Genomic DNA, 288358 nt, shown 5'->3' with positions numbered 1-288358 from the left:
TATTTTTGAGGACAAGATAATAAAAGCAAATAAAAACAGGATAGTTCCATTTTCCCCCACAATTGCAACCCGTACTCTGAAGCTATATTTCATCTAAGCTGATGTCATGTTCAAACAATGGGCAAAAATTTTCAGTGTCAGAAAGTGAAACTGCAATTTTTAGACATTAGATTAAAAAACTGATACTGTAGAAAAAAACTGATACTGTAGCTGATAAATCTATGATTAATTTTTTTGCTTGCTGTAAAAAAAATCTCTGCTTTAATCTGGTGATTCTAATTTTTAGAAACTGCTTTATTGTGCTTAAGTCATGTTGCTTGTGGAGACTAGGAGAAAAATCACATATTAATATTAATTGGTCTTTACAATTGTCATGTTTCGGATCTCTGAAAGTTTAATCCTCACTTTAAAAAACCTACTCTACCCCAAAATTCTCATCCTTGAGGCCAAAAAACAGAAATAATACAAGAACTCATAGAGCATGATATGAACATTAGCATATTTAAAATGTAAAAACTTTATCAGATGACCATAGCAGAAGCCATCAAAAGCAGAGCAGAACAAGCTGTGTGTAGTAGTAATTGAACAAACACTGGAAGCAGTTGTGACTTGTAGAAAATCCATAACAGCTGCTTTAGAACAGGTGAATCATACTGCTAGTCCAGATCCCATTGCTACTCTATCCCCATCCTGTGATTTTGCAGTATTTAAAACAACAAATTCTCAGCAGCCCCTTCAGAAGCTGCTGGACCTTCACCAGGAAACACAGGAATGTTGATGGTGCTTCCCAAAGAAAGAATTCCAGCACAAGAGTCTCAGACTCCTCTTGTCGCTCAAAAATGCTGCTGGCATCCCAAAAAGCAGCTTCTTGCACAAACAAGGAAAAGACAGACATGAAGTAGGATAGTGGCATATGAGGAGGAAGGAATGCTTTTTTGGCTTTCCATGTTTAATAGCAAGTTAATTGCATAAATCTGTTACACAATGCATCAATGAATAGTAGAATATTACATTATGGGAAAAAATTTAAGTTAAGGATATTTTCCTTAAGAATATGGCCACAATATCATATTCCAAAAGGTATTCATGTAGTCTGTAGGGTGAAAGCTCATAAAGTGGGAGGAATGTGTTTTGCTACTCTAGTAATGAGCTAAAAATGTCTCATGGGTACTTGAACAGACTCATGCAACTTTTGGTGAAATCAAGAGCAGAAAGGAAACAGAGATCACCCAACCACTCCTGGAAACTTCCTCATTTTCTTGATTTTTTGTCTTTTTTTCTTTTTTAATTTGAGTGAAATTTGTGTCTTTAGGAGAGGCCGTGGAAAGAATATGAAAGCATCAAAGTGTCCTGGTGATTCACACTAATCAGGACTCTGTTTGTGGCCACCTCAGAGATCACCCAACCACTCCTGGAAACTTCCTCATTTTCTTGATTTTTTGTCTTTTTTTCTTTTTTAATTTGAGTGAAATTTGTGTCTTTAGGAGAGGCCGTGGAAAGAATATGAAAGCATCAAGTGTCCTGGTGATTCACACTAATCAGGGACTCTGTCTTGTGGCCACCTCAAAGATGAGGGCTTAGGGCATCAGCCTCATATGAGAGGTCATCACACACTCACATGATATCCCCAAAATCTTCTCTAAAGCTGAATGCTTCTCTTCCCACAATTCTGCCTTGTAAAAATTGAGGCTGAACTCAAGAGGATTTAGGATTTACCACCCATGATTCTTGGTATAAGTTTTCCTGAGGCATTCATGAATTCTGGAATCTCAAGCAATTGTAGCCTTCTAGCCAGGACTATAATTATCTGGGAGAAATACCAGAGGTGTTTTTCACTTCCTGCAGTTACCTTCCAAGCAAATGAGTGCTTCCACTAAAAGCTTGTGGTAACACAAGAGCCCTGCTCAGCCCCTCCATTGGGGGATTGAAACTTACACAGGGAAGAGGCAAAGGGCAAATCGTGTGTGCTGCTCCTGCCTCTGAGCAGGAATCCTGGGGGCACAGACTGAGCACAGCACCCCTGGCAGGGGAATGTGGTGGGTTCAGGAGTGGGGGAAGAAAATTGAGCTTCTCACAAAACTGTCTGTTCGTAGCAAAAGGAGAACAGGGAAGAGCAGGCGAGGAGGAAGATCAGAGACAGGGGACAGACCCAGTGTCTGGCACTCAGAGCATTACCCTTTACACAGAGGGGTGCTGCCAGGGAGCTCCTGCAGGGGGAGGCTGAAGGTGTGCACAGAGTGAGCGTGTGCACAGAGTGAAAGTGTGCACAGAGTGAAGTTTTGCACAAAGTGAAGGTGTGCACAGAGTGAAGGTGTGCACAGAGTGAGGGTGTGCACAGAGTGAAGTTTTGCACAGAGTGAGCGTGTGCACAGAGTGAAAGTGTGCACAGAGTGAAGTTTTGCACAAAAGTGAAGGTGTGCACAGAGTGAAGGTGTGCACAGAGTGAGGGTGTGCACAGAGTGAAGTTTTGCACAAAGTGAAGGTGTGCACAGAGTGAAGGTGTGCACAGAGTGAAGGTTTGCACAGAGTGAAAGTGTGCACAGAGTGAGGGTGTGCACAGAGTGAAGTTTTGCACAAAGTGAAGGTGTGCACAGAGTGAAGGTGTGCACTGAGTGAAGGTTTGCAGAGTGAAGGTTTGCACAGAGTGAGGGTGTGTACAGAGTGAAGGTTTGCACAGAGTGAAGGTGTGCACAGAGTGAAGGTTTGCACAGAGCAGGCTCTTAGCAAGCCAAGAATTGTGAATGCACTTTGTTTTATGTCAGCATGGAGGGAGGGCTGCAGCTGAGGTTGTGTTGCCATGGAAGCACAGAAAAAAACAGAGCAAAGCAGCTGTCCTGTGAGACTGGCTGTTGTTTATTTGAGGTGCTGGCCAGCAGACTCTGCTCTGTTGCACTCACACAGCAGTGCAGCTGCTAGCACTGCATTTCAGGAATACTCAGAACTCCATAAGGACCTCCTGGGTCCTTCTCAGTCCAGTTTACACTACTCATACGTGTGGGAGATATTATGGTTTTGGATCTTATTATTTAAGTAACATCTGGAAATTAATTTATTGACTTACTGTACCTATTTAAAGCAATTGTGGCAATTGAATGTACTTTGAGAACTCTTGAGAGTTCTCACTTCTGAAAAGCCATATACAAAGCTCCTCACTGGAAGAAAGTCACATTTTGGCAGAGTTATCAATTGGTTAGTGGCTTTGTTTCATCATAGAAAATGGGGCCAGAGACCTGAGATATAAAGGAAGAGTTTTAATAGCAAAGCAAAATGAAAGCTGGGAATTGCCTCAACCCACTGGGAACTGCAGTGTGAGGACTGCAATTTTTTTACAGTGCAATCAAACATAGCAAGTTCTATACTTCTATTCCTTACTATGTTTTCTTTAGTCATTGTATTTTCAGTTACTTCAAGGCCTATTAGTTTATTTTCCTTGCAGATTAATTTGTTTCAGCTCTATGTCTTGCTTAGTTAGACACAGGGTATTTTTAAACATCACTTTTGGGGATTCCTAATCTTTGCATTGCTGTGAATGAACCCATTTAAAGATGGACAAACAGACCCCTACCACTAGATGAATCCTCTAAACACATTTCCACTTGTGCTATTTCTTTCACTTCCATACATATCTATGGACCATTACTGCTCCTGACAAGGGAAATGCATCCACTACCACACCAAAAGGGTACTAAATGCATTTCTGTAGATTATTACTTTCTTTTCTTATATGAAAAAGGAAGTTACTGGAGTTACTGGTTATAGTGGAGTTAACTGTATGTTCCTTTATTCATCATTGTAATACGCACGATAAATAACTGCAGCTATCATGAGGTGTGTATCTGATTGACAAATAGCCATCTTTGAATGCAATAATGCACACATTTCCTAAATAAGGCAGAGGTAGAGATAAACATTTTACATTTGAGTACAGAGTGACCAGAATGAAGAGATTAAACAGCCCAGCTGCATTAACTTGCCTTTCATAGACCTTTTAAATCATTATACTTTTGTCAGTATCAATTTTCAGCAAATCACCATTTTATTTAAACTGAAAGGATCTGTACAAATAAAAGAAAGAAAAATTACTTTTCTGGAAGCTGAATTGTCATCCCTGCAGATGACAACAAGTGCTACACTCAGTAGCTTCTTCTCTTCTTCCTATTCTTTTTGATTCTTGCACAATTTTCCTCTTAAAATTGCCTCTGACATAAGCTTAACTCACGGTAATAGTTGTGGTTTATGCTTTGACAAGATGCAAGATTAAGATAAATAAGTTTTTAGATCTTGTTTTCTAATTTCCAGATTACTGGTCTTAAGATAAATTCTGAAGAAGTCTGTGAAGAGCAACAAAAAATTAAGAAAAAGGTAAACTAAACAAGCATTAGAATAAGAGTCTTCTTTCACATAGCACTAACACAAATGGATACAGCAGAAATTAAACTGACATAAGATAAGAGGCTTTTTTTCAGGACCCTAAGGGAGTCTAATCAATTTATTTCCAAAAGTGGGATAGAAGCATCACTGTCAGATATTTGGCTAGAAATCAAGATCTTCAAAAGACATTAATGGGCAAAAAGGTAACATCTGACAATACTGCAGACATATAAACTTTGGGCTCCTTAATTTAAGAATTCCTGAGGACATACTGAGAGTAGACAAATTATGGCCTGCAAAAAGGAATCTGAAGTAAGCCCCAAAGATTAATCATACCAGAAATAGATTATCAGCAATTTCCTTTCCATGTAGTAAGAGCTAGCAGCAGTCTGAAAAATGAGCAGTAAGGCTCAGAAAATACATTGCAGGATTTGCTCTGACCTGCTGGGGCTGCTGTAGGATCTAAGCCATCAGCATTGCGTGTAGGTACATGAAATCATTACTGGATAGAGGCACACAGACTCCTCATTTCCATTTATTACTTTTTCTGCCAAGGTCATGAAAAAGTACCTGATGAATGTGCAATATTCCAGATGATGCTACAACTGACAGAGCAGGCCACATGCAAGACTTCATTTATTATTGCTGACAGACTGATGCTCTTTTCTCAATTTGGGTTGGTACTAATTTTTATGCTATTCTATCTTTAATTAGCAGTGCTGCCAGTGCTGTCTCCTACAGCAGAAAATGGTCCATCATCTTCAGGAATTTACCATAGGTAAGTCAGAAAACTTAAAACCATGTTCTTTCTTTTTCCCACAAAAATATATCAGAAGGGGAGAAAGTTATTAACGGAACAATATGCAGTTCTCCTGAGACAAAGAGCTTTCTAAAAGAATGATATTTATAAATAAAATCTACTGTACTATGCTAAGTAGATCTGGTCAAGTACAGACCCTTTCCAAACATATATCTATATTCTCTAAGGAGAGTAGATTTGGGGGTAGAAATTCCAAACCCAAGCTATTTCAGAACTCTGATGGAGGTACTGTGGGTTTCAGCAATATCCTTTCTAAAAGGAGCATGGAACAAGGACCATGGAATATTTCAGGTTTCAACAGATATAACTCTATTTTAACATATATAATGTCTAAATAATCCTGTTGTTTCAACTATAGATAGCTCCGATTCCAGCTCTCTCTGTTAAAAATTTTTAGGGCAATCAAACACAGAGATTATATAAAAGATGATCCCTTGAGTCCTACAAAGTCAGCATGACTGCAAAGCAAAATTCAGAATGATAGTCAAGGAGAGAACATAATGCAAATGACAATTGTAAGTGTCAGAACATTTCAGTAGTTGTTATCTCTACATATTGGTATAATGATAGTAAAGAACGCCCTCAGATAAAATCACTGTGAATGTAGTTTCTGTTTCAGAAAAATGAGATAAAAAAATACAAATAAGTATCACTACTGTATTCTTTAAAGGATGAAGAAAAAGGGATAAATACCCAATGACTCTTACTTCATTTATTCCACAGCATTGCTTCTAGGCCAAGATGGTATGCAAGATAATTGCAAGGAAACTGGCTGACTACTCAGAAAAAATAAATCCTCTAACATCATCTGAGTGTTATGAATGTGTAATTCCTCTCAGTCTGATTCTTCAGCACACCTACAGCATTTTTGGCAGACTCTGGAACTACAGACCAGCTGAGGAAACAGCCTTGAGCAGTGTCAATTGTAACATTTTTTTAAATTGTGAAAAATTTTAAATATTATCCAAGTCTAGTACTGAGTGAAGCCATACAAATCCACTGCATGACTTCCCTTCTCTTTCTCACCCTGTACATGGGACACAGATTCCTAGTGACAAATCCAGAGTCACAGCACATCTTTCAGCAGAGTAAGAACCAAAGGGAACTTCTCCTCAACCTCCTTAAACAATGGTCAATTCTTTTTTAGCAAGGCAACAAAACTGCACTTTCAAAAGCACTTAGCCTTGAGCATCCCTGGACACCCTGCTCTGCACCTGGAGCTGGAAGGTGTTTGCTGTTCCAAAATGCATTCTTTCCAGGCTTTAAATTTCAAGATGATGTGAACAGTGATAAAAGATAAGAATGAATCTGTGAGTAACTGACAACTACTAACCTTGCACCTGCAAGACATACATGAACATACAAACATGAACACAGAATTGAAATATATGCTATATATTCCCTCATGTGAAATATTTCCCAGTCCATTCTCACCCCTCTCCAGGATCCAGACATGGTTAGGCAACAGAATCAAGGAAAGATGAGACATTCACAGATTGCTGTGGGAAAATTAACTTACATTACATTTTCCTAGCTAAACTATCAATGATCTTTCTAGTTACATGCACAATTCCTGGACCATTTTTATATTTAGCTTGTCTGCTTTATGGCAGGAATTCTTCTCTGGATTCCAGTGATAATGACATAGCATCTCATGGGGTTATTGGCATCCTTGCCTCTGAGCACAGCCCTGAATGAGCAGACTGCCAAGGTGTCTGACAAGAATAACTAAGCAGGAGATGGTTTGAGTGCCACAGATGTCACTGTTTGGAAGTTCCTAAATTTCCACTTCTGTGTCTCTCAGTTCCATGACCTGTGAGCTGCTTTCTGCAGTGCTGAAAGCCACAGAGGAGCAGTGTGGAGGTGGCTGGGAGAAGACATTCACATTCTTCATGTGTGCAGTTCTATACTCAGGGCATGCACAGCAAAGCTACAGTTTCATTATAAACTTGAATCAAAACCAACAAAATTTACAAAGGAGTCATTCCTCTGCCTTTAAGGATCCTTGTGTTAGGAACAATCCTTTAAAAAGTATAAAATTCATCTTTCCAGATCTGATGAGAGTCAGCTGGTCCAATAAACAAGAAACTCAAAGTATTCAGTTTTATGTGTTTACATAGTCCCCATCTTGATGGGCACAACCACAATAAGAACGATTCTAATAAAGTCTCCCTCAGCCCAGTTACTTCACAATGTCTGTTTCTTACAGTTACACAGTAAGGGGATACATGTTGTAAAGTGCAATTATCTCCAACAGTTTGTCAGGTGCCTACAGCTGTAAAAGAGAAAAGCTGTTTGGTCTTATCAGGTCATTTGAGTGACCTCTCTGAAATCAGACTGCTGCACTCAGACTGGAAACAAACACCAAAATGCATAATTCCTGATAATATCCATACACACACTAGCTCAGTAAGATAGTGGGAAAGGCAAATGGGAAATGAAAGGGTGAAAGTATTCAACATCAGTAGAGATGTGCAGATGTTTACATGTATTTCACACCAGTGAGGAAGCCTCAAAGCGAAGACTGATTTTCCAGACCACTAATTCTAAAATATTACTAGTTGTTTTATAAGCTGGACAAAAATATTTTATCAACATTTTGTTTGCTAAAAGTGCTAAGCTGGATCAAAGACACCTCTCAGAGATGGATATGGTTCACAAATGAAGCACATTCCCAAATTCAGTAAGGGAAACATATTCTCCATGCTGTACAGTCACTTTTTATGATTATAGCCAGATTATTTTTTCTACAATGCAGATCATAAAATTTTCTTTATTAAAAATACTCATCACTACTGACATCTTCTCAAAGCCTTTGATATGAACTAAATGTAATAAAATGTTCCTTTAGATGTAATTCTGCACACTAAGTAAAAGTTTGTCTTTTAAATGTTGTAGTTTGAACTATTTTCCTCTGGTAAATTCAGCTGACAATTTCCCACTGCCCAAGCTGTTTTCAGGCAAGAATAACTAGCCAAAAAAAAGTATTCAGTGTCAGGTACATAGAATATACATGTACAGATGTTGCTGCCATGCAGCTGTGTAAAAGTATTTTCAAATAATTTCAAAAATTTTTGTTTCTCAAGCTCAGGAAAACTCAAGTTTGTTGATTGTTTCAAGCACCGTTTCCTGACAGTACTCAGTTCAAATGTCCTTTCTTTTCTTTTTCTTGCTCCTAGATTAAATGCTTTTTGCACAGTCTTTTGGGCTTTTTGTGCTCCTTCTTTTACTTTTTTTTATTTTCCTGCTCCCCTTTCACAAGCTTTTACTTGCAAGTTAACCTGGACTCACTCATTGTCCATTAGTGTGTTATACACTCATGCCTGTGTCTGCTCTTGAGAATCATATTTTTTCAGATATTTTATAAATTTTCCTGCATTTACATTAAGTGATGGGATATGTTCACATCCAATCTTTAACAAAATATTACTGCTGAAATAATGAGCTGAATGCATACAATTGCAGGTCATCCTGAGGTTCTGGGTTCTTCTTGGTTCCTAAAAAGTCAATTTGTTCTTAAATTTCATGATACTTTGCCTGTCAAACAGCCAGCAGTAAAGAATAATTTGCTCTGTACAGACAGGAGGGCTTCTTATCTGGAACACACCTCACAAATATGCTCAGATATTATGTTGCATGATCATATATTCTTGCTCATAAAGTTACAGTGTCAAAGTACTTTTCAGCAGTATATAAATTACATGTGAAAGCTTTGGTAGAAATATTAACATTCCTGAGCTAATCAGTGGGAAGTGAGGAAGTGTTAAAACCAAGACTTGTTCTTGCAGCCAACAAAGAGCATTGCACTGACAGGACAATAATTTCTCGAGATATGTTACCACATAACACTGCAGTTCAAATAACTGGGTTTACACTTCCACAGCCCAGCTCCAGCAGTTCCCTCCGAGTTTTCCATCACCATCTCCTTTCACTGCAAAGGCTGCTCCACCTATTTTCTGGTTCCCCAATCAATGTTCAAGCAGATTTATCTCATGTATGTCACCCTATCCTAAGGGATCTCCTGTAGGTCCACAACAGTGTGAAAAAAAACCATGGCCTCCACAGCAGTTCATGTGTGTGACATGAAAACTAAATTAAATATCAGGTACATGAAAAATATATATTTTTTGCATATTTTACTATAATCAAATGAAAACACACTGACACTTTCCATATGACTGAAAATAGTCACACTAGTAAAGACATTTCTTTCAGTGAAATAAGAATATTCCACTTCTGACATGGTTACCAAGGACTATTTTGAGTATAGTCACCTAATTTGCCACTTGTTTTAAGATTGCATAAGTTAAAAGCTGTATTTTGAGCTACTGAAAATCCTAAATATCTCTATCACAAATTAGGTGAAAGTGTCTGGAAAACTGCTGTTCTTTGGGGAGACAGATGTTCTTCATACAAAATAAAGTAAAATAAAGTAAAATATTTAAAAAAATAAAGTAAAATACAAAAGTGTTGTATTTTACCAGTTAAGGTATATTCGGAAATATGTTAGAAGCCTGCTTTCTTCTGTGGATTTTGGACAGACATTGCACAAAGGGCTAGATGAGACTAGTTCATTTGATCTGGATTGTGATGATTCGATTCTACCAGAAAGTTAGAGGTTACTGTGTGTGTAAGGAGGTGCTTTGAACATTTTCTGTAGAGCAGTGAAGGAGAGTGGCAGCTGAGTTGTCTGCCCAAGCTGGGGTGTCTGAAAGCCTGTGCACAGGGAAGTCATCCTTCCTTCCTTCCTTCACTTTCCAGCAAGGACCTAGTCACCCTCAGAGAACCACATGTTCCAGCCTGGGACTGGTCAGATAGAGTCAGATAAGGTGAATCTCGTTTTTCCCAGCAATTGTGTGTTTCCATGTAACTTCATAACAACCAAACCACCACCCATCATGCAGAAGTAGGGGCTTATTTAACAGAACATGTGTGGGAGCTCAATAACTAATGCCAGATGATTATCTGAGTGATTATCTGATCATTTAGCTCTTACCTCAGTCAGCAACTTCCAAATACTTGGGAAATAAATCCTCAGGAGGCCCCTTTCAGAAGGCTCCTTCTTGCTGCAGTACAAGCAAATTCAAAGTTCTTCAGAGTGTACATCTCTACTTTCAGCTTTTATTGTACAATGGATTTATGCAGGGATTTCCTTCAGCTGTGCATTGCTGACTGTATAATATTCTCTTTAAGTATGTTGCTTAAGTGCTTGACTCTGCATAACTAATTTGCTTAATTTAACTTCAAAGCCAAAATGATGTGACTGAAAAGCTCAATATGTGTTTTTAATTTGCATTTCAACAGAAGAAAATGATTCCTATACTGCTCCAGGGTTTTACATAAGTGGAACTTTTCAACAACAGAATTTCAACAGGCTTTTATCACCAAAACCAAGGGTAGGACCTACATTGCCCATGGTGACTAACAAGCTTTAGCTCTCTTTCCTTGGCAGTAGATTTTTTATAATACCTCACAGGCTTATTACACTTACAATCAATTGCCTTTTCTCTTTACCCACAGTACTAAGATTCAAGACACCTTGAGTATTGCAGGATTGGAGATCAAGAAAGTGCTTCAGTGCTGCAAATAGTCACTTCTATTTATTGTCAAGAAAAGGCTTGATGAATTTAGAGCTATGATTGTATCAGACGGCACCCTGTATCAACCACCTTGACTATGATTCACTTACTCCAGCTTCTTTTCCAGCCACAGCTAAATGTAGTTTGTCCACAGAAATCTAGCAGAGTCAAACCCACAACCCAAAGCATGTGGAGCCATCACCAGATAGAACCAGGTACCAGGTAGCAACTTTCACTCACCTCTTTTCAGAAAAACTTCTACACATTAAAGAATGGTCTCCTCACAGAATGGCTATGGAATGTACAAGTTCTTGTGCAATGTTGTACAACCTGCCTACAAGTTCCTTCAATTAGGATAACTGTTGTGCATGATATAAAAAATGATTAAAAAATATCTAAACCCAATATTTTTAAGGTAGGAAGAATGGTCTGTTAACAGCCTTTTGGGTAGGCAAGTCCCTCTAACATTTCTGGGATACCAAAACAAGGCCTGGCAATACATATAAGACAAATATTCAGGAATATATTCAGGAACCTGCAAGAGCTAAAAGAAATAGAGTTTTATGTTTCAGAATAATACAGCAGAATCTAACCACTGTGGAGATGAAAAACAATAGAAACAGAAAAGACAAAGAAGTGTCTCAAGTCCCATTTTACGAAGTTAGAGAACAGATGACTGCACAGATGAGAAAAAGAGTGAGAGGCATTTTTTGGTTTGTTTTTTTCCAAGAAATGTAGTCTCACAATAGACACAGTATAGTTTATGTTTTTGTCTCAGGAGGTTGGCCATACAGCCAGCTCTGAAAAACCATGCAGTAAGGCCAAGTTTCTCCCTGAGATGAACATACTAAATTCCGATTGAGAAGACAAGCCATAATACATCCCAGAGTAGAATCTGATCCTTTTCCGTTCTCTGGTTTCCTGGTTGCTATTAATGGGTGGACTACAACCAGAACACCATTTACTACTTGTCAAAGTTCCCTACTTACATGCCAAACTTATGTGGAATTAATACATTTCAATGATAATACTTCATTTATCTTTAAAAGTTTGCTACAAATTAATTCCTAATTTGGTGAAACAAGTGCACAAAAGATACAAATACACAGGCATCCTTAACGAACATCATAACACAATATCTCAAGAAATGAGCATTGCACAAAATCTTTAATGTATTTGAACTGGTTTCCATTAATTTTTATATCCCCAGCTCAGTAATGCTATGAACACACTCCTTCCTGTTCTGGTGCTTGAGAGAGGGTAAATGCTGCCTTGAGACCTGTATTTTACTGCAGAGACACAGAAACAGAGACATTTGTGATATGAAACATGTGCTCAAGTGCTCAGAATTAGCATGGAACACAGTTATCCGTGGCTGAGGGGAGCAGTGTCCCCCTCTGCTGCAATCACAAAGCCCATTCAGAGCTGTGACTGTGACAGGCTGAGTGTGCCCCAACAGAACAGGGGGAAGCCAGGATTAACACAGCCATATATCCAGTTTTATGTATATCACTGCTCACAGTTTCACATCTGATGTAGCATCCTCCTCAGAAAGCCCAGTGTGTGCAAAGCAATTCTGTCTACAGCTAATGGGCTTGGGTCAGGTTCAGCCTGAATGTGTCACTGAGCTGGTAGCACGCAGGCACTGTGGGCAAACATCCACCATCCAGCCTGGCAGAGCATGGACGATGTGTCCTGGTTTCATTCATCACCTGCAGGACATTCCCCCTGTGCTCTGGACACACTGTCTCCATGTATCCTGAAGGAAAGGTAAGGTATGTGTTTGCTTTTATTCGGGAATAAGAAGACTGGCAGTGTTGTAGGCTTTAGAACAATCATACTCAAACACATCATTTTATTGGCACATGTTTAAAAGCAAAATACTCTACTCTGCTGTCATTGTTCAGAAAGGAAAATTAATCTAAAACTCTGTTACAATCTCAGTTTTTGACAATTTTGGCATGATTCACCATTTGCTAGCTATAGTATTTTCTTACTATAAAAATAATTTAGATGCTAAGAATTATAATCTAAAAAAGACAAGTTGATTTCAATTTTAAAAAAGCAGACATAACATTTTGATAGCACCATGAGAGGAATAAAATCGTGTAAATATCAGTGTGTACAGAATTTAGACACAATGGAACAGCATTTAAGCAACCATGCCATTATCTACTCTTAGACCAAAGTATGGACTTTTGTAACCACATAACATGGGTAATTTTCTCATGTAGTGTTTCTGCAACCACAGAAGAAACAAATCCTACAACCAGGTTCTAAGCACACAAAATTTCAAAGCTTCAGTCCAAGACCTTGAGAAAAATGGTGTACTTCCTTTTGCTAGACTAGATATGGGCCTGAACATCCCTTTGCTCTGAATTCAGACCAGTTTCAATGTCCATTTTCATAAGTTGCCTGGTCACAATTTCAAATTTTGATTTCTGTTTATAATATGATAGCATAGACTCAGTTCTGCTGTCAGAGGCAATTCCAATATGAATAAAAAGTTATTTTTAAGAACTGTCTACAAATCTGGATGCTAGCCTGTTGAGCTGCAAAATATTTTTCCACTCTTTTGCAGCCCTTCAGGTCTGTCAAGAAATAATCCACTCAAATATAGGCAATAAAGTAGGAGCACATTTACAAACACAGTTTCATAATGTGGAGCATATATTCAACATACGTAATCCAAATTTAGTAGAAAGATTTCCTCAATTCGACAATTGTAATGTTATTACTTTGATGTTATAAAAAGCCTCCAAGTTTTCAATGGCAACAGTTACTATACAAACTCATTTTTGCAAGGACTAGATTTGTAGTTGTAATAATCCTCTTGACAGATTAATGGTAATTTTCAAAGCTGAAGAAACAACACTCTTTATTCTTTTTACTCTTAATTTGAACAAAAGATTTTTAAAAGGAAAAAAAAGTATTTAGATTAGCATCTCTCAATTTCAAGGGTATTTTATTACAGCTGGCACCTTTAGGAAAACCCTAAATATGCATTTTTGAGAGTGATGTAGAAGAAATCATATAATAGTAATAATTTCCCCTTTATCAATAAAGGAAAAATGTTTTTCCACTTGTTCTCAGTCTCTGTTACATCTAAGCTACCCCCAAGTGCCTCTCCAAAATGAAATTAGTAACAAAGTTGTATCAATTTAAAGTCTGTAAACCCACAAAATTATATGCACATCTATCTTTTTGCTCACTAAGGGAGCCACGGGAAAAGAAACCCCAGATTAATAAATAAATACATTTAAAACTGTAGTCGTGGTTAATTAAGAATTTCTATTTTTCTATATCATGAGAATGTTTTGTCCAGTTTTGGTACTGTGGAAGCAAAGTGTAAAATTTCACAGTTTTCATGCTTCTGGCCGTCTTCTTTGCATCATTTACTAATGGAGCAGAGGGAGTCCCATTTCAAAACAAACAAAACAAAACTTTGCAAACAAAACTGTCCCTCTCAGACCTGGCTCTATGTATCAATACCTCACAGGAAAAAAGCATTCAAGATTCTTGTAAAACAACAACACAATAGAGCTGTTCTGAGATGAAAAATGAGCAGATGGAGATGGAAGTGCTCAGTCCAAAGCTGCAAACAGAAAAATGCTCATCAAATTACAGTCCAAAAGTTAGAAACCTCCTATAAGCCTGAAGGGGTTCTAGTCAGGATTTGGGGCATTCTTAATTCCTACAGTATGAATGTAAGAAGGTTGAAAAGAGAATATGACCTGCCTCCAGTGTTTACCTCATTTAGTGAACTAAAGCCCAATTCCAAAATCCTGCCAACTTTTGGATTTCTGTATCCTTTAAGAAGAGCATTTCACTGACAAAATTTGGACAAGAAAAATTTTTGCTAGGTTTGAACACCTTGGATTTCTTGTGGTCTAGAATAGACCATACCAAGGTGCTGTCTTTTGCTAAAGACAAGTGACAGGGCACCTCAAATGTGTTGTGTTTGTGTGCATTGAGGTATCTCTTTTCATCCATAGGTATATGTAAATATATGTAAAGGAGTAGCTGGAGGGCATGGAGGCTTCTCTTGGAACAGGTGACGGAACAGTAGGGAGATACCACACTGAAGCAAGCTGATTGTCTCCTGTGAAAAGGCAAGTGACCCTGGTGGCTGGTGAAAGCACAGCCTGTGCCACAACGCCCTGATCAACAAACCAGTGGCCAGCAAGGCAGGTAGGAGGTTGGACAGAGGTGTCTCAAGGAGTTGTGATGAGTAGTGCACAGTCCCACTGGCAGGCGGTAACCAGTGGCATCCCTCCCATCCATCCATCCATCCATCCATCCATCCATCCATCCATCCATCCATCCATCCATCCATCCATCCATCCATCCATCCGTCTATCTATCTATCTATCTATCTATCTATCTATCTATCTATCTATCTATCTATCTATCTGTCTCTAGAAACACACACCTTATATCCAAGGTCTGAGAAAGGATGGCATGAGAAGAGGTAGGTTTCTTCCATAATAAAATTTGGGGATTATTATTAGTACTAGTAATAAAAATTTTCTCTGAAGATATGCAAAAGTGATATTCAGTTGTTCCCTAGGTTCCCATTTTAATTTTTCCTTCTTTCTCTGAAACAAATCTACTGTAATTGAAAGGAATCATTTATGATTTACACATCTTATCAGCAGGGTGTTGTGGGAGAAGAGATTAGTGAGTTTTATTGCTGTGTTTCTTATGAAAGAATGAGACAAGAGAAATAATAACCCAGAGTTTTCTCAGCAATAGAGAAGGAGATAATCTTCAGGGTGACCTATCTGGGGATTCTGAAACATGTAGTAGAGGAGAGTGCCCTTCTGAGCTGTGGAGTGCCAGACATAATGCAATTTCTTTATTAAAGTTATTTACATGCATTGGGATTTATGCTAGTTTTATTTAAGGCATTTACTCCTCACTGTTCTATGTGCTGTGCCATCTTTTGAGGGAAATAAATTCAAAAATATAAACAAATGTTTTATTGTCCAGATGAGAATTTTTCCAAGTTACCAAAACTTATTTCCACTTCTTCTCAAGTCATTACTAACAAAGCCACTGTCCCAGCAGGAAAAGAATGCATGTTTTTCAGAATCATACCAAAAAAATCACCAAGTTAAGTTATGTTAAATCAGAGAAGGAAGAGAAAAAAACATTAAGACGTACAAAGCAAGGCAATTTCTTCATCTTTCAGCAAAGAATGTAATTTAACAGTGATGCAGAGAGACAGTTTGGTGTCATCATGACTGTAAATGTTGGGTTAAGTTGCCTACTGAAGGCAATGCATCACTTCTTATCTTTGATATGTCTGTGACCACAACCTGTAAGTCAATAACAAACAATTAGAAAGTAGTACAGACTACTACTTTCTACTACTAATTGTTACTACCAGAAACAATTAGAAGGTAGTACAGACTGTATCTGCTGGTTTGTGCTGCCATCCCAACCCTACGTATCCAAACACCATGATCAGGCAGTACCAGCCCAAGAAAGGAATCCAGCCTCTGCATAACCTGCGTATCATCATTCCCAGCTTGTGGATATGTTTGTCATCAATTACTTCATCTTGGCACTTTGGTGCTGCCACCTTTTCACACGTCACTTTCCAGACTAGCACGAGCAGCAAACTTGAGGAATGGTCATGGTGAGATTTCTGCTGCTGGCCTGTCTGAAAAAACTTCAGATGCTGTAATTGCTGCAGTAAATGCTAACTTCAGGGCGTCTTCATACCTCTAACAACTTGTTCCCATCTTGGTTGCCCACACCATGTTTAAACTCAGAACAGTTGATGACTGCTGGCAGTTGATGGCACACTCCCTAAATATCAAACTTCCAAACTGAGCATGTACTGGAGGTCATCAGTGATTTAATTTTGTGTTTTGTTGAACATGAGGCTTGTTAGAAGAGACAAGGAGAATTTCATATTCTCAGTCCCTGCAGAAATCCTTCTCAGCCAGAAGTAGAGGTCAATTTAATCCTCAAAGGGAAAACAACAAAAATAAAAATATGTGAGAAAAGACGAAAAATTATTTCTTCTGATGAGACACTTCAGTAAATTAGTTGTTCAAAAATTCCATCATAACATTCCTGTATGGACCTGAGTCATTAAATCCATGCTCAGCCACTTGGTTCCTGTCACAGACCAGGGCTTAAAGGCTGAAGTGTCTGAGGAATGACCCAACACACAGGAACTGACCTACTCACTTCTACATCAAGAGGTCCATTCTAGGCAAATAAAACACAGGGAGTTATGAAAGAGAAAAAAGAATGCATTGTGTGCATGACAAAAGAGCACAGTTTTTGCTGAGAGATGTCTGGGATTTCTCTACTTTGTATTTCCTGCCATTTTTCTTCACATGGGGCTGTTTTATCAATTAGCAGCACATGTGTGAAATAAAGGTTCAATTAAATGGAGACAACCAGCACAATTATGCTCATTAAAACACAGAAAGATACTGGCATTTATTCAGTATTATAATCAGCCTCCAGAAAGCAATGAACGCTCTGTGACAGAAAGCCATGCAATTGTTTCTAAAGAAGAGATTTTCTCCAGAGACCACTATTGTTCAAGGCAGGAGATGTAACTTTGCTCTCTTTAACAGATTGCTGTGGAGAGACAGGGCACTGCCCATTGGTTTCCAATTCCAAGAGATGCAAACAAAAGTTGCCTCTCTGTACATTATTAACTGCTCAGACTTAAACATAAACAGCATTAATTTCAAGAACAGGAAAGTACATATCCTACATAAAGGTCAATGAGAAAGACAGCACTCTTTAAACACTGAAACAAAATGTTTTTAAAACTCTAAAGCTCTTGTTTCTTCCTTTTTCTCAGCAAGATGCACTGGGAAGTCAGAATTTCTGGTTCACAACTCATCTTTTTACTTTTAATCCTCCTTATCACAGATACTGCAGCTTGCATAGCCCACAGTGTCTACACAGCTTACACTGTCACCAGGGCCCCACCAATGCACTGGATGCCTCCCATAGGCCAGACTCTCCTTTTTAACAAACTGCATATTATGTGACTTATATCTAAGCTTAATAAACCTGTATCTTTTACTGTGATGGTATTGGAAAGGGAGGACAGCTTTCTGACAGACTCAGAATCATAAAGAAGGATTCATTAGCTACAAGTGCAATTTCAAACCATGGCATACCAATTTCTGCTATTTCTAGTGAGAGGATACAATTTTTTTCATTGTGCTGATTGAAATTAATGATAAAGATATTCAAATCCAAATTATTGAGCAAGTTAGATGATTGATTCAACTTTCTAAAAGGAGCAGTTCACCTGTTTCATTTCAGATCAGAACACTTCTGTCAAGATTTGATTAATGGACAAAGAACTCCTACTTTTGGGAATTTTTCCCAGAAAATGGTGATTATTCAACTCAGGTAGTGGTTGAGGAGCACAAATGTTGGGAACCACAGTCATAAAGGACAGAATTACTTGGAAATGTATAAATATACTTCAGATTTGCCCTTCACATACTCACAGAACCATAGTGTGAAAGCAGAATTGATGCTGCAAGAAATACAGTGGAAGCCGAAGTCTAAATAAACTTTTCCAGTCCTCAGTTTCATCTTGAAAGCTTCTGGAATCCATGCACTGCTTTTGCAACAACTTCTCACCTTCTGCCTGCAGGAGGTGGCATTTAGAAAACACTTGTTACAATGCGACTGACCCCACACTACACAAGCCCACATGGATCTAAAATGTTTGTAGGCATCTGTTTGCTAAGGAATATCCCAGTGTCCAGTCTCTCATGGTGGTCATTTACACTGCACAAACACAACTACAGAGCAGTGACAAAGAGTCTGTAATTCCACCCAGCCCAAACTGGACTTTTGTTTAGCAAGGCAGGATTAGCCATCACTCATTCTTATAAAACATCTGAAGTTACTACACATGGTCAGAAAGATGATACACAAAACACATGGTGCCCAGTAAAAGCACCCCAAGACAATGCTTGAAACTGCTGGTGTGGGTCTGGTTTTGTTACCAGCACTGTGGAGCTCTGCAGATTACATCCTGCAGATGGTTTCTACACCTGGCATCCATTTAACCTGCACATACACTTATCCACCTCCACCTGTCTGCTTAGCCAAACCAGTAATGGGAGGGAAAAAAAAAAAAGGCAAGCAGCATATAAATCCATCTGCACTGAATACAGAAAGTTAATATTAAATGCTGTGCCATGGAGAAGTACTTTAGATTTCAAAATGGAAACGCTCCCATTCAGAGAAGCAGGAAATTCAGTCCACAGTTGAAAAAGGAAAACTGAACACTCTTACATTTTCAAGCACAGCAGATAACAGCAGGATACAACATTTCTAAACAAAACCAGCGGGTGTACAGCTGTCTACTCAATCCTACCATCAATCAGTGTTGTCTTGCACTGTTATCCTACAATATTATCTTTAAATCTATGTTATGGGGTCCTTGCTTCCTCAAACACAATGGCATCAAGTTCCCAGAGTTTATTGACAGGTGATATAAATGAAAATACATAGGAAACACATACTCAGTTGAAAAAATAAATTTCTTTTTCCAGAATAAGAATTCTGACATGGAGCAGCAATAAATATGTAAAAAGAGAAAAAAAAAAAATTATACTCCACCGATAATGATTTCATTATTTTTCTCTTCAAAGGAAAGATAATCCTCAAGCTGAACTTTAAAAGCTTTCTCAGTCTTGGCATTATGACACATAGCCTGGCAGTATTTGAATGGGACACAGACATGGCCTCTCCTTAATGAATTTTACACAACTATACATAGGGGAAGGTGTGTGATTTTGTTACATTCTACTTTCCTATAAGCTTTAGAGTTATGCATCTTCCAGAGTTGTGTTGTTTGCCAAATTATGTTCTTATAATGAACCACACACAACTCTTGTCTTTTCTTGGGGAATGCACCAGTTATTCCCACTGCCTAAGTCCTGCACAGCTGTTTTTTTCAGGGTTTTCCTAGAACTGTAACCAGGATGGAATGACTTGTAACCAAGGTTTTGAGGTTGCTAAGAATTACTTATGAATGGAAATGTGTGTGAGAAAAAGAGACAGCACTTAAAGAAAACAGCAGAACAAGGGTTAAAAAATCATGTAATGAAGAAGGCAGCTCCCAGTCAGTCCCAGAGAGGAATGTGTCACCCCAGACAACACACACTGTGATAAAAACTCAGCGGAAATTACTCATCAATGTAAGACATTTTGAGAACACAGGAAGGGATGGCAACAAGGCTGCAGAACATCATACACACCATTCTCTCCTCTTATCACAACAGGAGAATAAACGCTATTCCTAAATGGACATGAAATATTTCTTTAAAAAGTAATTCCTCACTGCCAGCCCTGGTGAAGGACCCCAGAGCTGTGACAAGGGCTCTGTAGTTTCTCTGGTCCTTTGCATCCCACACAGTGTCAGACCACTCAGGTACACTTGGTGCTTGTGGTAAGTGGAAGTAAGAATGAGTGTGAGTAAAATCAACTTACTCAGGGCTTTTGCAAGCAACTTTTACCTTTCCCTTCCTTTTAGATCTGATCTGTTTTGCTATATCACTTACTAACAAATTTAGCTGTATAACATACAAACACCATACAGCCACCTCCATAAGGGTGACCTCTCTTATGAGGTCTCAAAAGACTTTTAACCAGATAATAAAATCATCTAAAAATTAATATATATCAATATAACGTTATTAACTTACTTTCCCATTCAGGATTTTTTTCTTATAATACATATTTCACATTTCTTGGGCAACAGGTAAAAGCAGAGCTTTTCCATTCTCCTGAACTTAGCCCACAGGTAACTGCAGATGAAATGAACGGACACCAAGCAGGCTGAAACACTGATTGCTTTTGAGCTTACATTGTCTGTCTGGATGGGTTGAGAACCATACTGTGCATTCATGGGAACAAACTGTTTGTTAAGGGTGTCAACAAGGAGGTTCTGAAATATTTTATATGTTTTGAAACAACAGCTATTATTTTAAGAGCAGTCATTTTCCTGCAGTTACTGTGGTAAGCACACCATCCCTTGTGACTGAAGACTTAGGAGTGTAAGAATGGGATATTTCAGAGGTCAGGCTTCCAGGCAAGAAACTGAGCATCATGACAGAGCTGCCAAAAGCCTTCTGGAGAGTTTATGGTGAGAAAATAACAAAGCACTTAAAGAAAAAAACTGGGAGGTCTTCTTTCTCTGAATGTTGCCTTGCAAAAGTTAAACATGGAAACTTCCTAATGAGCACTGTTATTGTTTTCTGCTTGACACAGAGGATAACAGAAAGCAGAAGGAAAGGATAGGATAGGATAGGATAGGATAGGATAGGATAGGATAGGATAGGATAGGATAGGATAGGATAGGGAAAAGGGAAAAGGGAAAAGGGAAAAGGGAAAAGGGAAAAGGGAAAAGGAAAGTGAAAAGGAAAGGAAAGGAAAGGAAAAGGCAGTTGGACATAAACACTATGGCTTCAGAGTACTAATTTATTTACAATATGTACACAGCTGGGAAGGGGGAAGAAAAGCAGCCAAATTATTTTCCAGGAGGGACTTAAGGCATACACTTAACTTTACACTGCATATTAGCAGCAGATATATATGTTAAACAGATGTTTATTTTTTAAAATATCTGTAATAATACATCTCCAAATAGAAAATATATGGTCATGTGCAAAATTTAAAGGAGAGGAATACACGTTGAAGGAAAAGGTTCCAAGACAGAGTGGTCAAAACCAAAAAGACAGATGTCTAATCAGGAAGGCAAATCACTGAATCACAGAATGGTTTGGGTTGGAAAGGACCTTAAAGATCTTCTAGCTGAAACCCCTCTGCCCTAGGCAGGAACACTTCCCACTAGATCAGGTTGCTCAGAGCTCCATCCAACCTGGCCTTGAACAGTTCCAGGAATGGGGCATCCATAACCTCTTTGGGCAATCTTTTCCAGGGCCTCACCACCCTCACAGCAAAGAGCTTCCTCCTAACATCCAAGTTAAATCCCACCTCTCCTAGTTTTCAGTTCTTCCCTCTTGTCCTTTCACTATCTGTCCATGCAGAGCATCACTCTCCCTCTTTTTTTTAGGATCCCCCTTTGAGTACTGGAAAACCCCAATGAGGTTCATTGGGAGCCTCCCCTCAAACACAGAAATGAGATTTAAGTCCCACCTGGAAAAGAGATGGACATGGAACAGAAGTGCTGGTGGTGAAAGACACCTGCATCACCCAAGGAAAGTAACAGTGCTCAATCCAAAGGCCTGTAAAGATTTCTAGCTCTTGAAACAAAATAGCAGATCAGTGTCAAGAGGACAGTTCTGATTATGCAAAAAACACAGTTCAAAAATCTACCTGGATCTCAGACTGGGACCAAAACCAATGCTAACAGTTTTAAAGGCACCAACACAAAAAAAATGAAATGCGTGCACTTGTAAATATGAAACTGTATCCACTAAATATTTATGTGAACAGTCAATACTGAAAAAGAAACGAAGTTTTATAAAATATTGCATATTTTGTAATTTTTTCATTTGACTTAATTCTGCATTACTTCTATTTTTTGGTCAAAGCTTCTCTGGATTCTCTTAAGATTTGTATGAGGGCAAGAGTATTCATAAATTTTATGAGACAAAGAGGTAAAGGACACTGACCAAATGAATTCAGGGAAGTTGATGAAATTTAGACAGTTCTGCTGAAGAGTAAGAACATGTCTTCCAAAACTTTAATTTGGCATTTCAGTATCGTATTTGACTGAACTCCAGACTCCCAGATGATTCCTGTATGGCTGCTGGAATATAAAAGCCATATCTAGATTATTTTGGCCAACAAGAGAAGCAACCAAAGAACAAAATAATTTCTCATATGGCAAGAGGCACTGTTTTGTGACAAAATGTGAAAACAGACTAAAATGTTCATCTAGAGGATAACTAGATGTGAAAAATACTTTCTACACATGTATGAGTCAAGGTGGTTCTCTTAGGAGCAGAGATAGGAGGGGAGTATTTCAGAAAAATTATACAGTCACATTTTTAAGCACTGAAGATTAAGGCCTAGGGAAAAGAGCTTATGAAAAAATTCAAATAAAAATAAGTGCAGACAGATAAAAACCTTGAGTCCTTTTGGAAAGATTTTTCTTTAAAAAAACAGTATTTATTTGTTATAATACTGGTACTGTCCACAATGCAGACACAGGTGGTGTTTCTATATCCACCTCAGAATTACACTTTGGAAGCGACTGACTGTTCAACATGCTTAAGTTCATGGACCATGTGAAATGGACTTGTGGATTTTAGCTGAAACTTTAAGATGTCCTTCAAAAGCAGACCTGACACAACTGAACCAGTGATGAATATCCATGCCAGAGAACCAAATGACAGCAAAGAAAACCTTGAGCAGACATTTCCATGCATATATTCATCTATGATGCCATCAGATTTTTCATTAGTTCCATGTTGCCTTCCTTTCATTTAATGACTTTTGTCTTAGCTGCCAAAATAAACTTCATCAGCTTTTGCTGAGTTCTTCACATTCTCCTGAACCAGTCATCAAACAGGCACAAATATCCTTTGGCTCAGTTGCTTCTGCCAAATAAATTTATAATCTTGCTTGGAACTCCAGGCTGTGGAGTATAAAACCAACATGTGAAACCTCTTACTTATATGTTTAGAAAAGTGATCTCCAGGCCAATTGTATAATTTTTATAGGCTCTTGTTCATGCTGTGTTAGACCACCCACCATCTTGAGTGTGTGATTTTTAATTATTTAAACATAATACAATACAAAGCATTTCCTAAACAGTGAGCTTTTATGCTTGCAGTTACTTTTGAGCAGAAATAAGGATTCCCTCACAGAAACCAAAACTTGGTTAGATACCTACTGAGCCCTTGTTAGGGATATCTGGGACCCAGGCTGATCCTGTCAATGCATTCCTACTCTCTGCTACACAAAGGACAGCAAGCTTTGCCCCATGAACCACAGGGCTGGGTTTAACCATGGTAAAAATCTGAAAAATGTTATCAAATATCAAAGGAATGTAAACACACCACGTCTGAGAGTATTTTATAGTGTCAGCTAAAAAGTAGGTTGAGGTTACAACTAAATTTTCCTGGTAACAAAGGTTTGTTAATCCTGGTGCTCTGCCTTTAACAATCTAGTCTGCCACTTTTTCCTCACATGCATAATTTCAGTGAAGCAATATTACTAGGTCTCATAAATCTCTGAGTATTTGATAGTTTTCCTAAACCCTCAGATCGTAGTTAAATAATTTTAAGAATTTCAACTTTTTTAATTTTAAGAACATGACTTTTTTTCTCAAGATATCCTGAAGCAATACTCAGCAAACCAAAACAAAAAATAAGCTCAATTGATTTCATAATCATGATTCTATTCAGGAATTCCAATTCAGAAATCCCATTCATGACATCTTACTCTTTCAAAATAGTCTATTAAAGCTTATAAAATTATTCATGAGAAAAAAATGAATGGTTTGCTTTTATTTCTCTATTCCACTCCATGAAAAATCTATAAAATAACTTGATCTGAAACTACTTGGCAGTATAAATGGAACTTCACTAAAAAAGAAAAGGGATATAGTTATGATTGCTATTATAGCAATATTGCAGTCCTTAATGCTCTGAGTTATTTTTTATTCTATCTATGCTTAATATAAATGTTTTAGCTGAAGTATTTATATTTCAATTTCATCAGTCCTTTGTGATTCCTAAATAGAGATTGAGTAATTCATATTTACAGCATAAGAAGTGTTAGAGTCTTACACCAACACCTAATCCAAATATCAAGACACAGAGAGAACCTGAACTCATGGTAACAGAAGTGTAATCTGAGAATTCAGGACCAAATGTCTTTGTGATGTGACCACAAAGATCCTCCTATTGATTCCGTAAAGTCCCACCAAGTGTGTGTTCCCCACTAGGCTGAGGTTTCTGCTTTGTTCCTGAGCATGCGAGCTCAGGGGGAACAAACAAGGACAGAACCTGGGATCCAAGTAAAACAGAAATCTGCTGCCATTTTCCATACAGGAATCTCTAAAGGCAGCAGCAGCAAACTAGCAAAAGCTGAGAAGTAGCAACTATGGACCCATAACAAGTGCATGATAGGTCCAGATCCTACCTGGTTTAATCCCTACTTTTTTGATTCTTTTACCACCCACCAACTGTTACGTTTTGATAATTCAAATAAAATGACAAACCATCAAAGTTAAAGCTCCAAAATGCTGAATTACAGGACAGTCAATTAACATTTAACATTTATTAATATGACAAAATAAAGGTATGGATTACACAAACTTCACATTTTTTAGACATAGTGTAGCTGAACAAACTATAAAATCACTGTGGTTTTTTCTGTCAGGAAAAACCCCAAAAGCTACTAAGAGGCACCATGTTATTGGGCTACCACATGGAAAATATTTTATATAAAGAGGATCACCAGTGACTGAATTATTTTTGTTACAGGCTAATGTAGTCAAGCAATGAAAGATTTGTGTGTTACTATGTAGAGAAATTATATGAGGGGGGGAAAAAGTCTAAATCTTTTTGGCAGGAGACTTGAAAGTAAAGAAAATCACATCAAAAGCCAGGAAGCTACACCTATAAAATTCATCCCTGAAAACCACACAGTGGTCTCCTATTACATTCATTCATAAAGCTGGTGGAAATGGCAATCCCTGATGCACACGTGGATTGTATAGGTATCAATTAGGATAGGCCAGGTGGGGAAAAAGGGCCCATATAATATGGGGCATTATGTATTAGATACTTGGTGTTGGGTTCTTCACAGGGGACTTGCAGAAGTTTTCAGAGTTCAAGGCTTAATTTGAAAATGTAAGCCCTTCCTTTCCATGGGAAGGGTTGTCACAGATATCTTTTGTGAAAAATCCTTTCTTTAGGATTTTTCTCCCTTCTGAGAAGCTGCAGCCTCAGCAACAAATGTAAACAATGGTTATCTGCTGCTGTGGAATGCAACAGGTGGATCCATGATTGGTCTTGGGTGGATGTTTGGATTTGCTGACCACTCACAGCAGAGCTGCTCTTACTTTCTGCTGGGACACAGCTCCTTTGTTATTCATTCTTTTCTATTCTTAGCTTAGCTAGCTTCCGAGAACTTTTCCTTCTATTTCTTTTTAGTATAGTCATAATGTAATATATATCATAAAATAATAAATCAAGCCTTCTGAACATGAGGTCAACATTCTTGCCTCTCTCTTCATCCTGCAACCCTTGCGAGCCCTGTAACAAAGGGACACTCAAAGTGTGGAGAGAAGGGCAAATCCAGTTCTCTTCCATAGCCTCATAGACTTCTTCCATTCCATCTTCCATTCCACCCTTCCATCCCATTGAGTATTAGAGCTACAGCCTCAGAGGAAAAAATCATATTAAATCATGGTACAGCCAGAGTTGTGTCAGGGCCTGTCCTTCATGTACTTTCAGCAAGCTCTGGAGACGGAATCTCCTCCTCTGTATTGTGTCTCCAGGGCCCATGAGTCTATGGAGCTGTTCCACAGTAACTTTCAGAAACTACCAAGTGAGACAAGTAGGACAAACCTAAGCAGAGTATTCCAGGTATCCCCTGACAAGTGATAAATAGAGGGCCAATTACTTCTTCGTCTTTTCTTGCTGGTGATGCTCTTGTTGGTACAACCCAGCATGTCAGGCAAAGGAGGAAACGAAGGGGGATGAGCAGGACACTCCTCCACACAAATTCAGCTTTTATGTCCATTCACCCCAAATGCGAAATGGCATCTTCAGGGGGCAAAGCAGTTTTATCATGGGGCTCCCTTTGGTGCAGAGATGAAAAACTGGAGTACAAGACATAACTAAGACCCCGAAACTAGGGACAGCATTTCATGAAACAAGAACTGTTTTCAGTTTAGGAACAGGATTTATAATTGTCATCCCACTAATTTCTCATTTTACATTCTAGATATCAAGAAAATATATGAACAGCAGCCATGAGATGTGCTTTGGGATCAGGATTGTATGAAGTACAAAAAGGTTTTCCTAAAAGCTGAGGGACATTCCTGTAAGACATGTTATATATGACCCTAGAAGCCCCAGGGCCCTCTTATATCACCTTGGCATGAAAAGGCTCCTGTGAGAGCTCAGAGCAAGGTTGGGAGGATGGTCCAGAAACTGCCCATCAGCTTTCACGTGGGAGACAGCCATGACTACAGCCTCAATAAACATTTCCCTAATAAATCACAGGGAATGGGGGAGACCCAGGGCCAGTCCCATTCCAGCAGGCAATGCGAAGTACTACTTAGGGACCACCAGGGCAGACAGACCTATCCACAAGTCACTCTGAAAAAAAAATATATATATATATATTTTTTGGGGGGAAATAATTATAGCTCATAACAGACTACCTGCATCACAGTTCAGAAATTATTTGTTTTATGACCAGAAAATTTCATCTTGAACACCAATCAACATTTTAGTGGCAAGAAGATCAGACTCAACTGATACACTCATATCTATTTGTTGGAATAAATGTGCATAATAAAAATCATGAGTCTTTGAACTGAGTTTTATGCTTTCTACACGGTGCTGATTTAACTAAAATCAAAAGACTACTCCTCCCATACAGGAAGACAAATCTAATGAATGGAGCTGGGGAGTCTCAAGGTAGTGAGTGCTGCATTTCAAAAAGACAGCAGCACAGCTGCAAACCAACAATGGCTTTTGTGTCCAGGACAAAAAAAAGTCTTTACCATCCTGTGCAACACATAAACAGTATTGCACAAGTTTGTTTCTTTTAAATAAATTGAATTTTAATCAGATGTCATTTGAGTCCTTGGGCTAAATTTGCCACCTTTTGGTACTTCTGACTTCACACTGCTCCTCTCTACACGGTGACTTAAACGTACTTTGGAAGATCATTTGTACTTTCAGAAGTCTGAAGAAACCAGCAGTAGATGTCAGCAACTCGGGAGTTTTTTCTAGAGAAATTTTTTCTTAATATCCAAGTACTTAGCAGATTGAAAAGTTTGTTCAGGGACGGTCCTGCAGGGCAAAGCCTGGAAAGCTTTCGGTGCGAATGCATTTCCTGGGGATGGAAACCCATCTCAGCGCTGGCACGGCGGGTGCCTGCGGAGGCAGAGCCCGCGAGCACGCCGGCTGTGGGGCACTGGTAAATGGTGATTTACCGATGTACCGATTTACCAGCGGCCGGTTCTAGGCCGGGCCGGGTTCGTACCGGGCTCGTGACACGGCTTTCCCCGGGGCAGCATCACGGCGGCTCCGTGGGCGGCTGCGGGGCAGCATCACTGTAACTCCGGGGCAGCTTGCGCTGCTCGGGCCGGGACCCCCCGCCCCTCTCCGGGGTCTGCCCGCCCCGGCTGCAGGCGGGCCTGCCCCGCCCCGTCCTTTTATAAGCCCCCTGCCGCCGAAGCACGGCCCTAGGGCGGGCGAGTCAGCCAGCCAGCCAGCCAGCCAGCCAGCCCGCCCGCCCCAGGGTGCCGCGGTGCCGCCGTGCCCGGGGATGGTGGCGGCGCCCGGGAGCGCGCTGCTGGCCGCGCTGCTCGCCGTCGGGCTGGCCGCCGCGGGCAGGTGAGCGGGACGCGGGCGGGAGGGGCACGGCAGCTCCGCTCCCGGCGGGCCCGGGGCTGCTCTGCTGCTCCCGGCGGCCCCGCGTGTGTCGGGGGCTCCCTCCGGGCGCGGGGTGTGCGCGGGTCCGCCTGGGCGGCGGCCGGTCCGGGCCGTGGTGCTGAACGGCGCCCGCCCGGTCGGTGCGAGCCGCTCCCCCGAGGTGTCACAGCGGAGCTCTGGGAAAAGCGGCAGCTTAAGTTGCGGTCCCGATGGGGGAATAGCTGCAGCACCTGTGGGAAGGTGTGAGCACCCCCAGTTCTTGGTCTGCCAGCATAAATGGCCCTTCACCCGCAGCCTGTCATCACAGGTGTTGGGTTCTATGGAGGCAGAGGTTCTAATGAGATTTTGAGAGAGGATCAGTAAAACCACTTACTCCAGACCAAGCCATTCCAGTGTTCCCTCTGCCAATTCTCCAGAAACAGAAGTGCTGCAGCAAGGGAGCTCCTAAAGGGACAATTCCCAGCAACTGCATGTGAAGCCTTCAAGATGTTTTGTGGTTTATTTCTTTAATGTGAGATCTGTGAATGGAAACATTTGTCATCGAGACGTGGTAGTGTGCTGACCCAGCACATGCGAGGCTGTTGAGTGGTTAGCTCCTCGGGAACTGGAAGTTCATTAACTCCAGACCTGCTCTTACACTTTTATGTCTTAGAGAAAGGACGTTTGTTATTCTGTACCACCTCACTATGTACTACCATTGTCTAGGAAAAGAACTGACCTCCAGGAAGAAGGGATTCCTTCCAGTCAACAAAATGTGGTGGAGGGAGCCCATCCGGTCTATCATAGGGGTATTTTCGTGTGAAATGTTTCTTTTCTTCTTCCTTCTGTCATTAGTATTGTTGCTATTACTGTTCATTTTCTTATCTGGTTGCTATTTCCAGGAAATTGTTCTTACTTCAACCTGCAATCTTTGCCTATTTTGCCTCCAGTTCTCATGTCCATCCTGCTGCTAGGGGAAGGATGAGGGGAAATTTGGGGAGCAAGAGAGGGTGCCGTGTGGTTGTGGAGAGTGTTGGTGGGGGGACTGATTTGGGGAATACCATTCCTAAACCACAACAGCAATACAGGTTACAGCAGCAGTACAACCTAGTCCCGCTTAGTTTAAAATTGTGCTAATGTTGTCACACAGCAATCTTGTGACAGCCAATGCAGCCAGCTCTTTATTTCAGTCTCCTCAACTCAGGCAGTCCTCGGTTGTTGTGGTTTCTATTTATCCTCACTGCTCTTTGCTAAATGTCTCATAGCACTGTCAGCAATACCAAACCCACAAAATTCAATTACTTCTTTCCTCCCTGGGCACCTTGGACTGCTCAGTAGCCACTTGTTACCTTTAGCACCAGTGCTGCCTCTCAGAGTTCTTCAGACAGCACTCTTCCACTGCACTGTGATCTGACCTGCACAGTGTGCATTCTCTTGCCTTTCTTTTTTGGTCACATTTTTTGTCTGCAGATTCTTCAAGGCCAGGAATTTTTTGCATGCTGAGCAGACTGTGATAAGTCCAGCCATCTCACTCAGGTACTTTAGGTAGTTCCTCTGAAATGCTACAGGAATATCCAACAAGGAGGGATCAGAAGTGCCCTGTGCCTCCAGTCTACATTACTTTTTCTCCAATATCCAGGAAGGTTCAATTGCCATTCTCCCAGAAAGGGTCTGCCTACCTGAAAGAATCTCCTCTTTCTAATTTTTTTTTTAAATGCTGAACTCCTAATAGAAATAGCTAAGCTGATGGGTGTTGATTCTTCATGGGTGAGAGGGACTAACCTGCCAAAACTGGTTTTCCTCCCAGATTTTGGGATCTAGTTGATCTTTGCCTAAGGTAAGTTTTATTTTAATGCTTCTTGTGGAAATCACGAGTCTTTCCACCTTGTCCAGGGCAATATCTATAGAGTTCAGCTATGTTAATTTAATTTGTAGCTTTATGGAACATTTCCCAGCTTTAAGGAAAGTTTGTTCTGAAATCTTGAGAGATACTGTAAGCTTTACAATGACTTTTTTTAATATAAATTATTAAATATAACATTACTGAATCCATTTTTCCTGTGAAAATGAGCACATTTTGGAAAGGAATGAGATCCTTCTTCCTCCAGGCTTTAGGCATTTTAACTTTCCAGGGGAGTCATAGCACTATCTAGATGTATTCAGAGGGATTTTCTGAGATGCAGGCAGAATGTACATTCACTATCCAGGTGAATTCAAGGCCACTTTCTAGTCTGCAAGCAGAACATATGTTCTTTAACTTTATACTTGCAAGTGATGTAAGGCAGCAACATGTGGATAACAAAATGGAAAAAGGTTATTTTATTGTTTATAGGATGCAGAGGCAGGCTGCTGATTTGTCACACATAGAGGAGTTAGAGCTGTTCAACACACCTTTTCACCTGTCTGAAGATGTTCATGCACAAGAACATGTACTCCTGTAAACTGCATTGATGGCAAAGGTTGGGTGGCTTCAGAACAATTTATTCCAGCACTGAAGCTTTTTTACTTGTTGGGTGACACGAAGACCATTTCTTTGTATAGAGTATCTCAGATACATGAGCTTATGCATTTCCTCTGAATTCCCTTCTAGTTCCAATGGTTCAGCTACTTAAAAAAACTCTGGAGTAACACCTCGTGTCTTTGAAGTGTATGAGTGTATGCATATATTTGTTCTACTAGTTTGCCTCAGTGATGTTTGCAGGAACTGTTTCGATGTGAGTGCAGCCATTACAGATAAGCACAGGAGGATACTTGCAAAGTACTCCTGTAATATGAAAAATATTACCTTTTTTATGCCTCAGACTAAAACATGCAAAAGTTCTTGCCTGATGGCATTTTTCCACCATTTTTTCCCACTGTGAAATTTCTGTTGCAGTGTATTGTCCCCCCTCAGGACCCCAGACCACTTACTACAAAGCTCTCACCAAACAGGAATTTTCTGGGTCAGAACCAACACTTTGGACTCTCTGAAGAAAATGCATTTTAAATTATGACTTGGATAAAGCAATGGGGAGAGAGGATTTTGGATAAAGAGCAGAATTTCATAAAGGGGACAGGCTTAAGGCGGACAACTTACAGCAAGCAGAAGGAGAAAAGAACTAAAGCCACAGCACTCATAGAAGCACAGAGGAGGTCTAGAAGATTTACATATTTGTGAATTTCCATCAGATTTATAATTTTGGCAATTAATATGGCAGGCTTTCCAACTCTTGCAGCTGTTGATCTGCACAATGACTTTGAACCCCAGGGCTTATTGGCAGGTGAAATTAAAATTAATTTGTAGGTCAGGGAGTCTCATACAACCAGAGAACCTGGGACTGTCAGTACTTATGCAATCACTTTGCATGTATGCAGTGGCTATGAGCCTGTAAGCCACTAGCTTTTATGAGGCTGCCTGATGTTCTCAACATGCTTTTCTGTGGAATCAGTCTTTCATCATCTAAGGCAATATTGCTGTCAGTTATGGCATCATGTATTTGATCCAGTTATTCATGTGACACAAGCTGAGGCAGCCCTATTGACTTCACTGATATTAAGATGGCTCATTCTAGCAAGGAGCTGGCTGTATTTTTTGCCCTTCAGTGTTTCTCATTAGAAAGTGTTTACCTTGCACAGTTAATTTATTGCAGGTGAAACATTGCCATCATCACAGTTTCTCTGATCAAATGGAAGCTTGCATTCCTGTTAAGGAGCACTGCTGTAGGTTTGGGGAAATGAAAATGGCTGCAAGTGGATAAAGCAAAAGAGAATTGTACAAAGGGGTGTGCAGAGGAATGGACTAGAGCATTTTCCTGCTGGAATTAGTGTTTGTGCTTCCTCATACAGCTCGAGAGCTCATGGGCAGCTGAGGGCTGTGGGCCGGCCTGGGGTGTGTCGCTACGGCTCCAGGTGGGATTGCTGTCCTGGCTGGAGAAAGAACAACAAGGGCCACTGTGAAGGTAACATTACCTTTCTGCTTGTTTCCTCTCTGCTGCTGCTTACTTGGTACTAATAAGCAGGTTTTTTACATGTCTGCCAGAAGTTACAGAAGGAAAACTCCTGAGGGGTGAAATCTCCAAATCTGTGAGAGAGCAAATAAAACATGCTTGAGAGACCATCTCCTCAAAAAAAGCAGAGCTTTGAGTAAATAACACCAAACCATAACTTGTTCAAAAATTTAGATCCATAAGGCACCATCTGTTCTAACCTCCTGCACAGCCCTGGTTAGTAGCTGCACTGTTACAGCTGTTGAGTACGTGCCATAAATACAGTGTTTTCTAATGCTATATAAGGATCTCTAAAATTATTTCATATCAGTTGGTATCCTTTATCTTCAGATTACACAGCCTCTGAGAACCATTTTTCTAAAAATACTAAAAAACCCTCAATAATAAGTGCCCCTGACTTGAGCTTGGGTAGCCAGCCAGTGTTCTGATCTGTGGATCGTTTTCTTAATGAAGAGACAATGACCTTAGGACACTTTTAATTTGTGAAAGGTCTACATATCCCAAGGAGAGTGCAGTGTAGAATCTCTCTATCCAATTTTGCTTGGGCAAAACGCAACAAAATCATAAAATATATATGTTTTAGGTCTTCTCAGATGTTGTGCTTGTTGTCCCAAAGAGTTTGGCCTTTTATATCTAGTGAGTTTGTATAGAGGCTTAAGATTATTCATTGCTGAAAATCCATTTGCTAAAAGGGAAAGATGCTAAAATGTCTCTGTTCTGTATATATGATATGCCATTTTAACAAAAGAGAAAAGGATTATTGTAGTATTTCTTGCATTGCTTAATTGCACTTTAGTTTTGATGCAAATTAATACCTGGAGAGATAACTGGCAAATGTAACTTTTGATCAGCCAGTGAAGTAGGTTGTCTTGTTTTAAAGCAATAGGCTTTCATAAAATTTTAAGACTGTCCTTTGGCAAATCACTTTAAGCCATCCATAATGTAATTCTGCATTGTAAATCCGGATGTGCCAGTTTTCACTGCTTCAGTGCTAACACTGCAAGCTGGTCTTTTGCAGTCTGGCATCCCCTCAATTACAGAAGACAAAGGGGTCCCATTCCATCCCATGGGAGAACATCCCAAGCAGGGATGCTTTGGATCCCAGGGGAGCAAGCTGGCCTTGCTGTGTGTCACATTGCATTCAGGGCTGGAAGAAATGTAGAAAAATGCCTCAGTCTGCAGAGTCAGTACCTTCAGTACATCTGCACGTATCTGTTAATGGAGGGAAGATACTTGAATTCAGAAAAATGAATTTTAATATGAATTTTACTATATAGCAACTAAACTTTCCTATAGTTTGCAGATCAGTTTAACTACATAAGGAACTGAGATTCACACCCTGGTGCACACTCTTTCACTGTTTCCTCAGCGGCAGTCCTGTCATAAATGCATGTTTGGTTTGCTCTTCCTGAATAACCCCCATGCTGACAATTAAAGTGATTTCAGGAGCCTTAAGGCTTATAAAAGTCAGCATTTAATTTCTGATTGATGATCCAGATGACTTAGAGTTGCTCCTTAATGCATCCAGGTTAAATGTAGCCCTCTCAAATTATTGTAAACATGATGCCAATATACTCCCTGGGATGTGTGCTAAGGACAGTTGCCTGATGACAGATGTGCTCTGGATGTTCCCTATGGGACAGACACGTTCCTCAGCTGTAACTGAGGAGATCCAAGACTGTAAACTGCTGTAGGATTATGTGTCTCCTTTGGCTCTAGGAGAGTGCTGCTGCCTCTTTCCTGCTCCAGATGCCAAGCATAGCAATTCAAGCTGCTGGCCAGCTGCTTCTCACAGAGGCTTCCTAAAGAAAGGAAAAAGGCAGGAGTACAAAACTAAATGTGCCTTGTAACTATTGCAGAAAAAAAAAAAAAAAGAGGGAGAGACCTTTTGTCTTTACAAACCTGGAAAAAACCAAATTCTTGTAATTAATGTTAGTGCCACTATTCTGTGTTAGTGCCACCTTTTAGGCAACTAAGCAGGGCAAAAGTTCTCAGATAGAATATTTCTAACTTTTTATTTTTCTCTCTCTTTTCTCTGCCTGACTCCACCAGCTACCTGTGGACATGGTTGCAAGTATGGCGAGTGCGTGGGACCAAACAAATGCAAGTGTTTCCCTGGATTTACAGGGAAAACCTGTAATCAAGGTTTGTGCATGTGCTCCAGAAAGGAGAGACTGTTGGTTTTCTGTTTCCTTGTCTTGTGCTATGGTTTTTGTAATCGTCCAAAGCAGTAAACCAGGATGCTTTTTTGTTTATGTAGAAGAACTTAAGAATTTAAGGCTTTTGCATCTCCAGCATCCCAGACAAGCTCTAAGCCTCCTTCAGCAGACAAAAGTTTGGACCTATATTGTTTATCTCCTATGGGCTGATGACAAGGGCAAACTCATGTTTATAGTCAGAGGATTAAGGCATGGAGAGATTATCTAGGAAGGTATCAGAAGAGATGGAAGCCAATTCCAGAACCCGTGTTATTTTCTTTATTAGCAGCCCATGTTTCTTTGTAAATTAATCTTCTAGTCAGAAAGACTTGCATTGTTATATGGTAGATATTAATTTATCAATCTGCCTGGGCTGTTTGTATATGCTGATGGTATTTCTGAGAACCATCATTGGGAGTCCTTAAAATTGAGTTTTCAGAAACTTGAAATGCACCATTTTTCCCCCATAAGTTTGGAATTTGACATGGAAATATTTCAGTTAGCACATTGCTAAGAATTCAGCTTTTTTTTTTCCTGTTCCAAAATATGAGAGCCCTGTCTTGGATCATATGAAAGGAGCAGGTCACTGTGCATGGAGAGGCAAATGAGTGAACTGTAGGTGCTATGATGGAAGCATGACATAAAGACCACACAAATGACTAGGTCTGTCCTTGCTACCTTCCTGAGCTCCTGCAGGCTTTGCTTGAAAATATTCCATTGACATGCTAAACACACATTTTTTTATAGTTAAAACAGCCCATTTATTACACAGTATCTTTCAAACAACATGCCCTAAAGATATGCTATTAAGTATTTTGGAAAAATCCATCTTTTGTTGTTTCTCACAGGGAAAGAAGTTAACTCCTCAGCACCACTAGAGAGGAAAGGGAAACAGCAGCTGTGGTGATGTGTAACAGATATATAAGTACCACTTACAACTTCAGCCTCTAAACACAGAAGTTTAACCTCAAAAATTATTTGGCATCCTAAATGTTGCTGAAAGGCAACAGAGAAGCCCTCAGCCTTTAGGTGCTTTCTGTGCGGTAATTCCATGTGCATTTGACATGCTCTCCACAGGCAACTTGATCAGTTCTGTGCACTTCAGCAGGTTCTGAGGCTGAGGCTTGGAGGAAGCACTGCACAGAATCCCTGTTAGCTCCTGGGCTTTTCTACCTCCTGAAGCAGGAGCAGGATTTTTTCAGTGGAGTGGTGGCTGGCACAGGCCAGAAGTGTCCAAGAGCTGTTTGTTTCACCAGTATAGCTGTATAGGTGGTCATGTTCCATCAGCCAGGACTGCTAATACCCACTTCTAATTCACTGGCAGATGTAGCCTTGGTCTGTCCTTACAGCAGAATGTCCTGCTGAGCAAGCTCAACAAGAGCTAACTAAAATAACTGTTTTTACAGTCACGTAGACACTTACTTCCCATTCCTCCATAATGACATGGAAAAAGGAAAAAAAAATATAGTAGGTCTGCTTATTCAGAGATAAGGGTACTGTGTTAGTCTGCCACCAAGTCTGAGCTAATTAGCCTTATCTCCATAGGTTCTTTTTTAGAGCTGTGTATGCTCTCTGTGCATTGTGCGAGATAGGTACTGATAAGCACTTTTGAAAATGTATGGTCTAAGTGGAATAACTTTTGTTCCCTAGTGTGCTCTGCAGTTTCTTTGTAAAGAGAGTCTTAGTTATTTAGTGGAGTCACAGTAGCACAAAAATCCAGTATGATTTGCAAGCAGACAGGTTGTAATTTTTCAAACAGACCCTGTGGGAATAATAGAACGCAACCCTCTCTCTTCCCTGGACTGATCTGTAACAAGCACTTGTGCACCTCCACAAAGTTTATGCTTTGAATGGCCTGGAGGTTTTGTTCCTGTGGTCTGCAGGATGTGACACAAGAACAAATGCCTCTCCCATTGGAAGTGCAGTTCCTCAGTGCTTGCCTGGAGAGCTGCATCTTTACTGAAATTGTATTATTGGTCATATGTGCTAAACACATATTGAATGGGCTGCATATGCTGGTGCATTCTGTAAATGAGTTCCATCTATTTACTAATCACTAGAAGAGGTAGAGGTATCAGGTCATGGGAGTAAAAAACACAGATGTTGTCCCCTTGTCATAGGCACAATATCATTGTCAGCACTGCTCACCCTATACCACACAAATAAACGTTTCAGAATTCTCATTTTCTCTCTTGAAGGATAGATGTTGGGAATTTGAAATTGATTTAGTTTCTGAAAAACCTTTAAGTCCTGGAGTTTGAGAAGGATTTAGGATGTTTGATTCTCAGGATTTTGATATTTTTGAGACCCTTTTAAAGTCACATAATTATGATCATAAATTGTATTTCATTTCTGCTACTGATAGCCTTGGTGCCAGTGTGTAGCTCAGCAAAATTGAAGTAAAAATCTTTGTTTCACATTATCTCAAACTTTTTTGCTATTCTTAGTCTCATATTTTTGCTTTTCTAATTCAGAGGTCAACTGGAGGGCTAGAACCAGAAAAAATCCATTTAAAAACTCCCAAAAAAAAAGATTAGCTACAATTCTCTCCACCCCTCCACTTCTTCCTAACAAGGTGCCAAATGTGGCCAGAGTTTGAATTACATTTTCAAGTGTAGAGGTCTGTGTACATTGGTTTTACTAGCAGTCTTCCAGCCAGATGGTCTGCTCAACTCTCATCTTGCAAGGGGCTGGCTTATTTTCCATCCAGACAATTTCACTCTGGGGAACTCCACACATTAGGCAGTATTATCCATCTATATGCATGAATGTATAAAAGCCCAGCACTCACTCAGTTCCAATGACTCCTGCAGATGTGAATGAATGTGGGCTGAAGCCACGTCCCTGTGCGCACAGATGTATGAACACACACGGCAGCTACAAGTGCTATTGCCTCAACGGGTACATGCTGATGCCAGATGGCACATGTGCAAGTAAGTACCAGAGCTGATGGAACAGGCACACAAAAATCACCTAATCACATCTAATCCCAGCAGATTTTCTTCTTGGGATGAACTGATTTAGCTTATTCAGTATAGGGTCTTTGCCCCTGCTCCCTGGTACTGTCACAGCTGAAAGAGGTTTCCTATTTGGTAGCTCCTGGGTGAAATAAACTAGGTCGTACTTATAGTTTGGTCTTCAGAGGTGTTTTGGTCCTGATAGAAGTAAAAGTCTTCTTCATCTGAAGCAACAGTCTCTTGATCTGTTGCTTCAGATGAAGAACAGCTAGTACAATCTCAGTGTACAATCCTGCCAGTTCATCTGTTGAATAAGGATAACTGAATGGATTCAAGCAAAGCACCAATACAGATAATTTTTGACTGTGCTGAATTTCATGCGTTATTCTTTGCTTTACCTTTCTGTGCTCCACCACTGATTTATTTTATCTGTGTTAATATGCTTTTGACGGTTGGTGAAAACTGTTCTTGCAAACTTTTGCTGTATGATCTAAGGCTTATCTAAACTTATGAAAATAGGTATTTCTACCTATCTTTTTTGTCTTTAAGCCAGCATGAAATGGAAAGCATTCTGCCTTTTTTAGCCAACCTGATTTTTCGGACCTGGGGAAGCTTCTAGTTTATTGGTGACAGAGTTTTGTTTGTAGAAAATACCTCATGGACTCCTCAATTTTTTATATGTTAATTTATAAACAGCTTTCTTTATAATGAATGGATTTTTGTTGTTCTGATTAATTTCTGTGTTTATACATATCTAAATTAAAATTGTGTGATTCCTGCCTAGAATTTTGCTTTTTTTGTTATTTTACATACTGTTTTCAGGTTCTAGGACATGTGACATGGTGAATTGCCAATATGGATGTGAAGAAGTCAAAGGCCAGGTGCAGTGTCTCTGTCCATCAGGTGGCCTTCAGCTGGGACCAAATGGAAGGACATGCATTGGTATGGTTAGAGAGCTCACTCACCTTCTTTTCTGCAGGATCCCTGAAGCCATAAGATTCTGGGGAAAGGTTAGGAAGTAGTTAACCCTCCTCACTGGCTTAAATAATGCTTCTTGTTACTCTCAGTGTGATGTAAAATTTTAATATTTTTTAAAAAATATTTTTTTCTTGAACTATTGGCCATGTAATTCTTTGGATAACTCTCATCCCCAGTAAATAATTCAATGTTTTGACATGATTTAGAGTCATCAACAGATTTTGTTTCTCCCTATTGGTATGAGGCCATTAATTACTGTGCATTATCTGCAGGAAGCTGCCTTGCTGACATAACATATTATAGGATTTGGGCATTTTGTTTGAATGGGGCTTCTTTTATTGTGGTGACCCACAATACAAACTTCTCAATTTTTCTTCAGAATCCTCAACATTACCTGTGAGTTTCCTGTGATGAAGAAAGCATTGGTTATAATACTTGATACTGTGTTCTTCCATGAAGTTAGTTCACATTTTACTGCTTCACTCATAAGAACATGTGTGAAAGCCACCACCAAATATGAAATCATAAGATTTATTTATTAAGTTTATTTGTGACAGCCAAGAACAAACCATTCTCATGCAAATCCCAGTGAGTTTTTTCCTATTTTACCTTCCCATGGATCTGACCAGCATCCCTTCTCCTGCTGTAGACATTGATGAATGCTCCACAGGCAAGGCTGTCTGCTCGTACAACCGCAGATGTGTCAACACATTTGGGAGCTTCTACTGCAAGTGCCAGCAGGGATATGAGCTGAAATACACCGGTGGCCGCTACAGCTGTGCAGGTAGGAGCCAGCCCATGCTTGTTCCTTCTTCATTCTTCTCATTCCCACAGAGCACATCTTCCCTGTGGTTGCCTCCTGCACATTGTCCTGTCCTGGGGATGCTGCCTCAGAAATGGGTAGAAGATGTCACACTAAGAATATTCTTGATGGGACTTTGAATTTTTCTCTGTTTTTTTTTTTTTTCTGTAGCCTTATGAAAAACCAAATCACTGGCACTTGCAATTTAAATTGCCTCATTGTGCCAAGTCAAGGTGTGCAAGAGCTCGTTCTAAGTTGGCAACTGTTGACTAAAAAAATGCTACTTCTGTTAAAGGTTTTGTTAAAGAATCATTTTTTGTTGTCTTGGTTTCAAACTGTGATGAATAAGCAGACCTGCTATATTTTTTTTCCTTTTTTCATGTCATTATTGAGGAATGTGAAGTGCCTTCATGACTGTAAAAACAGTTATTTGGATGGTTTGAACAGAACTTGAGGAAAAAAAAGAATGAAAATAGTAGGTTTCAATTACTTTTCAGGTTTCTGTTGCATGAACAAGTTTCTCCCTAACAAAAATAAATACAGGCAAAAAGTTATCTTGACATTCTCAGCGTTAAAACAAATGTCAAAACATGCTTAACTCCTGTTTCAATCCATTGACTAAATGCTGGAAGAGCAGCAAAATATAAGTTACTGCAGCAGTTTCTGCAGGAGTATTGTTCAAGCTGCTGACTACCCAAGGGCCTGGAAGTGTTGGAACTAATACACATGCATCAAAAAGACAATTAATGGGATTTGTTTATGTTTAATTGATATTGGAAGTGAGGAGTGGGAGGAAGATCATAAGCAAGTTTGGAGACTTAGGCTTGTATTTCATGTCTGCAAACCCTGAGAGACTTCAAGTGGAAAAAATATTTTCTTTTCTCATACAATATGTGTGCACAGGAGAAAAATTGGAACAGTCTCAGAAGGGAGGATTTTATTTGCAAACTTAAATCTCACTTTCGGACACACCAGACTTTTGAGTCAGTCTTCTTGCTACTTGTTTGTTTGCTGACTTACATTATGAGAGGACCTGTCAGCTGCTAAAAATGATGCAATCTGGATTAAATGTGAGTGGTACAAACATTTGTGCACCAACATGACTCCCTCATGTGGGATAAATCAGAAATATCTTTGTAACAGAGCAAAATCAAATAATCTTTGTGCCTGTGCATTTTGCTGTGAGTTGAATGTAGTATTTTCTACTGAATTTTCCTTATTTTAACTTTTTTTCATGCAGCATCATATATATGCTGGAATGTGAGAGGTAGCTTAAAGATCCTGACATCTTGGCATGCTCAGGGTTACTTTCCATTGCATTCTTTCTACACTGAGTGAAAGAATGAGAACGTTTTGGTGAGCTCTCTTTTAATTGTTGTCACCCATTCTCTTGGTGCTTTGTGCATTTTGTTAATAGAAGAATGTGTGCAACCTGCAGTTTGAATCCTGTCTTCAGTCAGGAAATCACTGCATCCACCTTGTCTTTACTGGGATGAACATTTTCCATGGATGTCTAGGCCAGCATCTGTGTGTTTGGAGCTGACCCCAAGCTTTCTGTCCTAGTGTGGACCCAAGCTTTCTGTCCTAGTGTGGATCCTTCTGCCCCTGATGGTCTCTGCACTGGCTTGGTCTAACATCAGTGCTCGCAGAACCTGGATGAGATGCGTGGCACAAACAGGCTGTCAGGAGCCTTGGGCTTCAACACAGTTTTCACTGAGGCGTTTATATCTTCCCCCAGATGTAAATGAATGTGTGACAAATACACACAGGTGCAACCTCCATGCAGAGTGCCTCAACACCCAGGGCTCCTTCCAGTGCAAATGCAAGCAGGGCTACCAAGGAAGTGGATTTGACTGTGCTGGTGAGTACCACTGGATGGCAGCAATACTGCTGAGCTGTTTTTCTCCAATAATTGATCATTACAAGGCATGTTCTGAGAAAAGTCATGCTGAACAGTGCTGCAATACCAACAAAGCAAGACCTATCCTCAAAATAATATATTAACTGCATGACTCATAGCATAGTCAATACAAGTATCCCTTGTTCAAATTAATTTTGCCTGTAAGTCTTCAAGTCTCATCTCTAGCAATTGCAAGTAGAACAGAGAAATTAATTTGTCTTGAAGAAACAGAGAAAATAGTTTAAAAAAATATACAGTGATTTCTCAATGAATTCCCAAGGTTAGCTCCTTGGAGGGATACACACTCTCCCAGAAGGCTAACTTAACAAAAAATGAGAAAAGAGAGAAAAGCTATGACATCTCTGTTAAATTGTTTTCACTTTGTTTGTCTATTGAATATGGAAGACATCATATAAAGATGTCATTTCCCACTTTAACTGAATATGACCTTTCAAAAAGAAAGAAAGAAAGAAAGGCTGTCCTTGTCTTTATATTTAAAATGGACCTTTTAATTTATACCTTTATTAATCCTGGCAGATGTTTCTCCTGCAACATCATTAAAGATGTTTTCCTCAAGAGGACACTTGACCTCTGCTCAAACATTAAAAAAGTTTTTGTCTGTAGCAGATGAAGTCTACATAATATAGAGTAATGGTTGATCAGCTATGTCTTATGATTATACTTCATGGTCACAGATGTTCTCTGAGTCCCTCTCTTGTTCATGTTCCTACTCTCATTGTGGTAGCAATTGAAACTTACAATACACATTGATAAATTAATATTTTCACAGAATATTTTGAATTGCAAGGGACCCACGCGTCCAACTCCTGGCCCTGCACAGGAGAGCACCATTTTGTTAAGTTTCAACTTTCAGTATAGAAATGTTGACTTTTGACATGCAAAAATACACAAAAATCTGACTGATACTGAATGGTTTGATACGGACATAGGTTACCACAGCAGAGATGTTTAGAGCATTCTTCTACTCAAATTCAATTTATGAGCCAGGTTTCTTGCTAGACCACATGCCTTGTGATATGTCACTGCAGCTCACTGAAATGGGAGGATGCATTTGACTAGATACCAAAGCAGACTGACATGACACATCTTGGCATGGTTTTGTTAAAACAAAATGTACCACAGGTGAAATGTTAAACAAATACATGTCTGAGAAATATAACCTGTTGGTTTTGGTTGTTTTTTTTTGTTTTTCATTTATTTGCATTTTTTAAATGAGATGGTAAAAATTCCAGGGAAATGTTCTTTTTGACTTTATAAGTAGAATATATATTCTACATATAAAATACTTTATTGTCAAGCAAAAACAATTCAACAAGAATGATTGCTTAAATATAAATAGCAAAATTTTTTTCACTTATGAAGAGAGTTTTTTTGAGGTCTAGCCCTGTAAAATATCAGTTCTTAATTCTGATGATTCCTATCTTCTCGCAGGTGTTTTTCTCACATAGTTTGCCCTCTGCCTACTTCCTCCTGTCATATTTCCAATTATTGAAATCCATTTGTTGTTTAGCAGAGGAAGGATCCACGACTCATAAAGTGAATAGAACATACTAAATGGAAAAGAGATTTATTACAAGAGAGAATAGAAGAATAACATAGAGAGCAATCAGAGCCACAGGCAGGTCAAAAGTTGAAGGTCCAGCTAGAAAGTTGCAAACAACAATAGAGGAAGATTAAAATACAATCAGCTATAGGTGAACCCTGAAACGGAGAGATGCTAAATAGAGACTGGTTTCTCTGGTGGTAATTCTCTCACATATGTCTTCTCTTTAAGAGGGAAGTGGAGGAGATTCTTTTAGCCCTGAATGTTTCAATAGTTGACTTTTACTGCAATCCTCAAGAACATCTGACCAGTGTGACTCATGGGGGCAGGATGTGTCTTGCTAGTGGGGAAAATGTTTTTTTTAAAATAGTGATGCAAACAATTGGATGTACCAGCCAACAGTAAATACTGAGTGTTCTCCATGTCATGTGGCAATTGTGGAAAAGCTTTGCCTTTACTGCAGCCAAAAGAAAATTTGCTATGGGGTTTAATGGGATGAGGACACCATCTTGGGCGTTTAGGAGCTGAGGCTGTGGCTTCACACTTATTTTGGTGACAATGGCTACAGTTCCTGTGGCCCAGTTCCCAGCAGGGCTTGTGCTGCAGTTAAGCAAAAACCCCCTTAAATAAGCCTCCAGTACTCCACATAATTATTCCCACAGAGATGGAATCCTGTTTTCACAGGGAAGCATTAGTTCTTAATAGCAATTGTCTCTAGTATAAAAAAACCCAACCTGGCTACCATGGAAGCAGTATTTGCTTTTTTCAAAAAAATGAAAACTATATATTTAATATATAACTTAATTTTTGGATTATGAGAGGAGACCAATTAAGCACATTGCTTATAATGAAATTCCTGTGGCTACATCTCATGCTATCAAATAACTTTGTAAGTGATATAATATATAATTCACCTTTGCAAAGAAGGTGGTGGAAATTCTTTCATTCAGTTTGTGTGTCAATACAGTGACTTGGAGAAAGCTGCTGAAATGTCAGGCTGCAAACACTACTGCTGGTATGGATATGATGTGATTATTAAGGCACCCTTTTGCCATTTAACACTCCTGTGTCTATGAAATATTGGAGACCATTTCTGAACTGTCTGTAGCACATGTTTGAGAATCCATAGAGATGGATAGATTTGAACAGTCCCTAAAAGGGTCCTAGTCATTTCCATCTGGCCCCTATCTTGCTGCAATTTGTTGCTGTTCTCAGGTTCATGTGTTTCCTGATTTCCTATTGTGCGTTGAAAACCCACATTTCCCCTGCCACGTGCTTTTATGTGTATTCAGCATTTATTTAAGAATAGAGTCTCACAAGGTTCCATTAGCAATTAAGATTCCTGGGGGAAAAAAAAAACTATTTTTGATTAACTTTTTTTGGTCCTACAAAATAGCAGGAAAAAGGATTACTATCTTTAAGTCTGCAGTACCACTCTAATGAGCTCAACAATGACACTCCTGTTATTGCCCAGCTAGAGGCAGAGGTTACTTTTCTTCATTATGCTTTGCTGGGTATCTAAGTGTCAATAAAAATTCATGTTGGCTCTCTCTCTGCCTCTTGTATTACTCATTCAATTTTTGCTGATAGGGTAACCCTTAGACCCTATATATAATTTTGCTTTCTTTTTAACTTGCCAATCCTGAGAAAGGCTGGTTTGACATAATAAAGTTTCAAAGCTTCTATGATTGTCATTTTTCTGATTATATTCCTAAAATTTAATTCAATATGGAGTCAAATACTGCTGTCACTCTTCAGTGAGTAACACTTGGGCTTTTGTCACCACACATTTCCTACTAGATGCCTTGCTGGCTGGTGTAGTCATGTATTAAGCACAGTCCAGTGTAACAAACTTGCCCTGATTTCTCAAAGTATCCTTCCCTAAATAAGACAGTAAAAATTTTAGAAATTATATAGGGTAGCATAACATATTGGTAGATGATGTTCCATGGTGCTTAGAAGAAAATAATAGCCCATAATCTGTCTTTTAACTTATCTGTGAAAGCTTTCCAACTCTCTTAAGAGTATCTAAAAGAAGTTGATCACTTTTAGAATGATTTCTGAAAATATGTCACGCTCATCTAATCTTTACTCACATCTACAGACTCCACCTACACGTGGTAGATTGTTGTCTGTCTCCCTCAACACCTCTTCAACTCTTATACAGAGAAGCTATAAAGGGAGCTAAGAAAGGGTTTGTAAGCCAGTCTCCCAGGCTTGTCTCTCACCAGGCTTTTAAATGCTCTGTGAGGTGTTGGGGTGGAAGCAGTGGGGTGCCGGCTGGAGTGCAGAGCAAGCTGTCTCCCACTGCATGCCCTGGATAGTCAGGGCCAGCAGCAGCTGCAGTCACAGGGCTGTGGAAGGAAGACAGACCCTTGTCTGTCCCTCTCCTGTATCATCCCCTGAGTGCTTCCCTTTGCACAATGCAGCACAGTGTGTTGGCATATATTCTTTTTTTTTCAACACAACTTTCACAACTTGGTCCTACACCAATCCATTTCTGCAGGTTTATAGTTTTGTAAAATTTCTGTGAGTTTTTCTGATGACAGAAAAGTTTTAGCCCTCAACCACTGTTTGCCTTTGTTTTTTCTACTTCTTGCCTTAATTATCCCTAATTCAAAGAAAGAAAATACCTTTGAAAACTGAGATATTTTCATATTAGGGCAATAAACAGAAATTGCAGGCTTCCTGATCAAAGGTAGGTGAGAAAGAGCTGAACTGATGTGAAATGCTCAAAAATACAAAAAATACATTTCCTTGCACTTTTTCCAAAATTCTCCGCAGTCACATAGACAGATAAGTGCACAAAGGTTTGTGACCAACATCTCAGTATTTATCTACATATTTTGAGGCAAAGGGTCCTGAAAAATCACTGCCTCAGGTGTAGCACCCCAGAGCACCAGAGAAGATGAGCTGCTCATTCAGGCAAATCCACAGCCATGGATTCAAAGGAACAGACTGAGTTTAAGGTGGTGTGTTGATTGGTGTATCATTACATTGCATTGATCCTCCTGCAATTTATGGCTAGATATAAAAAGCCTCAAATCTACACCTCTGGCTACTCTAAAGATGAATGCAAGTTGTAAGGAGACTAGTGCTGTGTCCTAAAATAATGTTTAGTGTCTAGAGTCTCTGTCTCCACAAGCATGGAGATTTTCATAGTGCAGCAGCAAACTGGAATCTGCAGGCACAAGGGAATGTATACCTTTTCATCCCCCTATTTTTGTCATTCCTGTCAGTTGATTTTCCACTTTGTTAAATTTTGCACACACAAGGAGATTGGTTTTCTGACACTACAGAGGGTATTATGTTGAACTGTAAGAATTTTCCATTTCATGAGAAAACTTCAAAGCAGAAACTAAAAGCAGATGTTCAGGTTTGCTGAGCAGTCAGTCCTGTAGCCTTGAAAATCCCCATAGCCTTTCTGTTAAAAGTTTCTTGTTACTGACAGTCAAGCGGAAATTTGTTTGGAATTAAGCTTTCCTGTTAATTTTTATTGCTGAATTCTGAGTTTAGACCTAGGGATGGCATCATTGTCCAGAGGATACTTACTGGAGTATTAGTAAAGAGCTTATTTGCAAGCATTTGACAAGCAAGCCTGTAAGTTTTATCCAAAAGAAGGAAGAACAAATCCTCAAGTTTGACTTTGATTTTATTGGCATATGTTTACTTCAACAGCAATCTCAAAAACACCTAAATGCTACAGTGAGCACACCAAGAGTCTGATTCTTTCCTGACATACTAAATAGCTGCCCTTGCCTTAAATAAAATGTGACAAATTCACAGTGATAGGATTGTATTTTCCAGAAGTGAATATAAATTCAGGGAACCTTCCTCTTTTCCTACTAGACTGCAGTTCTATTTTATTTACTGGTGTTTTTCTTCTGCTGTGTCTCCATGAAAAGAGGCACAGAGAAAATAGTGTGCCTCTTTTCATGGAGGCAGACTACCCAAGATACCAAGTCCAGTCTATCTGTCTCAAAGTACTACTATAAAATTTTCATAAATATATAGTGAGGAGCAAAATAGGAATGTATTCTTGCCCTGATAATATAATCATTAGAGGGAAATAAAAATAGCTGTCTTCCACCATCATTTTTAATCCTAAAAGACTGTAGGCACTGCAGCATCAATACTGATTGAGAATCAAAGGTGGGAAGCACTATTCTGATCCACTGATGAAAATAGTTTCTCTTTATGAAAGAGCTTTTTTATAGCACACTGGAACTGCTCAGCTGTCATTGTTTTCTAGGTAGTTCACAAAAAAGACTCAAACTGTCAGTCATTTATGACATGGTTGTGTACAACATTTGATAGTAGTATCCAAAAGGATAATTCCAGAATAATTAAAATAACACCACTTTATCCAAAACTATAAGATAAAATATTTCACATCCTAAAGGAGTCATAAAATGGTAAATTCTCAGCAAATGCTACATTTATGTTCTAGTCCATCTTGGGATTGCAATGTGGTAAAAATTTGGTATTTTTGTATTCTCTGAACTTTGATGTTTACCCCTTACATTAAATAAGAGCTAAAAGAAATATGATGGAGGAGCTTGATGTATGTCTTCTCAAAATATCCTAATTTCAGTAGCTTTCAGTCTGCCATGGAAGGAAAATTAGACCAGAGAAGTTCACAAAAGACAGGCAAGAGAGATGCTCATTATTATTAGGCTGCAGTTGCTGTGGAGGGGATCCCATCTTCATGAACAATTTTAGTCCAAAAATTGAAGAAGGATTTTTGGGTTTTTTTGCCTGAGCTCCAGTGTAAAAGTAATTTAAGTAAGGGGCTCTATGGCCTGTGTTACTCCTTTGTTACACAGACCAAAGAGATCATTACTGAGGGTTGCTTTGGTCTTTTCACTGTAACTGACAGCTGTCAGTAGTGCAGAGCTGAACATGTGCATATGTTCAGTTCTGTGCAGAACTGAACTTACATCTCATAGTAGAGACCTGGACCTTGTAAAGGACACCACAGCCCCATTTAAAAACATTGTCATTGCTGGATGATTCCTTAGATGAATATTTTCTATTTTCTTCTTGGTTCTAGTTATCCCTGAAAAGTCAGTGAAGGAAATTGCAAGAAGCCCTGGAACAGCTAAGGACACAATTAAGAAACTTCTTGCACAAAAACACAGTGTGAAAAAGCATGAAACAATCGAGAATGCAATCCCAGAAGCAGCTGTGACCCCACCTTCTGAGACCCACTTGCAGTTGCTGGACTATGAAGGTGCTGTTGATCTTGGTGGGAGCTACAGTGAGGAAGAGAAAGAAATTGCAGCTGCTGCAGAAGAGGAGGCTGAAGAGTCAGATGAAGAGGAGAAGGAAGATTTTGAAAATCAAATTGATGAGCGAAGCCTTAGAGGGGATGTCTTTTGTAAGTTTGTTTTTTTAAATGTCTGGCTTCAATGTAAATATGTCTAAACACCAAAAAATCATCACAAAACATTGCAGACACTTTATCAGTATTTACTTGTAGAAAATGAATCATAGAGTCATAGGATGGTTAGGTTCTAGTTAATGCTTTTGAAAATATGTTTGAAGACTTTGAAAAACTCAGCAAGAATTGTACAGCATATTAGAATTAGATGATCTTTAAGGTCCCATCCAACCCAAGCAATTCTATTATTATAACTGGTTTTTAATACAATTGTCTCAGTCAAACATTCTTCAAGGTAGTGACAAAAACAATTACAATGAAGAATACACACTGTCAATATTTCATTCATTACATTTGCTCTTTCCAAAATATAGAAAAATAATAAATACTATCCCACAGCCATTAAAATTGTAATAATAAAAATGAGAAAATAAAATAAACATTCACTTTATTGATATTTAACCTGGAAGGAGAGATAAGTACATATTTTTTTAAAGGAAGGATAATTTGAAAGTCCTCACATCTGGCCTGGCCAGAATTTTCCGTTATAGATCTCAGAGACTAAAATGCTGAATTTGTTAGAGAGATTTTTATTTTGCTAGGGGATTCTGGCAGAAAGTTGGTGTGCTGCTTCATGCAGAGATAGCAGCATGCCCAAGATGTAGTTTCATTAAGTTTGTGAACTCTGTATCATCTGTGGCTTTCTTGTTTGACACCAACTGTGATTCAAGACTTAAAGCATTGTATTATTTCAGGATACATTGCTTAAGTGTGTTTTCCTTCCTTTTAAATTTCCATATGCTGTACTTCATCCTTGTTATCATAAAAATTCAGTCATGATTCAGGCACTTAATTGCTTTAACATTTGGCTTTAAAAACACTTTCAATTTTAATGATATTGAGTGATCCTTCAGAGAAGATCATTAGCTCAAATTTACAGCTCATAAATTTGTACATTTTTTCCTTTCTTTGCTGATGTCTATTCAGCAGATTCCTTCATGACAACATTAAATTCCTCCATATAATCCCCTCGAGTATTCACATAGCATCTGCCTTTTGTATTATTAATATTGGTATTGTTTGTCTTCCAGGAAGAGTAGTTAATTAGAAAAAATAGAAAAGTCTCTTTAAATTGATTTATTATTTTATCATAGTAGTTATACTACATGATAAATACATAGGGAGCCATATAAAAATATTGTGAAAAAAAAGGGAAATATATCAACATGGAAATTATTCAAATAGGCCCAACTACCAAAATAGTGGAATTTCGTGAGAATTAGTATTTACCAATTTTTTTTAAAAACCCACACAATAGTTAAAGACAGCAAAGTGAAGCCCACAACATGTGAGAAATGTCAAAATTAAGGTGATCAATGAAAACTTAGATTTTTTTTCTTATATTTTTGTATCTTATGATACAGTTTGAAATTACTTCAAATTACTATTTTCCATGGGATTCTTGCCTTGTCCAGGGTGAAGAAAGGACCTGTCCTCTTGTGAAAGGTGCAGTTTAATAAATAAGAGTATTTATTTATTGATAGACTAATTATTTATTGATGTGAATATTCATCATTAATTATTTATTCATTATTATCAAATAATTAATCATAAAAATGAGAGTAGACATAATATTGGAAAGCTCTTTATTACATGAGAAGTGCCCTTTCTGCATATGGGAGAAGACACAGAGAGCTGGGCCAAGTACTTGGTTATATAAGCAAGGATTGCAGAGATGATACACTCAAGCTCCACTGAAATAATTAAGCACAACCTTAATTCTGACAGTTTATAACATTTTATTGCTTTTTGGCTGTCATTGGTAATTCAGAATGATATTGCCAACTGCAACTAAATTCTATATTTTGTACTTCATCAGTGTATGAAATTCACATCATGTTTAGAGCGCCTGTAGTGTCATGTATCCAGCCACTTATTACACAGAGACACTTTCTTTGGTAGCATCAAGAATAATAAAGAGGGATTAGTATTTGGCAATACTAAAAATGGACTGTTTCCCTTATGGCTTCACAGATCTTGATGCTGAACAAGAGAATTCCCTCAGTTAATCATGATGTTTGCTCTCATTCTTTTCTGGTAATTACACCACTCTGTGAGCTATTAATGCTCAGACCACAGCTTAGTTCATAGCTATACATGTCAGATTTGCAGCAAATGTAATTCTTTCAGAGCAGAATGTGGTAGCAGAGAAATAGGATATTCTTGTGAGTCCAGCCTAGTGGTACACCATATATATATAGGAAGCTCATCTTAAATTTACTACATCTTTTATTCTGCTTGATTTTTTTTATAGTGCCCACTCTGTTTCTCTGGGTTTTGATGTTTTTAATGGGTTTGATGACATCAGTGGTTAAGAACAAGTGTCACCATGATATGAAGGGGTTTGTATGTAGAGATTACATATCAGCTGTTGCTGTGTATAAGTTGATGTGAGGGCATCTGCAGCACAGAAAGAAGGATGGACTCTGCTGTGCCTAGAGTGGGACATATGTGTGCTTTGTTGGTGAGATCTTGTTCTTAGGGACCATGAGAGGAGACCTGTCTTTCTACAAGATCACTTGATAGCAGAAGAGCTAGAAAGATTAATTATGACTCCTGCCTATTATTTATGAGGGAGTAAACTTTGGATCCTGGCTGTGCATGAGGATGATCTGATGAAAATACTGGCACTTTCCAAGCAGTAAGTTTTATTTGAAACCTTTCTGTAAGCTGAAGCTTGCAGTTTCTCATAATATGCAGCTGATATCTTTCAGCGAGTGCAAAGCCTGATTGTAATGCCTGACTGAAAGCAAAAATAGATTTGGAAACAAAACTGGACTCTTTTTCTATCCATAACAGTTCTTCGCTTCACAGCACATGGCTACACCTGCACGTATCTCTCTCAAGTGAATTCAAGTGTAATTCAATAACTTAACAAATAAATCATTCTGGCAGCTGTTGTCCTCTGTTAAATCACTCCACTCTTTCCAGAACTGATCATATTTTAATAGCTGTCTTCATTTTGGCAAAGGTTTTCACAGCTTGAGCCTCTTTCACCAAGTACAAGGCCAAGTTTATGGCTTGAGAGTAAACTTAACACCAATCTGGATGTCCCTACTCCTAAATGTGTATATGTAAACAAAAATTAATTTGGAGAAATATGTATATTAATCCTTGCCTAAGTATGAATATTATCCAGGTGATCTAAGCAATGGACTAGGTTAGGAGAAGCTGCAAGGACAACAAGAGATGACACGCTCCTGGCAATTCATCAGAAAGCTCATAAGATTGCATAAATCTTCTCCAATTCAGCACTTCTGGAAGTGCCTCTGGGCCTTTTGTTAGTGTGTGTTGTCACTGGTGTACACAGAGCAATTTTTGACAGTTTTGAAGAAGAAAAAAGATGAAGTGGATGGCATAGTCTTTATGGTGCTAGGAGGCTCTGGATTGCAGTCACTTCTGAGTATATTCTCAAAACTGAGTATGTGAGAGCATATTGGAGTATTTAAATGGAAAGCCCTATTGGAGTATTTAAATGGAAAGCTCAGTCAAACTCATGGGAAACAAACCTCCCCTCTGAACAAATGTGCATCCATGTGAAAATAATGACTTTTAAAATATTTGGCATATGCATGTATGATGCAATGCTAAGTAGGGAAAAGTAATTTTCATAGCTTTTCTTAGCACAGCTGCCCACGGGATGGGGCTGAAAAATGAACTTCAGTTGTTTCAGGCTTTCCCCTAATATATTCTGTAAGCAGTAATCCAAAGGCTTCTCCCTCACTCCTCTAAAATGGCACTTTTAAACTCCTCCTGTTTTCATAGGTGGTCATGAATATATCACAGGTACCACCTGCTTATGTGTTTGCAAATGATAGAATACCTGTGCAAGCAGATCCTTCCCTTATCTCATGTGTGATTAATTACTTACACAGGGTATGCATAAAGAAGTTGAGACTTATGATTGTTTTTCAGTGAGTACACTTATCTATTAATCACTTAAAGCAAACTTAATAATAGAATTTTAAAAGACTTATAGTAATCTAGAAATTACTTAGCATAAACAAGAATATGGAATCTTTTGTCTCACCAGACAGGAGAGGATTTCCCTTGGTCTCTAAGGCTGAGAAATAATGCCTCTTTCAGGCCAGTGTCTTAGAGAACCCCCCTAACATTCATTGGTGCTGCTTTACCAATTCTTCCATTCAGCACCAGCTATCACTGCCCTGACTGCAGATCTGTGGGCCTTTGATGCCCTAACTTTTACAAAGTCTCTGACATTATCCATTTTTTGAGGCTGCTGTTGGCAAACTGCTGCCAAGTCACTGTCACTGCTGTCTGGCAGAGTTCAGTTTCATTTGATCATTATAGCAAGAAAGCAGATCAGGCTTCTGAGGAAAGATCACCATTTTATGACCTAGTGAATTTGTAATTTAATGGAGCTGTAGCTCCAGTGCTTATGGGTTAGAAAGCTCAGTGCTGTGGAAAACAGCAATTTAAGCAATTTTTTTAAATTCAGAGTATCTAATTGCTGTTAGGAATATGGGTTTGGTGTTAGAGTGGAAAATACATATATTGACTTAAAGGAATAAAGTTCCATTTTCTGTTCCTGTGATGACTCAGTACTTGACAAGTTGTTTTCCCTAGCTCCCAAGGTAAAAGAAGCAGCTGCCTTTGGCCCTCACCTGGCACAGAGGAAAATTCCAGTGTCGAGACCAGAGGAAGAAGGTGGCTTACTTTTATCATACAGTATTTATTTTCCTGTGTATTCTATCTTTTTGTGACAACCTGTGTTAGCCAAGTCAGAACTGGTTTAAAAGCCTTTAACGTAAACCAAAGATTTTGTGAGCATGTTAGAGACAGTATCTGGCCAAACTATGCTACCAGTTCCAACGTGTCCTTTTCCAAGCATATTTTACTGTTTATAACCCATGCATAGAAAGTTTCCCCACATAAGAACTTGACTTGCAATTGAATTTCACTTGAATAATTTCACAGTCATGAAAAAATAAAGTAGCTTCTATTGTCTATAAAATGAAAACATGTTGCATAGCACACAATAATCTTAAACAAACAAAATAGACAGATGTGCTGGTTGACTTTTTTTACAATTTAGAAAGCAGTAGTCTCAGATACAATGGATTTAGACAACAAAGCTCTTTAAATGCCACGTACTGCATGTCTCTGTCTCATGATGAAATACATTAAAATAACAAGAAGAATACTTCTTTCTGAGGAAATTCAGAGGCTGATGCATTACTCTTAATCTGATCTGTCAGGCTTGCATTGCACAGTGTCCCTTTGTGTGTGTGATGCTTTTCATCTGCACAGTCATGAAGGCTGTGGTGTGCTCTGGCTGACGCCCTTTTCAGGGTGCTCTAAAGGTCAACTGATCTGGGCTATTCCCAGCTCCATGTAGTTGGATTATCAGGTGCTGATGTAAGGGATTCTTCTCATGGGAGGCCAGTTTCTCTCAAAGGATAGAACTGGAACTTGAGCTGATTGCAACTACAGTAGTGTAACAAATGGAGAATGGAGAGCTCTAAAGCTGGCAGACCTCAAACAATTCCTGATGCTCGAGTTCAACACTAACAGCTCCACCTATACTTGGGGATTTGCAGGCCATTGATAAACAGAAGTCACAGCATATAAACTCATGTGGGTAAAAAGACACTGAGGTAAAGAAATAATTACTACATAATATTTTGATTTTTTGCAGTTGGCATCTCGGTTAACACTATCTGAATTCAGATTATAATTTTAGAATGATCTGTACATTAATAACTGTATGAATAAAGAACACAGTCTTTTAACAGTACTTAGGATATGCTCCTAAATGCTCCTGTTATCTCAGCCAATTTTCTTTTCAGTTGACTGCAGCTTCAGTCGAGGAGTTTGTGACTGGAAACAAGATGCTGATGATGACTTTGACTGGAATCCTGCTGATCGAGATAGAGGTATTCAGATATCTGCCACCTAGATAGGCTTTGATTTGATGGACTACCCCCTCCAAAAAAAAAGGGGGAAGGGGAAACTGAATCCAGGATTTTTCTTTTCTATCAGTGGGTTATCTTTATAATAGAAGAAAAGAGGCAGAGGATGATAGGAGTGGATATTGTTTCTTTGAAATGTCCAATAGAAAATATTAATCAGCAATATATTTCAAGAAAAATAAATCAAAATGTAAGAAAAATTATTAGAACATAACTGTTCAGAATTGCAAACAACAAGGCAATGGAAACCTTATTAACTGCTTGTTGTGTCTCTCCAAGATTGGTAGGACATTTAATCACACATCTGTCATTTAGATGGATGTGGCAATGTAGTCACCCACGTGCCTTAAACATCACTGAGATAGCTGCTCAGACATCTCAAACTCTGCAAGACAAACTCAGAATAAGCCAAGGGCAAGGGGCCTATTGAAGAACAACGAATACATGAATAGGTACAAATGCTGAAACCTGAGAAAGAGCTCCCTGAGAGCAATGTGGGACTGCTGAGTGGGTGCACATGAAAAGGTGGGGCTGGACGAGTTTGTTTGAAAGCATCTCTCTTTCCCTGTGGCACAGAAATGTTGCAGAAGTTGCTGCAGTAGTGACCAGTGGATCCTACAGATCCTGAAGGCTGCTTACAATTACCACACACACATTCTCTTCCTCTTCTTTAAGAGCCTTTCCATGTTAGTCTTCACTAATCCTTCCTCTCCTGCTCCACATAATTCCCTAAATCCCTTCTCTGTGCTGTCACTTCCAGGAAAACCTTACCCTGGCCTTATCCTGTCTCCCTGAACTTACATATGCTGATTGTGACTTCATTTATGGCCCCAGATGTTTTATTCCTTTAAGACTTTTTGCGTTTCTGTCACTTCATTGGTCTTCCAGGACTTGGGAAATAAGCTGTCAGTTCCCTTGTGAATTTGTCATTAATGCAGAGGACAGTGGAGAGAATATTGAGCTAGCTCAAGTACTGAAAGAATGTGACCACAGAGGCACAGCAGCCTGTTTCAGACTTGCATTTGGAAAACAGATGGTTTTGCCTTCAAAAGATAGTGCAAGGAAGAATGACTGTAATTGCCAGTGAAATATGAACTCATCTCCTCTGTAAACTGATCTGACTTCCAACCCTACAAGTTTATTCCTCACTAAGTACACTTCCTGCTGCTTTTTTCCAATGTGATTTTAAATTATTCAAGTAAACTACTTTCAGCTTCCCCTTATTTTCTTAGCAAATGTATTCAAATTGCTAATAAATAACACAAGTGCATTAAATTTTTAAAAAATTATTTTCTTTTTACAAGGTGATGGCTACTACATGGCAGTTCCAGCCTTTGTGGGGCACAAGAATGATATGGGGCGTTTAAAACTTCTCCTCACTGACCTCAAACCAAAGAGCAGCTACTGCCTGATTTTCAGTTATCGGCTTGCTGGTGAGAAGGTGGGAAAGCTAAGAGTGTTCCTGGCAAACAAAAAAACTGCTCCTGTCTGGGAAGAGAACAAAGGAAAAGATGAAAAGTGGAGAACTGGAAAAATAGAGATATTTCAGGGGGCTGAAACAACCAACAGTGTAAGTATAACACGGTTTATTAGCCAATTACCATAACCAACATGCTGGTTTGATTTCCTAATTCTCAAGTGTTCCACTAAATGTTTTATAGGCATCAGCAACCAAAAGGCTTATCTGAAATGGGAAACAGGAGCCCATATTTTAGGGGGCATTAAAGTTATCACCTGATTGTAATTTCAGAACTGAATCATCCTAATTGGTTAGAATACTGATGCCAGTAATTCTGTCATTTTGTAAAAATACTGCATAGCATAATAAATTAAAAAAGTAATCAAAATCTGCCCTTAATATCTCACACAACAGAAGCCTACATATGTGCCTAGAAAAATGAAAATTTTTCATTTCATAGACGAGGTTGCTCTCAAACCACACTAAACCAGACCATTCTAGCAAAAGGAGACATCATGTATAATCAAAGGGGGCCCATCACCATGGGAGTAGGGAGTACCAACAGGGAACACTGTGCACTGATGTATGCCAGAAACTGCCTCTAACAGGACTTCAGCCAGTTCCTCCTCGAAATTCTGGGGCCTGTTTTCCATTTGTGTGATGGAACATTTTCAGTGCTGTGTAAAGGCTTCTACTGTATAATTGAATATAGTGAATGTAAAGGAAATGCAAGCCCTTTTCAAGGTCCTTTGCACAGCTGGAATGATGCAGAAAAGCCCTTAAATAAATGAGAATCAGAATATAAAATAAAAAACCCAGACATCCTATTCATAAGAACAACCCTCTTCTTTATATATAGTATACATACTATACTCAGTACATACAAGAGTGTGTAAATATATATAGAATATGCACACAAAACCTGAGGATCCAAATAGATCAAAAATGAGCAATTGTAATGTCTTGAATAAATGAAAAGCAAGAACATCACATGCTGTGATAAAACCGCATTATTATAAGAGGATTTCACTCAATTTGCATTTTTTTACAATAAAAGTAAATAATCTTATTAAAGTAACCCATCTGGTATTGTAAATCTGTGCAGAGGATTTTAATCTAGTTCAAATAATGCACAAAAGCTTTAAAAATGGCAAAGATTCAAGTAATTAAGTCCTGTGTTGTAATAAAATATTCTTTATTTATAGCATTGTAACTAATTAGGAGTTGCTAAATGGTTGAATAAACTACATTTTCACCCTTAATACATATCTTTTCTTATGACAGGTCACTTTTGAATCAGAACGTGGGAAGGGTAAAACTGGAGAAATTGGAGTGGACAATGTTATACTAATTTCTGGTCCATGCCCAGAAGATGCCTGATAATGGACATTGAAGTATACCAGATTTAATCCTATTTTTTACACTTTATGAGTAGTGTATTTTTTGTATTCTTTTTTTAATTATAAAAACAAAACCAAAACAAACCTATAAAATTGTGCCTTGAATCTAATGCAACAATGCCAACAGAAAAACTGATGTTCAAGATGCAGAATACACTTTTTTGTGAATTCTTTTAATTTTGATACATGCATTGAATGTAATACTACTGTATTTTATAATTCAAGGTCAGGGTTTCTGAAGTATTATTTGTTAAGCATTTTTACAATTCTACGTGTTTTTTTTTTCTTCAAAGTCTTCTTGAGGCTATTCATTACTCTTCTGTTTCATTTTATCTACTCCATAAGAACATAAAGCAGTTTTTAAGAGAATGTTACTATTTCTGTTGACATAATTAACTTCTTAGTGGGTATGCTGTTCTAAAAATCAGTATGCATCACCCTGTGTGCAGTAAGACAGTCACACACAGTGCCAAGGTGTTTGTTTATTTAAATACTTGTGCAAAGATGAGTGCTAGGTAAATCCACAAAGTCAGGACACCAAGCAGAAATGATGACCACTATTTATATATTGTTAATCTTGATATATTCCACTTATCTAGTATATATTCAGTGTTTAATACTCCACTGTTGCTGAGCTGGCTTCTTATCCTGGGCAGCCTGGTGGTTTTTACTACTGTGGTTACTATTATAAGTGTTTACTATTGTATTATTGCTGAGATGTGCTGAGCTGGCTTTGTTTTCTTCTTATCTTGGGTGTCCTGCAGTAGCACACCCTTCCTCCCAAATTCTGTTACCCCTCTGAGTCTGGACGAGTTTGTTTGAAAGGATCTCTCTTGCCCTGTGACACAGAAATGTTGCAGAAGTTGCTGCAGTAGTGACCAATGGGTCCTACAGATCCTGCAGGCTGCTTACACCAGTTCCCAGTGATCTTTGAGACAAGTCAAGCCTAAACTTTACTAAAGTAATTCTATTGACAAATAACTTATATTAGGCCTGAGGTAAATATTCAATCTATCAAACAACTAGGAAGAAAGTGAAGACCTTCTTTTCCTTTCTGATGGAGCTAAGAAAGATGTAAGCGGATTCATGTCTTTGAGGAATATTTTCATTACCAATAAAGTATGTAAAATACCTTGATTGTCATCAATGTCTTTGAGTCACACAAATCAGTGATAAGAAATGATCCCTTTATAGTTTTATAAGCATTTAATGTTCACCATTAGCAGATGATGTTACCAACTGGCATGGAAATACAAGAGCAAAAAGAATGACCCATTATTAATGTTTAAGGAGCTTCACATTATGTACTGAACAAAAGGCTCCTGCTGGACTGCAGGCCTACTTTACCCCATTAGAGGTGAGAAAGAATGATTTTCATTGTCCAGGAGACAGTATGACCTAGTGGCCACATACTAAGTCTCCTCTTACACAACTGAAAAAAATAATCTTTGTTGTGAGTTCCTTCATGACTCTTTAAACATCAACAAAAAGGGTGGGGATTATCCACCACCCCCAGGAGCAGGAAGGTGAGCAGAACTTTCTCCCACAGAGCAGGAGCTGCCACCCACTGCCATGCTTGTCCATGCTCACAAGTGCATGTCAATGTACACATACACATTTGAGGGACCAGAGTCCAGGTTACATCTACTCTGAAAGGAAGTCAAATGACAACACTGTGAAAGATAAGAATGTTATTTTTGTCTTGTGATCTCTGTGGAATCCAGTACCTAACGGTCTGGATTCTAAGAGAACAGAGAAGCCCATGGAAAAGCCCTGGTTCAGGCAATGTTCAGTTAAATACATGTGCATACATTTTCCTCTTATTTCTGTGTATCCCCTTCCAGGCCGGCTGCTCATTATTTATTATTAGTGACCCTATTATTTCAGTTTTTGTATGAAGAAGGGCACATCCAAAATGACTGAATAGAATTTTGTGCTCTAACACCGAAGAATTTTGAAGAATTCACCCTTTATGAACCTAAACTTTTTAACAAAAAAACACCAGTCGAAATACCTTGAATTACACACATGAAGCAAGAAATGCTTGAGAGATTTCTTGTTGAAATACAGTATTTTTGTGCTGTGCACACAGGTGAGGAAAGGGTAGGCAGAAGTGAAATATCTGGAAAGTTTACAATGGCTATGCAACCAGGAAATGCAGCTTTTTTGTGAGAACTGGTTTGTGTTACAAAACAGATGCTCTGGGAAATGTACACAGACTTCAGCTTTGACATGGGAATCTGTTTCCTGGTATCTTTGGAGTTGTTGAGGTAATTGCAGAAAAAGGACTTGGGTAAAGCAAACTCTCTATTTTAAGAGCAAAGACTCTGGTAGCTTCAAAATGAGGGCAAAGTTCCTTCAATATCAAATTGAATGCTGACTGTGATTATGTCAGAATGCCTGAATATCCTGGTCACACTGAGGCAAAAAAGTGAAACAAGTATTTTTCTGGATTCACTCCTTGTCTGACTGAAGTTGAACTATTCTTACTGAAGATCAAAAAAATGAAAGATCAGTTTTACTGTAGTAAAATCCTGTGTCTAGCTTCAAACAGCAATAACTCATGTAGCATCTGTAAATACTAAAAAGCCTAAGAATCATTACAGTCTTGAGTGCTGCAGTGTTTGAAGTGCAAACGATGCATATATGTGGAGCAAACTGATTCCACCTAAAAAAGTGCACCTGGGCATTTCTTGCATGGGCAGTTACTGGGCATAGAAAGATACTGCCTGTGGAAGGCATGATATCTAAAGGATATTCACTCAATACACAAACAACAGAGAGCAAACACAATGAATATGGAGCTAATATTTATTTGTTGTTGGTTGAATCATAGCCCACCATGAATTATCACTGGGACCTTTAATACTTTAGTGGCACAATTCCATCCAAAAGTCAAGTCAAGAAGATTTTGTATTTCACGGAATAAGAAAATTATTTGCACAGATCAGTACCAACTAACTGCAATAACTGCCATAAGGCTTTCTGTAGTAGATGCAGAAGTGGTTTCAAATTTGTTTGCAATGGATTATCATTCACAAGATAGCTTGCATCATAGCATAATTGCAGCATAATAAGATCTGAATAGAAAAACTTAAACCTTTTTTTGTTGTGGATAAATTCAAAGATAGCTTCTGCAGAAGCAAAAAAATAAATCCCTTCTATACAGATAGTCATATAAACCACATCAGTGCATCAGCAAATTAACTGGTATTGTTTGCAACATTCATCCTGAAGATGGAACTGCTAAGGGCAAACCCTACATATTTCTCCTTCAGATGAAAACAGTAAAAGGAGATATTATGCCTATAGTCATTAATGCCTCAAAATGTTCCTGACAGTTTTCCATTACTGTGAAATCCATTATCTGCTTGATTATTTTAGACAGCAAGGAAACTGCACTGGGAGAATTTGAGCAAGTTAAAGTTATGCTGTAATCAAATGGCTTGAACTTTGATATCATCATTTGTAACTCTCAAGTCTGATAACACACTTTGGAGACTACCCTGCCTGCAAGTTATTGAAAAAAAAAAGCTTCTAGCTAATTGCCCAAATCTATACTGCATCCTTCAAAAGCTACTCAGCAGATGTGATCATCTAATCTTGAATGTTGTAACAAAAGGTTTGAATCACTTTTTTTCAGCTGCCAAAAGAACTAACAGAGGCATTTTATTTTGACCATGGTGAATACATGGAAATGCTGAGGCATGTTCCCAAAAGATGGTTATCTTTTAACCTGCAGTTGAAAGGAACTTAAAACATTTTCCAGCTATTAGATGTTATTTTATATATTAAAAAATTATTCCAACATGCAATTTTTCAGGATCAAAAGGATCAAGATAATTAAGAGAGGTTTTCAATAAGTGCTGCTCATATTTTCTTCATAATTGGTATATTGTTAATGACAGATTCATACAACTGCATGTACTGGAGGTATTGTAACTCATGACAATATATTAATGAAAAGGTAAATAGCAATGAAGTGTGAGTAATTTACTTGGTCGTATGTTACATGAAAGCTCATTACAGTGAAAGATTTTTCATAGAAAAGAATTTCTAATTTGAATAGTTACTAACCTCTCAAATACCTGACTTTAAAGGTTCAACAAAATTAGACATACAGTCTCTTGGACCCTCCCCTGATCTCCAGGAAGGATATATTATACAACTGTTGAGAAAACTGATTATTAATTTTTTATTTGGAAAATATTAAGCTGGAGAATATTCAGCCTTCTGTGATCCAGTGATTTTTTTAATAGCCTGATACTCTGAAAACCTCTCAATTTCTCAATATTTCTGTATTGCCTCATACCAATTTCTATTTCAGATATACTCCTGAGCAGAAACTTCTCTTTCAACAGATTTGATAAATCATTTAAAAAGTGATCCTTTGAGGTCCTCAGATAAAAGCTAACTTCAATCACACATTTAGAGTGTTTGATTAATTCATCTAAAATGAAAGGGAAATATTTCAAAGTTAAACATTATGTAAAATAATACAATATATGATAAACAATTAGTGTATCTAATTCTGATAGAAATAAGGTCTGAGTTAAAGGAAACAGCATGTCTCTAGACATGCTTAAAACAGCATTTAATTCTTTTGTTTCATATGCTTCCCTTTACTTCCATGAAAAGATGGTGCATCTCCAACACCCAGGATGGTTTGCAGGAGCACTAAATAGCTCCTCAGGTGTGTTCTGACAGGGGCCAGGCTCCAGCTCTCCCTCATATGATTCCCATGAAGAGCTTGGGAGTCAAAATGCTCCAAGAATCACTTCCTGGAGTGCTTGCACTGCTGCCAGTTCACTGCAGAAGTGGCACTTTTTTTGTTGTGTAGAGGAGCTGACATGTTTATTTTTCTGCTGTTTGCTCTTTAGAAAGACAGTAGCAAAGTTAGCAGCTCATTCAGGCACTTGAAATCTTTGTCCAGAGCTGATCACCCTGCTCCATTGCTTTCTGCTGCTGTACAGTGCTTAACTTTGGTGCCCAAAATCTGCCTGCTGAATTGGACACCTCTGGGGAGCACTCAGTAAATCTGACTTAAGTGGATAAAGCAATCAGCCAGAGTCTGGCTTTGATTTCATGTTGATAGCAGTTTAATGTTAAATCCCTGGGGTTTGATTCACTGCAGGTTATTACAGTTATTGTAATCTCCATGCTTTGACTCACTGCAGTATTACATTTTCTTGCTATATTTGATATCTTAATTCATGGTATTTTTGTGTACTGCACAAGGATTTGTCTTCCCACTTGAAAAGTGACTCAATTTACAATTATACAATACCATAAAAAAACAGAAGTCACAAATAAGATAAAATGGTACAAAATAATGATAAAATCTATTAGAAACATACGCCATAAAGTAATCAGAAACAATATATTTCAAAATAACCCACAAAAAACTATCCTCCCTTCAAGCACTAATTTTATTCTAAACTAAATAATGTTAACAGCTGATTTTTAAAATGCTAGAACAGATACTGTACTCAAGAAAGCCACATGTTCACTTACAGTGAGTTAATCAGTAGCATCACCTTCCTGCTCAGGATGTAAATATATGGGAGTCCTAATTTTCTTTGTCTTGTTTGAAATTGCCAAGATTTTTGAATAGTCACCCTTTGTAGAGGCAAGGGGGCACTTGTAGACTGGCTCAAGTATGTGCACTATTGAAAATGCATGTGAAGGTGTGAATAGCAAGATAAAAATGTTTGCCTTTATGGTTCAAGAGAGTTAAATTGAAAGATGGCTGCAAAGAGTATTGTGATACTGAGTGACTATGCAAGCAAATGGGATATGAAAATTAACTGTGGGTCCCCACAAGTAATGGAATTAGAAAAAATAATCAATCTACTTTACATCAATATCGTCAGTGCCTCCAAATGAGCTAATACCTCTAAGGAAAATTATCTGAAAGTGACTGCATTTTCTTCTGGAAACTCACTTGCACTGAAAAAGATCCAATATATTTTTCTCATGTTTCCTGTACTGGCATTGTAGTCCACCAAGCTGTGCAGTGCTGGAACACTGGATCACTTTGTAGTTATCTTCTTGCTTACACAGAGAGAAGCTGCTTATCTCAATTTCCCTCAAATGAAGTATTCTTCAGTGCTTAACTAAGCAAGTTACTCAGATGGCTTCATAACACTCCACTGACTCTGGAAGAATTTCTTCATAATCCTCCTGGCAATTCAATTTCAGGTCTTCCAGGGGGTATGATACTCCCACCATGTACTGGAACTCCTGCTAGGAGGAAGAGCCAGGAAACACATGGGAAATATTTCTCATCAATGTAGCCAGTTAACTTTGTGTGCATCATCCTCATAATCCTAAATTCAGCACATTCCAGTGTTACAGAAAATGCACAGGAATCTCAAGCCATGGAAATAAACAGCATGAGGAGCATTACTGCTCAAACTCATCCACTGCTCAGTGCTGGAGCCTTTATCTCATCACACAGAAGCTGCATCAGTTCAACAGCAGCCTAAGGAAATCCAGGGCCTCATCCACCTCCCTCTCAGAACTGGGTCACAGCCTGAAAATGTGAAAGTCACTCTTGAAATAACAGCCACCCAAGAAGTCACTCTTTGTGTGAATCAACAAACTTAAAATGCTGTGACTGAAAGTGGTCTCATGAAATGAAATCTGAGTCCCAAAGTACGGCCCAGTTCTTGGATTTTCAGAGTCTATGAATACAACATTTATATAGGATTCCCTTCTGCATATCACTAAGGATAGAGAGAGATGACTGTTCAAAACACTTTGGTCCCTATTTAATTTAATTTCATGATAATGCTTTGCTCCATGGTTAATATTATGGTTTTTGGTTTTTTTTTTTTTCTTCACTTGCTAGTAGAGGCAGGGAAACTTTTCAAAAAAAGAATCGCATTTCTAAATTTTGGCTTTTTCTCTGGGAACTCTAAAATCAATACAAATTCAGACTTATTGACAGGATAACCTTTAAACAAAGAAACACTTAACTGCAGAAAGCTCTTCAAGAAGAATTACAGTGGTGGACCATGAAGTGGATGCCATAGGTCCTATTATGACATTAAGATAGAACACAATTTAAAAAATAAAAATATAAAAAAAAATTATTAATAAATAACATCCATGCATTTGGTTTTATCAGAGTTTTTTTTTCTTTAAAAGGAACAATTGTTTTAGAAAAAAATAAAACAAATTACAGAGGCTTATTTGAAGCATATACTATTCTCTACAGAAACCTTATGATGGACCAACATTTTTCCAAATAGTTTTCTGGATAGTCAATACTTTCCAGCTGGCAGAATATCTCCATCTGTTGAATAGAAGCCTATGTTTCTAGAAATGCAGATACTTATCACAGCAAATACTGAAGTTTCAAGGAAGTCATCACTGTTACAGTAGCACTGATATTATCCTGGAAAACCATACAAAGACATACACATATATCATTACACATGTATACATATATTTATACATTTACTGAATGTATAATTTTAATATTTGAGAAAGAATTATTGCATCGGTTCTATAAATGGGAAATTGGAACAATGATCTCTTATTCATTAGATCAAAGACAATTTAATGGAGATGCTCAAACAGTCCCTTGAGTGAGAAACCAGTCTCCAGGAGAGGCATCCCCAGTTTTGATCCCATCCCAAAGGAGAGCTAATCACAAGGAAAAAGCCATGGTTGTTTTGCCTTCCTGTCAAGGGAGCTCTGTGCCTCTGTAATAGGCAAGGCACTTTCAGCTGAGGACATAAGGAATCCAATATGTACTGTTCTCATAATCACACAGGTACAGAAAGATTAAACAAAACTGGCATTTAAAGCCTTGGAGCCCCAAACTGAAATGAAACTGCAAACTCCTGGATACTGCAATAAGAGCTGCTGCTGAATTGCTGACACATGTAGGCTGCAGAAATACTTCAAAATATGTAACACAGGCCACTGGATGACATGCCAGGTTTGAAGCTGGAAGGTTCTGATCCTGTTCCGCTAGTACGTTACTGTGCCATTTCTGGACACACGCTTCAAATTCTTGATCTCTTGTTTCATAAACTGTGGCATTCAGTTTACTCATTGTATCACATGTTCAATCCCTGATGAATTCATCAGTCTGGCACAAGCACACTGTGAGTGAAGAATTGAACAGCATTAGCAATCAGTGTATAATGCAACCACTGCAGCACTAGCAAGGAAAGGTCTGAGATCACTCAGTGATGAGCACTGATAAAGCAGTTCACTACAATAATTTAATAAATTGTTTATCTAGTTTTTTTACATCCTATACAACAATGCAAGAGCATTTCCTGTGTGGTTAGTAATGGTGATGTTCATTATGTCAAAATAAGGAAAAAGAGGTCTGCAGTACATTATATTCTTGCCAAAACATATTTAGTGCCTTCAAGTAGGTAAAATCAGATTACTGACAGCAGAGGGCAACACAGACCTCATTACTGAATAAAGCCACAAATATGTATCAAAAAATCATACCAGCATTTTACTGTATCAAAGTATACACCCTAGCATGATCTATAGATTTGCTGTAGAGCCAAAATTCTGGAAGTAGTAATCTCTTAAAAAATCATTTTGAACATCTATGTGAAATACATGAAAGAGGAAATACATGTAAAAGAGGAAAGCACTACAACAAAGGCAATAACAAATACCTTTACTTTGACTAAATTACATTTACTTTTAGGCATTTACTGCATAATCAGACATTTCCAGCAGACTTCATCATATCAAAAAGCTGTAACCTTGTAAAATTTTATATTTATTTTCTTTCTCTGTGTATATTAATAGCTCCATTTAGTATCCAAAAGATTAGTTGGTTATAACAAAAGTAACACGGTACTATATTGAAAATAGGAAGTTTTACAAGTTGTTGTTGTTGTTGCTGCTCTGTGTTAGCCTTAGGTCTGATACTCATTTACCTTGTGTCTTTCACTACCTCCAAGCCATTTTGCTTGGGAAGGACTATATCACGACTGAAGTTAAAGTTTAAAATCACTTACTTTTCATTCATCTTAGGGCTGAGAGGAGCATGGTGGGGCTCCCCCAGCCATGCAGACAGATACCAAAGGAAAACCATGCCCTGCACAGGGGCCACAGGGCAGTATCATGGTGTCCACGTCATGTGCCAGATCCATGCCCAACACAGCCGACAGCCTCCGTGGAAACTGTGCCCTCACACGGGAGGCTGCATGGGACAGCAAGTTATTTCCATGGCTGCTGCCTTCTCGGGAGATTTTTCATCCTGCGGCAGCCCCGGGGACAGCACAGGAGCCCTCAGGGAATTCACATCCCATAGCAGAATCACAGGAACATTTAGCTTGGAAAAGACCTCTGAGGTCAGCAAGTCCAACCCTTGACCCAGCACCACCACCCTGTCAGCCAGATCATGGTACTGAGTGCCACATCCAGACTTTCCTGAACACCTCCAGGGACGGTGACTGCCACCTGCTCGGGCAGTCCATTCCAACATCTAGTCACTCCTTCTGTGAAGAAATTCTTCCTAATGACCAACTAAACCTCTCCTGGCACTGCTTGAGGTGATATCCTCTCATCCTGTCACTAGTTGTGTGGGGGAAGTGGCGGACCCACAGCTGGCTACAATCTCCTGTCAGGTGGTTGCAGACAGTGATAAGGTCACCCCCAAACCTCCTTTTCTCTCGGCTCAACAACCCCCGCTCCCTCGGCCGCTTCCCATCGGACATGTGCTCCCAACCCTTCTCCAGACAGGCTCCGGTGTGACGGTGTTCACAGGGGTCTTAGGATGAGGGAAGAGACGAGGATCTGACTCCATGTTTCAGAAGGCTTGATTTATTATTTATGATATATATTATATTAAAACTATACTAAAAGAATAGAAGAAAGGATTTCATCAAAAGGCTAGCTAAGAATAGAAAAAGAAGGAATGAAAAACAAAGGCTTGCGTCTCGGACAGAGAGTCCGAGCCAGCTGACTGTGATTGGCCATTAATTAGAAACAACCAAATGAGACCAATCACAGATGCACCTGTTGCATTCCACAGCAGCAGATAACCATTGTTTAGATTTTGTTCCTGAGGCCTCTCAGCTTCTCAGGAGAAAAAATCCTAAGGAAAGGATTTTTCAGAAAAATATCATGGCTACACTCCAGCACCTCAGTGCCCTCTCTGGAGTGAGGCGCCCAGAAGTGGGCACGGTAGTCAAGGCGGCCTCGGCGGTGCCGAGTACAGGGGCAGAATCGCTTCCCTAGTCCTGCGGGCCGCACTGGTACAACGGGACGTGGTTTGTCTTTCCCGTCACAGCCCGCTCCCGCAGCGGCGCTGCCCAGCCCGGCGTCCGCCGGCGCCCCGGCAGCGGCGGGAGCAGCGCGCAGCCGCCCGCGCCCGGAGATGGCGGCGGAGCAGGAAGCGGGCGGGCGCCGCCATGTCGGGCCCCGCGGCGGAGGTGAGAGCGCCGGCCCGGCTGCCGGGGCACGGGCCCTGCGGGAGCAGCGCTGTGTGTTTCGCCGGGGGCAGCAGGAGGGCGGCTTCCCCGCCTCAATAGTGCCCGGGGAGCCGCCGTCCTTACCTTGGCGGTGAGGCCAGGGAAAAGTGGCAGGAGGCGCCAACGGCCCAGGTGCACCGCAGCCCGGGTTTGCCCTTCAGCGCGGTGCGAGCACCGGCTGGCGCTCGGGACCGAGGGGAACGGGAAACAGCGCCCTGAGAAGCGGGGGTTTGATAGGTAGGGCTGTGCTTTCTGTGTTCCTCCTGTCCCGGCTGTGCGGGGCAGCATTTCGCCGCTGTCAGAATTAAGCTAGACGGGTATGGGGGTGTGTGGCAGGAACGGGTGTGAGGAGCCAGGGTTGAGGTTTAGCTTGGACATCAGGAAGAATTTCTTTAGCAGGATGATCAGATGGAATGGACCGCCCAGGGAGGCGGTGGAGTTACCGGTCCTGGAGGTGTTTGAGGACGTGGCACTCGGTGTCGTGGTCTGGTTGACAGGTGATGTTCAGTCATAGGTTGGACTCGATGATCTCAGATCTTTTCCAACCTAATTAACGCTATGATTTTGTGACGTTTTAATGAAGAATTTGGAGAAAACCCCACAGAGTTAGTGTGCCCATGGCATTCTGGGTCACAGTTACAGCGTGTGCGGCCCACCCGTTTCCTGGGAAGCGAACACGGGCAGATGTGCAGGCTGATCTCCCCGGGTTTCCGGGCACATTTGCAGGCTGATCCCCCCAGGTTTCCGGGCACATTTGCGGGCTGATCTCCCCAGGTTTCCGGGCAGATGTGCAGGCTGATCTCCCCAGGTTTCCGGGCACATTTGCAGACTGATCTCCCCGGGTTTTGTGGGCTGCCGACCGAGATGGAGGTTCCAGTGGGGATTCTCAGCCGCTGGTGGCATGAGCCTGACCCCCAGCCTCGGCCAGACAAGCTGTCACTTGTGGCTGGCTTTAGCACCAAGAGAATGTGAGCTGATTCCAAATGCACACGGCTGGGCTGCTGCTCCCAGCTACTGTAACCTCCCTTCTGATTTATATCGAAAGTGGCTGTAATTCCGCTCACAGAAGAGGCTGACCTTGGGTTGGAAGCTGCAGGATGGGTACCTGTAATGGTGTTATTATGGGAATTCTTTATGTATTTTTTATATTGGTCTCCATGCAGCATTGATGTCTTGAAATAAGACGTATGCTGGCCTAAATATAGAAAGGAGTTAGAGTTCATGCTTTTAAATGTAGTATTATTTTAATAGTTAAATATATAAAAATCTATTTCATTTCAAGTGTATTTGACCCTTTGCTTGAACCAGTACATCATGGGTCTTTGATCAAGACTCTAAAGTATTATGAAATTATCTACTTTCACTTTTAAGTGTTCATATTTTAGCATAAGGAATGTCAGCAGACACTAATAATATTTTACAAATACCACTTGTTTAAATCATACACTTTATCCATTCAGGATGGATGTTCTTTTCAAGAGCATATGTACTCTCTTGCATACAAAGAATTTATTTTTAAAGGAAAAAAGTTGTATAATTTTTCAGTGGAAAACCTGTTAAACAACAAAAAAGTGATATTTAATCTAAGTATGGCCCCAGCAATGGAATGATAAATATAAATAGTGTAGAGCCAAGACTTAACTAAAAAAATTAATGTTAAAGCAATGAAAAGATGGTGTTCATCTGACAAATGATGAAAAGCTTGCAGAAGTTCATAAAGCATGTTTTTATTACTTACATGTTCATAAATTACTTATATGAATTTGTCAGCACAATTTTCCATAAAAAGACATTGCAAACTAAACATTTACCTTTGCTTGTAGTGTGCTAGAATTTAATTCCTTGCTAGCTGTATGTGATAAAGAATAATCTTTAAAGCTATTTTGTCAAGGAAATGTCTTCAAGAGAAAGCATTGCTTATTTCTCTCCAAAATTATTCATATTTGTATTCTGAAGTATTAAGTTAACAAATGTGCTTTGTTGACAAATAAGTCTGAAGTACGTTTATACTTACTTATTTAGGCTTCTGTTTTCAAGACAGTCTGTTTAGTTGGACTTCTGTGCCCCAGTGCAGAGCTCAGTGAAAGAAGGAAGTGTGATCCACCTCGGGAAAGCTTTGTTTAGATTGAGGTTGTCCAGGTTTCAAATAGGTACATCTGCAAAAGGATATAAACAACATTTATGGAGACTAAAAACTAGATGGAAGAAAGTTTGATGAGATCTCCCACTTAAAAGCCAATGTCATACCTGCAGCTCACAACATGTTCTTCTTTTCTGTAGGTTGAAAAAGTGATAATTCTCCTTGGGTAAATGAACAAAAAATTTAAGATGACATTACAAAATAGTGGAGGAAAGCTGTAAAGCCAAGAATGAACATGAAAGGTAACATCTTTATAGGGAAACAGGGAATTTTCAATTTTGTAGTTATAATAGAACATGTGAAAGTTTGAATTTTTTTTCAAGTACTGGCTGCTGGAGCCATGTTGTGCATAACACTGTAACCTTTCCTTTTTTAAAAAGGTGTAAACTCCTAATCATTTTCTCTGCAGTGGAAAGATGGGAAGACTAGAGGCTTACAGCTTCATAAGAAATGCTGAATGGTTCCCATTTTTTTTCCTTCTGAGAGCATCATTGTGTATAAGCCACTCTCAGTGTACTAGGAATTTCGAATTATGATATCCCAGTCTTAGGGAGACAATGTTGCAAATGCTTCTTGTGCACAGACGTTGAATAGAGGGAGCAGAGCAGCTGAGTGATACAATCCCAGTGGTGTTGGAAGAGCACCAAAACTTACAATGGACTGCAACTGTTACCTGTATAAGGCAATACAGTCAAAGTATGTTGAAGAAACTGGCTTCTACTTGGAGATATCATGGCCTTCCTGAAGTTTTTTGGCTAGTTTGCTGTTTGAAGTGATTGGAAATATGGATATGAACATTTGCATCCATCCAGGTGAACAGTTAGGAGTCTAAACTATATTGCATAAAAGTAGTTATTTAATAAATGATTACACAAATCAACTTAGATCATATTTTTATTGCCAGGTATGTTTCTTGAGTGAGGGAGAATGTTTATAGTAGCCTCTTGCTGTGGGAAAATAGTGAAACATTGTTCATGTTGTCTGTCTGATGTAACAACAGTTCTTTTTTGTTCTAAAATCTGTTACTGTTAAAGTAACAGGAATAGGAAATGTAGCAGTAATTTCGTAGCAGTAATTTCATAAAGTGCAAAGAACTCTTTCACACAATGAGGTTTTGGTTCAGTACTGAGGCAGGTGATGTTAAAGGATTGATATTAGCATTTTCTGCTTGGCTCAGCTTTAGTTTTGCTCTTCATGATAGAGATGTGTTGGGAAAATGCCGTATTTTCCAGAAGCGTGGATTTTTATGCAGATGATAAGCTGTACTCTTTAGCTTGCAGGAGACTCTGTTAATATATAATCACTAAAGTTACTGTATGGTTTATTGAAAACTGTGTGCAGCTGCAGAAAAGCCTAAATCTCATGATAAACCTTACTGTAGCAGCATTAAGGCACATCTGAGTCATCTGCTAAAGTTCCATTCAACACATTTCTTTTCCTATCTATTGTCACTTGAGGCCAAAATAGGAGTTCATGTTTAGAAAATGTGCCCTGTGTGTCAAAAACCTGACTTTTGACCTGCTTGAAGCCCCAGCTAGTACCTCATACTGACAAGTAGTGGAAAGTGGCTGAGAGAAAAGGGATTCCTCTGCCAGCTTTGACAAGGCTTTGTCATGAAAATTTGAAAAACCAGGGAGCTCTGTGGAATGTTTCTGTGACCTTGTGCCTAAACTAGGAAATGGATTTTAGACTAAAGTTAGTTAATATTGAAAAATAATCTGGTTGTACCTTAGAGAAACCCTGCAAGTGTTTCTTTATGTGAAATGGTACAAATTTTAAAGCAACTAGACACCCACTTTATTTATACATAATTGCCAATAAAACTGCTGATGACAAATCTCCCAGAACTATATATACATTTTATTATTGCCCCCTGAATCATAATGTGTTAGAATGTATTGTGAGTCTGAATATCTGTCCAGTTGTGGAAGAGGTTTGCTAATATCTCCACCTGACACTTGTAACCTGTAACTTGTTAAAAGCAAATTTTGTAATTTGTTTTTAACTCCATAAAATTTTATTAACAATGTCAACAATATCAATAAAAATAAAGATTTCATATCAGTGGAATAATGCATTGCTTGTAACATTTTCAGTGTTTCAAGTAGTTAGCTGCTTCATTCAGTAGAAAAATTCACATGGTTAGGAAGACAGGATATAGGAAAAGCTGAAATATATTCCAGAGTGAATCAGTTTAACTGTAAATGAAGTTATTAAAAGGAGCCCTTAGCAAGGTGATGTCTGCTGCGATGTGCATCCTCTCTAACATCAGCAGAGCATCTTAGAACTCAAAACAGCTGTAGCTGTTCAATTTGTAAAGTATTTTCTCATTTTATTTTTGCCATGGAACAAATCAGGGTTCAATTTATCTGGTGTAGCTGTGATATATTGAACCTTTTCATGAGCTCTGGCTTACATACTGGTCTCAAATGAAGCCAGTGGCTAAGCAGTCTGGTAAGGACAACAGCTTTCCCTATCTCATTAAATCCATGCATGTTTGATCTTACTAGAAAAAATGTGCTGACAGCTCTGCATTGGGATTGATCCCTGAGTCTTGAGAATTTCATTATGTGCTCTATTGATTGTTTAATTATTTTTTTAAAGAATATAAGAATTTAATTAAACATTGAGGGGTCTAGAAGAAGCAACTCCAAATAAGAATTAAAAATTGGCCTTGAAAAGGGGATACTCTGTGCATCTTCACATGAATGGGATACACTGTACCATCTCTCCTCTTCAAACTTGCTAATTTGGGAGGAAAGCTGTGGGAGAATGATTTCACTGGGAGAAACACAGAGTGGAGACAGTTTAGCTCCAGATTAGTTGAGTGCTGTAGTTCAAGCAGTCACTGATGTAAAAGGTGCAGAACAAAGCTACTTCTCCATATTAATACTGTGTACTCCAGTGCTTCTGGATCTGTGAGTGAGAGGTGACTCTTGGTCAGTGAGGTGTCAGTGGCCATGGACAGCTGGAAATTATACTGTTGTATTGCCTCAGTTCTCGTTGTATTCACTTAGCTTTATTCATGTGGCTGTTCTCTGAAGATGAACTTCTAGTTCTGAATGTTTTAGGTATGGGAGGCAGTCCTGTGGAGAAGCAGGAAGAGCTCTGTTTTTTGCTGAGATGAAATAAAAGCTCCAGTAAATGGTTTCTTGGTGACATTGTTGATATCTGCTTTCCCACTATAGATAGGATGGAGAAATGTTTTTGGGATTGGAGGCTGGCCGAGAGAATTCTCTGATTTCTGCTTGGGCTCTTGAATTTAAAATAACATTCAGTAATTTTCATTGTTTATCTGGGATTTAGGTTGCCCAAAGTAAGCTGGTGTTTCTAGGACTATGCTATGCACTATCTCTGCTGTAGCATTAACATTTTTAACACAATGTTTGCAGAACATTTATTCCCCTGTGTCATGGTTTAACCCCAAACCCCACAGCCCCAGCAGCAGGACTGGGGAGAGAATCAGAAGGATAAAAACCAAAAAACTCCTGGGTTGAGATAAACACAGTTTAATAGGAAAAGTAAAAGCTGCACACATAAGCAAAGCAAAACCAGGAATTCATTCACTGCTTCCCATGGGGGAGGCAGGTGTTCAGACATCTCCAGAAGAGCCTACCATGTGTCACAGAGACTTGCAAAGACAAACTCCATCACTCTGACTGTCCCCCCCCTTCCTTTTTCTTCCCTCCACTTTATATACTGAGCATGATGGCAGATGGTCTGGAATATCCTTTGGTCAGTTGGGGCCACCTGTCCCAGCTGTGTCTCTCCTCCCAGTCTCCCATGCACCCCCAACTTCCTTGCCTGCAAGGCAGTAGGAAAGGCAGAAAAGGCCTTGGCTCTGTGTAAGCCCTGCTCAGCAGTAATAAAAGCTTCTCCATATTTTCAGCCTGTGTTCATCACAAATCCAGAGTGCAGCTCCATGCGAGCCACTGTGAAGGAAATTAACTCTACCCCAAAGGACACCAGGGCACAATGTTAGGAGTACTTGTCTTCTGATTCTTATCTGGACTGTGGTCTGGATTTTTTTTCCAATTACACAGAATTTCTTGGAGAAAATCTCACCTGCAGTGGAGGTTGGGATGAGGGAGAAAAGGACAGGTGTTCACCCTTCAGAGACATTCATGCACACTTGCTTGGATGCATTCTGAGTTTGTCTTGGTTTTTCAGGGTTAAGACAAAATGGACAATGGATTTGTACAAGATAAGGTGTAAAGCAAAGGCAAAGCATTTATCCCAAATGCTTTTGGAGAGGGCAGTGTTTTTCCCAGGGACTGAGTTTACACTTAACAGCAAGTGTCTTGGCCTGGATTGTGTTTTTTGTTTGTTTGTTTGTTGGTTTTCTCTTACTTAGTCATTTTACTGTTTAAAAATGTTCTGATTCAACTTGGTATTATTACAGGATCACCATATGTTAAACCTGAGGTAGCCTGATGGGTTTGTTTTGTTTTGGGTTTGTTTTTTTGTTGTTGTTGTTTTTTTTTTTGAAGCAAACTGGCTTACAAGTTTTTTATTGATTGTCATCATTTATTCTTGTACACACAAGTGACTCATTATACCGTGCAGTCAGAGTGAGAGCTTGTAATGATTTGGCAAGAAAGTGCCTCATCAGCACAGCATTACAGAGTCTCATTGTAAATATGAGCCTTGTAACCTTCAGTGTAGCTTGGAATTCAAACTAATGTTCTCATGCATATTTGGAAAGTCATAGCAGTTAGGTGAAGTCCCTGGTGACTGGAAAAAGGGAAATGTCACTTCCATTTTTAAGAAGGAGAGAAAGAAAGATCCAGGGAACTACAGACTGTTGAGGCTCATCTCTGTGCCTAGAAAAGCCTTCTGGAAGATGTGCTAAGGCACATAAGAGACAGGAGGGCAATTCAAGGTAGCCAGCATGGCTTTACTAATGGTGAGTCATGCCTGAGTGAGCTGGTGGCATTCTATGATAGAGTGATAGCAAGGGTTGACAAGGGAAGACTGACTTCCCTTGTCATCTATCTAGACTTCTGTAAGGCCTTTGTTATAGTCCCTCATGACATCCCTGTCTCCAGATTGGAGAGACATGGGTTTTATGGATGGACTCATTCATATTCAGTGGATGTGGAGTTGCTGGATGGATGCAGCCAGGGAGTTGTGGTCAGTGGCTCTATGTCCAGGTAGAGGCTGGTGGTGAGTGAGTCCATGGGACTCTCATGGGACTGGCACCCTTTAATATTTTCATCAGTGACATGGGCAGTGGCATTGGTGCACCCTCAGCAAGTTTGCAGATGATACCACAGCAGCTCAGGATGCCATCCAGGGGAACCTGGACAAACTTGAGGAGTTGGGCCTGTGAGCACCTCCTGAGGTTCAACAAGGCCGAGGGTAGGGTGCTGCACCTGAGTCAGGGCAGTCCCAGACATGAGCACAGACTGGGAGAAGAAGTCACTGAGAGCAGCCCTGCAGAGAAGGGCTTGGGGCACCCTGGGCTGCATCCAAAGCAGCCCAGCCAGCAGGTCAAGGGAGGGGATTCTCCCCCTCTACTTAGCCCTCATGAGACCCCACCAGGAGTGCTGCATCCAGCTGTGGGGTCCAGCACCAGAAAAACATGGACTTGTTAGAGCAGGACCAAAGGAGGACCACAAAGATGCTCAGAGAGCTGAAGCACCTCTCCCATGAAGACAGGCTGAGAGAGCTGGACTTGGTCAGCCTGGACAAAAGGAGGCTTTGAGGAAGCTTTCCTGTGGCTTTCCAGTACCATAGGGTCTTTATAAAAAGGAGGGAGAGGGACTTTTTATATGGGTAGATAGTGCCAGGCCAAATGTGAATGGTTTTAGATTGACAGAGGGCAGATTTATATTAAATATTAGGAAGAAGTTCTTTATGCAGAGGGTGGTGAGGCACTAGAACAGGTTGCCCAGAGAAGATGTGGCTGCCACATCCTTGGGAGTATTCAGGGCCAGGTTAGATGGGTCTCTGAGCAACCAAGTCTAGTAAATGGCATCACTGCCCATTGCAGGGGGTTGGAACTAGGTGTTCTTTAAGGTCCCTTCCAGCCTTAACCATTCTGTGATTCTGTCACTGCTAAACTGAAATGCCCTGTGCAGTTGTGGGAGGGTTGAGGGTGTTTGTTTTCTACTGCACAAAATTGTGACACTATCATTTGTTCTTTCTTTTTCTTACAGCTCCACCTTAACAAAGATGCATGATTCATTTCATAACTTAGGAAAAAAACTAGTCTTTCTCAGATTTCTTGTCTCTTAGAATTAGGAACACTGCTGAACTGCAGAACAGTGCTGACTGAGTTCGATTCAGTTAATTTTATAAATATTTGCTCAGCAGCATTTGTCAAATTGCATTAAATCAGGTAGAAAAGCGGTCAAATTCCAAATTAAAAAAATCAAAGCACAGCATACAGACAGTAACTGGATAAGGGATATACTCTTTCCCTCCTGTCTGTATCCCAGCATCTATGGATTCTGCATGGTTTGTTTGCCAAAATTAGGCAAACATGTACCTTAAAAATGTGAAGTCTACTAAAGTTCATAGCGTAATCATTTTATCTCTTTTCTTCAGAGGCTGGAGTTTTTCATTCACATTTCACAAGATTCCATGGGTTTGCTATGCCACAGCTCCCTCAAGTGGTAGAATAATTTGCCATTTGGAATTGCAGCTTGATTTCTGTGATACATTTGCATTCTCTTTAAAAGGTTTTGAGACTTCTCCCAACTTACTGTTCTATCTGATTTATAACAAACATCAGAGTTCAAAGAACAGGAGTCTGAGCAGGGAAGGACTCAGGCTTGCTATACTTGGGTTCCCAGTGAGCTTTGGCTAGAAAATACACTGCAGTATTACCACGGCATCAGTAATTTCAAGTTTCTTCCTCTCGGTACTCTGGAAACAGGGAACTGTTCTTGCTTTATCTTGGCTCTCCTACATGACAAAGCTCTTCCTTCTGTTCACAGCCTCTGTGTTCCTGTAGCAGAACAGAGGAGTGGATGCACTGACATTCTTTTTAGTACGATGATGCCAAGGGCTCAGCTTAAGACTGTGAAAACGGCATCTTGTTTCTCTGAGTTTGAAACTTCTTGAGTAATAAATTGGTTTTTGAAATCGCCATTATTGAGGTTTTGCAGGACTTCAGAATGTAAGACAAGTGTTTAAATACAGCTTAAGGGAATGCTCAGAACATTTACTCTGGAGGATGGGTTGGTTCTGTTCCTATAGAAAAAAATGAAGTCTTATCCTCTCTGTTCTTCTCTTTTGTGGAGCTCTGAGGTCCTACCTAAAGGTTGAACTTGTTTTGGTCATGTAAAGACAAGTTAGCTGGTGGTGGTCATAGAAACAACAGTGTATAAATTACCCAGCTGTATCTCTTGTCCCTTCCCTACCCCTGTTCTCAGGAGTGTTCATCATGGAAACATTGATGCTGCAAGTAATCAGCTTGTGACTTCTTCCCATAGGAATGTGTGTAGCTAGCCTTGTCTCTGTCAGGCAGAGGAGTTTTTCTGGAGTAGAATCAGGATGGATGCAATTTCAGACAAAACAAGGATTTTGTGCATAAACTTAGAAGACTAACTGTGGAAAAGAACACAACACTTAGAACACACCATTCCTTTCTGCATTCTACATTTGATTCTCCTTTTCAGCAAGAAGATGAATACTGTTAGGAATATAAAATTATTTTTTGCATGTGAATTTTCAGTAACAATGCACTGAACATTTTTTAATCAAAGGGCTTAATGAAAAGGAATCAAAAGGAAATACTATTGAAACCATGAGATTCTGCATTCTGAAGAGCCCCTTTGATTTTCCTTTATGTGTGAGACTATGGGAGCATGCTTTAATAATGCTACAGCTGCAAGAAAATATAGAGGGACCTTTGAGAATTTTCAAAGTTTGTAGATGTCAGTGTTTTGAAACACTGCAGGTGTCATTGTTTTTGAGCTGCCCCATCTTGATAATCCACCTGTAATGTGATGCCAGAGCTAGCAAGGGGAAGGGCAGCAATGGGACCTCAGACTCTGACTTGCTTCTCTGATAGCTGTAAGGAGAAACTCCTGAAAGAGATGATCTCTTCTTGTATAGCAAGTGAACAGTTGAGGGACATGTAGGAACCAGAATGGTGTTTTTAAGAAAATGGTGGGAAACCCAGTGATATATACAAACAAAATAGTGTAAAATAGTAAAAAAATGAAAAGAACATCTTGTGTGAATATACAGAAGGTGAATTAATGTTGTAATTGTTGGAAAGGTGATGATCTTTTTGTTTGTTTCTAGGTTTAAAAATGCCTGATCTGAAAGATATTGTACACAGAGCCCATTGTATTGAAACACTGCTGTCTGAGAACAATTTGCAAGATATTGAGGACCATCTTAAAGAACTTGCAGATGTTGATATGACTGTAGAATATCTCCAGGGGACAGAAGTTACCAAGGCTGTATATAGAGTACTCAAGAGCTGCCCTTCAGGAGAGTTGAAAAAGAAAGCAAAGCAGTTATTGTCAAGGTGGAAAACACTTTACAAGAATAACTGTGCTCAGTCATTGCAAGTTAAAAAGTCCGTTTCTGTGGATGTGAAAGAAGAAATTGAGCATCTCAGTGTAGTTCCTAGAGAGCAGTTGCTGTCTGAAGGACCATGTCAGCAGGAGGCGTTAGATGGTACTAATTCCAACACTTTGGTCCCATCACAGACTGTTAAAAATGTGGTACATAGCAATGCAGAAGGCAGTATTAATCAGCATTCTTCTTCTGAGGAACAACACAGTGTTGATGAAGATTCTGAATCTGTTGTTAGCGAAGCCAGTCTGCAGCAGGATCTGATGAGAGCTCTGAGGTGTAAATGTGTGGATCTTCTTTACAAAGCTTTGATTGGTTCTGCCAAGGATGAAGAAGAAACTGTTAAATGGCTAGAGTTAGCTAAAGAAATTGAAAAACATATTTTTGCTCTTCATGCTAAAAATGATAAAAAGTATAAAAATTGCATCAGAAGTAAAATCTCTAACCTTAAGAACCCTAAAAGTTGCCACTTAAAGCATAACCTTTTTTCAGGAACTTTGAGCCCAAAGGCTTTTGCTGAGATGACAGTGATGGAAATGGCCAGTGATGAACTGAAGCAGCTCAGGGCTCTGTACACAAAATCGTCTGTTCAGGAACATCAGCTTCCACAGGTGATTAATGGCACACAGACAAACAAAATAAAGTGCAGGCGCTGTGAAAAATTTGATTGCACTGTCACTATGATTGCCAGGGGAACTCTCTTCCTTCCAGTTTGGGTGAGAAACACAAACCCAGATGAACAAATGTTGACGTACGTTATTTGTAATGGATGTGGAGAACAGTGGTACCACAGCAGATGGATTTGTTTGTAATGCTGTCCCTCTATAATAAAGGGCTTGGAAAGGTGTGTGACAACTTACCTCTGTTGAAACTCTGTAATTTTAAATTCTGTGCTGATGCTGTGTGGGTACTGCCACTAAAAACTGCAAAATCAGTTTTAAAAACCTGCTAATGTATTTTTAAAGCGGGCTTGAATGGATTTCACATATTTTTAAGTAATATAAATATGTAAAGAAATAAAGGGTAAAAGGAAAAAAATGGTTACACTGTATGTGAGTGGAATATTTGCTAGTAAATCCATTAAAGTTATTCCAAGTGCTGAGTTTTTCCTGAAGGGACAGGATATTTGGAAATTTTTTTTAACTTCAGGAGGAGTTCTTTCACGGAACATAAGTTTCCTTTACAGTCAATAATTTACTGTTTCTAAAGCTGCAGTTCACATACTTAGGTGCATTGCAGAATGATCAGCATGGATTCACTCCTTAATTAAATCACTTTTTGCAAGCAAGTGTTAGATTATTAAGTTGATCTGAGAGGTGATTTCTAACAGGGAAAAAAGAAACTGAAAGTAGAGCATTAAAGGGGGTAAAAAGCAGCTAGCAAATGAAAGCAAGAATGAGATTCTGCTTTAGTGTTTTTAGCTATTAGAAGGAAAACAGGACTTGTGACAGTCTATCAGTATGCAGGCTGGATTTACAATGTAAGATGGTGTGTCCTGCTACTGCAAAGAAATTAGTGCAGGATCAGACAATTATTTCAGAACATACTGAAATTTTACATCATTTAATGTAATATTTTGTAGATATATTATTGGATGTGTGTTTATTTAATGTATAAAATTAATAGGAGTGGATATCCTCTCTGGAACTGGGACATCTGTCCTGAACTGAAAAAATTAATGTTTCTATATAGCACCCATTACCCACAACCAATGAATAGAAGGAAATCCAATAGCAGAAGGTTTTATACATATTTTTGTTCCAGAGTCAACAGGATTCTCACTCATCGTTCACTAGAAGTATTTATTTAGAAAAAAAAATATCTCACTAAAGGAAGTGACCTGTATCTTTTACACAACAGGCATTTAGCACTTCAAGGTTAAAATGTATCAGCAGAGCAGAGAAACCTGCTGAGTATTTGCTGGAGGAATTGAGGGCAGTTCTGCCCCATCTGACTGTGACACAGCTGAGGCTGGCCAGCTCCTCTGGGCTGAGCTGCATGACCTCTCAGAGAAAGGAACTGGAGGCATGACATTAGAAAATAGATATTGGTGAACTAAATGCCAGCCAGGACTGAAAGACAGGCCTTTATCTGTATATGGGAAAATTTATGTGTAACCTGATGTTGCAAAGAGACACCTAAAGTATTTTACTGGAAAAAGAGATGAAAAATCTTTCTCTTCTGTGAAGAGAAAGCAGCATTACTTTCAGCAGCATTAGTTAGATGTTTAACATGTAAAAACATGCGGTTTTGGGGAATTGCACTGATGTAAAATGCACATTAAAGCTTTAGGCCAGACCCCAAGTGTTCAGCTGTGTAACCAGAGAGTTACTATGTGGCCTTCCTTCCCAGCCCTTACTTGTGTGCTGCAATTGATGCTGATGAGTAGTCCTGCTTTAGTGGCAGCACTTTTGTGTAAAGTATTATTGTTAGCTTTCAGTGAGACTACAGGAGAGCAAACACTCCTGTGTTAGTGGATCACAGCCAGCACAGGATTGTGTGCAGTCATTTTGAAGGTCATGGTCCTGTTGAGGAGAGCTTTATGCCAGCATTGTGCTGTGTCAGAACACCATGTAGCAAAAGACTTTATTTTAGCTCTGAACAACTTATAAATAATTTCTGCCTGCAGTTGGTTTTGAAGCCATTCCAGTAATGTACAGCTCATCCAAGTTTTATCTTGGCAAAGGGAAATATTACAAGGCGTGGGGAGTCTTTCTGACTGAATATATTTCAAGGGTAAAATTTGTATCTGTAACACTGACTACATTTGTGACATAATATGTAACATCATTTTCTTTTGAACTGCTCATCACTAAATGTGTAACTGTGCAGGCTTAAAATATTTGGCTGGCTAAGATTATATGCTATATTACATGCTTTGTCCCAAAATGTACTTAAAAAGCCAGCATGCAACTACCCTGTGTACAACAGCAGGAGGGTGTGGATCACTGGAGTACAGGAAGTGGAGTCCAGAAACAAAAGAAAAGCCTTGAAAAATGAGATGCTTTTATATTGTTGAAGTCATTTTTTATTCCGGGTGAGAAAAAGCTCTCTGGACTTTTTTCAGCAGAGACCATTAATTTGGGTGTGATGTTTAGCATGTCTGTGCTGCTACTCCTACAAGGAATATATGTCTGTAGAGGTGCTTCCAACAAACACAGGACAAATATATACTGAACAAGGCTAAAGTCTGTATTTGTCTCCAGGGGGTTTTCCAGAAAGGCTGTAAGTTCAGCTCCTTGAATCCTGTGATTTAACAGTGGCAGTAAAGTCTTAAACATAAATTACTCTCAAAGATCAAGCGGTCTGTAGCTGCAGAACTTGTGATACTTCTATATCTGAAGTGCTCTATTAATTGTAGTTAATGCCACTCCCTTAACACCAGTAACAAAACTCCTTCTGGTTCCTGGAGATCCCCTGCCAGATCCACTTCCATCTGTTCTGTTGAGTGCCTTTTCTATCTCTGTCGTATTCCTCTTACTGTTCACTTTTTAGGGAGGTACTCAGCTGCCGTTTGTTGTTTATAACTCTTTCTTCTTTTCAAAACCAAAAGGAATTTTTTGCTGTTTATTTTTCATTTAAAGTGTATTTCCTTCCAAATGCTGTGCTATCTACATTTGCTACTAAAGCAAAGAATTGCAGCTCTTTAAACAAAAAAAACAGCTCTTTTTTTGTGCCAAGCCTGATAACAGGCTGTGGTTAAGGAGCAAATATTACAGTCCTTCAGGGAATCTTCAGGGTGTAATGGTCCAATTCACTGACTGCCTGGAAGATAAGGAAAGAAACAAGAGCACTTTGATAATTTCTTGGATTGCTTGGGAGCTGGCTTGCTGCATTCTGGTATTAAGAGAGCCATAAATGACTTCATATCCCCTTATTTTGTACTGTTGTAATTCAGCCAAGAAGTGACAAAGTAATGTTTTACTGAGGCCATGTCATCATTTGCCAGGATGGAACATAGTCTCCTTGCCAGCTACAGATAGTAAAAAGTATTCTTCACAAGCTCTTATTATAAGAGAGCTTTGCTGATACAGAACTTCCTCCCACTCACAGAAAGTTGCCCTTTATTTGCCATTGGATATTTTTTGTGCTGCTCTCTCTGACATGGCATAACAACATGAATGCACCTCTGTGAACAAAATCCCTAAAGTGCAAAGTCAGCTTTCAGATGAAGGTGCATGTGAGGGAGCAGCAAGGCTGGGTTGCTGCACAGGGGGAGGCGAGCCAGGGGCGGATGGCGGGTGACAAGGTGTGCAGGGACAGTGGCTTCAGTTGTAAGGGTCACTGTCTGGCAAACAAGAGCAAGGCAGTTCTGGTGACAATGATCTGCCAAAACTCCAGTGGGAACTGGGCAAGTCTGGGGACATGCTGTCAGAATTTAAACAGGTGTGACTTTGGTGTACTTGTTTCAAACTGCATCCTAACTGGGCATGTTCTTCTGTCTGACCTCAGGACTGGCAGGTGAGCTTCATGTGACCAGCCCTATCAGGGGCATTATTTATTCTACAATTTATGTTGTTCTGTAGCAACTGTTGGGTTTGTTACATACATGGTATGCAACTGAGTGGACAGAAGGAAAAGGGCCTTCAGTTCCTGATCCTCAAGCACTCATGCATGTGTATTAACCATGAGAGTGACCCTACAATGCTCCATTGTGCCTATAAAATTATGAGCATAGTAGCCATGGTTACACCATGGTTCTTTTCTATTTTCTTATATGTTCCCATGTAAAGGAAATAAAAATACATCCTTTCTGAGAAGTTCAAGAATTTTGTTTCCAAATAGAACTTGAAAAAATGAGCTATCTGGACAAGCTGAAAGTGGATCCTCATGAGGGTCAGTGAGGCCAAGTACAAGATGCTGTACAGGGCTCAGGGCTACCCCTGATGTCCATACAGGCTGGGAGTTGAATGCATTGACAACAGCCCTGAGCAGAAGGACTTGGGAGTGCTGGTGGATCAGAGGCTGGACATGAGCTGGCAATGCGAACTTGCAGCCCAAAAAGAATCAAAAGCACCATGAACAGCAGGTTGAGGGAAGTGATTCTGCTTCTCTACTTTGTGTTCATGAGATTCCACCTGCAGTCCTGCATTCAGCTCTGGGGTCTCCAGCATGGGAAGGACATGGACCTGTTGGAGCAGGTCCAGAGGAGGCCGCAAAGATGATCAGAAGGCTGGAGCACCTCTTCTATGGGGAAAGGAGGAGACAGCTAGGGGGGTTCAGCCTGGAGAAGAGAAGACTGTGAAGACCTCATTGAAGCCTTCCAGGAAAGATGAGGACAGACTTTTTAGCAGGGCCTGTTCCAGTAGGATGAGAAAAGAGCATAGATCCAGACTGGACAGACAGACTATATTCAGGCTAGGAATTAATTTTTTTACAGCAAGGGTGATGAAATCTTGTAACAGGTTACCCAAACTGATGGTGGCAGGGCTTTGAGCAATCTGATCTAGCTGAAGATGTCCCTGCTCATTGCAGGGTGATTGGACTAGATGACATTTAAAGGTCACTTCCAAACCAAACTATCCTGCAATTCTAAATTTGTATGTATCCAAAGCGTTTAAAAACAAAATCCACTATTGTTTCAAAACAAAAACATGGTAGCTTCTCCCCAAACCATAAAAAAATAGAGTAATTATTTTCTCCATTTCTAAATGCAGCTTTTTCTTCTGTATAAATCATAAAATAATGATTTGTAACCGATCAGAGCTTATATACCTTAGAATTACCATAATTTAAAGTCCACTTTCCTACTCCTTTAGCACTTGCTTGTCTTTTACTCTAGAATTGGATGAAAGCAGATTGCAGGGAAAAAAGCACTTAAAATTTTTGAAGTCCAGCTTTGTTAGATAAAAGTGGGTCTGGTATCATAAGACTTGCCTCTAGCATGGCCTGCCTTTTAATAATCCTGTTCTGTCAGTAGGAGACATCTCCTTTTGATGTTCCTGAGATCTTGTTTTCCATTCCTTGGGCCATGTTGCTGTCTGATCCAAAACAAGACAACTCTAGAAGTGGCAATTCCAGTCTGGTTGCTTTTGCCTTATGATCAGAAGCATGTGATGACTGCTTGAGCAAATGGGTGCACTTATGCCTGTCATCACCTATTCCTCCTGATGGTGTGGGAACCTCTTTAATTTTTTTGATTTTTTTTCGTATTAATTATACTTTGCCCTCGTGAGGAGATTGAAAGAGCACAGAAAAGACTCTTATCACTGTCTCCTTTAGCTTTTCTCCCTCTCATCTTGTTTTGACAGTCAAGTTGCTGTTATTCTGAATTATTACAGGAAAAAAAGTGTCTGGCTACTTTTTTGAAATAGCGTGCTTTGTATTTTGATGAATTCCTTCATTGATACCTTAAATGTTTCTACTTGTAAAGTGCAGCTGCCTTACAACTGTGAGTTTGCACCTCTGGGGCCCTTAGTGTGGAGCACAGTGAGACTACTGCCTTTAATAAATAAATCTGACCGGAAAATGCTTCATAAAGGCATTTTCGGGCTCAATAGTGCAGGGCATTCTAGAGCAAGTAAAAGTTATCATTTCCAGGGGAACGCTCTCAGACGGCGCACGGTAGTGATCGATGGGAGATGGCTTCAATGAGCCTTTCCGGCCCTGGTTTGGCTGTGGGCACAGTCTTTCCCGCTGCCGGCTGTCCCGTTGTTCCCGCTGTTCCCGCTATCCCCATTCCCGCACCATCCCACAGCTCCGGCCGGAGCGACTCCCCCGGTCCCGTCGGGGCGGGGCCCTGCCCGGTGGGCGTGCCTGGTGGGCGGGCCCTGGCTCACGTGGTGTCGGTCCCGCCCCCGGCCTGTCCGCCATGTTCGTTCCTTCCGCAGCGCCCGGTGGCGGTGGCGCAGCCCGGGACCTGGACCGGTGGGAACAGCGGCGGCAATTCCCTTCCTGCGGGCAGGGATCGGCCTCCCCAGCGCGCCCGGGAACGGCGGCAGTTCCCTTCTCGCGGCCTGGAGCCGAGTCAGGTTGCGTTATTTTCCTTTCCCTTGTTGGCGCGTTCCCCGCCGCTGTCCGGGATCCCAGGCGCGCTCCCCGGTGTTCCCTGGCGGGAGCGGGAGGGCAGCCTCGGCCGGGCCCGCGGTGGGAGGGGGCCCCGGACGCTCCCCAGAGTCGGTGCGGGTGGCGGGGAATGTGGCGTGATCCGGCATCCCGTGACTCCGGGGCAGGCGGCGGCTCCTTTGGGAAGCGGCTCCAGCTGGCCTGTGGCCGGTCACCGACCCCGGAGCGCTTCCTCCCGTCTGAGAGACATCGCTGGTCTGTCAGGCTGAAACTCGGCTTCGTACCTGTGTGCTCAACACGGTTCGGACTGGGAACAGAAGAAGTATTGAAGCTCCTTTTATCTCCTTTTCCTCGCTGCTGTGGGCTTGGAGCGGGCAGCCCAGGGAGGTGATGGAGTCACCGTCCCTGGAGGTGTTTGAGGAAAGGCTGGACGTGGCACTCAGTCCGCGGGCTGCTCCGCAGGGAGTGTTCGGCCATAGGTTGGTCTCGGTGATCTCAGAGGTCTTTTCCAACCCAGTGGACTCTGTGTGGAGAGCGGCCGCCTGCCCAGCGCGCCCTTGGGTTTCACTTCTCCTTCTTTGAAGCAGTGGCGCGGCTCAGCCGGTCTGCAGGGCCACGGGATTCCCGGTGGCGGCAGGTGCCTCTGCGGGCTCAGGTGTGGGCAGGGGCGGCTGAGGGAGTTCCCGGTGGCGGCAGATGGCTCTGCGGGCTCAGGTGTGGGCAGGGGTGGCCGGGGCAATTCCCGGTGTGGGCAGGGGTGGCCGGGGCAGTTCCGGTGTGGGCAGGTGCCTCTGCAGGCTCAGGTGTGGGCAGGGATAGCTGAGGGAGTTGCCGGTGGCGGCAGGTGGCTCTGCGGGATCAGGTGTGGGCAGGGATAGGGATGGGCCAGGGCTGGGAATCGCCCACGTCTGCGTGGTTATTGGGCTGCTCTCGGTGTAAGTAAATCCGTGTTACAGGGAACTTGTTCAAAACAATTTAGTGGCTAATAGGATAGTGCAAGAGAAATAGTTTTAAAAAATTCCATTAGTGCCTTCATAGCAAGGTTACGTATAACTAGATTCATGGAGAGCGTTTAATTTTTATTAACTTGGGTGGGAAGTTAATAAAAGTTAAGTGGGAAGATAAGTAGGGAACGTCTTGGCTAAGTTTTGTTGAGGAATTGAAATGCTTGTCTGCAGATAGCCCTCATGCAGCCTCCTGTCCTACATGTTGTTTTCCTTCTTGTCCATAATAATTTACAGCTACACTAAATAAGCATGTGGGTTTTATTTGTCTTTACTTTCAACATGTTGTGCAACACTGAAGTTGTCAGTGCTAGCTTTTTTTAGAGCAAGGATGGCTACGTGTGACTGGGTTTTTTTCGGGGATTTTTTTTTGTTTGTTTATTCAAAGTGTTTTTCCATTACTTTTAATAGCTTTGAAGGTAACAAGCTGTAATGGCAGACTGGAGGGAGAGCACACATACCCAAAATAAATCCAAAACATTTTTTTCTTAGCACTTTTATTTTCAGAGAAACCTAATCAAAGGATGACACAGCTCTGTGTTTCATACCAGCATCAAATTTATAATGAACAGTTACTTTTCTCTGTCTCCATTCAGGTTGTACGGAGCTGTCTTTGCTGTCTTAATCTTAGTAAAGCCTTTTCCATAAAGTTAAAAAGAGACAGTGGGTATTAAACAAAAGCCAAAATAAAACAAACAAAAAAACCCCCCAACAAACCTAAACACCTGCTCTAGCAGTTCTTGTTTCCTTGTTTTACTTTTGAGTGTTCAAACACCATCAGTTTCCTTAAATTGAAAATATGTGTAAGAAAAGAATTACTGAGGGTCAAATAAGATATTTAGATTTCAAGCTTTGTTTTATTTTGTGTCAACTTGGCAATAAATTATGGGAAACAGATCTTCCAGCTCCTTAGGTTTGGAATTTTACATAGATGTTTCACAATGGATAAAAACTTCCCAGCAAAAGGCTTGTAAGAAGTCCTTAGCGTTTGTTGTTTATTTTCTTTTTTAATAGTGTTCGTTCTCCCCTGTGTTTTGTTTTTGTTTTCCTTCTGAGCAGACAAGTGTGTTGGCCTGGTACAGTGTAACCCACTTAATGCCTTAGGGATGGGCTTTTGTCACAAGAGTTACACTGGGAAGAATATGAATGTACAAGGTAGCCTTGAACCAACAGAGGCTGCTATTACTAAGATTCCCTGAAGGAAAAGGGAAACTAATGCAAGGGAGAAGGATGAGCACATTTGGGTAGAAATAATTGCTGGATAAGTTATTGAAAGAGTGGAAGCAGTAATAGAGAAGTAGGTTGCAAGGAGAATGTCAAATAGCTCAGGCATTGTTAGCAGTGTTGGACCAGGAGCAGCAGCACTGAAGGGTGTTTTGAAGTTGGCTGAAAGTGATAGAATATTTAAGATGGAACATATTTAACTGTGAACTGCTGAGAAATGTCAGCTCTGATTAAATTGGAATAAATAAGTTTGCTCGTTTTACTTGAATTTGGGGAATGAGGTTGGAGGTGAAGGTTAGGCTTATGCAAGATTAAACTGGGAGAGATTTTGCTAATTGACTTTGTGTCTAGCTAGAAGTTAGAATAAATGAAGAGATTCTGGCAGTAGGTGCTGAAATGATTTAATGATCCAAGGGTTATGTGAACTTCAGGATTCCTTCATTTGGCCACTGGGTCTTTCATAGTCCCGGGTCATGCCAGGCAACTGTTTGAACTAGAATCCTCAGCTTCAAAGGAGTCAAAAACCTTACAAAGAAACCCCCAAATAAAACTTTTTTTGTATCTAAATGAGTGGCAACAGCTGAATGACAGTTCATTTTGGGTTGGGTTCATATAAAAAAATTACAAGTAAGTTCTAGTGATTTTCTGGTGTTAGATCAAGGCTGCTTAGAACAAGAGGCAATTTCAGATAGTCTGTGTTTTCTTTTGGATAGATGTTTAATAATTTGCTGACAGGTTATCTTCATAGTGCAGTGGTGAAATCAGAGACACAGGAAGGAAGACTGGTGAGGAGATGAGGACTTTGGCAGGGCTGGCTCTGAGGCAGCTGACAAGTGCCTGTCAGCAAAGGGGAGTTCCTGATCCACAGCTCTTACGTCAGTGCCCTGTGGAGGGGAGGGTCAGGTTGGAGGCTGACTAATGGCTCTGCTTGTAGCGCATTCAAAAGTACAAAGCCTGTGGCCTCCTGGCTTCATATCTGGTTGTTTTCCTTTGAATTGAGAAAGTCGAAATTTCAAGGTCAAACATGTTTGTGGCCTCTTATGCACTAAAAAAGTATTCTTCTGCCACTTAATTGACCAGGGTATAAACCACTACCTCCCAAATCAAAGAACAAGGATTGACTAAGGGGAGAAAAGTGAGAAAACATGATTCTGTCCTTTCTTTTCAGATTTTTGGAAACTTGCAGATCTGCTATAGGCAACAAGTTTTACCACTGTAGTGATTGAGGGCTGAGAAATGTAAATCCTCCACAAACAGTAAGTGTTGAAAACTATGTAGTTTTGGATTCTGTCCTTTCTGCTGCTACTCTTGTAGTTCTTGGGACTTCTTTTCAGACCTTTCACAGAGAAGCAATTAATGTCGTTCTTTGATGGGCTGCTTTAACTAACAAACTATGTTTTCTATGCTAGCCTGGCAATTATTGTCAACTGCTTTGTTTCTGTGAAAAAACCCAACTACTAATGAGGGAGGGAGTTTACACTTCTATTGAAAGGCAAGTGTTTTTTCAGTCAAAATGCTTGCAGTGGTGTGCCTTTTTAAGCTTCTAATCTGATACCAGTGGCTAAACAAAATATGGTGGCTTAGTAAATAAAATTGTGAATAAGCTTCAAAACTGAAATGGATGTGTAAATTTGAGGATAGGAAGTTGTGAAACATGGTCAGTGTTATGCTCATAGAACTGCTAATTCTGCTTGTCCGTAACTTTAGTGTCTTTTTCTTAAGTCAAAGATGGCCCTTTTTGGCTGATGGCACATTAGGTTGGAAGTAAACATGATTACTTACATGATGGGAACAAACTTGAGTCTGTTTTACATTTAACAGCGTTAGTTAAAGGACAGTGTACCACACATCCTCAAGAAAACCTTTAGGTTTAGTCTTGGTTTTGTATAGTAGGTGATTCATCAAGTGACCACTGAATGACAGTGATAACTGAAACAAATTTTCTTGCCTATTTCCAAATTAGAAAGTAAATACAAGTGGAGAAGCAATTGTCTGGAAATTAGAAGTGTCCCTTACATCTGTTTCTTCAAAAATGCTGAGGCAGTTCAGTGGTGGTGTTACAATAGATCCAGGGTTTGGTGCCCTATTAAAAACAGGGAGTGGAGGTGAGATTTCAGTTGCTATGTGTGGGGTTTTTTTTTGATTTTTAATGGTGTGCTGCAGTGGCTGGTATCAGCATGGGAAAAATAAACTAAATAGGTCCAATTGCCTTGGTTTGCTTAATAGTTTACATGGGGTTTGCAGCTTGCTGACATTACAGAGGCAGTGCAGTTACTGTGTTGGCCAGCACTGCTTTTCCATAGAACTTGGGTTCAGCATTTGTCTTCAGCCCTCAGTACACTGGTGAGAGTGGGTCCTCCTTAATAAATCAAATTATTTTTATAGTAAAAAAGGACAAATGCTTAGACTTGGGTTCACATGTTGCTACTATTGTTTTCTAGACCAGGAATCTTGCTTTTCTGTGAGTGCTGCCTCAGTACCTGTAAGAGAGATATTTGTACTCAAAATAAAGACATATTATGCTGACATATGGAAGTAACACAATCTAGATGGATAGACTGGACAAGGCAGTGGTATTTCATTAACCTTTGCAGGACTGGATTTTGTAATACAAACTGATTTTTCTGAGATTGCTTAGCTGTTTGTCTTTTGTTGTGACACCAAATATTTGGACTGATAGTGGAAATATTTGACTTGCAATTCATTTTACTGTTTAAAAGGGACATCCTGAAAGGCAACAATTAATTTACTGTTTTGTGTTATGGTATATGATCATATCATAAATTACGTTTAGTAGAAAATGTTCCCTGCTTTAAACAGAAATATTGAAGTTAGTGATTTAAGCACTGTAATTCTTTTAAGTTAGGGGAAGCAATTCAGAAATGGTTATCAAAATGAACCAGAGTGAGGCTGCTTTTTATTTGCTCTGACTTTTTTTTGAATATTGAAATGACTGAAAAACATGAGGAAAATTATTCTTGTTACAGGGCCTTTGTCTACTAGGTTGAGATTACTTTTACATTAACTAATTGTGTAGCTCACTAAGAAATAACTATAGCAAACAGTTACATGTAATTCTGTACTGCCTTGTGATTCCTGATGCTGGATAAAACAATCAGATGCACATTAGGAATTAAGCTTTTGTTTTGTTTTCAGATGATGAATGATGATTTAAACTGAAAAATTGACATAGAAAATTTTCAGAAACATCATATTGTATGTTAACCACTCCTTCCAAAACCGCTGTCAAAATGCACATTATACAGATAAATTGTATAATAGGAGAAATAATATTAATTCTTATAGTGTTTTGAGTATTTTATCATTGCATTATTTGTTGGAGTGTTAAGGCTTCATAACTTTAGAAAAAACAATTTAAAAAATTGAGTTCTTTAAAAATCTTATTTAAAATGCGCAACTAGAAAATAAATGCAGCAGTTTACTGTTTTGAAAAACACAACTGATTCAGCAGATATTCTAAATCACATTATCAGTTGTGGCTGCAGATGAGTCCCTTATACAATAATAAAACTATAAATGTATCAAGTCTTGGCTGCTTTCAAACAAAAATACTTATTAATGCTTTCAAACATGCTTCTTTGGTGCTTCAGATACAGCTTGTCAGCATCTATTTAAATTATTCAATGTATGTTCCATTATTTTGGATTAAAAACTTTACAGAAACTTAATTCCAGCCTAGCATGGCAGCTGTGGAAACTGAATGTCCTGAAATGCAACATTGCTTACAACATCACTGAAGACTATTTCTGTAGCTTTTGTGTGAAAGGACCAGTTTGGTCCTCTTTTAATAGTTTGTGGTTAGTCTGTAATTGTCTGCCCAGTAAAACTACTGTTATGGTCATCAGTCTCTTAGACCTCACTGGAATGGCCCACATAACTGAAATTGTGCAAATTAACTTTGCAGGTTCTAGATGCACAAAGTAGTAGATACTGTTAACACCTTGCTTATGTGTATTTTGTTTAAAATGTGGCTTTGTGGACAATTTCATGGTAATAGCTGCCGTTGATAGAAATGCAGATGCTAAAGAACGAGTGCTTAGTACCAGTCAGAACTACCTAAGCCAGTTATTTGTGCACGTTGTGTCATCCGCCGAACTTCCGATTTCTGCAGGACTGGAAAAGTAAATTATAACTTGTTCCCTGCACTGGTAGGGAAGAACAGGAGAACATTCAGTACCCTCTGTGCCCATGAAAGCATTATTTATTATGAAGCAGCTCCTGTCTATTGATATAGAAACTGGAGACATAAATAAATACACTCGATTATTTTCAGAGTTAAGAGTTAAGCATCTCTTAACTGCAGCTCTTACACAAGTAGTCCAGTGACTCTAATGAGGCTTTTTGCATGCACTAAAATGTATATGTTCATAACCTGAGCCATAGCCATTATCCTGTAGCTCTCTGAAGGGTAAGTGAACTATCCTATTGTAGCTTCTAAGAAGCGTTATTATCATACAAACCTGTACAGAATTAAGATTTTATAAACGTTGTTAGTTATGCAGTATGAATGAATTAAATTACTTGCTCTGAAAAAAATTTTAATGGAAGCAGTCCATTCCTTGTATTTTGACTTTTTTTTGTATGTTGAGGCTTCAAACTACCCCTTTTGTCTTACTGTAGCTTGTATCTAGCAAGTAAATATTCAAAGATGGAAAGTCACTGATAAAAAAAATGCCTGAAATTTCTTGCTCCTACTGTAGGCCTTGATTGTAAGGCAGCACAGTCATATGACTCTCACACCAGCTTGTATCAGGTTCTAATTCTACAGCCACACTGTGGGTGATGTATATGCCAGTAATGCTAATTACAACTAGCAAGACCACATTCCTTCCTTCAAAGAAAGAGAGGGACTAGGCAACTTATGACCCATTTCCATTTTAAATAGATGCTATTTTCAGAGAAGTCTGGTAGGGCTGAAGCTCAGACTATCAGGTAGGTTTAGGAATGCAGTTCTCATACAGAAACTTCAGTTTGGGCTTGATAAAATGAAACTTTACCCCCAAGCAATTAAAACACCATTTTACAGTATTAGATGACACTACAGTTGTGAGGGCAAAGGTTGGGTACAAAGCACTAATAGGCAAACTACTTTAGTGCTAAAGGATTTTTTTTTAAATTTCTTTTTAAGTGTAACAGTTAAAAAGCTTTCTTTGTTGTCACTAATTTGCCATCCCCGTGCTGGCAGGCAGACTATTCACTGGCACTTCCAGAATTTTTGACAGTTTTACTATGGGAAGTTGACACCTCCTTACTGAACTGTCATTGTAGACTTGGGCTTGGTATGTGGCATTTTGAGTATCATTGAAGATTTTCTTTTGTGGAAGTTTTAATAGTATTCCATTAATCCATGCTGTTCTGCAAGGAGTAAACTATAAACTATTGTATGCTCATCTAAATAAAATGACAGCATTTGCATTAGTTCCATAGATAACGGTGTTCCTATGCTTTGGTTTAAAAAGTAACTTTGGTAATAAAATACAGCACTGAAGTGACTAGTTCAAGGCACATGCTCTATAAAATTCTCTCACTCTGCTTTTTTCCATGAACCTTTTCCAGTGAACATAAATTAATTATAGCACTTGTTGAATGTGATGTGATAGCCCTTCAGTACAAAGGGGGAGTGGTTTGAAGGATTTGGGGGTTTAAAATAGTTCTAAGTGACAGACCAGTAATTTATGCAGCATACTGCTTAGATGCAGACTGCAATCTGTGGAAGAGACACCTCTTTCATTTTATATTATTGAAGGGTACTCTTACTGGTGTGTAACTGCAGTTCACCTGTTTAGTAGAGTCCTGTTTTTGTTCATGAGACTTGATGTTGGTGGAATTTAAAACACATTCTAGATATTTATGTGTGCAAAATTTGGTGCTCACAACTATTTTCCTTTTTAATGATTTCCTTAATCTTTACAGGTCTAGGAAAACAGGAGGATCTTTTCCTGTAACACAATGGCAACAAAATCATCACTCCTTAAAGTAATACTGCTGGGAGATGGTGGAGTTGGGAAGAGTTCCCTCATGAACAGATACGTCACCAACAAGTTCGATGCGCAGCTGTTTCATACCATAGGTGTGGAATTCCTAAACAAAGAGTTGGAGGTGGATGGACACTTTGTTACCATGCAGATATGGGACACAGCAGGTCAGGAACGCTTCAGGAGCTTGCGGACTCCTTTCTATAGAGGTTCTGACTGTTGCCTGCTAACCTTCAGCGTGGATGACTCTCAAAGCTTCCAAAACTTAAGCAACTGGAAGAAAGAATTCATTTATTATGCAGATGTGAAGGAGCCTGAAAGTTTTCCATTTGTGATACTGGGTAACAAAGTTGATATCGATGAAAGGCAAGTATCTACAGAGGAAGCCCAAGACTGGTGCAGGAATAATGGCAACCATCCCTATTTTGAAACCAGTGCAAAAGATGCCACTAATGTTGCAGCAGCCTTTGAAGAAGCTGTTAGAAGGGTTCTAGCCTCTGAAGATAGATCAGATCACTTTATTCAAACAGATACGGTAAACCTTCATCGGAAACCGAAGCCCAGCTCATCTTGTTGTTGACTTAAATTTCTTTTTGCCAAATTACTGTTGACTAGCTTGCTCTGTAAAGGAATGGGGAAGGTGTAGTAGATAGAATAACAAATGGATTTCACTCTAATATTAAAATTGTAATATTTTGCTGCTTTCATGGGGGAGAAAAAGAAAAATCTCCATTCATGAGTGACCCGTTATTGAATTAGTGATGCTTTCTGTTTAGGAAGACATCAAGGAAAAAATAAGAATATAATTTGCCAACTTTATTCAAATGATAAATACTTTGAATATAATTAAAACTTGAAAGTTCTAGAAGCACTACTTTGGAGAAGCTGTTCTGGAATTCAGGCACAAAGATACTTTTATATGTGTATATTTTTATGAAATCGGCATTCCACTTTTGTTTCATTAGATGTCAGTTTCTTAACAATGCTAGATATTAAACTTCGGTCTCACTACATTCCTTTTGCTGTGAGTGGTACTTCATCTCTAATCTGGTTATTATAAGTTAATATAAATTACATCCAGGTCTTCTAATTGCCTAATGTTGCTGTAATTTGTGTAAGTTTGTAAGTAGGAATTAAATTTCCTACGTATTTAATGTCCATTTTCTCCCATATACTATTCTAATGCTGCACTAACTTTTCCAGTGGTTTAATGCAAAATACCGATCATTTTTTAAATTAATGTGTGTCCTTGCCTTAAGTCCATTCTGGCATGTTTCTGATCAATAAGGTGAAAAATCTGAGTAACTGAAATATAACTGTTTTTCAAAAAAAGAAATGCTTTATTCAGTCAGCTTTAATAGCACTTGAAAGGATCCACATTGTGACAGTTTTTTAGGAAAACTTGTGTACAGCCTTAGAAGTTCCAAACTTCTTGTTTGTTAACCTGAGCTATGAATGTGTTTACCTGTAATATCTGCACTGTGATATTAAGGAATGGCAATACGTAGAGAACTCAGGAAGCTCTTGACTTACAGTAGATTTGACAGCTTTCAGCCCTAATACAGGTATATAACTATAGGTAGTGTTTGAGCTGAATTTGATCATTATTAAAATTGCTATTTTAGGATATGGACTTGTACCTTTAAGAGATAATGTCTTTTATATTACTGAATTCATTTCATAATTATGAACCAGAGCAAATTCTGTATTTGTTGGACAGTTTTTTTGTTGTCAGGCAGACAAAACTAGAGGTGTTTTTGAGGCTTTCAGCTGCAGTTTAAGTGGTAGAATACTTGTATGAGAAATGGTTATTGGCTCTCAGAGAAACCACTGTCCTTGCAGTAGCAAAATTGCTAGTGCAGTAGCAATTGCTTCCATCTGTAATTGACTGCTAACAGGCACACATGTGCACATGGTCTGAGAGGAAGTCTGATGCTGCAGGACAGGCCATGTTATTGATTAAACAACTGCTTTCTGTACAGAAACTTTTTTGTTTCAATGGAAAAGCATTTCTTGAAGAGTACATTACCAGAAAGCACTTTATCTTAAAAGTATCTGCTCAATCTGTACCAGGTGTAATTATTTGGAAGTAAAGCTTGCAAAAACAAACCCTTGTTGCTCTTAGTACACTTTTCTGAATGTATTTATTCTTGCTTGACCTGTCCAGGACAACTTTAGTCTGCAGATCTGCTACTCCTGCTTAAAACCTGCATCTTTTTATCTTTTGTGCATTCCTAAGTCTGATTCTTCATTGCAGTCCTGCATCTACACCAACAGAACTGTGTTTTAAAGTTCAGTCCCTGAGCAGTTAAATATAGGTTGAACTGCCACTTATGTTTAATTTCTAGTCAATGAGTGAAAAGATCTGTGAAGAAAATCTTAGTTAAATCCCTCTTAATCTTAGGATGAGAGAGCAAAAAGCTTTAGAAATTAAGATTGCTTGTGTTAGGGGCTACGAAGATAGTGACATGAAATTGTTGTAAAAGCACTACCTTACAACTTAAAGCTTCCTTTAACATTCATTTTAGCAGAGATTAAGGTTGAAACAAAACAGGAGCTGAAGATACTGTGACTAGAGTACTATAGGTACCATTCAAGTAAGATTGCTAAAAGGGAAAAATCAAGAATGAGAACCACTGTCATCTTTCTTCTGTGCAGGCATCTGTGTTTCCCCATCTGTCCCCTTTCCATTTCACATCATGGTTACCAAGCCTACATCTCAGAAGTAGGTTTAATAAAGTTAAAACATAATCCCATAGAAGTGTATTACTCATGCCCTGGGAGCTGCTGTATCACAACTGCACACTCATCACAAAAGTGGCCAGTAAAGATAAACAGGCGTGGACATGCTTAGTAAATAAGACAGTACAGGAATTATGCCAGGAATTGGTCTCAGAGGGAAACTACTTAGTGTCTACAGAATCAAAAACCTTTTGACAAGCACATATAGGGTGACAGGTATAAAATCATAATGCTTAATAGTAAACATTAATTTCTGTACTTTGTAAAAGCTAGGTTTCATTCCATATGGATGTAAGGTAGGCATTTGTGGCTTATGTTTCAATTCACTGATTTGTTTCAAGAGCTAACACACCTCAAATATTACAGCGTCCTGTTAGCAGTATGTGGCACTCCTTAGATTGACAGAGCATACTGTGTAACATGTATGCAAAGTTCCAGTGTCCTTTAAAATGAGGAAGAAGAACTGTTGAGGGTTGGTGGGACTGCTGGAAGCTGTGCTTGTTAGAGAGCAGAATGGGAAGGGGCAGAAGCAGCCACCTGGGACAGCTGGCAGCTTGTGTCACAACAAACTGTATCAATGCTTACATAAGCTGCTTTAACAGCTGCTCCATACCTCATTTCTTCATTTAAGTCACCTGACAGGTTACCTAAACAGTAATAGAACCTTGTAGAAAGTGGAGTCTGAGTTGCATTTCCAGCCTGGATTTACTAAGATTGATTCATGTTAGCTTGTGCTAATGTTCTCATCTCCTTATGCTTGATTTTTGAATGACTTAGGGTAATTCTAATCCCTTTAACTCATAAACTTTTTATTGCCTTTATTGCATAATGCAGATTATCTCTGTTTTCTTGTACTGCAACAGACTTTATTTTGAATTCTTACTCTTAAGCCCCTGAGAGGGGGTAGGAACATAATCCTTGCAAAAGAGGTGTCTTTTCACTGAGAAACTGTTCACTGAAGCATGCTGGAACTGCAGCCTTCAGGCCTAGAACAGATTTGTGACTTTAGCTGACAACAAGATAATTTTCACCCATCACTTCAGCTAGTGGTCTTTCAGCTGACTGAGAAGAGTCACAAACTAAAACATAAACAAGTGTTTGTCCATGTACAGAGAACTTGGAGCTACCTGACCAAGACCTTCAGGCTTCTGTCACAAGACAATGCCCCTGAACCACAAACTCTAGGACAAAGGTGATGAGTTAGGACATAATTCTTCCATTCCTGTGGCCAGTAACAGACTGTTTTCATAAAGCCTCAGTGGACCTGAGTCTGCATTTCCCATCTAGAATTCCTATATTCACAGGAAAGAGGGAAAGATGTAGAGGAGGTATAAGAACAGGCACCATTTGGCTAACTGCCTTCAGAAATCAGGCAAGAAAGAAAATGCTTTCATTTTTCTTAATGTCCTACTGCAGCAACAAATGCAATTATAAAAATGTAGCTTCTAAAAGTGGTAGAAACGGTTGGCACTAATCCTTCATATTTGCCAAGCCTTTTCTTCCTGCTAAGTATATGATTATTTAACTAAAGTACTTCCTCAGTGAATCTTAACTGTTAGTATTTTTCTAGATATCATGCTACAGGGGAGGAGGCAGAAAATAACTGCAGCTCAGTGGCTCCTTATCACATGATCAAGAATGCTTTACCTCAAGTGTGTTTGTCATTTCCATGCATACAGAAAAAAAATGATTTATGTAAAATTATGTGCCATTATCAAAGTGCTGCACAATGCAGTTTATATGCAAAAACATTGCAAAGACAAGTATTCCCATCTTCACTGGCCACCCCACCACGTACTGTTACTGTGGTTATCTAGTTTTCTTCTAAATCACTTCAAGTATACTCAACAGGCATCCATTCTACAACATTTGATGTTTTATTTAAGGTAAATATGTTCTTTTTTCTCATTGAACATTTTACAGTGACAACTTAGCAGTAAGTGCAGAAGTGATGACTGACTATACACTTATAGCACATACAGATGTGGTCCCCTTAATTATACAGACTATGCAAAATACTTCTTAGAATAGCAGGCCACTTCCTTTGGAAATTACTTTTCAGACATTTTTGATAAAAAAAAGTACAAGATCACTTATACAGATTTGCTGCAAAAAGAAACAGAATACTTAAGATTGTAAACCCAAGCAAAGTATTAGGTACAAAAATGCCAAATGCTCTATTTAAAAATTACTGGTTTGGAATGATGTTAAGTTTTGCAAATTGGTTCCTAAAATATTTTACAATGGAACAGGAGCTAGACAGGCCAAATAATGCCTTTCTGAAACCTCAACAAATATAGTTTCATGGTGCAAAGATCCTCCTCTAAATTTATTTACAAAAAGAAAGTTTCAGCAGTTGAAGAAATAATGGGAAAAAAACAGTGGGTTTAAACATTTTATTTGGGTTTTTTCCATGTGTGAATTAGAATTAATGTCATGGCAGATCTGGCTCTTCTGGTCTATTTCATTCATTGATGCATGAATGCAGCTAAATGTGTATTGCACTAAATACATGGAAAATTTGAAATGAGACTTTTAAACTGTAGGAGTTTTCCTTAAAATTTCTTGATGTACTGGAGACAGCTTTTTTGATTTTCTATTTTTTATTGAGTACTTTATATACATACAATTACACACCAATAAATAGAGGTTTGATTTACTACCAGAGTGTAATCTTAGTCTGGTTAGTCTGCAGAGTGAGCTCTCTACTGAAAGAATACAACTAGGAAAGTTTATTATAAAATTAAGTACTTAGACCAAACAGTCAAGAGTTCCCTTTTGCTCATATTAAACCAGGTGACTGGTGACATCTTTTGCATTTAGGTCTGATTTCCTCCCACCCTGAGTCAGAGGCTTACACTTTGCATATGCATTAACACATAATGTCTCAGTTTCTTCTTTTGTACCTCTGCAGCCTCTGACAGTTTAAAACTTTATTTTTATATCACATAAAAGGAAACTTCTTGAGATACACCTTTTTTTAACCAGAGAAGCTTGGCTGTTCTTATCTAGATCAGCAAAAGAAAAATCTGCTTCAGCATCCAATTAGTCAGTCTTCAGAAGATGAGTATAAAACATGCAGGGGACTAACCAGACGAAGTACAGTTCAAACAATCAGGGAAGTAGGGAAAAAGCACTCACTCAGGAGATTGATTTATTTATTCAGCTTAAAAGGTGTTTCTTCCCAAGGAACTGGACTTTCCTTTCAAAGGCAGTGGATCGAATAGGAGTATTGAGTTCATAAAATGGATTCATTGCAAACTGGGGAAAAAAAGAAAAACCCATCAGTAAGCACAATGCCCAGCCCTGAAAAATGTCACTTCAGGTGACATCTACCACTAGCTTTCAGCCTACTTAGTGTCACTAACAGCACAGACCTCCTAAACAGTCCTTGCTTTCCAGGCCCTCGCATTCTCCCCATACATGTGTAGAGCTATCCCATAGCACCAGCCCCTCAGAACAAACCCATCACACTGGTGGAAATCAGGATCCTTTGAGTGCCGGTGGGAGGCTGAGATGGTGATGCTTCCCATGACTGTTTGCCATGACCCTGTTCAGTGGAAGTACCACCAGGATTTGGGAGCAAGGGCTATGTGTTCTGAGAGCAAAGCTACCGGGCTCTGTAGAAGAGTGCTTTCATTATCATCATTAGTGATACCACACTACCACAAAATGCATCACAAGAAGCTGCCCCACAAGTTCTCTGTTGCCCAGGCCAGGCTGGATGGGGCTTTGACGAATCTGGTCTAGTGGAAGGTGTCCCTGCCCACAGCAAGGAAGTTGCAGATGGTTTTTAAGGTCCCTTTCTACTCAAACCACTCTAATCTATTTCACAGAAAAAAAAAAAATCATTGAACTAAAGTGAAGAAGTCTGAAAGAGCCCCCAGCAGAAAACATGCTAATACAGCTGTGCCTAAGCACAAACAGCAGAACATGTTTAAAAGTAGTGCAGCAAGACCATAAAAAATTATTTCTTACCTTTATATACAACTCATACACATCAGTAAAGAAGTTCTTGATTCCATCTTCTTGCCTTACATCGTGAAGCATTATAAATCTCATATGTACAGTAATTAAGGAGAATAAAACTTTTACAAAGATAAGAGACATTATCCTGAGATAAGCATTTACACCTAATTCAACATATACCTCAAATGTTTAGCTGTATATGAAATAGCAGTGACTCATAGGAGGAAGCATCTAAAAAAGTAATTGAAGCAATGAAATTTGGAAAGCATTACCTTTATATTTTAACATCTCCCTCTTTGAAAATAATCACCTCTCTATCCAAGGTTTCTTTGTTATTCAATTTCAATGTAATTCTGAACGTGGAGTATGGATCTGAGGTGCACCTCCCTGCACTTCAGCCATGCACCCCTAAAGTTAAAATGTCATTCAATGTTACTTGCTCGGTGAAACAAATGTTTCTCAGCCAACAGTTGCAGGACTACCTGTACACAGTATCAGGGCTCAGCACTGCATTTCCACCCCTGGAGTGACTGACACCAGGCATGTTCACTGCCACCTCTCCTCTCCAGCATGGTCAAAGGGGTGGGAACAGAGATCATACATACAAGCTTGCTCAGAGCCTCTCATACCTCTTTACTCCATGTACCACATTTCATTATGCTATTTTGGCTCCTACAAAGGTAAAAACCCACTTTTCCAACTGTTCCCAGCTGCTATGCCTCCCAGTATAGTTCTTCCTGAAGCTGATGACTCTAGCAATAATGGCGAATAGCCAGAGAAATCTGTTCCAAACTCACTTTATCCAACTTATCTCTTTCTGGGGAAAGGGTTTTCTTACATAAAGAAAAGGAAAGAGAATAGGGAAGGATATGTCCAGCTGTGACAAAAGCAGAAACGAACCATTCATTAAACTTGTCCACAGTCTTCAAGTACATGTTGTTAGAAAGCCACATGTTCTCATCTACGAGGTCGAGAGCAGCATGGGCAATGAACTGGTTGAGGTGGCGATGATCATCCTGGTGCATTTCCAGAACACAGCAGAGCAGGAATTCAGTGAAAGGAATGAAATACAAACAATCATTTGCTCCAGTTGCTACAGATCCAATGTTCAAGTTACAGAATGTTACATTTACCCTGCTTTTCTGTCACATGCACCACCTGTAATTAAATGAAACTAGCATATGTTTTCATGATATTTGGTTTGAAGGGAGAAAAAAGGTGACAATAAAAAGATATCACAAAACCAGTCCTGAGAGCAACAAAATCAGTAAAGCCTGTATTATGTCTCAGGAACAAACTCAAGCATGAATTCTTTTATTTACTGATGGGCAAACTCCCACTGCTAACTTATTCCACAATATAGGCCCTCATATGTATTTTTCTCTTCTTTCCAGACATCTGTTTTTGTGATATTTATATGGCATACATAAAATGTAGCATTTTCTGGACTGTAACATTTCAGTCAAATTTGGCAGAAATTGACCCATAGGTTACAATGTGCAAGAGCTGGGGGACAGATGCAGAAAGCATAAATACAGAGGGCAGGTATGCTGATAAAATAATCTAAAGATTCTGTTTTTCTCATTTGTTTACCTAAACCCAGGATTGTTTTATTGGTTTTGGGGTCTTCTTTTTTCTGCAACTAGTATTAAATATGTGCCTGCAGATGTAAACTGCATCCCTTCCTATAATAAACATGAGATCACAGTGTTTGGCCTGTGTACTTTATAGGCAATCTAGAACACCAGAGGACATCTGCCAAGAAGAGATACAGGACAAAACCACACTGGAAGCTTTTATCAGACTGGAAGAATAAGCAGTTTTGTACTATTTCTCAAAGTAACAGGATGATGTTAATTCCACTCTCACCTCTCAGGTTTTCCCTGCAATCAGCTTTTACACATCCGCACACAAAGTCTAGTCTGAGTAGCCTTATTTATGATCTTTTATGGGACATTGATTCAAAATACAGATGATGCCACACAATCAGTGACATCATATACTTCCATTTTTGGATACACTCTCAGATACACACACTTTTATTCTGAAATCTATTTTTTCTTTGATGTAATGCCACTTACAGATAGATTTGTTCTTTTCCCACTGGAAACAATACTTATTGAGTAGTATTGTATTTATCACATTTTCAAAGTCTTTATTTATCAATATAAGTTTTTAGCTTTCCTTAATTGAAAGCAAATATGACCAATGAAGACAATTAAAAAATTAGGTATTTTATAGCATAAAGAATAAAGGACTGGCTAGAGCTTTCAAATTTTTCTTACTTTACTTTATTACTGTATATAAATGTCTTAAAAGTAAGTGGCATTAAACAATGAACAGCTATTACAAAACCTCTGCACACTAAGAGAAATCACGAAAGCAAAACTAAGATATATATATATATTCTATACCATACAGCAGGGAATATATAAGAAAACCGTGTTTTCTGAAGAACTAGTATAATCTGGCAAAGATTTTTTAAGAGACTTGAGAACTTGAGTTCTACTCCCTATGACAAAATTTCTGTTTAATATAAACACCAGAAAACAGTAGATACTTCTTTTAACAACAATGCCGGTCATGCTTCTAATACATTGTAAAATTATAAATGAATCACAGGAGTGTCATAGGGGGAAAAAACACACCTTTGACTCTACTTTTCCAGGAGGCAGAAATTCCATTTCAAATATGGGATTATCATGGTGACCAACTATCACGAAGTAGAAACTTCCAGACATTCTTCAAAACAATGCTCCCTACAAAAAAAGACAAAAATGCTGATGGGTCTATATACAAACTCTTAATCTATGTAGAAGAGCTCCTAAAAATCAGCCAATGTGCTCCCATCCATATTTACCAGAGGCTAAAGAGAGATAAACATTTAGGTATGCACATCAAGAGGATGGAGCCGAGCTCTTCTTGGCGCAGCCACCCACCAGGATGAGAAACAACAGGCAGAAAGTGATGCGCGGGAAGTCCCACCTGGACACGAGGAACAATTTATTGCTGTGCATGTGAGTGAGCACTGGAACAGCCTGTCCAGGAAGCCTGGAGTTATTCCAGAACCGTCTGGACACAATTCCGTGTCCTGTGCTCCAGGCCGGCCCTGTTTGAGCAGGCTGCGCCAGATGCCCGTGCTCCCTCCCAAGCTGACAGATTCTGGGGGAGCCGGAGAATATCCTTGGGAAGGGGACCTGGAAGTGAACCCAGCTACCTAAACTGACTCCTGCCCTGTTCACCGATGATTTACCCCCGGGAGCCCCCGGTCACAGCGATCCCAGGCCACAGCACCCGGCTCCAAGGAGCTTCCTCGCCTGTTTCTCCCTGAGCCCTGTTCACAGGCAGCAGAAGGGGAAGGGCGGCAGGCGGGGGGCGCCTCCTCCCCGGGACAATCCCACGGCTCCATCCCCGGGCCCTCCAGAGGGGCCCGGAAAGGCCGACCCGTCCCGCCGCCCCCCGGGGGGAAGGCCCGGACTCCGCGGGGCTGCCGTCCCCAGGGGAGCAGCGGCACAGAGGGAGAGGGAGAAGGGCCCCGGCCCGCAGGGTCCCGCCCGGGCCCGCCGCCTACCCTGCGCCGCGCCCCGTCCGCCCGCCCGCGGCCCCGGAAGCGCCGCGCTGCGCCCGCCCCATCCGGCGCCACCGTGACGCCTCAGCGGCCGCCGCACCGTGCCCGTAGCCCCGAGCGGCCCTGCCCTGCCCGTCACCGCTGCCAGGCCCCGGCGCCCTCCCGTGGGTAGCGGGCGGCTGCCCGGGAATGCCCGAGCGGGCCGAGGGGAGGCGGCGAGAGCGCTCGGCGTCTCGCTAGCTGTGGGTCTCGCTGCGAGTCAGTAATGCCCCTTTTTGTTTCGGTGTTGTAGGGCACGATGGCATCGGTTGAAAGGGAAACACTGTCCCAAGAGGAACTCCGGAAAAGGCTGTATCAGACTTTTAAGAGCCGAGGCGTGCTGGACACACTTAAGGTGTGCTTTGTTTTCAGCAGGTGCTGCCTGTGGTTCTCTGTGCTGCTTTAACACAGAGTGCCCTGAAAGCTGTGCCGAGTACAAGCGTCTCGCTCTCTCCACCAAGTATTGTTTTGCCACAACTTAATTATTGTTTGGGGAGGTGTGGGGTGTGTTGTGTTTGGGGGTTTTCCCCCCATTTGCGAGATACTCCCTAAACAGAATGGCCTTTCATTATGCCTTGGCCTCGGAGTGTTTTTCCGAGGAAGGTTAAAAGCCTGCTTTAGGTCTTTGAAAGTACCCATACTTGAAAAAAGAAGTCAGGCTCGGGAGAGAACAATAAATTAGAATATAAAATAGGAAAGGATCTCTCAGGTTACAGGGTGTGTTTATTGCCTGTGATAATTAAGCATGTTATATGAATACTACAGGATGTGTTTATTACCTATGATAATTAAAGATGTTATATGAATAATACTTCTAAAATACAACATTCCTGTTTTAAATGTATTTGAGCTGTTTTATCCCTGTCTGCTCATTCAGGAGAATGTGTAGGAAAAAAATTCAAGATCAATATTTCAAAAATATTAAGCTTGCAATGCTCAAACCATTTCTCATTTGACTTAACTAGTATTCTATCAGATTACTTCATGTTTAAGTTCAATTTTTTGCTTTAACTTGTCTAGAAGGCTATTTTTCCCTTCCTTTTCTGTATTATGGATAAGGATTTAGCCCTGTGCTTTCCATCTTCATTTTGCCACAAGATGTAGGATCGCTGCTCCTGGTTGTTTTTGAGACAACATTCTGTCTGTTAAAGTTGATTGAGACTGAAAAAGTTCAGAAATTAATAAGGAAAAGAGTTTTTTTAGTTGATTTTGAAAGTTGGATTCAGGGATCCTTTCCAACTCAGAATATTCTGTAATTCTGTAATTTTGTTGTCAGCCTAATTTCTCTTGAAAACCATGCTAAAATATCAGGCTGGTCTGATGATCTGGCTTTGTTAAGTTTTGGTAATTATTTTGTCTCATTTTTGGTAACACACTGCCTCTTTATTCAGTTGTGTCACTGTTGCATACCTACTTTTGAAAGTTTAAAACACTGTTGGTGCCATGATTTTTTCTTATAAACAATTTGTATAAACATTTTGAATAACTGTATAATGAAAATAATTCTTTCTTCCTTTCATGGAAGGGAGATCTGATTTTAGGTTACTTTTTCCCCTCTATTGTAACTTACAGAATACAAATAAATAATTTTAAAATGCCATTTAGTGATTATTAGTGCCTGTAGGTCTCTTTGGTTAGTACTCTTTTGCTTCCCTACAAAATAATTGATATTAAAGACATTAAATTTTTTTGTTTATTTTGCCATCTACTTTTGTGATGGCATGAGCAGCTTCTTGGAATGAGACTCAAAAGAGAACCAGTGAGGGTTCCAAGAACACCTGAGATGGAGGCCACATCAGGAAGGCTTTATTTAGCCAAAGGGAAAGAAAACAGGAAAGCAGAGATCTGAAAATGATGGTACAAGAGTGGTGTTTATGTGAGCTCTTGACTGGGAACTTCTTTTTAGTCCTATGTTTGGTTCATTTTGAGGGAAAGTCAGAGTTCATTTTATCCATCATTAGAGGGTTTTGAAGAAGAGCAGGGTGTTCATAGTGGACTTCCAGATTTTCCCAAAATTAGTCTGCCCTCTTCTGTTTGTAGGTTGTATAAATAAAATGAGGCTCCCTGTGGATTTTGAAAAATTAAAACTCTCATTGAATCACATGTAAACTGATAATACAATGGTTTTTTTCTGTATTAGACACACCTCCGAAACCAGCTAATCCATGAACTAATGCACCCAATTCTCAGTGGAGAGCTTCAGCCACAGCTGGTTCCAAGTGAAGACAGTTCACTTTTGATCACTGCTTCCAACAGTTTGGTGGCAGATCATCTAGAGAGATGTGGATATGAGTATTCACTTTCTGTTTTCTTTCCAGAAAGTGGATTAGAGAAGAGCAAGGTAAGTTCAATGTTTTGCCTTTTCCATGATATCTAGGAGCTTTGTTCTCTGGAGGTTGTCATATTCTAACAATTGAAAAGATCATTTTTTGTGATAGGAAATAAAAATATTTTTAAAACTTCTGATCATCTCCACAAAACATTCTGTCATTCAGAGTCATTTTCATGAATACTTAAAACTGGCAGTAAGCTAGTGGTGCTGTTCTGGCAGAGCACTGGGGAACTGAACCTGATAAAAATGTGTTTGGCCATTCAATTCCCTGAAAATGTGGTTCCTGGTCATTTCAAGCTGTTCTAACTACAAAGTGTGGCTGAAAAGGGCAGTCCTTGCCTTCCCTTTGCTTCTCTGTAAGTGCGTGATAGGGTGAAGTCATTTCTAACTGAAAATTAGTTTTTTGACCTGGTGAGTAGTTAATTATCGTTTGGGTTAGTGAGCTCATCTGATTTGGATGGTAAATCAAGAAAACAGACAAGGAAAGTAGCAAGCATGTGTTAACAGTGGGGAGAGAGCAAAACTCTCTTTTCACAGCTTCAGCTGATCATGAAGCTACATGCTGGCTGCTGTATGTCTGAAGTAGTGAAGGTAAGTAAATGTAGAATAGCAGGCCTCTGAAAATGATTTTACAGGAAGTAAATAGGTCTTTCACAAATGGAAAACATTTACAACTATGAAATAGTGCCATTTGCTTACTTGAAATTATTTTAAATTTGTTAACCTTTTCCAACTGATGTTTATTTTCCCCAAAGCTGTGGACTGTGCAAGATCTTCTTCAATTAATGAGGATCAATCCAGAATCCAGTCTTTACAAATCACTGGTAAAGTTATTTTGATTTTGAAAATAAGCTTAAATTACAGTGGTGATGAAAATGGACTGGCTAAAACTTATTTTCTTTTTTACAGACCTCAGGAACTCGGAAGGAAAATAAAGGTACAAAATATTTGCATGCAGTACAGAGAGAGATAATTGTGTTAGCTTCATTTTTATTAAGATGTAAGCAATAAAAAAGCAGATTTCTTAAATGTGTGTTGGTTTGGAGTAGTTTGGATTTAGTTGGATTTTGAAACTTGCAGTACACCAAGATGATTAATATTATATTTCAGGATTATCCAACTCGTATTTGTGGATTTACTGTGACATTTACTTACAAAATAAATGACTTGTACATTAGAAATAGGAGAAAAATCTGTAATCAGGTATTATATATAAAGCTCTTTGGAGGCTTTTCATACTAACTTTGGAAAACTCAGGTTTTGGGTTGTCTTTATAACACAGTATTAGACTGCAGAATATACTTCAAAAACTAGTTACAGATTTAATTGATTTTCCATTGCATTATATAAGAACTAATTCTTATATGGCGTAACAAAACCTAGCTGTGCTGTATAACCTAAAGGAGCTTGATCTTGAAAACCCCCTGTTGCCTAAAGGCCTCATAATTAAGTCCTAATAATCTTCACTCTCAGCTGACCTGGGAATCAAGAGACATGGATGGGAGGAAAAGTTGCAAAAGGACAGCTTTTGCTGACTGAGATGGGCTGGATTATGTTTATAATAAAACCATAATTGTTCACTAGTATTGATTTTTACTGAAATAGTTGTTCTTTCTGTAAATCAAATAGGCTTTCTTGTACATTGAAAACTGCTTTGTTAATTACAAATCTGATTTACTAATTACTAATCTATTGGATCTTGCTAGGTTTCCTTATGCAGATTTTAATTGGACTTACTGAACATCATCTAAACAGGGAAATTCACAGCACAGAAACTCAGACCACCTCAGTGCCTCCTTACAGAGAGTCTCTTGGTAAGTGCAAACAAGTGTCCCCAGATGTTTTCATACTGGTATATGATATGTCTTTATATATATTGCATGAATGGTATTACTTTGTTATTTACTCGAATGCAACCTAAAGTTGCAATGAGTAAAGGTCATGTCTGTTACTAGAACATGGGATTTCTAAAATTTCTTAAAATAAGGCAAAGTCAGAATAGGATTTTTTTAAAAATCACTCTTGTGTTTCCTTAGGCATTTAGCTAAGACCTATGACAAATGGACTGTAAATGTTATGTGTTGGAATATGTTCTGGAGAACAGAATTGTAAATGTGTGCCCTCTTTCTGTGAGCAAGTTAGACATAGATTGGGAGTTCTTGAATGTATAATATGCATGCTGTTATTAATATATTAATACAAAAAAGCTAAAGGTTGCACAATGAATATATAATACAAAAAACTACAAGTTGCATACAAAAGGAAATTCTTGTCCACCCATGGTAAAGAAGATGAATGACTATGTAATACCACAAATAGTGCCTGAACAGCCTATATAAGTAAAGCAGATAAATGGCATTTCTGTGCTGCCTCTGCTTTTGTGCAGAGTGTTTCTAGGATAGTGCTGCTTGAATGAGCTGAGGAATGTCCTGCAGCCTTGGTAAGGTAACTGCAGCCAATGTTTTTAAATGATGATGGGTGTGTTGCTTTTTTATAGCTGAGAAGCTTCAGCTGATTGATGAACAGTTTGCAGACTCCTATCCTCAGCATCAGAAATATGAATCTTTAGAAGTAAAACTTAATGAATATAGAAAAGAAATAGAGAAGCAGCTTCAAGAAGAAATGCATCAAAAGGTATAACTCTGGTTTATGAATTTGAGGGAGACATTTGTTAATTTTTACTTTACACATTGCAAACTTTTCATACTTAAGGCAAATTGAAAAAATCTAATACAACAAGCACAGAAGGCTAAATTAATACAATATCTGTTGTTAATTTGATGATATAACATGTATATTTTTCATCCCTCTTTTTTGTTAAATGTGCACAGAATGTTAAGCTTTGTATTCTGATGTTAATTTGTAATGTAACATTTACTTACTCTGGTTTTCTTAATTTGGTAAATTTTATCTGCTATTGATTATTTAGTTTTATGGAGAAATGTTTATACCACAATTTTCATTTTCCTTCTCAGTTAATATTTTGATGATTGAGTTTCTGTATGGTGCATAGCAACTGAGAGTTGTGAATTGCTGTTGTGTAGCTTGACAGATAATTAATTTTTAATACTGATGAGAATTTGCATTCTATTTCAAAACATTGCACAGAAACACTAAAGCTGTGACAGTATTATGAATAATTTCTAACTTATTTTCTTCCTATAACTGAAGACAGCTCTTTTAGGGAATTTTCCGTCATTTTGGAAATAAGATTAAAATTTTGTCACATAATCCTTTGATAATCCTTGTCTGAAAAATGGAGCAGAGAGAATATACTGCATTTATTTAAATACATTTATTTAAATAATCTTTTTCCATTTCCATAAATTTCGGTCAAGATCATCTGTTTATTTAGGTAGAAAAAAAGTAAATCAACTGTATTTCATTTCAATATATTTTTCATTAATTTCTGTCACAATCAGTCATTCACTGGGATGTGAAGATGATAATCTGATAATAAGAATTCTTCACACGGTTTTAGAGGCACTCAATGTAGTCGTCATTTATTTAGCCAGACAAGTAGAAAGATGGAGAGTTAAACCTCTATTTACCATCGTTCTTCATTTAGCCTTTATTCCCCAACTGGCTCTGTCTTTTTTAGTATGTAAAACATGTTAATTGGTGTGTTAAGTTTGTATCAGTTTAAGCAAACCAGTTGTAGCAAAGGAGATGGGAATCTCTTCTATATTCAATTAACTTTACATTAATTCATTGGCAACATGATGTGAATTACTGTAGGACATTTCTAATCAAATTTCTGTATATACAAGTGATGCTATATTGTCTCACTATTTCTTTAATTTTTCACAAAATTTATGCCCACAGACCTGAGTTGCTTGATCAGACATTTGTACTGTGCCTTTTCCACTCTTTAATCCTTTCTCACAATTTTTCTGTCATTCTCTTTTGATTTTTTTGCTCAGTTTTTCCTCACATTTTTTGACTTGTATGCTTGCTTTTGATTTTTTTTTTCCAAATTTTTATTGTAATTCTTTATAATCCCATTTGCTGTCATATATATTGTCCTTCACACACTGTATGGAGTCATGTTCCCAATGATTTTTCTATGAAGTTGCAAGATTTGTACTCTCCTGTTTGTGGGTGTTTACTTTTTTTCACTTGTGCTTAGAAGTCAGTGAATTGGGACTTCTCTTTTTGTAATCCTCTTCAGCTGAAGTTACATGTTCTGCTTTTTTTTTTTATTTCTGGCACTTCTTTTGTGTCCAGGTGAATTAGTGTGGTTTCTGAGCAATTCAGGGTGTGGGTCTGTTTCTGCCATTTCTTGAATCACTAGTCAGAAGTGGTTCTTTGGGAAAGGGACAAGAATAAAGACAGCATCAGAAGAGGAGTAAAAGACTGTGACCATTCCTTAATTCTAAGCAGAGTATCACTCCTGCAGTGCTTTTTTCTTCATAGGCTTCTGTTCTGCTCTTGTCTAAAGCTGATAGTTTTGTGTAAGATCTGCTTTGGGATAAACACATGAAAACTGTGTGAGATGTGCAGATAGTATGTGCTGCTAAGATTCTTCTATCATGGTAATTATTTATTATCAATGTATTGTTTCCTAACATGAATTTCAAGGTGAAATTTGGAATTGTCTTTTTTGGTTTGAAGATGGCCCTATTTAACTCTCTCTTCCTCCTTTATGTAAAAGCTTCAACATTTTAAAGAAGTTGAAATAGCAAAGATTAAAATGGAGGAGAAAGTGCAGAGCCAGAAAGAAATCTCTGAGCTGCGCCACGAGTTAGAGAGGACCCATCAAGCAAAGTCTGAAGCCTTGATTTCTCGTGAAAAGAATGCTATTGAGAGGCTTCAAAAGCAACAAGAGGTAAAGTTCCAAATATTTTTTCCCTAATCTATTGCAAAATGATTCAGTGAGTTGGTTAGACTGTTCTTTTATCTTTGGGAGATTTACCTTCAGATCTTACTTGGCTGATTAGGGAAAACTTAGAATTCACATTTGTTCTTATAAATAGGGGAATGCATTTAGCAACTGCAACAATGAGTATGGTTAAACATCTAAGTAGAGAGGGCTGGAAAAGGAACAGTTCTGCAAGCTGGGATCTAAATGTAATATATACTTTTAAATCTGTTTTAATAATTTTGCTGAATTCAGATCACTGGTTTTTTTTTTTCACAGAAAGTTGAACATAGCTTTTAGTTACACTCTTAAGTTCTTTTAGCTGCTCAGAAGACTCTAACCCAAATGGAATAAATAGCTCCTGTGGTACAGATATGCTGTTCCTGTTTGGTTTTATATATTGAAAGTTATTAAAAACCACTATCTTTACTGTAAGATAGCATCTCATTACTTTTTTTTGAGCACTTTTGTGTCGATGAGTTACTCCTCTAGGCTGTTAACTCTTGGTGTTTTGCCAGGGTAGTAACTGTTACTACAACACACAGTGATTTGTGTGTAGTTCTCAACTGCTTATCCCAGTCTTAGGCTGTTACTTCTCAGTTTTTGAAAGAATAGTTTGTTTGCTCTTCTGTTGCCTGTTTGCCTTGCCACCTCCTCGCTATCTGCATTAGACCTGCATGTCCAAATAATATTTATCCACAAATGCTAACTGTATTTTTGCTTTGGTGTGGTGGCATTAAGGTTTTGTTTGTCTCTTTTTTTTCTCTGAGAACATGTGGTATTGGTTAACAAAGCAGTTGTGCAGGTCTCTATAATATACTATGATATTAAATATTTTATCACTATGCCATGAATTTATTTCATGGTTATGTATTTGAAGCTGACAAGAAAACATCTATGTTATGCTATCAGTCGTCTTCTGTGGGCATGAAATTAATTCAGTAATTAAAAAAACCCCTACCAATGATTAGATCAATGTATCTCTCAAGTATTTTGTATAAATATTTGATTTCTCTTGTCAGCCTCTGCACTCACTGAGAGCTTTGTTTCAATTACCTGGGGATTCTTTTAACAGAGTTCAGATATATTTACATTAAAGATGTCAGGTCATTTAACCTTTCACTATAACAACTTTCGGTCTAGGAAATGTGGCTTGAAAAACTGGTTTACTTTTTGTAACAGGAGCAGCAGCTAAATCTGTCAGCACTGTTCAAATGCACATGGCTTTCAAAGTTGATATAAGGGTCCATATGGCAAAACCACAATTTTCTTCTTAGACTTTTTTTTGGGTTCTTTGAGACAAATAATGTCTTTTGTGCTTAAGGGCAAAATAGCCATTTTTATTAATATGAAGATAGTGGATTTTGATGTTAATATGTTCATCACTTGGAGAATCCCTTTTACAATTTTTTATGTGTTCTGTAAAGTAAAGTGCAAAAACTGAAAGGCTCTTGGTTTACTCAGTTTTAGTTTTAAGTCATGTTTTATCAGTGGGTTTTGTTATTTGTTTCTTCAACTACAGTTTTGTGAAGAACATACAAAACTTGTCTATTAAAAAAAAGTCAAGTGTTTGAACTTGTTTATCCTGCAATTTAAAAAAAAAATTTACTTTTACTTAAGTTTTAATCAGTGCTATTTCTTAAAGGAAGGATGTTTATGGGTAGACGGAAGTGACTCCATCTAGAACGTTTTTACTCTGAGTGAAAGTAGAAAGGGAATTAAAAAAAGATACTTCAAATTTATTCCAGATGTTATTTCATAGAAGGACTATATAAATAGTATTTATGGGAGTAAGATCAATCAGTCCCTGAAGAAGATCCTTTGAAGTCTGAGTGTGTTAGACAGTAAATGAAGTTTTACAGTGAAGCAAAACTAAGGATGTTGTTTTGTGGTGCAGATAGAAGCAAAGGAAGTGTATGCTCAGAGACAAAGTCTGTTGAAAGATATTGAAGCCATAAGGACCAGAGAGGCAGAACTGAAGCAAAGGATGGAGGCATTTGAAATGTAAGTTGCTAAAGGATATATACAATGTGTGGATAAATACAGTGCTAAATGATGCTTCTGCAAAACTTGCCTTAAGATGTTTCTGCTTCTGTGATGTTGATATAGATAATATATCCCAGAATTTTACATTTTTAGCAGTATTGTATACTGTCTCTATTAGCAGGGATGCCCCCCACAAAAAGATGTTTCTGTTTTTTTCTATTTTGCTTAATCCAACGAAAATAGTTCAGCATTGCTTTGCAGGCAAGGAACCAGATGTTTACTTCAAGTGCTTAAATTAAAAAAATCAAACCCCCAAACAACACAGAATGTAACCCTAACACTCATAAGATCTACACATGAATATTTTGCCTATTAGTCCTATGTTTTGGGATTGATTTTTTTTTTAAATTATTTGTCCTTAGCAAGATCTGTTTACTTTAGTTAAATAAAAAAGAAGTAACTAATCAATTTTTGGCCAAACTTTCAATGCTATTTAATGTTGTTACTTTATCATCTGTTTTTCATAGTGAAAAGAGTATCCTGCTAACAAAAACTTGGGGTTTTTTATCAACCCAGCAGAGGGTGCTGATAGAATAGCATGCTCAGCTATTCAGCTCTTTCCTCTGAAGTGTGTTTGCTGTGGGAAACTGAGCCAGGGTTATCCCGGGATAGCTGCATAATTGATTGCTGCTGAATTTTAAATAGGGCAATTTAGTTTTGTCACATCACCATGTTCTTAATGAACTGCAGTGGCAGTCTGATGGTGATTTCAAATTGCAACAGTATTCCAAACAAGCACGTTGTCCTTTGATGTCTATAAATGTTATTTTGAAAAAGAAACAGCATCCCAGACTAAAACTTTGACTTTATAACTGGTCATTGTCTGTATATTTCTGGATATTTCAGCACCCAGAAAGTTCAGGAGGAGAAAAATAAAGCTATAGAAGATGCACTTCGGCGTCGTGAGGTTGCTGTGAAGAACATAGAGGAGACATACGACCAAAAGCTGAAGACAGAGCTCTTAAAGTAAATTTTTTTTTGGTCTCTAATAGGACACATAATATTTCATATGAAAACTGAGTCATAAATTCGATAGGATTTATTTTGAAAAGCGTAGCAAAGCAAGGACTTTGAAAATGTGCACTTATGTTTTTGTTTTAGTGTGTTTGAATCTTTTGCATTACTGCTTAGCTATTTGCTAGTAAGTTTACTATAGAAAATAATTCTTTTTTGGTTATAGGTTATATGGTTGCTGTAATTTAAATTCTGTGTCAGTAGCTGGAAAAGAGATCTGGCATTGGCTTGTATATTTAGACAAGAGGATCTGAAGCTGTTACTTCCTTTGACCACAGTTAAAAGAAGTGAGCTGTTTATGAATGCAGAAGAGTCATGAAGGGGAAATCAGCATTAAAGAGATGTTACAGGTTTCTTGGAAAAGGGGTGAGAGACATACTAGTCCATTGTACAGACAGACTGGCTCTTACCTTCACCCCTTCCCAGTTCTGAAGAGGGATTCTGTGATATAGATCTCTCTCTTATTGGTTACCTTCTGTCTGTACCTGGTCTTAAGGAATTGGCAGTCATCTGTGGCTTCTTGTGGGGTTTTGCAGTGGGTATATCCTGACTTTGCTATAGCACTTCCTTGTGGTACCTTGGTCACTTGAAGGGTTCCTTGATACCTCAGTGCAGACAAGAGCTCTTGGATGTCGTGAACCTGTCTCAGTTAGGCTGTTAAAGCAAGCAACTGATGAATCATTACTTTTTATTGCAAGCCAGTGGGCAGTATTACCTGTGTTTTTAGGTCTTTAAATTAAAGAACAAAGATGTTGATAGAAGGCTTTGGTAAAAGTAATCCCTTGGCATTTGATGATTTTGTTAGAGGCCAGTGAAGTGCAACTAATTGACTCACCTTACAGCTAGTTACAAATAGTGGTTGCAAAGTCCTTTCAGTACATGAGGAGAAGCAAAGCATTTAAGGATAAACTACTGCTTTGCTTATTTTATCAACATACAAAATATTTTAAGGCATGCTGCAGGTGCTCAGAAATACAAAATCCATGTCCTTTTGACCCAAATCATTGATGAAAAGTATTAAAGACTGTTTCTTATACAGAAGTAGTGATGCTTGCTAGCAAATCAGTCTTTTCATTTTTGCAGTAAACATTAAATGCCATATTTGGGAGAAGGATCTGAGTGGTCTGGACCATTTGCAGAAATGCAGGAGGATGGATTTGGCTATATCTGAAACCATTTATAATTATGTCCCAGTCATGTAGAATGCTGAGCTTTCTTAGCTCCTCTAAATTCCAGTTCAGTGGAATGGCACTGCTAGATAACTACTGGGCTATGAATGGTGGTGTACCTGGGCAGTGCTCAGAGTCTGGCTGGTGACTGGTGGTGTGCACAGAATCCCTGGGGCCAGTTCTGGGGCCCTTACTGTCCAACACCTTCATCTGGGTATGGGCACAGGGCATCCTCAGCTTTGAACGTGACCCTTAATTAAGAGGAATCATTTCTACAGTGAATGACAGAGTTTCAGTTCAGGCAGATTTTGACAAAGTTGGGAATTGTGCCAGTGCAAATCTTAGGAATTTTAACAAGGAAAATGGTAAAGCTCAGTGCTTGGGGCAGAATAGCCCTGTGAGGTTGTACAAATGGAGAGAATAGTTGACTGAGGAGCTGAAGAGGAGGTGGGTGAGTTACAGTGAATGCCAGGTTGATTATGAGCCAGCAGCATGCTCTGACAAGTAAGGCAAAACAGTATGATGGGTAAGATTAGAAGCAGCAGAGGCAGCAGACTGAGGGAACTTATTGTCCCTTGAAAGGTGCTGGGGAAATCATGCTGGGAATGCCATGCCCAGATTTGGGCTCCCCAGTTCAAAAAATTCATGAAAAAGCTGGAAAGGGCTTGGTAAAGTGTGCCAGGATAGTCCATTTGAGTTGGACTCTCAAGTGTGACCTCTGAGTTCATATGGAAGGGGCTGGAAGTTGTGGCTTGGGAGACTTAGCTTGGACATAAGGAGAAAATCTATAAGGAGAGTAGTGCAGCACTGCTACAGATCATCCAGGGAGATGGTGGATATATGCCCTTTGAGGTTTTCAAGACTTGGCTAGGAAGAGTCACATCTGCCCTGCTGTACAGGTGGCAGTAGTCTGGCTTTTTGAGGAGGTGGTGGAATGAGATGATTGGCAGGGCCCTTTACAACCCTTTTGGTGGCTCTGTGATAGTTAATTTTGTTAATAAATAATTGTGGGATTATAGTTTAATTTGGCGAAGAATGGAGTTAACACAAAATGCCCGTGCCATGTGTGCACACATATCCTTTGGGAGTACATAATCCTTTTTGTTTCTAGATACCAGCTTGAATTAAAAGAAGAACACATAGCCAGAACCAATAAAGTTACTGAAGATGAGAAAAGAAATAAAGGTAACCATCTGTCTGAGATTGATAAAGTAGCTGTTTATCTCTAGAGCTGTCATATACCAAACCACTACTGTTCCTGAGCAGTCCTGATGTTCAGGAACATCAGTATAAGGGACTGATGATGACTGAAGAGCCATCAGAACAGGTGACATTCAGCAACAGTGACATTTCAGCAACTTGTTGCTGTTCAGAATGCAGTGGGAATCATAAACTGCTGCTTTACACCGAGGCTGCAAAGCATTCCTGGTTTTTCAGTGTCCCATTTCCTTTGGAAGTCCTACTGGCTCATTCAGGCTTTAACTGAACGCTGGCACAGTTGCCAGTTTCTACATTTATTGTGCACGAAATGTTTAATTGGAGCTTGTGGAAGAGAGCAGAACAGATAACAGGGTTAGACTTTAAAGTTAGGGATGTGTAAGAAATGATGTATCACAGACATATGAATTTGATTTACTTAATGCATTTATGCATGTGTATACATTTGTATATACAGCATGATTTAGTTAATTTTAAAGGCGTGTATATATGACAGTCTTTTTTATGTCTTAAATTAAATTGAATTTTGGGCTTAGCAGCTTAAAACTGTTTTCTGCTGATACAGTTTTTTACTGTAATACTCTACTAATTTTAATTCAGTGTTTGTAATCCTCCCTGCAGAGAAAGCTATGCTTTTGCAAGAAGAAGCCATTGCTGTTAATTCAAAAAAGGAGGAGCTCAAGCAAGCTATATCACGTGCCAAAGAGCTTGAGGTAATTGTAAATATGAATTTAAAGGATCCTGTATTCTAATTGGTGCAGTTCATGTATGTTACAAATAAAAAAAAAAGTTAAATTAAAATAATTGTTGAGTAGTACAGCAGTTCATAAGCTTCTAAACTGTTCTTTGTCTGCAGCTGGACTTGGAGTCAGTGAAGGCCCAGGTTCTGTTGGTAAATAAACAGAATAATTTGTTGACAGAAAAACTGAAAGAGGTATCAGACTACCCTTTGCTAAAAGAGGAAAAAGTGGAGCTCCAAGTGCAGAATAAACTACTTAGGCAACAGTTGGATGAGACTCGGAGTGAGAACCAGCATCTTCGAGACAGTCAGTGTGAATTATTTAGTTATTTTCTTGTTTATGTTTCTCTACAAGTATTTGTTTAGAATTAAATTTTCATTGGAATGCTTTCTTTGTATTATGTTTGCTAGTAGTCAGCATGAAGCCCATGCTAGTGGTTGAGCAGTCCTTGGCACAAGTTTATTTTCTTTTTTGTGTCTGTATGGGGGAAATCCTGAATTCAGTGGTAGCTGTAATTTGGAAGGATATCCCTTTGACCCTCTTAAAAAAGCAGTGCAATATTTCTAACCATTGCATGAGTATGGTTAATCATGGTAAAAGAACATGGCATTGTTATTGAAGTGCTTGCCTGACTACAGTAATAAATACAAAGTATTTTTAATGTGCATTTTAGGTTACAGGAGAGTAGAGATGTGTGTGCAGTTATTAAGATGAGGATATGTATTTTTCTTCCAGTGTAGGATAGTCTGGGTCTAGTTCTTAAAGGACTACACCAACGAAGATTTTGGTCCTTTGTAAAAGGAAGAAGAAAAATATCCCCAAGTACTTATTCAGACAAAGCCTTGTTATGTTCCTAAAATCAAATCAGCTTTACATGTTCATGGGGTATCATGTAGCAAAGTGCACACTTGTTATTCTTTGTCTGAGTGTCTGGTGTTTCCCTTTTTGGGGTAGAGCTGTCCCAGCCCTCAGCAGAGTACCTGGCCTGCCAAGTGGAGCTGAGGAGAGTGGAGCATTCTACAAAATTGATGCTGGATGAATATGAAAGTCATAAGCATATGTTGGAAAAACAGCTACAAAGTGAGGTAAATTGTTACTTCAAAATTATTTGAATATTTTCTTCTTCCTGTCATCTCTTTCACAATTACCTGTGCAGGCCATTTGGCATGCAGTTACAAGGGTTGTTTGTACTGTGCTTATTTTTATGTATACAACTCTAAAGAAGACAAACTATCACCACACCAAAAAACTACCAAAAAATAAAGCCAACCCAGCATTATCAAGTCTTACTGAGCCACCAAATTGTCAGTGCTGACTTTTAGTAGGATATTAGGTATATATGATCTGACTGGACCTGAAAAACATTTAGAAACCAAGTATTCAGCTAGTTGAGATTATTCTTGTTGTTTGAATTATGATGGGTTTTGTTTTTCTCCTGATTTCCTATAGATTGAGCGTTGTGCCCAGTTAAAGGCCCAGCTGTTAGACTCTGAAGCTACTGTCAGGAAGTTAAATATGCAGGTTGAAGAGCTGAAACTGCAAGTGAAGCAAACACAGGCAGGTTTGTATCTTACATCAGAGCAGTCCTTTATGAAGGAGAAATGAAAGAAGTTCCAGAAGCTTAAAAAGACTGCAGTTGTGTAGAACCAGCACATCACCAGGGAGTAAGTTTTAAAGTTTAAAATCAAAATCTATTTAAAGCCCAGTTTAATAAAGAAGACTCATTTTAACCTTCTTTCAGAAAACAAACCTAGAAGAGGAAGAAAAATACTCCTCCCTGAGCATTTGCATATTTTTATTGTCTGTTTTTCCTCAGTATAAGGCCATTAATGTTTGCTGGTAACATAAACAACATTTTCCAGCAGGCAATTTGTGTTTTAATGTGTTTTGATTCTTGAATGTTCATAATAAAAATAATCAGTTTGAAATTTTATTTTGTACCTCAGAAATTTAGGTCTAACTCTTAAACAGTTTTAGTCAAGTCTAATAACTTTTGCCTAACTTATGCTTAACTTATCTAAGAGCATTAGAAACAGGGGCACTTACATAAAGCAATTCAGTCTGCTGAAGAAATGTTCTTTTAAAGATGCCTGTCTGTCAGTTTGGTTATATCAAGTATTATCAATAAAAGGGTTAGTATGTGTATTTAATGTAAAAATATGTAATTCAATTCTGCAGTGATTATGCATTACATACATGTCTCATAGCTCAGTATATGCAATATTTTGCATTTCATATACTCACTAGACTTACACATACATTTATGGTACACTTATCGGTACCATTTGGAATTGGAAATTTGTTTTATGAAAATAGCAAATATATAGTTTAATTAAATGACTGAAAGCACTGTAGGGACTTTCACTTCACATCAGAGTTAATGAAGTCATTCAAGAATCATTTGTGTAGAATAAAAACAAGGCTGTAAATTTGCTGAAAGATACAGCAGATTGGTTTTTTGGGCTTGTTGAAGCATGGAAGTGTATGGAAGCTGACTGCCCCAAAACATTCAGTTTAACTGACAATTTTAGAGTACTTTTAATGAAAAAAAAACCCAAACAAAAAAAACCATTTTCTATGTCCTGTGTTGTTTTTCTCCAAAATTACTTTTTGATTTAAATAAAGGGAAACTGATAAGACTTGTGGCATGCCCTGTGTTCCTTAGACTTTACCAGCATGATAAGATCTAACGTGTCCAAAGTGGTAATGTTTTCATGTTTGTTTATTTACTTAAACATAACTATGTACTCTACAATGTTATTTTTTAAATTAATGGTGGTTTTACATCGAGGAATTATATATTTTAAGAATAGCAGTAATTTGCAGCTTTGAAGCTGCATTAAAAATCCATTAAATCAATTTCAATTAAACCATTAAATTCTCAAAATATAAGCCAATTGCGTGGTAGAATAATTTTGATCAAATTGGAGTTTAAATGCCATGTTTTACTATTTTTGCTTTGCTCTGGGTCTCCCTCCCTGCTTTAGTGTCACTTATTGCTCTTGCTGCCATTTAGCTCTGGAGAATGAGGTGTATCGGAACCCAAAGCCGTCGCTCGTCGACCGCTCCGTCCTCGACTTCCTGGGAGACAGGACGGGAGACAGGCTGGTGCCCCACGACATTTACGTGGATGGTGCATTCCCGAGGAAGCCACTCCTGCCCAATGTGGGGATGGCCAGCACCGTGCCAGGGCCTGGCTGTCACCTGCAGCTGCCCAGGCCCGATGTGGGGATGGCCAGCGCCGTGCCAGGGCCCCGCGGCGCCTCCCCGGACTCTGACCTGGAGTGCATCGCGCAGGCCCGCGCCAGGGTGAAGGAGCTGGAGAAGGAGGCCGAGTTCTTGGAGGAAGCCTACAGGAGTTACCAGCACAGAGTCATGCTGAGTGCAGCTGCCAGCAGAACACCAAGCAAGATGCAGCCTCCTTTAATTCTGCAGTGTCCTCTTGGTAGCAACCCTTTGACTGCCCAGCAGGAACTGCTAGAGCATAATCCCAGCTGCCCACATTCCCCCCTGGGCAGTCCTAGAGGTGAGGAGCACATCAAAAGAACTGGGCAGGTCGATATCTATGAAACTTCCTTCACGCCACCACGAAGAGGAGCATCTTCCAGGCGCCTTTCTTCCACTCCCATTTCCAAACCAAAGAAAGACCTCAGTAACAAGAAAATTCCAGATGGTAAGTCTCAATTGTTAATGGGGTGCAGTAATGGATTTTGCTTACTGTTCCTCTTGTGCTCTGGGAACAGAAAGATTTAGCAGCGTTAGTCATGGACTCGTTATTTGCTAAGATGCAGATGTGGTTTTGCAGGAGACAGGATATACCAGCTGCTTGGAGTATTGCTTCTTCCTGGAAACAAGCACTGGAGAAGCATGTTTATAGTCCCTCAACATACTCTAGGGAGCTTTCAAGAGAAGACTACACCATATATATCCCTACAGGTGTAACTTCATGATATGCAGAGTTTAATTCAAAACTTGCTATTAAGTATAACTTTGAATGTTAATTGTAGTTTCTTAACCCTCCTATACTTCTAACCTTTCATTTAACTGTTGTAGTTAAAGTGTGTGGCAGAAGATGTCTTTGGCTTCTCTTAAATTGAGCTTTCCAGTCTGAAAGGTCCACATTTCCTTTTGTTTGTTCTTTTTGTGTGACATCTTTATAAAATACTTCTTAGCAATTGTAAGGAGGAAGGATCTAGTTTTGAAAAATTTTCATTTGCTATTAATGTCACAGTTTCTAATAATTGCTTAGTTTTTTTTTTTTTTTAATGATAGTATTTAGAAAAGCAAGCAAAACAGAAACAAAATGCAAAAACCAATCTGTTGTTTTAAATCTGCAGTACATCTGCTTCTTGAGTGACACAATTATTTTCACCCTGGCTCAAAGTGGATTTAATACAATTAAAAAAAGAGACAGTAACAAAAAAAATATAATGATCAGCTGCTCCATGAAGGAAGGTTAAATACAAGGGCAGCTTAGTTTGAAAGAAGGATGGCTGTGGGAAATCTGGAAAACAATGAGCGATGTGAGGAAGGTGAAAAGGGATCAACTGAGTACTGTTTCACAGACCCCAGAATCCCCTGACATTGAAAGGAAATAGAATTAAACACTTTTTCGTACCACGAGTAAATTGTGTAATTCACTGCTTCTGTGAGAACAAGCACAGATGCAGGAATGCAACTTCTCTGTCAGGATGATCCAAAAAAGTATTGCTTGGAGAAAGGTTGGGATGGGTGTTGCCAGCAGTAAGATACAAGTATTCTCCTTTTTCAATTTTAGTTTAGTTTTCCTTGGTAGTGGGCACTGTTAGAAACAGGTTACAAACACTGATTGATTGTGGCTGTCCCTGTGTTTCTGCATGTAGGGTATCATACTCTTAGATGTTACTAAAAACATTTTGAGACTTCAACTTCCAAAGCAATTTTCCATGTTGTAAGTTCTCTCTGTCAGCTTCTATATAAAATACCCACAGAGTATTTGTTTAGCATTGCACACAGACAAAATCTTTCATAACACTAGAGTTTTGTTGAAAAATTATGAAATGTTAAAACTATAGTTGTGTGCATGACATGAACAATCTGTCCTGTCTTTGTACTTTTCAGAAGCTAGTTACAGGATGGTAGATCTCTTTTTTTTCCATTGGATCTGTTCTTTGCTTAATGCACAAAACTGACTGGTCTGGAGAGGGGTAAGAATTGAATAACAAAGGAGTGCATTGCCTGACTCAGGAGTTACTGAAATGGAGTGGTGTGGAGTGTAGGAAACCAGGCTGAAGCTGGGTGAGAGGATATTAAGGTTCAATGCTGTTAGTGGGATTTGTCAGCTCCCACTTAGATTGCTTCCCCACTGAGATGTCACTTCTCCCTCATGAGTCTTCTGAGGAGTGCTTTTATAGTGGTGTATATGTATTCTTTCCTGCTAAAGATGGATGAAGCACCAGGTGTGGTTTTGCTAGAAAACTCTTAAGTCATTCTGGAAGCTTCTGTGGAGCTTTTTGGTGCTGTTGGAAATACCAGTCTGAACAATTCAGGGTAAATTTAAAGAGGTAGAAGATACCATGCATGTGAGTCTGAGATTTGTGTTTCCTTTAACTGAGGTTCAGTGCTGCTCAGTTGTCAGCACCTGTCTCTGAAGAATGAAAGCAAGAAGTATGTTCTCCTCTAAAATACTTGCAGTTGCAGATCCAACAGCTGTTCTACTGCATATTCTGCAAGTAGAAGGATTATGCAGTTTTTTATTTTCCTTTAAACTAGCTCATCCATTTGACTGTTTTCCTTCCTAGGTCCGTGCACATTGAACCAATAATGCATGTGTTGTACAACCTTGTCTGAGAAATAGTAGCACAATTAGCTAATACAAATTGTGGAATTTTTATTCTGCAGAGAGCATCAAGAGCTCATCCTTTACCTCTTCGCAGCAGAGTGTTGACCAGGTTCTTTCTCCTATTTCAAAGCGATGTTTGCTTTCATCTTCTGAGTCTGTTCCTTCCTTGCCATCCAGTCATGGCCAGAAAATCAGGTAACATTGTTTACAAAGCAACATTTTAACCTGCTTTTTAAAGAAACATTTATCTAATTGCTCTCAGTGGTAGCTGCTTTTGCAAATCGAGCAAGCCATTGATTTTATAAGTGAAAACTTTTCTAAAGATGAATAAGGATTTCCATTTTAAATATCATGCCTCAAGTGGAACCTAGTTATAAAAAAACTGAAACACTTCGCTCTGAGCAAAGCCATGTCTCTTTATTGTCTCTAGTTTTCACATCTGTGACCTGACTGATGAGCTTTTGCTAATTGAAGCATTTGAATTTCTGCTTCCTGTTAGAGAATTTAAATCAAGGCAATTCTACATTCTCATTTCATTCATTAACAAGCTGTAATGCTGAATTTATTACTTTTTTTCTCTCTCTGAAGAGCTTGTTCACGTGCCTGTTTTCAAAGTAGGATTTTCTAGTCTCCTTTGCATATGGGAATGGGATGGGTACTACAACTTTTTTTCTTTTCTTTTTTTTTTTTTTTTAAGATCTTTTTAAGGTAAATGAATAACTTGACAAAATTAGGCTGCATTAAAATGGCTTCTCTTCAGTCTCTGTATCTCCTATTTCCATGTCTGGAGTTCTTCTGTTCTTAATGGCCAGTGTTGCCTCCACTCTCCAAACCTAAGAAATGTGAATATGTATCTTCAGAAGCAGCTCTAGGATTTTTAAAATATTTTTTTCCTCAGAAGAGACAGCTGAATTGTCCTGAACCTGCTAGCCATCATTCCTGATTTGGTGGCTGAAGAAAGACAGCTTGTGCTGGGGCAGCTCTAGCAGGCATTTGTAGGCTTTTCTTATTTTCTTTTATCAGCACCTCAACATACATTTAATGCAGAGAGGGTTTCTTATCTGGTTATTTTGGAAGAGCTTCTATGTTTTTTGTTTGCAAAATGAGCTGTTGGGATATTTAGGGACTGTGAGGTCAGTTTCCTTTAAGTATTCCCTTGAGGCTGTGTCTCCTTTCCCTACCCATTCACATTTTCTGTGTTATACCTCAGATTTCTTGTACTTCTCTGACAGACCTTAAAAAGTGGAGGTTGAATGTTAACGTGCGTGTTAAGGTGATAGGGGAAAGTGCTCTAATCCTGTGAGGGACTGCACTTTGAAGGATTTTGCAGACTCCATCCTGCTTGGAGAGTGAACAGTATGAGCAAGTTGTGTTGCAGAGGACAGACCTGGGTCTGGGAAGGCAGCTATAGTTTGTTTCTTGGGTTTCTTATGACAAAGCAAGGGTATAAGGTCCCAGTAATTGTCTTGAACTTGCTGCTTTCCCAAGACTTTCTCAAAGGAAAAACATTCTTTTGTTGCGTATTTTCTCATTTCGTGTGCCTCGGACTGTTTTCTGTTACATGAAATATTTAAGAAATGCATGTGTGGGCTTTTCCAGTTATTTACTCTTATTATTAGGCAAATGCCACATCACTGATGTGTACTGTGGGATTAGTTTATGACCTGTAGATTTGTAGTGGCAATGGGAAGTTCTTTGAAAAGGCAAGAGAAGCGAATATGATGCTGTAACATCCGTGGCAAGCTGTTAGAAGTCAGAGCTCAGTCAGTGGGGAAGAACAATTGCTTCTGCAACTACAGGAGCTCCTTGTTTATTTATGCTACAAGATATGAGTGGTATGAAGGAAACCAGTAAACACAGACAGGAAGACTAAGTGATAAGGCAGATTATTACCTAATTTTTCATTTGTTTGTTTGTTTAGGCCTGAAGGAACCAGTTGAGGGTTGTTGCTGAGGCAGTGGGTTTTCTCTGTCATTCTAGCAGTGTTGCAGGACATAGTATTGAAGAAAGTGACATGCATGTCCTTGAACTTCACACCCTTGAGAATTATTTAGCACTTAACCCTTTCTGTGAAGGAAAGACTCAAAACATGAAATAGATTTCCAAAACTTGAAATTTCATTTACTCTGTCCTGTTTAATTTACAGGGTGTTTTTCCCCACTGACATCACTGAAGTATCCTTTTAGCAATGCAGATTTATTTGTCTATACCCAGATTCACTTTTTGCTTATGAACAAATCTCATTGTTGGGGGTATGTTTGGTATTGTTTGTATTGTTTGTTCTCCACTTTTGTCCCATGGAAGACCTGTATTCCTTAGAAATTGTGAGCACAAACAGGCTGTGATGAAGGGCACCAGCTGGTGTGAAGTAAGCTCCTTTATGAAGTGCTGATGCTGAATTTCATTAGTGACCTGCACTCCTTTTGCTCTTCTGGTTCTGGTCAGAGTTTAGTAGCTGGGTCACGTGGGACACATTGTTCTTTCACATTGTCTTTGTGATGAGATAAACGGGGATTTAGAATGAGGGCACTAACCCCATTTTGGTAGAACCCAGATTTTCACCCCTGCATCTCTTGTTTTGCCAGACATCTAATCCTTATACATTTCCAACACATCTGTTAAGATGACATCAAAATGGGAATTAAGCTCACAAGTATCACAAAGCTTAAAAAGGCAAATTTCTTAATTTCAGTTGACTGTCACTATTCATTGTATTTCTCCTTTTTTACATTTTTTCTTACTCTTTTTATTTTGTTTTAATGTAATAAAATTATGTCATGGAAAGACCTTGGGAAAAGACTGAAGGGGAATGCAGTGGACTTTTGGTAAAAGTTAGAGAACTGGATTGAAATACCATAAATTTGAGTCAGAAAGTTTCATGGATTTGGTTTAGACTGTTGCTTAGCATGTGAGTGAATTTCAGATGGCTGTTTGCTTAGAAGTTCAGCATTTATATTTATTAATTTATTTATATTCTTCCTTATTTTTTTCAGACTTCAGAGTCAACAAACAGATAAACAAGATCTCAGTGATATTCACAAACCAGAGAAACTAAGGTATGAGGATCTTGAAGAGCACATTTCTACTCTTGAAGGTAAGTTTTGGTGCATTTCAGAGAGTTTGTTTAACAGTATAGGATAACTGTCTTCATAGTTTTAAGACTCTAGTTGGAGAGAAAAATTTCTGATTGATTTTGGAATTAGGGAAAATCAATGTCTCAGATGATGGGGTATTAAATTTCTTCATTCTTGCATCTTTAGGTAAATGTATATAGTAATAAGCAGACATTAAATTGAGTTGGTTCTGAAATTTGTAACATAAATTTGTTCAGAAATCTTGCATAACCTTGATCTGATTAATGCTGTTGGTCTGATGGTTGCTTTGGAATGTTCTAAAATGGTGTAAAATTTTTTTTTAAACAGGAAAGTGTACTTTCCTGTATTATGTGAACTAAATAGGGCTTTTATTATATCTGTTGCATAAATTAGAACCAGGTTATAAGTCTAAAGATAGATTTCTGTAGTTATTGCATGCACTCTTGATTCTTCCTTCAGTAACTGAGGCTTAAATAGTAGTGTGAATTAGAAGTTCCTTTAGTTTGCATGTAAATGTGGGAAGAACTCTTGCAGTTAATCAAAGGAACTCTTATGCAGGTAATCAGCATCTCTGAGTAGTTTTGCAACATGTGGTTCAGTTACTGAAACCTGAATTTTGTCCCTTTTTTTTTCTCTGAGGTCAGTATTCCATTTAATTGCATTTCTTCTCTCTGTTGATTGCAGGCTATAAAATGTTTTCTTCTCTGTGTATGCTGCAGGGTCAGTTTTCAGAAATCTTTGATGTAAGTAAGGTAGTGTAGACAGAAGAGTGTAATCACACTTGGTGTCCTTTATAGCCATTTGTGTATGGAGTGAGAAATAGAAGCAGGTACAGGCCTTACTTAGAGTGACATCCTAGTGTTGAACCTTAGCAGCCTTATCTCCCATGAAACTGTGGGTTTAAAGTAAATGAAGTTGTCAATGAGGAAGATGTGAACAGCCAGGTAACCCTTCCTATTTGCAGATTTCATGAGGTCTGTAAAGTTCTGAGGCTTGGTGGACATGTGGCATTGTGTGGTGTCACTAAACTCATGGGTGGTGAAGAGATTGTGGTTGTTGATGGGAGAGTTTGGGGTATTTTCATTGAAACCAGTGATTCTGTCTGGTGGGAATGTTTTCAGACTGGTTTATTCATTTGGCTGTGGTTAGATCATATGGAAAATGGAGTGGAGCCCTTGCTCACTCTCCTGTCCCTATGGAATATGGCTTTCAGTATTTTAAAAGCAAGCAACCAAAAAAGATGTTTGTTTAAATAGCAGATGTGATAACTGGCAGAAGATAATGCCTCATCTGTGCATTTCTGTGAAGCTTTACGCATTACTCAGCTGGTTTGATTTCTCTCATTTATTTCTTTTATAAGCTTTAAATGCATTATTTGAATACGAACCAAGCCTGTAGCCACTAATGGTTTCTACTCATCTCACATTTTAAATAGACTTATATTTATTTGTTAAATTTTGTATGGGAGACTTTTGGGAATACATTACATATTTCATTTTTATTTTATTACATATGACAACAGACTGGCATTTTCTTGGCAATTAGGGCAGAGTGGATGCTGTGCCCAGGTAAGGTGCTAATGAATCATTTGCTGATGTGTGGTGGTCAGTCTGTAAGAATTCACATATGCTGATGATTTCTCAATGAGCAGTACTTTAGTTGGGTGAGCCTGCATCAAGAGACAATCTCAGTATGTAGGAGGAAATCACACTGGCTGAAAAGGAAAGGAGGTGGCTCAGGAGAAATTGCAGGGAGAGGCGGGTAAGAAAGTAAAATCTAAGAAGTAAATACAGAAAAAGATACAGTGAAGGATGAAGTTGAAATAGTAACAGTAACAGTAAAAAAAAATCAGTGACTTAAAGGAGATATCAGAAAATAAGGAAATCTTTTAGTCCTACTGTGAGTGAGTTCTAGAAAGAAAAGATCAGCAGATTATTTTGGCAGCAACTGTTTCTGGGTGCTGTGCTTAAGGGAATAATGCATCTCTTGCTGTCTACCCTTAAAAAGGGAGTGGAAGTGTACAGAGTTACCTTTTTTTCCTTTGCAGAGTAGTTAATTTAACATGTTTTTTACTATTAATGGTTCTGGTTTGGGTTTCTTTGTTTGTTTATGTTGTTAGCAGTCATTTTGAAGTTAGAAGTATTATTTAACTAGGACAAGTTTATGAAAGGATTTTTTAAAATTTAAATACACCTGATGCTTATTGGTGCCTCATATGGAAATAATGTTGTTGTTGATAGCTTTATAATTAAGAGAGAGCAGCAAAACAGAATAGATTTTCTTTTGAGTGTGATAGCCCATTATTTTGGTCTTGCAAAACACCTCATATATAGAATTTGTTTTCCTAGGTGAAGCAGGTAGGAATTCCTCTTGCTTTGGTAAGAAACTGAAAACATTCTCCCAACTTAGAATGACAGCTTGACAGAAATTTTTTTGAAACCATAAATTTCATCTGTAGTTCCTTTAAAAGAGTTTTAAATTAAAGAAATTTAAACCATTCAGAGAGAGAGAGGATGATCAGTTTGGTTGACTTGGGTTTTTTCATGTAAAATATTTCAGTTTTATTATTATGTGAAAAAGAAAAAAGTTTGAGACATTGCTAGTATATGAAGGATGAAAATTTATGTTTTCTAAAGCTTTACCCAAAACCTAGAGATATATAGAGTATCTGTGCTATGCTACACCAAGTGCTTGGGAGAATAGTCCTGTGTATTTCAGGCTGGCTATCTAGAGGTAATGGCCACATCTTGTTTTAGCTCTTTTTTTCTGTCTCCCATCAAGTGAGGTAACAGCAGTCTGCGTATTTGCAAATCAGTAATTTAAAAGCAGTTCAGTATCACAGCAATGATCAAAGAGGAAGGACAGTAATTGTGGTTTTGTGAATTGAGAGCCAGCCTTGCTCAGGGAAAAGATAGTATAATGTAGAATATCTGAGTTAGCAGCATCCATCCTGTGCACTGAAGAAGGCAAAGACCTCATTAAAGAGTGTGTGACCAGATAGTTAAAGATTATTTTTATATGCATAAAAACTATGAGCTGAACTTGGATATTCAATTTTTCTGTTACTTGTATCTTGATTTTGTTAAGAAATGAAAACATCTTGGGTTTCTGTTGTATATTTCTACAGTTTTGGCTTTATAAACAAATGTGTTCCAATAGCTAATTTCAAAACTAACAATCCTGTAATTAAGGAAGCAAGTACAGCCTATGATAATTCTTAATTCTGAGGGAGATGATCAAGTTGAAGGGAAAATGCTCAATTAGTGCTGATATTTTCGTGTTCTAATTTAGCCATTCCCACACTCTCTGTCCATTGCTGTGCTCCACTTTTGCAATTACAAAATAAAGGAGCCATTGTTCACATTTCTTCTCCAGATCAGGGGGACATACCAGAGGAGTGTGAAAGTGATGTCTTGCATCCATCTGGGGACATTGTGGATGGAAACTGTGTCACAGCCCCTGTGCCAGCAGCAGCCACTTCACTGCAGGACTTGAGTGAGTTCTCAGCTCAGACACAAAAGAAAGTACCCTTTTTAAAATGTCAAATGTGTAACACAGAAAGACAAATATTTAAGAGTCTGTAGGTATGTAGGCTGGTGTGGTTGAAAAATTTTTCAGAAAGTGCCATTTCTGTAATAAGGAGAAAGGAGTGTTTTCCTTTGCTTTTTTGTATGAAGATGACTTTTTTCATCCTGGATTTAGTTAAATTTGCTTTTAATTAAAACATTCTTGCCACCCATCCCACCTGCCCATCCAGCCTCTTGTGAGATTATTTATTTTTTCATTAGGGTAATTATTAAATATAATTTCAGCTCTTGATAGGAATGAGACATTAAATGTTTTGAAGAATTTTATGTACTGCTTGTCTGGATTTTAAAAAATTTATTCTTGACTCTGTTGGTGAACTTTATTATCACAATGCAGTTTTAATTCTTTGACTAGATGAGAATAATATCTCATATATAGTCAGCATATGCTGCTTTTCTAACTGTTCTAGATGCAAACATTATGATTCTTTTTATTTTAGAGAAGGATTTTCTAGCTTCACATGATTCCCAGTCCTTAGTTTGCCCATCTCATTGCCAATGCTGTTATTTGTACACAACTTTTTAAATATATTGGCCATACCAGTGTCCTGCAATAATTTTCCAAGGGGTTTTAAATACTTTGCTTTATAAATATAAAGAATTGTATCCAACTACATTGCAGAGGGGGAAGGAATACAGTAACATGGACTTTGGGATAATAAAGGTTTGGCTTTATTTGCTTTAATAAGAATAGCCATGAAAGGAATGAGAAGTGCACAGATCTGTCAAATCTCTGGCCTGTACTTTGGCTCTACTCTTTAACTCTTGGTGAGTCATTTATCAGACTAGGAAATGTTTGGAGGTGGGAAAACACATTAGCCCATACCCAAGAGTAAGTTCAGTGTATGTACAAACAGTATATGCAGTTGTTTTTCATTTCATTTCCTGTTAACATTATACAGGAACCTGGTACTGATTTATATGCTCTTGTACTGATTACTGAACTACATAAATCAAATTACAGATGTTGAAATAATTTTTCACAGCAGTGCTGGATCAAAGGCAGATTGAAGAACAGAACGGAGAAGTTGAGCAAAACTTAGAAGAAGAAAGGAAAGCAGGAGAAGAAAGGAAAGAGAAAGAACAACAGGAAGCTTTGGAAAACGAGCAAAAAGACGTGGAGAAGCTTAACGAAGAGGTGGTAATTTAATTTCTGACAGTGATACAGCCTTGTAGTGGCTTGCATTTTAGGGTTGTTATGTTACTTGGTTAAAAGTAGATTTTTATTTCATAAAGTGAATGTAGTAGAGGCTAAGTTATTTTATGTACTTTTGTGATTAACCAGTCTCACTAGAGTGTCTCCTTATGCCAAATGACTTTTTCACTGGAAACAGATGCCTTTCCTTCCCCGCCTCATGTAACTGGAAGCTACAATTTAATGGCCACTGTCACCATGCTGTTGGAACAAGCTGAACATTTGCTGTCTCTGTGGTGTGGCCACTGCAGGTGGGGACACCACCACAATATGTTCATGTCCATCTGTCAGGACTTCCAGGACTTCTGCTTCCCTCTGGGAAGCAGAGGGTATAAGGAGATCTTGAGTTTGCTTAAATCCCTTTGAGCTTAAACACTTAGTGCTTAGTGTTCTGGATTTTTAGGTCCTGTTTAATACTGCTTAGACTGGTGTGTTTTACTGAGTTTAAGGGGAAATTCTGCATGTATTGCAGGTAGTAAGGTAGAAATGTATTTTTCTAATCAGTATTTATTTTTATTTTTGTGTCTTAAAGTATATCCAAGACTCAGTGAAAACAGATGAAGAAATAGAAGAGGGAGTAAAATCTGACCATGCTAGCACTGCTGCTGAAAATAATGTAAAGGATCCTCCTTCCAATCCATTAGAAAAATACATGAGAATAATTCAGCAGAGCAGAGAGCAGGAACTGGCAAACAAGGTGATTATTCTCAAAACACGGTCCCAAAAATATTATTGACCAAATTTGTGTCTTGCTAGGCATGCTTAGAATGAAAATTTAATTTTTTCTTCACTTATAAACTTTATGTAGCAATCTGCAGAGCAGAGTGTTTGGATTTGTATTGGAAAAGTGTGATGATCCAAAAGAAAAAACACAGAAAACTTTGTTCTGTAAGGGTTACTGGTGTCCTCTGGGTGGGGGATTTGTTAGCTTGGTTTTTAATGTTCTAGGACAATATTTTAAAGTCCTCAATTTTTAGCTTGAACTGTGTTTAAATACAGTTTGAAGCTACACATGTCAGGTTGTGTTCCTCTAACACAACAGAATTTATTCTGGCAAAATGGAAATTCAGACTGTTAAGGAAGAGGTATGGGTGGACATGACTTCAGTGAAGGAATGCAGGATGCTTTTGTTCAGCCATGATCCCAGTCTAAATTTCCTAAGTGTTACTATTCTAGATCCAGTGTGGCATTTGTAGAAATAGGGCTGGTCCTTTGGAATATTTTTATTTTCAGTTATGAGCCTTAAAAATGTAGATACTATTATTAGATCACTTTGACATTACAACTGGTTAGAGAAAGTGTATTTTCCTCTTGGTTACCAGGATTCAAAAAAAGAAGAAATAAGAGAAGGGTCACCCTCAGAAGGACTTCTATCTACTGAAAATGATGACAGGTAAGGTTCATGTATTAATCACTTCTAGTACTCCATATTAACAAATAATAATAATATAACTAATATATAGTTTTAATAGATTTAGTATTAATTATGTTAAGAAACATCTGCCTCCTTAGAAACCCAAATAAATTATTAATCAAAAGCAATTGTGTCAGAAAAATTGAAGATCCTTCCAATTCTTGTACATGCAAGTTAAGCACTGTATGTAGCTCACATCTGAGAGCTGCACTTTATGATCTGTTTCAGTAGTTGTGGCACTCACAACTTTTTCACAGAGAGCTGGAGTTTGAGGGATTGTTCTTGGGTGACGACACCCTGGGTAAGGGTTTGTCTGTGCTGCACCTCACCATAGTCTGTTCCTAGCTTTGATTCCTCAGTAGCATTGTGGACTTTTAAGATGCTTCATTTAGAGATTTTGTCTGCCTGCACTGAGTCACAACAACCCAGGCATTTCCTCTGGTTTTCTCTAGGCATTGATAAATACAGTTTAGTTACTTGTGAGAGAAAAACCAAACAATCCTCCTCCAAATCTTTCAGTAGAATTGAAAATAAGCAAAAAATAAATATGGAGCAATTAGGAAAAAAAACCATAAAGGTTTACTATAACCATAGTAATGATTCAATATTGTCTGTGCTGTTAAGCATAACAGACCCTACCCTGCTGCTCCTGAATTGCACCGGTTGTGTTGTTTTCACTTGGTGAGCACTACAGAAGTTCATTTTCCTTTAGAGGTGATGCCTTTCAGTTAATGAAGGCCCAAATCCTCCTGATTTAGGGTTGGTTTTATTGCCAGGAGGTCACTGAAACAGCAAAGGCAGTCTCTTAATACTCATTTTAAAACAGAACTTAAGATTTAAGATAAACTACATTAACTCATACCACTTTGTTTTCCTCCCTCCTATAATCAATATAGTCTTGCAGACATTTCTCATGGAGACGTGGATGAAAGCTTCTGGTGAACAATAACTACTGATTTTTTAATTTTTATTATTATTATTATTATGAGAAAGATATTTTTAAGTTGTTTTGTGCCTTTAATAAATGTTAGGGCACCAACACTGCAGGCTGTGTAATTATAAATTAATAAAGCTGATTTTGATCTGTTTCATCACTTCAGTCATTCATTTCAAACAGGGAGTCCTGGTGTGTTACTAATCCAAGAGGAAGCCCTTGGGTAGGGTGAGAGAAAGAACAAAGCAGGGAACAGAAACTGATCAGTATGTTTGGGTAGATTTGTGTTGACTGAATTCCTCTAAATTTTGTCAATTTTGCCAACCCCCGCCCCCCAGTCCCTTCTGCAAATGGTTCAAAGTGTGGATGAAAGGAAGAAAAAATTCCCTCATCATCACCTGATTTAAAGGTGTCCCGTGGAGGCACTTGGCTCACACAGCTTCAGAGCACTGAGTGTGACAGACCCAAAATAAGGTGTCCCTTCTGCTGCACAGCAGGGGCAGGAGCCACTTTCAAAAGCAGCCCCTCTCATGTATCACCTCGTTGGTATTAACCAGCCCAGAATGGAGAGATTAAAATAAAAATGCTATTTAACTCATCTTTATTTAAGCTTTGTATTTTGTAGGTAGATTATAGGCAAGATCATTAAACTTTATTTACAGTATAAAATACAGTAGTTTTTATCAATGAAGTAAGTTTGGGTGGCAGCATATATTACAACTTGCACTGCATTTGAGGCTGCTCATCTTGACCTAACTACAAGAACATGAAGCCAAGTTTGACAGAATTTAGGGGCAAAAAACCAAAGTTCTGTCTTAAATTCGCTGGATGTTTAAATACAATGTACCAAAACTGTGACAGATACAAGCTTTGCTTTTTGAAATGGAGCTAAAATGTGCTGTGGTGGTTACTCTGATTTTGCATACTGCTTAATTTGCTATTGCAGCCACTCTGGCCTTTACAGAATTTCCAAGTGACTGAAAATTTCTGGATGTTGGGAAGGGGTAGTGCTTGTTGCATTATGCTGGCCTGGAACAACTACCACTACTGCATGCTGCACACAGCTGCTGCTGCAGCTGCACCTGCAGAGCTGCACTGCCCATGCAGGAGGGCAGGGAGCTCTGGAACAGAACGTGTTTCACCTCAGATAGAGACATAAAGCCTAGAGATGCACTGCCATGGAGTAGCTGTAGGTCTGGGTTCAAATAAGCATACACAAGTGTTGTCTATTATCTACAAATATTTATTTTAACACTTGGATGTAACTACAGGAAGCCCTTGGCACTGATAGAAAATATTGATTCACTGTTAGGTTACAAAAATTTATACATAGCAAAATTTAATGCTCTTTACATAAAAATATTAGACTACTTAAACAAAACTTCAAAAACTCCCAGTAATAGCTACACTGAATTAGAAAAGAATTAGGCTTTAAGACACTGCCTCCATTATTACCCTTATGCAAACACTGGGCTAGAACATCACCTGCATTGCTGTAGAAATGTCTCCTTCATGCAACAGGTAAGAACATACACTAGGCTATTTTGTCATATTTGCTCTACATCAATCAACTTTGCCCCTTTTTTGAAACTGTCAAATTAGACTTCAATAGTTAACAAAAGAAATTATATTTGATGTTAATACCCCCCCCAAAAAATGCCTTTTCTCTTAATACTGATTTGAAGGAATTTGTGCTTCCTTTGATGTATATTCAGCAAACAGTCAAAACTACCAAACCACACGTCAGCTTAGCAGGGGTATGACTTGAATGTTTAATTTTTTTTCAAATGAATGATGTACTTTTACTTTCCCCCCCAACATTTATATATATATATATATATATATCATATAGAACAAACACCAAATATACCATCACTAATACTCAAGATATCACTGAATGCTTCTGAAAAAAAACATTAATTAGAAGGCAGACTTCTATGGGAAATGACTTTAAAATGGCACCAGTTTGTTTGTTGTTTTTTTTTTCTGAACACCACGTTTTCTTAGTGTGCTAATTAATTTGTAAAAAGGAAAACACATAAGCACTGACTATAAATTTGCTAAGCACCAAGATAGAGAAAGGTGGACATCCTGTATTATTTTTATGGCTGCAAATTTTATTGTTTGTGTAAAACTCTGCAAACTTTCTCATCCGCTCATTTGGAATTGTCAGATCAGTGTCATTTTAATAAGGTAACACTTTCACTTACTTAAAATGTAGGATAATGGTCTCCTGCCACTATATAAATGCTACAACATTTATAGAAAATAAATATTAAGGCAAAGCTGACATTTATTTTCAAAGAAGGGGATCATTATCCAGATCCAGGGGTCTACATTCCGTTAAATAGTTAATAAAAGGATTAGAACTTGGGAGATCTGCTCGCCCCTCAGGTGAGCACAGGGATGCCTCATGTGGCAGTGTGTGGCACAGGAGTGCAGCTGCTCCCATGGCCCAGGTGTGGGTGCTCCCAAACAGCCCCCCTGCACCACCTGGGAGCTGCTGCAGCTGTGCCATCACACACACACACAGGAGCTCCTCTCTCTCAGGAATCCCAGCTGGGCACGGGTTCCTTTGGGAGTGCTCACTCACACACCCTGCACTGCCTGAGGTCTGCACAGATCACTGCCTGCTCAGCCGGGGCACCCGCCACTGGCTTGTGCAGGGCGTCATGCTCCAAAACAAGTCAAATGTTAAACACCAAGTCTCAAAGAAGAATAATTTGGTCCCTTTTTGTAAAGTGTTGCCTTTTAAAATGCCTGGAATAAACCCTCCATTCTCTTTTAGAAAGGATGGAAGATTACCAATGGGACGATTTCCCTAAAAAAGTTTTCCAGGAGCTGGAATGTGAAGCTTTTACACTTCTCTCTAATTTCGTTTGCTAGACACACATCTGTACTGCAGAGCAGCTATTTGCTGATTTGTCAGAGCTACAGAACTCTTCTGCTGAATTACTGTGGCAAACATTTATGTGTAAGAATTGAGTTGCTCTTTTGACCGAGACTGGATATCCTGAAGCTCCTGCTCTTCTTTTGCTTTGATATCTTGGTAGGCCTGCATTTTGCTTGCATCCTTTAAGTAGGCCCAGTTAGAAGACAGTATCATGAGGAAGTGGATCTGGAAGAGAAGGGTGAGCATGATGGCGAGTGAGCATGTCAAGAGGCAAAGCAAGCTGCTAGTCAGATTAATAGACGCTCTTTAAAACAACAACCATAAAAATAGTTATTCTACGTTAATAAGCATTCTGTTATTAAAACAAGCACAGAGGCTATTTTTCAAAGATCTCTAGAATTTGGCATGCTAATAATTCAGTTGGTTATTCACAATTTAGAGAAAGTTAGTACAACAGTATTAAAATGAGCTACAGAGTTGTACGGGTCAATTAAAATGCAGAATGGGGGGAAGCAGGAACAAACAGTTTTGTACGTGGCAGTATACGGAATCTGTAAACTACGAGGTGCTCAGAAGAACTGCTCTCTAAGGTCGTGGTGCTTATGCATATCCAAGCCCAGAGCCCGGCAGGTCTTTTCCCCCAACAAGCAGATGAGAATTCCACCCTCCCCCTGGAAGAAAACCTGAAACTGTGAACTGTTTTATTCACTCAAACAAGGCTACATTAACACATCGAAAAATTAAACATCAAAACATGAATCCAAAACTAAGCAAAAGCATGCAATGTCTGGGTTAAGAAGTCTTAATCCTGCATTTTTATAGCTACATTTTAAACTTCCATTGTCCAACCTCAGGTGAAGAGTTGTGTATAGCAAACGGTTCTCTTTTTTAAATTATTATGTGTTTGTTTTTCTAGTTTGTGCATTCGTCTCTTGCCAACTTCTTTTACCCATACTTCATGCAAAAACATCTACATCTGAAAACATTGATTCACTTCTCCTTCTTTTTCCCCCCAACACTGTGAAAAGGTCCCTGTGATCTATGCATGGTTTTGCTTCCTGTGCAGTCATACTTACATTTTGAGATCTGGCTACTGAGAAATCAGTTACTAAAGTGCAGCCATACAAGAGCAGAAGCTATTTATATGCTGTTTCTTACTAGTTCAGGGTCCAAAAGAAAGAATGTGATTGTTTTACGCAGAGCTAAGACAAGGATTTATTTTCTTAGAGAAAGAGTATCATTTGGCATGCACTTAAGAGAAAATAATTGATTTCATCATCCATGGAATCACTTGGAAATACAAGCAAATTAATAATACCTGGGCTTCTAACCTCTGCCAACACAGACTGGCACTACTTTATTATTCCTTTCTTTCACACCATATATATTTTGCATGCTTAGGGGCATTTGTATTTGGCGTTCGTGGCAAAGAATAAATTAATGCATCTGACCCTGAACTGTTCCAGTATTTGTTTGAGATGACTGTTAGAAATCAAGTGGAGACCTGAAATGAAAACATCCCTTTTTCAGAAGGATGCTTTATAAACACCCCTACAGTAACTGAATCCTCTCAACATGAAAAAATAGCCAGATCTCATCCACATCATAGTTCATATACAAGAAGTCATTTCATTAATCTGATAAGCTAAACGATGCTTACTGAAGCTATTTACAATTACTGTAACAAAATCCAAAAGCTAGACTTTTAGTCTAGGGTGTCAGTGGTATTTCAAGCTACGCAATGCAGCTTTTTACTGGGCTTATACAATTTAGAATTTAGTGCAGCAATCTTCCCGACTCTTAAACTTCAAAACAGCATAGTTATATGTAGTAGCCATCATGTAGATCAGCTGGTGGAAGAGAACAAAATACAGGAGAGTAAGATACAACAAGGTGACGGCTCAAGCCCACTTGGGCAACTCTCGATACTTTTACAACAGATGTTACTCTGAGCTCCTTCCAGGGTGAAGATGCAAATAAATAAACCTGCCATTTCTCTGGGGAGGATAACCCAGCTCAAGCCCTAAGGCCATTTTGTCAGCCAGTTGTGAGTGCTACAGCAGCCTTGGCTGGCACAGGGTTAGAAGCTGGCCACTAAAGGAAGCGTTAGGCATAGGAACCGCTACCTGAACGGGCACTGCAGGGTTGGACCAATCTGCCTGGCTCCAGGCAAAGGAAACCAAGAGGTTATAAGCAGCTGATCAAATAAACTACAAAAATGAAAATAAATAGTGGAAATAAAAGCAGAAATAGTGGATAGAAGTAGGATTTTGAAAGGACATGCAAATCATTTTTTCCTAAGTATGGGGGAGGCGGGTTAAGGTGACTTCCTAAAGCAAAAGTTGGGGACCTGCTGACTTGAGATGACCAAACCACAGCAGCAAATAATGGTGATTACAGCTCACCCCCCTTCATGTCTAGTATCACTACCTTTAATATATACAAAATTTAATCTTAAAGCATCTTAAGCCTAAAATTAACATTTTTTAATGACAAAACAACAAAAAATACTACCCACCAATGCTATGACAGTGGCACCAGCTCCAGCACAAGCCACAATGAACAGGTGGTAAGACATGTAGAACTAGAGAAAAAAACATGTTTAAAACATTGAAGTAATTCATTAGGAATAGTATAAAATGCACTTCAAGTGTCCTAGAAAATAAAGATAATAAAACTATCTTTCTAGTATGGTAGCAAAGCTTTAGAAAATAAAAGTGTGAAAATAATTTTCTTTTTTTTGGATGATGTAACAATTACTTCATTGTTACAATTAAAGCAATCTCTTTATACTACTAGCATGAGTTCTCTCCAAAAACATCAATCAGTTATTTATTACATGGAGCCCAAGTGACTTGTAGGCAAAAGCTGCACACAAGTTACATTTCTGTACCTCATTCGTGTTGCAGATGTTCTCTAAAATTGGGCCACAGGCTTTGCCAGGTACAGCATTCCAAGGAATAATACCTGAAACACCACAGAAAAGAAACCACTAATTTTAGCAATCAACACAGGCTTTCTCTTCTCATCTTTTTCACCCACTTGCCAGTTGTGTTCCCATTCTGGGCGTCCGTGCGTTGACCAGAACAGCTTGGAGCTGGCAGCAGAAACTCAAACAACTCCCTCAGGTTGTGCCTTCTCCTCACACTGAGGAATGCTGCTAAGGAATGTTCTCAGATGTGGTTTTCCCATCTGGCAGCCTAGCAGTTGGTTGGCTTTTTGCACTTTGGGTCGAGTTGCACACTCTGCCTACTCCCCCCACTCAGCACAGAAGAGAGAATCTGCACCTCGGAGGTACTTGGCACCTTTCAGGGTAGCACTTACTAGATGAGGTTCCACTTGAACCAGAAACTACTGTGGAAGGGTGTGAATACAGAGCTAGAGGGAAAAATTACAGGATTTTTTTCTGGTTTAGTTCCAATAAGTTAAAAACATCAAGTGAACACTGCCACAAGAAAGTTCAGTCTGCTGCACCTCATATACTCCCAATGACTTTTCTTACATGATTTCAAGTCTGAAAAGTCAACAGAATCTAGCAGATTTAAAATAACATAAACTTTTAGGCCAGTAACAAATGTAAAGCTTAAGCAAAACCTATTTGAATTAAGAGAAACCCAGTTTATTTTCCCATAAAACTTTGCATTTCAAGCCAGCTGGTTGGAATTAGCAACTCTATATGTGGCAGGTCATTGAAATGATCTCAGGATGGCATGGCTTTCAAAATAATTTTACAGGATTTTCTTCCAAGTCAGTTTCTTCTCTGCAACTGCTACATACAATTTCAGCCTTTTAGCTATTGCTTCCACCCAAAAATGTGTGGGAAGTTCAGTGACACATGTTGTCTGTTAGGGAGCTGCTCTCTCCCATCACACACTGAAACCCAAATGGTTTTACTGCTCAGGGGAACAGTACAACCCCATCCAGCACTAATGCAGCTGCAAAACAACCAGGAAAAGCAGGAAGGTGGAGGAGCACATCTCCCTTCACTCCTGGGCTTTGCTGCTGAAGAAAATGTCTTCATTTTGCTGTGAGCTGCTAAAATAGAATGTATATGTTTAACTGATTTGAAGACTTGATTTTAAAATTAGTGTGTCATTTCTTCTACTGTACTTACCTGGACAGGAGAGCAAAGCCAAACTTTCTTACTTTTTCAACTTTGAATCCATTTTCTCAGCTTTGAATGACTTAGTCCAAAGAAAGAAACATTCCTAGAAAATGCTAGCTAGAATGAAGCCAAAGGTAATGGTGACATAAGATCTTCTACACAAGGGAAGCTGAAATTATAAACTTCAAGAAAAACTCACCTTAAGACATGAAAAGCCTGACCTTATTTTAAATTATTGTCCCAGCTCCTTCAGATTTCTGTGTGTCATCAGAAAGCAGTATTAACTCATTATTAGTTATGGCAGACTTTTAACTGCAGGTTTTTGGTTTTTTAACTGAAAGTAATTGTCAGTGCAACATTCAGACATTTACTTCATCTTGAAATGTAAAACAGTTTTCTGAAAGAACAGAATATATGCATATGGGTTCAAAACCTACAATCAGGTTATCTATTTCTCAGCACTGTGTCCAAGCAGTTTATTTTAGGGCTGATCTAATATTACAGTATTGGAAGCTGCTACAAAATCATTTCAGATAAGTGACTTGTCAGTTCAGTTAAATTGATTGCATCTGGAAAGAGATCAGTGTAATGTGAATTAATTAGAAAAGTAATAGCACACTCAGAGATAGAAGATGCTTTTGCATTTGATTCGTCTGATAAGGCTGAGACAGAACTACTGCAGCCAGACCGAGGAGGATGGATAAAGGATGCAATCAGGATTGAAGCGGTACCGTATTGCCTGATGTCCACGCAGATCTGGTCCCCTGGAACTGTCACATTGCTCTGGAAAGATTTGATGACTTCACAAGTTGACCAGATGTTATAGAACATAAAGACAGGCACAGCGGAGAAGCCGAAGACCCCGAGCCAGGCCACTCCAAGCACATAGGTGAGGAAAACAAACTGGGCAGAGAAAACACAAACACTTTGTGTTTATCTTTGAAAAGACTACTTAAATTTTCCTTCAAAATGTTTCAAAGTAATCTTAAGCATTCTTTCAGAATTCAAGTGAGAAAGCATTTGATTTTCAAGCACACAAAATCAGTATTCTCATTGCTTACAAATACTTTGGTAGTTTAAGTGCTACAGAGAAAGTAATTCAGACATTTCCTTTTTCATCAGCCTGCTTGAGTAAACAGATTGCCCTCATGTGAAAGAGCAGCCCATTGATTTCTCAAGATTCTCAGCTAAGCAGGGATGCTGGTTGTAGGCTAAAACCAATAAATTCCAACAAAAATCAATTTAAGGGTTTTTTTTTAAATTAACTGTAACATACTAGCATTTCTATACAACTTGCAAATCAAAACCATGCAGTGAATCAATGTTCACAGAGCTCCCCCACACTCCCTGATGTATTGAAATCAATTGGGAATGTAACATTTGAAAATACCTATTTTTGCAAACATACCATGACTGTTAAGAGTAGATCAGAAGGATTCAATTGGTCTCATACTCACTGCCAAGCAGAAAATGAATTACTTCACTTTAGAAAATCATGGATTTATCCACTAAAATTTGCTGGTTTGGTTTTGCTCTTTGAAAAAAACCTGCTACATTACACGCATTTTCTTCGGTTAGATTAAAAGATGTGACACTGATTGCTTTTCCCTTCCCTTTTCCCTCCTCTTCAAAGTGTTATGGTGAAACAGTAGCTCTGGCATCAGTTCCCAGCTCCCTCCTCCTGGTGAGACCAGGATTTGGATCCCACTTGGAAGGTGGGGGAATGCAGTTACATCTCTGGGCTCTCTTTTCCCTGTTAGCTGTGGCTGTTCTCTCTCAGCTACAGTGGGCTGGAAAGGCTTCACTTTCAGTAAAGCACTGGAGCCCTACTACCTTAAAATTTGTGTGCCAGAGGACAACAGCAAGGATGGGAAAGGCTCTCATGGGGAGGATTCTCAGCCTGACCCAGAACAAAGGACTGAACTAATGCTGCAGTGCTGGAAGTCTGCATCCCCACAGGGATTTTTTCCAGAATAATCCTACAAGTATTTGAGCAAAAGCTGAACAGCTGGTTAGGTTTCAGTCAAGGGAGGTGGTGTGTGGGGAGGTGGAAGTTCTTGCAAAACTGTGGCCCATAAAACCCCAGGTAAACTTTAATTTATAGACAACTCCACTGGAATACCCTATTTCATATTAGATAGCACCATACACCAGACCTGTGTGTTTTGTGTGAGAATTGAAAATCCTCCCTTTGGATTTTGGGAAGGACCAAAGGTTAAAGGATTTCTGTAGATACATTACAAATAAAACATGAGTTTGCATATGTGTATGTGGAAGTGTGCATGAGAGGAAGTGCACAAAGCCTTTAAATCCTAAAATAGCCAGGAAAAAAATATACTCACTCTCACATTTAATGTGATAACTGTGGGAAATGGCTATTCTGCATTTTCAGTGCCAACACAAATAATTCAGGGAAGATGGAAGTCTGTCTTCTGTAGCAACCATATGCAAGATGGGACTGCCTTTCAGGACTTTGCTCAGTAAGGTAATGAAAGAAGGAGTAGAGGAGCTCTTGATCAAAATGGCAAAAGGTCACTGTATGTCCAAAAGCCTGTTGCCTGTACCCAGCTGCAGTCACTAGTCTGTTAAACATTTTGTGTCCTCACAAATCTTGTTCTAGCCCTAAGGTTTTACACAGCAGCACACAGGCACTTTTCCTGTCACCACCAAATATTAATGCAGCTTATTACAGCTCCAAGCCATTCCTCAGCTGGTAAAATCTCTCCTTCATTGTACGGACAAATATGGACAAACATGAAAACACATTTTTCTGCCCTATTTCCATGTGTCACACTGGTATTTGTATAAGCAGCTGACAGTCATGTGCCTGCAACTACTCAACTGCCCAAGCAATTGTCTGCACTGATGAGATGCATGGATGTGCATGTTTCTACTTTATTTTGGATCTTTTTAAAACACTGCTTTAGATCTAATTTTGCTCCTTGGTGAAGACCATACTTGCTGGGAAAAAAACTGAGCAAATAGCCACTAAACTGGGAAATTATCAGATGCCTTATTTTTATTAGCTCTTGAAAGATTCAGTAAGTGCCCAACAGCACAGTGGAAAATTGCTAGCTCTCATGAAAATAAACATGCATCTCTTTTGTATTTAACCAGCTGAAAGTACATATTTTTTAAGTTCAGGATATATACTGTATATTAAAATGCAACAATCACATCAAAAGCCTCTTCTCTTTTCACCCACACTTTCCCGTGGGCGATCTGTCATACTGCTTAGCTTCCTCCATAACTACGAGCTTTGAATTCAGATTTTCAGTAATAGCTTTGAAATCTTCTCTCAGAAACATAGTTATGGCTGTTCTTGCAGAGTGTGCCCTTGGGGACAATGTGGGTGAGAATCTGAGGTTTTATTTTTAGTTAAACTTTGCTTACAATTTTGTTCTAACACAGAAGTATGCTGAAGAGAAGATGGCTGGTAACTTCAGGGCTTTGCGAAAAAGCCTTGCTATTCTATCTGTCTGCCTTTTGCCATCTGCAAATCAATACTTGATTCAAGTGCAAAGATGTTGTGAAGCTTCATTCATTCATTACTGTTTGTTGAAGGATCCAGACACTCAAGTACAATTGACTATGGAAGTCAGAGCCATTACAGTTTGATATTTAAATAGCTCTGCAAACCACAGCCATTTTACAGTCTGCCTTTAAGCATCACTCAAGTGTTCCATGTTGAAAAGCACGAATTTCATTTTGGCTCACATTAAGTGTTTTAAAATTAGCAATCTCCTCAGTTTACTTTAGACCAGTGGGTTCAGCTTTATGACAGGGGAGACCATGGCAGCCCTCACCCAGCCCATCTGAAGCATTTTGATTTAACCAAGCAGCCTTGGAAGTTGAGATAAGAACCAAGACATGGATTGACCTTGATCACATACAAGGAATTAAACAAAGAAGGCAGCAACATCCTGTTATTCAAAACCCAGGAATCAACCTGAACCCAACAGGTTTTAGGCAGCAAAGACTGATGTTCCCATTCCTGATCCCACTCACCATTCCACTGATGCAGCGGCCACAGGCTGTTGTTTTGAACTCTCCATGCAGCTCCTTCACAGCACTTGTTGTATAAAAACCTTCCGCCAAAAGGATTATGCCATATAAGAAGAAAAACGATGCAATGCCATAAATTACATACTGCATTAGCTGTATTCTAAAATGGAAAAGAAAGAAATAATATAATTAGATTTCAGTCCTATAAAAACAAAGTCAGTCCTCTCAAATTATAATAAATGAGAGACAACTCCTAGAAACAAAGTTCAATGCTCCTCAGCATTTGAAGCAAGCAGACTGCAGGAAAACACTGGTACAACTGTGCCCCTTCCCAGGTGAGCAATCCTGATGTGCATAAGTCTGCAGCCACCTGAGCATCCCCTGTTGGTGCTGCAGTCCTTGCACTGACTGGTGTTAGTCACCATGTTACAGCTGCAATTTCACACCTCCACTGTGGAGCTTTTCCTTTTTCCTCTTACTGCTCCTAACTTCGGAATGGCTGACAGGGACAATGCAGGGCTTTGAAGTGGCAAAGCCTGGAGCTGCACCCCTGACTGAACTACCAGGCTCTGTGGTCATTCCTTTGGCTTAGGGAAAGGAAGCAGTCCCTGAAATTCACCATTTCCACCTGTGAAATCCAATTAACTTAAGTTTGCAAAAATTTCTGAATTCAGCAATATTTTATATTTGATATAAAGTTCAGCAAACATGCAGTGACTTCTCCCGAGGCTGCCCTACTGCCTGAAAGAGTAGTTCCCAGTGAGCTGGTAGTTTCAGTGCTTTAAGTCACAGAAGTGTTGAGTGTCTCAAAATGTTTGTTGGTGTTGTTTTTAATGGAAGAGTTATTTAGGAAATGCTTCTGTTTTAGGTACTCTGGAACCACTCAGAGGAAGATCATCTCAGGGCACATGGTATAAGCACTTCCCTCAGATGTTATTTGAGAAAGTTCTTGATTTCTTAAAAATCTACCATCTGCAATGACACTCTAACAGTATTTTTCCTTTAGCTAAAATAGGTAGATGAAAAGAATAATTTCTAAATATTATCAATCAGATTCTGTATCCAAAGCTAATTATTTTGGAGGACCAGAATTCCAGATCTTCCATACAACATTTCAGGTCTTCAAAAGTCATTTTTTGTTATTAGCACGATTTCTCTGGAACTTCTTAAAATTAATTTGATTGTTGGGATGGTTATTTTTGATGAAGTTATTCATAGAACGAAGAGGTTAATTTTATACATCCACACTACCAGTTTTCTGAGGATAAGTATGCTTTACTCAAGATATTTTTTCTGATTCTTGCCATTCTCCACCAAGTAGCTGCTGGAATAGATCTCCAAAGAGTATCTGAATGTTTTAGCTTAAGGAAAATTGATGACTACCATTTATATAGTTAAATGTTACCGTTGTATCAAAATAGGATATTGCTCATTTAAAACTTTATGTGGGAAGTGTTATCTTTGTTTTCCAAACTGATTAAAAATAACTGGATAAATCTGTTACATATATGCTGTAAGGAACAAAAAAATTAATTCAGGATTTGAGAGAGTATAGAAGAAATCATTTCACCATCATTAATAGTCCAGGAGAGATCCAATGCATTCTACCAGAAATCAGTAACAGGAAAAGTGGTTACAAAAGTCTATTCCAAAGGGTGTGTTACTAACTCTTTTTTTTTTTTAATGTTGCTGTAGCCTCAGATTTGCCCCTTTCTAACACCTCTTCTCCCTTCTCACCCCCTTGGCTCCACAGTGGTGAGCCCTGAGCTGCTGTGGTAGGAATTATGCATTTCCCCAGCTGCTGGTGCTGACATGACAAGAAACATTGTCAACAACTCTCCAAAACATAAAACTTGCTGCCTGTGACTGCTGCTTTTGCAATTTCTTCTATTTTGCTCAAATGGAGGCTGATGCAAGCACAGGGTGTTTTGTTACCCAGCTGCTGAAGAACAGCTGCTTACATTTTGTCACTAATTTTGTATAACTGCAGGGCCCTGGTGGCTCATGCCCTGGAGCTGGGGACACACTGCCAGCCACAGCCAGGGACTGAGTGTGGGCAGTGCTGGAAGGGGGGACCCAGTGGGGAGCAGCCCCAGAGCAGGTCAGGGTACAGAGGGTCCTGTGGACAGGGGAAGCCCTGAAATGGTGCTGTGGACCAGCCCCAGTGCCCAGAGGGCATGCAGCAAACTGGCAGGTCTATGCCTGCAAGCACACACAGGGAATCAGGGAGAACAGAAATTAAAAAGAAAGTAAGAATTAAGTGTGCTGCACAGGGCCCTGATATCAGAGTCTTCAATATCACCTGTCTGGCTTGCTGCCTGTGCACTCCTGTATGAACCATGCCCACTGTGCTCATCCCCTCATCACAGCCACACATGGCCAGGCTGGCTGCTGGACATGGGACCTGAGGCAGCACTCCAGGCCTTCCTCTCACCTCACAGAGAAGCCTTGGGAACATAAATGACCCAAATATTTCACCTGTGGTTATATCCAAAGGCTACATTTGCAGATCTTTCCACTTTTTCTCTCCTTTTTCTCCTCTACTAGTCCAGCTTCTTCTGAAGAGGGATGGTCAGAACCATGCTTCTTTGTTATTCCTGATATCCCTTACAACTGTATGTCATCAACAAAAACTAATCTACTCTTAAAATAAAATTGTTACCCCTTGTTCTGTTACAACAGGCCCTGCTACAAGTCGCTCTTCAGCTCTCTTGTAGGTCCCTTTAGGTGTTGGAAGGTTACTCTAAAGTCTCCCCAGAGCTTTCTCTTCTCCAGGCTAAACAGCCCCAGCTCCCAGCCTGTCTTCACAGAAGAGGTGCTCCAGCCCCCATACCATCTTGGTGGCCTCCTTTGGAGTCACTCCAACAGGTCCATGTCCTTCCTGTGTTGAGCACACCCAGAGCTGGGTGCAGCACTCCAGGTGGGGTCTGACCCGAGCAGAGGGGCAGGAACACCTCCCTCACCCTGCTGGTCACACTGCTTTGGATGCAGCCCAGGATAAAACTGGCTTCCTGGGCTGCAAGTGCACATTTCTTACTCAAGTTCAGTTTTTCATCCAAGACCACCCCCAAGTCCTTCTTGGCAGGGCTGCTCTCAATCCCTTCATGTGTCAGCATGTATTGATACTGGGCATTGCCCTGACCAGGTGCAGCACCTTGCACTTGCTGCTGGTGAGCAGCATGAGGCTCACACTGTCCCACTCCTCAAGGCTTTCAAGGTCCCTCTGGGTGCCATCCTTCCCTTCACGTAAGCAAAGTGCATCACTCAGCTTGGGTGCCGTCTCCAAAACAGCTGGGGATGCACTCCATTCCACTGTCTGATACTGCTGAAGATATTACATAGTGCTGGTCCCAGGATAAGCAGATACCAGGACCCTTTGACTCTTTGCACGTGAACACCAGTAAAAGACCAAGCGCCATTACAAAAACAAGCAACCTAATACTGAGGGATGGAGACTGAGGTTTGAATCCATCTCTGCTTGTTTAGCATGAGGGTGTTATGATGAATAATGGGACTGGGAGGCATACTTACACTTCACTCAGCAAAGCATGGTCACTGGCAGTCGTGGAGAAGTGCTGCTCGAGGATAGACACGGTTCCCGTGAGCGCCACGTGGCCGCAGCCACAAAACAACGCTACCCCCGAGAAGCAGAGAATGGTTGCCACGAGTGAAGCATATGGCACTCCTCCTAGGCACTTAATGCAACATTCAAAGCAACCTAAGCAGAAGAGAGAAAGCAAAAGAAATGTCATGAGCAAAAAGCAAATTATGAGGAAAAGAATATTCGTCCTCCACTTGGTAAAAGCCAGAGGGAATAAAAGGCCCAGGCATTGACATGCTAAGCAAAAAATCTATAGGTGGTACAAGACAGAATCACCCTCTAAAGCAGTGACCTACAGATCTGTTGGTATGGACTCAAAGCCCAGAAAGTGGGCTGAGTGCTTCTGTCTTTACAGGATCAAGAGGAGATCGATGAGACAGACTATGAAATGGAAAAAGCAAAAAAATCACTGTCTAAAGTGATCCATTGCAATTCAGCTGCTCATCTAGAGCTCACCATGTTTCAGCTTTACTAATGGCACCTATGCTGGCAGCACTCTGGGAGCTAGACAGGCAACTACTCAAGACAAGGAAGCCTTTTGGAAGAGCAGGAGATGATTTGGACTTTCATTAGAAGATGAATACATTTAGGTCCACAAAACTTAGCTACACCATGCTCTTCCAGTACTTCCAAATTTCCTTTTTATATAAATTCACATGATATTATAGGGATACAGATACTTTTACAACAGAACAATTGAATGGAGTCTAAAGAGTAACAATTTTTGTCAAGGGCAGATGCATGAAGCTGTACTACATAGACAGTACATTTCCATCTTTTTATAGGATACACTGGATTTACAGTGATCCCTGAATACAGTTTGCAGTATCACGATCAAGTGAAATGCATTGTTTAACTGGTCTGAGTTAACAAAACATCCCCCCCAGAGCTGCTATTTGTATGAACACTGCAATAAGGAGGTTGCAGCTGAATTGCCAGGTTTGTTCCAACTGCGTGGCCTGAAAACCCATCTGCTTACAAAGCTGGGAAATGCAAATCGGAAACAAACGCAGCTTTTAACTGCGCTGTAATGGTAATGGCAATCCATAGCAATTCATTACTTCAGGGTGATGGCATTAAGCTGTCCCCATTAATGTGCATTTCATACAACTGCAAAGAACACAAGCCATTAAGACAACGCTTAATGGAGCGGCCAGCGTCGCAGGACAGCCACTGCTGCTATGGCAAGGCGCTGCATGGACAAAGCATTGGAAGGCAAGGAGACAGCTGGCAAATGAGGACATCACATCTTCCCACCCAAAAAATTCCTCACAAAGATCAGCAAGTCTCCAGCCACCACATGAGGCAAGTTTATTTTTATCCCCCTCCCTTTCCCACTAATGAATGAGTTGCAGAGCAGGCACTTCTGTGAGGCACTGGGGAATAATATGCATCTGATAATTGAAAGATTTCCCATTCCATAAGTGAGAAACTCTTCTTTTAGAGAGTCACTAGCAAATGCCCTACTCAGGCTTAAGCAGCTATCACCATCAAAATTACTTACTTCACTAACTGCAGACAAGATTTGATTGTACAGAAACAAGCCTGGGAAGGTTTTATAGTCAGTCCACAGCTGGAGTCCACTCAGTAGGAACTATCTTCATGACAAAAATACTGCCAAATGAGCAAACACTGCAGCTCGGTAGTGACAGGCCAAACAAAATCCAAATGAACGCTATCAGAGGAAATCATCTCTGGCTTTCATTTTATCACAGAGGTCCAGGGCTCAGTTCAGACAACAAACCTTGCAGAGCAATCCTCTTTGGGGAATCTGCCTGAGAGAGCTCACATGCAAGAGCAGCCACACATGTGAGCCTGGCTCTCCTCCGCAGCATCTGGTCGAAACCTCCCAGAGTTAATCCAAGAAATGCATGCACCTGGTGCAGGATTAGCCATGCAAGATTATCCAAAAGTAACCATGCTCTGACCCAACAGACAACACACTTGTGGTCACAGCACAAAACAAACCACCTTTCGAGCCACACTCCTAAAGCAGGAGACCCAACACCTGATCATTGCTTAGTGTGGAGAGGTTGATCACTTAAATTGTGCTGATCCCACAGACTGCTTTAGTGAAGGATCCCATCAAAGACAGAAAATAAAACAGCTGGAAGCAAAACCAAGAGATTGACAGGATCCAAAAGGAAAGCTGTTGGTTTCAGAAAATGGGAGCAGCCTGACAAAGCTAAAAACTGGTGTAGACTCAGGATTGATGTTTAATACCTCATACTGCCAAGCCAGCTTTCCAGGCCATTGGCAGAACTTTTGCCCTGAGGAGTTTTTTTGGATCCCTTACCCAAACACATGACAGTATCTGCCACTAATCCACAGACCCTCAAACACAAGGTAACAGTGGCAGACCCCCTCTCACCTCTCAGCAACTGGCAGCCACACACATTGTCTTTGTGGCCATACTCTTTGTCTTCCTCTGCAGTCCAAGTAAAAAGGCATCAGATAATTTGGGCAGCCTTCATTTTCTCAGTGCACAACAAAGCCAATGGTATCTTGGCTTTAGACACCCTCAGAGGTGTCTAAAGCAACCACATTATTTTGAACAGAGAAAACTGCCCAAATGTGGAACTGCAGGAACTACTCACCTTGACCCCAAGGCTAAAGCAGGAATCAGAGAGACTTTGGTACACCTGGAAACAGCACACAGCCAGCTTGCAAGCACATGAAGCATCCCAAACCAGCATGTTTCCAAGAGACAGCATCCATCCATACATTGTCATTCTGCACCCAAATTGACAGCAGAGCTGCATGGCCTCCTGCCAGAAGGTAACTAACTGCAGGATGCAACCTCATCTCAGTGCTGGGGCTGCCAGGCCTCCCCCCAGATCCCACTGTGAACACTCTTTATGAGCAGTTTAAAGCCATGCCTAGCCCAAGCAATACAGCCAATTTTTTAATTTTAACACATTTAAGCCTAAAACTGTACTGCTAAGAGCAGCTTTCAAAACTCGCTAAAATTTGAAGCTGATCAAGAACTGAGATACACTTACCAAGCTTCCCAAAGAAGCACTGAAGCAAAGCAGAGGATTTCTGAAAACAATTAAAAAGCTTTCCAGGAAACCTTTATGTTCTCTCTCTGCAACACTAAGTCAGCAAATATCTTCACACAGTACAGCTGAAACCCCAGGAAGATGTTTGCCTAGCTCATGTTCACAAAATAACTTGCTAACACTCTGATGACAACTGCAGGCTGAAGGCCTGTGAACTCAAGCTGACAAAAATAAGTAGCATTAAAATAAGTTCATCTCAAATTTTCTGCTAGTTTTTACTTTCCATATGGCCAAAGTGCCGCACTGTTCAGCTGTATATCCACTTCCAATGAAACAGTGTAAAACTATTTAAATATGAAACTGTACAGCGCAAACACACATCACTGCATCTTCCCTTTCAATGGCCATTTTGTGCAAGGCATCACTAGAACCTTTTGTGCAACTCAGCAGAATAAAAACATTTTTTGTCCTCAGGCTGGTGAGCAGCAGTTGCCATGGAGGCAGGTTAATAACAGCCCAATGATTTGCCCAGAGCTGCCTGTGATCTTGGCTACAGATTTAACACACTCTCAGAAGGAGGCCAGCTAAAACAAAGACTGAGATTATTCTCTAGGGAATGAATGCTATTAAACACACACACACACAAATATTCTTGCTAAAGGACAAAAATAAAGAGAAGAGAAAGAAACAGGAACTGGCTATTCTTTTAATCTCCTGGCAGCTATCAGTCACAGGAAATTGGTAAAGGATGAACCTACATATGTACATAAATCGGCAATTGGTTGCTTAATGTATGATGAACAATTATACAATCTGCTCAGCACTGTACAGCCTACTGCATGCATGCAGGGGCTTAGCCATTCAATTTCCCGTGCCAAATGGTGATTGTGTGGCTAAACCTCCTTTGGTACTTTAAGTACAGCTTTAAGATTTAAACTCAGAATGGCAAGGTAATAGAGAATTAATGGAAAATGGTCTTTAAATAAAAAGAAAAAAGAAGCAGTTCTCACACAGTACCTTATCCTATTAAGGTCAAATCTGTGTTTTGGAAATTACAAAAGACAATGCAATAGGATCAGGTAGCTTCCTTGAGTATTCCTAGGGCTTGCTCTAGGAACATAACACATCAGTTCTTGAAGCCCAGACTTGAAAAGCTGAGACAGGTTGATGTTCACAAAGCTCTCCCTCAAAGCAAAGCATGGAAAACATGCTGTAAAGAAAGAATATTCACACCTCTTGGAAAGAAAACCAGCCTATTGTCTAATGTTCCACACACCTCCTAGGCTGAACTAGTGCCTCAATGCATCTCAGGTTCTAACCACCGGCCCATAGTCAGGGTCACTATGGAACAAAATAACACAGAGCCAAGAAAACCTGAAAGGAACTTTGAAAAGTTTTCAATTTCAGGGAGCTAAACCTCCAGGATCCTGTAGCTGTTAGTTCCCACTTTCTTTTCCTTAGAAGTTTGGTTTCTTCCTCTCCCATGAAAAATAAAAGCAATGGGCATCATTTTCTCCTCGTCACTTACTTCCTGTAATTGTGTAACACATTTTTAGAAATGCTGGCATGTCAGACACCAGCCCAGTTAATACACAGCAGAAATTGCACTTCATGTTCCACCACAGAACCACAATCTCTGTTGGCTTCAGCACCACAGCTCAGGGAGCACATGGGGCGGAACTGTTCTGACAAAAGGAAGGTTGCAAGAAATCCAAGGGGAAAAAAGCACCAGATAAGACCTTAAATGAAAGCACTAGATAACATCTTAAATGCAGCCATAGAACTAAATCGGGCTCATTATTACACATCCACAGGAGCCTAGTGTTGGTAGCATCACTCCCAATTCACAAATAAATGTAAGAGGACAACTCAGTACTTGACATTTACCTCCTGCTTTCCCCAGTGTGGAAGACTACCCAATAGCAAGCATGAATAATACCCTTGGAGGCCTAAACCACCACGGATTTTTGTCAGAAAATGAACTTTATGTCAATGAAAGCAACTGTCAATTTTACTGTCTGCCACCCACCGTATGTTTGAAAATTTCCATTCTGAATGGCTTATGCATGCTAGGATGTACATTTTCCTACCTGCTGCATGATAGGCAGCCACAGGAGAATCAGTGAGCAATGTGGGAATAGGCTAATACTTCAGAAGTAAAATTGGAATTTACCTCTTTCTTCTCTGCATGAGACTAAGCCAGTATAAGGTAACTCCTCACATCTGTCACCCACACCTGCCGCCAAGGGTCAGTGGTAACAACACAATAAGATAAAATATTTCATCTTACAAGCGTAAGTTTAACGCCTGTGACAAATTTATCTCCACACTTTAATAAGGGACTAAATTGAAAAGGCTCAGCATTAAATCACATGGAAGTCTCTGTCCACACTCTATCCTTACTCATTCCTCTTCTTCTCAAATTTTGCTGATTTACAAAACATGACACAAAGCAAAAACTGCTGTTACTATTTAGAATAAATGTTCACTCACCACTGGATTAACATTAAACAGATTAAATAAGCAATGAACTCAAATAGCGAAAATCCTTTCTTCTCTTCCCACAAACCACTTATGGCTCTTCCACAGAAACTTCCTTTCATTATTTCCTAATTTTGCCTTTTTGTACTACACAAATAAAAAGTTGTGAAATTAACTTATACTGAAAATTAACTCATAAGAGCCAGAAAACTTAATGTAAATGCACTTTAGTCTAGCCAGATTGATAATCTCCCCAGTGTATCTGCATTCCCCTTTTCCAGGGTTATTAATCAATAACTCCTTCCCAGCCAGCAGAGTCCCTGTGGTGAGGGGACATGACCTTTGGAGAGCACTGCCATCAGGGCTGCCAAGAAGGATCAGACCTGAAATGCAGCAGGAGCACCTCTGTTATCCCTCCAAGTGGCCAGCACAAGATGCTTCTTTCAAGTAAAAACCTGTGAGATCTGGGGTAGCCTGGTCCATCCAGTAAACCTCACCCCAACCTCTACTATTTAAGAGCTACCTGAAGAACAAGTAGCTCCTTTCTGAAGATCATCAGCTTTCATTGTAACTTCTCCAGTTGTTCTCGATACAGATACAAGATATTTGGTTTCAGCACTGTCATACAGCTAGTTCCCCTCTTCTGAGAAGGTATTTATTCTCTGTTATCAGTTAGATGCTTCCATATTCTTGTGCAGATGAGAACTAAAAGTCCTCACACCTCCTGTGCTGGAAACCAACACAGAGAATGCAGGAGAATTGCTGCACACTAAGAATAAGCATCTCACAGCCTGGAGGAACCATTAGCAGACCCTTCTTCAAATCCACAAAGCAAAAGAGTATTGCTGTGGTACTCTATGAGAAACGATATCAAGCGCTTCCTGAATTTGTCTGCAAAAATACAGTAAGCACAGGTTTAAAATCAAGCACTTTTTTTTCTTCTACCATGAGTAACAAAAAACCCCACAAACAAACAAACAAAAAAGCTCAAACAAACCAAACAGCCTTTCAGAAGTTATCAATATTATCTACAGTAAAAGCTATTTTTTTTCTCTCACTAAGGAAAAAATGATGTTCAAACAGGAAAAAGGGCTGTTTCACTATGGCAAGATTTGTTTCTTCTGAATGGTGTTAAATGATGCAGAGAAGACTCTAGGAACAGATAGCAGTAATCATAACCTTTTTGTTTTCTTCCCTCCAAATCTCTTCTTCCCAAATCAGCAGTTCTTACAGGAAAAAAATTGCACTCCCGTTGCTGGACCCAAACCTGTTTCATGCAAAGACAGATTATCCAAATGTGTTTTTACATGCCTTATCTAGTTTACCTTCTTCAGATTCAGTGAAATAAACACACTCCCCATCTGTATCATTCCAACCTCTGCAAGGCTCATTAAGCTCACAGGTGTTCTGAAGTTATCTTTTTCAGGCAGTAAAATCCTCAGAGCAAGAATCACTACATCTATCCTTATTGCAAGTGCCCATCCCAGCTGTTTGCTGTTTGCTGTATGAGAGAAAGGAGTCAGATGTGCACAGGAGGAACACTGCTGCCCCATGAGATGGTGGGATGAGAGTTGCTCTTGTCCAGCTTTATTGCTTTTGGACAGAGGTCAGGCAGGACTTCATTTTATTTCATGTCTTCTCTGTTTTACTTTTGGCCTATGAAATAGTGGAATCCATAGCAGAAGAAAAATACCTAATTTATACCTTGGAAAAGGCCTTACTTCAAACAGGTTTCAGTGGGAATTCTTGAGGGATATTTCTTAGCTCTAAGCTACTTCTGCAGGAAAAAAATTAAGCTGGTGATTTGAAAAATAGACTTCTCACATAAGGGACAGATCAGGCATTATTGATAAATGCTTTGGTGTTATTTCTCCTGGAGACTTGTTCTAGCATTTACTACCCAAAATAACCTTTGGGATTCAGTGCAGCCTGAGCATGTGGAAATGCTCATTGGCATGCAGAGCTCAAAGTTCAAACACATTGCACCAGCATGGGCAGCTTCTGGTCCAAACTGGGGCTGTAACTCTCAGCTGAAACATCAACAACTCACTGCTCAACAGGCCTGAAGACCCTCCCTTCTTTCTGCCTTCCAGCCCTTGCTTCCCTTATTTTTTCCTCCTTGAAGAAACACTTGGGAAGTTCAACACACTGGAACTGCTGCTTCAAAAGGTGCCAGCCCAGGAGATAATTTTGCACAAACTCAAGGCAGAAAGGTAAAAGAGATGAAGTAACAGGCAAACTGCCAAAGATACCTAAATGCCTGAAGGTCTAGACAAGCTCAGTGTAGAAATACAAAGGCACCTAAGCATTTTGGTTTCATGAGTGACTTCCTTAGCTCTGTGGAAATCTTTAAGGACATTGGAGTTTCCTTGATCCAACCATCCTCCACCCCCACCTGTATCTTGGCTGACGTGATTTTGAAAGCCGACTTTTACTTTAATCAAAGGTGAATATCTTACCTGGAAGAATGGAGTTGAAACTCTTAGCTCCACCTTTTAACCAGCTGTAACTCACCTCACCCTCCACCAGCCTTCAGCACCCAGCAGGAGAGCAAGACTTTAGCCTCACTGGATTCCAGCCACCGCTATTGACCGCCTCCCCAGTTGACTCCTCCCTAAGCTATAAAGAAGCAAACAAGAAACACAACCTCTCTCTCCCTAGAGCTCAAAACAGGGCCAAAACTCGTGTGTTTGTGCATTGTGCACGTGTGTGTTTGTGTGTGTATGTATTCCAGCCTGGCAGATCTCAGATTCAGAAGGTAAATTCTCAATTTAAGAGATAACTGAATATGTGAAGATCTTCCCAGACATTCACTCAACTATGGAACAAGAGGAGCAGTGAGAGAACTGAACTGTAACTGTAGAAGTCCTTTGTTCTGCAACAGCTTTCATGCTATTATTTCCCCAGCTGAATCCCCACATTATTTCCAAAACTTGAGCCTGTTTCAGCAAAGGAGCAGTAAGGCGGTTTCAGTGAGATACTCCACCTTCACATGCCCTTATGTGCTCACAGAGCAGCTGAAACACCTCCCAGCATCTGGGGGAAGCAGGTTTCAAAAAGAAAAATAAATTCCATAAAGCAAACAACACCCACACAACCTGGAATTGGGCCTACAGCTAAGCTCATGTTAAACAACCACTGCAAAGTTTCTCTTTCTAGAGAAAAAGATGGGCACTTTGCTTTCTGGGAAAAAAATGTTTTAGCATTTTGAAAGGCTCATTAAGCTTGCAGGTGTTCTGGGGACGTCTTGGCTCCAGCATTGCAGTGAATCTCCCACACTGACTCTTCCCTAGTTGCTCAAGAGCTGGATTCAAGCTTAAATTAGGGAAGTGAGATCATGTTGTACCTGGAGACCCTGGGAGAAGAAGTGAATGCCATGAGGACTGCCACAGAGGAGCCCTCATAGTGATGCCCATTTGGACACTGACAGAGGAGACAAAGGCACCCAAGAAAGCCTGTGGTTTGTCAAGGGAGCAGAGGTTATCTCAGCACAGCAGCCAGTGCCACCCAGCAGTGGGGAGCTGTAGGCCAGTGCTGAAGGGAGGTGTTTTATAGCAGGCATTGGTGTTGGGACTGAAGTGACATCTTCCCTGCAAGCTAAGGGAATAAAGACCAGCATTTTCACAGTGGCTAATCCATCACTGGCAGGTTGGTTTTACTCAAGACCTGTTCAGAGAGGTTTCATTTTTGCCTAAAAGACTTTTAATTTCTTTAAGTGCATTTAAAACATCTTCCCTTGAGCGGGCATTTCTGGGCTTTGGTGGGCATGGGGGGCTTTTCACCATCACCAAGAACCCTTTCACCCTCAACTCCTTCATGACAGGCATATTTACCTTCATGATAGTTCAGAAAGATTCCCAAGGCAGACTGACAAGGGTTCAGTTGCCTAAACAAGGGTTTCTAGCACCATTTTAGGTGCCAGACTCCCAGCTGCTGTAACAGAAGGCTGTGCATCTCTGTGTCCTGGCTCATCTGTGCCAGCACATATGGACATGTCTCATCACTGGGGACAGCTGAAGGGGCCCAAGACCCCGATAACCAGGATCTAGCCTGCTCCTTCCACATCCTTCACAGCTCAGGGAGGCAGCATTCATAATCTACCACTACTCCCTGAAGCGTTTCCTTTGTGTGTAAAATATCCCATGTGTACTAAACGTGAGGCTTGGAAATGTCTTCTAGCAGCCCCAAGCCTGTCACCCAGGTAACTCATCATAAAACATAGTCAAATGAATATTGATACTGAAGACAGATCAAAATTTGTGACCTAAGTATTTTTGGGGAAAAAAAGCCATTTGAAATACATAAACATTTGAATCCTAAAGCACAAGAGTATGAAAATATGATGGGAAGGGGAAGGATGAGGCAGCAAGCTTCGGTGAATATTTCCCTGCATTGCTATTAAAGTCTCTGATGCGGAGGCAGGCCTCTCCAGCAAACAAGCTGTCAAGCAGGCTTCAGTCACTCAGCTCCATAAAGAGAGGAAAATTCTGGATTGAGCTAGCTGCAAAGGCTGTCTCTGAGCATATACACCCCTTGCTGTGCTATCCATCAGTCAGACTGGAATTTTCTAATGTGATCAATCATGGCTTCATTTCAGGTGCTTTTCTGAGATGCTTCAAAACTCAATTCCGCCACAGACCCTTAAAATAAGGCTTCATGAAAAGTAAATAGGATCTTCTTGAGGTCTCAAGCCAGACACTGAAAGGACAGGCATGGAGAATCACCAAACCATTTTTACAGCCTCACCTGAAATCCTCCTCTAGACTCTCACAGATGCATTTAGTGCTTCTAGCAAGGGAAAAATGCAAACCAAACCACAGGATATTGTCTAGGAAGCACAGGCTACCAGTGAGTCAGATTTGCTGTCACTGCTTTAGTGTCATTTCTGCATTTGTGGCTGATAAGTCTGATAGATTCATCCACATAAACCCCCAAACTATTTCATCTCATCCGTAAACAATTTTGAAGCAATTGGGAGCACAGATAAAAGGAAGCTGTCCCTCACACCACACATTGTCTTTCAAGCATTAACAAGGAAATTCAAATTTATGTCAAGTATTCATACAAAAAGAAGTAGACTCCTTACAGCCTTAACAAATAAAACAAGAAAAACAGAGGAACTTTTATCTTAAATTGTTAGGACTACTGCAAAGCATTAAGTTTATGCTACTACCATTTCTGAACTCTTCATTTCCCTTTCACCCAGCCCTTTATTTACCTTGAATCCCCAAAGGACTAATATTGCCTCTCAATGCTGGCACATGATGGTACCGGTGTGGCCTTGAACTCCTGTACATCCAGTGGTACCTGCCAATTTCCATTTCTGGTCTGGTGATCACTGCCAATTTTAGGTGGTAAAAAGTCAGTGTCACCAGCAAGTCTTAGTTCAGTACTTTCAGTCATTTAACTTTAAAAACAAGAGCCCAGAAAAACACATGGTAGTTTCAGAACTGAAACAACATAACCTTACAGACTAAGGGAAGAGATTAGGAGGGATGATCAAGAGGGAAATGCTCACACAGGTGTTAAGAAAGGTTGAATAGCTGAAACTCTACCTAGGATTTGAGTTAAAACACATAAGGAAGGGCCCTCTATTCCTTACCCCCACCCACTCTCATGTATCCCTCTCTTTGTCCATGACAAAAAGCTCTGCTCCAGCAGAAAAGGAAGGTAAAGTCATGGAAAATCACATTACCTGTTTTTTAAAAATACTCTAATGCTGTCAAAGAAAAAGGTTATTGCTTCATGTCAAGGTAGGGCAAACACAGAGGTTTGCACTGATACTTTACTACATTAAAAAAATAATTTTTTTTTTATATCACCTAGGCTTTATTTCACCTAGGCTGTGCTCACATCCAAAAATCTGGACCAAGTGTGTTGAAAATGATTTGTTCCAGGTTCAAGAGCAGTCCTGCTTCTCCTTGTCTTTTCAGAGGAAGCCCAGCAACAAGACCCACACGCAGTAACTCACCTCACCCACTCACACACTCACGGCACACTCACTGGCACTGGGTTTCTGTGCCCCTGAGGAGGCAGGAAACAGCACCAAACCACTTCTGAGCCTACATGTCCCCATTGCTACCACTGTGGCCTTGTCAAAGCTCTCAGGGTGACACTGACAGACCTTTATTCAAAATGCACCAGAGTCCCCCTCTGCAGGGGCTAAATGAGAAAGCAACCATCATTTCTGGCTGAAGCAAATCTAATTCAGCAGCGTTTGGGCACGTGGAGAACCTGAAGGTTGTCATCTACTGTAGACTAGATTACAGACAAATTTCAAGGGGAAGGAGAAGTAGAAATGCCATAAATTTCAAGCCTATGAGAGGCTCAGAAGGTCCTGGACCCAGTCCCTCTCATATGGTTTGGCTGCTTGTGCAATGAGGAGTTTGGCACAGCCACATTTGCATATGTCAAGAAGAGAAAAAAAATCTCAGCCTTGAATCCAAATACTGGATCTAGAGATAAAAACCAAGAATTTGTTGGTCTTCTTTATCAGCAAACAAAGTCCAATACTAAGAGTCATTTGGGTTTTCTACATAAATTTAGCATCAATAGCTCTCTAAAGGATACTTTATGGCTTGGTAATTTCCCCCTCTCTACATCTCACACACAAACCAGCAAGCAGGTATCAGTAAATCTTCCACAGAAGACATTATTCTGTGTTGTGTGGCTCATTCTTCCTCTTAGGAAAGACAATTTCCACATCTTATGAGCATAACAAAATTCAAAATGTGTTGAAAGTACTGTTCCAAAATGACTCCACACTCTCAGGATGATGTCATCTCCTTCTGCTTAGAGAGGAACAATCCTGCTTGGGAGATCACAAGGAAAGCCATAGAAATGGAATTGGATACAAAACGGAAAACAAAATTCTTCGCTAGTACATCATACTTCTTCTCCTTCTCTGCCTCCCCAATGTCTGCGCCCTGCCTTTTTGAGGCTACTTACTGGACACTGGTAACAGATTCAGATTTCTTTTTTTTTAAATTAAGATTAAAAATAACCAGCTGCAAAGACTTCCAAAAAGAAAAGAATTATTCATTTGTACTGCAGCAGCATCTAAGCCAAACCTTCCACATCAAGAAGATTTTATCCTACTAGCTTGAACCCACAGTTTGAGATTTCTCCTGCAGTGGCCACAAAAAGCACTTGTTCAGAGCAGCAGAGCAGGCAGCTCCTTTTCTCCCTTAGCCTGGGAGAATGTTGGTGAAGTCACCTGTCTGCTGTACAAACATCAAACCCTGAAACACAGAGACATCATGTAAACTTTGTAGCATCATTTCTGTAAGCGAAAATATTCTATGCAGTTGGTTTCTTTAATTAGCAATTTCTGGTTTTGCAGTAACAGGGCTCCTTTCATTAGCTGGCAGTTCAAACTCCATAAGGAATCTCAGTTTTTCCACTGAGCACTGGCTCAATGGAAAGAGCCACTTAGCAGTGGCTGTTTGGTAGCCCTTAGTGCATGCCTGGCACGACCTTTGAAGCTGAAGAGCATCTTGGGTGACTCTGCTGGGACCCACCCAGGTCCACTCATGTAAAATCCATACCAGGTCAAAAGCTCCCCAGGCTTCAGTGGCTTAACAGCTGCTGCACACAGTCCATATCCACTGGAATTTAACTCTGTACCCTGAATCATTGGGAAAGGGAACAGGCTTAAGGGTGTCTTTTACCTTTTGCTTTTTGAGTAACTAACTGCACTAATTGCATTCCCTGGTCTAGGTAACAATATCCTCCACCCACAGCCAAAGTCAAGGACTCCTGCCAGAACCAGGTTGTCCTCAGTCCTGCACAGACACAGCAGCTACTGAACTGACAATGCTTCCATGTCACACCATGCAGGCACGGACGGAGACCGTGGTGTTCAATATTCATTGGGATGAATCATCCTGCATGCTTGTAATCAAACTCACAGTGCTCAACATCCTCATGCTTGCTGCCTTTATCTTTTGGGTTTAGAGGAAACACAATTTTAATATTCATCTGTCTCAGCGGATGAAGCAGTCCATGAGAGCAAAGAGAAGGTGTTGTTTGGTCACTGATGATCTGGTGATGAATTGTGGACAAGGAGCAAGGCTGGGCAGAAAATGGGGAAGGGTCAGAGTAACTGAAGGAGGTCTTCCCCCCCTCTTTGCCCCCTTTGCTCCTGCTGCAAAATCCATTGTGCACACACAACCCAGTGCCATCTGGGTTTCCCCCACCCCCGTTACCATATCCCATGGCACATATGTCTAGGTTTTCTGCTTTCATGAGGTTGTTCAGACCAGTATGAGTGCATGCTCTGAGTATTTTTCAACCCCCTCCTATTTAGAAACCAAATCCTATTCATTAAAACCTAAATCACTAAGCCTGCCAAATTATTATCCCCAGAATATCGTGTGTCCCAGATTCTCCCAGGGCTGGACCTCTCTTCCTACAGTCGTATTCTTCAGGGACTTATGCTTACAGCAGTAATTGTTGTCAGTGGATCTGAAACACCAATCAACTGCTTAAAATGGGGGGAAAAATATGCAGCATACTAAATATCTTTGAATGGCTTGACAGCTCTGATACCACTGTGTGAGCCTTACATTAGGTGGGTACCCTGGAAATTTTGGTTCATGATCATAACACATATTTTAAAAAAATACTTTTTTTTTTCAATTTGTTGTAATGAAAAATACATCTGTGATGCATCAAAATGTCATAAACTCACTATGTAAAAATAACTTTACTAAAAGTGAAATAAACTGCACGACAATCCATTCCTTTCTCACATTGCACTTCACAGCTTCATTTAAACACAACTGTACAACTGTGTGCAATAGTGTAAGACAAGCAAAGTATTTTCTTTCCATTTTGGACTAGTATATACTTGTTTATTTAGAGCTTAAAACCTGAAATATGGCTTCATATACTATAAAAATAATAGAGCTCACAGCTATTACTAACCACAAGGTCTTCTTTTATCAAGAGAACATAAGCAGGGAAGAGCCAATTAAAAGGGACCTTTGGTACAGCTGCTCAAACTGGTCTTCATTATTCCTCAGCAGAGCATAGGCAATTTGAACATCATATGTATTCATATAGGGAACCTAAACCCTAGTATCAGGGCTTTCTTCCATCCCGTGTGTAATTGGTGAATTCAACATGGTCATCCACAGTTGGGGTTTATATTCTTTTTTTTCTTTTTTTTATTTTATTTTGCAACTTGGTAGTATTTCTCACAGTCAAATGAAAAGGGAAACTTCTTGTCTCTGCTAATGTGTATCAGGATCTATATCCTTCACTGCTGATGCAAAACGGCATTTCGTTTTTCTTATTTATTCCACCTCAGTAAATCTGCCTGCCCAGTCCTCGCATTCTGATTTAATTTAATGCCTGCAAGATAAACCCTGTCATTTGTAATAATTTGTAAACCTTCATCTTTAAAATGCATCCAATCTGTCCTGCAGCCCTGCAAAGTATCTGTTAAACATTTTGCTTCAGCTTTCATGGTGTTTTCCTCTGATAAGGGCTGCTGATACACAGCATAAAGCTGACTTATTTCTTATCTCCATCAACATGAGGGTTGTTCCAATTCCAATTAAAAAAACTGGGACAGCAGCCACTCATCTGGGTGCAGAGAAACAAATGTCAGATAAACACTGAATCCATCAGCTGGGTAGTATTGCTGCCTGAATCAGGCAGGGGATTCATGAAAATTATTAAAAGATAGCATGGTTTAGGTCTATACGGTTTAGGAAATTTAAAAAGTCTAAATAATCTTCAACAATTTTCATTTATCAATCTGTAACTATTCATAAAGCACATTAGCTTGTGCAAATTGTCTCAGCTACACAGCAGTCCAAAACAGCTGGCTGGCCACACTTGCCCCAGAGATGGGAAACACAACCCAATACCTGTGTGGCACCAGTGCTCACATACGATTGCTTTGGGTGCTCAAACTGAAAACAGACCTCGCTGCTCATGCCAAGGGCTCCAGCAGCATTGCTCTCCAGGGTTCTCCCAATATTGGGAGGCCTGTACACAGACAGCACATAGTCCTAGCCCAACTTCCTCCAAGTATTTATTCCACAAAACTACAGCACATCATCAAGAAGGTCCTTGCATTGAAAACACACCTCAGAAACACGCAGCTTAAAATTCTGGCTAAGGGAAAATACCTCTTAGCTTAAAAGCACGATTTACTATTAGATAAATGCAGATACCTTCCCAGAATATGGCAGTGAAAAGCATACTGAGTGTGAACTTGAGTACCCAAAGCAGAATGCTCACGATCTTCCCTTGCTCAGTCCTAGCAAGAGCAGCATCTCCCAAACCCCTTCAGATGGTGGTTTATCTCCTTAGGCTTTGCAATTAATTTCTAGAAGGAAGAGTTGAAAGACCCTATGATAGGACTTCAGCTGCTTCAAGCTGTGGCAGTTGCCTTGAATTAACTGGATCTAGGGCATCTCATAAAGGATGGCCATTACCAAGTCCAGGTGGGATTGAAGAGGAAGAAAATGTTGCAAGGCTGGCAAGCATGTGAGCCATAACAAGTAAGAGATGTGGTCCAGAGAGTAAATGAAATCTTCTGTTCTGTACCCCAAAATAAAGCAGCAGCATTTTCCTGCGAGTTTCTTTACACAGAGAAAAAGCCCATTTTCCTCCACTGGAGCTGCTGGTGAAAGAGCCCTATTGAAAAATTCTGACATTTGAGAGTTACGTGATGCCTGCTGAGCCCATCTGAAAACCCAACTGGACTCGACAGATTTAGCACTTTGGAAAACCTGACCCTCAAAACCAAATACGTCTTCTCCATGACCACTTCACAGCAGTAACTTTGCAGGGGATCTGGTCTATTTGTTTTGCTATAGAAATTAGGAGTAGGACTTTCAGCTTTCTGCATTTTAATTTGCTGTGAAGCATATTGAGAATTTAAGTGAAGAGAAATACAGAGCATACTGTGAGAGACCGTATGCTACTTTCAGGAATCAGAGAATCAGCAGGAACAAAGCCCACAAGTGTTACATACATATACTTATGTAACACATCCAAAGTATAAAATTATCATAGAAAAAAATAAGAAACTGTGGTAACATTGGGATAGGAGGCTCCCTGCTTGCATTTGATGAAAGCAACAGATCAACCTCCTTGACTTGGAAGCAGATTTACTGTTCTACATGTTGTTCTTTCATCCTTGCCAAAACAAAAGGGAAGCCATAAACTCATCATAAACACACTCAGCAACAAATTTTGTTTTGCGCAGCTGCTAATGCATGCAGATAACTTTCTTTAGTGTTCATTGTAACATGAATTCCATTGGTTTAAAAAAAGCTCCTCAATCAGAAGAAAGAATTGCTGTAATTTTTGAAGAATGATCTAGGTGGTTTTATAGTCAATCTATTCAGGACATTTTGTACATTAATTACTCAAAATCTGCAGTGAGGTGGGTTATTGTCCACATACACTAATGGCTTTCGGAGTTTAATCTCTCATCAGTGGACCTCCTTTTGTGAAATCCCTAAGGGATTATGTAGTACTATGTCTAATCACTTGACAAATTTCATTTACTTGAAACTGAAGCTTGTTTTATATGAAGTGTGTAGCAGCAGTCAGATTCAAAGCAGGAAAACAAAATCTGTTACTGGACACTACCGGGATTTATCGTGTTTATATCTGAACTGCTTAACAATCGATGAAAGAATTCTGCTTGGGGAAATGCACTAGTTGTTTATCAGCTGCTTAAGCCTATGAGATACTCACATGAGATACTCAGATTGCTTATAAACGATACACAACAAGTTAAAAAATGTACTATGGCTCAAGTAAAAAGACAGTGGAAATTTAAATAATTTTGTTGCTGTTGTACCATTCAGTAAAAAAAAACCCCAACAAACTGCTATGATCTGTAGAGTAGTCTGCTACACTGAAGAGGAACGGTTATTTGCCACAAATTATACAACACAGAAAGAAAATATCCCTTGCGAGTTGAATTTATGCTCTGAAGTTCAGCACTCCAGACCAAAGAGAATCAACCTGTAAAGCTGGGATGGATGAAGCACCTCTCTTTCAGCGCTGCCATCTCCCTACAACAGAACCATTACCATGGAATTGTTCTCTCCATTAAGCAGCAATTCTCAGTGATCAACACATCCTGAAATCTAATGTTGCAAAACTCACTGCATTGTTCTCCCTTACCATAGTGCAGGCAGATAGCTACCAAAGTAAAATTTGCCATATGACACCACAGAAAGGGAATTTTAAAAATAAGAGTAGCATTTGGCATGGAGCTCACTACACGAAGGTTGTGTGACATTATAATCTATTATATGTTGCTATAACCTAGGTCTCCCACACTGCATTGCAAAGCCTCGCTAGATGGCTAGTCTCGATGAAAACACCAGATCACGGCTCCGAAAACAACATGCAAACACACAGGCACACGCTACCTCTGTAAACCAAATTCACCAAAATCTGTCAAAGACGCAGCAATAACGAGACTTCTTTTGCAAGCATCATTTCGGGTAGGGTTAGGACAGATTCAGAGCAAATACAGACGCAGACAGAAAGGTTGATGCTCTATTAATTTGTTGTCAAGCCATGCAGGAAAGGACGGCTGAAAGCCCGAAGACGCAGTGATGATTGTTTAAGAGCTATTTGAAAAAGTGACAAAACTGGCCTAAACCTCTTTAAGCCCCCTGAATGAAAAGATTTAAACAGGCTATTGTTAGACCCCTGGGTACCTTTTTTCTCTTGGCTTTGTTCTGCATTTTCCTCTGCTGCAGTTTCCATGGCTGGCTTCATACCATCCACCAAAAATGCCGCCCCCCCTCCCCCCCCAGCAAGCACTTTTTCTCTTCGCCTCCTTTCTCACTCCCTTCCGTCTCCTATTTACAGCGGCGGTGATTGAGCGGCTCTGTTCTCCTCTACAGTAGATTACAGTCCTTTCCAAAATGCCAGAAAAGTCTTGTCAGCTTCAATTTCGCTCCGCTGACTGGTCCACGAGGAGCGGTGCCAGCTCGCTCAGCTATACGTCACCAGGGTCCCCAGCTATAAAATAGCCATCCTGTGCCTCGCCGTGCCACACCGCGGGGACAGCACCGCCCGAGCGCGCCCCCTTCCTCCTGCCCTCCGCTCTGCCCCGCTTTCCCGTCTCCCAACCAACGTTAATCAATTCTCCGGGTAGTGAATGGCGTGGTGACACCGGGAGGGGAGATGCACGGCAGAAAGAAAGGAGCCCCCGGCCGCGGTGAGGTGAGCCCCCCGGCCGCCGTCTCCAAGGGGAGTGCACGCCGGCACACAATCACACGGCTCCCTTTCCCATGGGACCTTGTTATTATGCTTTGCATTTTGATTTATTCCACATGCCCTCTGCTCTTTCAAGGGGTGGGGGGTGATGGGTCTGCTCTCTCTGTTTGCTTTCTTTGCTGAGAGATCCGCTCACCCACGGTAAAAGACTGTGTGAGAGAAGCATAAAAGCAAAAGCGGGCATATATATGTACGTACATGGAAAATTTTAATTCTTTGTTTGACTCGTGAGCACAATGGGGGGAAAAAAAGAAGAAAAAATATCCAAGCAAGGAGACAGGAAGCTAGTTCAAGTGAGCTAAAATGCACGTGCAACACTCTAAAGGATAAAATGTTTAAGAAAACACAACTTGGGCTTTAAAAGGAGGTCTGCCACTAGAGACCTAAAGCCATGCTTGGGAGTGAGCACAGAGCTGCTGTTCAGCACGTTTGATCACTCCCCAAATCCAGACAGACTGCAACATGATCAAATAAACTGCACTTAGGAGCAACAAACTCAAGACATGCCAGCATTGCACTGTATGAGGTGACTTTAGGTGTCCCCAGCCCACTCTTGTGCTGGGGAGCCACAGAGCAGGGCTACACCACACAGGAGTATTGTTCCCCTCCCAAAACCCAGGACAACTGACACATTTAAGGCTGCACTGAGGCTAATTAACCTTGCCTGTCACTTTGCTTGTCTCAATGCCTTACAGTGCAACACACTGCACAGGGCACAAGCGCCCAAAGGCAGCCCTTTGTGTGTGTAGGATGGTGGAGTAAGTGTGGAGTAATGGCCTTTGTGGTCCAGCCACTGCAGCCAGTTCTGCAGCCTGCAAAGACTCACAGCAGATTCAGCAAATGCTGGGGATGTCAAAACCTACACTCTGCATGTTCCCTATAACAAATTCAAAGAGGAGAGTGGGAAGAGGGAAGCAGTCCAAAGATTTGTAGATGCAATTTAGTCTCTTCTAGTTGAAGATAGTACAACCCATAATTTTGCTGCGCATTTTTATTTCTAGATGTCAAGTGAAAAGCACAAAAGCCCTCAGACCCAACCATTAGAGAAGGTTCTCGTCTCTTTCAAGAAATTAGTGCACAAACCCTCCTCTCTCACCTCAGCCAACACAGCTGTTGCTTTGCTTTGGGCATTACTGCTCAGAGTTCAGGCTTCAGCACAGCTGCCAGGAGGTCTTGGTCATATCCTAAGGTTTTGTATCACAGTATAAATCTTGATGCCAAGCATTTGCCTAAAATGCTTCCTTGGAGTCCAGGAACAGTCTGCAGTTGAAGCTCCCACTTCAGCAGACCTCTGTGTAAGCAGGATGATGGCAGTAATTTGTAGATGGTATGCAGTATCCTCAGGAGCCAATGTGGGACAAGGGGTTGGGTTCCTGAAAGCAATCAAATCAGTGGCACGGCAGAGACCTCAACCCAGGCGGCAAGGTGTACTTCCCCCACCTTCCTCTCCAGTGCCAAGACAGCAGTCCACACACAGACTGAAATCCCTCCCCAGCAAGACCACGCACTGCAAACACACTCCCTGAAACAATCAGCCAAAAGGTAAAAGCATGGCTGATGTGTTTGCTGTATTCTTTTAACCATTACTAAAAGTTGTTGGTATAATGATTACACAAAGAAAAGGTTCTACGAAGAGTGGGGCTTTTCCCCATTTAACATCAGTAAGACTGAAACTCCATACCAAATACACTCTCCTTGCTGAAAGTCACATAAATTTTAGTAATTGGTCAAAGCGCTTGATTGCTTCTGACATAAAATTCTCTTTTTGGAACGCCTCATTGTGCAGTTGGTACTTCTGTCAGAGTCTAGATCTCTCTTTCTTAATGATCTTTGCTTTTAGACTGGAAGGTCTAAAACCTTAAAAGGCTGAAACCTCCCTTCAGACTATCCTAAGTTACAAAAGGCCCGTTCGTAACCTAATTCAAGTGGTGCAATATCAATGCACTTATCAGTATAAACACACAGAAAATACAAACATAATCTGGAATTTCCTTTATTTAAGCAGAAAACACATTAGACATAACCTGTGGTTACAGACTGTCCCTGGAGGAAGCCCATGACTGTAGCCCTCCCCTCTTTACCAGTGAGATCTACTCCTTCAAACAGCTGCACACTTTCCTACTGGTGAGCAGAATTTTAGGCAGGCTCAGGACTTCAGAGTTTATGATGTTTCAGAAACTCAAAATTAACAGGCTGGGAAACTATTTCCTCAACTGTTTCCCCAGAATAACCCCTTCCCCAAACAGGCAATGAAAAATCCGTGCACAATACCAGAATCAAATTCACAAGAACCTGAACTGAGCACTTCAAAAATCATCAAGCCCAACCCTTCAAAAGCATTAGTCCTACCAACCTACCATCCCCTAAAAGCTCCAAGTGATATATGAGTGCAAAATTCTCTACCCTCCCTTGTTACTATTTTCTGGATTGCTGCAATGTATGACAGGTTTTAAGCACTTAAGCTCTAAGTAATTTCTAGATTTTCAAACTTTTACACCATCATTGATAAATACAGCAAATAAAACAAACTATACTATTTCCTCCAGTGCTAACATGGTGCTGATCTTGTGCCTCAAGCATTAATCTCAGCCAGCAAGTTGTCTCATTCAATGTTCCCTCCCTTAAACAGATACATCCTTGTCATAATATGTGATGAGACTGGGAGACATCAAGTTTATGCCTATGACAACACAGCACAAGATTAAGCCACAAAGGGAAAAAAATCTTTAAAACCCAAAACTTTTAAGACTGATATTCAGTAAAAACCTGCTTGTACAGACCAAGCTGATTTAGATAACCAGCAACAGGGCAGAGAGCTAGTTACATTTGAGAAGTTCAGCCCAGCATTTTGTTTTTGCAGAACAAGATAAAAGTGAAAATGAGGAGAGGGGCTGAGCAGCAAGGGTTTCTGCTGCTAAAGCACAGCTCTGAGCCTACTGCCAAACCTCAGGATGAATAGCAGTGGAGGAAAGTATGTGAAGACACTGCAGACCAAGTCACATTTACTGCAAAATAGTTTTAAAAAAAGACTTAAATCTATTTTATCTAGGTATTAAAAAAAACCCCAAACCACACATTTAATCATTTTGCTCAGTCAATTAAAATAGCACAATTGCAGAAGTTAAAAAATACATTAGAATCCCTATTCTGTTCATGTGCCAGTTTCTTTTGAACATCTATCTTTAATGTCACTGAATCTAGTTTACATTCCTGCAAGCTGAGAAGCTCTACCATAAGCTACAGCAAATTCTTCACAAGCTTTCAGGAGATGAATACACACTTGCCATTTCTACAAAGGCTTCACAGAGCTGTAATAGAGTGTTCTCACATAGCTGAAGAGCAATTTGAGATTATCTATGAGATCCAAGACTCAGAAGTTAAAATACAGAGACTGTCCTTCAAACAAGACTGACACATAGTCCAAACAACTAATTTTAAAGATGACTTGTAGAAAACTTTTTTTTTAATATTTAAGAGAAAGAACAAATACACGTGAAGCCACTTGGTGCAATGTAATTGCTCATGTTCAGCTTTAAACCAGTTACCAAAGACTTGCTTATAAAACCCAATCCAAATACTTATGCAAAAGCAGGCAAACTTTCCATGTGGATAAAATCAAAGCATGACAAGTTTTCACTTGTGCAGGAGTCATAGATCTTGCAAGTACCTTACAAAAACTTAAAAACTGGGGTTCATTCTTTCAGATATACTAGGTTACTGGGAATATGGAATCCAAATTAACAAATAACAGTGGAAAATCTCTGCACTTATACCACAGTATAAAACACAGACATGAGTCTGCACAGCACTTAGGGGGTCTCAGTCTCAAATTTCTGTAAGGAAAGGCAAAAATAAAGGCTTAAGCATGGATAGTGGTTATCTCTGCAGCCAAAGAAAATCACTGAGTTAACCAATGGAGCTAAGTCCAGGAGGGTAAGCAAACCTTAACAGCGTGAAGATGCCAGTGCTGTGACTCCCTTAACAAAGCCTCATGAAGATGTCAATGACTGCTGCCAAGCTAAATGCCTGGTGACAAGCAGCAGGCAAAGGAGATGTCACTCACTTGTGGGGGTACGTACAGCTCTCTGTCCAGCCTGCCTGTTTCCAGCTAGACCACTACCATTACAGCCACGGCTGAGAATCAAAGGTAATAAACACCCCAGAGCCAGAACATACACCAACAGCTAACATTCAGTTGGAACACAAAAGGAAAAAACAAGTCCCTTAGAAAGTGAGCAGATGGTTCTGCATGGCTTTTCCATAGTTAGGTCTCATCAAGTTCTAGTCTCAAAGATAGCTGTAGAGATGCTAAGTCTACCAAAGAAAACAGCCTGAAGAACTATAATGAAAGTCAAAATGAAATAAAAAGTTGATGTCTTCTTAAGCAGGTGGGAAATGAATTCCTTTCATTTCCACTTATGAAAGGCAGTCAACAGCACAAAAGGAAATAATTTTTAAAAGTGATGGATTTTATTTATTTAATCTAAGGGCCTTAGTAACATTTTCCTGGGTTTTAGAAACTTGTATTTAAAAAAGAAAAATCTGGGGAAAATAATTGAAAACTCTTGACAGACAAAATACAGGACTCTCAACCATCCCAAAGACTTCCAAGGAAAGGCAAAAAAATGAAAACAAAATAGGGCGGAATCAACATCACTTCTTGCATCCCTCTCCTGTGAGGCTGCCTGGAGTAGCACCATCCTTTTGGCAAGCCAGAAAAAAATATGATGACAAACTAGAGCCCATTTAGACTACAGTAGAAAGAGCATGGAAATACAGAAAATGAAAGCAAAGACTTCCTAGCATGTCCCCCAGGAGGAACTTTCATTAGGCAGGTGTTCAGAGCTCCAGCTCCAGTGGCTGTCCTCAGCTTCTACTCCAGCTCCACACATAGTTTTTACAAGTGTACTGCATGGCAGGTTTCAAATGCTTTAACTTTACAATGAAGCAGCAAAACAAGCCTTTGAGTTACCCAATCTCCATAAATTTTTCTCTTCATCAGGGGCAAGATCCTCACATACTTCATGACTAGTACATGAAGCCATCAACAGTACTTCAAATGCTCCTCCAGAATTTTAAGGGCTACATTTTGACTTTGGCACACATAACCACTTTTTTTTGCTCCCTCTGTCCATCACAACTGAAGGGAGATTCTCAGCTATCATGCCTTTGCCTTGTAGTGCAGCAGGAAAAAATTATGCTCAAGCCTTTTGTCTTTGTTGCCTTAATTCTGCACTTTGAAGACAATCCAACATACTTAGCTTTTGCTGTGAACCCTCTTCTCCAATACTGTTGTCAAAGCTTGCTGCCATCTCAGGAAACTAACTGGAGCTTCTGAATACTTGGACATACTGAAATAGCATCCTAGATATTTATGTCACACTTGCCAGCACTCAAGTAGAAGTGCCTCTTGTACTTGTAGAAGAGCTATTTCTGCCAGCAATTTAGAAGGCAGCAAAGGTATCATTATAATATACTCCTGTTAATACAGCTGTTCCATCTCAAAACACAAGAGCTTGACACAGGCCTGGCATTGGGAGGCTACCTGTTGATTTCTTTTTTTCTGTCTATAAATAAACATCACTGAGTTCAGCCTTGACACAAACTTAGCCTTTTACTCCACAAAGTCACATTTACTCAGACAATTCTCTGTTAACTTTACATCCAGTTCTGATTTTTAAAATTGCCCTCCCACTCTTCGCATAGACTTCAGCATCCCACCTACAATCTCTCATCTATTCAGTGCTCGTTTTGTTATTCAGTCTTGGCTTCAGTCCAGTCTCTTCACAAAGCATGGAAAAAAGCAGGGAAATAAAAAGAAGTGCAAAAGCCTACAGCTCCCCAAAAAGGAACCAGGGGCACTCATTATAGAAGGGTACCTCACACTGCATACTGGGGGTACATGGGGAAGGACAAGGATGAAGAATCCTCTTAGAATGTCACAAAGGAGTCCATGCATAAACCACAGATGTGTATGTACACATGCAGAAAACATGTATGTGTGCATATTCATATGTATATGAAGAAAACACATGCAATTATGTATGTATTTTTATTGAACAGTAAACCATATGAGCACCATTGGAACCACCATGAGGCATGCATACTAATTATTCCCTAGAGTCATGCAATAGGTATTCAGCTTGATAGTGAATGCACAGCCATCCCAGAGTACAGACTGCTACAGACTCCTGCAGCTCAAGGTTTCAGGGCCAGGAACCAAGTTAGCCAAAATCAGACTGGAGTTTGCAGCACAGCTAAGCCACAGCTAAGCCACACATTTATCTCAGTATCCCAGGTTGGAAAACCAGCACCATGGGCCCCAGGCTCTGCCATACATTGCTCCTAGAGCAGCTCATGGATTGCTGGGCAGTTGTGCATCAACTTTTTGAAAAGCCCACTGAACTCAAAAGTCAAAATGTTGAGATAAAAGAAAGCATCACAATAATGATTCGTATGAGGTACTGAAATTCACTGTTTGAGGTTTCAGCACCTTGTAAGTCACGACGACTGTAGCTGTTTCCCCAAGACAGAAAATTCTCATTCTAGTGTAATTCAACTATACTTTGGAAAGATCCTGGACCAGTTCAGTTCTGTCACACAGTGCTGGACTGCCTGTTGAATTGCAAATGTAGTCTCTGTTCACACATAAGACACTAGTCATGAAATCCTCAGTTAAGACACTAACTAAATGGTCCCCAATTAATCACTGTATTCTTTGCAACAGCAGATATCCTCATTAGGAAAGCAGCAGGACATTAACAAGTCCCACGTTGAGAGTGTCCAATTAACTCATCGACTAAATATGTGCCAAGCAACTTCTCCAGTCTAGCTTTTCCAGTCCCCTCTCTCCAGCTGCAGCGATTGGGATCCCAGTCATGTCGAAAGCAGTGGTTCTTTTGCGCTTTGCAAAGCCTTTGAGAGCGCCGCTGTGAACAGCAAACAACGCCGCTCAAGTGTTCTACAGGTCTTTCTTGAGCCCACAAAAAGCTAAGTGTGCACTCAGGGAGTTCAGCACAATTAAGAAAAAACTCCACCCCTCTACCTTTGTAAACAAGGAATGACTTAACCTGCTAACAACGAGTATGGTTGGAGCTCCGTCTGGATCATGTCACGCCTCAGTTTCTGCCGAACCTCAGCAGTGGGTGATCCTGCATACAAAGTGAGCTCAGAGACAAAAGTGCTATAGGGTGAGTTAAGGACAAAGTAGCAGCTTTCAGCCTGGGTTCCCAGATAGGCTGTCAAGTAAAATCCCTTGCCAGGGCAGGATTATGCCCTAGAGTATATATTTCCAACACTTTGTCTTGCCTAATTTTTTAAGTGTCTCAAGCTTGGAGCCTTTCAGTGTTTGGCGAGAAGAGCCACTCTGTAGCCCGGCAGGTTTTGAGGCTTGGCACAAAGGAGGGCTTGCACAATGGCCAGGGCCCCGCTGCAGCCAGTGCAGAAGGAGCAGGGCCCCAGCCTCTGAAATGGCTCCGTTCCTGCTGCCTGAAAACCACCCAGACTCTCTTTTGAGCAATGCCTAGTTACATCCCCATCTCTGTTTCTTTCCAAACGTGACATTCACTTGTTTTAAACAGCTGAAAGACATAATTTCTGCACTTTGTCATGACTCAGAGTGAAATTCATCCAGCATCTACTTTTCTTTATTTGTTCCTTCCATCATTCCCATCCCGTTTTATTTCTACTCTCCGGTTTTCAGCACATTTATAACCATTTCTCTTGCACTCACAGCTTCCCAGGTGTAAACACTAAACATTTGCTTTGTGTGCTTCCTCTGGAGACACTCACATTAGTTATTGAAAATGCCCTTGGCATTTTTGATTTCTGTAGTACTACAGACACATCTTCCATACATCTCACTACTCCTGATTCCTGAAGTACAATTATCTGCTCCACATTTCGGCACCATTTGGAGAGGGAAAGAAAGGAGCTAAGGAACCAGGGAAAGGGAGAAGGGACTTATATATTGGAAAAAAAACCAAAACCATAACATTAAAACAAGAGAAAAGTACAAGGCAGAAACAACACCCAAGGCTCTGACTAAGGTTTTTTCTGTTGAAGAACAGAAGAACACTATGTAGAAAAAAACTACTATGTCAAGTGTAGGCGGAGGTGACCAAAGGCATGTTGCATCTCACAGACTTGCCCACAAGTTGCAGAAAAAGTCCATAGTTTCTCATGCTTAGCCAAAATCACCCAGCCCAAACTGCTTGTTCACAAGTTTATTAGCACAGGGAAGAAACTGACCAGCCCGAGCTTTAAGAGTATTTATAAGCACTTACTTCCACCCATGGTCTCAGAAACTAATTGTGTGTTCAAGTGAAGTACATATTCTATTGCAGACAGAACACCACCAGATTGCAAACACAATCAAAAGCCCATTTTCTTAGTTTAATTTGCCATTAGTACACTGCAGGTTTATAGAACCAAACAAGCTATAACTGATTTTTCACTGCCACTTCAAACTGTTTCCAAGCAAATATCATAGCAACATTATCAGGTCGTCAATTTCACTAAAGCCCAAATTCTCTACAATAAAACAACACACACGTGTTTAAAGGAAGACAGAAAATGTATTCCTGAGTAAACTGAGCATCTCCCTAGTTCAGGACCAACAGGGTCCTGGGACAAACCCCATCATTTAAAGACCTTTTCACAACTTTAGGAGAGAAGGATAAAAACCCCAAACTCTAGGCTTTTATACATATCAGTCAGTATTTAAAGATGTTTAATACATACTGAACACTGATGAATGCATTTATTTCAACCTCAAACAGACATACCAAACACTGAAGAATGCATTTATTTCAACCTCAAACATAACCATATAGATACGGTAACAGACTAAGCAGCTTTTCACAGACTCCCTTCTGTTGCATAACTGAAAAGAAAAAACTCTTGCCAGTTGCAGCATCCCCCATTTCCCGAGCTGAAGGCGTCCCTTTACAGAGGGAGCTCAGCGCCACTGCCCTGCACGCATCAGCAACTTGGAAAAGAACCGATGGAGGCCTTGTCACGAAAAATCTGTTATTTCAGCTTAAAGTGCACTTAAAGTGAACAGAAAGTAGCTGTCCGTGATACGCAGAGAGTAACCCCGGGTCAGGGGGCTGCGGGATGGGCGCTGTTGGCCGGTGCTCGCACACCGCGGGCCCTGAGGCCGCCCCAGGCCCGGGCCCTGGCGGGGCCGGCGGCGCCCATGGGAACCCGGCCGGGCCGGGCCTTCACGGGTGAGCGGGCTCGGCAGCCGCATTGAGCGCACAATGCCCGCAGCCGCGCTCCCACAGCAGCGGCCTCCCCTGCTCCCCGCTTTTATCATCCTTCATATCTCAGCGATGACAGGCCTGAAAGGGCTTCTGATGGGAAATGTGCTTTGAATTAGCATATTTCCCCCTGCATACAATGGAGGCATTAAGCTGCCGCGTTTTGCAAGTCCAAACAAAAGCAGCCTAGGCTGTTTTTAGCAGCACTGTTTGAAGTTTTATTCCTCCTCTCCGTCCCCAGTTGCAACCATATTTAACAAATTTTCACTCTTTCTATAAAGAAGGGAGCACAACCGATAAAATCTTATTATTTGATTGGTTTCAGACTTTAAAAGAGCCTTTCGATACTGCAAAGAGCAACACGGTGTCTGTGCACTGCTAGCACTGAACGGCAGCCCAGGGTCCCCCCCAGAGAGCTGGCCTGGCTGCCCTCAACACTGACACAGACCCTGTCATCGAGGATTTCAGAGCTCACACACATTCACGGCAATCCATCAGAAAGGGTCCTGTATTCAAAGCTAAATTATACCCCTGTATCCTGGGCACATTTTTTAAAGTACCTGTTTTGAAAATGAGAAACTGAAGCATTGTGCTGTAAGGAGGAGCAAAAAAAAGCCTTCTGTCCATCCTAGAATTATCCTTTGTTTTAATGGGAGAGCTGAATCTCAGAAGTATCACCTTTATGAAATGGCTTCAATCTAGAAAGTGAATTTCTATTTACCCAGGAAAAGAGGGCAAGAGGAAGGAGATGGAAATGAGTTCAACACTGAAGAGGAGGAAAAAGCACTGCTGCATCAAACCATCTTTGGTCAACAGCTGCCAGGAGAATAAATCTACCTCAGCTCAGTGTGTTTGTCTGTAATTGCTCATTAACACAGTTGGACCATTAGGAAGCCAGTTTGTGGTTTTCTTGGTAAAGAGGCATGTCTGCCTTCCTCCTACATTAAACTGAATTTCCTCTGTGAGGAAGACATAATATTACAAAGTCAAAATGCTTCTTAGAGGAAGGGTTTGTGGTTTGGGTTTGGTTTTTCTTTTTTTCTTCTTCTTCTTCTTCTTCTTCTTCTTCTTCTTCTTCTTCTTTTCATTTTCCCTCTCCCAAAATTTCCACAGTATTTATGTAATCTTCTATATGTGGCACAGCTAAGAAGAAAAATCACACTCCTTAACAACATGAGATTACAGCAGAAAAGCAGAATGCCAATGAGATCCTAGGCAGGCAGCTTGCAAGTGAGGTGGATATAAAAGCTCTTCAGAAAAAAGCCTGGGTTGCAGCCTGCAGAAGGAGTCTTGTAGGAGAAATGTCTGCTTTGTTCAGACTCTTTTGTTCTGTTTCAGGAAACTTTCCTGAGGATGAGCATCCATCTCTCCTCCTTGATTTCTTCTGCAGCAAAGCTCAAGATACTCAACAGTGTCTGCTGTGCACAAGCACTTTGCTCTCAACCATTCCCAGCCATGTGCCAAGCACCCACGCAGCACCGCGCTGCCTCCCGCAGAGCGCCAGCCCCTGCAGATCTGCACGACCTGGCAGGAGAGGCATGTCACTCACCGGTCCCCAGGCAGTGACAGAGCTGCTGGCACTGGCACAGAGCCGTGTCCATATGGCAACTGCGCAGCAGCGACTGAGGTCTGACTGTGGGCATCCTCCTCCTTCCAGCAGGGAGGGAGCCTCTCTTCTCCCCACAAGATCCTCTGCAACACTGAGCATCCACGGCCGAAGGGTCTGACCCTTAGTGATTCAGACTCTTCTCTGATGCACCAGCTCTGCCAGCTTGACTCCCTGGAAAGCATTTTCATAGTCTCCAGTAGCCACAGGTTCACTTTCAGTGTGTTTGTTCAGGGGCACTACGGAATCTGGCAGGAGAGGACTACACATTATTTGGCACCACAGCCTTTAAAGGCTGGACATGGTTTTCCTGTGCTCTGAGGCATTTCACAGCTTGGTACCAAAACAGTATACAAGGCTTCCATGTTACCACAGGAAGGTCTAATGTCAAAAAAAAAAAGGAGAAGGGACTTAAGAAACCCTTCAGAGGCCTTCATTAGGTCGTTAACAGATGGGTGAGAGTAACAAAACAGTCTAGGCAGGAGAAATGAGGAATTAAAGACCAAAACGAGGACTGGTTTTCTCATTCACACTAGAATGAGAACTTCACTTTGTAACCACTCCTTCTGAGATGAGTCCTTTGGAATCAAATGCCACGACAGCTTGACACAGAAAATGAAATAGAACAGATCTCAGCTCCATTCACATATACTTTTCCTTATCTCAACCCATGAGACTTGTGCTACATTTTCTCTGCATTACCCAGTTGCGGGGGGCAGTGGTTTTGGTGGGCATTGAATGTTCAGCTAGGGTCAACCCACCACAGGTGGTAAGAGATATCCCCAGGAAACTCAGGAATGAGATTTTAGGCTTCTTAGGAGTGAAGGTCGTCAAAAGAAACTTCAGGTAAAACAGTGTCATTACTTTGAATTTAAGCCAAGGAAAGAGAAAGCTGAGAACAAAAAGCCCTCCATGTATTTAGAAATACTATGCCTCACCTGCAGAATTTCTCTTCAGCATCTTGGGGTGTGAAGAAGAGAGGAAGTGAACAAACTCAGACCAGGGTAAAGCAGTGCCTTTCATGTTGCTGACACCCAATGGGACCTGTTCATAGCACTCCCCAATCCAGGAAATATTCTCAAATTTCCTTTATTCTTCAGAATCCCTGGATTCAGACCAACGATGAATGCAGAGCACATGCTGCCATCCGCTGTGGTGTTCTGGCACAGGGCAGCACCCTGCCAACAAAGGCACCACTCTTCCTTTCAAAGAGCCCCAGAAAGAGCCCTCTGTGCTCTCATGTGATGAGGCAGGCTTTTACAACTTGGATCACTACAGGGTATTGAACTCTGACAGTATGCTTACTGAGGGTTTGCTTGCTTTATCTCAGACCTCAACAGGTATGTGTGATATCTAAGCTAAAATAAACGAGTCTCATCACATTCATTTTGGCATCATGAGTCACTGTCTTGCTGAAACAAAACTACCTTCTCACCTCCACATTGAGTAAGTGTTATTAACTTTTCCAATATCCCACCTACTGCTGTTTTCTACCATGCAAGTGCACAGCATAGAAACATCTCAGAATATGCTTCATGCTTCAGCATTCAGTCAGAGGAGGAAGACACAGAGAATGCAGGATATACTATGCCTGCTCCTGTAGGCAGAAATAGTTTCTGGCCTTCTATATTAATCTCATGAAAAAAACCAAACCCCAAAACTACTGGCACTCACACAAGAGATTGATGTGCTATGAAGCAGGACAAGCTCCACACATTTCCTTTCCTGTCCTTTTAACTCAGTCTAACAAAACCAATTTCAAGGATCATTACTATTTTTGTTACTTTCTAAACACTGCCCTGACTTGGGGGGATCTTGCTGCAGGTGTCAAGGCAGAGGTGATTTTCAGTCCTTTCAAGAAATGGTAGAAATTTGCTAGCCTGAATTTTCTGCTCCAAATGCAAGAGTCCCAAAACTTATTGAGACACACAGATGTTAAAGAAAAAATACTATGGCTTTCAAGTTTGTCCTTGGAGAGAGGATCAGGATCATAAAACATAAAATTCCTTTCATGTCAAGGTTGGAAAGCAGAAATGCCAAATACTGAAGAGCTGGGCCACCAGCTACATCATGACCAAGATCAGGAGAGTGATGCAAGCAGGGTAGAGCAGAGTGAGAGAAGAAGTAAATGCTTCCCCACATCATCCTACTGCACCCTAGCTGGAGTGCTCTGGCTGACAGAACCCATGATTCTACAGCACTGCAGTTTCCACAGGGATCCTGCATGGTCCCACACTTGCTGCACAAACTGATCCCAAACCAGGGAAAAACAGCCTCTGTTCTGCTCCAGAGGGGCTTTCCTCACAGAGCTGTACCACTGAAGCCAAGAAGCCCAGGAATACTCAAGGACCTGGATACTTACAAACCCATTTCTCCCCAAAAGACACACTCCTCCTTTATTTCTGCCTATGCTCTATCTGCATGCAATGTAACATCACTGCAGAGGTTGACATAATTTTCTCTCTCTTCTAAATAGATCAAAGAGAAAAAATAATATGTATGTGTGTGTGTATATATATATATACATGCAAAAGAATCCCAACTAAGCCAAGACATAGCAACTAAGTATGTGGGATGCCCTACAGAAGTGAAACATAATTTTTCCACAGTTTGAATCATCTGGTAGTGTTATGCTGATCCTTTCTTATAAATATTGTTTAAGATTTTTCTTTAAGGACACAAAAGAAATACTGCCAATACAAAGTGGGCTCTACTTCCCACCCCTGCAAGCTGAAGCACAGTTATGGATATGCTCTGTAAATAAGCCCTGTGCAGTCACACAGAAAAAGAGATTGCATCTCTAAAGCTGAGCAGATACTCCGAACTGCAATGGAGAAGGAAGACAAAAAAGCAGCAGACAATTAAAATATTTGTCATTTCTATTTCACAAATCAACATTTTAGTTTAAAAATACTGCTTCTCAGTGCTAGTGTAAGCCCTAAATTTAGAGACATGGGGAAAGAATTTCTATTCCTCTACAGTAAGAATTACAGAAGGTGTTTCTGCCTCCATTTCTCCTTTGGACCACATTTCAGCCTGAATTTAACCACTCTGCTATAACAAATAGTTGATGTATATGTAAGTGAATGAGATTAAAGAAGAAAGTATGTTTTTGCTTGGAAACATGCCATTACAACACAGTGTTGAAAAAGTAAGTGCATAAAATGAATAGACTATCCTTTTGTGTTTGCTGAGGTACTTCACAAACATAGGACAGGTGAATTATCCTTTTTGATGCATAAACTAGGCCACAAAAATTGCTTTCACAAACAGTAAAATCACTTCATTGATCTTCCTCAGTGTGTGCCTAGATTTCCAGATGGACTCTTAGCTACAGGGGTCAATTAGATACTACAGATATCTTTAAACTTAACAAATTATCTGAACAGAAAATGTTAATAAAATAGGTTACCATTCATGTGAGCTACATCTTTAAGGAGCAGGAAAGCAATTTTCAAGTTATGCTCAGAGGAACATTTCAGCAATTCTTCTCTGAATTTTTAGCTAAGCTATTCCTTATTCCTTTCACATTATTTTTGAAACTTTTAAAAAGTTTCCTAAACTCTGTATGCTAATTAAATTCTAATCCAATTCACCAACCAGATGTGGGCAGTCATCAGTACTCTTCACAACACTGGTGATTCAAAAAAAAAAAAAATCAAAGTTGCTTCAGTTCCTCCTTGCAAGAATTTATGTAATATTTGTTGCAAGTGAGCGCTGTTCAACATTTTGCTCTTAACACTTCTGGCCAGGGCCAGAAGTGAGTAGCACAGGTTACATTTCTACCTCACACTTTCTCCTCTCAACAGTTTTTGTATGATCGCCTGTTTATTTTTGTTTGTGCCTAAATGCAACATCAAAAGCAGGAACTATTTTCAGCTACAACAGCAGTATTTTAATTCTTACCAATTTATTTGACAATGCTTCTTTTTAGAGAGGATTTTACAGAGTGAGAAGCAAATGGAAATAAGAGTTTAAAATGTGATTTGGTTAAGACTCACACTGCACTTAGGAAACATCCATACAGCAGGGACAACTAGCAACTATGACATTACATTTAAACACTGGCATCCAATACTTCTCATTAGCATACTTCTGGAATTCTGCTCCTTTTGATAAGTTTCATTCTTTTGCTTTTAAAATAACTATGATTTCCTAATACATGATATGCCTGAAACGCCCTCTGACAAGCTCTACCAACAGTCAGATTTTTCCCACTTGCACTTTCACTTTGTTTGAATGCATGCATTGTCAGCCTCCTCTGCCTCCACCTCTACTTTCCTACATTATGTGCAGCACTCATTTGTTTCAGATTATAAAAAGCACTAGGATTCTGAAGCTACTCAAAAGAAGTTGCCAGCATATGGGATCTGTGGGAAATTTGATCCAGCAGGTGAAATAACACTTAACTTTAGAACTGATAAATAGAAGTTTTAGACATTATTGCTATAGAATTGGTTGCATTTTTCCTTTTACAGTTATGCAGAAGAACTGTGGCCACTGCCCTTGCAGAAAACTGCAAGAAACCTGTTTTTTTTGGTTTTTTTTAGCATTGAGACAGATGGCCCTGGCTTCAAATATAGAAGACCTTCCTACACAAAACAGAGGTGCTGGCACATGATACGTGGGTGAAGGATATTCTGGATACTTGCCTGGGAATGTGTGTACCCAAGAGGTGAAATAGAGGGATAAGAGAGAAAAAAAGGAGATTAAAAAAAAAAAAAGCTAAGAAGAAAGAGGGAAGAAGGAAGGAAGCACCAAGGCACTGGGTTTAGAAGGCATGGTGAAACATGTCAGTGACAGAAGAAAATGCAAAAAGCCTCACTTTCTGAGCAGATGGGGAGTGCATATGCACCTTTACATGGGGGTTCAGATTACTGCATTGGTCACAATTTCTGAATAATAAACAAGGCTTGAGATTGAGAGCAAGAAATGACTGTAGATGCAGGAGGTGGCAGAGCTCTTCAGACTCCATCCACCTCCCCATGAGTGGGAAAGCAACACTTCAAGTCCTGCAGCTGGCAAGGTCATGCCAAACCCTCCGTGGGTTTCACCCCACAACTGGACCACCTCAGGATCCCTAACTGGAGGCTCTCCCATCCAAGCAGCAACTCCCGGCAGTCCTGTTCTTGCCCAGTCTTCCGCCCCTGTCGCCTGTCACAGCCCTGGGCTCACAGGCTTTGTCTCCCTCCTGAATAACTCCTCCTGCTTTCAGCCTGTGCTTAATCCTCCAGGAAACCTCATTCTCCAGAGAAGAAGAGTGCTTCTGTACGTAATCTCCAGACAGCAGCTGTGACCTCGGCACCCAGAAAGGCAATCATTGTGCATGGCTGTGGTGGCAGGGGTGAACTTCCCCTCTCCCCCCTGCCACTCATTTAGGGGCCGCTGGAAGTGTGCTGTCACTTTATACGCACACACTGCCAGCAGTGATTTTCTCTGGCAGCTGTGGGTGCTTGTCCCTTCACCCTCATTGCAGGCTACCCTCAGAATCTGCACAACCATCTATTTTATTATTTTTTATTTTGCTTTTTAAGGGATTGAACTTCCCACCTGCCAACAGAAGGAGCACTTGTTTTTTGCATTCGGTCCTCGAGGCTATGGCAGTATTACTGAAAAGTGACTTTGTCCATTTTTAATATCCAAAAATACAGAACAGCTGTGCTTTCTCGAAGTCCTTTTGTATAAGAGTGGCTCTGAGACAATACTAAATTCAAGGCTGCCAAAGCTCAGACCTGAACGGCCTGAAAAATTGCCTTTTCTTTTTTTCTACTAGCTCTCAAGACACACTATACTACCAGCATGTCAGTAAGGCAACAGGTGCTATTTTAAGACAGAAATTTTTGAACAATGTAATTCTTCATGGCAGCCTTATCAGCCTTTTAGTACACTCAGCTTTTATTATTCTGACACAAGGCAAACTTACGTAACAGCACAGTGCGTACTAATTTACGGGATAACAACATGGATGTTGAGTTTGGAACACTGCACTTTTGTTTCAGACTGTGGATATTTCCCATACTCCTAAGAAAGGCATATGCTGTGCAAACACTTTTAAAAGCATGCAAGTGGAATTCAATACATTGAAAGAAGCTAAAGTACTCTGGAGTGATTAACAAACATGCTTCAGCAGAATGGCACAAAAGGATAATTAAGAACTAAACCCACAGAGATACTGAGACAACTTAAATATCTCCAATTTCTTCTGCAATTGATCAGAAAAGCCCACTTGCCCACTGATGGTGTACAGACAAGTGTAAAAGTGGTTCCAGATCACTGCCAAGTAGCTATAAACCTTCCCATCTTCTATTGCAAACCCACACTTTTGGAGGATTTAAGGGCTCCTGTATGGAGACAGTGAGGATATATGTGGCCACAAAGCTGAACAATATCCCTTCTCTGATTCTGCCTAATGTTTCTTCTTCACAGGCAGAAGAGCACTGGAAGCCATCCACCCAGAATGCTGGTCTCTGGCAGAATAAGAGTCAGAAGAAAAGACAGCGCTGTCTGAAATGGCAAAAATACCAGGGGAAAAATGATGTGACTTCTTAAGTTTTCCAAAAGTAGCCTGTTTGACTTATCCTTCATCCCTGAGGACAAATACAAAACTCCTCAAGGACAAAGAAATGCCTTTCTCCTCTAGCTCAATAGAATTTTTCCAGACTCTGCCTATGCAATTCAAGCCATCATGTCCCCACTGAGACAACATAACTCTAGTGAAAGGTAAACGATCACCATTCATCTTAGCAAAATGGATCACAGCAAAATTATTTTCTTTCCTCTAGCCCTTCCCAAAGTCTCCTTGTCACTCCTTGAAACATTATTGATATCAATGTCTTCCACCAGAAAAGGAAAACAACTAAAAATCACTTTCAGTGCCTTCTCAAAGGCTGAGAGAGATTTCCAGCTCAGATTTTACACTGAACTACTATTTGAACACCTTTATAACACACTTTCCCTTCCCTCATTGGCTAGAAATATATTTAACAGAAGTGCATGCACACACACATTCCTGCTGGCTATGGCACACACCTTCAGGACCAGTGGACCTGATAATGATTGACACTTTGCTCCAACAGGCTGGAGGAAAGCTCTCAGCTGTAAATCCACATAGGTGAGCCATTCCCACTCATGCCCGCTTCCCTCCTCTCTTTAAAAACAAACAGTTGTACACTACCTGCCACATTAGTGCCCACACACAGGCTTCCCTGAGTATCTGAACATTCATATCACAACCCTTCCACAGATGAGGTACCCCCAACCAATCAGCATGCCGAGGACCCCATCCCGTAGTGACAAAAGACTGCAGGCAGCAACATGCCATGAAAATTCACATATTATCATGTACAATCCGTGAGTATCAGTGCTCCTTCAGGCAGTTGGCATCAGCAGTGCCTTCCTCATCAAGTGCCTCACAGTGAGTAAGCAGCTCTGGGGCAGATCTGTAATCTCTGCAGATGCTGTTTGCCTGTCTTCATCATGTCTACACAAATGAACATATGGCCTTCTAGCACAAGGCCAGCTTACACAGTCATTAATTAGATATAATTTCAGCCTGTTCGATGCATCTGATACAAAAATCTGTCCTCTGGCAGGAATGCCCTTGTGGTATAGAAACTTTGTCTCTTTCTGAACTGACTCATCTGATGAGGAAAAGCAACAATTTTGCCTGTGACTAGGGAAATATCTGTTTATTAAAAATGCAGGTACAGCAGTGTAAACACACCTGAACTTGTCAGTGGGTTTATTCTCACTCTCCCTAGATCTCATTACAAGCAGAGGATGGGCACTCCTCTCTCTCCCTCTAGCATGTAATACCCAAGATACTCTCCAAAAGTCCCATCACAGCTCAGCAAGGCATTACAATGCCAGTAATTCAATCCTGCTTCCAGGCCTAGGAAATTAGTCACAAAACTCCTGGGAAAGCACATGGAACCCATCATCCTATATGTAGATACACCTCATGCTCTATGTACATAAGTGGACTTTGTGAATTGCTGCACTTCATTCATTTCAAGTGAATAATCAAGAAAAAGGATTAATTAAGGCTAAAGACTGAGAAAAGTTGGTATGAAAAAAATATAGTTTTGGTAAAAGGTGGTAAGTTTTTGTTCAGATCTTGCCACAATTGCTTCATTTTATCACACAGCAGCACAAAACAACACCAGGCACATATACAGCCCCAGACACGGGGCTGCTATTCAGAAATAACCTGAGCACATGATGGCCCAAAGAAGAACTTTGAGCTGTGCTCTCTTCCTTCATCATGCACAGCACCATGCAGGAGTTTGCAATCCACCACTGTTTGCAGAAAAGCATAACAAATTAAAGAAGTTTGTTACAACTTCCCAATAACATATGAAGTGCAAACTGCCAGTTTATGAGGAGAGAGACCTGACTTACAGGCACAGCCTGGAGTCAGTGGGGGAGAGGACCTTCTGTGTGAAATGTGAGGAAACTTCAGCAAAGCAAAGCAGGTACTTCACAAAACGAAGTGAGGATTTAACAACAACAGAAAAAGCATTTGAGGGATAGCATCCAATTGAATGATTCATCTTTGATGATACTGAACTACTTATGAATTACTATAAAATTGTTCTTAAATTTCTGTTAGTAGTTCTTGATTATACACCAGTTACAGAAGAAAATACCCAATAACAGTGGTCCTGCAAAATATAATAATGGCTAGAGGTGCTTTTCTGTGGAAACAGATAATCAGTAAGATCTTTCCTTTGGATGCCAGCTGGTTCACTGATTTCCCCTTGAACCCTGTAATGTTTGCACATGTTCATTTTTGGCTGAGCAAATAATTGTACTTGAAAGTGCATTGATCCCCACTTCCAGGTGAACCTTGGTGGCTTTCCTGAATTTTTTTCCTAGAGATCTAAGACTCTCACAGAACTGAACAGTCACAAATTATATCTAAATATGATTATTATGATGGAAAATTAATAATAACTTCTTTGCTGCACTTCATTGCAATTGATTATGTTTTAAGACTGACTTCCAGCAGATTCTCAGTACTAGTACAAAGAGTACAAAGTTTAAAATATAACCTCTCTGCTATATGAACAATGCTGTGCTTATGTCGTATATTCATCCTTCCTCAGCTCCTGATTTCCAATTGATTAGAATTAACTTAGTAGTGACTATTTTAATGTAAATCTTCACTATCAGCTTGTGAAGTTGGGAATGGCTGACAGTTATCCCTGTTAACAAGCACTGGTATCTTCCTTATGCCTCTCTCAAGATCAGGCACCTTCAAGCAGGAGCAAGATAGTGCTCAATGGTATCTGTACAATCCAGGGCTCCTTATTGTTACCCAGCTTATGTCCATAGACTGCATCACTGTTTCTATAAACTGAGGAATTCCAGGTTTGTTTAATGTTTATACCATCTCTACCCCTTTCTCTTTACAAAGTTGAGAAGAGCGACAACAGCCAGCTGGTAATGAAGAATCACTGAACATATTTGATATTCACATGGAAGGCTCTAGAGAAAGACCTGGAGATCTCAGCCTGTCCTGAAAGGCAGGAGACAAAACACTGCACCAGCCATCACCTGCTAGTGATACAGTGCTCTAACAGGCCAGGGTGTCACAAGACAGGTAGGAGGACAAGACCAGCTTGCATCAGAAGACAACTTTCTTATTGGAATTTAACTGGAGGTAGTATGTGCACATAAACACCCATCAAGCTAGACTGAGTCTGGTACTCCTTCCAAAACCCACAGGACACATGCTTAAATGGTATTGCAGAGTCAAAAGAAAATGAAAATATTTGGAGTTCAAGAGATTTTAGTTTCCCTCTCAACATTTCCATGTCTACATTTGGCAGCTCAAACCATGTGCATCATGAGAGGAGTAAAGCCTCCAGAAGGTTGGGTTTGAGAAAAGTGGACAGCTAAATCAGCAGGAAGTTAGCATCCATTCCGGTGTAAAGCACAATATTCACATCTGACACTTGTGAAAGGGCAGTAGCCCCAAAATGGCACAGTCTAAGCAAAGAGAAGAAAGGCTTGCTGGACTAAAGACACATAAAAGCACACAAATTTCCCATCTCTAACCTTGGTGAGTCCAGTAGAGGCTACTCTCAAGCAATGATGTATAACAGCTTCAAACAAGTCAGAACTGTCAGCAGAAAGTACTAAATGATTTAGTGAATCTGCTTCTAAAAGTCATCCTAAAAGTGAAACTTCACTGCACATAAAAGCCTCCAAGACCTGGTCTTACTCTCTCTGCAGGGCATTTGATCTGGATTTTTGTCCAGCATTTTCTTTTGTTTCCTCTGGTGCCCAAACAAATGCTCTGCTAGAACAGATTATAATGTGCATCATCCCTTCCTGTGGTGAAAAGACTATGAAGCAAGCCCACATTTCCCTCCACTGCCAAAATCACTTAGACATTCTGGCAACACAGGACACATTCTTTATGTTATCTGGCAGCTAGTGTCTGACAGCTGTTAGCAGCCTATCTGAAAAAAACCTGATGGCCTCAGTCCAGTTCCTGACAGACTTATTCCAGATCACAAAGCTTCCAGATTATTATAGCCCGCAAGACTTCATCCAGTGAGTCCTCCATCATCTCACTGTCTTCTACCTTTCCTACAAGGCTATGACATTTCTTCTGGAGAAAGACAGCTAATCTGGTATCTTGAAAGAACTGGCCAGATGACTGACCTACTACATTTATGGCTTAGTTCTTTCATAGATGAATCATCAGCATAATAAAGAGTATTACTAGATTAGTAGCATGCATTTTGTGTTCCAGCTTCCAGACATTGGAACTTGTTATGCCACCGACTTATGAATCCAAACTCTGTCTGCTGGTAGAAATATTCCCCCACACAGAGACTGACCTGCTCTTGGATCATGGCAAAACCTCACTCTCTCACAGCTTTTCTACAATTACTGTTCTCCTTGCTACTCATGTGAATCAACCCTTTCACACAGTACTGAATCTTCATCACTCCTGAAACTGGGGATCAGCTGTGTCCCTTCCTCCAGTGCTCTACACCAAGAGTTTACATTCCATTATCCATCACTCTGTGGCCCTCAAACTGCAATTTATTCCTCTTGTGGATTGTGACCTACATTTGGATTCTAGACGCAATCCCTTTTTCAAGTGTATCAATACTCTCTATCTTCATCACCTGGTTAAATAAATTAAAAAACAGATTCTATTTTTCCTCTATCCATGCACCACTTCCTCTGCTTCAACATTTACTTGAAGCCCATTGGATTTTTATGAAGACATTTTATGTCCTGTATAATTTATTCACAATAGCATTTCTTTACTGTTTAAATGGTGTGACCAAAATTTTCTTATGCATTTTTTTTCCTTATTGGTTAATAAGAATGTAACAGTCATCCTTAATTAGGCTGGTTGGACTATGCAGCCTGGGTACTTCATGAACAGCTAATATTAAAGGAATTACTTTACCACTTCTAAGGATGGTGGAAGAGACAAAAAAAATCCAGGGATTTCTTTTTGAGTTACAGCTAACAGCCACAAAGACTTTCATCTCAGCTCTGCAGTGTGACAGTTTTAAATAGCTTCTGCAACTTTATACAGCAGAGAAGATACATCTCAATACTGTTTGTCTGAGTTTTCAGGAAAAAAAATTCTTCAGATCTATCTGAAAATGAAACAGTTTGTCTTTCATGAACATTATGCAGTGCTTCCTAAGGTCTGCAGTCCTCCTTGTCACCAATCACCTTAGAAAATAAGCATTAAGGACACAAATATGAAGAATGTGACCAGAAATTAAATTGTCTTACCTATCTCCTTCCAGCCTGGACCACATACCTCATTGATATAGAATTTCTTTGATGTTTATAGCTCAGAATTTCTATGGACCTGCAATAGGACAGCACTGACACATCCATGTTAAAAACTAAGATAACCTGAATTAATGAACTACTTCAGAATAGCAAGGAAGGAAACATAGAACAGAGAATACAAGATTTTCTGAAAACCATAATGATTTTCTGCTGAAATATTTAAACATAGTTAATGCCAAACAATTTTCCCTTTTTGATCTATTGGGTTGGGAAGTAATACATAATACATACCTTTTTGATCATCTTGAATCTCTCCAGCAACAGGCAATCAATAGCCTTTCCAACAACCACAGAGTAATCAAAAAGATTACAGAGGATTAAAACTGAATATCTTTGATACTTTATAGTGTAAGTCATGTGAAAGTTTAACATTTCAACACGCTTTGAAGCACATGCTTCCTTGGAAAAAGTTCTGGAGTTTTGCTGGAAGAAGACATGTTAGAAAGCACTGCTATTTGTTTTTCCCAGCATTCAGGGCCTAGTGCTATGAGACAGGATTCTTCTACACTGGTCCTGGCAAAGGGTCTCTATTAGGGAAAGTAAAGCTACACAGTACTTCAGATTTAACATTTCTGTTCACCAACCCATTTTTATGTGCGTGATGAAAACTGAGGCTGGGCATACTTGTTTAGAGATAGTTACAACATGACAGTCCTCACAAGGTGGCCAGGGAGGACTGGCACAGCCACCCCATCCATCCATGGCTGCAGGACGATATCCTGAACGAGGAGCAGCCAGCTGCACTGGACCCCTGACCCGAGCTGCTCACCAGCTCTCTGCTGCTGGAGACTCCTCACTTCTCCAAGACTCCCCCTCAACATTTCTCTGCAGTTCTCAGCAATCATGCAGAAAATACAACTGTATAATAGAGTAGCAAATTCATCCAATACCAGAGATATTGCACACACAAACAAGATTAATATCACTGAATAATTTAGGTTGTAGGGATTCCTGGTAGTTTCCAGTTCAACGCCCAGGCCAAAGCAGGATCAGTTACAGCAGATTCCTTATGGCTCTGTCCAGTTCTGCACTGAGTATCCCTAAGGATGTTCTCAGCCTCCCCAGACAATGTCTTCCAATGCTTAACCACTCCCTCAGGGAAAAGAAAATATTTCCTTCAATCTCACTGGCACTTCTTGTGTTCTGGCTTGAGGACATGTTTTTTCATCCTAATACATCTTCAAGATGAACCTGGTGTCTTCTTCAAACTCTTCCAATTAGGGCATGAAAGATTATCCACAAAAACAAACAAACAAACAAAAAACCAACAACAAACTTGTTTTCTTTTCCCTATTTAAACTATTTCAGCCAAATTTGAAACTGATATACTCTTTGAAGCATTTTGCAATCAAACTTTTTTATGGGGGACTGGAAAACACTTTGGGGGGAAAAAAACTTTAAGATGTACAGAAAGAGCCTGTTGAAGATCTTATTCTGCATATTCACCAATTTCAAAAGAAAACTGACTACTCAGTAATTTAAAAAATGAAAGGAAAAAATTTCTTTGTTAGCACCAAAATCTTCAATTCTTAAAAAACAAAGAAAAAAATATCAAGGCAATCACATCCTGTAGTTCTAAAAGCTGCTGCAAGAATCAACACAGTATTTTTTTCTCCCAGGAAGAAGAAAGTTAGTTTCCCATCAGGCAATCACAACTGAAACAATTCATCCACACTGTGATTAAATGAAACTTTCAAAATGTACTCAAAAGCTACATTCATTGCTGTAAGGAGGAATGACCCCCCTCATAATGAACTCAGAGACTAGCAGCCAGCTTACAGAGGTTTTATAATGGCCAGTTTTGGCTCCAGAGTAACTGTAGCTTCCTTTTGCAAGTTGCATAGCAGATTTGGAGGCCTGCTGAGGCGTTGAAGAACCGGACTCAGAAGTCGGCACTGAGGCTGGAATATGTTATTTTTATATTAAATAGACTGTAAACCTGAAATTTAGCTTTTGTTTTAATTTTGCATTTTGGTAAGCACTAGAACTGGATTACTTAAGGCAATTTCAAATGCTATGTTTTAAATAAGTAAGGAGATGTTTTAGATGAATGAGAAGAAAGCCCTTGATGTGCCAAAGAAAATGAGCTGGATCACAGTATGGGCAAGCTCCTGAATGCAGTTTGCCTCCTAACATTCTAATCCATGTAAGAGCCAAGACATCCTATCTGCACCAGAAAAACATAACATATGCAGGAAGGCTGAGGAAAAGCTAGGGTGATGAACTACAGGAGCAGAGGGTTGCACAGATCAGCTGCAGAATGGTCCTGCCATGAGAGATGCACCCCACAATTGCACTTCACACAATTAAATGTTAAGAATGGCCTTTCCCATAGATGGATGCACAACTGGCAAAGCTGAGATAGTAGTTTGCTAGTGAAAGATGTCTCTGAACCACACCTTTTGGTGTCAACACCAAACTAATGATCCTATTCCAGACACCTCGTTTTATTGTAATCATCAAGAAGTCATTCCATTAGTCAAAAGACCATTAAACAAACAAAAAAAAAGTTCTGTTTGGATTCTAACACCCAATGTTTAATTTTTAGGACTCCTGACTAGAACAATCTAATTAGCCAAAGAATAAGTGGGAGTGGGGATGGCTGAAGTATCCACAGTGACCTGTACAGTTTCCATAAATTTTTCCCCAGCATACGCACGTCATTGTCAGAGGTGCAGTAGAACAAGAGGACATGCACAAATTTCATTCTCTCTAGCTTGTGTTATTAACCACATGCCAAGTCAGAAGGAAAGAAATGCAAGAACAGCTGCATGAATTTGTTTCATCTGAAATGAAGGGTGAAACACCACAATTTCACTACAGACCCCATGAAACCAAATCTGCTTTGATGAGTCTGACTTGATGCCCCTTGTTCTGGCCTGCACTTTCTCTTCAGGCATACCCAGCAACAGGGATTGCCACAGCCCTCCAGGCATGACAGAATCCCCTCCACTGGCCTGTATCTGCTTCTGTGTTACTACTGTTTGTAGCACAGTAATGGAGATACGCAAACTATTTGCCATTTTCTTTCCTCTGTAATTTATCTATTTTCTGGCTGCAGAAGCAAGTGCATGTTAAACACATAAGCACCATAAAAGCCCTAAGACTCAGGCATGATGAACTCAAGGGAAGAATGTGATTCTGCACTAGCATGAAGTACAGTATGCAATTACAACCACTACAAATATTTTATGTAGAAGATTTATTGGCAAACCTCCATAGAGCCTGTAATCCTTAGCACAATTTCCTGTGCTCTTATTAGAGGAAGATAACCTTTTGGCAATTGTTTGTATAAGATGACAGTAATTGCTCATGATAAAGACCTTAATTAGTGGAAGATAAAGCATTACATTAAAGGAAGTGACAGCAAAATAGATTCTGTAAAATTCTCTCTTTTTTTAATAGTTGATAAAACTAAAAAGGTCTTATAATTGAGAAGAGCACGAGAAATTTTTACAAAACAGAGGATGGGGATTGCAAAAACACTTTCCAGACAGCTGCAGATAGCTGGATAGCACATTTGACTTTCCCTTGGGTTGTTCGTGGGTTTCTTATTGGAAATAGGAGCAACTGTGATATACACAGACTTCTAATGAAATGTTGCAATGGAGTCCTTTGTTACCGTGTGACTGGGACACTGCATGACCACGTGCTTTGCTTTACTCAGAAAAGAAGCCTGAGGAATTTTAATCAAACACAATCACAACACACAATACAGCGTGACCAAAAGTAATCTATGGCACCTTGTCTTAGACAAACACCTTCCTAAAAATTTAGCAGTTTCTAGCCTTGGTCAAAAGAAACACCAAGTCCTAAAACATGTGATAAATGGAGAGGCACAGAAATATGAGGATTATGAAGCATGATGGCAAGGATAGGCAACAACAGCTCCATGCCTGTAGGTGCTCCGAGTTGCCACAGCAACAGAGTTAGGCTGGAGGAGGCAGGAAGCAGCAGAGATATCTAGGACTGCATCACACCCCCCCCATCCTGCAGCTCATACACACCACTGAGTGTTGGCAGCTCCAAGACATATAAATTGCAGAGGGAAGACCACAGGAAATATGCAGACAGACCCCAAAAATATTTACTCAATATTAAGTGGACTTTGCGCTGGCTTTAGTTCTGCAAGTACCAGCTCCTGGATTGATTTCTAGAGACACTTCTACCCATCAAAAGAAAAACAGGCTTAAGAAACAAGGCACTGAACAGCACACCTCAGCCAGCAGTGAAGTGCTGATCCCAGCTCTGCCTCAGGTCGAGCTTTTATTACCAAACCATACCGGCTTGCACACAGGTACGGTCAGGAGTCACTCCCCCCTGGAGGAGAAGAAGCTGCACCTAAGGGACATCTCAAACTCTCCCTCAACAACAAAGACCAAGACGGATGTTTTAAACATAAGCATCTACCAGGCAGCCAGAGACAGAACACAAAGTTACAGCTTGCCACGTTCTGGCCTGCCCCTTAATTGCAACAGCACACTCTAAGGAAACACTTATAACACTTAAAGCTCAACTCCTTTTCAGCTACTCGCAACTGCTGCTCCGGGGTAGAAAAACAGAGTAAAGCTAGTCCGTGTTTAGAAGCAAAGACCAAGATTTAAACAAAAACATGCAACCCCGTTGTTCATTTGGCTGTGGGGAAAAAATTAAGAAGAATAACTCTCTTTAAAGCAAGAAGGAAAGTGAGGAACAGCAAAAGGCTAACTCATCCCAGAACAGGAGATGATGTGTAAGAACTCCCCACAGCTGATGACTACCTGCACATCTGGCAAGGAGAGTGCAACTGGGAAACATGGGAAAGCAACAAACTTCAGGGAAGTGAAGTCATACCAATGCAGCTGAGCTCTGTTTTTCATTTAGATCCTGAATTGGCAAGGTGCAAAAGCACACGAACAGAACTTGGTCACTTAGGTCAGGCATGTGCACACACTTCAGCAGTAGCCTCTGCAACACTTGATCACAAAGAGAAATACCACCCTATTTACTACAACACTTATCTGGCTGACCTGAAAAATCCACCTGGGAAGGCCTAGAAGATGCAGGCAAAGGCTGCTTCCCGAGCCCCACTAAGAAGAGCCCCACCTGGCTGCCCTGAAGCACCCATCACCCCACGTGTGAGCAGGAGGGTGCTGCTTCCCCAGCTCTGCCACCGCCACCCCCACAGCGCCCGGGGCTCAGACAAGCAGCTGAGCAGAGCACAACAAACATCCGGGTGTGGGGACGTGGCCTGTGTGCAGGGCCCACATCTGCCTCTGCCCAAAGGGAATAAGCATTTCATGGAAGCATTGTCTCCAGATGTGAAACTACTTTCTAAAGCCAAAGGGAACCCGGAAATGTATCCCTCAGCTTGGCCTGGCCTCAGAGCCTAATGCGAGACACTCATGGCAAACCTGGGCTCATGCCAGCAGCAGCCTGAACGTGGAGCTTTCTTCCTCCTTTACATAGCAACAGGCTTGAGGTTTACATTCATGATCCTGAGCACGCACAGACACAAAAATGGAACAAGGAAACCAACCGAGTGGTAGAAAGAACTGGAATCCCATCCCTCCTCCTGTATGGAGTCACCAGGTCTCTGAGAAAACAAACTGAAAATCTAAGGTAACACACAAGCCTTGAGACAACACTTGTATCGAGCACATACACAGAAATGATGCTGTCACAGGGCCAAACCCAAGCCCTGCTGAAGCCCAGGTGATTCCTGTAAGGCTACTAAAAGCTCATTTTACAAACCTGTGAAAAACTTGAAGCCCTAGCAAGATTTTCATCTACAACAAACAAAATAAATCCTGCTCATCTCTGTGTGTCAGTAAGGGCAGTCAGCCATATAAAGCACAATATTGTGTATACGGACAGCTAATTTTCATTCAGCTGCTTTCCTCCAACTATATACATTTTTTGTTTTTGGAAGCCATCCAGAAAAAAGGTCATAGGTGAGCACTGTTACTAGAAATCACAAGAACAAGTTACTTCTGAAATACAGGATAAACATTTCAAAGCTGGTCATAGCACACATGTTTGTACCCATACACTATGTAGAGAAATCATTTGTTCAGGGACTAACCAGGAGTAAATAATACCTATGCACCACTGAGCTGTACTGAGCACTTTCCAATTCCCCAGCTTTCCTCTCCTCCAGCCAAGAATCTGTTCAGAGCAATTCACTGACAGGGATCCCAGCTGAAAAAGCTCTCTCCCCTTTGTAGTGTATCCTTAAGCACTGCCCTTGAATCACACTCTCTAAATGGCTTTGCCAGCTCTCAGGCAAACCAGGAGCAAAGGACAGCGACATCCTCAGTCTGCACGTGACATCAGCTGGTAACATATGGCCCCAGTGTGGAAAGCCAGTAGTGCAGAAATATTTGCACCATCTCCTGTGCACCTGAAGAATTTGCAAGTTGGGTTCCTGTGAATGCGCCTCCACTGGGAGGAACTCTGAAACAAAGCTACAGGAGGTTGCAGAGATGGTTTTACAAGCCCCGCTTGCCTGATTGGAAACACAAGGATATTTTTCTTAGCAACTGACATCTCCAGAGACTCACTGCTTTCTGAAGTACAAAGCATGTGTGCAGGGAAATCTGAGGTGTCTCATATGACCTTCATGTATTTCATAACCATTCCAGGGGAAAAAAATGCATCAGCCTGTGGCACATCTTTTTCTGATTAAGATGGGATGTCTGTTTTGTTTTCTTTTAACAACTGAAAATCATCATCTTTCCAAGCAATTGGAAAAAAAGCCCAATTTTTCACTGTCATTTTCTCTTGTGTATTTAGTCTCTACAGTGGTAAAGCAATGGCAGGTAAGTCCTGGAAGTATTAAATCCATTGCTATCCCCAACCCAAAACAGTTGCCTGAGCTCAGCTCTCTTCCTCAGAAACTTTAAACCAGCAGTTTAAATGAACATGAATCATCGTAATTTATACTGTGCTATTTGTCACAAGTGCTACCACATTTCTTACTGAAACATTGCCCAGTAAACTGCAAGTGGTTGAGTGAAGTATTTTACATGCACAACTCCCAGTCTTAGATTAACGCTTAATGGCCATACTTCTCCACTGTTCATATCATGTGTGTGAGGGAATGCCTGTCAGAACATGGTCCACACTTCAGGCAAGGCATAAATAAAATAGCTGTAAATTTGAATGATGTTCTAACTGTGCCATTTAAGAGGGGTTGTTTATGAGTCTTCACTGAAGAAATAGGCCACGGTTTTAAATACTGAAAAAAACAGAGAGATCCGCTTAAGAAACATATTTGCCTTATTTTAAGGTCAGCATTTAAATATCTGCATCTGGTGAACATTTTATTTCCATAGTACAGCATACAAAACACTAAAGACATATCCAGTTGCTATTTTAATTCACTTCAGGGCTTTAAAATACAGCCCTATTTTGACACAATAATATGTAGTTCACATTTGTTAAGAAAATCATTAGCAAAGCTAAGGGAGTATTGCTATGGCTCTAAAGCAATAGTTGAAAGTCTTCAAAGCAGGTAAAACATGTACCACACTGAGCTGTTTATCCTTATATAATATTATTTATAGTAATCTATAATATTACATGAAATTATTATATTAATTGATAGTATTTTTCAGTAGCTACCATACATCTTAACCACCATTCACCCTTAGTTTAATCCTGTAGAGGCCAAAACTCTTGAACTCCTTGATACCTGAGTCAGACTTTTTACTTATGCCACCATGATCTACTGCGTTCATCACTAGAGTATTCCACTCCTCTGGAGATGACAGCGAGCACAGGACTTGCAGTCCTGCAGGTCCTCTCACTTACTCCAGCAGAGGCTGGGACTCCCACAGACAGTGGGTGAGTGATGCCTCCACCTCAGGTACTCTCAGCATCACTTCAGAAGACCAAACCACCCAGGAAGCAGATGAGTGGTGGGAATGTGCACTAGCAGGGACTGAGAAGTTAGGCTGGGAGACCATGGAGCGTTGTTCCCACCTGCTGTTGTCCCTCGCCAGGCCCCCAAGCCAGCTGATGCTGCACCAACCACACAGCCCAAGCTGGCACCAGCACAAGGTGCTGGGTCAAGAGCTGCACCTGCTCAGAGGCAAGCAGGGGTGTGAGAGGCCTCTGCACACAAATGAGGTCTGCATGCACACACCTGGGGACCAAAACACCTTGGCATCCCTGTGCTGGACATCTGCTTGTTAAAACCATAAGGAAGACATGTCACTGTTCAGCCATTTGTTCCTCAAGTTAGGAGAGGAGGAGGTGAGCTATCTTCACTTTCCTTACATTAACTTAGCACTTTTATAATGCAGCAAGTCAATACAGGACACAGAACATTACCATGTGCAAATGTGGCTCACACTGTTGAGTAATACCGCTATTTTAAACCCTCTGCTGCTAAGCAACACTGACAGTATGGTTAGAACATTTTGGATATACCGAATGCTTCAATTCTTCCCCCCCACACACGTGTAAAAAAGCTGCTCCTGCACTGCATGTATATCCAGAAGCTATTCAAAGATGGGGGCTTCAGTTTTTGTCAGGTTAATTCTCCTCAGCATTGAAAGGACCCTGGTCGTGTTTGTGCAGAAGCAGCCCCTTAAGAGATAAGCAAATGTAGCCTCTTGGTTTGTATTTAAGCACCCCAAAGGCACCATTCCTGGAAAGCTCAGCCATCAGCTTCTTGTACTGGATACTCAAAGCGAACAAGGAAATGGAAAAAAATTACCAGTTCCCTTAATTCAAGAAAAATGTTCAAGGCTGGGATTGTCTCCAAATATCATACTTACCTGAATTGTGTAAAACAGGGAAGGTTATGTCCCTTCCTGTAAGAGCTAAAAGGGTATTTGTGACAAGCACCACAACACAAAGAGTAGTTGCTAACAGCTAACATGAAAAATTTCCAGTGCTTGCAGAGCAACAAGGACAAAAGAGAGCATGGGGAAAGCACAACATTTAATGTCTTAAGAGTTAGATTTGGTGAAAGACTTCTGCGAAACTGCATTTACTACCCAGAGGAACACTTATTTAAAATCCTTCTATTTACTTACACTTCAGTAAAAGAAGGGGTGAAACTGATCTTTGAAGTCTCTCACCCAGGGTCTGCCAACACTGAGTCCCTTTAAACTGATCTCACTTTGTGGAGGAATTTTGCATTTTTCTGTACCAAGCAAGCAATGCAAAATGGCCCATTAATTGGGTTTCCTCTTGGATGGATTGTTTCACAAGGCTTGACTGTGTTTTCTCAGGCAGAAGTGCACCTTTGAGATGCGACTGGTTGAGAAATGCTGCCCAATTCTGATAGAATATACTTCAAACTTTTCATAAGCTTACTCATTGTATTTCATTGTTATTCTAATTGTTATTCTAATTTATTCCAGAGTACTTCATTTTGCCACAGACATTAGCAAGGTTACAAATGCTCGTGTCTCTCCAGCTATTAATTCTATGGCATTTTTCACTTCATTGTATATTTACCCATCTATTAACCTACATGGATGATTTCATAGCTAATCATTTCTACTAACACCCTTTTAGACACTTGTGACTTCAACCCTGAAGATGTAGGTGGTTGGAAAGACTTGCTTGTCTTCCTCCTCCCTCCTGTGATCTAAAATTAAAATGATGTGACCAGGACAACATATCTCATATCCTATACTTCTTTGACAGACAGCACAGGTCTAGACCCAATTCCAAACGAAAACGTGAATCACTGTAGAACAGCAAGGCAAAATGTCTCATAAGTAAGCACATTACAGCCTCCTGGGGAGAGAGCAAGCAAAGACAGATGTAGAATACACATTTGGGTATCAAATAGGTACCATTTAGTAAGATGCTTTGGATAAAAATAAATTGCTTATCTTCCATTTGACTGTTTTTTACTGGAACAGACCTTAAATCAATCCGATGAGAACCACAGTAGTGCATGATTATACAGCAGCTGAAAGAGGTGGTCTTACTTACAGAAAAAGCATTTAGAATAGAGTCTCTTTGGACCATTCTCTGCTTATTCCCAAATAAGATCCAGCACTTTCTGCAATCAAGAGGAGCTGGTAATGCTAAACCCATCATGTATGTCTCCTCTGATCTGCAAGACAACTGTCTCAATGATCAAACGCTGTAGAGAAAAACATTGTACAAGCACAGCAGCCTCCAACCTGCAGTATTTAAAAGCCCTCTGCAGCTATCGAAAGGCAACTCTTTTTTCTCATTTCATCGTGACAAACTGCAAAACAAGAGACTACAGCATGACTAATGAATCCCTCAATTCCCATCTGCCAACACAAGTCAGTCAGTGTTTCACCCGCTCGCCCCCAGCCCTTCGCGCTCTGGAGCACCTGCTGAGCCCTGCACCTGATCCGCCTCACAACAGGATGGCAGCACATGCCACACAGCCAAATCTTCCTGGCAGGGCACTGGTCACTCTCTCTGGCCTGTACTGGGAGACAAAAGGGGATTTCTGATAGCTTTCTCTTCCCCTGTTCCATTGTCAAGTTTCATTGGCTGTAAATCACAAAGACTGCAAGAGTTCATCTTCATTTCCATGTCCAATATCAAGGTTTACCTTCAGGATGGTATGAGACAGGCACAGATCATTAGCTAGTATGTAATTTAATGATTTGCTTGCAATTTTTCTTTTTTCATTAGAAATCTCTTTTTTTTTTTTTACATTAAAACCATCAATGTCAAAAAAAAAAAAAAAAAAAAAAGGCAGCTTCTTTCTGAAGCATTTCCTGCCAAATTTAAGGATGAAAAATTGAGCAAATAATTTAGATATGCTTAAAACTATGTACTATCAAAGGTCCAAAGTACTGAAAGGGGAAGACACATTTGGGAGTGATGCAGTTCATTCTCCTCTGTCTATTTCAGTTGTCACTCAAGGACCTGATTTGTGAGCCCAGTAAATCAAAATGATCCTCAATTCCTCTGTTCCCTCTCCCTTTTCTTCAGTTTGCTAGCAGTGAGTCCCACCAAATCTGAAATCAAACACTCCTACAGTTTTGCTGACAGGTAGAGCCCAGAACACAGATACTCAATAACAGCAGGATGAAAATTGACTGAAGGTACCAAGAAGGGGAATCCACAGCCATTTTGATGCAAGTTTTCTCCAGCTGGTGAAATGCAAAAATCCAACCGATCTGCCCACCCTGCAGCTCTGCTGGGTGAGGGCATTCTTGTTCTGCTGAGAGGCAGCCATATGCTGTCAGCTGTCACAATCAGCAAAGATTTTACTGCATTAGCACCTACAATGCTCAATTAGGGTGAAGGCTCCTGCTGAGCGAGGCGAAGAAAGCAGACTGCTGTCATCATAGACAGATTCCTCTGCCATTCAGGTAAGTGGAGCTGAACACAAAAAAACCCCAAAAACCCAAACCAAATGGATGGGAGGGAGTATCCCTTGACTAAAAGGACAAAGCAATAGTGAAACCAGGGCACACTTTATCAAAATCTGAGACTTTAGAAATTTGAGATCGTGGCCTGATAGGAAAGGGATATTTAGTTAAATATCACCTTTCCAGACAGGGAGCTCTTTCCATATACACATGGCACCATTATGAAGAACCAGAAAGTCTGTGCAAAAAAAAAAAAAAAAGGCACAAAGAAAATCAGTAGAATTGTCTGAGTAGCAATCCAGCTCATATCAGAATACCTTGTTTCACAGAATATTACAAGTTAGAAGGGACCTACATAGATCATCACAATCCAGCTCTTAGCCCTGCACAAGACAACCCCAAGAATCTAGAGACACTGATTTGATGCCTGAGAGCACTGTCCAAGCAATTTGTGTGCTCTGTCAGGCTGCTGTGACCACTTCCTGGGGGAATCCATCCCAGTGCTCAGGCACTCTCTGAAGGAAAAACATTTTTCAAATATCCAACCTAAACCTCCCCTGACACTGCTTAGTGTCATTCCCTTGGGTCCTGTCACTGGTCACCAGAGAGAAGAGATTGGTGTCCTCTGCTTCCCCCTGTGAGGAAGATCCTCTTCTCCAGGCTGATCAGACCAAGTGACCTTAGCCATCCTTCATACAGCTTTTCCTCCAGACCCTTCACTATGCATAAAACAGGTTTGCATGCATAAAAAATTGCATTATTCACATACATAAAAAAGGATAAACAATTTAATGACTTTAGTGCTTTTGGGAACATACTAAGTAACAATCCAGCAGCAAGTTTGCTAAGAGCAGGCAAAAGTTGGCTTTGTGCCACCATAAATCCCACTAGTGCATGTACAGGATACCACAATTAGGAAAAGATTTGTTTTTTGGATTCATCACTTCCTGTTCACAATGAGGCAAAGAACTCGTTGGTGAGAAAATGGTGCTAATAATGCCAGGGATGTGGATTTGCTACCTGTTGGGCTATTTACATAAGAGCTGGACTCAGTGATCCTTGTGGGTCTCTTCCAACTCCGAATATTCTGTGATTCTGTGAAATAAGTAGTGGCTGCCCAATGCTGGCATAGAGAAAGTCAATGGGAACACACTAGTCATACTGTCATGGAGGTACAAAGGACAAGCAAAAGACAATGGCAGTCATTCATTTTCTAAAATGACGTGTTGCTGCAAGACTTTTGGGCAGTGCTTCCCTTAACAGAATGCAGCAAATATGATTGAATACCCTTCCCCTGTCTCTTTCACTTGATTTTCCAAACAGAACAAACACCAAATTTTAGGCAGTGTCACCCATCATCCAAAAACTCTTTCAAAAGCACCTGGTTATAGATAACAATGCCTGGACTCTCAATTTTTGATGCATCGTAACCGAATCACAGAAAAAGTAAATATTCTTCCTAGGAAACTGGGAACAATTTGTTTCCATAGCAGCAAAGACAGTGATGAGCAACTCGGGCAAACAGCTTGAGAATTATTAGGAGCACAACATGGATCAGATGATTTACATACAACATAAATAGTGCAGAAGGTGACAAGAACAAGCAATAGCCTTTGAAGTATGAGAATTATACAGCCAATCATCAGATCTAGACTTGTTTCTTTCCCTTTCTCCCTGCACAGAGTCAGGAGAAAACTGTCAGCACAGATGGATAAACAGCACTGGAGGAGATAGGATGGCACCTCTGAGTCATAATGCTGTAATCCCAAAGCAGCCTTGCAACAGCCAACATCTGCATGAGAACAGCAGCAATTTTAACAATTTTAACAATTTTCAAAGTCAAGCGTAAACCTTGTTTAATCTACGCTCTGCGAAACTGTCAAGAGTTACCTGAAACAGCCTGACAGACATTGTGCTGATCTGCTTGTGGAAACTGCACATCAAAACAACATCCACCCAAAGCTCCTTTTCACCACTGAAACAAGTATTATCCATCCTCAGCTTTGAGGGCACTGACACTTAAGTTCAGCAGGACATCAGCCCATGAGGTGAACCCAAGTCAGCCTCCCAGTCATTTGTTCTTAGCACAGAATTTCACACCCTCCCTCCCCCAGTTTGCTCATAAATACCCAAAGTTATTAGGGGATCCCACTGTGTCTTGCTGTGTCTTGGCTCCTTAAACCTCGAACTAGAATTTTGTTTCCAAAACTACCTGAACCAAACACATTGATTGTAAACCAGCTGCAACAGTTTTTGAAACAGGAGATTTGCTAAAAAAACCCCCAGAATTCCACAACACTTAAAGCACAAAAAGTTACGTATCAGCTAGTTATCTAATGTGATAGATTAAACTACCTGAAAAGTTTTTCTACATGAATTCACTTCTTTTTGTTTATCATTAATGCTGAAAATTGCTAACAGGCGCATTTTGAGAGCAATATTGCTAAAGCCATTATGATACTGCAACCTAGAAGGCACCTTGAAGACTGAGTAGCATTGCAGCTATGCCAGGGCTAATCCACTTAAGAAAATCAAGATGGAACTCCTCACTTGACATTTCTGAGAACAAGGTGACAAAGTTTTAACAAAGTCGTCATTGAAGGTACTCTGTGTAAGATAACTCAAAGTTTTCATGGAGATTCCAGCCTACAGTAGAGATTGTATCCACACAGCCTGATGCAAACACCTACCTGAAAAAATGAGGTGGGAGCAACTTGGAGGACAAAATTATTTTATTTTATGTACAGCAACAAAATATTCTGCTGTCCCCTTCAGGTTTCTCAACCCCACAGTACACAGCAAGAAACCTCCCCTTTAACTAATGAGCATTGGGCTCAAGACAAGCTTTGAAAAAAGCTAGATCTGGTATCTTCCTCTTTGGGGAATTATCTTTTGTAACCATCAACTAGTCTTGAAATAACAGCATGGGAAAATAAGCACTATGAGAGTCCATCCATCCCCTAGGAAATAAACATGTCCATATGTATATACAGAAAAAACATCTATAGCATGATGTTTGTGGGAACACGGGAAGAGGAATTTCATGTTGCTTAAAAACGTAAGTAATGATGCCCAGCTGTGTCAGAGCAATAACCTGGTACTCTGACCCAGTGACAAAAGCAGATGTTAGAAAGTAAATCTGGCCATTTTTTGCATCTCTATCCCCTTATACTCCCTGAGGGTTTGGAATTGCTCTATTAAAGCTGTTAGTGGGTACTTGGAACATATATGCTGAAATCTTCCCTGAAATCCCGAATCCTTTCCTACCTGTAAATTACAGCCTTCCAAAATTAACCCTCACCAGGACAGCTCTTACAGACCTTGAACAGCGGCACACAAGTCTCAGTGACATGAAAAAGCCCCAAAACAAGACATGGGCAAGTATCTGCAATTCATTCATATCTATAATGAATTTTTCTTTTGTTATCTCTGTCTTTCAAAGGGAGAAGAGTCCTTTAAGTTAATTCAACTCCTGTTTGCTCATTTGGAAGCGCTTGAGGTTGAATTCTACTAAAAATTACTGAAGCCAAGCCAACGTGCACTGGGGATCCTGGCAGAAGAATGCAGGCACATCTCTTTTCCTTTCTAAATGGCAGGAAGGAATGAATATTTTTACATTTCATTGCTCTGTTTCAACCCTCCATTTTTGTACTTGCTCCTCCTGAGTTCACACTGTTAGGCCACGTTTCATTGCCTCCACAGTCTCACAGCACTGCAAAGGACCAAGAGGCCACCACCAGGGTATCACACAGCCAAGCTCAGCCACCTGAGTTTGCTGTAGCTCTGAAGCAGCTGCCACCACCGTGCTCAGCCACAGCCCATTCTTCTTCTCTAGGGCATATTTGTGTTGATTTCCATGCAAAGATTCCATATATTGAAGTTCCCATCCTTGAATTCCCTGGAGAAGGCTGCCCACACAGCATGCAAGCTGTTTAAAACTTATCCCTGTGCCAGTTTGGTTTGCTGTCTAGCCAGGAAATGGTTCTGCCTCCCTCTGCTCAAAGGACATCAATGTTATTCAAGTGCAGCAAGAGCAGCCATTATTTCAGCTGAAAGGAAAGAAAACGTCACCCTTTGAGGATACAAACTGCAGGAAAGCTTTGGGGCAAGAAGAAAAGACCCGGGGAAGAAACTCACAAGTGCCTAAAGGGCATAGCCACTCTTTGATGCACAGAGAAGGATCGTGCTAAGGACTGGATCCTGTTTAAAGGGCTGCATAAGTAAGCTGAGACCTTTTCCAAGCTCAATATGGAAGCACTGCAGTGTTATTCCAGTGCCAGCAGACCACGGTAAGCAAGCAGCATGTGACACTGACTTCACAGAAACCTCTTCTGGTGGCAAATGTCAGCTGAGTCTTGACGTACCTGGTGAGCCCAAGAAGGCAGGGTCTTACCCACTTAAATCTCAAACACTTAAACACAAACTGATAAGGCACTGCCTGCCAGATCAAGGGTACCCTCATACCCACTGGCAATGCCTCCTTCAAAGCATGCCTAAATAGACTCAGGCTAAAAGCTAAGGACAGAAGCAGCCAGAAGGAGTTTAAGGATCACTTGAACTTGACCGGGAAAGCTCCCTGGCTGCTCTTAGGCCAACAATGCCCTTGTGGTCGAAATGGGTTGGATTAAATTGAAGCACATCAGTCAAGAGGCCAGTCCCTTCAGGCACTCTTGACAGCCAGCACTGCCAGAGCTCCCTTCTGCCACCCCACACAGCTACAGAGAGAGTCTCCTCAGCTACAAGGCTAAAGTTAGCTGGTAACATGGAAACCTGTTCTCACTACCCACATCCCCAGATGTCAGATTAATTTAAATACACTTAACCATATTCCAAATCTACGCGTTGCCAGGAAAACAAGTGCACTAATTTGTGCCTGTGAGAAATTCAACTGACAAATCCAGAAGCAACACAAAAGTGATAAACAGGTTAGATAGTGGAAATAATCATGCATTTAGCCTTGGCTGTAATTTGTCAATACAAGGCTTTTAGCAAGCAAAAAGCATTTGCACAGAGACCTGGAAAATGAAGCACTGCCAAAGAGATCAGCTGCTAGAAGCAACACTGCCATCTCATGATTTTATTTCAAGTTTCATGATATTCAGTGTTTTTTACAGGGCTTCAGCTTTTCAGCCATTAAACATGAGCTATAAGGTGCCTAAAACAAAATACAAACCCAAATTTTCTAGCCTGGATTTTATTTCTGATAAGAAGCCTAAATATGTAACCTTTACCTATTGACCAAGAGACAAAATTGATAAACTCAAAGCACAGCATTCAAAACCAACCACGTGCTTTTGGATCACAGCTTTCCAACAGCCTGACTTTCTGCACCAGACTGCCATCCTCATGAGCTAGATAAGCATAGCAGCTCAGCTCACAAACAGATTTGAGAAGCTCTGACCCTCTGCTCTAACAGCTCGAGAGTCAACTTTTGGGCATCCAAGGGGGACAAAACTAAACAAACAAAGAAAGGAGCCTACACCTTCCCTGGACTACAACTGCCAGGAGGGACCAGAACATTCCAGAGCTTGGAAACTTTTCTAGTTCCTAGAAAAAACTAAACACACCTGATAGACAAACCACCCATAGATCTCCTCTCTGACAAAAGGTCACCAAGAGGTCCTAGTGTGATGTTCACCAGCATGTGAAGAGTCATTTAAACCTGAAGCAAGAAGGCCTTTTGCTGCTCACAGCTGCTCTTGCTGCTCCTTGCTCTTCAGCTGAGAAGGATGGAGACACAACCTAGACAACTCCTCCCAGAGATGTTTCTTGCCCCAGCTCCAGGTTCTCCCACCATGCTTCCCACTGCCATGCTTTCTCTGGCCTAGCAGGAGCAGGGATAAGTCCTGTACTCACATGAGTTCAAAGCATCCTCTCACTGACATGCTCAAGGCCTCTCTTGATTTTATTAATTTTATTTAATTCACAACAGCTGGGAGGCTTCTAAGTAGCTTTAATGGCCTGTAGGATGGAATTATTCTGGAGTGGCAGGAACAGGTTAAGCTAGAGTGATCCAAAGCTAGTAAGGCTCACTGAGGAGCACACAGGGCACAGCACCCTGACTCCCCCAGCTGGCCTGCAGCTGCACCCCAGCACCAAAGCTGGCAGGAGCTGCTCGGAGGCCCAAGAGGAGTTTCTCCCAGGCCACATCTGCTCTTGGAGGCAACAAACCCGTGATGGCCAGCAGAATGCTCAGCTTTGAGAGCTGCAGTCTTGGTGACAGGTCTTGATTCAAAGGGGCACAACAGCAGATGCACTAGAAGAGCTTTTCTCACCTTCCCTCTCCATAACTTCACTTAACAAGAAGAGATTTTCTGGGCTATTATGTTTTCAAAGGAGCAAACTAGAACAGCTGGGCTTGTATCTTTTTTCCCTTGCAGAGGAACACCAGTAGAGGCCACCACAAACCCAACTGAGCAGGCTTTCAGCCACAGAGGCAGGTGTGTGGGTTCACCCACACCAAGGGGAAAAGGGACTGAAGACAGGATCAGAGTTTCAATTATGTCTTGACCAGTATTTGAACAAGGCATCAAAGCAAGCTTCATCACTGGCAGCCTTCAGAATCTCTTAATGTATTATTCAGTTTTGTTTTAACTCCTCTCTTCACTCTGAAGTTCATTATTATACTCAGAAAAGCCCAAGTGAAAAACCAGTAAATAATATGGCAGTATTTCCTGGGCATCATGTAAAGTGCTGGGGCATTCAGCAAACAGAAATCCCACTGAATCTTCACTAAGAGGCTGGGGTTAAGCTGTCATCCCTACATCCTCTTGCAATTCATAATAAAGCCTCATCTACTGATGTCAAATCCCATTTCTGGTAGGAGAAACTAATAGAGGCCAGCTGTTTTTCCTCTGTTTTCTCCCCAGTTAAATCATCACCTCAAACTCCTACATATACAAAGATCCCCATCCTTATATCCACTGCCTCCTTAGAAAACTACTGGCTGATGAAAGTATGCAGAAAACATGCAAGAGGCCACATCTGTACCTCCAAATAAGATTCTTTCAATTTAAGAGATATAATTTGTCACTGGACTAACAAATGCAGCTCAAGCCAAGACTTATTTCAGAGCTTATACACACCAACGTAAACTCCACTCTGAATTGGATTAAGCTTTTGCTTAATCCAAAAGAAGCTTTTATTAAAAAGCCATTTTTATTTCCTGAGCGGGAAGATTTTTCAGGCAACAACATCTAGAACTTCTGTAGCCAGTCTGCATGGTCCACCTCATTAATATACTTTTTAAAGAAACCATAAAAGCAGAAATGCTCAGGCCAGTCTCTCTGGCACTGTTTCTGGATCCTGCATGGGGATGCTTACCTCTCTTTGCCTTTTGCACTCCATAAAAATGCAACAGCAGCTTCAAGCAAGGCCAGATTAAAATCCCCCACTCTGGCTCCAGCAGAAGCATTTCATTGCAGGTGTTGTGAAGACTGACCCGGGCATGAGGAGCTCCTCAGGTCTGGGCTGGGTGCACGGACACAAACCCCAGCATTGCAAAGCAAGCCCACCTTCCCAATCCACCTACAGACACTGCTTGGACTGGACAGGCAAGAATAAACAAATAACTCCAAGAAATTACTGCTCCCAGCTGTTTCTAAATCATTCTTCTCTGTTGAGCAATGTGTTATTGAGCATTGTGAGTCACTAATTGACCATCACAGATAAAGGCCATGTAAATCAAGGTAAGAGGGGTCAAGAGAAGGAAAGTGTGCACGTGCTTTTCCCCAACTGCTTATGCTACATATTGGTTACTGAACACACCTGTGAGCTCACAGATATCTTCACTTTTAAAACTCTGATAGACCTCCCTCTGTCACTAGATTGATACTCTATAAAGAAAAGAATGAAGCATGACAGAAGATTTTGATGTCTGAAAGGTTTCTGCAAAGAGGATCAGAGTGTAACATCCTCCCTATTCCCTCAGGACAAACAGCACAGATGGCTTGAAGTGATGATAAAAAGAAATTTAGACTGGTTATTAGGAAACTATGAGGAGGTGGTGATTGAGGGAAAAGGAATAAAAGAAAAAACAAAGACAAATGCCCAGCTCAGGTGTAAGGACCGGAACAGGTCCCCTAGAGAGAGCTGCCCCCAGTGTCAGCCCCTGGAGGTTTTCCAGAAGGAGCCACACAAATGTGTGCTGGAATTGCACAGAGACTGCAAGGAGATGGGGAGAGCCGAGGGGATGATAGGTAACAGTGTGTTTTCTCATTGCGACATGATGACCAGATTTAATTCACCTTGTTTTGTTACAAATGCTTTCACCAACAGCCATGTATCTATTAGAGAGCTGACAGGAGATTAGCACTTGAAGGAAATGCATTCACCAAAGGTGAATGGCAATTTAAGACATTTTCAAAGGTCTGAATAGAGGAGGAGAAGCTCTTAGCCTCAACAATTCACCCCTGCCCAATCTCATGACTTGAACTACCACCGTGAAGCAAAGACCCGTTCCAAGGCATTTGACAGGGTTTAGGAACAGCAACATTGTAATTTCCTTTTTGATCCAAAGAGTCCGTGGGAATAAAGGCTTTCTCCACTAATTTCAGCTACCCAGATACCTTTTACTGGATGGTACATGACAGAAGAGGGTAATTCCTTTGGCATTTTGTTGTTTAGCTATAAGGAACTGCATTTTGAAAACATAATAATTCTTTCTCATCAGGTCAGTAAAATAGGGTCGACCATGCTAGGGTTTTTATTGACTCAAGAATAGTACAACTAAGCTCTTTTTTTCCTGTTTTATGCTCATACATGCTAATCCTTTAAAATGAAATTTTGTAGAAGTTACTTTTCTTTGTTTAACTATGAAGTTAAAGAAATGATACCGTAATGCTCTGGATAATGTATAACAGCTTTTGTCCACAGATTTTTTGGCATCTCTGTCCTTAATGTTGCCACAGAAAGCAATAAAAAATATTTTAAAAAGACCAGGAATTTCTGAAAATCTTTTATAGTTCATTAGTGACCAGATCTTTCCAGGATCTCCTAAGACTTATGCAATTCTTTCCACACATTGGTATTGGCTGCACTCCATAAATGTAACTATTCAACATACATATTTGTTCTGTTTGGTCATCAGTTCCTTAAAAGCAATTTTTCCATTCAGGAAAAGTCCAGTTCTGAACCTGTAATACAATAACCTTAACCACATAACCGTGGCAAATTTCAATGACAGTTGTCTAAACCCAACAGCTATATTTTAGACACACCTTTACAAGAAGTGAAAACCCAGTCTGGATGGTTCAAAACACTCAGTAGTGCTCTTCTGGATGTCAGAAAACACTTCAATGAGTGTCTGTGGAAACACTTCAAAAACACACACATCTTTTATTCCAGTAACCAGGAATAATAATTTCAAATCTTTGCGTGTCATGAAATCAGTTACACCACACAATTCCCACATGGAAGCAGCTGAGGACCTGGGCAATTCCATGGTGACACAGAGGATTGAGGTGCACCAGGCTCCCTGGCTTCTCACCCTATTAGGGAGCTAATGTGCCTAATGAGAGACTGGTGGCACTGACAACTTTAATGTAGATCCTTTATGTGATTGAGCAGGGGGAACAAGCTCCCAGCTACCAGTCAGCACTGTAGGAGGCATCCTGTTTATTTTTCTTTTTCTGTTTCATTGAAACACAAGAGTCACTGATTATTCCAAGTGGCAGAAAATGTGAAAAAAAACTTAGCTTAAACAAAATAGTTTTTCAAACAAATATTTTTTCAATACCTAACACTGGCTATATACTTATTCTGGCTTCTTAAAATAGCGACCTGATCCTTGAGCAGAGGTGGTCACAGGTAAAGCAATTACTTTGACTAGCTAATGTATAGAGAAATGATAAAAATTTCATCAACCCTTTAAATAAATGTTTGTTATTTAACAATGAAAATGGAAAATCATCTTGTGTTGACTGATGCCATTTCCATCATCCATCTATGGTTGCCTAGTTTCAGCATTATGCAGTGATCATGTGAATGAATACTCATAAAATGGCCTGACTCGTTACATAATGCTTAAACAACAAGCACTCAGACTAAATCTTCCAGTAATGAAGTATTTGAAAGTGTTGGTCATCACCAAAATTACTAACAGGCTCTAAGTCTGTATGATAAGGTTGGATGAGACACCAAATGTGCATTAACTGAGAGCTGAAACTTGACCTCATTGCAGTCTTCACAGCAGGACATTGTAAAAAGTTATGTGTGATAAGTTATATATGACTACAAGGTAACATAAAGCTATTAAGAGTTACAGGAACATATATTTACTGATATTTAGCATCTATTTAGTATCTATTTAAAATTTGACTTGCATCGTTGTCACCTAAAGTGTGGCATCAAATCACAGAATTAAGTTTCCCTGTGAAGTTTGGCAGCAGTTTGAAAGACCAGTTGTCTGAAAGGACCTTCTCAACTCCTTGATAATAAACCTACAAAGTCTTTTTGTGCCAGGGATTTCTCTCCTACAGTTGTGTGTCTGTATTTCCCTGGAGGGGATGCAGGGGAAGTGGGGTAAGAAACAACCCACAAAGGTGTGTTAGGAACTGTGCAAATTAAGCCAGAGTCATTTGAAAGGGCCTCAAGAGGTGAATAAATCCCATCTCTTGCTTACAAAAGGGGCAGTTTTGCAGTTAGACTTGATTGCCAGGCCTTGACCAGTTGAGTTTTGAAAATATCCAAGATCAAAGTTTCCATAACCTGTGTGACCTCCAGCACTTAACCACTCTCACTACAGTTTTTTCTTCTTGTGTCCAATAAAAAAATTGCTTTTATTGCTACAATTGTGACAATTGTCCCTGTCCTTGTGGTGTGCACATATAAGTATTTACCTCCATTTTCTCACACACATCCATTGGGGTTTAGATCTGGGGATTAGACCAGTCCCTCAACCCCAGCCTTCCTCCTTCCCTCTGACTCCTTTCTCATATGCTCTGGTCCCCTAAATATTTCACTGGATTTCTTCTGGATTTCTCTCTCTGATCTCTCAATAAAGCAGTTACTAAGAAGTGACAGATCAAGGAGCAAAAGTCATTTTTAATCTGCTTTGAACATTTTAGTGGTTTTCACACTGACAGAATAGAGCAGCACCAGTGAATCCATCTCTGAACAAGCAGTGATCATAACAAAACACCCAAAGGGTGTGCTCTTCTTTTCCTGCAACAGAGAGGTTTGTCAATGACTTCAGTCTCACTGACCTCTTGCTAAGAGCCACCACACTTGTCAAAAGTCTTCTACCATAACAGAGAAAAAATAATTGCACTGTAAAAACAACCAAGAGCCTTCAAGACAGCATTAGGATAAAACCAGACTTACTGGACATGAAGAGTTTATTTCTTTTTTATTATGAGCTGCAACAGACACCTAGCAAGTTCAACAGCAATTCACATAAAATATTCCAGCAAATCTGCATTTCAGGGTAAAACAGAAGGATTACAATACCAGATAAATACTCGGCCCATGTAGAAGAGATTTGTTATATTTATATGTACATATATATGTGCCAGTGCACATATGTGCCCTAAGCAGTTTCAAAGGCTTAGAAGAGGGAAAACCTCTGTGTTCTGACTGATTTTACAGGAGTAGTAATCTGTTACATATAAATACAATTTAACTGTCCAAGCCCCGACTCAGCTGCATAAAACCATCTGAAAAACAGCATTCTGCCTCCCTCCCAAATAAACAAAACATGACCTTCCACATTGATGTAGAATTCTTGCACCTCAAACAAGAAAAAAGGAAAACAAAGAAAGAAAAAAGAAAAAAAAAGAGAAAAAAGAAAAAAGAAGAAGAAAAAAGATGACATTTCTCAGGAAGTACTTCTCCTCACATGAACCACCTCCCTATCAGGAGTCTGCAAAAAGCATGAGGCTACAAAGTGAGCTACACCAAATGAAAATCATGTAGTAGTCACTTATAGTTTAAGAGTAAAATACTTTTGAGTGATTTACTTAGTAATGGGCATTTTAATGATTTAAAGTTAGCAGTGTGCTAACTTAGCTAAATTAAGCTGGCAAAGAGAACACACAGGAGTGTATAATGCTAAAGATACCATAGTCAATACACTCATGCTGTTTTTCAGCCTGTACAGGTAGAAAGGTTGTCAAGAGATTACAGAGCAGTATAATATGTGTCCAGAGAGGAATTAAAATATGCAGCTTCCACCATCAAGTGCCTGATCAGTGTGGCTCATGAGGGTACAAAGCAAACATCTCTTGTTTCCACTTCACGGGTATCCACTTCAACACCCATCTTCCAAATGGTTCAACCAACAAACAGGTAAGTGGCTTGCCCTTTGCTGGAACTGGATGAGGCATTTTTCAAAGCCATTTTACAGAGCAGGATAAAATGGAGAGGGTTTTATGATAAGACTACAGATAATTGCAGCAAGGTCTTCTCTGCATCCCAAGCAAAAAGGAGCAATATTGTACAATAATTCAGGTCAGGTGGCAAACAGCAAGTTATCACCACTCACACTTGCCATGGTGTCTCTGTCTAGCACTTAGCACCTGTTTTGACTGGTCCTAGAAACATCACTTTCTTGAGCATTCTATCCCAAGAACTGCTAAAGTAGCAAAGTGGTAACAGCTCCCAGCAGCAATGCAGACAGAAATTGCTGGGAGGAGGTGGGACAAAAAGCATCCTCAACCAGTCAACTGGGAATTGAAGAAGGAAACCGAGTCCAACAACTCTCTGTAAAAGACACTGTACCTTAAAAAACCCAGAAGGTTTACACTTCACTTAAGTGTTCAAGTTCTTTGCTCAAATTTAATGAATAAATGATATGTCTCCCTTACAATGACTTATAACCAAATTAATATCAATTGATCCTTATTAATGAAAAATTAAGTAGACTGATCCTCCTAGAAACTGCAAAAGGTAACACAGGTACAGCCTTAACATCTTCACTCAGAGAAGAGGCAAGAGACCAAGACACTACCAGTGACAAGGAGAAAAGCTGAGCAGAGATAAAGATGTAGTTGTGGCCAAAAGGCACTCTCCATTTCTCCTCCATCATGTATTACTTAGAAAGAAATACCAAGATCTAAGCCTACAAGGGAAAACAAATACTTTCAGTTTATTATTTTAAGTCTTTAAAATAGAACTCTACTGAATCTCAGCATCACTGAGACCTACACCAGATCAATAATTATCTTTGCTCATGCTCCCCTCTGAAAAATGGCCTTACTAATTGAAACACATCCAAGTGAAACTCTAAGGAAAAAAAAAATCTAATTTTGCTTTTTGTGAATCAATTTCTGACTCTCCCAGACAGTGAAAATCCCTTTTCCTAGCTTTATTTTAAGAGTATTACAAAAATGTGCCTCAAGTGCAGAACACAGAAATTGCTGGTACTCATGGGCTAAAGTTTAATTTTTCTCAATTTCTACAGCTGCCAAAAGGTATGCAATTTAAATTTGTACTTCAGCTTATTGCTTTAATTACACAATCTGTATCTTCAGCTTAGGTAATAATTATATACTTGGTCAGCAGATGCTAAGACTAACACATAAGTTGTAGGATGTCAGATTTTGGGCAAGTGGCAGAAGGGGAAGAAACATATCAGGATACAGAGTATTGCCATAAATCTTTTTCACAAAGCAGTCACAAAGAAAGCGTTTATCTGAAACTGAGTAATTTAGTGATGTGTCTGTCTGCCTTACAGCTGCAAATTGAACTCTAAACCAGAAAAGAATGTACTAAACCTGTTCCAAAATGACCAGATGTGCACACTCAAACACCATTCACACCACTCTGGTGAACAGCTGGAGCCAAGTTTTGACAAGGGCAACACTGCAGTTTAGCAGTGACAGACAATATAATGTGAATTATAACTAAGTGATATGCTTCAGCCCAAACCCAACAAAAAGCTAGGGACACTGCAGTGATCCTTTGCATAGCCAGGGAACACTAATGCTAAATTCAACAGGCAAAATCAGTGCTGACCTCTTACAACAACACACGGAGACTGAACATCTGGGGAGCAAAAAACCCTAACAATTACTATTTAGATTAAGAGATAAATGCACTTCTGATACATCTCCCAGTCATCCCTCCTGTCCCACACGGTGGTGTAGCCTCAGAGCACACAAACTGACTTCCCTGAAACTAAACCCAGACATGCTCCAGGAGCACACAAAGCACCCCAACCAGAGCTAACCTGACACGACCCTCCACCCTGCAGTAAAATGTTCAGCAGGGACACTGGGAGCAGTGGTTTCACTCCACAGAACCAGCCCTAAGGAGCCACAACGCTGAAGCCATGGCCACCTCTGGCTGCACCTGCTGGTGTGCACAGCCCTGCCCCATGCAGACCTGCACCTCCTGCACAAGAGCCACAGCTCCACCAGGCCCAGCAAGAGATGAGGGTTTCCACTGCTGGGCTGCAACAAGCCATGGTGTGTCTCCATTTTGACTAAAATATCATAGAATCATAGAATGGTTTGGGTTGGAAGGGACCTCAAAGATAAATTGATTCCAGTCCCACTGCTGTGGACAGGGACACCTTCCACTGGACAAGGCTGCTCAGAGCTCCAGCTCCATGAACACTTCCAGGGATGGGGAATCCACAGCTTCTCTGGGCAACCTGTTCCAGTGCCTCCCCACCCACACGGTAAAGATTTTTTTCTAATATCTAATCTAAATCTACTCTCAGTTTGAAGCCATTCCCCCTTGTCCTGTCACTACCTGCTCTTGTAAAGACTCTCTCCATCTTTCTTGTAGGCTCACTTCAGGTACTGGAAGGCCTCAATTGGGTCACCCCAAAGCCTACTTGTTAGCAGGCTGAACAAACCCAGTTCTGTCAGCCTTTCTTCACAGCAGAGGAACTCCATCCCTCTGATCAACTTGGTGATCTACCTGAATAAACTCTCCAGAATCTCAGAAGCTGTGCTACAGCCTAGTCAGCACCACCATTTCAGCATCACTTGTTTTACTTGTTCATCAAATCTGCTCTGCCAAACCAAAACGCAGTTTAAAGGGAGAACTATAGAAACTAATTAAAATCAAAAAAAGCATCAGATCTAAAGGCCAGAGTGAAATGAGTCATAATAACTTGACTCCCTTGTGACATAACTTTTACCTCCTGATTTTTTCACATGCACCATTTCCTTGGCACAGATACTACTCTGAACCCTGATCAGCTATTCAAGCACAGCTGGGGAGTTATGGTGGGTGGAAAGAGATGTGCCATAAAAGCAAATCAAAAACTAAATAAAATACTTTCTTAAGCTTTCCTCATAAGCAAAACATTGCTACACAAAACTACTTCTGAAACTTTGAAAACCTAAGCTGAGGTTTACACACATTTATCACCTACAGTATATGTGCAGCATATACTAAAGGAGCTTATGCTTTTGGTTAGGTTTCAAAGAAAGACAAATCAGATTAGCAACAGTCCCTAGCTAAGTAGCCACAATTAGAGACTACTGAAATGACTTTTTGTTTTTAAAATCTCATTTTCCTGCTCATTTTATTTATTTGCTAGCCCAGTTGCTTAGAGAGAGTAATTCAGATTTGGGAAAAAAATCCAGCCATAGCCATCACCTTAACCCAAGGGGCTAGGAGGTGCTTCCCAGAGCTGGTCCTGCACACCCTGCCCAAGTACAGGTGCTGTGCTCTCACCAACCCTGCAGGATTGCTCAGGAGGTGCTGAAGGCACCAGGTGAGCCCATGGCTGCCCCAGCACCTACAGCCCACCCTCACTGCAGAGAGAGGGACAAGGGTGAGCTCCCCAGACCTCCCAGCTCCGCAGAAGGGCTCCCCACTCTCCAGCTTCCCTCAGATGTGCCCCTTCTCACAAAAACTTGTGCCAAAACAAGTGTTTTGGCACTGGCAGCATGTGGCAGATCACATGCAGGTTTAAAATACAGCATACACATGGTCAAGAGTGATCAGATGCAACTATTTCTGCTTACTAGCTCCACACGTGCTGGCAGATTTGCTATACAGTTGTTTTAGTTAACTGATAAATACTGAAGGTGTTGGGAGTGCATTGAAATGATGGGCTCTTCATTCAAACCAAGTATGACTTTAAACTGATTTATTATTTATCCTCCATCTTTTAATAAAGCAAAAAACTTAGATTATGCATCTTCTGAAAATAGACCTGCATATTGTATGCATGACAAAACCACATGCAAAGTTACCAAAAAAGCTATCTGTAGCTTAGTCAACATGTTTTAAGTAGCCACTGGAGATTCAACAGAAAAGTAAACTTGCAAAGCAATAGCAGCAGACCTGCAGGGGGAACAGGCACTGCTGAGGTCTCAGTGCCCATGCACTTCCAGGGGAGAGGAGGTGACTTCAAACCAACTCTAACCTGATCCCATGAACTGAGCAACCCTCAGTGGTGGGAACTTCCCAAGTGCCCTCCTGGAGGGCAAATTTCAGGCCATTTTCATCCAAAAGGAAACCAGGTCATGGACTCCAGGACTGCTCTGAGATTTGAACCAAAGCACAGTGCACAAGGATAAATGAGATTTGCTCCAGAGCCTCATTCCTGGGTCAAAAATAAAATGCAAATGCAGAAAACACCCACCATCTGTTATGGTCATTTACTTGACTATAGATTTCCCTTTGCTCTCTACACTGAAAATATTTGCGCTTATACATTCCTCTGGTACAATTTTCACTGTCAATTTTGCCTGCAGTTCAAAAGAATTGCAAGAATTCTGTTCAGCTTCACAGCTCTCAGTTTTCAGCTTTGTCTGCTGACTCCAGCTCCCATGAGCTTAGCCCAGCTGGGGAGCACAGAGGGCCACCTCCTCATTATCCCCTCTCTCATTAAAGGGTTGGCTTATTTGCACACTTGTTCACAAGTCCTTCCTCTTTGGAGTGCAGTACTGGATGCAGCTACTGCAAACCAATTGATTTTAGGAACATATCCTCATTTAAATATGAAATTTTCTCTGTAGGTAGGCTGAAATGTTACATGCAGTAAATGTACCAGACCAACATTTTCTTAGGTGAGTAAAAATAGTACCTCAGTGGTGATTTGCAATCAATCACCCTGCCTGACCAAAGTAAAACAGGGTACCAGGGGGTCAGAAGGGGCTCTTCAACTACCATTTTGTCAATAAGCTTACCAACAGTAGGGTAAGCTTTTCTTCATGGGTAACTGTCTTTCAGGTCATCAGATAAATACTTTCACAGATCTCTTTCAAGAAGAATAATCCTGTGAGCTTGGCACTTCCATTTATTTATTCTTCAGGAAATTAAGAAAGGCAGCATAAAAATAATATTTAATAAAATGCTGTTTTAAAATGTATCTCAAAGTCTGCCAAATCTTGACTTAGCTACTATGCTCAATAATAACCTGTATTCCTCACCACAACTCATGTTCCATTGCAGACTCAAAAAAAGAATCCCAGAATCACAGGATGAATTAGGTTGAAAAAGTCCTCTGAGATCACAGAGCTCAACCTATGAACATCACCTTGCAAAGCAGACCATGGCACTGAGTGCCATGTCCAGTCTGTCCTTAAACACCTCCAGGGATGGTGACTCCACCACTCCCTGGGCAATCCATTCCAACACCTAACAAATCTTTCCATGCAGAAATTCCTCATGATGTCCAACTTGAACCTCCACTGGCACAGCCTGAGGCTATGACCTCTCATCCTGGTTACCTGGGAGAAGAGGCCAACCCTCCTCTGGCTACAGCCTCCTTTCAGGTGGTTGTGGAGAGCAGCAAGGTCCCCCCTGAGCGTCCTTTTCTCCAGGCTGAGCACTCCCAGCCCCCTCAATGACTCCTCATATGACTCACTCTCTAGAGCCTTTATCAGCTTCTGTGCTCTTCTCTGAAGGAACATGTGAGTGTCAAATTTTCACATGCTCATGCCTGGGTACAAAGTCCTGGTAAATGAGCATTCAAACATCCTGATGAAAACTGAGCTGTATTCTGTACAAAAAGTTGTGTTGCAACTACACTGTTCCTAATGTTAAAAAAAAAAAAAAAGAAATTATACATAGGTAATCAGATACTCAGCAGTGTGACTAACTTAAAATGTCCAGCTCTCCAGCTCTTTTGACAAATTTGACAGCTGTTCTGGCATACATTTTTCCTGCCCTTTTCATCCCTTCTTTCTTCCCCATTTTCACTCTAACAGATGCTTTTATTCTGTTTGGGGTTTCTTTTTGGTTTTTTTTGTTTCTCCTCCTCTCTTCAGTGGCAGCACCGGGGGGAGGGAGGGAGGGAGGAAGCGTAGGGTGCTAATGCACAAAGCAGTGCTTGTTAAAAACTGGACATATCCAGGCAATTCGCCAGCTTTAATTCCAAAGCCCCTGCTTGTGATTCGAGGCTAAAGCGGAATATAGCATTGTTCTATCTGTCTGTAGGACACCGCGTCTTCTGTGGAAGAGCAGTTCAAAACAAAGGCACAAAAAACAGCTTGACACTCCCCCCAGCCTCCAAACACACACTTCATTCCAGAAAATACCATATTCATTGGCCTTCAGAGTTGTTAGAAATAAATCAAGCAGAAGAAAAAAAAAAAAAGGATTATCTCACAAACATGATGAAAAAACATTATTCAAGTTCACAGTGGACATGGTAAAAGCCAAAAAGAGCAAAATTCTGCTGCTTTTATTGGATTTCTACATTCAGCCTTTGGATTTGGATCTTTTTGCAGTGAAAACTGTTCATGAAGAAGAGATATCAGAATCTGGCCTGAAAATACCATGATGACCTGTGTCCTTGAGAAATGTAAAGTATTGACACAGCTTCCCAAATTCTTTTAAACCAGACTGTGAATTCCATATTAAATTCATGAGGAGTTCTTCCATAATGCTAGAGAAGAGGCGACTTAGGTGAGAAACTGCTCATACATGTAAATCAGTGCCTCTAAAGCCAAGACTGAGATTAGTTTATGAAATGAGGGAGGGAGAAAGACAAGGAGAAATTAGACTTAAAAGTGTAATGAGTAATAGTAACACACACTTTCCCTCTCATAATTTGCCATGTAGCCCAATTTGTCCCAACAGATGTTAAACCATAACTCAATTTAACAGTGGAAAGAAGTACTAAATTGTGAAATGGGCACAACATGAGTTTAAATTCCAGATGATTTATGCCACATTGCATTACTAGCATTACGTATCCAAAATAAAATGCATACACTGACATCTATGGCAGTAGTAATGTATTGAACTACATACAGAAGTTGTGTGAAGAGATAAATCAAGATTTAACTGACAGGGTCCCAAGCACAAATTTTAACTCACTTCCCGTTTAGACAATTTTTTTCTTTATTAACCTCATGTGCAAGGAGTGCTTCTTTTCCCATGACTTTCCATGTTTCCATGTGCAGCCTTTCCCATCCCTAAGTGTAATCCCCCTGCTCAGAGGCGCTCCCTCTCCTCTCTAACCAGGTCACCCAGTCGCTGGTGGAGCAGGGAGCAGGGCCCCACACAGATGTACGTCCTCCTGCTCCAGCTGCAGGCTCTCTGCCTTCCTTTGGATGGCCACTGACAGAGCACACCAACTTTACTAGCAGAGCACAAGGGAAAACTCAATCTTTAAAGATGGGTTAACAAAGAGAAGGGACTGCATGTCTCAAGAGCAGGAAGGAGTACAAGAGCTTCTCCATTCAAGAGTAGCCAAGCATAGGAACTCCAGGAAATGCAGCTACTCTTTTCAAAACCCTAAACCCTGTCTGCCACCTCTTCTCAGTCATGTAGCAGAGGCTGAGTCCTTCTGTTGTCTGGATGACCATGGAACTCAGCCTTCCCAGGTGAACACAGAAACCAATTACAGCTGGGACATGCTTCATATTTATGAAGCTCCAGAGGTGGAAGAACCCCAAAAGAGCTTCAAGTCAAAATTCCAAACTGGCAGTGGACTTTTCCATCATTTTTTCTTGCTTAGTTTTTGGGGGTTGTTTTGTCATTTTGTTTGTCTGTCTCCTCTAAAATGATAAAAAGCTATAAGTCTTTCATATTTACACAAGCACACATAGGAAGAGAGGACACTGCCATGAGAATGCTGGAAGGAAACTAAACTGCAGGAAAAATCTGCCATTGGTTTCTTAAAGGCAAGGCAATGCCTCTTTTTCAGCTACAGCTCATTTTGCCTTCCAGTCTTCCACTTCATAGTTGCAACAGAAAAAACCAAAGGGATGTGATTTATGAGCCTTTTCAGACATCACTCTTTTGGAGAGTGCAAACACGCACACTAGCTGATAATGCTAAGAACAAGTATGAATAAAATCTGCAACTCTGAGTCACGTGTTTCCACAGAGAAACTTCTTCAGCATCACCCTCTATTTAGGCACTGAAGCATTTTGAAGACAATAATTGCCCATAAAGCACCTTGAATATGTAAAAGAATGAGAAGTGGGCTAAAAGAATTCAACTCACTTGCTCAAAGCCATAAACCCAAGAAACAGGTACAGCTATGACTTCAAATTCATGTAAATCACTTGAGTCTGGCGGCTACAGCATATTGCCTTAATGAACAGCTTAGCATTTTGCTAAGTCAATATGCTTGTTCTTATAAAGAAAAGCTCTTGGGAAGATTCTCAAGAACATTTTAATCAGACAACACTTTCTGTACTCAAAAACATAATCCTCTCTCAACAATGTTAATGTATAAAACTGACATTAAAAAGCAAGAGTGACTGAAGGGGCTTTACAATAACCCTACAAATTACTCAACTGCCATGTAAGACTTGTGTTCCTCCATGTTCAATACATGTAAGATACCCTAATCCCTCTCACTGCCCTTTAGGACATCCTGCTCTTGACAATTTCAGCTACGAGGAAAACTTCCATGTTGTCTTCTGAGTCTAGTAAAGTTACACAATCCTATTTAATGAAGGCTAAGCATCATGACCCCACCTTGCAGCTCATGTGTTGCAAATTCTAACCAACCTGGCTGTTAAGAAATCATGCTTTTTGGAAAGCCAAGAGTTAAGAGAGCTGTTGCACATGAAGTGTTCATTTAGAGAGGTCAGAAGTTCTGCATCCTCAAGCATTTTCTTAAATACTCCATTTTGTAACAAGGCACTTATTTCCCAACCTGTCACACAAAATAACTTAGTTGTTCTACAGTTAAGTCTACTGGACTCTTAAAACAAACTAACTTTGTAACTTTGTAACAAGCTAACAAACTAACAAACTAACTTGTGTAACTTTGATAAGATGGTGCATGCTAAAATATTATTTGCTGTTGTCACAGCACAGGTAGCTCACAGATTGGACTGCACCTTCACACACTGCTGGGCCAACGTTTTATGCAGAGGAAAAACCCAGCAGATCATTGGGCCATCGTTGATAAACAAACCCATGAAACAGTCCCTGCTTCTAAATAGTTAACACTCTAGGCTTCTGTTCTACAGGGGCACACTCACATGTTTAATTGTTGTATGTATATATGTGTGCAAGGTATGACAGGTAAATGATGCAGCAGACACTGAGAATGCCACAGTTATAAAAGCACAAGGTGACATCTCTCAGCTATTTTTCTTCTATAACCATGTAGACAGGGGGTAGGCAACAGAAGAATGTATTTCTGACCATTCAGACACTTAAAGAAAAGATACCAGCAATAAAACTGAAGGAAGTTGCTTACTGTTGTCTTCTCAAAGGACACATTTCTAGCAATACAAAGGTATCACAAATTTTTTTCTTTTAAAGAAACTGAACAGTCACTACAAAGCAACACTGCTGCATTTATAGTACCACTTTATTTTAAAAGGCACAGTTTCTGCCACCTAGCTGCTACATGTAGGTTTAAGTATGGTTGTATCTAAAGGAGTTTCAGCATTTCAGTTTATTTCAGAAAGAATAAACTTTCATCTCTTTCATTTCAAGGAGATGAAAGTTTATTCACAATATAATGCAGTTTTGAAATAGTGTATTAAAGCATTAATTTATACCATCTATAGATCTATAGAAGAATTATTAGCCAGGAAGGTTGTAGAAGTAAATGCTAGCACTTCATTACTGAAAAATTAACTCACATCTGGGGGTGTTTCTGCGTTTTTACAAAAGACTGAAAAATGCAACTCAGAAAAGCCTGCTCTGCTGCAGTCCTTGTAATCTGTAATCAATACAACACTTCCCAACACATACATGACTGTCAGAAACCCTGGTTTTTATTAATGTATTTTGCAACTATGAAACAGCAAAACATTTGAAATGATACTACAACTTCCACCACAGACCAAGTTTTTTTTCTTATTAGAATTGATTGCTAGATGGAAACCAGTGGTAAAAACAGAGCTGGAAAAACAAAGTGTTTTGTGGTTCTGGGAAAAAAAAAAGAATTCCAAGTCAAAGTTTGTATGCACATTGCCCCATTCTTAACCTGAAACATCTGTTAGGGGCCAGTAATCATGCTTTCACAAATCATTTCTCTGCATAACCTTAATAATTGCACTGTACTTCATTTCCATGGTGGTGATCTTCAATCACATCTCCAAGATGGCGCTCATAGCATAAATCATGTTTTGTAGATTTCATTATAATCAGAAGTTGTTTCCTGGATTATCACATACCAATGCATATTTCTGTAATTACTTACCTGAAAAATGAAGTTAAGGAAGTCTTTCATTTGGTCTTTAATGCAATGTTTCAGCCAAATAAAAATTATTCCAAGTCATGCTTTATACACTGTTCCAAACCATGTTTTTCTGCTTCTAAGTCTAACATAAAATATGACTTTTCCTGTCCATTAAAGCAAGCAAGCATTTGCAATAGCAATAAACCACTACTGCAAAGTCCCAAATCAGCTAAATCCTGCCTGCTGTGCACGGGTGTTTTCCAACATGTCTTTTAACAGGAGTGTGCACACAGAGACCCTGAGCAAGCAGACTCCCTGTGTGTTCTGCTGCCAGTACACCAAGCTTTGCCTCTCAGGCTCACAAGGCTGCTTGCTGGTGCATCTGAGGAGACCTGTCTAGCAGTGCACTGCTGAACTGGGATGAATTTTCACACAAATCAGGATGTGACACTAACAGATTGTACCCTGAAACACAGCTCTCCTCTGAGAATCAGTTACTTAAATATATGTGCATTTGGTTCTGTGTTCTAGCATATTTGGGTTTTTGGTTTTTTGGGGTTTTATCAATATGCATTCTATACTTTCACTTGCACCCATTGCCCCTCTGCAACTTGCCAAATAATGGGAAAGGAGAGGCCAACACTGAGCATTATGAGAAGACAACTAGTCCAGAGGAGTTATCCACCTCAATCTTTATTACCTTTAAAACTATTTGGCTTTGGACCTTTCAGAGGCAAGCCATCCATTGCCACAATATTTTGTAGAAAACCACCCCCTAAAAATAATTACTGCTTTTATTTTTTAATCTCTTCACCCAAAACAAGGGAAGAGAAAACTGTTCTTTGCAACAGTAAAGCAACAGCAGTCTACAGCTTCCTCATGAAGGAAAGCATGGGGCAAGCTGTGATAGCACCCAAGGGAACAACATGAAGTTGTGTCAGGGAAAGTTTAGACAGGATATCAGGAAAAGGTTCTTCACCCAGAGGGTGTTTGGGCACTGGAATAGGCTCCCCAGGGAAGTGGCCACAGCACAAAGCCTGAGAGAGTTCAAGAAATTATTGGACAACACTGTCACCCACATGGTGTGACTCTTGGGGCTGTCTTGTGAAGGGCCAGGAGCTGGACTTCAATCATCCTTGTGAGTCCTTTCAAACAAATCCTCCTATTTCTCTTCATGGAAGAGTGAATTACGTCAGAACTTTAAAAAAGAAAATTATCAGTTTTTGCTCTTATTTTCCTTTGCAGCAGCCACCGGTAAGTATCCAGTAAATTGTGATGCTTAGCTTAAAATACAGCACAGACTCAGCCTGCTTTGGGTGATGAATTCCATAAACTCCCATTAATTGGAAGAAGTTCAGCTGAACTTAAAAACTTCAAATCAAAAATGCCTGCACTATATGTTCACTGAGGCTTTTTAACTGCAATGAACTTTTTAAAAGTTAAATTGGCCTCCATGGAACCTTTTGTCAAAAGGTCTGTACCAAAGCAAATTGAAACTTATCAGGATACCCCAATTAACACATAGTCTGTGGTGGAGAATACATAAACCCTCTAGACAAGAGAGGCCAAAGCCTCTGTCATTCCTACCATCACATTAATTACATTTGCTGGAGACTGAACAGGTGGCAGCAGAGAGATTTGACAAAACAATTCCTTAGTGTGAAGCAGCCTAACACCTAAGGAAGCTGAACAGGGCGAAAAGAAATCTATGCAATTATTTCACAGCACTGCAAATTAATTGCACTTCCAATTTTCATGACACAGTTTTATTGGAATTTTGCAATTGTTGTAACAATGCAGCACAAAATCTGAAAGGAAATTCTCCTTTTCCTTCTAAATTGGGGTTTGAGGACTGCACACAGATTTTCATTGACAGCTGCTAATCCCAGACTCCAAAGCCAGAGTGGTGAAAAGATGCTCCAACAGCAGCTATAGGCAGCTTCTCCTCCCTCACTGGGGTACCTCCCTGACTGCTTTAGCAAAGGACAGATGTTGTGCATGACCCAATTGAACACCCTTTTTTTTTGTTATGGCTTTGGGGAAGGAAGAGAATGTTGCACGCAAAATTCAGCGTTGATTAGAAAGCACTAACATTTGGCTGAGCAAACCCCAATTCAGCCCCCTGGGCCTGTCTGACCCACTAACCACTGCTTCCTAACTGCTCTGTTATGGCAAAGTTTGCCTGAAAAATGCAGAGCTTGCAGAGCAAAAGAATATGACCCTTACATCAGTCTTGAAACACTTCCTTAACGGCATACTATGAAAATCCCCATTCCCACACTCTCAAATTTATTGGTATTAAACTACACATTTGTAACAAAGATGTAACAACTGATGGAGCCTCTTTAATGACCCAACAGGGAATGCACTGAAGTATCAGACAAACATGTAACATCACTCAAACAAAGAAAATAAATAGCAAGATCTTGTCTGACTAAGCGGAAGAGATGGGGGAAGAAAGACATTTCAGTATTTTCAGAATTTAAAATGTACTGTCCCTGTGGTATACCACAGTACTTCTCCAGACAGCAAACAGGTACCACCTACCAACAGAAGAGATCCTTGTTTTGTTTCCACAACTTCCTTTCAGATATGCTTCCTTAAAACACAGGTTTTTCATAGGCTCTGGAGGCTCAGTGTTTGCCTAGGCTTTGTGCTTTCCTATAGATCTGCAACAGTAATCTTTGTACAAAGGAGAAGAGCATGAAAAGCAGGGGCAGAGTGGAACACATTGAGCCTTTTTTCCCCAAAGCAACAGCAAAGGTATCAGAGTTTCATAAGAAGAAACATGCTAGCTACACTTAAATTGTCTCTTGCAATACCATCAGCAACTTTATCAAGATCAGGTGCCCAGCTCAAATCCCAGTTCTGAAGCATACATGAAAGCCTTCATATTCTATTACCAAATTTAAAAAAATAAAACATCCATTCATCACCATGGAAGAAGGAAAAATTGAAGTAAGTACCAGCCACTAAATGCTCAGAAAACAAACAGCAAACAAAGGCCTCCAAAATAATAGCAAGTCTTGTGATTTTTTTTTTTCAGCATTCAAGGACTACAACAGACAATGGCTGGATAGGAGCAGGATCCAAGAGCAAAGATTTTGCAGTGTTAAAGAACTAGGCATCTTCAGCTCTCTGAAGGACACTGATCCTTGCACAGAAAGCAAGGAGACATCAAAGAGATGCTCTCTAGAGAACATGGGACACCTTACACAGCTAGTGGGGGTTAATGGTATCTTACAAAACTGTGATTCTTCAAAAAGGGAGAAAGGACTGCCATGTTTAGGTATTATCAGTGGTTAATGGTTTTGTAGGAGCACAGAAGATTGTTTAGTGACCTCTAATTTCTCATGTTTTCTAAAGATAAATTAGAACTTCAAAGGAAGAATCAGGGAAAATCAGAGCCAAAACCACAGCCTCTCTGTACAAGTCACACATTTGCTTTCCTTTCCAATTGTTCCCAAGCTGAAGGAATGTCCAATACAAGCCTTCAAACTAAGGACCAATTCCATTTCACTGCAGAGACAATTCTTTCACAGGGAAAAAAAGGGCACCATAACGCAATGTGCATGTTAAACATTTTTTTCCAAAAAAATATTTCAGTTTTTTGGGAGAAAGACCTTTCTAATTCAAATATCCTGCTTGTTTGGATCAAAAAATAATCCTACTGTTTTTTGTTTTTCTGCCAACATCAACTTTTTAAACACTGTAAAAACAAACAAATGGTGAAAAAATAAGAATATTCATTGCATCACTAGAGATCAGCCATGGAGGACCTTACCACTGTATGGCACAGCAGAGCAAGGCAGGAGCATTAGGGCATCCAGGCACTACACCAGGGAAGAATTTGGGAAAACACTTCAGCAGCTCCCAGTGGCTCCTGTCTGAAAAATGCCTTGGAAAACAAGTAGCACAGCTCTCATATGAGAGACCTTGAAAATGGCACTCTGTAGCTGTGACCTGATGAAAAGACAAGCAAATGCAAAATGCTCCTTTTCAAAAAGGCTTTACTGCATTTTTTAATGAAAACTCCTGTTCACCTATTACCCAGCCAACAAAGAGAGCTTGAAGAGACATTAAAATGGTGTCATCTTCATATAAAGAAGAAATAGACACATCATGGGATGTGCTCATGGGAACAAAAACCACAAGCAAGGGACTTTGAGCCTTCAAATGGATGAAGCTTCCATGGCTTGAGATTAAAACTCTGTTGCACTCTTGCTTTCCTTGAATTTCCCACACACAGATATAAAAGACAATACCCTTAAAGCTCAGAGGACTTGGATTTAATGCAGTTATCTCCAGGCAGCCCAACTATGTTAACTATTTTAGACACCCATGAGAAGAACAGCTTTCAGGTCAGTTATGCAGACAAAGTTATCTTCTCACTCTCCATTTTCTATTCCCATAGTGCTGGCTTTCTGCAGATGGGACAGCACAGACCCTGTCACCCACCAGGCCCTGTGCCCTGACAGAGTCCCAGAAAGGCTTGTCTTTGTGTTAGACAAGCCTTGGTCTCCTCCTCTATATGAGATGAGGGGTCTCATATAAACAGATACACTCCAGTCACTGAGCTGATGGAATGGCAGGAAATGAACGATGTGCAAGAAAAGGGAAAGATTTAGCAAAGCCAAATACTGCTAGAGTTAATAATCATGCCCTAATTCAAACCAGGCTCCTCTAAAGCAGGTCAGGTTAATTTTAATTACTACACAGTTTTTTTTTCTTGGCATGAGCCAAAGAGGTTCACATCAGAGGCACAGGAACCACTTGGGAGGCAGGAAGCTGCACTTATCCTGTGAGTACCATGACCCCAATCAATTAGCATGCAGTGCTGCACATTTCCTTAAATCATCTCCAGTGCATACATTCCTGCTCTCACACCCAGGCTCACCATAGCTATGAGGGAAACAAGAGATGGTGCTGATGCTTGCTGGCAACTGCTGCCCTGCCTCTTCCACGTGTCTGCAGGGGACACAGCTGCTGGGGCTAACATTTGGGAAGGTATTCTTGAGCAAACTCCTACCATGCAAATGCAGGTAAGCCCACACACAGGTTCATGAAAAGAGACCGAAGAACTGGTGTTCCCAAGCAAAACTGGAAATTAAAAGGTCTGCATGTGTGATTGAGCTAATGGCCAGTTTAGGATTATGTGAACAGAGGTTAAGTTTAGGTTACTACATAACCCTGAGAGGAGAGAAGCTACACAGCTGGGCAGAACACTGCCAGATTTCCACACTCTGCAACTTGCGCCTTAGCACATACAGGGGCACTGTCATTACCTCTGATTACACCTACTCCACAGGGCTTGATGTAACCAAAGAGTGTGTCAGCAGCCTCCACACAATCAAGGAGGACCCTCTTACATAATGTTACTATTACACCTGAAGAGTGTATTTTCCTTTGTACTTGATTAATGAAACGAACAAATAAAAGAACAAACAACAAAAAGACACCAGGAGACAAAAGAAAGCTTGTCTTCCTTCACACCAGTCCAGAAAGGCCATATGAGGACCCTCCTCAAAAGCCACTGCAGAAAGCATCACAGATGTCCAAGCCACAGCCTACACTTTGTCCTGCAGCCACAAAATCTCCTGATCATTCTGGTCTCCCACAGAAGGGATGCTGACAGTGAGTACACAGCTGAGAAGTGCTGGAATCCTGATCTCCTCCTCTCAAGCTTCATGTTTTGTGTCATTAACTTCAGTGCTTAAGAGAAACACAGCTGCCTTGGCAGGTCACACTCAAGAAGAAAGGCAGTTTCTGAGTAAGTGCAAAAGCTCCTTAAAGTCATGATGACCTAGGGGAAGGATTTTAAATTAATTGCCAGTATCTGCTAGCAGGAAGTACAGGCACAGTACATCTCAAGTGCTGTCGAAGGCCTGAGACGCAGCCTTGTCACCAGGGTGCCCTCCCCAGCTGTCTCCTTCAGGACAAAGCAGGGCACACAACAGCTGCCAAGCCTGATGGCTTCAAGTGTCACAGTTCCATCTGTGTCTGCCACAGAAGAGCACAGGTCACTGCTACAAGCCCACTCGTGATGTGGAAGTCACCTGAGTGCACAAAATGTCTCTGGCTGTACTGAATGTCTCTGGGCCCACAAGCAACAGCTCAGGATAAACTAAATTCTGGGATACTGCTGTTATGTCAGTGATTTAGCCTGACACAAGAAAATAGCATTAAAATGGCAAATAAAGGCAGCTTAACAAGGCCAAGAGTAAGGTCCTGCACCTGAGTCAGGGCAGTCTCAACCATGCATACAGGCCAGGTGATGAGTGGACTGAAAGCAGCTCTGCCAAGAATGACCTGAGTTGTTGGTGGATGAAAAAGTGACTTTGAACCAGCAGTGTGCACTTGCAGCCCAGAAAGCCAGCTGTACTCTGGGCTGAATCAAAAGCAGCATGGCCAGCAGGTTGAGGGAGGCAAGTCTGCCCCTCTGCTCAGGCAGTGTGATACCCCAGCTGGAGCACTGCACCCAGCTCTGGGCTGCAGCATCCTCAAGGCAGGATGGACATCAACCCTTTGGAGCAGGTCCAGAGGAGGTTACAGAGATGATCAGAGGGCTGGAGATCCTATGGAGACAAGCTGAGAGAGCTGGGGCTGTTTAGCTTGGAGAAGAGAAGGTCTGGAGAGATCTTGTAGCACCTTCCAGTACCTGAAGGGAGCCTACAGAAAAGATATGGAGGGACCCTTTACCAAGGAGTGTAGAGACAGGACAAGGGTAATGCTTTAAACTGAAAAGAGGTTTAGATACTAGATACTAGGATGAAATTCTTTACTGTGTGGGTGGTGAGACCAGGTCTCCCAAGGAAGTTGTGGATGCTCCATCCCTGGAAGTGTTCAATGCCAGGCTGGATGGAGCTCTGGTCTAAGTGGAAGATGTCCCTGCTTACGGCAGGGGAATTGGATAATCATTAAGGCACCTTCCAATCCAAACCATCCTACAATTCCATGATTTGTCTCCTATGTTTAAACTTGGATAGAGAGAATAAATCCCACTCCACAGAGATCTAAGAACCACATGCAAATGCAAAGCTCAAATGTCGGAGCAATGAAGCATATGTAACAAAAAGCATGACATATTTTCTGAGTAAGGCAATAGAAAACACTTTATTTACAAGGTACAGCAGCCAACATAAGGGATGTTTCACACATGCAGAAGAAGACAGACTACTGACCATGTGGGAAGTGGGCACAGCAGTCACGCTCACCAACACATATGGAAGGAAAAAGGCATGCTTCCCTCCTACTAATCTTACCAGTCTCTTCCCTAAAAAACAAGAGTTTTAAGGACCAAGTATTTTTAAAAGGAATACACTAGACGAGAACTTAAACAAGCATGATGGGATTTTCTGAATTTATAAACCTGTCTTATACAATGGGAAAGATGAAGGAGTGCTTTGCAAACTCACATTTTGGCTGGAGAACTGTTTTTCCCCTTCTGTGTCATCTTATGAAGTCCACTGTCCTGGTTTAGGAAGGGCACTCCCCAGTACTCCCACTAGAAAGAAAACAAGCCTCTCCCCTCCTCCCCCACTCTGGTGGGAAACAAAAGGAAGAGATTATGGCTTGAGATAAGAACAAGTTACTAGAAAGAGCAGCAAGATAAGAAAAGGAACAGTACCAGTAACAACACTAATAAAAGAAGTGTATAAAGAGAAGGTGATTTACAGGCAAAAATGCTCACCAAGTGAAAACCAGTGGCAGACACCCTCCACATGTCACATTTCCCCACCCCAAAAGCCGTGCCCACGTTCTTCCCAGGAGCTGGAGTCCCTTCCTTCCATCCCTGGCAATGATGTGGGTGGTACAGAACAGCAACCCAGATGTACCCACACATCTCCAGGCTCTGCCCCCTCATGGCTACTGCAAAGAAAATACCAGAGAAAGACCAGAAAATACTGGCCAAAACCAGGACATCCCCATCAGTCTCTTCTCAGGAGTCCTGCACAGAGAGCCCCATCAGCAGGCCAGAGGAATAACTAATGAAGAAGGATGCTACACTTCCAAGTAACTGGTGGGGTTTCTTTGGGTTCTTCTCAACAGAAATTCGGGTTTTGTTTCCATTCTCATCCCTCAGCTAAACCCTAACAACTCTGGCAAATAAGGAACATTTCCAATGCTCTAACCACTTTGAACATAGTTCTTTCTAAGAGGGTAGGTAATCTTCAGAAAGTAGATAGCTGTTCTACAGCCATCACACTGACCAATTTTGCAGGTATCTCTACAGCCAAAAAAATACCAATGCTATCTAAGATCAACTAATCAAACATGAAACAAAGCATTTTTATCAACTAAATGCATTTCTGTAAGGAGGACAAGTAACTAGTGCTGACTGTAACCACCCTGGCATTTTCCTGAACCTTTTTTTTTTGCATGTTCTTATAGGAATGGAAGACTCAGTGTGCAGTAATTAACACAGTTATATGTCAGGTTTTAACAGCAGCTGGGACATTTCCATTAGCCTTGGCAGCAACACTTAATATTCCACATGTACCATGCCTTTTTGTTCCTGTGGAAATAGAAATCTAAGACTCCAACCTCCCCCCCCACCCAGTAAGGCACTTAATTTTGCCTTAAGAAAGCTCTTGACTTTCTGTTTATTTTAAAGTTGTTTCTTTTAAAGTCTGTCCTGTTTTCTGTTTCTCAGAGAGGTACATCATTACTTGGAAGCACAAGTCACAGTCACAGCTGTGCTCACCTACCATGTGTGAAAAACCAGCAAGTGCTTCTGGATGTTGCTTCATGGAAAATCTTCAGTGGAGGATCAAATGCCAACAGGAATGAGGGGCTAAGGGAACTATCTACCCACACACATCCCTGCCCACAAACCTAAAACAGCCTAGAGGGAGGGAAGAAACAAGGTTTGACCATGATATCCAGCACTTCCTCTCTGCGAGGATAATGGAAAGAGCCTAAACTGGACAAGCTGGAAATCTGATGGTTATGGGAAAACATTCAGCAGATTCTATAATGACAGCCACAGGAAACATCAAAAAATCCACAAATAAAGTTTTACAGGAAAATAAAATCATTTTAATGAAATCTGCAGACTGTTTAAGGATGAAACTAATTGAGTCTTGAGTCGTGCCGCTACCTCACTTGTGTTTTGTTTCAGTTCCACCCACTCCTCAAATACCTACCTTCAGTCTGCCACAGCTACTTTAAATCAACGTTTTCAAGAGGTTTTTTTACTCCTTCCTTATTCTGTTTTTTTTTTGGTTTTTTGGTTTTTTTTTTGTTTTGTTTTGTTTTTTTTTTTTTTTTCTTTTCTGAGGTTTCCACTGAGGAATAAGAGGAATTTAGTACGTGGTAGATTACAGCAATTTCTCAAGCTTGGTGTTGCAAGCATATCAGTGGCAAATAACAAGATAACATGAAAAATGTCCAAGAATTTCAGGAGAAGGTTAAAGATTAAGTATCTATTGCATGCTTCTCCTAGATAAAGTTTGAGGAGAAAAACAGGTATTTTCAAAGTGTTTAAAAATAATTTAAAGGGAGAAACAAAAAATTGCAGCCTAAACCCAGCAAATATTACTTTACTGGATATTTTTTATTCCACATCATTTTTTTTAAAGTCTCCAGGCATAATCTGAATTGGAGGATTTTCATCAGACAACTACCAAGCATGAGAAATCACCACTTCAATTTCAGCACAGGATGGGGGAAATGTCTGTGAAGTGAAGGTATACATTGCATAAGGGAAATAATTACTAACACGGGCTACATCAGCCACACATAGCAAAGCCCCCTCTGCACTGCATTCCTCGCATTGGCTTACGCAAAACTTTGGCTCAATGTAACTGTTATCAGCTTTAGTACCTAATAACTTCTCTGGCTGGAGAGCAGGCAGTAAGAAACAATTGTATGGACTGGATTCTGTTACATCCCTTGACATGGCATGACAAATATCTCAGAGATTTCAAGGCTTTTGTACCTGTGCCCGTCACAGAGCATGAGCAGATGTTGCATTAAGTGTTCTTGTTTTCACACCTTGCAAGTCGTGGGTTCTTGGCAGATGTGCTGGAGCAGATCCCTGTGCTTGCACCAAAAGAACTCCAAAATACTCCCACTAGACATCTATCTCTATTTCCTCATTACTTGTTTTTTTTTTTTTTAATGCATGCCTAAACAGCTCAAGAAAAGCATTTAATTTCCCACAAGGGAAGTTCCATGTGGCAGACATATTTTCAGCTGTGTGCTTAACAAATACAAAAACTCATTTTACGCTTTTGTTTGGGAAAGTGCACGACATTTATGTCAACACAGTTTTGGTAACAAAAGCATAAGTTTAGACACAAGTAGCAATCACTTAAAACCTTGCAAAAGTTATTCCTTCAAAAAAAAAATCAAGGAAAAAAAGCTACAAATATAGGATACAGAAAACATAGAGAACAAGAAAATGAAAACTACTTTAGTAAAGAATTTACAAAAAAGCATTGAAGATCCAGCCAGTGTTCTGCACTAGTTCAGACTTGCATGGTGTTTGTTGGCATGGTGTGTGCCAAGGACTCCATTCCAGAAAGTCCTTATAGAATTTTGCAGAACCTTCAACTTAAGACTTCTTTTTAAGATTTCTTGATGAAAGCACTGACTTATGCTATGAAACATTTGTGCCCAGTCAGAAAACACATATAAACGCACAGAATTAAAAAAGCACGTGAAATCTCTCTTGAAGTGATAGCTAAGAGACCCAACAGCAGTCAAGTGGGCTCCCAAAGGGTGTCATAGGGTGTCAGCAGGTGCCTGCAGGCAAACAATGCTCACCTGCACCCAGCAGCTCCCCTGATACACACTCAGCATTAGGATGAGAAGCCTCAAGGAATTTGTTACCATGTGAGCTGGCAAAAACACAGACTAAAGGGTAAAGCCAGACATTGGGGAGTCCCAGTCAGCCGTGCCTTGCAGGCAGCATGGGGCAGACAGATTCCTCCCCAGTTACCCACCAGGGCAGCCTCCCCAGTTACTGCCCCAGCTCAGCAGAACAACCAATAAACACAAGGGTGTGTTTCCAATACTGAGAAAACCAGCACACTACTATAAAAACATAAACCTCCTCTGGCTGAGCTCCCATCATTTACTCTGGGTTTGGATCTCCTGAGCAGCTGCATTGTTAACACAAGGTGTCCTTTCTGTTTATCCACAAACCAGCACCTGCAAGGCAAGCCAGCTGCTTCCCTACTCCTGCAAAACTTTTGTCCTGTTTGCCTTCAGTGCAATCCAGCTCTGATTTATAAATGGTTTACACCAGGGCAATTCCTGTATTTCCACTGGCATTGAAGGAATGTATTCAAAGACAAGGGCTTTAAGCTGCAATATGCAATGATTGCTCTGTGCACTTAACAGACATTAAAAAAACCCAAACAAAATTATGACGGTTGTATCTTACACTGGATACTCCAAATCAATTCACGAAATCCAGTCTTGCTCATGACCCAAGTCCCAGCTAGCTCTGAAGCACAGTCCTTTTCAACATCTCCCCACAGGAAAAAAAAAATTCTAAAAAATCCCAAACATTAAAGTACATTTCTGAAAGTTCTTCTCTGTACATATAATTCTAGACTACAATTTCCAAGTATGACATACACACAACTATCAAAGCATAAAACAAATATGCCCAAAAGTGATGCAGAGAAAGGCACTGAGGTTTGTATCTATTGATAGCTCTGTGGCTGGCACATCCTTCTGTTAATGAAACATAAGCTCCATTCACATTTTGAAATTTGCTGCTCATCAAAGAGCTCCAAAACCAGGGAGAACAAAAGATGTTGAATTCTCATAGCTCTTTGTGTTGCTTGTAAATGTTTCCCAAGCCACAACTCCCCATGCAAGCTTTTGAGCCTAAAACCCAAGAGACAAATAATTATGGAGAGGAAGACTGCCAAAGCACCAAGACAGAGCAGCAATAGAAAGCAACAGACAGCTGAGAATTAAGTGGTACACAGGATGCTACCTATTTGTTACACTGAATGGTGACATCTCCACTGATGCCCACTGTCCCTACAGGGGAGGGGTGACAGGATTTGGACTGGCACAGCTATTCCTGCACCAGAGCTATCTCAAGTTCACACCTGCCTGCAGAATAAATGATAGGAAAGGATCAGGAGACGTGGATTCCTCTGTGGGTACTGTCAAGCCAAGTTTGCTTCCTTTGGGCCACAGGCTACATTGTACATGGAAGAAGCCAACTTATGAGATGGATGTGATGGGCTCTGTTTTGCCCTTTGACCACTGTGGGTGCTCACCCAGTACTCCTCCCTGCACAGGACTCTGCACCTCTACAGAGAGAAGCTGCAGGCTCAGCTGGGACCCATCACTTGAATACAACCATCTTTGATGTTCCACACAGAAACTAAACTACCTTTCCTTACATTTGCTCACGCCAATGCAAACCCAGAGGCACTTGTACACAAACGGATTTTAAGGAACCAGCCAGAAGAACAGAAAGAATCTTGATTTCTATCAAACCAATGCAGCCACAAGCGTGCTTAAGCGAACCCTGGAAAATGACCTCCCAAATGTCTCACCACACACCTCACCAGACTGGAACCCCAGCGAGATGCCTCGTGCTCCATCATCTTCCACAACACGAACACTGTGGGGCCACCAAGAGATTGAATTTTTCCCAGGTGGGCTCAAGGAAGGCAGCTCCCATGGCTCCATGCAAGCACTCAGTGGGAATGGCACAAGGAGCTGCACACAGGGGCAAGGTGCTCTGGGGCAGGCACTCGTGGGGACCAGCTGTGTGCATGTCTGGGGAAAGCAAAGGGCACACACAGCTGGGGTGCCCGTGGGGGAGGTCAAACAGAAGAGAAATCCATCAGTGGGAAGAGCAGCCATTGTGGGGAACAAGGTAACGCAGCAATGCACAGCAGCTCCCTCAGCAAATGCTCTGCTTCAGGGGAATGTCACTGGATACAACGCTCTCCCACTTCTGAAAAGACAACAACACATTTCTAACCAAAAACTATCAATGGAAATACAGTTATAGGAGTTATTTTGCATCTGCCTTCAACAACTGTGTACCTCAGAGAAAAGAAAATCCTTGCTAATGAAAACATGCACCACTCAGATAACGTGATACTGCAGTATGAGAAATAAAAAGAGATATCAGGAAGTGGGCTTCACTGGGTTTGGTTTCAAGGGTTTTTTCACCTTATCCTGAAGTGGACAGTGGACTTATTTTTTTGGAGTAAGGACTTTAGATATTACTAAATATTGTTCAGAGAAGTTGTGGATGCCCAATCCCTGGATGCTCCCTCCCTGGAAGTGTTCAAGATCAGGCTAGGCAGGGCTCTGAGCAAGTGAAAAGATGTCCCTGCACTAGCAGAGGGGTTGGATTAATTGATTTTTAAAGCTCAAACCAAAATATGCTATGATTAGAAGACACCTAGAGACTTCAACTGGTTTTAAAAATTCCATAAACAGTCTGAAAAAGACAGGCAATCAGGCACTGACAGTTCAGACCTCCCAGGGATGCAATTTATCATCCAGTATGTTCTTCTGAAATGTAACAATTCAAGATCTGTCAGACACAGAATTAACACACAGGATGGAGGATATCCTGTATTACAGAACCACACACTTAAAAAGAGAGGATGAGGAAGAACCTGTAAATATAGTGAAAACACAAATTGTTTAGGATACACAACAATTTCTCCTCCACCCCTCCTCAGACAAAAAGGATTACAGTAAGAAGGCAAATTAAGTACCTTTTAACAGCACAAACAGGTGCTGTGGAGATAGAGGAAGGGCAGCAGTACAAAATTTTGTACTTCACAGGTTTTATGAGAAGACAAATTGAACACTAGTTTCTTTTCTTTTAATAAGAATAAGGTTAAATATGTTTAAGAGGTGTATGATTTAAGAAAATATGGACTACACCACTTGGCAATTGAAATCCAGCCACCCTTAATGATCAAAGCTAATCAGATTTTACTATTAATGTCAGACACTAAAGATTTCAGCTCCTAACTGAATGAAATGTATAGTTGAATAGAAAGAAAGGAGACTGATTCTCTTTCAGAACTTGCCCCCAGCTGTTTATGAGAAGAAAGCCTGGTTCAGGGAATATTTGAACCTACCTCAGACACATTTAGTGTAAAAGCAAGGACAATTTCCCTGGGTGGCAACAGCCCCTAAGCTGGAACTCCTGAGGATAATGCCTACAAGAAAGGGATGGTCTGCTCTGGGATGCAGGGAGGAACTGCAGGGACACAGAAACAAGTACTGCTGATGGAGCTGGATGGGCTGGAGAAGGTGTGAAGGACAGGAGATGGCCCCACTGTGACACCTCTGGGAATTCTCAGGCCTTTAGGTGCCACAAGGCAGCAGTTCCTGCACGGAGACTTCAAAGAAACGGGACTGGAACCCACATAAAGACAGGCAAAACTTCATCCTCTGTCTGCAGACATTGTTCTCCTCGATATTTCTTTTCCAAAAACCAACCAACCCAAATATAATATATATACCCACACTGCTCCAGCCACTTTTTTTTTTCTTTTAAGTAAAAAGCAACAACTTAGAGAGTACAAAGAAGAAAAAGCGTAAAATTACGAAAACACACAGTTCCCAAGAAATGATGTTGTATCATGCTTTTGCAACTTTCAGGAACCAAAACTTTTTTTAGTTTTTTTGTTCATTTTGTAAAATAACAGCCCCCATCCCCGCTTCTATGTGAAACACTATGTTTCAGAGAGTATGTGCCATGATGTAAGATGCCCATGGGTGGGATTTCTCACAGGAGATGCACAAAGCAATGCACTGTCATTACTGAGGACCCTCCATCCAGCCAGTGCAAACCCTATCCAGCACTGGCAATAGGGAGCCCAAGTTTCAAAAGTGCTGAGGGAGCCAAAAGCCCAAAGAACAATAATGGCTGCAGAGAGCTCTCAGCCTCCAAAAAGGAAAACAAAAAACCAGCCTGGGTAAGCCAGTTCCACATAAAAGTTTTGTGTGAGCAAGGACAACTCAAACTGTCTTAATGAGAAGCAGTCCAACACATCCCTGCCATCAGGCCAGGATGCTCAGCAACAGCGCTGGGGCTCCACACAAGGCCTGGTGAGACAATCACATCAGCCTCAGTCCACCTAATGCCAAGGCAACAGTTATGCAATGACAGAAACAAAACGTTGTATTCATGGGGGACTGGATCACCAGCTGACAAAGGCTTCTTTTTGTGACTTCTTTTTGAAGTACTTTATATGAAATTTCTGCTCCAAGTCCCCTCTCCTGACTGACCAAACCGCCATTAACTCAGGCACAGCTTGGTCATCCAACAATGCTCCTAAGCAAAGAACTCGGCAGACCTTGGGATTTTGTGTTGTTATTATCATCATTATGAGCAAAATGTTCAAGAAAAGTTTTCTTGTCTTCACTCCCCTTTTCCCAACTGCTACATTCAGGACAACACCTTCTATATGGACATAAATTATATACTTCACACACTGTTGCAGTCTCACAATGTGCAAGATTAACTTTAGTGGGTTTTTAAGATTATTACGACTGAAATAAAGATGGGCTTCTTCTTAAGATGAATCACTCACGAAGATTTAAAACAGCATTTTGATTTCAAACTGCTAATAGCTTAATTCACTGAAGGAAAACCAATTTCATACACTTAGCAGCAAAGACATTTAAGAACAATTTTACATGGAAATCAATACTCTTCCCTTAATAAGGCAGTAAAAACATTCCTTTGTTTCTATCCTTCTTCCCTCCCTATTCCAAGATTTATTGGACATCAATCCATGCCAGTAAGAGTGTAAGTGAGGAAGAAGATAGTAAGATGTAGACAAGAGGAGAGGCTGTCCACTTTGCAGTTTCATTTAATATCAAAAGTTCACACAGGAAAACAATACTCTAAAAAATGAGTATCAGAATATGGACACAAAAAATAAAGTTTTTGATGCTGCTAATACAGCTGGTTGGTTTGTTTCAACCATCAGAGCTGCTGAGGCTACAGGAATCAGTACTTTACTGTGTATTGAAAGGGGTGTAGAAAACTTCTAAAAAGCTTAGTAAAAAGACATTAATGCTAGAGGAGTCTGATCTTCACTAAGCTAGGGAACAAACCAGTTAATAAGCATTTAGAAATTAGGGAATTAGGTGATGCGAATTAATTTAACAAAGTAGCAGCCATAGGAATTCCATCAGCTTCCTTTAGCTTTGGCTGAGTAATTAATTTTTTTCTTCTTAATTAAAACCAGAGAGAGCGCCAGCATCAGTATGTGCACATTAACACTCGGGCACGCACTGATAGCTCTGCTTTAGCAGTTGCAGCCTCTCAGCAATAATACGCCAGTGGCAAACCAGACCAAAGACAGAGCTGTATTTTTCTATCTTTCCTTTTTCCAAACCACCTAACTTTCACTACTGCTTAATTAATTTGGATGTATTGTTGGTTGAAAGAGAGCTCGCGGAAAGCAGCCCATATACTAAAGTCCCACGCTGAAAGGATGGGAGTGCTGAAGGTGAGCGCTGGCTGCCGAGGGACCCATGTGCACTACGGACCTTTCCATTCCTAGGGCCCCATTTCTGCTCCTGTTAACACACTCACACAGCGCTACCCTCCCCGTAAGTTTGGAAACAAAAGTTGCCACTTTCCACCCAGCGCAGCCGAGGGAACAGCGCAGCACGTTATCCCCCCAATGGCCCGCAGGATTCCCCAGCGCTCACACCTAACACCTGCATCACGCCTGGCACACGGGAGCGCTCAGCACTGCCCCTCCACTCTCCCGCCTGTGTCCCGAGGCCATTCCCCCCCCCGACCAAACTTCACAGCCCGGCAAAAGCTGACCCGCACCTCTGGGGACGGGGTCTGGCGAAGAGGGGCTGCGCCCCCCGCTCCGCCCCATGCCGAGGGGACACCGAGCCAGCCCCCAGCGCCGGGCGGCGGCACCGAGACCCGCGGAGAGCCCCGGGCACGCTCCGGCCGCCCCTGCCCCCAGAGCGCGCCCCTTCCTCGGTTTTCAGGGATGGACCACGGGATGCAGGAGCTCCGGCAGGCTGCGTACAACCGCCTCCGAAACTACAGATCCCGCATTCTGCATTGTTATCATCATCATCACCCACATCAATGATTTACTTCCAGAGGAAGGGAGCGCTCTGCAGCTGGCGAGCAAGGTCCCGTTGTTCCGCCGGACAGGGTGTCCCTGCGCCCGTCCCCGCTCCCGCTCCCTGCGCGGAGTTCCTGCGGCAGCGGCGCCGAGCGAGGCGGGCGGAGGGGCGGCCGCTCCCCCTCCCCGCGCCGCCGGGGCGCTCAACAGGCGGCTCCGCTGCCGCTGCCCCCACCGGGGCTGCCCCGCACCTGCCCCCGCGCCCACCCTCCCGCAGCCGCGGCTGCCCTGCGGTCCGGGGCGGGCTCTGCCGCAGCCGCGCTCGCTTACCCATGGCCGGCTCGCGTGGTCCGGGCGGTGCGGGGGGCGCAGGGCAGGGGCTCGCTGTGCTGTGCCGGGCTGTGCCGTGCCGGGCCGGGCTGTGCCGGGCTGTGCTGGGCTGTGCCGGGCTGCGCCGGGTGAGCGGGCTGGCGGAGGGCAGCGGCCGCAGCTCTCGCAGTGGCGGGCTCGGCTGGGCTCGCCTGCGGCGGGAGCGGCGGGAGCGAGGGGCGGGAGGGGCTGAGGGGCGGGGCGGCCCCGCCTGCGCCGCTCCAGGGGCCCGGCCCGGCCCGGCCGTGCGGGGCAGCGGGCACAGCGCCCCCCCGCGGCCGCCGCCCCGCCCGGGGGTCGGGCTCGGTTCCGCCCGTTCCCGCCCTCCTCGAATGTGACATCCCCGTCCTCCTCCAGTGTGACATCCCTGTCCTCCTTCAGTGTGACATTCCCGTCCTCCTCCTGCGTGACATCCCTGTCCTCCTCCAGTGTGACTTCCCCCCTCCTCGAGGACTGCCAGGGACGAGCCGCAGCGCCGCGGGCAGGCAGGACCCCTGACCCTCTCGCCTGGGAAACCTTGGGAACCTGAGCTGCGGGCACCCTTGACCTTCAGAGGCACCTGCCCCCTAATGTTTCTCTGTGACAATGGCAAGGGCAGAGTGTGCTCAGACACAACATCATTTCAGTCATTACTGTCCGTACCCGTGCTCAGCAATGTGATCCTTATCTTCACAGCCCCTTCGGAAGCGCTCCCAGCGTCACGCAGCACTGCGGGAGCTCCACCTGAGCGCGTTCCGGCCACGCAGCCGGGACGGTGCGCGCAGGGACTGTGCCACTCCTTGTGCACTGCGAGGAATGTGTCTTGGCTTTGGGAAAATTCAGGGAATGGGACCCTGGAAGTAACAGACCAGGTAGTTCCGGGGCATATGGGTGGCTTCTCCCTTAGGAAATTACCAGTAGCCCCTTCCCCATACCTAGAGATGCTGGAGGTAAAATAACAGTGAGGATCAAGCAGGAGTGATCCTTCACACACACTGAAGACACGTATGGAAAAGAGTGGCAAAGTCAGCTTTTTCAGTTTAGTTGTTTTCCTGAATTGGACTTTTACCATTAGAGCAATTTGATTGCTTCAGTTGCAAAGACCCGTGCTTTAGACAGAATAAATGCATCTACAGTGACTAATATCAATCAGATTGTGCTGATTTACATTAAATGGGTACTTGGCATGCATTTCCTTTGTCTTTGCCACAATAATAATACACTAATCTTCTGTTATTTATGTGCAGTGTAAGGAAATATTTCATTTCCTCCTATGATCATTAACACATCAATCTATTCAATTATGTAACAATATTTTCCAACTCAAATTGAGATCGATTGCTTAAGAACATATTAATAATGTTCAAAAGCAAAAGAGTGACAGAAGTGTGAACACTAATTTTTAGGGAAATTAGTTCATACTTCGGAAAATCAGGCCCCTGCTCCCAAAATAGTGTGTGCACTCATTATTAAAGCTGTAATGTTAATGTGTGGTTTCTTTTCCATTAACAAAAAAAAAAAAAAAATATCACAGTCTCCTGGGCCAAAATGATCTGAGGCTTTTGCATTGATTAATGAACATATATGTTTTTCCAGTAAGGTCTGTGAGCTCAACACCATGCAAACACCATGGGATCAGGGAATAAATGCCTCTCCTCTAACAGGCAATAAGTGGATTGATGGAATAAGCCATTTTATAAAGACAAAAAAAATAATAGCTAAGCTGATCACTAGCAAGCTGCTTCCAGACCCCACTGGGAATTAAAGTAGATGAGCTATGCACCTTTGAAAACTTAGATAATTATGGAAATAGCATGTGACCCTTAACTAGAGTGGCACTAAATAGTACTGAAATATGGTGGGAACAAGAGGCAAATGGTAAGAGCATCCCACTGTGTGCAGCACCATGTGCTGGTGAAGGTGTAAGTTCTTCAAGGGAAGTTGGCCAGTGCTGTCCAGGCTGGGTTAGCACACTTACTCTGAAGTATGGGGCAGATATTCCTAAAGGAGTGCAGAAGAAGTTGTCCATATCAACACATTTGCAGGGAGAGGAGGGACTCACTTTCTGCCATTCTCAGAAATGTTGGTAATTTTTTTCTCCAAAGGGTAAAGCAAAGAACAGCTGTCCAAATATTGGTTATGGCTCCACAGTCAGGGGTGATTTCCACTCACAGAGGTACCAAGTCTCTGAAAAGTGGAGAGAGAAGTTGACAGTAGTTTTGGTTCCTTAAGCAAAACTACATTGTAATATTCAATTGAGGTCAAGGAGACAGGAATACTTGAAATTTCTGTTAGGAATAGAAACTAATGGATTTAATTTCAAAACCAAGATGAATGGAGAAACAGGTATTTCCCTGTTTGGGAAAGGCTTAGGACTGGATTCTGGTCCATGCTCTTGCTCTTGTATCTAGCACACAATGTAGAGGACCAAGGATGAAGTGTGCAGCATTTCAGCAGGTCTCCCTGTTTGAATGGTTCCTTGGGTGCTATACCTGGTAGCTGTAAGGAAGGAATACAGACCTGCTGTAAATGATGCTGGAAGCCAGACTGATCCATACAATCTCTTATCAAGGGATTATAAAATAACTGTTGCAGATTTGATCCACAAAAGAGAAAGAGAAGGTTAGAATTCTGCATTGATTAATGTCATTGTCTATGTTGGGTGCTTAAAACCTTTTCCATAGTTTAGGTGACAATCTGCAAACATTTTTCTATATGCACAGTTACCCTAATACTAACATCACGATACCAGGTGTTTCAAGAGACACCTTCATCCCCTGTAGCAATATGCTTGGATTGCCTCCCAACTGATTCTGGAGCAGTAAGTTCCTCTCTGGAGATGTTTTAAGGAGGCCATTTGATGTTCAGAAGGAGATTTGACTTCAGTCTCAAGATTAGTCAAGAAGAGGCAAGATGGAGGGGGTCTCACTAGCTGTAACTGAAGGCATGTCATCAGTATGAAATATCATATTTTACTGTATTTGACCATTTCCAGCAATTAGTGGTGAAACAGATTTCTAGATTAAGGGAAGGCTCATTGCACAGAATTCTTTTTTTGTGGTTTTAGTTTACCAGACTCCATCTGTTTCTCCACTTCTCCACTGCAGAACATCCTAGCTCTACAGCAAATCCCATTTTTGTGGATGGAATGGTGTGATAGCTGCTGCTACCTGTTTGTCTCTGTTTCCCACTCCCACTCTTTCCTCAGGCTGTCTAACTAGACAGATTGCCCTAGGTAGGAAACCTTCCCAATTAAAAACTGAATCAAAGGCAGTGTGTTTCCACTTAATGTTTCAGCTTTGACTAAACATTCTGGTGCATTAAAGATAGTGGTTTAATAAAAATGTGTGCTAATGGGTTGTGTGTTTCAGTGGGTTCTCAGCTCCCAAATCAGCTGTATGTGAGGCTCTATCCATGGCTTCCTCTGCTAAGAGTGAAGCTAATCGTTAATCATGATATTCCTTCCTCTGACTACTGCACAGACAGTGTTAGTGGGTAGCAGTCATGGCCACTTTCCAGAGGATTAGAGTGAGTGTATGGGGTGCTACTTTGCTTTTGCAAAAATCCTGCAAATTTCCAAAACCTAATAAAATCAGCCTCCTTCTGAATGTTAACACAAATGTATTTTAGCTTTAGGGAAATCAGAAGTGATAAAAACTGGTTTTAGTTGCAGTGAGTGTTCTCTGAGGCCTTTCTCAAGGGGGGTTCAGCCATCCTCTCTGTACTGAGCTTCTGTGATTCCATGTGCAGTTGAGGCACACTGTGGTTTTTCTCTCCCATGTGATCTTCTGTTCACAGAGGCCGTGGATGTTAAAGAGAAATAAGGTGACAGCTGGATCCCTTTGTACACTTTGTGCACTTTATATCTGTGTGCAAAGGAGAGGTGACCTGCGTGGTCACCTCTCAGCATCTCGAGGTGGATCAAGGGGAATGACTCATGCTCTCCTCTGTCTTTTGTACCTGTTATGTGAAGCTGATCCACTGTAGACTCCAACTGCTGCTACCAAAACTACTTTTTGGTGCTCACTGCAGAGAGCTGCCACTGCAAAATGCTGAACAAAATGGTTCAGATCATTGGCACTGTTTAGTCCAGGGGAAAAGAGAGAAAGGGAAAGATAAAAAATGAGAAGTAATTTGATGCAGTTTAGTCAACATGTAGGTACCCCTCCCAGAATTTTACATTCAGGTATGATAGTATAAGAAATAAATAGTATTCAAAATGAAAACTGCTTCTTATTACCAAGTAGGTCACATTTCTAACAACCATTTCTCAATATGGAAATATAAGCAGTGATTGCTTTGAAAAATATATAATTATATATTCAACAAAATGCATATTTTTTCCCAATGCACCACAGTTAATTTTATCTGAAAATTAGTGATTACCATTTTGGTGTTAATTATGGAGTACTAAATACATCTTCAGTGTTAAAAGATAGACTCATTTCTATTTCATACATCCCTTGTGGAACTCACTGTGGAATTAACAATGTTGCTTTGTGAGTTTAGAAGCACAAAAAATTAGGAGATATCATTGGAAACAAAGGATTAATATATTGATTAGGATCTCTGCTTTTACTTAGGCCTACATAAGGGACCTTACCCTAAGCACAGAATTTTTCAATTACGTGCAAGGATATTCTGTGAGTGTCCCTGAGAGATCCAGGTCTGGGGGGGCACCATGTATCATGGTATAAGCTGTTTTTATTCTGGATACACACAATTGCTTCTGTGCCTCTCTCTGTCTGCATGTCACATATATAACCCACACCTGGTAGGGAACCATGTAGGAAATGAAATGTGGTCTGAGAGAGCATGAGTGGTTTCAGTAAAGCATTATATGGAGCAGAAAGCTTGAGAGTGAATGAGTGCACCAACAATCTGCAAACAGATGAGTGTTACACAGAATAAACCACAAGTGGATACAACCTTTCCTTTCATGTGCAGCCCGTCTCATTTCATCCTCCTGAATGGATCTGTGAAATGTAGAAATGCTGACAACCCTTTCTCCTAGTGAGAGAGAGAAAAGTCTTACCTCCTGCTATGTGAATCATGATACAATAATCCTATGAAGGCATTCTTCCACATACCTCATTCTAAAACATTTGGGCTGAAAAATTCACTTGAGATTGATCAGAGATGATGAGTTCAGTCTAGAAATCTTGGATATAAACACTTACTGAAGTGCTTTGCTGAGTTCCTATTGTGAGGTATGATCATGTGGGCTGGAGAGGCCAGCCTAGGGTCTTTAGGGGGAGCTGACTCAAATGTATGGATTATCCAACATTTTCATTAGTACCACTGGGGAGATTTGAATGTGGAATAATTTGCAAATGAAGAAACAAGAGGGAGGCAAAATACATACCCAAGGAACATTAGTATTCAACTTCAGAGCAACCTCTGTGTGAGCATATATGCACTCATTGCAATATTCTGAAAATAATTGCATACATATGTATGTTAGCCCCACCCTCCAGTGGCATCAATAGGTTTAACCTCAGTTTTCTATTGCACTGCAAATTAAGGGAAAAGACTTTATTTTGAGAGTGTTGAACACATGGCTGCCATCCAACAACTTCAGCATGGCAACTTCCCAAGAAAGCGCTCCAAGGCAGCCTAATCAGGACAGAATTCCTGGCAAAGTACGTTTTGAGACAAGGCTCTCTCTCTCTTTCCAAAGTAGAAAACTCCTTTGATGGCAGGCACAGAGAGCATTTAAGAACATTCTCAGGTGCCTTTTTTGCAAACTGAAAAATCAAACTCAAAAAACTGGAGAGGAAAATTGCAGGAGTCATTTTAACACCTTTCTTGCTTTAGTTGGGCAGCGGAGACTCAGAAACAGCCAGCTGATTTCACTTCAGTTCTCATTTTTTACTTCTGCCAATAGGTACAAGCTTGTAACTGATTACAGAAGGTTTTAATGCTGCTCTGTAAAAGTGAATGGTGCCTTAAACTGTATCACAAAGATGAGTTAAATTCTCTCCTAAAGGGCCACTCAGCTTTAGTTTTTTTACCAGCACACATTCCAAAATGGTGGTTTGGGTTTTGTATTGGGATTTTCCCTCCCCACACACAGTATCTTTTATTGCTTCTGTACTGCTCTTCCTGCTTTGCACAGCCCAGTTCTGGCAAGTGGCTATACCAGAGCTGTGGTTTGTGGCAAAAATGTGATGTGTTGGAGGAAAGATGGGAAAGACTCCATTAGCCAGCAATAATGTAACATCCCTGCTGTGCCCACAGTGCCAACAGGCTGCAGAGGATGGGTGTCCTGGGCTGGGGGAGCTACAGGAGCTGGCACAGCCCTGCAGGTTTTTCACTGGGAGGTAACAGGACAACATCCTTCATCAGCTCTGTGAGATGTGGTTTTGGGAGGAAGGTGTGGCTTCAGATCTGCTGACATCATGGAAATGCTTCTGACCTCCTTCTGACTTCACAGGAAGCCAAACACATTAGACCTGCCAGAAATGTGACACTCAGGAATAAAAAAGCTCAAGCCACTCTGGTCAGATGAGCGAGAGCGTCCCAGAAAGCCCAACCTGATAAATGAAACTGAGGAACTTGAAAAATAACAAGATGACATTTTGATATTAAATGTTGAGTTTGGAAGATTAATGTAACTTCTCATTCCCTAGACTAATAAACCTGGTGTTTTTTTCCTAAAAAAAAAAATCCAAACACCTATTCTAAACAAGAGAATTCTCCTCCTAATTTTTTGCAGATGCACAAATACATGATTAAAACATAAAAGCAGAACACACTGGTCACCTATAGGTATCCCTTCTTCAATTAGGAGAGATAAAAAAGTAAATGAAAGTGTCAAGTATCTTACATTGATAATAATTTTATCCTTTATTTATAGCATACATAAGATAGATAGGAGTGCCTGTGTTTTTAAAATAAAGAACACTTTTTAAAAACTCTTGTTATTTGATTCTTGTTCTCCTGGATATCATGTTCAGCGAATAGAAAAATAATATTCCAAGTGAGGAATGTAATAAAACTTTTTATTAAAGCTATAATAAATACTGTCGTAGGTGAATCTGGATTCTTACTTTTTGTACTTCTTTTTATTTAACTAATTTCAGGCTGAACATGAGTGTTTGTAACTGCCAGATAGCCTAGAACATTAATTCTGCCATCCAATATTCCAAGGAAATAGCTTCTTTGTGTTAAAAGATGAAAGGGCCACAGGCAAACCAAACATCACAAGAACGTGACAGACAAAATGACCCAAGGCTGTTACAGAAGCTACAGAAAGTGTCGCTTGTAGAATTATTCCCAAAAGACAACATTACTTCAAACACCCGTTGGGCTGTTAGAAGTGACACTGTTTGAAACCACCTTGGAAAGGAAGCAGAAGTGCATCCCAGGCCTTGAAGGAGTGTGTAAGGGCTCATGCATGTGAAGTATCAGCAAGGTGATGCTGTGGTGAGCTCAGAGGTGTGGAGGAGGAGCCAGAGACACCACCAGGGGTTATCAGAGCATTTCCTGCAGTTCTGCAGGAGAACAGAGGTTGAGGCACAGGTAAATTTGCCTGGCAGGCTGGCAATTAAGGCAACAAACCAAGCAGGAGCCAGGGAAAGGTGCAGAGAGGGAGGCAAAGCTCTGCAGGCAAGCCCACTGAGGGAAACAGAAGTGATGAACAAAACAGGAGACAATGTCTTTCAGAAAGGGGAAAAAAAAGGTCCTACTACAGCAATTTGCTCAGGCACCAGGTGCTCCTCTATCTGCAGTTTCATCTAGACACATCTCTGAGGCAACTGGATGGTTTGGCTCATGTCCTTTCTTTCCTATGACGCCCACAGGTTTTGAACCCTACTGTTATAGACTTTCAGGTTGAAAAATTCCAGTGGTTAAGTTTGAAATCTGTAGTCATTAGAATAATGGGAGATCCCTAGAGAGAGCCAACACTGCTATGCAGAAAATTTATTAGCAGCAGGAACAGAGGCCTGTATCAGCACTTTACTGGTGGATAAATCAGTGGGTTTGCTAATGATGTTTCGGTTCTCTTGATTGAATTGGATTTGTAAGAGAAATGCAGCTGCAGACTGAATTGCTTTATATGACAAGAGAATAATGAATAGCCAATCCTGAACACCCAGGGTTTCTGTATATATGGGATAATTTAGCTTCCGTTCTTGTTATTATTTTATATGCAAATGAAATTATCAATGCCTTTATATAATAACTTCCTGGATCACATTTATTCTAGAGCTTTTGCCTGTTTGTGTGCAAGAGAAATTTCTTTCTCTCATTTTACCCAGGGTTTAATACTAAATCCAGCTCCTGCTGGAGCCTGGGGGAGTTTTATTGTGTTAGAGATTTGACCCATCCAGAGGGCATTGAAAGTGAACAGAAAATATTGAAACTGCCTGTGGTTATGAGGGTGCTGTTATTTATTTGGAGATAGGGCCCATTACCTTATGCTATTATCTGCAAGTTACATGTACTGGGTTTTGCATATTTGATGTTTACTTAACATGCACATCAGGTTCTTTTAACAATAGTGTTTCAGAGATGGTCTGGCTAAGTGCCCTCATCAGCCTCTTGCTAGGTTGTTCTCTGGGGTTCCAGCCAGTCAGTCTTTATGTGTTTGAAGCTCTAAATAGGCTGCTGCTCCCACTCTGAAGGATCACGCCAAACTGAACCAATGCCTGCTGGAAAAGGAAAAAACGGGATGCCAGCTGGCCAAGAGGGCTGAAAAGAGAGAAAAAAGAGATAAAATCATTCTTACACTGAGAAACTGCCTTAGCAACGTCCTCATCTGCTGGGTGGTAATTGATCACAGTTGCCTGGTTGGTCTTCCAAATGGCTGAGCTCCCAAGTTACAGTTACTCCTTGCCCTTGGAGGTGCAGTTGACTGAGATGTACTGTTAAGACACATAAATTTAACAGATGGATTGTGCAGGCCAGACACTGTATCCAGCAATTGTTTCTCCCACTAGGGGAAAGTCTTACAAAAGCCTTTCCCTGGTGCTCAACAGGATTGTGGTGGTTCATTGCACTGCAACTTTAGAAAGGTTTTGGGTGATTGGCTGCAGTGGAGAGAAACAAACTGGCAGTGACACAATTCCCACCATTTGCACAACAGTGAGGAGATTTTCTTTTAGGTAGGAAAAGAGGAGAGAAAATTCTTCCCTTACCCACTGGCAGGCCAGGGGCAATGCTGTGGGAAGGGTCTTGGTACTTTCTGCTTTCACCATTTATGGTGCCAGGGGCATTGATCAGAAAATCTGGTCATCTCCATTAGTCCTTCTCATGTGCTCTGCCAGCAACTGAGTGTCCAGGCAACAGGTTTTGCCCTCCTTGTGCGAGGCAGACAAGAGTGCAGGGGCTGAGAGAGCATCATCAGCCTGCAGAACAGTGCGTGCTGGGGTGGAGAGACAGAGTCAGGAAGGAGTCTTTGTAAAAAAGAACATGAAGGAGCAAGAAGAGAGGTGTGCTGAAAAGAACTAAAGAAATGAGAAGCCCAGGAAACTGCTCAGCTGGATTCTTGGAGATATAAAGTGTCATGGATGTGGCCAGAAAAATGCATCACAGTGCATATTCATTTAATTCCAGGTAGCTTCATGGGGGTGGCAGTGGTGGGAGAGGCAGTGTAGGTGTTTTTCCTACATTCAGCATACATTCAGATGTTATTTCAGGCCTTGGAAGTGAAGCTGCTAAGCCACTCAACATTTTAAAGGTTGCTCAGCTAAGAATTATATTAGAAAACACCTCAGATTTTAATACTGGAAACCAGGAAATCAAAATAACTTTGGAAAATCAAGAAACACAACACAGTTTTTGGACATATTTTCTTTACAATTATTATAATAATTTTGGGCACCCTACTAGAATGAAAAGAATCTGCATTGTACTTGAAAATCTGCAGAATGTTTTTAGCATTTTAAGGGTTTTACATAAATTCTAACTTCAAAAGCCTGTCATGAAGGAAGTTTAACTAGCAAAACAAAATTGTTTAATTACTGTCTTTTAGTGAGGTATTTAAAAATTTCCAACAATATAAGCAGTTGGTATGTTTTATTCCAGTAGGACATCCTATCTTCTTGGATTGAGGTGAACAATTCTGTCATGCTGATGGGACTATTGCACTGCAGGCTATGCATGGAATGACAGTTTCAAAAAGCACAAATCACCAGTGCTGCTAATTATTATCAATGTATTTACCACAAAAAGCTTTAGTTCTAACCATGCCAGAGAAACAGATTTCATTTTGTTAGACCTGAAAATGCAAGTAACACAGCTAGGCTAAAAGAGCTATTGAAGGGAAGAGACAGTAAGGCAGCTCTTTTTCTGCTTTTAAACAAGATTTAACTGCTGTTGACAGAGAAAGTACAGGACATCTTTCTAAAGCAGGTCTGCATAGGAAAACACACTCACGAAGGGCAAATAACTAATCTTGTTAACAAGTTCTCTATAAATTACTTTCCACTCTGGAGATACATTTATGCTCTCACAATGGAGCTGTAGATGACCTGAAGAGGGATCTGCTCAACACAAAAAGCAAAGTAGGAAAAATTTTGTCTGCCATTTTCTCTATTTTCTGTGGTGATAGAGAAGAGCAGTTCTGGAGTAAGGATTTTCTATAGCACAGCTGTTCTTTCTGATGTGTCCCTGAAAGAATTCACCATCTGGCACTGATGATATCACAGCCTGTTGCTATGGGACCATCATGTCATCACACATATCCCACACTCAGCATCCTTCCAGAGCAAAACAGCACAGCTGGCACATCTGAGTCCAGCAGGCACCAGAAAAAGGTGACAAGGACCACAGGGCCAGAATATAATGATAAAAACAGCTGGTAAGAGCATGCTCAGTTATGGGGCTTCTCTAAAGGGGAAGGACTTCCAGTGTGCCCCTAACACCCAGGGCAGTGACATTAAAACAGGACAGCAAAACAGCTGTGGCACTGCTGACACAACTCTGTTGCAGAGCAATATCAATGAAAATGTCATGCTTTGCTCAACAAATATTTTCTTGTCTCTACTGCAGTGTGGTCTGGCACTACTGGAAATCCTACATTCATCAACATATATAGAGAAAAATTGATAAAAAGTAGTGAATATTACTACCTTCCCATTACACAGTCTATTATTCATTTGACTGCTATTGGTTTAAAGTACATTTCAGATTTATATTCTGCAGTCACGTAAGAATTATTCTGTTTGGAGAAACTGACATAAATTGTGTTTCAAGTGCATTGCAGCAGAACTGGCTGAGGTTTTATCTCAACCTCACCACTTTTCAGGAAAGGACAGCAGAAGGGGAGCCTTCAGCTATTACTCAGCCACTTCATGGAATATGCTACAGACCAGAAGCGTGGCCTTTGATGAGTTATTGTTTAAGTAAAAACATACTTCAAGCATTTATTTCTCTGAAGTCCCTGCCTTCAGTCCACATAGAAGATATTATAGGATCTTAATTCTAAAAAAAGCCTAATATACATAATCTGTAACCATATTTACACTTTTTGCAGCTCTCTGACAAGGACAACTTAAATTTCCTGGTATTTTATTACACTTTGCAAGTGAGAAGCAGGCCTTGCAGCTTGAACAAGCAGATGTGGAGGTGACAGGAAATGGAATTTCCTAATTAGTTTTTGAAATGTATGAGATGATGTTATTGCTGGAGGTGGCAGAAACCAGACATGATGACTGAGATCTTTTCCTGTCCAATGCAAAGGATGGGAGTAACACAGCTATATGAGTATCAAACTTGCATAAATACAATGCAGAGACTTTTTCATGCTGGCTGCTTGTACAAGCCTAGACCAAAAGAGTTTACTGAATCTCATGCACAATCTCAAATAACAAGTAAATGGGATTATATTAAACAGCTTAGCACTAGGTGTCTTCCAACTTGACTCCTTTTGACCTCAATAACAGTAAACTTTGGTGGAGCTGAATCACCGGACAGGAGGGGTTGCTGTAACAAGAAAATGCATGAGATGGCTGAAAGCTGAACCTCAGGACTGGGATTTCAATCTTCATCTTCAGTAGAAGCATGTGGAAAGATTCTAAACATCCCTATAAACAGATCAGAAATCTCGTTATCTTCCTGTGCCAACACCTGTCCAGCTGTCTAGGGGACACGAATAAAACACTACTAACACTATTTTTTTAGCCCTCCCCAGCTATCAGTCAGGTCCAGATTATGGACATCCAAAGACAGTGGAGTAATTTAATTTTAAAAGCTCCTCATAGACTTGTGCCTCACTTCTTACTGAAAGGCACATAGACTTGTGCCTTACTTCTTACTTTTATTTAAAACAAACTCTTAAAGTTAAGGAGTACCACTTGTAACTCTATTTAGAAGAAATCCCCACCAATTCTTTCCTCTTTTCTCATTCCTTCCTCCCCACAAATTATGTCTTTGGGATGGCTGAAAACAAGTCATGGGGATAGCAGTTATGTGTATTTTGGTTTTTCAAAAGGCTTTGCAGGCAAAAGATCTCAATGTAGTTTAGGGAACCAGCTGTGGTATTGGCACCATTAGGCTGAAAAGTATTTTCTTTTCAAAAACTATGTGTGTTTGCATTTACTCTGCTTGCCTGCCTTCTTAGAAGAAAAGAATTAATGACTGAAGGGGAAAAAATTTGTTCTGTGACTGTGTAATGAAATCCATGCTCAGAGAATCTCCATTACTCCCTGCAAGCTCAAGAGAAGCAAGTCTTTCTCCACTTTTGGCCAAGCAAGACAGAGCATTCCTGGCCTGTCAATATTAGTAGTTGAGGCTGATGCCTGTACAACCAATTCCAAAGAATGGACTGAGTCTAAGCAATTCCTCTGCCATGACAGCCAGGTCTCCAACACAACACCCAAATGGCAATGTCATGGTCTGTCACCCACCCACCATGAGCTCCTCTGCACTGTCACTGTGTGCCAGCTCAGCAATTCCAGCTATGTGAGAATCCAGGAAGAGGTGGGAAGCCTTGAACACCCTGAGGCTATAACCACCCTTCAGATGCAGCTGAGACTCCCTTACAGGCTGCTATTCTGCCTGAAAAAGAGTCCATAAGAATTAGTGTCCTTTGGACTATCCATGCAGGAACACAGGAGACAACAGGTTAGCCAGGGTGGACAGCTGATTGATTAGCACACAAACATGAAAAAAGATTTTTGTCACAGCATGAATGTATTGTTTATCAAATAATACATTTTCCAGGAGGTTACACTTTTAAGAAACCAGAGGGAAAACAGAGTTGGGATGTTTCATTTTGACAGACTATATTTCACATTTTGGGCAATAATCTTGGCCCCTCTCTAATTCTTTCAGCCAAAATGTTCAGCCCAGCATGCCAAAAATCACACTTAAAACTCAAAATTCAAGCAGCTGAATCTGTGTCTTGTTTTTCTCAATTTCTACATCAAGAACTAGACTGCGATTAGTGCAACAAGAGATGAAGACACCAATATTTACAGCATATTTCACATAATGAATGAGAAGCTTTTACTAAGAGAAAGACACAAATGACCAAATCTCTATGTGTTACATATGTGATGTTTATCCTTCATAAAGGCTGTTAGAGAAATTTAAGTTGCTTTTTATTAACACTTTTTCCAAATGTGAGATGTTTGCAGCCAGCCATTAATGAGACCCCTGTCAAAAAGGATGAATACCTACCTGTAATGTTGATTGAGAAAATGATGCTCATCAAAAGGGCTGAATCTCTTCTCTGTACACACAGGCACACTGAGCTGTCAGCTGCTGTATGGGGAAAAAATTCTAAAAGAACAAGAGCCCTTGACAACGTCACCATAAAAGTAAGCAATTTTTCTTTCAGTAGGAAACAGGTCATTGCTTCATTTCTATAAAAAATAAATTGCTTCATTTCTATGTTACATTTATATCACACCAATTCTGAAAGGGATTTTTTGCTCATTCCTTTTAACAAGGCTTTTAGTAGAAAAGACCTATTACATTTTTCTCCTATCTTAAAAGCATCTTCAACCAATCACACACTCTTCTCCTGAAAATAAGGCTGATTTGTTTGTAACAAATGAGGAAACCAGTTTTTGAAATGAAGACTGACTGGATGACAATTTTTGACTTCAGAGTATAATAATCCTTGTACTGGAGCTGGGAAAAGCTCATGAGAAACAGTACCACCAGCAAGTGAAGAATTCCCTTTGGGCAGGACTACACCAAGAGCTGGCATAACTGAAAGCAAAGGTGCAACCTTCTGGAGAAGGAGGAATCAAGTCTGCAGCACCACAGCTGCATTCTAGTCAAGGAACATTGTGTCTTTGGGCAAAAAAGGTGCACATGTTCCCATGACTGAGGACTGCAGCAGAATACATGTGTGCAAGAAAGGTGAATGTTACAGATGACTGAAGTGGCATTTCTGAGTTGCTACTGCGTTTCCTCCATGATCACATGCTTTTATGTGAGGTATTTATCAGAAATGCAAAACAACATGAAAGATAGAGTAAAAGAACTGCAACACAGAATTTCCGAGTTCTGCTGAATATCCAGCAAAATGGGACATCCAGGGGTAGTTGGCCAGATGTCCCCTTTTGCAGGCCCATCCCCTGCAATGAGATTATTTAGCAGCAACTTTTAAATCTGCAGTAGGGTATTTCAGGAGTTAGTACATAGCTCCTAAGGAACAATTCATCCAGTTCTCTCTCCTTCTAACCTCATAGCATATTTAAGCATATTAAACCCTCTTAAAAATACTTAAAAGAACCAAAGGCAAGGTAATTTCCTTTATATATTTCTTTTTATAGATTTATTTTACATTTTATGTGAAGTAGGAAAGGAATTCAATGTTTGTCTTGTATGAGGTCTCCACAAATACTTTTTGAGACCAGAATTTCTGCTTCTGCTAGCAGAACCAGTTGGATAAAGAATCAACCACAGCAAGAACTGGAAATTGTATTGAAAAGTAAGAACAGCCCAGTCCTACTTCACCCATTCTTCCTTTTTTTTCTGAACTGAACTGCACAGGGAAAACACCATCACCACACTGGAAACATTTCAAATAGGAACAGAGAAATTTATGCATGTTAATCTGTGACAGGGTTTTCCCCCAGTGGATACAGCAACCCTCCCATTCATTTTGCACCACACCATGCATGTGTGGTATTGCCTGACATTGCTGTGAAAGTTCTGTCAACACTCCTTGTGCTTCTCCATATGTTAAAACCACTCCTGCTCTAAGTTCAATCTTCCTTAAACAATACAGCAGCTAAAAGAAAGCTTTACCATCTAAGAACTGAAGTGTTTTAAGTATGGAAGTTTGTTTATATAAAAAAAATAAAAGTAATTTACAAGGTGTTAAGAAGAAAATTTATTTCATCAAAGGAAGGAAACCCAAACAAAACACTGAATTTTTGACAAAACCCACCAAAAACAAGAGTGACAACAAATGCAGAACTGTTAATAATCCTTTTCTCTCTCCTGTCTCACTGAAGTTTTTCAGATTAATCACACCAGAAGTAAGTCTTGGAAACTGGAGGCTTTTTCATTTCAGTGTTCAGTTTAACTTCATCTGTGAAAGATGTGGAACTGACATGGAAATTCTGCTTTGAAAAAACAGTAACTACTACTGAAAGCAAAGATATTCCAAACTGCACTGCAGATTTGTTTTGTTGCAGCTGGCTGCTGCAGAGGGCACAGCAACTGCTGAGTGCATTACAAACTACACATGCCACAGAGAAACTCTGGACACTCAGTCAGCATGAACTGAAGTTAAAATTTTACTTGTAACCTTCCTCTGTTGCCAGGAAGGCAGATGAGTGTGTCACTATGAAACCAGCAGACGATTCCTGTGCCCTGGCATGGAAATGCAGCAATGTCACAAACTACTGCCCTTCAATCCACAATGATATTTATCAGCAGAGTCCTTTTAAGCATTCAGGGCACCATTTTCTAAGGAGCCACAGGTTTTGAGGGGCCAGTTCAGCCTCATTTACACAAACCACCAGTGTGTCTCACTCTGTGTGGCAAGCATAACTGGCCCAAAGTAAAGAGTGACAGAAGCAGAACCAAAACAGCTAGTGCAGATGGATGAGCACACACAGAGGCACATCTCTGTGCAGATGGATGAAAACACATCTACTTGCTTCTGTTTAAATTTTGTGCACGTCCTATGCACTTGGCCAGTGGAAACCTGCACCTAAAACAGACATAGAGCCCACAGGGTTACCTGGCTTCCACAGCTCTGTAAACATTGGTCAGATATAGTCTATCACTCTAATAAGCCTTCTTTAAACTTCAAGCAAAAATCACTGTAGGCACTGGCTCCAATAGCACTGTGTCCTCTTAAGTTTCTCTTCTGCTAAACACATCTCTAACAGACAGGACCACATCAGGCTTCTGCCCGATCCTCCCACCCCTTCATTAAAACATTTTTCTATATAATGTTGCTTTAGAGTCAAACTCCTGCCAGACAAGTATCAGTCTGGAAGAAAAACTTCCTGCTTTATTATAAACCTTTGAAAAAGAATTCCAATGTCTGGGCTATGGTAATTTGATAAGTTGTATCTTGGCCAGTGGGCTCCTGATTCTCAAAAAAATCCAAGATTAGCAGACATAACACTTCAAGCTATGCTGTGTGAAACAAGATCCTAATACTACTATGTTAAATAAGACTAGAAAATGTGATCACTCAAATTCCTAAACAGGAAGAGCAGACAATTTGTAGTCTTTCTCTTCTCTGCATTGCTTTAAGTTTTGCCAGTTCACTGGGTATGGACATTGTTATGTTTCTTGCATGTGTGGTCAAGGCAAGTGGGTATCAAATGGTTGAATTTTAGACATGTTTGATATTCCTGTCCCTCCTATTACTACTTGACAATTGTATGTGTGTTGAATGTGAACATCACTGACAGACACTGTAAAAGACAAAAAAGGCCAAAGAAATACATACTGCCCTTGCCAGACTCTCCCTCAAAGTTCAAAACCAAACTTGCAGTTTGTTCTTTCAGCAGCCCAGCCTGAGGCACCTGACCCTGTAGCACTGGTGTGATTTATCTTTTACTTATTTCTGGTGTGATTAATCTGCCACGTCAGAGCACAGTGCAGGTACTCACAGCTTAAGGGGAATAATGGGCCAGTATTTGGGCTGCTTTCTGTCACAGTTCCTATCAAAGATGAGCTGCATGGCAGCCTCCATTGCCTGGATTTTGGCAGCTTCAGCCCCATACAGCTTCTTCATTTCTGCCATGCGCCTCTCCCCAGGCCGTTCTGTGGGCGGCTCCACTGACCGCTCCACCCTCCAGTGCAGGTCCTGATCAGCCTCCACGTAGGGGTCCTCAGCTTCCAGCTGCTGCTGCCTCCCTAGACAAATAAACCATAAGAGATGTAAACTACTGGGCTGTCAAACAATCATGCTTTATTTTAACTTTAAAAATATTATATATTCATATTTTAGCTGGGTCTAAAAGGAAAAAATCCACATGTTCTAGGCTGCAGCTGCACTCATTTTCCATAAAGAAATTCCTACTAAATATGATGATAAAGTCAGGCTGGAATAAATGGGGAGAAATGAAGAAGATCCTGGAACTGAATCCTTAATGTGTAGGAAACCTCTGTATTAGTACTACTAAGCAAAAATCAACATTGCTCCATTTCTCCCCAAAACACACATGGCCCTGAAAAAACTCAAACAACAAAACAACAAAAACCCAAAACACAACCCCCCTCTCCCTCCCAAGAAAACTGAAACAACTCCACCAAAAAATCCCAAACCACTCCCCATATCAAAAAAATCAAACAAAAAGGAGAGTTGTTTCCAAAATAATGACTTAGCAGCTGAGAAAGGAAACAATGCACAGGACAATGCAACTTTAGCTGAATGATAGCCAAGAGAAAATGTAATCAGTTACTACTCTGTGAAAATGAACAAATGGGTCTGTCACGTCAGCCATTAAGTGCATTCAATGAAACACAGCTGTAAGCATCATGTTTAGATAAACTGTCCAAACTCAGCCTTTCTCAAGACTTGCAAAGTTCAAAGATGGCAGCCTTACTCTCTTGCTTTGAAAACAAACACAACACCACCAGCATAAAGCATGCATCACGTCTTTTAGAGAGGATTTAAAACAATTCAAGAGGTGAAACATTTGGACCATTTTGTCAACAAAAATGCTGTGGTAAGCCTGACTGGAAGGAAGAACTTGGTTGTGGCATGTCCAAATTTACTTCTGCTTCCTGGGTACTGCTCTGCTGAAAGAAACAATGCTGTGTGCAGTTAAAACATCAGAGTGCTCCACAAAACTCCCCTCTTATGGGGGCATCTCTACAGGAGAGAGAAAATCACCCAACAGCTGAACTCCTCAATAACAAATGAGCACCCTCAAAACCGTGTAACAGGCACAATTCACTACTGATGACAGCAGTCAGGATTTTTTGAACATCAAAAAGGAGAGAGTGTCCACAGGTCAGGATGCATTGGCCACACACAAGACATGCTTCTCTCAGGGTTTGGTGCCATGTACTTCTTCTCTCTTTCACCCTAACACAGAGATTTAGCTTCCACAACACACATGACATCTGCAAACTCTAACCCAAAGTTAAATATCCTGACATTTGTGTGTCAAACATCTGCAGTTTATTTTTATACTGGAAAGTACTGTACCAAGCAGCCAAGTGACTGTCAGCCTTCCTAAAGGAATTATCCCCTGAACACCATTCACAGAAAACAGATATTTTAAACAATACGATTAGAAACTTCAATTTTGGGATCTGTTTGTGCTACAGACACAGAAAGCTTTTGTCCTGTCATGTGAAACACCATTTGTATTGGTCATAGAAGGGCTTGAGGAGTTATTGGCCATCTATTCCAGAAAGCCATTTCTGTGATTTTGCTTTAAGGGCACACCCCTGCATTAGGCTGCACTGCCAGAATTCACAAAGAAATATACATTAGAATCCATATGTGTTTTTGGAAGAGTCAGATTTATTTGGTGTTGGGCCATTTTAACCAGAAGGTCTGAATTAAAGAAACTAACATTACCTACAGAGAGCTCAGCACAGTATAGCACCCAGGCTATACCCTGCATCCCACTGAAACCAAGCTCCTGGGACACCACGCTGCCCACAACTGCACAGCATGCTTTTAAGCACAAACTTCATGCACATTACATTGAATAGTTTTAGACTGATAAAACCAAACAAGACTGTGCTGGCAAACCAATGTCTCCCAATGTAGATTACACAGGAAAACTGGCAAGGCAATGAATTGGACCCATATTTGTTAACTCTCTTGGGACACTAGATAATTCCTGGTACTTCTGTATTGCCCAGGGAAATTTTTAATTCTTCAGTTTCATAACTGTATGCTAGAGACAGCTGCTTCCTCTCTTGTTTACTGTAGAATGCTGTCTGATAGCTCACTGCACATGCTGATCCTTAAGAAAAAAATTTCTCTGAAGATAGATAATGAATTCTTCTGTTTGGAAATTAAATGGATCTCTAGCAGAAGCTTCATGATGGATGAGTGGATTACAGTTTAGTGTGCATCAATTTCCATTTCTCAACACAGAGTAGTTCATAAATCTGTAGATCCTAATTGTAACAATCAAAATAATAATACCAATTTAAATTCCATTTTCAGAATTACCTGATGTATGTCTAGAGTGTTTTACTTTACACTAATCAGATTTAGTGCCTGTAACTTTCTAGCTTTATTTCTGCTATTCCATAGCTACTGGTTCAAAAAGTCCCAGAGTGATTGTATTACAGAGTTTTAGACACATAAATCAGGTCTAGAATCCAGGCAGAGGCTCAGGACAGAAATGTGCTATAAGGACCCACATTCTTTTGCACCAAAAGCTGGATTTGAGCACAGAACATGACAGCTGTTGCTGGTAATACCACTGCAGCTGTGGGGAATACACTGCAGTTTCAAATCAGTTATCTGTGCAAAGATACCACTGGAACAAACTCCAGTCATAGACAGAATCACAGAATGGCTTGGGCTACAAGGGGCCTTAAAAATCATCTGATTCCAACCCTCCTGCCACAGGAAGGGACAGTGTCCCCTAGATCAAGTTGCTCAGAGCCCCATCCAGTCTGGCCTTGAGCACTGCCAGGGATGGGACAACCACAGCTTCTCTGGGCAACCTGTTCCAGTGTTTCACCACCCTCACAGTAGGCAGCATTATTTGCTTTTATAGACTATCAAGGAATGAAGTCATGAAACTAAATGGGCATGTAAACTACTGCTTTTCCAAAAACAATATTTCCAAAAATAGACATAAGGAATAGATAACAGAGAAAGTATTGTCCTGTTGAGATGCACACTAAACTTTCTTTGGTGGGGCAAGGGCTGGGAAGTTGAAGTGCTGTAATTTCCAGCAGTCTGGATTCTATCCATTACCTCAGAGTTTAGTTTAAAAACAATACAAAGCAGTACAACTTGAGCTAAATGTACAACTACCTCTTCATCAAAAAGCTGACAACTAGAATCTGACGATGGAAATACAAACAAAATTATAAGCTGTCTATAACCACAAGCCTATGGAGACAACCAGAATTTCTCTGAAGCAAGCAACACATCCTCATCCACAAAGCAGATAGCATGGTTATCAAAATATTAATTCTCAGTCTGCAGCAACAAAGTCCCCAGCTCACTCTCAGATCAGTTTCACATTCCAAATTCTCAAGTCATTGGGCTGCCAAGTTATAAATGTAAAACAAGTAATTTTTACACAATTCTAAGTAGTTCCTCCTTCTACTTCATACAGACTAAAATAAACATGCTTTCTTTTACAGCATTCATCTTCAACTACTGGCAAGCTTCCCCCAATCAAGGAACAGTATTTTGCAAATGTTGACAAGGCAGGCAGCTGCAGTGGTGGATGATTCCTGCACAAAGGAAAAGCATTGCTGACGTTTTCCCAGTTGGCCAGTTCCATTTCTTTTCTAAGATGCTCTTTCTCTCTCTTCAAGCTCTCTCCAAAATTAACTTATTCCTACCAAGTTCAGCTCTGCTGGGAAGTCATCATTACCTGGACAAAACCAGCGGGGGCATCTTTTTCAAAAAACAGTAAGTAGACCTCTTTAATCACAAAGAAAAAAGGTCCAGCTGTGTCATGCATCCAGTGTCCTGGGTTACCCAAAAGGTTATTGTATTCCACATCTATCTGTGCCCAGAATGGGAAGTGTGTCTTTAAGACGCTGGATCTGGAAATGGAGCCTTGGGGCCAGCAGGTTCTGGCCATTTTGAAGTTGGGGTTGTGCAGGCAGAGCTCTCTCTTGCCTGTGGCTCTTGCTTTTTCCTTTCACTCTTGCAGGCAGACAGCTGAGGCAGCAATGGTGGCAGCTCCCCTGTGGTTTTCTTCTGGGGTTTTTTTCACAAGGCAGGAGGGTGTTCAGCCACGTACATGAGAGCAGGGCTCCATCACACAGAACAGCGACTTGGGAAGACAAACGTCATTACTCCAAATGTCCCCCCTTCTTCCCCCCACTTTATACACTGAGCAGGATGCCAGATGGTCTGGAACATTCCTTTGGTCAGTTGGGGTCACCTGCCCTGGCTGTGTCTCCTCCCAACCAACCATTCACCATCAAGGTCCTCACAAGCATGGCAGCAGGAAAAGCACAAAAGGCCTTGGCTGTGTGTAAGCCCTGCTCAGCAATAACAAAAACATTTCTATATTATCAACCCTGTATTGAGTGCAGATTCAAAACACTGCCCCAAACCAGTCATGTAAAGGAAATAAATTCTATCCCAGTCAAAACCAGCACATGTACCTAACTCATGCTACACTCCTGGGCCATCATTAGTAATTCTAGGCCTTATGAAAGAAAGTTTCAGATTACTGTTTCTCCCTTCACCACTTCTCCCACTTTTTATGAATGACTTTTAAAAAGTGAACAAATACAGACAACTACCCCCATGCTCTGGAACTGCCAGAAGAGTACACTAACTACTGTATTAGCCATTCACTGCATTTGGGCCTTCATATGCACACAAATGACCTCTTACTTACTTTCAGCAAGACTATGACCTAAGACATAAGCTATTTCCCCCCTAGGTCCTTAGAAACTCAGATGCCTTGTTTCTCTTATTTTATAAAAGGGAAAACATCTCACACTTTTTGTAAGTTTGACCCACTTTACATTTCTTTCTTTGTAATATCCTTTGAGAAGCTTAAGCAGTAATAATAAAAAAATTCATGTCCAGAACTTATCCTCTTCTTATTAAAAGAAAAACAAAAAACAAAAAACCCAGCTAAATAAACCAAGGAAAAGAAACAACTTCAAAACCAAAACCCAAATAAATTTCCTTATTTAGGAAGAAGTCTCCATGGAGAGACTTTGCAACATTAAAAGGAGATAGAAGTAGGAAGGGTAATTATCTATGTCAGATTTTAAATGAAAGATTCATACCCAGCATTGTGTGGTTTCTTGTACCATTTTTAGCTCTTGGTATTTATACATCCAACCCTCAGCTCACTGCAGCCAGTGATAACAATTCCATTCGACAACATTTCTTAACAGACATTCTTCCCCCCCACAGGTCTGTAGGTGCCCACACTCAGCAGGCTGCCCTGTGCTGCCTCACACAATGGTAGGTGTGCTAAGGGACCAAGGGCTTGCTCCTCCCAAGTGCTAAATGCCATTACTGACTTTCAGTTGCTTGCTGAAAGTCAGTAATGGCATTACTGACTTAGTTAGCACATTATTTTTCAAGGGAATATTGCACCTTCTCCAGTCTTGGTGTGTTTTTAATTTTCCATGATTTCAGACTGTGTGTTCACATAGTTGTCTGCTTATTTGAAATGATAAATTATTTTCTGCTACTGCTGTGTGTTCTCTTAGTGAGCTTTTCATCTTAAATGCTACCTGAGCTGATCTTGAGCAGCCCACACTAACAGTTAAAACCACTACCCATTTCTACTGATTAGAAACTCCTAGTTCTCTCTTTGAATGCCACTTCCCACGAGCCTATCTGCTGTGCTAAGTGTTCTGCCCACACAGGTTTCTCCATGCAAAATGCCAGCTTCTTCATCTTCCTAGAAAAGATAAATACCTTCACCATAAACCTACATAAGAATTTTTTGATGTGATAGAATCAGACCATTTTATTGTACCCATACTTGCATGAACTGGGTGTAACATGGGAAAAATCAAAATCTTAGCCTCAAGGAATTCCACCAAAACAGGGATTTAAATCAGGATTTGTACACAGGATATTCAAGGAGTTTAATTTCTGCAGAGCTTTGGATTTCCACAGGGCTGGAATCTCAAGTACTACTCTTCATCAAGAGCAAAGTTTTGCAGAACAAGTTTCCATCAGTGGGAGTCTACAAGATACAAACAACTGTGACTTACCCCCACATCTGTAAAGATAAAATATTCCTGGTAGCTAAAACCAGCGTGGTCCTGCTTGCTGGCAGGTTACTATGGAACACTAAGTAACTTACTGAAATGGTGGAAACATACTGAAAGAGAATGATGATTTTATAGCAGAATGTACAAGCCTTGTTCTAGCTGTAAGCTGGCTTGGGGAAAACAGACTTCTTTTGAAACTTCTTAAATTTAAAACTTTGTGCTTCAAAAGATGTGACAAAGGAATTCCCCATGATGCCACATAACTTTCCCCTACCCTTTTTTTGGAGAAGTCTGATCTCCAAGGACAGCTCGGCCCTACCTTACTATGCAAACATTCTCACCAATACAGAAAAATCAAATGCTGTAGTTGACTGGAAAACACTAATTCAGAATAAAAATTACTTTTGGTGGGAGTTATTGCCTGCAATGTTAAGCTTTCAGTCATGACAATCATGAAAAAGAACTACCAAAAATCCTGAGGATACTAAAACCCCAAATATCTACACTGACAAAATTTCCGTTTGCTAGTTGAGGAAAGAATGAGTGAAAAGAAATGGACTATTTCATCACATATATCTACAAGCAATGCAATATTCTCAAGAAAAAGGAAAACATTCCCCAATAGGCTTTGAAGTAAGAGCAGATGTGATTCCTTGGCAAGCCTGTGGCAGCTTGAAACCATGGCTCCATGAAACACTTCCTCAGCTACAAAACCTACTTATGCAATTTCTGCTCTTCCGCCTTAGCTGAGTGCTCCAGCTCCCAGGTCCCTCATGCTACAATTGTGTAAGGGACAACACAAAGAATCCTACAAAAAACAAACAACCCCCCCAAGCAAACAAAACTTCAACACATTATATTTAGTTCTAGAACAGTTCAGTGCCCTGGAAACTCCAGAGCAGGAGCAAATGTCTAGGAAGAAGAATTGCTTAGCCTGGCTTTGGCACCAAGATGTGTTTACTGAAGCACAGCCCAAGAGAAACCTATTGCTCAGAACAGGAAATAATCTCAGGTAAGAGAGTGTACTCCCTCAGACACAGTTGTAACAGGCTGTCTAAACAGACAGGAAGCAGATTTTGCACATCTGACACACTCCAATACCTCTTTCACTGTAATCCAATTTTTCTACACAGCTTAAAGAGGACAGCTCTGTAGAAACAGGGCAAAATTACTTACCAGGACAGAAAATGGAGAAAAATTACCTTTGAAATAAAAATTAATAGAAACCAAGGAACTAAGATTAGAACTAAGGTGATCCACTTTCAGGTTTGGTACTTAATGGTATGTGTCACTCTCAAGTTAATTAACCACATGCCTCACTGTAAATAATCTGTAAAATTAATCTAATACTTTAAAGAATTAATTATCTCTTATTATTTTGTTATTTGGGTTAAGCAACTGGCACAAAGTTATACAGCTAACTGGAGAATAAAGAAGCCGATTTTTATTTTAGAAATAAGATTAAAAACCAAGGATTGTTCTGTGGTCTCCAAAACAAACTGCCAAGGATCCTACACAGAAACAATAAAAGCCTTCATGCCCATGTTTACATTAGCACTAGGCTACACTGGTTGCTGCCCAACTAAACATCAAATCACCTTTATTTTCTTCTATTACTTTCCACAATAAAACCCCTAAAAAGGAGTATTGTTAGTCCAACCAGAAAATGCACTGAAACAATTAAACCTCATGAATATGAAACAATCACTGAGTCAATGGAATCTCAAGTGAAAGCCTGCTCTAGAATTTGATTGCACTAAATGTAATTCACAATCAGGGATTTGTTGATGAAGGTGAGAAAACTCCGAGGTGAGCCCTGTGCAGCCAGGGGTCCGCAGCACACCAGAGGCACCAAGGTGTCTGTGCCCTGGTGCCATCTGACACAATCAAACTGATAGCAAGTTGCTGAACGACCGCTGCTAAGAAATTAGAACAGGATCAGGCACTGGCAGCTGCCTCTAGTAAGGATCAAGTCTACTTCAATAAGATTAAATACAGACCAGCTGACTCTGCACTCCCATCCCCCAAAACAACTCCAATCTGTCACTGATGGCAACAATGCTGACACCAGACAAAGACAACACTGCTGGAGTAAACAGAAGGATTACCTAAATCTATATATAACTATGTCTTCACATACATTTATGGCACAGTCTGAGGAGACTGAACAAGGAAATGTTAAAATTTAAAAGTGCTACTTTAAAAGCAAACCAGAACACAGAAGAAACATGAGTTTCACCATAGTTTTTAATGTGTGCCCTGAATGGAAATTAAACACATGCTCTTGGAAGAACATGTTTCACAATGCACCGAGCTGCTAGACAGCTAAATAATACTGAGTTGGGTACTTTCAGGAAAAAAAGAAAGGAAATAGTCTGTGTCAGTTTTCTAGATCAAACTCACTCATTTGAACTTCACACTGAAATTTCTTTCTTGACTCCAGACACACTACAGTGCTGAATTCAAGTTTGGTTTATTGCTTGATATGAGAGAGCATTTTTATCAAAAACACTTGAAAAACATTTTGGAGACCAACCTGCAGCCACGTTTGTGGCTGATTTTCTGGGAGGAAGTATAGTCAAGGCTATGAATTGACCTTTCAGTTAACTGGCAGGTCCAAAATTCAGTATTACCACAGACATGCAGAATTAAATAACAAGGTCTAATCCAGAGAAAATTAATTTCAGCAAGTAAATACGCATTTTCTCCATGTTGCTAGTAAACTATGTGTGCTGCCTGACCAAGCATTTGGAAAGAGACATTTGGAAAAAGGGTCAAACTAAAGGAACTGGTGAAACATATTACAGTTTTTGGAAGGAAGGGTTGAAGGGTAACTTTGGAAATATAAGTTTACCTCTGACCTTCTGAATTTCTCATTGCTCACTTCAGCACTCTAGTAAATTAAATGAAATATACTTGAACTCATGAGGGCAACTGCTATGCCCAGTATTAAAAACACAACAAAAAACATTGGGGACATATGCCAGAAGAAACCTGCAGATGTGCATCCATTGTACCTTCCACAAAATGGGAATGTTTGACTTCAAAAGTAGTTCTAGGATTTGGTGCTGGAGCACAAACCTGAGCTCTCTTCTGTAAGAGAGACAGCTGGCATCCCACTTGTCAGAAAGTTAAGTTGTACTTAGCACTTGTGAGCTTTCTGTCTCCTCTCTGTCACTTCAAGGGGATAATTCCTACATTAAGTATTTCAGTGACTTGATGAAGACTTTACACAAGGAGAGCCACCAGACTAAAAGCCCCAGTCTGACAGCCTGCTCATGACAGAGGTCAGTACCTAATGCCAAGGGAAGGATGCAAAAGCAGAGAATGCAAATGTTTTCATGTCACCAGCATCACCTAGTGAGAAATGGAGAGATCAGAAAAATGCAGATGCTTCTCCAAAGCCAGCCAGCTGCTCTGCAATCTACCACCTCAACACCTCCTCCATCAGCATGTTGTACGTGATGCAATCTTCACAGTCTGGACACTTCTACATTTACCAGTGGCCAAAAATCCCAAGGAAATGACAACTGATGAATTTTAGAGTGATTCTGCCAACACTCTGTTCAGCAACCACATCAAAAACTGCAGACCTTCTAGAAATCAAGGTATTCTGCAATCCTCGTACAAAGTGAGAACAGCAGCATTGGTTTCAGCATTTGAACAACCACAGAAAAATTGAGGCCCAGCACGCTCTTTGGAGACCTACATTCCTTTCTACAACTTCTGTGAACACAGAGCTGACTTTTAGAGCAACAATCACTTCAGCAACTACAAATGAAATGAAACCCAGGAGATTCTTATCCAGCTCAATGTGAATGATAACACTCAATGGTGTAACACCCATGTTAATTATTTCAATAAAAATATCCATTTAGTATTTAGCCTTCACTTTTTAACTTTATCTCCATGATTTCAGTGTATCAGAGCAGTGATCTGACAAATTCAGACATGTGTCCTTGAAATACTGTGGGAAATTTCAATAGTCACATAAACAGCTTTGGGTACTCTGGAGGCCAGCAACAATTGTAATAATGATGAACAGCTGGATTGCTCTGTACTGAGTACTTCATAGGTTCCAGCACAAGTGTTTCTCAGTATGATGCTATATCAACCTTCTCTATTTCTCTGAGCAACAGGGAAGTGCTATCACCCCTGTGCTAAAGGTCTACATAAACAGGAAATTGACACAAATTCCTAGAGCAGAAGGTGTTCTAGATTCTTTGGAATGAGCTTCACAGCAGATGACATCACACAATGGCATAGGTGCTCACCCCTGTCACTGGAAAAGACAAGAGGGACAATGTTCCCTTGTATCCTCAGGGTTCAAGATGCATCATCCTTTGGGTATAAATGACTAGCTTTTTTCTTCCTGGCAGGCATGTGGAAGACAAAGACTGTCATATGGGATATTTGTTGCTGAATTCTACCTACATTGAAAGCTTTTGTGGATCTAGTCACAACTGGCACACCCAAGGCTGTGATGGAAGTCTGTACAGGCCACCCAAGTCTGAGATGGGTGGCCTAACAAACTCTGCCTGCCTCTCTCACTTGATGTTTAGCATCCAAGGAAATGAGTTTTGAAAAGACCCAGGCACATGGAAGTCTCTGAACTGTCCGTTTCTGCCATGCCAGCACCCACATTTCCCTAATGACAAAAGATGTGAACTCCATCTGGATATTTCTGATAAAAGTGAGGCACTGTGAGAGATGCTGCAAAGCAAATGGTGCCTCTCAAGTCTTGGCACTAACAACACCCCACTAAAATTAGCCAGGGTAAATTTACCTGTCTCCAAGCAAATCTGTCTGTATAGGGGATCTGCTTTATAACAGAGACACCTAAAATGTGTTACACTCAAGGTATTTTGCTGCCATGCTCTGTTGCAGCTTCTGAGCAGACTTTGCACATCATGAGTGTAGAAAGAAGACATCATCATTACATCCATTTCTACCTTGCTCTCTGGCATTTGCTTTTCACTATTACTCCAGTGCTGGAAACCCTGAAACTTTAAACATTCTTTCTAAACAAAAGCTCCCCCAGTAGATACCAAAATAGCTTGTGTTAGAAAATACTTCATAATGCACAATATCACTGGCCACTTACAAGGTTGAAAGTGTCACACTAAAGGCAGAGGAATTCAGATTTATCAGCAGAGAACTGAGACACAGCTCTTCCCTAAGATCATTTAGAGATCCAGAAATGCTGCATGTGACACCCAGATGGAACCAGTAATCAAGGAATTTTAGGGAAAAGTGCATCAACTGTGAAAACAGACTGCCCAAGCTGAGTGATTAGCACAGAGATGCTTTTATGCCACTTTTCCCTAGAGCTGTGTCTGTCAGCATGGTCTCACCTGCTCTTTTCCACAGCAGCTGCAGCTGCTTTAACAGCCTTCCCTGCAAGGACAAAGAATGAAGAGGAGACTCGAGGAGCCACTCAGAGCAGCTGCAGATGCTAATGGAATAACCAAGCAGGCAAACCTGCCTTCAAAAAACTACCAGCACCAGTTCTGAGGGTAAGTAGTGTCTGCATCTTCCCACACCAAACCGTTCCCATATGAAGCAATCTTCTATAACAGCATTCTGAAAGGAACAAGACTGGGGAAGGATTCCTTGCTGCCCATGTGGCCTCAGCCCTGGAGCCCACCTGTCAGTTCTTTGCCAAAACTTTGCAGAACCCAAGTGTGTCACAGCAGTACCTTCAATCCTTGGAAACCTGATGGACACAAAACAGGCACTGACACTCTGTATTATCTAAAACTGAATCACGACATGTATTTTCTTTGCAAAGAGAAAGTTCCAGTGGCTGATCCATCAGAGCGAGGTACTGACCAGGGATCCTTCTGTAACCAATTAACTAGCAAAACCAGGTATCAAATAGATCTCAGATGGTGAGGAACAAAGCTGCTGAGAGGAGCAATGACCTGTCTCTCCTGTTTTTATTCATGTATCCTCAAGACAAGTCCAGTCAGAAGGAATTTTACTGCGTCACAAGATTACCAGACTTCTCTTACTGAGTTAAGAATAACTTAGGGATAAGAGCTTCCTGGGAGAAAGAGTCGCTTAAATTCAGTATTTGTTCAGCAAAGGTGCTGTCAATGAGATGCATTTTGGTCATAGGGATGACATCTAAGTTAACTGTTAAGCAAAAGTCTATAAAGAACACTTAGATCAGATTGTTCAGTATTCTAGCACTTGAGGCTTTCTTCCTGGTGAGGTCCTCAAAACCTCTTATAAAGACGAATAAGCTGAACCTCTCAAAAGCCCCCTAGTGTATGTACTGTCTCACTACAATAACAGGAACACAGGCAGACAAATAAAGGATGACAACTTCAAACACAGGTTTCTGAAGTTTAATCTATGTTCATATAAAGACAGCATTCTTCATTTCCATCAAATTTAAGAGGAAGCAGAGGTGTTGAACATCTTGGCATTCCTCTTAAAGCAGCATCTACACTACAGTCACACTGAACCACATGAGCTTCTTTTCCCACACTCCCAGCTATAAACCTGCTGTAACTCAAATACCAGCACTCCACAGTATGCTTAGATAAACTATGATCAGTACAGCCACTGGCAGACAGGGAACTGGCATTCCAGGCCCCACCTCCACCCAGCTGTCCTGGCTGCACCCATGGGAGCTGGGTCCACAGAAGGCCCAGATGCCACCTAGGAGCTGAAGCCTGGGGCATCCCTTAGCAGAAAGCAAGAAGCCTGGCCTTGCTCTTGTGTACTGTCAGGAGTTGCCAACACTGTCAAACAGACTCAGCCTGAGCCACATACACATAGGAAAGACTTTATATATAAATTTCTAGGTACATGTATTAACTCTGCAACTGTCCAGAGCACACAGCTCAGTTTCCTCAGCAGTACCTTGAGCTTTCCAATGTCTCTCTTCCATTACTTCCAGCAGCAGCAAGCCATAGGTACACAGAGCAAAGATACACATTCTCTTAAGCTCAAATTCTGTCTTTACCATAGGATCCAAGGACATTTTCTTGACAGTATTTTACAAATTAATATGCTTTGTATAAAGATAACCTTGTCTGTCATGAAACATATCTAAAACTCTGCACAACTCTTGCTCTTCAGACTCTCTAATTTTGCAAGTAGAGATTAGTTTTCAAGATTAAAGCAGTGAAAACTGGGGCACTTTTCCTTGTTTCTCTGGTAAGGGGCATTTTCTCAATTGTTGCCTTCCGGTACTGAATAACACAGGCTCTGCTGGACACAGTGTGTGCACTGGAGAAGATTCTGCTGCTACACAGCAAAAGGTTCAATCATCAGGATCAGAGATGTGGTACAAAAGAGTAACTTTCACATTTCTTCAGTTCACAAAACAACATGTTTCAAAAGCATGTCTCAAGCACCCACACATATTGCGGAGAGCACTCTTATTTCACAGGCATTTCTCAGAAGCTTCAGCATCTCAGCCTCTACAGACTGTGGCTGAAGTTCATGCCAAACAAGCCTTTTTTGGTTTGTCAAAAAGTTTGTCAACAAAGGCTGTTAAAGGCAGGGAAGTTGAGCAGATATTTATAAATTCACCATCCACACTGCTTGGACAGTTTAGGGTAGTGAAGAAGAAAGAAGAAGAAAGGGTGGGGAGTCTGTAGTTCCAAGAATTTGAGCTACAGTCTTATGATGAAAAAGGCAGATAAAAACCAGGGAAAAGCAATTACCAAAAATGAAGGAAAGAAGGAAAACATGGTGGCAAAACCCCTGAATCAAAGTCTATTTTCCTAGAGGCATGCAAGCTTCAAACAAAACCAAAAGCTTCATGGATCTGGTACAATTCAAGCAAGTTACAAAACATGGAAAATTCCACTACTTCCTCTTCACAGAAGAGACAGTGGCAACTACCATCTTTCAGACAAAAAAAAAAGCTGAGGGGAAAAGTCTGCAGATTGCAGTTTTGAAACAAACATCTTCATTCACCATTTCCGTTCATTTCTAAAAAAATATTTTCCATCTAGCATAAAAAGAATTTAAGTTCAGACATTATTTCTGGGAAAAGCTGGAGGCTATGTGTGGGCAATAGGAACAGAGGCTTTGATGGAAAAAACTGGTTAGAGCATTAACAAATGATAGACTATTATCCTTCGGTAATGAACTGACATGATGGTACTTTCCCTTGCTATTCTTTGCTTTTAAATAAAGGATTCTGTCTGTGTCCTGTTAACTACTACAGAATGGTTCTCAATGTACTTGCAATGCTGTACTCACTCAATTTTAGCAGTGATTTTCTCTTATATGCAAAAGGAAACAAGGAAAAATTGTATAAGGACAAACTACATGTTTCAAAGGCTAAATTTAAAAGTTTAACAAGTATGTGCAATTAGACAATTTACAGAACTGTTAGGGCTGTGAATTTTCCCTTCTTGATTTTTGCCCTTTTAATTCTTGCAAATGTAAAAAGGCAACTTACTGCATTCTGTGCTTTACATCTAGGATGCCTGAAGAATCTGCTACCATACCTAGGTCTGACAGGTATGGTAACCCAGGGGAACAACTTCATGCTTTTCAACTGCCAGAGGGAAAACTTAAATGCAACCATAAACATGCCCAAGAGGCACAGTAGGTTTGGATCACCAGCTACATGAAGAGCCAGAACAACAGACTAGCCTGACAAGAAAACCCTCTTAAAAAGAGAATCACTATATAATTATGATTGCATATCAAGAAACAAATGTAGAGGAATCAGAACTGTCTGTAAGGGTCTTAACCAAATGCCATTTATCTAAAACATGAGATAAGTTGGTAGTGTATTAGTATGTCTGAGTTCATAGAGCCTCAGCCAAAATTTACTCATAATTACTTCTGGGCATTCCAGGAACATGTAATTGACTACAACACATGATACAAATACAAAAACTAGTAAGAAATGGATGTGACTTCAAAGACAAAAAAAAAGATTGTTTTAAAAGAGGTTGGCTGTGAACTGTATCACTGCAGAAGTGTTAAATCATTCAGCAAGTTTGCCAGTTTCAAAGCCCTTACTTTGCAAGTCAGCCAATCACTGCAAATGCCCACTGAGAAAACAAAACCAAAAATCCTGCAGAGGTTAGAAATCTGCTTGCTCTTCAAGTTTGTGGCAGCTACAAAGAAATTAAATAAAACTTAAATTTTCTTCTTTGGCTAGTCTATCTGTAGAGCTTTTCTCTTTGCAATTAGCTTTAAGGTTTGTATGCCACCATCTAGGCTCAAATGCCTTTCACAGAGCCACAGAATCATTAAGGTTGGAAAAGACCTCCAAGATTGAATCACCTCATTCCCACCTACCTCAGGCCTATTTAAGTCTTTCACAGTTAAAGTTTGCAAGATCTTGTCCTCTGATGTCTGTGATCATTTATGTCCAGCAGGCTCTAGATCAGGCATTACAAGTGAAGAGACTGATATCAGGTAGGATTCCTTTTAATCTATTTGATTATCCTTCTACATGCCTATGAGACATCAGTGGATCAGATGTGGGAACCAGCTGTATCTCACATGAAAAATCAAGACTCACTACATGTGTCCAAAATAGATGCAATAATGCTGTGTAGTATTTCCTAACTTTGGACAGGTAGAAAATCACCAAACTAATGGAGGTCATAATTCACAGAGATTGGTATCCCCTTCCCTAAGTGCCAAATTCCCGTTCCTATTTGCCCCATTGATGCTCTGCTCCCTTGTGACTCGCAGCTCATTAAGCTGCCCATAAGTGAGTATCTAACTCCTGCAAACTCTGCCTTTAGAAGAAGAGCAAGCTTCGTGTCTTCTCCCAGACGAATGAATATCAAGGTGCAGGGGTCAGAGGCTGTGAATTCCAACCGGAGCCCTTATTGATGCCAGAGGAAGAAAATATGAGACACAGGCTTCCCTTAATGTCCCATAACGACTGGCTTTTACTTTTACTGATTGTCAAGGTCCCTATTGGTATTCTACCGTGACACACCCAAACAATCTCATTCGCTTTAACTGCTATGTAAAACTCTTGCCTCACCCTTACAAACGTCTCTCTCAGAAGTGGAGGTGTAAATTTCAGGCATTATTGAGGTTAATGCTACCCAAGTTTCTCTATAAATCTGCTCCTAAGGATATGCAGTTTGGGATTAAAAGGAAAAGTCACTACAGAGAAAATACTCAAGTAACTGAGGGTTTCTTTTGCGGATGCATTATCTCAATCTTCTCAAGCACCAATACAGAATGTCAACTGTTAAACATTATGAAAGATATAACATGATATAGCATCATTATGGATCACAGCTTAATGAACCTCTAAATTTAATTTTGTTCATAAACAGCAATCAGGAAAATTAATAAAACTACCTCTTAAAGTCAAGTACTACTGCCTTCAACATAGTCTCCATACCAGCTCATTTCCAAACCATTAGAGAAACAATGATTTTGCCCTCCTCCTGCTGCTTATGCTGCTTCTTTTGAGAAACTCTAACAGAATAAAAATTTTCTTCTATTTTCCTTTTCCCTCACCATGGAAGAAAAGATGCACCACAAACAAGATAATACTGTGTTTTCAATTACTCACAAAATTAGCATTTAGAAAGCACCATTCACCCCAGATTTCTATGTCACTTTTAAATTATGTCATTAATGTCAAGTACTTGTTTACTTTTTCATGCTTTGAGGAATTACTGATGCTTACTCAGCACTATCTTCACTTTATCAGGGAAGTTGCAGTAGTGAAAGACCAGAGCCTGCCTGAATTTGCATGAAGACCTGCAGCAGTGCCACCGAAGCACATGGAGCTGCACTCATCCAGAACTAGGTTACCACACAGCACAGAGCAGAGACCAAATCATTCCAAAAAGGCTCTGCTGTGGTGGAAGGAACAAAAGTAAAATCTGTATTCTGAGTCATGAACTTCTTCCCAATTCACCTGCTCATCATAAAGAACAAGTCATATTTTTAGCAAGCACAGCCGGTGAGGGGTCAGGAAGAGACTAAATAGCTACACCAAGGTCATACAGGGTATTTGCAACAGAGAGCATCTCTAAGCCCTGATTTCCCAATTTCCAGGATAACACCTTTAATCACTCACATACCTTTAAATACCACTAATCATACTGGTAAAAAAAAAATCCAAAGAAAATGTTCTGCATTCCCAGAAGCAGCCGAGTGTCTTAAAGCACCATGTATCTCATCAAAGGAACATTTCAACAGAGAACACCATGCTGATTCTGCAGAACACAATGAGAAAGGGATTCGTATCAGGCACTACCACAGAACTCCTTAACTCACTTTCCTCTGCTAACTAGATCAACTCTGCATCACATTGATAAGTGTGAAGTTGAGCTATCAGCTCACCCTCTGATACCCACTGATCAAAGAATTTAACATACTTTTTCTTTCCCATTCAATCATTGCCTTTATTATAAGTTTTTAGAATGTTTTCTCTTTCAGAGAAGCAGAAAAAGTTCTATTAAACATTCATTACACATTTTCTACTGGAGTCATGTGAGAAAAGTTATTTTTATTATTCTGCTTTCTTAAAACAGATAAATTTTTCTGCAACATCTACATATGAGTAAAGTATCAATAAAGTACAGAATAATCCTTTACTCTTTTAAGGATTTCACAGAAACAAAGATGACCAATACCTCTGAGGATCAAGACCTGAGAAAAATCTTAAGACTTACATTCCCTACCAAAGGACTTGGGTCCAGATCAAGATGCTCAACAAAGAGAAACTTGTGGTATAGCACAGAATGAAGAGGATGCAGGGGGAGGAAAAAAGGGTAATGAAATTTTACTGCCAAGTTATCAAAAAAATAACAAACAAAATGGCTGCTCCATGTTATAAAATATATTGAGGGTTACTCTAGGGTTCAGTGATGTATTCAAGCATTTCCTGTGGGTTCCCCCCTCAGACATACAGCACATTAACTAGATTCACATAAACATTCTGGAGCTTTTTTCCTCAGCACTAAAGATAAATTATTGTCTCCTGGACAAAAATATTATTTTCCTCTTTGCAGTCATAATTTTTTTTTTCTCTCTCACCAAAAACTTCCAAACATTTTCTGACACTTACTTCTAATGAGTGGTACTTAAATGCACCCATCAGTTCTGCCTATTTCAGTCAGCTGACTTCCTCACTTGCAGTACCTATTTCTGTGAATTCTTACACAACCTGTAAATGTTGAAACCACCCAGCACTCAATGTTATGGCCACCAAATACCACAAAACACATATTGCAGTGAGATGCCACAGCTTGTCTCAGTTATCCCAGTTCCTGCCCCAGGTCTGCCAAACACCTCTCCCTCCCCCTCCCTTGCCCCCTGCTGAGGGCTGTCTGTCAGTCCTGGCATTCCAGAGTGATTGGCAGAGTTCAAAAGATGCCTTTCAGCCCTGGGGGACATTGGACCATCCAGGTGTCATTTGTCCTCTGAGACTTCCCCCCATACCTGGTTGGTGGGATCCCTACCCCTTCCCTCTCCCTGGGGTTGAAAGGAACAACAACCACGTGGTTCGGGAGGTTCTGTTAGAGCTGTTATGGAATTCAGAGGCCTGTGGGTCAGGAATAAAGCTCTGGATCGAAACCCTCCAGCAGAACCCGACTCCTTTCCTTCACCTCACCTTAAAGCTTCTCCACCAGAGGTAAACCTGAGCTCCTGCATGCCTGGACTTGTCCCAAGCACCCAGCTGCAACATCCAGCCAGCCAAAGGTGTCTCTGAGGTGAAACCACCACAGCTGCCGCCTCTGGTCAAGCAGCAAGGGCCAGACAAGCCTAGGCACGTCCCATCCAGTTATATTGGTAATAATTCCAATAAACACAGAACAAGCATGGACTTACGCAGCTCTTCTCGGTGCCTCTCTGTCTCTGCAAAAAACTGACGAAGCTCCTCTGTGATCTCCATGTTACTCAAGTCATATTCTATCTCTCCTTCGGACTCAGAGTCTTCCTCCATTTCAGAGTCCATTTCAGCATCCTCTTCCATTTCAGAGTCCTCATCAGCATCCTCCCTCTCCTGGTAGGCACCTGCATACTGCTGAGCTCCCCCATGACACGGAACTCTGACATCTGGTCTGTAGCTGGAAGAATAGTGTTGGATATGTGGGAGGTCATTCCCATGCCAATCTGAGTAGCGGCTGCCTGGAGAGGCTGCAGCAGGATGCCAGGGATGCCATGGCAGGCAGTACAAGGACTCCATGGCTTTCCTGTAGGCTTTCTGGTGCCTGTGCATCCAGCGCATGGCTGAGTCATAGTGCCTCCAGTACCTGGCGTACACCTTGTGAGAGTACCACGGCTTCGTGTCCTCCTGCAGCCAGAGCACACAGGGAGAGGGAAAGAACACAAACAATCAACCACACACCACAGCACTCATGCTTCCCCCCAGAAAAAAGGTATAAGAGAGAGAGAATTGAGAGGAGCAACTAAATGCAAGCACAATGCTGCCTTTTAATCTTTAGTCATCCTTCAGCATGATAGAACACAGAGATTTGAAAAACAACGTGTATGAGCACAGTGCACTTGCACCACACCTCATTACTCCTACAAGAGACTCCTTTGGCATCAACTGTCACTGAAGAACTAGAAACAGAGAAGTTGTAGCGTCCAGAAGGTATTTTCCAAGTGCTCAAGCTACTACAGTAAGAAAGAGTCTTTTTTAGGAAATATGCCATGTGGATATAGTCCACAATTCCTTAGACACTCAGATGAGTTTTTTAAGAATTGAGTAATTCCAAGGTGTAGATATTACATCCTATACCTAATTTCCAACTCCACAGACAGAAAACACAAGAGATTAAGATTCCTCTGCATTAAACAAATGCATTCATTTTAACAGTAACATATTTCCCCCAGTAATGTATTTCCTCCATCTGCCTGCCAAAGTTTCTCAGAAAAGGTCAAACAGCAATTCAGACAAGTTCATATTTCCACCGTGGCCACAATCAAAAACAAGACTGTATTTAGCCAAATGCAAGCTGCCAGTAAATCTCCCTTTTGTATCCATCACCAACCAAAACATGAAAAGAGGCAATAAAGTGCCACTGATAAAGAACAGAGAAAAGCAGTTCTATAGAAAGAAACATAGTGTAACACACCTTCTCCTGTCTTCCAGCTAATCTTAGTTTTTCTTGAAGAAGTTTCATGCTGTTCACATTTCACCAGCAACTACAAAGCCCCACAGTCCCTGTAGCCTTAAGCTCCCTTCATACAAGCCACTTCTCCCACCTCACCCTGCTCTCAAAAAGCAGAATAGAGCCTCTTAAAAAAACAAAGCTATAAAGTACACTAGAGCCTAGAACAAGTAAACTAAAAAGCAAATATTTTCTCCCTTTCCCTCATGTCTTAATTTCCATAGAAAATACTTCATCTGGAGTAAAACAGAATGCCTCTACTTTAAATAGGAAAATTTTAATTAAGCCATGTTCTAGCAAACACTCAAAACTATAGCAAAACTAGCTGACGTTTTCAGAGATGAATGTGACATTTACAGTCCTTTATTAAGGTGATTTCTTTTCCTTTTTTTTCCTTTTAAGGACATACAGGACAAAAATATTAAAGTCTGTTTTCTTGATCTGCCCTGGCACCATTTGGTCCCTTTAAAAAAATGATTCTGTGGGGAAAATAATTCCCAAGGCAAAACCAGAAAAACCTAAAAAATACTTTCCATTTAACACTATCCAGAGAGGTTCACTTAGTTTACTTACACTTGTTTTCACTTTCTGGTTCTAAGACAAAAAAGCAAATGCTAGTGAGTTTGGAATAAAAATTGCAACTCTCATGCTGCCTTTCTTTCTGGAAAATTTAGCCTATTATTCCATAAGAGATCAATGCTTTATCTTTTTTAGGTCATTCCTAAGTGCTCTCAGAAACAAAATATCTTCAGCTAACAGAGTACATAAAGAAAACCACCACAAATTTGCATTCCTTAAGGTATTCCTGATCAAAAACTGCACCCTATTTGTGAAGGGCTGTGCAGCTGAGCTATGTGATTTAAAAGTGCAGTCAACTTATCTTTCCTGAAAAGAAAGAATTCATGGAGATGAAACTTCACTGCTATTCTCCTCAGGTCTAACACTGCACTGCTACAAAACCATGCATTTGGAGCTCCCAAAATGCAGCATTCCCAAGATGAGTGGGTAGAAGGAAAGCATCTGCCTTCCATATGGAATTTCTTCATCCTTAATCATCCAACTACCTAACAGCTAGGATGAACAATGCTTTATTTACTGTTTCCCTTTGCTTAAGAATGTCATACTGACTCCTCATCCTTCAGCAGACAGATGAGAATGTCCTATTATCAAACCTGATACATTAACAAGTTACTTTTAAAACATTTTGACTATTTTTTCCTTAAATATTAAAATACTTTAAAATCCAGTTTTGAAAGACCATGATGCTTGACAAAAGCAGGTATCTCCTACATTCTATATATCTGCAAAAAAGACAATATATTCTTTTAAAGCTCAAAAATTATCTCCAGTTCTTATAAAATGTTTCTAAAAAGGAACTTGATGACTTTACTGAAAGCTCTGGAATCAAGCTGGTTGATTTGTCTGGCTGACTAGCTCCAGTTGTTAATTTAGGGGAAAGGAAGACAAAAAGCCAGTTCATACAGATGGAACTGTGATGCTGGTGCTTGTCCAACTACTTTTTGTGAGGGTTTTTTTTGTTGAAAGCGACCCTTGAAAACTTCCTTACATTTGAATTTTAAAAATACATCTGTTAAAAAAGAAATTACAGAAATGTTTTACATTTGGGTGGAAATGGAAAGGAACACTTTTAGTCTCACTTAATTCTGTGTCTGTGCTTTTTCAGCTGTGGAATAAATGGAAATAAGAGATTTCCTCAAGGAAACAAAAGCTATAAATCCAAGGCAAATGATCAGAGTTCTCTGTTATTCTCCTGTTATTTCTCTGGAGTCTTCCCAGGAGTAGACAAATCACTCACTGTTGTAATCTGAATTCTATTTTCAAAGCAATTTAGTGACTTTTACATCTAATTTTTACATGTCTGCACTCACAGTTCAATGAAAGTGTTTATATGCATGTTATATATAAAATGTGACTAAGCTATTCCATAGAAACCTGTGAAGACCTCTTACCATCTCTTGTGGAGTTTGTTCTGGTGATGATCAAGGTGAACTAGAAAAGAAAAGAGTAGCTTTTTAATTCATAAAAATATATGCATTAAGGTGGTCACAGGCACTCAATACATTTTTTGTTATATTTGAGAACTATGACCTACAGCTGTTAAGCATCCCATCCCTGTTGGGGCAAGTTGAAGTCTCTTACTGATGGATTTTGATTAGCAGCAATAAAAATCCCATTCCTTAAAATTCTCCACTACAGTAAGAAAGTTAAAATAGAGTCTTCTACAAAATGCAGCCTGAAATGCTGGAACTGAACATTTTCTCCCATTGCTCTTCTCTTTTTTTCATGCTTCCTCAACCTTTATTCTCCAAATTAATGCCAAACAAAACCCATAAACTTAAAGGAAACAAATTGTTCTCACTTTTTAGCTGTGTCTGCACAGGAACTTGCATAAAAAAAAGCAATTGCCATAAAATTATTAAACCCATCCTGATTCTACTCATGCAGCGGGGTTTCTGTTTAACCTGTGGTGGACTTTTGACCACATACTGTCCCTTCTTTCTCTTGGCCTCTCTTTTTTTTTTTCCTTCCCTCCAGCATCTGATCCTGCCTCCCATGAAGAAAACACAGGTCAGTTCAAGTTGCAACCACAATTTTTAAATGTGAGGAAAAGGCTTAAGGAAGAGGGGCAACCAGACAGCAAAAAAAATAAAAGAAAAAAATGGTTGTGAGGGTAGAAAGGGAGAACAAGAACTCTATAACCACCAGGCAGGATGTATAATCACCAACATATCCAGGGTGGTTTACCAGTACATATCACTGAGAAATATTCTTAATCTCCTCTTATCTGACAAATATTTTATTACACTAATAGGCTAGCTGCTTCATTCACATATTTCTCCTCACATTCTCACCCTCAGCCTGAACTTCATGTAAGTGCCAGTGAAAGGTAACAGAAATAAGAGTACACTAAATTACCTATTGTTACTCTTAAGATATGGTCAAATGCTATTCCCAGAAACACTGGAATATAGCCAAACCACTGTAGATTCATACCAGGATAAAGCCAGGGTTTTTCAAAATGCATATGAATACAGTACAGTTGTGTTCTGCCTCATATTTAACAATACTCATTAAAGAGCAGCTTTTTGTCACTTCAGACAAACCATACTGCATGAAAGGAGAATGGAATGGCCAAACAAAATGCAAATCATGCAGCAACTACAAAAGCAAATCACTGTCCTTTTGGATGTGTCCAAAGGCCACACTAAGCTCAAAGCCATAAAGCCCTGGTAACACCATAACCCCATGTCTGCAAGAAGCTCTACACACAGGAGCAGTCCCACTGCAGTTGATGGAACTTCTCATGCCAGCAAAGGCTGCAGATTCAGGCATTAGGCAACTAAAGCAGGCTGGATTCTCTCCTGCCTGCTTGGAGGAAGAAGGAAAGCCAGCACTGACATCACTGCAAAACACTGCAGTGACTTTTAGCACCCAAAACCCATGCACAGATAGAAGGTTGCTGTGCCATCCCTCTTTGTGCATTTCAAATGTCTCATTACAACCACTGCCTTCTTCAGAATTTTCGTCTCCACTCTCATGATGTACACATACACTTTTTGTCTCTTCCCCATATATATCTTTCCTAGATATATCTGGATACTGTCAAGGTTGCCATAAAGTCTTTTTCTCATACTTAAAAACCTAAGCCCATGATATCCAATTCTTTCATTTCTACTTCAGCAAAGTAGGTTTGTTTAATTTTCATGTTCACTCTAATTCCTACATGACAAAAATGTCTTTGAAACAGTTTCAAAATAAACAGAAATCAGGATTGATCTCAATGTAAATAATTTTTAAAGCAGTAATTGGTAAAGTTTGAGACTTTATTATTAACACAAAACATGTACCTATGTTTCTGAAAGGGAAGGAGGGGAAAAACCCTGGCAAAACCATCCAACTATAGTTTACCAAATATGAAAAACCTGTTTTGCCAAACATAGAAACTTTAATTATTTTCATAAATTATTTATGAAACATTAGACTACAAATATAAAGCAGAGCATAAAAATGCTGCAAGCAAGGAAACGAAATTAAAAAGTGAGTTTGTTTTATTTTCAGTTGAATTACTCTTCCAAAACAAACTACATCAAATATGAAACATGGCAAGCAGCAGAAAAATAAATGTAATAGTTCTACGTCTATAATTTATACTTCAAAAAATGAAATATGTAGCCATTGAATATATGAAACTCATGACCAAATGTACAATTTAAAATGGGAAAGAGATTTGTTTGCTTATACTGATCATTAATGATGGACATTTTTTCTAGTTTCTTGTCTCAGTTTTAAAATATTCCTCCACTGATAATGAACCAGGGATGTACTCCCTTTCATCAAAACATGTCTGTCCCCCTTACCAGCTTGAGGCAGGTGAGCATTAGAGAAAACAAATAAATCCCATCAAAGCAATGACAGCATTTAACTCCCTTGGAGTCAATAGAAATGGAGACAATGTCTGTCATACCTGAGACTCAAATTCAATGGCACTGAGGTTTATAACTTGCTAAGTAAATCCCACTCTGGGACCACTGTGGGACTAGTGGTGTGTTGGATACAGTGTGGCCACATAAAGGAAACAGGAACAACTCCAAGCCCAATGCAGACCAGTGAGGGTTCCACTATTCACAATATCCATCGACACAAGATTAACTAATCTATTGCATGATATTATGGTAAAAACATAGTATGTTATAAAAGGAAGGTGGAATTTCAATAAATTCAGCAGGTTTCAACAAAACACATTTTTACAAAACTTTCATGAAAAAGCCAACTACATTTGAATTGGAAATGACCCTAACAACAGAGAGCTGACCAGCCCCTCTGCCCACTGCTGCTTTTGTCCCTGCTGTGAAAACTGTCTTCAGTCAGGCCAGAGCTGCCCTAACTCAGTATTGTTTCTGGCAATGGTTAGTAGGAGATACGCAGTAAAATGTGACGCTAACATAAAGGAATTACTTTTCCAGGTACATTTCTCCTGATTTCAGCAAGTGGTTTTTTTTTTTTTTTAATCCCCAAACTGATTTTGGCATTTAAAGCCAAAACCCCCATGAGTAACAGGTGTTTCCAATAAATCCCCTGGCAGTAAACTTCACAGTTTAAGGGATCAAACATAATTTTGTGCTGTGTATTTTGAACTCACTTTAGTACATACTAGCTAAAAAAATGTGAACATAACAACATCAATAGCGTGCATCCTCCCACTATTTCATTTTATATTTCTGATGCAGAATTACCACCAGAAGAGGGAAATGTCTGAAAAGTGGTCTGACATTCTGTGCTTCAGATTAACGCTGTGCATTGCTGTGACGTTAACTTTAATACCGAAGTGCCCTAGTTACAGTCACGAAGAAACCCAAGCCTGTGATTGCTGGGACAGCTGGCAGCAAAAGTTATTTCTCTTCCAGAGAAGGGATAAAAATTCCCAACACTTTACCCTGTGTTCTGGTTTGCCAATGGCTGTAAATACAGGACTTGTCCAGAACTCAGGATACAGTTACAGCTCCTTCTCATCCCAACAGGAATGCTATGAACACCCACCTATCACTATGATGTTCACATCAATGTCCTTAAAACAACAGCAGCAACTCCTGTGAATGGAAGGGAAACAAATTAGCATAACGCAAAACAATGTTCTCAAACTTTAGCATATGTATTACAGATCTTTTGGCCCTATCAGAATCTGAGGCAGTGTAATCCACTGTGGGTCCCCAAAAGAGGGTCTTTATTCTCTGAGCTTCAGGACATAAACCCAAAAGCTATTTCGGCCAAAAATCAGAGGGAAGAAATAAAGTGTGAAAGCTGTACAATTATCAGTAGCCAGTTAGCTTAAGTTTTGTATATATATATATCTGGTTAATTTACTCATAAACAAGGAAGAGAGTAGAACTTCTCCGTACAGCTTTTGAAGGCGTAAGTAATTTCCTGGTCTCACAGACCTCGTGCCCAGACTCCGGCAAGTGACTGAAAGGCTCCAGAAGCGCTGAGCAGCTCCGGCCCGTGCTAGCGGCGCACACAATTACACCAAGGGCTGCCAGGAGCACGGGCCCTGTGTCCCGGCTGCCCCAGCGCACGGAGCGCCGCTCTGCCCGAGCTCGCTCATCGCCGCCTCAGGCCCCGGGCCGATAAACTGCACACAAACGGCAAAGCCCCGCTCCCGTACGGTACCACAACCACCGCTTGGGGCCACAATCCCCGGCCTGGGCCCCACCAGGCGCCCGGGCTCCCACATCTCCTTCCTGAGCCTTTCGTTTTCCCGCTCCCGCCGCCGTTTCGCCCTGGCTGCCACCGCCCTCAGCCCGGTCCCCTTCCCTGGGACGCCGCAGGCTGCACGGGGGCACCGCCGTCCCCGCACCCACCCGGGCAGCGCGGGGCTCCGGCGGGCACGGAGAGCCGGGCACGGCCGCCTCCAGTGCTCCCTCACTCCGTTCCGGCGGGGCCCAGCGCGGCTTCCCCCGCCGCTTCCGCCGGAGCTCCCCGGGCCCGCGGCGCCATCTCGTGGTGCTGTGGGGAGGCGCGGCCGGGGCCCCGCTCCCCGCAGCCGCCCCTGGAGCTGCCAGCCCACAGAATCCACGATCAGTTGGTTTGGGAAACATCTGCAACATCATCCAGTTCAACCTGTGACCGGAAAACTAAACCATGGCACTGAGTGCCACGTCGAGTCTTTCCTTAACCACCTCCCTGGGTGGTTAGACATTTACTCCCATGTCTAATCCCCTTTTAGTGAAAAACTTTGTCTTAATGTCCAATCTAAATCTCCCCCGGCACACCTTAACATTATCTCTTCTCGTCCTGTCACTTGCTGTCCGGGAAGAGAGACCAAGAAGAGACCTCACCATAGCCTCCTTTCAGGGACTTGTAGTGAGTGGTAAGGTCACCCCTGAGCCTCCTTTTCTCCAGGGTGAACAGGAGAAAACAGGCTAAACACCCCCACTAAACACCGCCAGCTCCCCCAGCCGCTCCTCACAGGCCTTGTGCTCCAGACCCTTCACCAGCTTCATTGCCCTTCTCTGGCAAGTTCTGAGTTCCTGCTGTCCCACCTGACCCCTGGTCACCATCTCCAGTCCCAGAGCCCGCACACAGTGCTCACCAAGCTGACACGTTACTCAAAATATGTCTGTGCTACAGTGATGGTGCTGTGGCCCTGCCATACTTTATCCTCTGGTTATTATATTTTCCATAGTTAATATCTAATTTTCTGTTCAGCATTGAGCCAGTATTTTCATGGGACTGTGAATGAGCAGTCCCTTAGGGACCTGTCACAGCTGGCAGAGCAGGGACTGCATTTTCCCCTGTGTAGCATTTTACACTCTCTATATTAAATTTGCCAGCTATTGCCGGCAAATTTAAATTATTTAAATTTTACAAAAAAATGTAAGTGTTTCACATTTGTCATTATTATTTTTAACTGGGAAAACATAATGTTATTGTGTGTTTCTTCATGGTCAATAAACCACTGAGCTGTACGATACCGAACAGCCCAGGATCCTCAGCAGACCGTGCCACCCCGTTGTCTGTGCCTTTCTCTGGGCACCTCATGGATGGGCTGTAACACACAAGTGTGGCTTGTGCTCCTGGTCCCAGCAAGAAGGGCTTCTCTCCACTAAGGCTATTTCTCTTCTCTAATTTCCATACTTTTAATTAATACTTTCAGCACAAGATTATTCCTGTTTTTCAGCTCTCCTGGTGTGCTTACTGCTCTAGCTGCTTGCCTGCTGAAAATTTCAGCAGATCATATTGAGACAACTTCTCTTTGTTACCTGCTTTAATTAAAAATGCCCGTTGTGAAATGGAATTTCATATTGAGCCTCACTCATATAGCAGATTTCTACATTTATTTCCCATATATCTACTAAAGTTATTTTAAAAAATAATTGTTACTAATCTGCCTGGTAAGGGTATCACATTTAGCACTTCACAAGATCTTCTTTAAAAGTAGTAAAAATGGTAGGATGTAAATATATTTTCAGCATATTCAGAGCACTAAGTCACTGCTTCTGAAGGTCTAGTGGCTTCTCCATCATCTGTGTATTTTTTTTCTTCCAGCTACTGTGTCACTGTATAGTTTCCTGTGGAAGTCAGGCATCTGTGCAGAACTGAGAAGTCTAGATACTGCAGTGGATTTTAATTGTGGTCCCGTTCAGCCCCTGCATCCCAAGTGTTTTTTGATTTCCCTGTGTATGGCTAAAAAACTCATAGAGAGCCTCTGTCTCCAAGAAAGAAGTGCTTTATACAATCACCAGCCTGCTTTGTCTGATGGGCCCCCAGTGCACTCAGAGACTCTTCCAGCTTTTCTTGCTCTGTTCTGTGTATTCCTAGAGGCAGATCTGGGTTGCTTTATGCTCACACGTTGGTATCTGCTTTTACACATGGCACACTGACGGCGGAAGGATATGGACAGCAGCACATCGAGGTTATCTTGGAGAGTCAGTAGGTGAAAAAAGGAATCAGGCTAATCATAAGTGGAGAATCTATTAGTCAGTCATCAGGACACACTTCTGACTTAAGACCTCCTGGTGTAGTAAGAAAGAGCTGCTCTGTGTTTGCCCTCTTCATTCCTGAGGGCACTGACATGGGCCACTCTCAGAAAAAGTGGTGATGGACTGCACAGATCTTTAGTTGGAGTAAATTATATTGCTTATGGTGATTATGTTACACATATATTAAAATCAAGGCATGATTTATTGCTGAACTGCTGCACTTTGTATGGGAGAAAGGCATCAGGGCAATCTGCACAAAGGTATGGCATATGTGTTGGTTTTGTTAAACTTATCAGTCTTAGGCAAAGACTTAGAGTAATGTTTAGAGTAATGTTTGTGCTATGTCGATTTTGAAAATGCAATCAGCGTTGTAATGTTTTGTAGTTTTTTAATATTTCAGTTTGAAATACTACTTTTTTGGGTAGTCTTACTTATAAAGTGTACACTCCAGGTTAACTGCTTCTTGCTTATTTCCTTCTATCTGCCTTATGCATATTTGCAGTTGCACAGTTATTGTCTGGAAGCACAGAAAAAGTTATGCTATGGGATCTACAGAAATATCACATTAAATAAACCTCTAATTATATAAATTTTTAAACAGTCAAGTCAGTACTTCTTGTCTGCTGAAAACCAATTTCTTTCTCTGTGTTTACCTGATCACTTTCCCTGGATGACTTCTGAATCTTTCACTTCACAAGATATCTGCTCTTGTATGAGCTGTGTTTGCCTTGGAAGACCATGTAGATATTTAATGAGTTTAAAATCTGTCTTATCAGAGGAGAAGGAGCACCCTGGCAAGGTTTGCTTTTAAAGGAAGCCCCCTTCACGGTCCCTCCCACAACCCAACAGTAAAAAAGGTCTCACATTAATTTTGATTGGTAAATACGTTTGTTCTACACCCATGAAGCATAAAAAAATGTAAACTGAATCTAGAATGAAGTGAATACCCCTGCAATTTCTTTCTCAAAGATAATGATTTAGTGATGAAAGCATAGCTCCTATTGATTCCAGCGTGACATCTCTCACAGGCTGAGGGCCAGAAGCCTCACAGGGGAGCCTTGCTTTTATTGATCAGTTTTGTCAATGGTGTCCCATAATGCAGCACGTCCCTCCTGAACTACTTTCTTCCATGACTGTGTTCCTTGTAGCTTTCAGTGTTGCTCCAATAGGCTAAAAATAAGGACACTCTTTGCTGGGAAATGTTTCCTGGCAAGAAAAATGTTGCTACCTATTTGAGTGCGGAAATTTCTTCATAAGAAACAGCATTTGCAGTTGTCAAGTCTTAGAGAACATTTGTCAGCTACTCAGATTCATTAATTAGCCAATTAATTTCCTTAACTTATTCTTTAAGGAGCTATGAGTTCAATGACTGGAGGTTTGTAAAAAAGAAGTGTAGAAGGTTTAAATTTGCAGCACACTTACATAAGCTGAGAAAGCGCTCTGGGCATCAGATCTGAAGGAGAGGTCATTTCCAGCACACAGTGGCAATGACTGGAAGTTGGAAAGTAGGCAGTAACCTATTTTTCTTGTTCCACTGTTCAAGAATCATATATCTGTCACACCCAAGTGTGTGACTCTGCAAAACTTGTGCAAATTTGTGGGTAGACTATTACTTTGCAAAGATTGTGTTACTGAAGTGAGTTAAATGTAATTCAAAATAAGTCACATTTATAACTGCAGATTGTCCAAGATATTGCAATTATTGACTCCACTTGGGCTTTACTAAGACAAAATAATATTTTACATTTTTTTCTAGCAGATTTTCAATCATTATATAAAATATTTGCTTGGATTAAAATAAATCCTTCTTAGGTCTAGCTCCTGTATAATGTGAACCTACAATTCATAAAATTTACAGGAAAATGTACCTCTTTTGGGGGATATGGGGGAGGGGGAAGGTGTGTGGCTGTGTTTGTGTGTAGGAAACTACATGTGAGACTTCTCTTACCTCTGGCTATCTGAGGGACAGGCTACCAGAGGCAGAGCTGGGGGGAGGTAAAATATCTTCTAAAACAATTTTACAGCCAAAGAAAACATGAAGTGGAGGTAGACTTCTAGACCAAATGCCAATACTTTTATCTAAAGTTAGATGTAGCTCATATCTCTCT

General features: G+C 40.5%; 7 protein-coding genes and 1 long non-coding RNA gene across 26 annotated transcripts in view; 5 read left to right on the top strand and 3 right to left on the bottom strand.

The window, feature by feature from the left end:
* LOC135445845 (uncharacterized) overlaps positions 1-5149 on the top strand; it is a 5562-nt gene extending 413 nt beyond the window's left edge. The window contains exons 2-3 of the long non-coding RNA XR_010439613.1: positions 4300-4362; positions 5086-5149. This is a non-coding gene — a long non-coding RNA (uncharacterized LOC135445845). The remainder of the gene's footprint in view (positions 1-4299; positions 4363-5085) is intronic.
* Positions 5150-28239: 23090 nt separating this feature from the next.
* Positions 28240-56949, top strand: EGFL6 (EGF like domain multiple 6). The gene is made up of 11 exons (XM_064715514.1): positions 28240-28331; positions 32175-32287; positions 34388-34480; positions 37347-37466; positions 38313-38432; positions 39118-39252; positions 41009-41131; positions 47788-48114; positions 53988-54074; positions 55415-55680; positions 56854-56949. Exons 1-11 carry the CDS (start codon positions 28264-28266, stop codon positions 56947-56949), a joined length of 1548 nt encoding a protein of 515 aa, XP_064571584.1. The 5' UTR covers positions 28240-28263.
* A 10319-nt stretch (positions 56950-67268) lies between these two features.
* TCEANC (transcription elongation factor A N-terminal and central domain containing) lies at positions 67269-79152 on the top strand. 4 transcript variants are annotated; one of them, XM_064708425.1, is made up of 3 exons: positions 67348-67393; positions 69713-69814; positions 77832-79152. In XM_064708425.1, the coding sequence occupies exons 2-3, from the start codon at positions 69802-69804 to the stop codon at positions 78920-78922; spliced, it is 1104 nt and encodes a 367-aa protein (XP_064564495.1). In that variant the 5' UTR covers positions 67348-67393; positions 69713-69801; the 3' UTR covers positions 78923-79152. The 4 variants fall into 4 exon arrangements, with proteins under 4 accessions (XP_064564475.1, XP_064564495.1, XP_064564485.1 ...); XM_064708415.1 differs by having other exon boundaries at positions 67357-67669; XM_064708405.1 differs by lacking the exon at positions 69713-69814 and having other exon boundaries at positions 67269-67393.
* Positions 79153-84890: 5738 nt separating this feature from the next.
* On the top strand, positions 84891-94352 carry RAB9A (RAB9A, member RAS oncogene family). Of its 2 annotated transcripts, XM_064708347.1 has the most exons (3): positions 84891-85081; positions 88512-88599; positions 93278-94352. In XM_064708347.1, the coding sequence occupies exon 3, from the start codon at positions 93314-93316 to the stop codon at positions 93917-93919; it is 606 nt and encodes a 201-aa protein (XP_064564417.1). In that variant the 5' UTR covers positions 84891-85081; positions 88512-88599; positions 93278-93313; the 3' UTR covers positions 93920-94352. The 2 variants fall into 2 exon arrangements, with proteins under 2 accessions (XP_064564417.1, XP_064564427.1); XM_064708357.1 differs by lacking the exon at positions 88512-88599.
* A 3587-nt stretch (positions 94353-97939) lies between these two features.
* On the bottom strand, positions 97940-103706 carry TRAPPC2 (trafficking protein particle complex subunit 2). Of its 3 annotated transcripts, none has more exons than XM_064708392.1 (5): positions 103622-103706; positions 102699-102809; positions 100922-101066; positions 100060-100145; positions 97940-99342 (listed from the first exon to the last, which is right to left on the bottom strand). In XM_064708392.1, exons 2-5 carry the CDS (start codon positions 102789-102791, stop codon positions 99244-99246), a joined length of 423 nt encoding a protein of 140 aa, XP_064564462.1. In that variant the 5' UTR covers positions 102792-102809; positions 103622-103706; the 3' UTR covers positions 97940-99243. The 3 variants fall into 3 exon arrangements, with proteins under 3 accessions (XP_064564462.1, XP_064564452.1, XP_064564442.1); XM_064708382.1 differs by lacking the exon at positions 103622-103706 and adding an exon at positions 103304-103598 and having other exon boundaries at positions 100060-100147; positions 100924-101066; XM_064708372.1 differs by lacking the exon at positions 103622-103706 and adding an exon at positions 102911-103236 and having other exon boundaries at positions 100060-100147; positions 100924-101066.
* On the top strand, positions 103649-133242 carry OFD1 (OFD1 centriole and centriolar satellite protein). 4 transcript variants are annotated; one of them, XM_064708234.1, is made up of 23 exons: positions 103649-103782; positions 103911-104012; positions 105798-105998; positions 106745-106813; positions 106899-106926; positions 107696-107803; positions 108487-108623; positions 110644-110817; positions 112748-112854; positions 113743-113862; positions 116191-116264; positions 116919-117010; positions 117154-117343; positions 117992-118122; positions 118487-118598; positions 120054-120710; positions 122918-123053; positions 125852-125952; positions 129329-129448; positions 130527-130678; positions 131268-131432; positions 132058-132128; positions 133046-133242. In XM_064708234.1, exons 2-23 carry the CDS (start codon positions 103917-103919, stop codon positions 133089-133091), a joined length of 3087 nt encoding a protein of 1028 aa, XP_064564304.1. In that variant the 5' UTR covers positions 103649-103782; positions 103911-103916; the 3' UTR covers positions 133092-133242. The 4 variants fall into 4 exon arrangements, with proteins under 4 accessions (XP_064564304.1, XP_064564314.1, XP_064564334.1 ...); XM_064708244.1 differs by having other exon boundaries at positions 130530-130678; positions 133046-133186; XM_064708264.1 differs by lacking the exons at positions 103649-103782; positions 103911-104012; positions 105798-105998 and adding an exon at positions 106287-106345 and having other exon boundaries at positions 133046-133186.
* A 425-nt stretch (positions 133243-133667) lies between these two features.
* GPM6B (glycoprotein M6B) lies at positions 133668-240592 on the bottom strand. 7 transcript variants are annotated; one of them, XM_064708287.1, is made up of 8 exons: positions 240356-240592; positions 158389-158508; positions 147618-147804; positions 144090-144246; positions 140813-140984; positions 138870-138943; positions 138495-138560; positions 133668-136201 (listed from the first exon to the last, which is right to left on the bottom strand). In XM_064708287.1, the coding sequence occupies exons 1-8, from the start codon at positions 240357-240359 to the stop codon at positions 136052-136054; spliced, it is 930 nt and encodes a 309-aa protein (XP_064564357.1). In that variant the 5' UTR covers positions 240360-240592; the 3' UTR covers positions 133668-136051. The 7 variants fall into 7 exon arrangements, with proteins under 7 accessions (XP_064564357.1, XP_064564347.1, XP_064564365.1 ...); XM_064708277.1 differs by lacking the exon at positions 240356-240592 and adding an exon at positions 165875-166197; XM_064708295.1 differs by lacking the exon at positions 240356-240592 and adding an exon at positions 165875-166188 and having other exon boundaries at positions 133668-137826.
* A 15064-nt stretch (positions 240593-255656) lies between these two features.
* On the bottom strand, positions 255657-284260 carry GEMIN8 (gem nuclear organelle associated protein 8). 4 transcript variants are annotated; one of them, XM_064708220.1, is made up of 6 exons: positions 284130-284260; positions 283312-283361; positions 279723-279762; positions 276889-276929; positions 276464-276702; positions 255657-257662 (listed from the first exon to the last, which is right to left on the bottom strand). In XM_064708220.1, exons 3-6 carry the CDS (start codon positions 279723-279725, stop codon positions 257412-257414), a joined length of 534 nt encoding a protein of 177 aa, XP_064564290.1. In that variant the 5' UTR covers positions 279726-279762; positions 283312-283361; positions 284130-284260; the 3' UTR covers positions 255657-257411. The 4 variants fall into 4 exon arrangements, with proteins under 4 accessions (XP_064564290.1, XP_064564262.1, XP_064564280.1 ...); XM_064708192.1 differs by having other exon boundaries at positions 276464-276929; XM_064708210.1 differs by lacking the exon at positions 284130-284260 and adding an exon at positions 283710-283859 and having other exon boundaries at positions 276464-276929.
* Between the last annotated feature and the right edge of the window lie 4098 nt (positions 284261-288358).

Source organism: Zonotrichia leucophrys, chromosome 1, assembly GCF_028769735.1.
Source record: "Zonotrichia leucophrys gambelii isolate GWCS_2022_RI chromosome 1, RI_Zleu_2.0, whole genome shotgun sequence".
Classification (NCBI taxonomy): Eukaryota; Metazoa; Chordata; class Aves; order Passeriformes; family Passerellidae; genus Zonotrichia; species Zonotrichia leucophrys.
Note: the sequence above shows the minus strand (reverse complement) of the source record. Positions and strands in the feature narration are given on the sequence as shown.

Excerpts from the sequence above, each read along its gene's own strand:
- EGFL6 (XM_064715514.1), top strand. The coding sequence starts at position 28,264 with ATGGTGGCGGCGCCCGGGAGCGCGCTGCTGGCCGCGCTGCTCGCCGTC. Across the intron at positions 28,332-32,174 it reads GGGCTGGCCGCCGCGGGCAG|CTCGAGAGCTCATGGGCAGC; the intron begins GTGAGCGGGACG and ends TTCCTCATACAG. Across the intron at positions 48,115-53,987 it reads CCTTAGAGGGGATGTCTTTT|TTGACTGCAGCTTCAGTCGA; the intron begins GTAAGTTTGTTT and ends TTTTCTTTTCAG.
- TCEANC (XM_064708405.1), top strand. The coding sequence starts at position 67,339 with ATGGCGGCGGAGCAGGAAGCGGGCGGGCGCCGCCATGTCGGGCCCCGC. Across the intron at positions 67,394-77,831 it reads TGTCGGGCCCCGCGGCGGAG|GTTTAAAAATGCCTGATCTG; the intron begins GTGAGAGCGCCG and ends GTTTGTTTCTAG.
- RAB9A (XM_064708357.1), top strand. The coding sequence starts at position 93,314 with ATGGCAACAAAATCATCACTCCTTAAAGTAATACTGCTGGGAGATGGT.
- TRAPPC2 (XM_064708392.1), bottom strand. The coding sequence starts at position 102,791 with ATGTCTGGAAGTTTCTACTTCGTGATAGTTGGTCACCATGATAATCCC. Across the intron at positions 100,146-100,921 it reads TGCTTTTGTCACAGCTGGAC|ATATGAGATTTATAATGCTT; the intron begins ATATCCTTCCCT and ends TAATTACTGTAC. Across the intron at positions 99,343-100,059 it reads TGTATGAGTTGTATATAAAG|TTTGCAATGAATCCATTTTA; the intron begins GTAAGAAATAAT and ends TTTTTTCCCCAG.
- OFD1 (XM_064708234.1), top strand. The coding sequence starts at position 103,917 with ATGGCATCGGTTGAAAGGGAAACACTGTCCCAAGAGGAACTCCGGAAA. Across the intron at positions 131,433-132,057 it reads AGCAGGAACTGGCAAACAAG|GATTCAAAAAAAGAAGAAAT; the intron begins GTGATTATTCTC and ends CTTGGTTACCAG. Across the intron at positions 132,129-133,045 it reads TCTACTGAAAATGATGACAG|TCTTGCAGACATTTCTCATG; the intron begins GTAAGGTTCATG and ends TAATCAATATAG.
- GPM6B (XM_064708277.1), bottom strand. The coding sequence starts at position 165,935 with ATGAAGCCAGCCATGGAAACTGCAGCAGAGGAAAATGCAGAACAAAGC. Across the intron at positions 144,247-147,617 it reads CATGCTTTGCTGAGTGAAGT|AATACAGCTAATGCAGTATG; the intron begins GTAAGTATGCCT and ends TTTCCATTTTAG. Across the intron at positions 136,202-138,494 it reads GTGCCACTGTCATAGCATTG|ATCCACTTCCTCATGATACT; the intron begins GTGGGTAGTATT and ends CTTCTCTTCCAG.
- GEMIN8 (XM_064708192.1), bottom strand. Across the intron at positions 257,663-276,463 it reads GAGGCACCGAGAAGAGCTGC|GGAGGCAGCAGCAGCTGGAA; the intron begins GTAAGTCCATGC and ends TTATTTGTCTAG.